This window comes from Aphelocoma coerulescens, chromosome 5 (genome assembly GCF_041296385.1).
Source record: "Aphelocoma coerulescens isolate FSJ_1873_10779 chromosome 5, UR_Acoe_1.0, whole genome shotgun sequence".
In the NCBI taxonomy this organism is placed as follows: Eukaryota; Metazoa; Chordata; class Aves; order Passeriformes; family Corvidae; genus Aphelocoma; species Aphelocoma coerulescens.
The window spans coordinates 66,590,416-66,878,773 of record NC_091019.1 but is presented as its reverse complement, the minus strand read 5'-3'; the positions used below and the strand labels follow the sequence as shown (position 1 = coordinate 66,878,773).

General features: G+C 48.4%; 1 protein-coding gene and 1 long non-coding RNA gene across 3 annotated transcripts; one reads left to right on the top strand and one right to left on the bottom strand.

The window, feature by feature from the left end:
• The first annotated feature begins 27,842 nt into the window (after positions 1–27,842).
• On the top strand, positions 27,843–40,071 carry LOC138110942 (uncharacterized). 2 transcript variants are annotated; one of them, XR_011151170.1, is made up of 5 exons: positions 27,843–27,926; positions 36,309–36,414; positions 37,591–37,911; positions 38,992–39,166; positions 39,657–40,071. It is a non-coding gene; the product is annotated as an uncharacterized lncRNA (long non-coding RNA). The 2 variants fall into 2 exon arrangements; XR_011151171.1 differs by having other exon boundaries at positions 37,591–37,820; positions 39,657–40,070.
• Positions 40,072–63,423: 23,352 nt separating this feature from the next.
• MDGA2 (MAM domain containing glycosylphosphatidylinositol anchor 2) lies at positions 63,424–285,582 on the bottom strand. Its single transcript, XM_069016095.1, has 17 exons — positions 285,508–285,582; positions 215,666–215,805; positions 196,882–197,056; positions 179,847–180,043; positions 175,832–175,964; positions 164,511–164,780; positions 151,489–151,818; positions 140,428–140,721; positions 116,593–116,862; positions 101,893–102,041; positions 85,935–86,112; positions 83,836–83,856; positions 77,254–77,409; positions 75,406–75,564; positions 70,057–70,187; positions 64,885–64,990; positions 63,424–64,378 (listed from the first exon to the last, which is right to left on the bottom strand). Exons 1-17 carry the CDS (start codon positions 285,578–285,580, stop codon positions 64,290–64,292), a joined length of 2,871 nt encoding a protein of 956 aa, XP_068872196.1. The 5' UTR covers positions 285,581–285,582; the 3' UTR covers positions 63,424–64,289.
• Positions 285,583–288,358: the final 2,776 nt, after the last annotated feature.

Below are 288,358 nucleotides of genomic sequence, written 5' to 3'. Positions count from 1 at the left end.
AGAACATTCTTTTCTCACCTCTTTGGGCACATCCAGGGATCTCCATGGCCCAAATCCCAGCTTTTCCAAGGTTTCCTTGTGGTCTCCTCGGTTTCATTCCCCAGGCTTTAAGCTTTGGGTGCTCCATGCTCACGTCCTGGATTTACCATCGGGAAAGGACAGGGAAGGGGCTCTTGGTGGCTTTGCAGAGCACTGAGCTCTCCCATTGATCCTGCTGGACACCCGTGACAAACTGGTGACAACTGGGCGCCTTTCCCTTTCCTGGCAGTCTCCAGAATTCCTCTGGAAGCTGCAGAATGAAATCCAAGTGCTGTTCCTGGAATGAAATTACAAAAGTGAAGTTTCTTCTAAATCTTTTTTCCAAAAAGCAAGAGGAAATCCCTCCCAGTCAGGAAATTCCCTGCGATATCCCACCTCTACCACAGGGCACGCTGCATCTCCGTGCTGTAGGACTTCCCTGCCCTCAGAATTCCATGGAAACACCTCGGTGTATCCCAGGCAGCCCTTTCCAAGCAGCCCTGTCTGTGCAATCCCAGATTAATCCCTGGCCTTTTGGCATTTTGCAGTGGCCTGACAGGGATGTTCCCACTCGGGAGCTCATTCCAGGCAGTTCAGCCAAGCAACCGGAGTTCCACACCTCCACTCCATAAATCCTGGTGCAGTTCATTCAGCAGGAAAAGCAGGAAAAGCAGCCTTGCTTGAAATGTGTAAAAACCCTTGTGTGTGGCGCAGGAGCACGAATATCCCAAATTCTGCCGCTGAAATCCTGCAGCTGAAATCCCATTCCTGCTGCAGCCGATGCTCAAAGCTCCCGTGGACAAACACGGGATGGAATTTCAAAGGAAGAATGGAGAAGTGTTGTTTTCCCTGTGGTGCTGCTGGCTGCTCAGAACTGCCAGGATTTCCTGAGGCGCTGCTCCTGTGGGTGATGGGGCTCACCCCACACACTCCTGGCACTCCTACGGCTCCCCAAAACTGTCCTGAAGGAAAAGGAAGAACAAAAAGCTGGGAAAAAGCAAACAAAACTGGAACACAACAATCCGTGCACAGCCCCCGGTCCTGTTTATAAAGGCAGGTGCTGGGTAACCGTGTTCCAGAAAGGAAAATGAAAGCACTTCCCTGGAGGCAGCACTAACAGTGGTGCTGGAGCCTCCTGGAACAGCTCCTGTTTTCCCAAAGCCTTGACTCCGGAATTCAGTGCCATGTGGGGGCTGTCAGCACTGTCCCCTTGTCCCCAGCCGAGTTTTCTGTCCCCTCTCCTCCTTGCCCTGCAGAGCTGGAGTTGAGCAGAGGTGGATGGGCTGCAGGAAACGCTCCTCCCTGCACCTCCAGGGATGCTCAGCATCCCTGGCATGGCTTTTCCAGGGATTTTCCGGCCCCCAGGCTCCACTTGGCTGTCACTTTCACTTGTGTTTAAGAATAAAGAGGGAATTGCCAAGGATAGGAGGGGCTTTGCTGTCCCAGCACTGGGGGCAGAGGCCACGCTTCAGCTTTTCCACTTTTCCAGTGGGTGTTCCTCTCCTTTCCCACAGAAAACTGCAGGAGATTCCAGCTTTAACTGGAAAGATTCCAGCGTTAACTGGAAGCTGCTGGATCCATCCTGCCATCCACCACCTGCCCTGGTTTGCCGGAGAGGTTTCCTTTTATTCAGCTCCAGCCTTAAAAAATCCCATCCAGAGGCTCCCACAGCTGCCACAGAGCCAAAGTTCCTGCTGGGCCACTCCTGGGAAGGCGTTCCCTGGGAAGGGGAATTGCCAAGGAATGGGTTTGTGCATGGCACCAGGGAATGGCAGGAATTGTTTCCACGTCAAGTCACAGGAGCTGCTTTCCCTGTTCCCAGCTGGAAACTCCTGGGCTGCTTTCATCCCTGACTTCCTGCAAACTGGATGTCTGGAGTGGGGATGGCCAGGAACGCCAGGACAGCCTGGGAAAAACGTGGGGCTGGAAAGGTGAGGGAGGGAGGGAGCTGGAACCCAAAGGGGCTCCAGGAGAGCTGCAGAGGGACTGGGGACAAGGCCTGGAGGGACAGGAGCCAGGGAATGGCTTCCCAGTGCCAGAGGGCAGGGCTGGATGGGAGATTGGGAACTGGGAATTGCTGGCTGGGAGGGTGGGCAGGGGCTGGGCTGGAATTGCCAGAGCAGCTGTGGCTGCCCCTGGATCCCTGGCAGTGCCCAAGGCCAGGCTGGACATTGGGGCTGGGAGCAGCCTGGGACAGTGGGAGGTGTCCCTGCCCAGGGCAGGGGTGGGATGGGCTGGGCTGGGCTGGGCTGGTCTGGGCTGGGCTGGGCTGGGCTGGGCTGGGCTGGGATGGGATGGGATGGGATGGGATGGGATGGGATGGTTTTTAAGGTCCCTTCCCAGCCAAACCAGTCTGGAATTCCACCAGTGAAAACTGGGCACTGAGGCTTTCCACCGATCCAGGGAGATTCCAGGACTCCTTCTCCAGAACTCCTGTGGATGTTCTCGCGCTCAGGGAATCGAGGTGGCTTCCAGAGGGTGGATATGTGGGATCACAGAACAGCTGGGAAAGCCTAAATCAAAATGGAAATGGTAAAGTAATCCTGGTGCCAGACCTATGGAATTGGCTGGGTTAGGTCCTGGATTTGCATTTATGGAATGGTTGGGGTTGGAAGGGACCTTAAAGATCATCTAATTCCAACCTCCACTTCCAAAATCCTGAGTTTAGGGAAATCTCCTTCTCCTGAGATGTTGTTCAGCTTTTCCTCCTTTGACAGAACATCCCAAAAATAGGAAGGAAATGAAAGGATGGGCAGATCCTGGTGGATTTATAGGGAAAGGTGTGGAAACCATGGACATGTGGGAGCCTGGGAATGCTGAAGTTCCTTTTGTTCCGTAATGACAGAGGACTCTGCCAGGCTGGGCTCTGTGCGAGCCTCACTCCGCGATTAAAAATCAATTAGTGTGTTTAGCAATTTGCTAATTAACTTCTTAAAGCTGTCATGTCAGATTCATATCCAAACATGCCTCCAAATCCTGTGTGTTCCCAATAAGGCAAATTATGGGATGCCTTCAGTGCTCATGGAAGTTGGAATTAAGGGAAGTGTGCAACGTTTTTGTTAATTTGGGCTGTTCCTAATTAACCGGGCTTGGGATCTCCCAGTAACCAAGTGGGAGCATCAGAACTTCCCTGGGACCACCACAATGGAAGTGTTCCCTGGGTAGGACGGTCTCCCTGCAGCTCAGGAATGAGGAAGAGTGGGAAGTGATCCCAAAATCAGTGTTGGCTCCTGGGAGAGCTTCATCAGTCTGGGAGTTTTTGGGGTGATTTTGGGGCAGTTGGTGGCACAAAGGACCCAGCCCCAGGTTTGGGTTGGTGCAGCCACAATCCCCAGGCTTGGCTGCTGCTCCTGGATCTGTCACTTCCCACTGCTGTCCCCAGGAGCTGGGACATGTCCAGACAAGGACATGGAGGGGCTGGAGCGTGTCCAGGGCAGGGAACGGAGCTGGGAAGGGGCTGGAGAATTCCTGAGGGAGCTGGGAAGGGGCTCAGGCTGGAGCAAAGGAGGCTCAGGGGGGACCTTGTGGCTCTGCACAAGTCCCTGACAGGAGGGGGCAGCCGGGGGGGTCGGGCTCTGCTGGCAGGGAACAGGGACAGGAGGAGAGGGAACGGCCTCAGGCTGGGCCAGGGGAGGCTCAGGGTGGACAGCAGCAGGAATTTCCCCATGGAAAGGGTGCTCCGGCCTTGGCAGGGGCTGCCCAGGGAGCTTTGGAGTGCCCATTCGTGGTGGGATTTAAATCCATGTGGATGTGGCACTTGGGGATGTGGGGCAGTGGTAGCCTTGGCAATGCTGGGGAAGGGTTGGACTCGATGATCCCAGAGGGCTTTTCCAACCTAAACAATTCCACAAGACCCACACCCCGAGCAGTTGCATTCCCAGCGCCGAGAATTCCAGTGTTCCCTGCTCCCAGGTAAATTCCCTCAATCATAAATAAAAAGCTGCCTGATGCCGAGGATCCCATTTTTCCCTGGATTTGGAGGCAAGGTCAGGCTCAGCCCTGAGCCAGCACTTGGAAAAGCAGCTTTGAAGCCAGCCTGGGTGGGTTTCTCAACCAACCTTCAATAAGGCCAAATCCAATAAAGCCAACACTGGGCGGGGGAAAGATCCTTTGGGAAATGAGGCCGAATGAAAAAAGGAGTTCAGGGAAGTTTGCAGCTCTTTAAAAAAGCACAGGAAAAATCCATCCCTGTGCAGAGGAGCTGCAGGAAGGGTGGGGAGGGACCCCGTGGGTGAATCCAGGGATCTTCATGGACTTGGAGCAAAAGGAATTGCACAGGGAGCAAAAAGTGGAGCAGCTGGATGAGAAGCAGAGCCTGGGAGATGCTGCAGGGACAGAGGAGAGGAAAAGCAGGAAGGGAAAAGCAGGAAGCCAGGGTCAAGGAGAAAGACTCAGGTGCAAGAAAAATTCAGGTGCAGGAAAATTCAGGGTCACCACTGGCTGAATGCAGGAGGGGACTCCCAGTTGATCCTTCAGGGATGGCTCCAGCACTTCTCTTCCTGCTGGGAAAGCAGCAGAAAGAGGGAAAAGGTTTTAATGGATTCTCCCCATAAGGTAAATGTTGTTGGATCAGGCTGGTTTGATGGCATCATGGAATCCCTGAGGTTGGAAAAGCCCTCTGGGGTCATGGAGTTGCCCAGCACAGCCCAGGCCACCACTGCCCCACATCTCCAGGTGCCACATCCACGTGGATTTGAAATCCCTCCAGGGATGGGGATTCCACCTCTGCCTGTTGCCAGCATTCCAGGAGGGTGTTGGGCTGGGAGAGGCAGTGGAGGAGCAAACAGGGGCTGGGTCCTGCTCTGAACGTTGCTCCTCTCATCCTCGGTGCCCCAGAGCAATCCCATGGATGGTTGGAAGAGGAGACCTCAGCTGGTTGGATCTCCTGGTTTCCAGCTCCAGGCGTAGCTCGGTCCAGAGCAGGAATTCATGTGCAGCCCATTTCCCTGGAATCATGGAACATCCTGAGCTGGAAGGGATCCACTGGATGGGGGAGTCCAACCCCTGTCCCTGCACAGACCCCCCAACAACCCCACCCTGGGCATCCCTGGCAGCGCTGTCCAAACGCTCCTGGAGCTCTGGCAGCCTCGGGGCCGTGCCCATTCCCTGGCAGTGCCCAGCACCCTTTTGGGAAGAACCTTTCCCTGATATTTATTCCCTCCCGTTCCTGTTCTCTTTCCTTTCTGTGATAACAGCATCACGCACAGGTCCAGCGTTTTCCAGCTGTGGCAGCCACACCTCCGAGGGATTTTCTCCTCAGAAGATGCCCCAAGAGCACCAGGGAGACGCTGAGCAGCTCTGAGGAGGAAACCCCTCTGAACCACGCAGCGCCTCCCTTTTTTTTGGGAATAAAAGCCCGGTGTGAACATTCCCGATTTTATTTCACGCCGCTGTTCTGCAGCTCCAGTTGCTTTTAAAACCACCTCAGAGAAAATAATGAAAACTTCACCCGGCCCCTGGTGCATTTCCTACTCCGGTGGCAGAACAGGAAGGGAAATCAGGGAGCTGCTGCTCCTGAAAGAATTTTGTGTCTTGTGTAACGTGAATTTATAAATTTTTGAGAGCAGCAACCAAACCCCAAACACCCAAAGGGCATTTTGGGAGCAGGATGGGAAGGAAGAAAAAAATCTCCCTGTTCCAGTGGCTGCTGTGGGCTCCCAAAGCTGGGAGGGCTGCAGGAGCTCAGGAATACTGGAGAAATATTCGGGTTCCCTCTCAGTTGAATGCAGCGACATTACAAATAGGAAATGAAATGGGGGGGTGATGCAAACCTGCCGAGGAGAACAGGCAGCTGCGATGGTTCTTTATTGCTGCTTTCATCTGCTGTTGCATTTTGCCGTCGTCGGGTGCTCAGTGAAGGGTGAGATTTATTCATAGCAGGCTCCGGCACCGCCAGGGGGTTGTACAATAAACCCCTGACAAGGCCTGTGCCAAAAGCCATTAGGAGAAGAGAACAATAATGGAGACACGAAGTATTTACAGAGCGAGTTGGCTTTAATTTAAAATCCTTTAGTGAGGCTTGATGATAATTACATCACATCGCAGAGCAGCCCTGCTGACAGGCCCCGCTTTGCACCGCGGCATGAAAAAATCAGCCATAATTGAAACCTCCCTTAAGAAGATGCAAAAAAATTCCCAGGGTTTTAAGGTCATTGCTGCCAAGAGCCAGGTTTTCCCTAAATTAGGCTGGAAGAGGGGTTGGAATGACAGGGATATGTTTTGTGTGGTTGTTGGGATGGATCCTGACCCAGGGTTTTGCTTTCTCCTCTTCCTTCTCCTTCTCTCTCCCCATCCAGAGGTGTTTATATTTGGGTTTAAAATATCTCTGTTGTATATATAAAATGGTTTTGCCTCCTTGTGAAGCCTCTGCCAGGGCCTAAAGGGGCTCCAGGAGAGCTGGAGAGGGACTGGGAACAAGGCATGGAGGGACTGGAGCCAGGGAATGGCTTCCCAGTGCCAGAGGGCAGGGCTGGATGGGAGATTGGGAATTGGGAATTGCTGGCTGGGAGGGTGGGGGGGGGGGCTGGGCTGGAATTGCCAGAGCAGCTGTGGCTGCCCCTGGATCCCTGGCAGTGCCCAAGGCCAGGCTGGACACTGGGGCTGGGAGCAGCCTGGGACAGTGGGAGGTGTCCCTGCCATGGCAGGGCTGGGACTTAAGATCCCTTCAACCCAAACCATTCTGGAATTCTGTGGGGAAGAAGAGCAGTTGTGTCATCCCAAAAGGGTGGAAATCGGCCATTTCATTTTCCCCTCGGTTTCCCAAAGCTGTGATTCCTCCTGCAGCTTATCCTTGGAATAAAACACCACTCACCAAGGTGGGAGAACCAGATTTTCTTCCTAGAAACCCCTGGCAAAGCCCTGTGCAGGGGCAGCGCTGCAAGGGTTAATGCCAGCAGATCTCCCAAAGCTGTTCCCTCCCAGCTTCCATTTTCTGTCATTTTCCAGCCCATTTTTGGAGGGAATGGAAGGGAAATCCCAGGAATCCCAGAGGTGAGTGCAGTTGCAGGGCTCTGACGACTGAGAGCAGCAGATCCATGCTCAGCTCCCAGGAGAGGGGCACCAGGAGCAGCCCCACTCCAGGATTTCCATCCCTATAACTTCGCTCCAGCTTTATTTCCCTGGAATCTCGGAGCTGTAAGGAATTGTTAAGGATACATTTGTGAGAGCAGCAAGAGGAGGAAATGTTTGTAAATCCAGCAGGGGAAAAAAAGCCTTTAATGAGCAGCCAGCCTAACAAACGGAATCCTCCTGGAAACAAAATCCATCTCCAGGCTTCCAAGTGGGAATGTTGTGTTTATGGGCCCTCCTTGAAAGGTCTGAGGATCCTTCTGGAGGAAATTATAACTCTCATCTCCAAAGGCAAGCTCCTGGTCTTTAAACGGGATCTGTGGGATATCCAGCGGATTTTGTCTCACTTCCTGCTCAGACCTGGAAACCTGGGACTGCTCAGGGACAGGAATTTATCCTGGCTGGATCTTTGGTCTGACCCAGTCTTGCCATTTTTATGTTTTAATAGAAATTTTAATATTAAAATGTTATTATTAAGTTACTATTTCCTATAGGTTTTCATCAGCTTCTCATCATTTAATCCCCTTTATAGAACATTTCCCAGGATTTTCCAGCAGCTGACCTGGAGTTCTGCCTGTCCTACTGTAGCTTCCCTCAATTCCTTCCTAAATTACATCCAACAACCTCCTGCTTTTCATCTGGGAGCATCACCCACTTGAAAGAGCTTCTCTGGGAGGAGTCCTCCTCAGCCACTGTTTCCAAAAGGCATGAGATGCTGAGAGCTTCAAAATTCCTGCTTGGAATTTGGAGTTAACTTTTGATCCCCATTGAAGCCAAGCAGTTGTGTGACTTCTGCAGCCAGTGCAGGAATAATAAAGCTTTTGTTGGATCTTCCCACAGGGAAAAAAAACAGGGAAACTTCGTTTCTGCTGATGGGAAGGGGATGCTAACGAAGGCACTTGTGGAGAAGCTGCAGTTCCACTCACACGGATTTTCCAGGGTTTTAAGTAGAGAAGGTGGTGAGGGAGGAAGTCCGAGGGCAGTGGGAATGTCCTGCCTCCAGTGGATTTGTAGAGCACGAATTTTGGGGTGTAGAGGTGGAGTTTCTTTCACTTCAAAGGGAAAATGCAACCGGTTTGGGATAATGCTGCAGTGGAGATGTTACTGTGAAATGAAGGTGTCCAAATGAGGAAGTAAGCCATTTTCCCAGGAAATTGTATTTTGAGGGAGTTGGCAGAGCATCTTCCAGGAGTTTGCCCAGCCGCAATGTTTCCTTCTTGAAAAATAAATCAGAGAATTCCAGACTGGTTTGGGTTGGAGGAGACCAATCCCACCCTGGGAGCGTTGTCCAAACGCTCCTGGAGATGTGGAAGCCTGGTCAGTGTCCTTTCCCTGAAATCCATCCTCAATCCCTCCCAGCCTTGAAAATTCCCCACATCTGAGCTGGAATCACACAAGGAGAGGGATGAAGCTTCCAAGGAAAAAGAGCGCAGGGTAAGTTCCATGAAAATCCTGAATTTTCAGACTCTGGATGCTGAAATCTGCACCTGTGTCCTTTAATGGTGGGAATATTTGGGATTTAATCCCTTCCTTGCTGTAATAAAAGGTTGAGGGGGAAGAAAAACAGCTCTGAAAAAGTGGGAAGAGTTTTGGCAGGAGGAAGGGAAAGAGGAAGAAAACTCCTGCCTACTTAGGAAGTGCTGATGTGAGCAATTAGCACTTGGAAATGAAGTGGTGGCAAATAAAAGTCACTCCTGAGATGTCCTGAGCAGGACATTCCCTCCAGGATGGGAACTTCTACAAGGAACATTTTAACAAAGATTTTTTTATGGAACCATTTTAAGGATCGGGATAAAAACCCTGTGAGTGTTAAAATAACCCAGAGCCAATTTTGTGGAAATCTCAATTATTTTCCTTTTGTAGATTAAAAAGTCGGCCCAGGGGCTGCTCCGAGGCCTGGAAAAGTCAATGGGAGATTTTCCAGAACTCTCTGGAGAGCAGGATCAGTGTTTAGGACTCAGCCTTTGAGCTTTGTTATTTTTGAGCTGTGCCAAAGTAAGATTGAAACATTGGAAAATTGGACCTGTGAGTTACAGGCTGGGGCTTATTTTGATCAGATTTTGATCAGATTTTGATCAGATTTTGATAAGATTCTTGTCCTGATTTGGATGAAATATCCAATCCAATATAAATATATTTAAGTAATGCCAGGTAGGGTTTCAGTCCAGTTTTTCCATTGCATTGTTGATCCTGGGAAGCGATTCAGGGCAAAAAGTTCCTCTCTGGAAGCAGGAGTTGCCTCCCCAGCATTTGTCCCGTGTTGTTTAGTGGCTGCCATTCCCGGATTTTGGGAATGAATTGTTGGATTTTTCCATCCAGAAGAGAGGGATATTTCTAAGTTCTGCCCTTGTATTGAGGGATTGTAGGATATTTTCAGGAGGATTTTTTTCTTGGAAAAAATGGCAGGGGCTGCCCAGGGAGCTTTGGAGTGCCCATCCATGGAGGTGTCCAAGGAATTCCTGGAGGTGGCACTCAGAGCTCTGGGCTGGGGACAGGGTGGGCATCGGGCACAGCTGGGACTCCATGGGCTGGGAGGGCTTTTCCAGCCTCAGGGATCCCGAGATTTTTGCCATCAATGAAGATATTTGTTTTATTTATTCAGTGTTTGTGTTAGGGTGGGGTTCAGAGGTTTTATCCAATTTAGGCCTTCAGGATGGTGGGAAATGTGTGAATCCCTAGGGAGTCACTCCCTGCCTAAGGATGTGTGAGAGGAAGGCCCAGAATTTTAGGGATCGGTTGGATGAAGAGATTTTTCACAGGAAATAAAGATCCAGGGATGATTTTGCCAGCTTTGTACCAGGAGGTCCAAAAACTCTTTGCTCCTGAGGATTTTATAGTATCCCAGAATTCCAGAATCATGGAATTGTTTGGGTGGGAAGGGACCTTAAAGCTCATCCCATTCCCACCCCTGCCATGGCAGGGACACCTCCCACTGTCCCAGGCTGCTCCCAGCCCCAATGTCCAGCCTGGCCTTGGACACATTCAGGGATGGAGCAGCCGCAGCTGTTCTGGGAATTCCACTCCAGTCCCTCTCCACCCTCCCAGGCAGGAATTCCTTCCCAATCTCCCCCATCCATCCTTGACCTCCTTCAGCTTCAAGCCATTCCCTCTTTTGCTACCCTTGTGAAAGTGTGGGATTTACACCCTGCTCATGGATTGCTTCTCCTGGTAAGCACTAAAACCATTCCTCTGCCTGGTTTTTTCTTTGCTTTCTCCATTTTTAAGTCGTTGACTCCATGAAAAAAAAAGTCCGCAGGAACAACGGGAAAAGGAAATGGGAAAAACCCACAAGGGGAATTAATGACCTGTTTGAAAAATCGGGTGAAAGGAACAATTTCAAAGGCTGAATATTTAAGTGCAGATACAACAAACACCAACTACTAACGCAGGGGAAAAAAACCCCATGAAAATGACATTAAATGCCTGACGTTTTTCCTATACCTGTTTGAAGAAAACTCTCTCCTGATACCATTCCCAGTGGGAACAGCATTTCCGCTGTTTGATTTCCACCTCAAAGGAGTCTCTACATCAAAGGTCAAAATCATCAATAGCTAAGCAAAGTAATTAATTAGCTCTTAGGATCACTGCTAGAGCACGATTTTAACATCATTTTTCTTTCATTCCCCTCGTGTCCAGCGGCTCGAGCAACTTTTTTACAAGTTCTGTGCTCCCGAAATTCAATTGCACTTTTATTGTTGTGTTCGGAGTTAATTATACAGCAAAGCAGGTTTATCTCTTCGATATTAAATCAAGCAAGTGCTCTTGGAACAATCAATTGATATTTAATTACAACAGAGAAGCTGCCCTATTAAATCTAAATTAAATGCTCATTGAAGACTATTAAAGTGTTACCAGACCATCAAGCAGCAAATGCAACCCAGTGCAGCCCGAAACCTTCTGTGCTTGGTTTTCCAGGGCTGCTTTGGAATCCTGAGCAGGAAAACTGACCTCAGATGGCATTTCTTGAATTTTTTGGTGAATTCCAAAGGAAAATTTCTTTCTCCAAGTTTGTTTTACTTAATGAAAGGGGCCAACAGTATTGAGGCTTTTTAATGTCTTTCAGGGTCGTTGGAAGAGTTTAGAGGGGAACAATTTGGGAGGAGCTTAAAGTGAAGCATAGAAAAGACAGGAGATGCCTCACCAGGGATAATCATGGAATCATGGAATGGTTTGGGTGGGAAGGGACCTTAAAGCTCATCCCATCCCACCCCTGCCATGGCAGGGACACCTCCCACTGTCCCAGGCTGCTCCCAGCCCCAATGTCCAGCCTGGCCTTGGGCACTGCCAGGGATCCAGGGGCAGCCCCAGCTGCTCTGGCAATTCCAGCCCAGCCCCTGCCCACCCTCCCAGCCAGCAATTCCCAATTCCCAATCTCCCATCCAGCCCTGCCCTCTGGCACTGGGAAGCCATTCCCTGGCTCCAGTCCCTCCCTGCCTTGTCCCCAGTCCCTCTCCAGCTCTCCTGGAGCCCCTTTAGGCCCTGCAAGGGGCTCGGAGCATCCTTGGATCCTTCTCTTCTCCAGGTGAACATTCCCAGCTCTCCCAGAGATGTTCCCTCTCTGGCTCCAGAGCAGAGGGGCTCCAGCCCTGGGAAAATCTTCCTGTTCTTGTCTGAACTTGCTCCAGCAGCTCCACATCCTTCTACTTTGGGATCCCAGAGTGGAAGGCTCAGTCCCATTGTTCTGCCATCCTTTTTGGGTCCACGAGCTCCCAGAGCATCCAACCCACCAGGGCAATGTTAAATGAGCCTTCCAACATTCCAGCTCCCGTGGCTGAGCCCATTCTCCATCTCCACCCCTGTGAGGGGAACCTGCTTTATTTCCAGCATTTCTCCAGGTTAAGGGAATGGGATCCCTTCTCCCACTCTGGGCAGATTCCTGCTGAGCACTGACAGAGCCGTGAGAGCAAAGCCAAGGCAATCCAAGGAAATTGGGGGTGCAGGCTTGATTTGCATTAATGGGGCCCCACATTTAAAGCAGGAAGAGGATTTTTTGTTTTGTTTTGGAAAACCCTAAAGCAAACAGTGCTTAAGTTAAATTGCCCAGAGGTTTTCCTGCAGGGGGACGTGGAAGGCATTTAAGTGACAAATGTTTCATCCAGAAAGAAAAACTCCATTACTCAGGGTGAGCCATTACTGGGGATGAGTTACGGGCGATCCATCAGCCAGGTCCATAATGGATCATCCATCAGTCAGTTCCATAAGGGATCATCCATATTCATGCCCGGCCCTCCCTACAGCAGGGATGTTAATTCTGCTTTCCTTGACTTGTTTTCATCTTCATTTGCCTGAGCTCCCAATCCAAACTGAGTGGAGATCCCTGTTTGCCCATTTTTATTGGATCAGCTCAGAGTGGAGGGAGCTGCAAACCCTCAGGAGCATCCGGATGGCTCTGGGAAGGTTTTGCCTTTCGGCAAAGCTGGGACTGGGGTGGGGCACTTGCCAAGGGCACAGATAGAGCCCATCCCAGAGAGAAGAGATGGGAACTTCCAGTTTGAGGTGGATTTCCACTCAAAATGCATCTGATTCCAGCAGAATCTTCTGACCAGCTGCAGGTGTAACATGGACGTGTTGTAGGAATAGGAAAAGGAAATGAATAGCTCCAAATTTTCCTCTTTCATCTCCTGTTCTGAGGTCAGGATGTTGTTTCATCCCTCAGGCTGTGCCAGGGGAGGCTCAGGTTGGACATGAGGAGCAATTTCTTCCTGGAAAGGGTGGTCAGGCCTTGGAAGGGGTCATCCATCAGTCAGTTCCATAGTGGATCATCCATATTCATGCCCGGCCCTCCCTACAGCAGGGATGTTAATTCTGCTTTCCTTGACTTGTTTCCATCTTCATTTGCCTGAGCGCCCAATCCAAACTGAGTGGAGATCCCTGTTTGCCCATTTTTATTGGATCAGCTCAGAGTGGATGGAGCTGCAAACCCTCGGGAACATCCGGATGGCTCTGGGAAGGTTTTGGCTTTCGGCAAAGCTGGGATTGGCGTTGGATCCGTGACCCCCTGGGAACAGATCCATCTCCTGGCACAGGGATGGAGTGGAATCCTTAACCCCCTGGGAACAGATCCATCTCCCAGCACAGGGTGGCGTTGGATCCATAGCCCCTTGGGGCACTTGCCAAGGGCACAGATAGAGCCCACCCCAGAGAGAAGAGATGGAAAAGTCCAGGGAATGGGCTGCTGAGCCCAACCCTGAGACTCTTGTGCTAACCCCTCTCCTAAACTGAGTCTAAAAGTACAGGGGCAGATCTGGGAGTTTATTGCCTTGGCTTTCTAAATCAATTCTTACCTGAGGCTGTCATTACCTGTCTCAAATTCCTCCCCCTCCAGGTGTTTCCAGATCTCCCAGGAGAAAATTCCCAGTTCCTTGCAATCATTATCTTGGAGGGATGGTGGTTTCTGCACTCAGGTGTGCAATACCCTCCGAGTTTTTTATCAGAACAGTAAAATGGAACTTCTCCTTCCACCACCATCATTTTTAAGTGTCCTGGAATTTATTTAATGGCAACTGAATGTGGTAATGAGGAGTCAAGTGGGAAAAGAACCCACTGGGGTGAAAAAGAAACAGTTTCAGTCTTGGGTTTTTCTTTAAGATCTTCTGAAATGAAAATAATTGACAGCAGCTTCTCTCATGAAGAACAGGTATTTATGTGTCTACTAATAATTTATGGGATGGATAATCAGGCACATCCATTGAAAGGGAAGGTGAAGGAATGAACTCCCACTCACTCCAAGAGTTCACACCTTGCTGAACACATTTCCTTCCCAGCCTCTGTGTGTGTTATGAACCTGATTTTTTAAATTGCAGTCACCTGGGATTTAATGTCCCTTTGTAACGTTCCCCTGTCCACAGCAGATAAAAATCTCTCCCTCAGACATTGCCACCAGCTCGGCTCATTAATATTCATCATTACCTCTTGCATTCTGCCTTGCAATTAATTTCCAGCCCACACAAAAGTGCTGCTGTCTGAGCCCATTTAATTGGTTTTCAAGGTAGACATTCCCTGAGACATTTCTGCCACTTCCTTCCTGAAATAATTCAGATTCCTTGAGTTTGCTTTGATAAATCTATTGGAAGAACAATCAAGTTGGATAGCGAGGTATCCTTTGGATAAATTCTCCTGTCAATGCTTTGCTGAGCTGCTTAGGAATGAAAATATCTCAATTATTCCTGGTGTGGAAGGAGACTGCCTCAAAAACCTGGTTTGGTGGGAAAAAGTCTTGGCTGTGCTGTCACCCACAGAGCAGGAGGGTTAAATGTTGTCTAAGCCACGTGTTTCCCATAAAAAACTCCTCCTAGATCCCAGTCTGTGCTTGGAAAGAGAGCAGGGAAAAGGGAAGGATTGGGGGAAACTCAAAGTGGAGCATGGAAAAGGCAGGAAATGCCTCACCAGGGATAATCATGGAATCATGGAATGATTTGGGTTGGAAGGACCTCAAAGCCCACCCAGTGCCTCCCCTGCCATGGCAGGGACACCTCCCACTGCCCCAGGCTGCTCCCAGCCCCAATGTCCAGCCTGGCCTTGGGCACTGCCAGGGATCCAGGGGCAGCCACAGCTGCTCTGGCAATTCCAGCCCAGCCCCTGCCCACCCTCCCAGCCAGCAATTCCTTCCCAATTCCCAATCTAAACCTACTCTGGCACTGGGAAGCCACTCCCTGTGTCCTGTCCCTCCAGCCCTTGGAAATCCTCCCTCTCCATCTTTCCTGCAGCTCCTTCAGGTCCTGCAAGGCCACACTGAGGTCACCCCAAAGCTTCTCCTCTCCAGGCTGAACAATCCCAGCTCTCCCAGCCTTTCCTCCCAGCAGAGCTGCTCCATCCCTCTGATTATCCTGGTGCCTCTCAACTTGTTCCAACACCTCCAAATCCTTCCTGTGACAACATTTTGGGAGTCCTGTGCACCCAGACCATTAAATTTTATCTCACCCTCATTGTCTCTGCGGAACCGGAACCCTTCCCCTCAATCCAAAGGGGATGAATCATTCCATGACCACTCCAGAGCCCTTTTTCCTGCCATTCCTCAGCCAAAACATCAGGAGCGTTCAATGTCACTCCTGGTGGCTCTTGGGAAGATTTACGGCTTTTGTTGTGGAGCTGGATTCGATAAATAATGACTTGACTTGAAGTGAGAAAGGATTGGGCAGACGCTGCCTTGGAGTCAGGTTTGATTGAGGAGATGCCGATGAGAAGGGGTTCATGGGAACAGATCCATCTCCTGGCACAGGGATGGCATTGGATCCTTGACCCCTTGGGAATAGATCCATCTCCTGGCACAGGGATGGCATTGGATCCTTGACCCCTTGGGAACAGATCCATCTCCTGGCACAGGGATGGTGTTGGATCCGTGACCCCTTGGGAACAGATCCATCTCCTGGCACAGGGATGGCGCTGGGATCTTTAACCCCCCGGGAACAGATCCATCTCCTGGCACAGGGATGGCATGGGATCCGTGACCCCCTGGGAACAGATCCATCTTCTGGCACAGGGATGGCGTTGGATTGTGGACAAGAGCGCTGGAAAGAGCAGCAAACCAACGTTCTCCTTGTGTCGGTGGGAATGAAGTGCTCCAAGCCCAGGTTTCTCCTTCCTCACTGCCCAGGGTGGTGCTTGGTGGTGCCCTCTGCTCTCACCTTCTCTTCACGTCCTCGTTATTGACTTCCAGAAATAACAGGAAAGACTTGGAGACAAAAATTGTGCCAGGAGTATAAGAACCTGATCCAGACATCAGCCCGGTGAGTTTGTCTGGAAAATCCATCTTCCAGGGAGCACATTCCATTTCCAGACATTTCTTTGGGATGGCTCTCATGGAACAGGTCCCACAAGTCCCTTCCTGATTTGTTTTTTATGAACACTGAATCCATCCCTACAAACTTGAGGTTTCCCAGAGAAGCTGTGGCTGCCCCTGGATCCCTGGAAATGTCCAAGGCCAGGTTTGGAGCAGCCTGGGATAGTGGAAGGTGTCCCTGCTGGAACTGGATGATCCTTAAAATCCCTTCCAACCCAAATCATCCTGGAATTCTGGGATCACAGCTTTGCCATGCGAGGTGTGGGTGAGCAGCCATAATCCAACAAAACTGTGAAAATAGGGATTTTTTGGACTTGAGATGGCTCATAAAGTTTGGAAAGCGGCAGCAACAGTAAACAAAATCCAGAATTTACTACAAATTTCCTTTATCCTTATTTATTTCCTTTCCAAGTGTGGTTTATTCCAAGTTACAACTTCTTTATTGAGTCCAGTGTGAATAAATTTAACATCCCAGCAAGAGCATGTTCAGACCCTGTGGCCTTCCCCAGGGAGCACAGTTTGGGGATTTGCTGAATTGTTGGGATTATTGGGAAAATCTGATTGAGGTTTGCTGAATTGTTGGGATTATTGGGAAAATCTGATCGGGATTTGGCTGGAAATGCAGCAAAGGTTGCTGGAGCTCGCTGAGTGATTGTTGCACAAATAATCGAGTTGGGGCGTTGTGCTCAAGTGTTTGTTTGCTCCTAATTGTTCTGCCCTTCTTCAGCTGGGTTTGATGAGATTTCTCTGCATAATTAAAAGGCCCTCAAGGAAAAGGAAAATAAAATAGTCAGCAAATTAATCTGTAGGACAAGGAAACGCTGATCATTCCGAGCACCTTAATTCATTTAAAATTCCGTTTTCTTTAAGGTTTTCTTTAAGGTTTTCCCTTCATCACCATGAGCTAATTACAAACCACTTTAGTCTGGTATTACTGTACACAGATTTTTTAAGCCCCATCCTGAACTTCTTTATATTTTAAGGAAATTTCCTTTGAAATTGAATTTAAATAGAATTGAAAAGAAAAAGGAATTTTTAATTTCCTTCTGTTTTAAGGCAGGGAGTGGTTTCTTTAGGAAGCACAGAGCTGGGTGGAGGCTGGATCCTCTCTGCTGTATCCTCACACTTTGGGAAAACCACTGGATGGGAGCTGAGGGACTCTGGCCACTGCTGCTGCTGCTGCGGGCTGGACATCCCACTGGGGTTTTGGGGGGGATGGGAATGAGCCCGAATAAAAATATTGTGTTTATTTGTTCTCTCTGGGAATGAGCCTGGAGGGAAATATTTGGTTTATTTATTATTAAAATCAAAGTGCTGCTTATTTTCAGGGAAAATGGGATTTGAAATCACCATCTCACGTCTCCAGGATTGCAGGGCCAGGGTTAGATGGGATATTGGGAAGGAATTTCTGGCTGGGAGGGTGGGGAGGGGCTGGGCTGGAATTGCCAGAGCAGCTGTGGCTGCCCCTGGATCCCTGGCAGTGCCCAAGGCCAGGCTGGACATTGGGGCTGGGAGCAGCCTGGGGCAGTGGGAGGTGAATGGGGTGGGATGGGATTTGAGGTCCTTCCCACCCAAACCATCCGGGGATTCTGTGATCCCCTCTCCAAAGGCTCCCCAGGCCACCAGGCAGGTGGGACATGGGACAGGGATGTCCCTTAGGGTGGCTCCTGGGCAGGGGGAGAAAAGATGGAACCTGTGGAGATCAGAGGGACAGGGGAGGGTGGGAGCAAATCTTTCCAGGGCAAAGATGTGGAGATCAGAGGGAGAGAGTTGGCTGGAGGCTCCTCCCAGCGCAGGATCCTCTTGGAAGTTGCTTTGCTTGACCTTCATCCCACTGAATCTGAGGAGATCCCTTCCCCAGCTCGTTGGGACTTTGACTGGATGCTGATTATTCATTATTTTAATATCAGTTAGAAGATTATCAACACACAAAGTGATGATTTCATCACCACTCCCATGGATATTGTTCCTTAGAATAAAGTATGGATTTTAGGACCTCGATTTTCCTTTTTCCTTCCTTGCCAACTTTAACCAGGAGCCAGCACAGTTCAACAATCCTGAGACTCTCCGAGCTCTGGATTTTATTGAGAATTTCAAGCTGTACTTTCAATTAAGTAAATAAACACTGAAGTAAACACTGATTTGAAGGCTTCAAAACTGGTATCAAGTCTTTGTGGATTGGTGCTTCTGTCCTTGAGTACCAAAGGAGTTTTGGTTGTGCCCTTCTGCCCTGGTGGCTGCAAATTAAATTGATTTATTACCCCGTGTTAATCAGCAGATAATTGCTGCTCTTTGGCAGCAAAAGGGATTCCTGGGGGCAGGAATTCCATGTTGGTACAGTGGAAGAAAAACCCCAAACAGATAAAATAGTCACGGACAGACTGGGCTGGGCCCTTTCTTTGTGTTTTGCTCAGACATTGAGAGGTTTTGGGGTGAAAAGTGTTTTATTTTCTCTCTGGAAAGCCTTGTAGCCACTAAAGGTGCAAGAAATCCCCAGCACGCTGTTAATGAGTGATCAGAGAATAAAAAAGCTGCTTCAAGGGAAGATCCAGGGAAGAAATGAGTCCTGGCAGGACTTGGAATTTGCTGAGGAGCTCGTAGAGCTCAGCGTTGAGCTGAGCTCATCCCTCTGAATGAAGGCAAAGCGCTGAGCCCCATTTAAATCAGAAATGCTGCTAAAATCCGAGCCAGATTTTCTCTCTGGAAATGCACATTCCATGAGCTCAGAGCTCTCTAAATGAGCCCAGGGTGTTTTCCAAGGTGTTATAAATGCAGATCTCAGCTGCTGCATCCACTACAGAGAATTAAAGGAGATAAATGTTAAAAAGGCAACGACCAAAGCTGAGGGCTGAGCATCCGCAAAGCCCAGAACAAGATTTGATCCCCTCAGAGTTCTGCCCCACCACAACCTTGACATTTGCAATTGGTCAATAGATGTAAAATTGCATCGATTCATTAATTTTTAAAAACAAACTTGGCAAAGCAACTGAGCTGCGTTCTGAAGGGGGAGGTGTCGTTAGAAAGGTTAATTGTTGTTTCAAGGCTCTGGTTGGAATCAATAGGACCGGGAGCTCCAAGGATTTTGTGGAGAAGCAGCTGATGGCTGCAGCTCTCCCAGCTGGAGTTTTGTTCCTCAGGAAAACAAAGCAGGGGCTGTCCAGGGATTCGGGGCTCAGGGAAGCTGGATGAAGCTCTGTGACAGTCATGGAAAACAAAGGGAATGTTAATTTTGCAAAAGCCAGAGGAGGTTAAAGGAGTCTCTGTTTACACGTGTAACACCCAGAGCTGCTGAAAAGCTGCTGGAAAAGCTGCTGGTGGAGGTGACAGGGACAATCCTCGGGAAACAAGGGATAGATTAAGGGATTTCAGCTGTTCCTCCTGAGGGATGGGAATTGTGGCCCAGCAGGTGAGGCCTGGGCCTCTGTCCTCACTGAGGGGCCTGGAAGGGAACAGAAGCAGCAGGGCTCACGCAGCACAGGATCAGGGAATTGTTTGGATTGGAAAAGCCCTCTGGATCATCAGATCCAACCCTTCCCCAGCATTGCCCAGGCACCACTGCCCCATGTCCCCAGGTGCCACATCCACAGGGATTTGAAATCCTTCCAGGGATGGACACTCCACCCCTGCCCTGGGCAGCTGTGCCAGGGCTGGACAATCCATTCCAGGAAGGAATTCTTCCCAATATCCAATTTAAGTTTCTCCTGGCCCAGCCTGAGGCCATTCCCTCTCCTCCTGTCCCTGTTCCCTTCGAGCAGAGCCCGACCCCCCCGGCTGCCCCCTCCTGTCAGGGACTTGTGCAGAGCCACAAGGTCCCCCCTGAGCCTCCTTTGCTCCAGCCTGAGCCCCTTTCCAGCTCCCTCAGGAATTCTCCAGCCCCTTCCCAGCTCCGTTCCCTTCCCTGGACATGCTCCAGCCCCTCCATGTCCTTCTTGTCATGGGAGACAAAGAACCATGAGGTACCTGAGCCTTTTCCTCATCCTTTGCCACATCCACCAGGGGCTGGAGATTCTCCTCATCCCTCCCTTTGTTGCTGCGATATTTGCAGGAATATTTTTAGTCTTTTATGGCAGTATCCAGATTAAATTCCAGCCGGGCTTTGCCCTCCTCATTTTCCCACTGCAGGACCTCCCGACATCCTTGCCCTCTCGACTTACCTGCCCCTTTTTCCAGAGGTTAAAACCTCCCTGTTCTGGATATTTTATGCTGTTTACACAGCTCATGGCCTCAGTGTTCATCAGAATTCCATCCTGGCTCTGGATGGAAAGCAGGACACAGTTTCCTGGAGGTGGAAGGAGCGCTGGCTGCAGGTGGAAGTGACTCAGAAATGAGTAAACTCTGAGGGGAGAAAAGCAATATTCTTTTCTCTCTTTTGCACAGAAAGAAATGGAGACTCGAAGAGATCCCAGGAAAAGCATTCCCTGATTTTGGGGGCTTTTTTTGGGATGCCCTGGCTCTGGTTTAGCTCCTGTGCTCCTGCTGGTCCCTTCCCCTCACTCAGGGCCCACACCAGGAGCAAAAATGTGACAACAGTTCTGAGAATTCATAAATATAAATCCTAAAAAATGGCAGGAGTTTGGCTCAGAACACGAGTGGGAAGATCTGAAAAGAGGAAAAGTAAATTAATTAATTAATTATGAAAATCAATTAATTGTAAATGAAAATTAATTAATTAATTCTAAAATTAACACCAGCAAAGCAGGAAGAGGAGATTCTGAGAGACTGCCAGCACAAACACAGTCTCCTGGGGGCTGTGCTCTGTCACCCTCCCACCACGGAGCCTTCATTTGAGTGATCCCAAATCTTTTCATCCAAGGAATTCCTCTCTGAGCATCCCGTTAACCAGGAATCCAATCTCCCCCCTTCCCACACTACTCTCCTTGAGCTGGAGTGATCCAAAAGCTCCATTTACCTGAGCTAATCTCAGTAATCAGAATTATTTAACACCATTCTTCTCTCTGCACTGAGCACAGTCAGTAAATTTTTATACCCGGGTGTCTCCCAAGGACGCCTGATGGAAGGTCCCGAACACCAGGCTGAATTCCAATCTTCCCTAATGCCCACTGAAACCTCAAACAGGAGCTTTAATTAGATATTGCTGATTAGAACCAGTTCCAGTGTGCCCGGCTTTATCCCTTTTCCCTTGGGATTTCACAGTAATTTGGATTTTAATAGCCCAATATTGTCCTGTTTTACAGCTCTATAAGCTCTGCTCGGATTTTATCTCTCCCCCTTGGATGGTAAGAAAAATTCCACAGGATTGTCACTGTTCAGACATTCCCTGGATTTCACTCATTGTCCAGGATCTCCACCTGCCTCAGGGATGCTCTGGGTGAAGATGGAGCCTTCCCAGTAATCCCAGTTGTTCTCTGTAGGAGTGAATGGGCTGATCATGGAATCATGGAATTATGGAATCATGGAATCACTGAATCACTGAATCATGGAATCCTGGAATGATTTGGGTTGGGAGGGATTCAAGGATCATCCAGTACCACCCCTGCCATGGCAGGGACACCTCCCACTGTGCCAGGCTGCTCCCAGCCCCAATGTCCAGCCTGGCCTTGGGCACTGCCAGGGATCCAGGGGCAGCCACAGCTGCTCTGGCAATTCCAGCCCAGCCCCTGCCCACCCTCCCAGCCAGCAATTCCCAATTCCCAATCTCCCATCCAGCCCTGCCCTCTGGTACTGGGAAGCCATTCCCTCTTCATCCGTTGGGCTTTCCTAATTTTTCTCCTTTGAGTTGTCCATATTTTTTTCTCTGGACTTTTTCCATATCCTGGATAACTCAGGGTGCTGTCCCTGCCAGAACAGACCTGCCCCATTCCTGGCTCTGCTCTCCCTCCTGATTTTCCACCTTTTCCCTCTCCCTTTAACTCCCAAATTTTCCTTCCCTCTCCCTGATTCCCCTGGTTCATGTACCTCCAACGTGGAATGTTTTATTTTCTCTCTTTTTTCACTTTTCCCCTCTTGCATCCTCTCTCCGTTGACTTCCAGCCCACTCTGCATTCCCCTTCTGCCTTCCAGGCAGGAGCAGAAAGCTGGGATTTGCTGTGGAAATGTTTTAGGGGCTTCTCTGGAGCTAAAATGCCTAAAATCTGACACAGCATCTTCCCAGTGCCTCAGACTGGATTTGGGACAAACATAGCCATGAATAATTCAGTCCCCCAAGACTTGGATGCTAATTTTGGGAATCCCCAGCTCTGGGATGGCCTGGAAACCCCATTTATTTTTGGTGTCACCGTGCATAGAAGGTGAATTATTCCCTTCAGTGCACACCTGAGCTGAGCTGCAGCTCTGCAGGAGTTTGGGAGCAGGTGGGGGTGGGAAGAGCGGGATTTTAGGAGCTGCCTCAGGCAATGTCACCGGGAAGTGACAGCAGCTGAAAGTGGAGCAGAAAACACGATGGGACTTGGCCACTGCACACGTCTGGGATCATCTTCTCTCCTGGCATTCCCAGCCTGCACCTTGTCCATGTTTCCTTACAGCTCATTGAAGGAACACCTGAGCTCTGTCCTTGTCCAAATCCGCATTATCCATCCAAAATCCGCAGCTGCACGAGAGGTGGGGGTTCCCCTCCCTAATTCCAGTTTAATCGACAACTTCCGTTGAGTTCCTGCTGCAATTCCATGGACTTGGACAATCTTAATTATGTTCAGGAAGGAAAAATCACTAATTTGTGGTTTGACCAAAGCATTTAATGCTTGTAGCAATTAATTCCCAGTATTCCCACTAAATTACACCTTAAAAAAACCCGGCTCATTTTGTATATGAATAGGTATTCCCAGACCTGTCATTCCTGCTAAAGCAAAGGAATATATTTTTATATTCTCCAGCCTGGCTAAGGTGTCTCTGAGTGAGGATTCTGCTGAGTTTATAACTGTCTGCAGTGAAATTCCTTTGGGAAACAGCTCGGAGAGAAGTGTGGAATCATCAGCTGCCTCCGAGGCTTGTAAATGTGTCACCTTGTTTTCCAAAGCTTGTCTCAGTGACACAGGAACAAAGCAACAGCTGGGAAAATGGAATATTTCACTCCCACATGGATATTTCTTTGGAAAATCGGGATTTCACCAGTGATGCTGTGTTCTCCAACAGTTAGCACTGGTCAGTGTGGGATCATTGCTGAAGGATTGGTTGAAAAAGTCACTTTTTTCTACAAATATTCCATGTGGCAAAGTAGGCAGAAGAGGATTTTTTGGCTAAAAAAAGCCTGGAAGAAATTGGATTTTTTTTCCACCAATAAGCTGTCTCCAAAGTGATTCCCTCCTGGATAATTCATGGAGATTCCAGGTAAATTGGTCTGGGAGGAGGAAGGAGATGCAAGCAGGAAGTAGGGTTAGATTAGATGGGAGATTGGGAATTGCTGGCTGGGAGGGTGGGCAGGGGCTGGGCTGGAATTGCCAGAGCAGCTGTGGCTGCCCCTGGATCCCTGGCAGTGCCCAAGGCCAGGTTGGAGCAGCCTGGGACAGTGGGGGATGTCCCTGCCCATGGTAGGGGTGGGATGAGATGGATTCAAGGCCCTTCCCACCCAAACCAGTCTGGGATTCTCTGCTGGTCTGTGCTGTCCCCTTGGTAGAGCTGCTCCTTTGGATTTATTCTATTTATTTCTCAATATCTATTTATTATTTTAAAAATTTCTTTTGAATCAATGGCACCTGGTCTCCAGAAAGATCAAGGAAAAGACTCAAAATCAAGGAACCCTCAGATCATGGAAAGACTTTTTGGAGGATCACCCAGGTTTCCTTTGCTTTATCTATTTCCATTCTTTCCTTTTTTTTATACCATAAATTTTTCAGGTCCTCTCTGCCTTCACCTGTGTTTGGACAAGCCCAGCACAAAGCAAATGTGACCGAGGCCTAGACACACTAAAATGTTGCAAATTAGGAATAACCTTTACAAAAACTACAGCTTTTCCCCTCAGAGATGGGAAATCTCTCATATCTTCACTTGTTTTTCTGCATGCACGTCACAAATACTTTAAATCTTTCCCAAATTCCCTCTAATCCAGTGGTTTCTGCAGGAGGCAGGCTGTGGGTGCAAGATGCAAGAGAAACGTTGCATTTGGGGCTGAATTCCTGCAGGTTTCTCACGGCTTGATCCAAGTGGGAAATGCATCCATCGGTGTCACTCCAGAGCCGGGCTTGGGGGGTGTTTCATTCATGAGGCCTCCGCTGCTCCGAGGCCCTGACTGCTGATAAACACATTCTGCCTCCTTGGGAAGCTTTGTTGGGAGCTCTCTTCTTTCCTTGTCTTCCCTAAAAGTCTCTCATCCAGCCCCTCTCCTGGGAGATGCCACAATCCAAGCTTTCAGCTGAGGCAGCAGCAAATTCCAGCTTTTCTTGCAGCATTTGCAGGACTTCAGGTTCATTGCTCCAGGTTTGTTGCTCGGGGGCCTGCAGAGGATTTGCACGTTCTTCGCCACGTGCTTTGCTTCCAGCCTGGAAAAGTGAGTGATTCCCGAGCTCTGGGGCTGGATCTGTGTGCTGAGCTGAGCTGGGAGCGTTGGCAGCAGTTTGCTGGGATCTGGGTTGGAATAAGTGGGATAAGCCTCACCAAGAAGGTGTTCAAAGGCAGCTGGAAAAGTCCCGCTCCCAGAGGCCTCTGCAAGGCAGGAGCTCCAGGAATGCTTTGGAGAGGAGAGGGGAAGGGGTTTGTGGAATCATGGAATATCCTGAGTGGGAAGGGATCCCAAGGATCATCCAGCCCAACTCCAGGCCCTGCACAGACACCCCAACAATCCCACACGTCCCTGGAGCATTTTCCAAATGCTCCTGGAGCTCCGGCAGGTTTGTGGGTTGAGGCCTCCCTCATGTCTCCTCTCATTGATTTGGGTCCTTCTGGATTTCCCTGGATCATCCTGCTCTCATTCCCTCTCCTGCCTGGTTTAGGTGTCCACCCGGACTTGGAGGAGCATCTCCTTTTGGAACCATCTCATGGGTCAGCACTTGGTTTTTTCCCTGTTTACAGAATCCCAGAATTATTTAGTTTGGAAAAGCCCTCCCAGCCCATGGAGTTCCAGCTGTGCCCGATGCCCACCTTGTCCCCAGCCCAGAGCTCTGAGTGCCACCTCCAGGAATTCCTTGGGCACCTCCAGGGATGGGCACTCCAAAGCTCCCTGGGCAGCCCCTGCCAAGGCCTGAGCACCCTTTCCATGGGGAAATTCCTGCTGCTGTCCATCCTGAGCCTGCCCTTGCCCATATTGAGGTTGAATACGTTGATCCCCCAATTCTCTGTACTCACTAAAATCTCTTTGCCAGGCAGAAGCAGGACTGAGACGTTTTGTGGGATAAACCATATCCTGCCTCATCTATCCCAGAGAAATGGGATCTACACAAAGGGAAGGGTGGGAAAAGCAGAATTAATAGGATTATTAAAATTCCAAGGTGCAAATTGCACCTTTTTTTTCCCAAAAAAACCCCATCAGGACACTGTGAGACCACAGAATTAATGGAGAATATCTTCATTAAATGAAGAGATTTGTGGAAGATCACAGCATTCAGCACAGATTAAAACACATTCCGAGCTGATCGTGGAGCTGTATGGAGAGCATGGAATAATCAGGGACTCGGACTGGGAAACACTGCAAAAGGAAAGAAGGAAAAGGGAATCCTGCCTGCTCCTGGAACTGCCTGGAGCTAAAGTGGTGCCCAGGAGCCCTGGACAGGAGTCAGCACAAGGAGTGACCTTCATTAGCCAAGTGCTGACTGGGCATTCCCGGGGCTGCTTTCCAACGTCTCGGAGACAGAAATGTCAGAGAAAAACCTGTGCTTGGAATAACCAGCAATTCCCAGCCTGTGGGAACGGGCTGGGTTCAGAGGAGGGTCCTGGCAGCCTGTAAATGACAGAATTTGCACTTTACTGCTGACTCCCTGGCACGTTTACTGACTGCATTTAACCTCAGCTCTCTAAGGGAAAAATGGGTGTAATAACTCCCTTTTTTTCTTGGATTCTGTCCTATCCATTGGGCTTGGAAGGATTTAAGTGCAGCAATAAATGGTTTTCCTTTTTTTCCTTTTACCAGGCACATGGAGAAATTTTTGGTCTCAGGTAATAAATAATTGACACGTTTGTTTTTTCCTTGCCTGGCCGTTGATGTGGAGTCATTTTAGGGTGACAGAAATGGCCCTGTCTTGCTGCCAGCACCACACAGAGCTCCTTGGGATGCAGAGGTTCTGTCAGGAATCTCTCTGAGATAAATCCCCTGGAATAAGAACATGGATTAACCCGTTTATTCAGGTAGCAATGCACTAATTGCTGATAGGGAAGGAAATTGATTCCAGCCGGGATTGTCCGAGCAGCAGGATGAGGGAAGGGGAGCTGCTTTGGGAGAATTGCTGCAAATTCCCAAAGAATCTTATCAGGGCTGTCTGTCAGGATGAGGTAATGGAAGTGGAAACCTCTCTGAAGGGAGATGGCAAAGAAAACCCTGGAATCTCCCGGGATATGGGGGGTTTTGTGCAGTCACTGCCTGGAACAATTGGAATTATTCCATAGGTTTGTGTTGTGCATTTGATTCCTCAGTTTCCACTCCATTCTGTCCAAGGAGACTTGGAGCACAAGAGCCTTTTTACGGAATCCTTTCACCCTTGAAAGCCACAAGGCTTCCCTGTCTTCCCTATTCCCAGTGAGGAGGTCACTGGTGGTGGCAGATCTTGGACAAATCATGGAATCATGGAAGGGTTTGGGGTGGAAGGGACCTTAAATTTATCTCATCCCACCCCTTTCCATGGACAGGGACAAATTCTGCTATCCTAAGCTGCTCCAAGCCCCATGTAGAAAAAAGCAACATTCCCCAAACCCTCCCCAACCGTAAACCCAAAACACTGCTGAGTTTTAAAGCTGCTTTATGCAAAAAATTCAGTAAGTAATTTGAAATCTTTGTTTTGGCCATTTTATTTCTTCCACAGAAACCAGAATTTTGGGAACGACAGAAAAATGAAGGGTGAGGAAAGCAGAGTTCCATGGATGACGAGTACCCCTGGATTTTCAGGAATTCTTCTTTAGATGGGGTTTTCTGGCACTGACTCATCCCCAAGATGGGCATTAAAGACAAAATGATGGGAGGATAAAGATGTGGGTGAATCATGGAATTGCTGAGGTTGGAAAAGGCCTCCATGATCAAATCCAACCATCCCCCAGCACTCTGAGGCCACCACTGCCCCATGGCCCCAAGTGCCACATCCACAGGGATTTGAAATCCCTCTGGGGCTGGGCACTCCAAAGCTCCCTGGGCAGCCCCTGCCAAGGCCTGAGCACCCTTTCCATGGGGAAATTCCTGCTGCTGTCCACCCTGAGCCTCTCCTGGCCCAGCCTGAGGCCGTTCCCTCTCCTCCTGTCCCTGTTCCCTGGGAGCAGAGCCCGACCCCCCCGGCTGCCCCCTCCTGTCAGGGAGTTGGAGCATTTCTTATTCCCATTTTTCCAACCTCCCTGTTTCTCAAACAGATTCCAGATTATGATCTCAAAGACCCTCTAGAATCAACAGCGCTGTCCTAGGAGCACTTTTAGTCTGGTGTAAACACGAAGCTGCCTTTCATCATGGAAAATGTTGAATCTCTCTCTGCTCAGCGCCGTTTTTATCTCCTGAAATGTTTTATTTTGTGGCCTGATGGCTGAACAGCTGCTCAATTATTTCCTGCTGTCAGCAGCAACATGAAGGGATTCAGGAACTGGACATAAAACAAAATCTGGACAATGCAGGACTTGGCTCATTTGTGTAGAGCCTACTAAGAACGAGCCCCAGCTGCACTGAGCTGTTAATTGAAGTTATTTTAATGAGGAGAGTGAAGAAAGGACCTCAGGTGCAGCAGAAATGTGGGAAAAGACTTCCTCCAGATGTTGCCAATGTTTGGTGGCCTCAAAGCTTCCACCTGGAGCTTCACCCTGTGCTGGTCATGGCCTCAGCTGGCTCTGATTTGGCAATTTTGTTTGGTTTTCAGCTTGTCCCCTTCCAACTCCTGCATAAATTCCTCTGGAAAAAGCCAGCTACGGCAGGTTGGGAAGTGGGATGAGAGCAGGGTTGGCTGTGATGGGATCAGGACCAGCCTCTTGTCATCTCTGCAAGTATCAGGTTTGCTCTGTTTGTGCTTCTGCACTTTTTTTCCATATTTTTCCTGGTGTGTTCTTATCAGAGAGGAGTGAAGGAGCCTGGTAGGAATGAAAATGAAAACAGAACTTGATTATCTTCCATGGTTTCCCTCATGGAAGTTATCAGGAGCTTGCACAAAAATCCCAAGCAAGGAAAGAGCTGGATTAAAGAAAATTCTGATGTGTTGATTGTGTCTTCCAGCTGCTCTGAACCCAGAGATCTTCCCAGGTGGGCTTGATTTATAAAAGTATAAAGCTACCTAAAAATCCTCCTAAAAAAAAAAAAAAAAAAACAACCAAAAACCACACATGAAATCAATTTTCATTGCTGTTGTTGCAGTTTGCATCCCCAGGAGTTTAATTGCAGGTCAGTGGGGCTTAATTGGCTCTGCTCACCTTGGAGCTCCTGCTCCAGGCAGGCAGAAGGATTTGTCAGAACTCAAGGAGGTTCTCCAAGGTGGAGCCTGTTCCTGATTCCTCTGGAGAGGCTTGTGGGGGGTGAGAGGTGAGAAAGAAGGAATTTGGTTGTGTTTTGGTGCTGTGGTGTCCATAAACCAGGAACTTCTGGGAGAAATGTCCATATTTATGCAGAATGTGTCACAGATTCTCCTGTAGGGAAGTAGAAGGCATTGGCTGGACTTGGAGCATGGATTTAAGTATCAGAGGAGAAACAAAAGCTCTTTACTCAGAGGGTGGGGAGGGGCCGGGCTGGAATTGCCAGAGCAGCTGGGGCTGCCCCCTGGATCCCTGGCAGTGCCCAAGGCCAGGCTGGACATTGGGGCTGGGAGCAGCCTGGGACAGTGGGAGGTGTCCCTGCCATGGCAGGGGTGGGATGGGTGGGATTTAAGGTCCCTTCCCACCCAAACCATTCCATGATTCTGGGATACCAAATCCAGGATCAGGGCAGCAGCTCCTGATTTGCTCTTTTAAGCTGGAAGTTCACTATTTTTCACTTGATGGAAAGATTTCAGAAATGATGGATTCAACCTTTGCTCTGCTGCTCCTTTTTGGGGATGGTTCTGTGCAGGGCCGGGAGTTGGACTCGCTGATCCCTGAGGGTCCCTTCCAGCTCAGGTTCTCCTGGGATTCTGGGAATTGGAATGGAAATGATGGATTTTTGGAATGCAGGAAAGTCCATGCAGGGGCAGAGGTGTAATCTGGGGCTTTGTCTCATGGCTTGGTCCCACCCCAGGAGCTGCTCAGGCTGAACTCTGGGACTTAGTGGGATCTCAAAGAAGAAAACTGTGGAAAATTCTGGATTCCAAGTCCAAACCAGAGTCCCAAAGACTTCCTGGGGAGAATCTGCAGCCAAAAGTGAGGCTTTGGTACCCTCAGGCTCCATCTGCCCCCAGAGCTGCCCTGAGTTTTAAATCCACTCCCAAATGATTCCCAAAGCTTCACCAGATGAGGATTTATTGCTCTGGGCTCCTGTTCCCACCAAGAAATGCAGGATGGATGGATTTCTGGATGGGAATCTCTGTATCCCACAGACCCTCAGGAACATTTTTGCCCCAGAATTTCCATGCCATCCTTCATTTCTCTCAGTGAAGTGAAACATTTCCACCCTGGAACATTAAAAATGAAAATTTATTAGCTCAGGCACCCATGAAATTACCACCATTTCCTTTGCCTGCATTACTGGTTATTAGGATTTTTTGTGGGGAACCAGCAGCTTTTCCATTTCCCACTTCCCAGAATTCCCTGTCCGTGCAGTTCCATTCCACTCCAGTTTTTGTGCCCCATTTGTCGCCATGGGAACAGCTTTGCGATCCCACACCTGGGCCGTGGCATTAATGAATAAATAAGGTGGAAAGAGCACTGATGACACAAAAAAAAACATTAAAAAGCTCTGCAATCAGCAGAGATAACAACAGAAAAACGCATGACGGGGAATAAATGAGAAAATTCTCCCTTGGAAAACTCTGCTCAGGTTCCTGTGTGTGAATCCGAGAGGAATTTTCATCAGGAGAAAAAGAGCTGCTGATCAGATCTTCAATAAGGCTGAATTCTCATAGTGCCTACCCAATATCGGCTTCCAAAATCTCACCAAGAAAAACCTAAACCTGGAAATAACCACGAACACAAATATTTTCCTTTCCACGCTGGTATTTTTAATACTTAATTTTGTTGCTGTTATTATTTGATGAAGTGAAAAGGAGCCAAGGCAGAGCCTCAGGTGAAAGTGGTTTTTTAACCTTAAAAAGGGTTTTATTAGGATTGGGTTTCTCCTGGCTGGGAAGGTGTCCCTGATTATGGCAGGGGGTGGAACTGGGTGTGCTTTAAGGTCCCTTTCAGCCCAAACCATCCTGGGATTTTAGGATTCCCTGCTCTCCCTCCTAGACCTGTTCCTTCTGCCAGGTATTCCAAAGTCCAACATCCAGAGCAGGAATGTGTGGGGTTCACCACAGGGAATCAGCCACTTTTCCTAGCTCTTTTTAGGGATCAAGATTTTAACTCAAGATTTTAATCAAGGTGGGAAGGGTAAACCATGGACTAAAATATTAGGCAAGCTCCAACTGATGTCCCTTTGAATGGGCAGTGATTGCAGGAAAACGTGGATATCAACAGTTCTGAAACTCAGTGATGCCAAAGCAGCTTCCAAGACTCCGGAATGAGCACGGAGAGCACAGTGGAATTCTCTCTTCCCTGTGTTTCATTAACAGTTGGCATTAATGAGAGTCAGGTGTCCAGGAGCTCCTGCTCCCACTGTCCCAGGCTGCTCCCAGCCCCAATGTCCAGCCTGGCCTTGGGCACTGCCAGGGATCCAGGGGCAGCCACAGCTGCTCTGGCAATTCCAGCCCAGCCCCTCCCCACCCTCCCAGCCAGCAATTCCCAATTCCCATCTCCCATCCAGCCCTGCCCTCTGGCACTGGGAAGCCATTCCCTGGCTCCTGTCCCTCCATGCCTTGTTCCCAGTTCCTCTCCAGCTCTCCTGGAGCCCCTTTAGGCCCTGCAAGGGGCTCGGAGCTCTGCCTGGATCCTTCTTCTCCAACACTTGGCATATCTCTGTATGAATATCACAGGGAATCAGTGACCCACTCTTGGAATTTGACTTTTCTGTGCTTTTTGGATGAAGGAAGGAACAGGAATGACCTTCAACTCCTGGAGGGAAAAGCACTTTCCTCAAATATTTAAACAACAAGCGAATGTTGAATTATCAGTGCTGGACAGAGGGAATTCTGCAATCCGCAGGCAATTATATTAATCAAATATGCAAATATCCATATTTTATACTTCCCTTTAAAGGATCCAGCCTTGGATCCTCCTGGGAATCCTATCTCCTGGAGAGAAGAAATGGGGCTTTAGTTCCTATTACTTTACACTCGATTTCTTTTCAAACTCTGATTTTTCCTCCTGAGGCTTCACTGTTCTTGGATTTCTTGTGGATTTTTCCCCAGCTTCCACAGAGACTCCACTCTCTGCCAAAGCCTCCTCTGAGCTCCCCAAGTGCCCTTGGATAAAGGAGTTTGGGATTTTAGCTGGAAAGGCAAATCAAAAATTCACTGTTTCCCTTCCTGACTCCTTCCCCACCCTTCAATCAATTCATTTTCTCCTCCTTAGCAGGAGGTCCCACAGGGATCCAGGAATTTTTTATTGCTAGGAATTTTTAATAATTTGGCATAAAAACCTGTCGGTGATGCAGGTGAAGGCTTGGAATTTTCAGGGATTTGGGATGAGAGGAGTGTTCCCATCTCTCAAATGTCCTGGCATGGAGCTTGGAAAGAGCCCACTCCCTAAATTTCCTGGAAGGGATCAGCCGAGACCTTTTGTCCATGAACTTTGAGGGTAGAATCCAGCTCTTCCCGATTTTTTTCAGATAAAAACAATTAAGAAACAGGAAAACCACCTTGATTTCTTCCCTGTTTTAATATTTTCAAGGAGTCATTTCTTCCTTACCCTTCTAAATTATCTTTTTGGTATTAATTTTTGCAGCTCCACTACATCAAAAACCAAAACCTTCCACTCTTCACAACAGCACATTCATATAAATTAAATTTATGTGAAAAAAAAAAATGAAATTATTCTGCTCAAAATAATAGACTTTAAGTAGAAACCTTGACGCCAAAGATATTTTAGGCTGCAAAACGATTTCTTTCCATTATTTACAGCTGAGCCGTGAGTTTGAGTTGCATAAATTCCCCACAAATATGAATTTATACAACATCCATCACAGCAGAAAAGATAAAATCGACTCATTTGACCATTATTAAAATGTGAATTATGAGCAATCCCCTCTCTCTTTTTATTGCAGTTCTTTTGTGTTTCTTAAGCCACCCAGAATTTAATAAATCTGTGCAGGACTTAATAAAGAGCAGAAGATTTATGCAGGTGCTGAGATATTCATGGAGTCTCCACTGCCCCATGGAATTGATTTCCATGGATTCCTCATCGCCCACCCCTTTCTGTGTTTATGGAATTCACCCATTGCTTCCCAGGGCATGTCCAGGGAAGGTTCTGGGAGCACTGGTTGTGCTGGTGTGGTGTCCATCAGGTAAATCATGGAATTATGGAATTGTTTGGGTTGGAGGGACCTTAAATCCAATCCTGTTCCTACCCTGACCTCCCACTGTCCCAGGCTGCTCCCAGCCCCAATGTCCAGCCTGGCCTTGGGCACTGCCAGGGATCCAGGGGCAGCCACAGCTGCTCTGGCAATTCCAGCCCAGCCCCTGCCCACCCTCCCAGCCAGCAATTCCCAATTCCCAATCTCCCATCCATCCCTGCCCTCTGGCACTGGGAAGCCATTCCCTGGCTCCTGTCCCTCCATGCCTTGGAAATCCTCCCTCTCCATCTTTCCTGCAGCTCCTTCAGCCCTGCAAGGCCACTCTGAGGTCACCCCAAAGCTTCTCCTCTCCAGGCTGGACAATCCCAGCTCTCCCAGCCTTTCCTCCCAGCAGAGCTGCTCCATCCCTCAGATCATCCCAGCTCCTCTGGACTCTCTCCAGCAGCTCCAGGTCCTTCCTGTGCTGGGATCCCAGGGCTGGAGCCAACCCATGTGCTCAGCTGAGACATTTGAGTCACAGGAATTGAGGGGGTTTGTGTTCCAGTCCCTGCTCTCCATTGTCAGACAGCTCCTGGAATGTATCTTCCCCTTTTTCTCCAGGAAGAGCACTGTTATTTCCAAGAATAACCAGGAATGTCCAAAATTGAAATTGCCTCAATTTCAGCAAGGTGCAAGAGTTGCTTTTATCCAGCAGAGAGGGGATTTGTGATGATTCACTCCCAGTTTGTCACCCCTTCATTCCCCAACAGTTCCAATGGGAAGGTTTGTCCCCAAAGGAAAGAGTTTCTGTCTGAAACCACTTCCAGCAGTGCTTCCTGTTGGGATGATCCCAACCTGCCCCTGCCTGGGACTTCTCTGGGAAGTATCCAGGGATTAGATTGGAATTGCTTGAGCCTGGAGGCTGATGAGGATCTGGGAGATCCCCTTTGGCTTTGAAATTCCGATATCTCCTTAAAACAGGAACTTCAGAGACAAACTCAGGGATTGTCCCTGAGCTCTGCTGTCTCCACAGGGAATGGCTTCCATGGATACCAAATGGATGGAGCACGTTGGCAGCAGACACTGGGAGCTCCAGCCTGGCTCCACTGCCCAGTGCTTTGGCCCTTCTGACCAGGTGTTCACAGAATCTTGGGATCACTGAGCTTGGAAAAGCCCTCCAAGGTCACTGAGTCCCAGCTGTGCCCAATGCCCACCTTGTCCTCAGCCCGGAGCTCTGAGTGCCACCTCCAGGAATTCCATTTTATTTCTTCCACAGAAACCAGAATTTTAGGAACGACAGAAAAATGAAGGGTGAGGAAAGCAGAGTTCCATGGATGACGAGTACCCCTGGATTTTCAGGAATTCTTCTTTAGATGGGGTTTTCTGGCACTGACTCATCCCCAAGATGGGCATTAAAGACAAAATGATGGGAGGATAAAGATGTGGGTGAATCATGGAATTGCTGAGGTTGGAAAAGGCCTCCATGATCAAATCCAACCATCCCCCAGCACTCTGAGGCCACCACTGCCCCATGGCCCCAAGTGCCACATCCACAGGGATTTGAAATCCCTCTGGGGCTGGGCACTCCAAAGCTCCCTGGGCAGCCCCTGCCAAGGCCTGAGCACCCTTTCCATGGGGAAATTCCTGCTGCTGTCCACCCTGAGCCTGCCCTGGCCCAGCCTGAGGCCGTTCCCTCTCCTCCTGTCCCTGTTCCCTGGGAGCAGAGCCCGACCCCCCCGGCTGCCCCCTCCTGTCAGGGACTTGTGCAGAGCCACAAGGTCCCCCCTGAGCCTCCTTTGCTCCAGCCTGAGCCCCTTCCCAGCTCCCTCAGGAATTCTCCAGCCCCTTCCCAGCTCCCTTCCTTTCAGAACCTTCAAAGGCTCCTTTCAAAGACCTTCCAGGTCTTTCTTCTCATGTCCAGAACTGGACACAGCATTTGAGGTGCTCAAATTTGTCACCAATCTTGAATAATTTATCTTGGAAGGAGCAAAATATTCTGCATTTAGTGAGGCTGAAGTGGTTTTGTGCCCTGAGGCAGGAGGATCCTGCTCCCCGGGAGCTGCAGGGATGAAAATAGGTTCTACCTGTAAGGAGAAATTCTCTCCAACTTCATCTCTGCCACTTTCTTAATCAAATAATTCTGGTTTCTTTCTTTTTCCACCTGACCTGCAGGGAGAAATCAAAAGCCCCTCTGGAAGGGAACCAGCTCAGCCCCTGTTTGCAGCTTCACCTACAATGATTCACTCCAGGCACTACAAATGGATTCATTTCTGCCTGTCTTAGCTCTTATCAGCAACAGAAAAGAAAATCAGATTATCTGTGCCAAACTCCTCTTGATGGAATCATTTCAGCTCCAGGTTTCCCCTCCTGCAGCATCCTGCCCTCAACCCCAGCCGGGAGAAATGGGGAGCTCAGGAAATCACCCAGAGGATGATGAGACTTGGAAAACATCTTTTTATTTCTTTCCAGTGCCTAAGCCTGTCCTGTTGGCTGAGGTTTTGGAGGGAATGCTGAATGGATATGGGAATTCCTAATTCCATGACAAGGCTTCCTTGGCCTCCCTGACATTCCATTGAGTCAGGCCTCGCTCTCCTGCCAAACCCCCGAGGCCTTCACATGGTTCCATTTTTATTCCTTGAAGAGAGAACTCTAAAAAGGAAACAAACTTGAGCTGTGTAAAATTTCCTTGAGTTCATGAATTTATCTGCTCTCAGCACCTGGAATTGAACATTTTCAGGCAATTTTTAATTTCTTCTTCTTTTTTGGTGCTTTCTGAGTAGAAAAAAAAAGGGGGGTTGGATTTATTTATTTATTCATTCATTCATTCATTTATTTATTCTCTGCCTTTGTGACTGTTTATTTATTTATTTATTTCCTTGATCACTGCAAAGATTTCAGGAATATTGACAGGAGCACCACTGACAGTACCCAGGGAATGTTGCTGGTGGTTGGAAAAATCCTGTTTTATTTGTAGGAAACGCAGCTCCGTTGACTCCATGGAATTCCACGTCCGCCCAAGCTTTTAGCAAGCTGTTCCTGTTCCTCAAAGGAAGATTGCAACTTCCCTCACTCCCTGGAACACAACAAACACATCCCAGAAAATGGGATTAGAGCAGCCCAGATGGCGATTGTCAGAACATAAATCTTTGGAAGGAGCTGATTGAAATCCCAGGGAAAGGAGAAGGAACAAACAGCACATGGAGGGCACTGCTAATGAATGCCTTACTCCTGATGCTGGGAATGGCTCAGACACGGATCCCTGGTGTAATTAAATTATCGGGAAGCAGAGTTGGAGCAGATGGAGCTTGTCAGGATTTAAATACGTTGCAAACTGTGTTTCCTGCTGGAAAGGAGACCAATTGTTTTGTCAAGTTTCAACTGGAATTCTGCTTTCTATATCGCAGTATTCCAGATTTTTCCTCGCCACATGCTCAATCAGCTGGAGAGTTCAATTTCCCCAATCAGCTGGAGAGTCCTTCAAACAGCATTTTTTTATTTTTGTTTTGGTTTCATGGAATGCTTTGGGTTGGAAGGGCCCTCAAAGCCCATCCAGTTCCAACCCAACACCTTCTGCTATCCCAGGCTGCTCCAAGCCTCATCCAACCTGGCCTTGCACATTCCAGGGATGAGGAATTCCCAACCTCTCTGGGCACCCTTTGCAAGGGCCTCCTCACCCTCCCAGCCAGAAATTCCTTCCTAAGTATATCCTGGGCTAAAATCTTTATTCCAAGAAGCTGGACCAGCTTCCAGTGGAGGATTCCCCAGGAAATGCCCCAAATTATTCTGGTGGTAGCAAAGAGCTTGGAAGTGACACCACAGCTGATACAAGTGCCATTAACCAGTTTTAAAAAGGAAATATCCCATTGTCTCCATCTTTTTTTCCAGATGGATGAAGCCAAGGCAAGACCAACACCACCCAACAAGATCCGTTATCCCTCAGGATCTGTAGTTTGCTGTCAATATTTTCCTGGGACTGGGCCATGAGTTCAAGGTAAGAACCTTTAAATCCCTTTTTTATGGATGCCAAAGTGTAGGATGGTGACTTCCCTTCAAAAACATGGAAAAGGGAAAAATCCCAGCCTGACCAAAGGCTCAGAACAGCAATTCTTTTGCTCAGAAAAAATAATTATTTTGGGAATAATATTTTTTGGTAGATGTGTGTCCTTCCAGGCTTCTTCTTGTCTTATTTTTAATTGGATAGTCTTGGAGTGCAGGAAAATAAACATTTAGAGGGAAGGAATATCCAAAGGAATTGCTGAACTGAGGGACTTGGGGTGTTTTTAGGGATCCTATCCATGGTAACATCCCTACTTGATGGACCTTTCCATTTCAGCCCCTCCCCTCTCCCCAGAGCCCAGAAAAATCACAGAAAATGGAATATTTTAATTATTATCCCTTTCCCTTCCCCATCTCTTAAATCCTGCATTTCCATAAACAAGCCAAGCCACAATCACCTTGGAGTGAACAAACCACAGCCTTCACCTCAATTATTACAGAACTCTTCCCTATTATTTCTATTCCCAGCTTTAAAGGTGAATGGAAAAGAGGGATTGAGGAGAAGGATCTGCAAGGTCATTTGTCACCAGGCCTAATTAGTTTGTTCTCCATCTCAGCACCTGAAAAACCATTAAAAATAATTTTAAAATCAGCTTTGTTGAGTAAAAGATGAGCTGTAGGGGGGTAAAAGCCACCAAAGTGCAAGGAAAAATTCCCTTTCATCCCTGCATCCTCCTTCCTTTGAAAAGACTTGGAAAAAGTGCACAGGGAGCTACAAAAAAATAGGAATATTCAAATTAGGCTGACCCTGAGACCAGGCTGGACATTTGATCCACTCCTAAAATTCAGCTCCCTCCTGATTCCCTGCTCATGGCAGCTACAAAGGATCATTTTCTTTGAGGGAATGTTTTTTTTTCCCCCAGCGTTTCATTCCAGCTGAATGAGAAATTGTTTCTCCAGCACTGAAATGATCTCTGGGAATTTCACCCTCCCCCAAATATCAAAGATGAGCTTATCGAGATATTTATTTTCAGGTCATTGAGAACTGAAGTGGAAGATTTTTATTTTTATTTTTCAGCCCATTCGAGGGCTCTGCACCATTTCTGCTCCACTCAATCCCTGAAGTCCCACCAAATTCCCAGGCACATTTTTTTCCCTGTTTTCCTTGCAGCAGAGCCCATTTCCTCTGCCAGTTCCCAGCCCTGCTGTGGGCAGCCGGGGAGGGATTCCCGCCTGCCTGGAATGCTGATCCCACCCTCATGGAGCCAAGGAGTCCTTCCCATCCTGGTGACTTCGATAAATTTATCCAGGGAACTGCAATCAAAATAAACCGAGGAATTTCCCTCTGAACCAAGACACTTCCACAGCTCCACCAAACCCCTTGCTGTGCACCTGAGATGAGTGAGCAGAACGTGGGGTTTGATTTGTGTACAAAACCCCACAAATTTCTGAAGTCAGCTCCACCAAACCCCTTGTTGTGCACCTGAGATGAGTGAGTAGAACGTGGGGACAACTCCTGGCCTGGCTGAGACTCCTTGGGAAAACTCCAGGCATAAATAACTGAAATAAATGGAATTTGGGAAGTTTCAGAGCAGAAAAGCTCTGGGTTGTTGCCTCTGGACCAGCACAGGCAGCCAAAGCCATGTGGCTCCTTGTACTGACTCTAAACCTGAAATCTAGCCTGGATACTCCCTAAATTCCAGGTTGGTTTTATCCAGCCTCTGCTTAAGTACAGCTCAACCTCTCATCCCCATCCTCCAGCTCCTGGTGTTCCAACTGAAGTGACTTTTTGCAGGGATCTGCCTGGGACTGGGTGAGGGAGATGGATGGACACAGCCAGGGCAGGAGCCAAGAGCTGACTTTGGTTTCCTTGGGAATTCCTTGGGAATTTGTGGCTTGCCGAGGCTTTTTTCAGGATCTCCTCACCTCCACAGACAGACCCCATGGTGCTCCCAAGCCCTCACCCCAAGCCTGTGATCTCCTGGAGCTGGCAGGGATCCCAGAGCCACCTCTGGCTGTGAATTCCTGGGATTGGCTCTCATGTTCTGCATCCCCGTGAGAAATGAACTTTCAAATAAAGAAGGAATGCAGCAGTCCCGTAAATCTGCTGAGGGGAGGGAGAGTGATCTACCCCACATGTGCTTTGGTTGAGGAATATCCAGCACAGCCCAAAGCTCCTTTTCCAAGGAAAAAGAAGCCAAAAAAAGATGGGCAGGAAGGGAGAAGCCTCCAGAGGCGCTTCCCCAGCTTGGGGCTGAGTGATCAGCTTAAGGTTGGAAAAGCCCTCCGGGATCATCAAATCCAACCCTTGACCAATCCCACTTCTAATCCATATTAGGAAGTGCCACATCCACTCGTTTTTCAGCTTGTTCAGAGGGAACTGCCCTAATTCCTGCATTATTTCACTCATCTTGTTTATTCTTTCATATTATGCTCATTTATTATAAATACTTACTGTGCCTTGAGGTTGATTTCTTTTTTAGGAATTCATCCTTGCTGGAATTGCTTTGCTTTGCTTCCCCAACTTCCAGCCCACCTGAACTGCTTTTCCTGTTCCTGATTTCACTTTTAGCTCCGGTTTTTCACCTGGATCCTCCCCAAGTGCCTCAGCACATGGAAAAGAAGAGATCCTGAGGCTCTGAATCCTCATTTTCCAGCTGAGCTGGAAAGACCAATTTCCACCTTTGCAGAAGCCTCATTCCCGTATTCCCTGAGTATCTCCAGGAGAAAAATGTGCTTTTGAGCTGGTGAGTCAAGAATTCCAGCTCCTTCCCTCACCTGAGTGCTCGGATGGATGGATGGATGGATGGATCCATGGATGGATGGATGGATGGAGCTGACATCCAGTAAGGAAAACACTTCCCATGGGAAGCTGTAACGTTCTTCCAAGTTGTTCTCCTGGAGAACATCCCAAAAATCCTGTCTCTGGAGGTGACACAGCTCCCCTGGGCAGGGTGCAGAGCTCACAAGGAGATTCCAGAGGGAATTTTGCCTTTCTTGTCTAAAACTCTTTGGAAACTGGTTCCACTGTTCCTAACTGGGATAAATGTCCGCAACCCATCAATCTCCTTCTGTTTTCAAAGCAGGAATTGTTGCCTTTATTGTGTGAGTCCAAACAAGGCCAGGGGGAAAATGTTTGAGGGGTTTGATTCCCTTCTTGCACATATCAGGAGCTACCATTTAAAAATTATTAATAGTGGTATTTTTAATTTTATTTTTTTTCTCCTTGACCTGAAGAATTTGTCGGATCTCCACTGAAGCCAACACAGTGATCAGCCCGGGTGCTTCCCTAAGAACTGGCAATTCCCACAATTTTTCCAAGCTCCTGATGTGATCCTTGGCTGTCTGGAGGTTTAGGCTGGCCTGGACACCCCGCTCAGCTTCCAGCACAGGTCAGGCTGCTTTCGGTGGTGGTGGTTCTGAGCTCATGAAGAAAATGTGTTTTAATTAGAAATACGTTGGGTTTAAATATCTATTTATTAAAACAAGCAAAAAAATCCGTCAGCACCACCAAAACCATTTAAAACCAGTTGGTACGTAAATTAGGAAAGTCATAATTAAAATAATTTGGGTTCATTTGGAGAGTGGAGTCCAATGAACTTGGTTTTCTTTAATAAGCTCAATTTAATTCTCTTCTACACTATCCAGCAAAAAACAATGGCTGTACGAAGATGGAAATTATTAAAAATTACCATTTTATCTGACTTAATTTTAGACTTGGCCTAAGGCTGAACAAGGAAGTCAAGTCTACTGTACCAAGAATTACAAACTGGGCTCAGGCTGGGCTGTCTTTGTGGTTTAATTCCAATGAAACCTCCCAACGTCTGTAGTTGTGCCAGCACAGGAGCACTGGAATAATTCCTGACTTTTCCCTGGCTGTGGGAATTACTCTGAAATAAAAATAAGCTTGAGCTTCTTCCCATGCTCCTGCTGTTTCCAAGATGGAAACAGCCAGGGAAGCGATTTCCAGCGGCAGAACACTTTTTAATTAAAATAAAATTATTGGGTTTGGAAGCCTGGGGCATCGGCTGAGCTTTGAAACTCAGAGAGGGAAATCTTGGGTTTCAGATTACTGACATCTCCAGTGTGGCATAATGTGGTGAAATTATCCCAGGGATCCACCAGGAACCGGGAATTCTCCACTCAATTAGAATGAGCTCATTCAAGACAGAGCATAAATCAGGTTTTTAAATAAAAATTTCCGTGATTTAGACATTCCAACATTTGTCAAACTTTCAAAGTTTCTGTTTTCTTTATTTTTGGGATTTTTCCCCACAGAATTCCTGAGATTTTTCCTGCAGCTATGTAAATCTCAGTTTGGTCTTTTCCCAACAGTTTGTAGCTTCCCAGGTGTTTGTCCCATCCCAGGTCACGAGTTCTGCACACTTTTACAGGTTGGGTTCATTTGCACAGCAGGGTTCCTTCTCCAATTAAAGCTTCAGTTAATGATGTAATTTCCCCAAGCTTGCCCCCCTGTAGAGGCTTTTGGTTGATACTTTTGGGCCTAGGACGGTCTGGGTGTCCTTGGAGAGCAGGCCCGGAGAGGCTTTGTTATGTGTGCCTGGCCCAGAGAGCAGCAGTGAACAGGGTACAAGGAACTGCAGAGTCACACACCAGGCAGGGTGGGAGCTGAGAAATAGGGAAGTTCAAACCTAAGGCATCATTTCCCCACTTTAGAGGCTTGACAAGGCCTCTACCTCGTTGAGACTCTCTTCTAAATATTCTAAATATCTACTAACAAGATGTGTCTAACAGCATATAGATCTATGAACAAGAATTATAATTACAATCATTATAAACAATCTTTAGTCCAGGGCCAGTTTGGTAACCGTGAAACCAGGGTGGGGCAGATACAATCAGCTTGGAATAACTCCAGTGTAAGTTCTGAGTCACTTCTCAAATTGTAAACAAACTTTGTTGATCTTCTCACTCTGATTGACACGTCAGTTATTAGTTCTGTATCCAAATGAATGTCTTTGGATACACTTTGGGCTAGGATCACATGTAAAATCTGTTTCCAAACCTGAGCCAGGGTTACCAACCATGTAGATAATAAGCACAGGAGAAAATAATTTAAACAACATCATCTTCTGAGTCAAGATTATGAAGAGTTAAACTTTTAGCCAAGAGTCAGAAGCCATTTGTACTGATTGAACCAAAAGAGAAGTCAAGGAAGAGTTAGAAATTGAGCCAAGAAGTACAGTGCTATTCACCCTTATGTACCTGTCTGAAACTTTGCTTACAGTTCCTGAACTGTCCCAAGGACAAAAGAAGCTGATGGGATCAGAGCCAGCACCCAGACTGTGTGATCAGATACAGGCAGGAGGCATGGACCGTCTCCAGAAGGCTTCCCGAGGCTTGCCCACAGCAGCAGGTAGGAAGTTCATGGTGATGAAGAGATCCCCGACCTCGTCTTTCAAGACCCCTGGCTCAAATCAAGACCACGGCCCAAATCAAGAAAAGAACTGCGCACGTGCACGGGACTAATAACTGCATTTTAATGGGAAGTGGGGATGGGAGGTGCTGGAGATATGTATAGGATTAACGTGGAACTCTTGGTGAAATAAACAGAGGGCAAATCACCGTGTGAGGGGCTGCCACGTCTCTAGGAGGCGCCTCCCGTGCCACCCGCCGGCGTAATTAACACACCACTTCCTAACTTTAATTAGTCAGAGAGTTTCTGTCCGTGAATACCGAGCTTTTTATCGATTCACTTTGTTTGTATCAGTCCCTGTTTTCTCAGCTGTTTCAGGAGCAGAAGCCTTCCTCACTCCGGAGTAGTGAACCCAGGCTCCTTTGGCAGCAACTTTGGCTGCGGTGGGGGTGGGCAGCAGCATCTGCAAAGGTCCCTCCTCTCGGCCTGCAGAGCGTCCCTGTCCCACCACTGAGCACAGACCCCTCTCCAGGCTGGCAGGGACGGGCAGGGGTGTCCAGTCCTGCGGGTGTGGATAACACGATGTCATTCTGGACCTTCTGCACAGTGGAACCTGGAGCCGTTCGATATCTCTGCACGTCAAGTTCCCCCTCAGGTGGATTTCACCTGGAACATGTGGAATTTGGCTTGTGGAAATAAGGCAGCAGAGGGAACACAATTAATCCGTGAGCTGAGGGAGAGTGCTGGCAGCTGCAGAGCTGCTCGGCCTCCCAAGGATCAATGACGTTTATTTCCAAGCATTTAGAGAACCTTATTTGCATTTGGGAAGGTAATGAACAAATTATTGAATTTTAATTTGCATTTCCTGGCTCTTTGGGGAGAAAATCTACAGATTCTTCCAGACGATTTCAGGCAACATTGGAGGCAAAATTCCGACCGTTTTTGATGTTCTGCCTTTCCTGAAACCACCTCCAGAGCAGAGATTTCCATGAACTTCCCACTGCCAGGAGTTACTCCAGCAGCCCAAGAACAGCTCTATTGTACTGGGAATTGTTTTGTCGTTTTGCATTCCTGGGAACTGCTGAGAAGGAAAATGAAATAAATAAAAAGCCCAATTTTCTGGGATAAAACCACAGCTTTGGCTGGGAAAATGAGGGGGGTTTTTTTACTGCACATAATAACATTTGGATAAATCCAGCAGCTCTTTCTCTGGAATAAGTAATTGTGCTAAATGTCCATGTAAATGTTTGAGGTGGGAAAATACACCCTGGGAAATAATAAATACTGGAAGTCAGAGTGCTCACGGAATGTGGGATTGCTGCTCATTCCCTGGAAATGGCTGTGCCTTGGGCAGGTAAGAAAGGGAGGAAAATATTCCACAGATATTTTAACTGGACCTTAATAAACCCTCAGCCAGGAGTTTGTGTTCATGGAGAATTGGAATGCCTGGATTTAATGGATGCTTTAATGGATTTAATGGATTTAATTTAATGTTTCCATGGGGTTGAGACATCCAGATCCCTGAACTCCTGCTTTCCTTCTTTCAAACTGGTTATATCTTTATAGCCTGGGTTTTAACCTTCTTGCCCTTGGAAGTTGTCTCTTTCCATCTTTCCTGCAGATCCTTCAAGTCCTGGAAGGCCACAATCTATTCCTCCAATTTTCTTACACAAATATCCTGGCATTGAGAGTCCAAAAACCTTGGAAAATCCAAATCTGAAATGTTTTTCCCTGTTCCCCACCCACTGCAGTGACAGAGAAAGGAATTAGATCTTGCTGCCTACAATTCCTGACAGGAAGTTGGAGCCAGGTGGGAATTCCGTTCTCCCAGGAACAAGCCCAGCCTTTAACCTGGCCTTTCCAACTTATTTTATTCCTCTCCTGATTATCCCTTAAATTCTTTTCCTTGGTTCTTTCCATTTGCTTTTCTGAGAAGCTTCGAACTCAGAGCTTGTCCTGGCCTGTGACAAAATCATTCCTTGGGTGTTTTTATGCTGAGGGAGGGATTTGAATTCCACAGGGAGGCAGAAATATTGGGAATGGTGTCATTGGGAGGGAATACCCGGTTCTTTATTTATGGGACAATATATGGGATGCTGTGGAGGCAGCACCAGGAAATAGCCAGAATTATCCATTGTTTTCTATTTATTTGTCCCAAGTTGAATATGGAGTGATAAGGAAAATCCAGGAATTCTGACCACACCATCCTGGCCTTAGGAATCGTAAAAAACTTGAGGAATTTCACAAATCCATGGAGGAAAAAAGCACATTTTGTCTTCCTTTTCATTCTCTCTGCTGAAGTCATCATGGGCTGAATTAACGGATCCTTTCATCCCTTTCCTTTGGATTTAAAAATTAAATCTCAAGCAAGTGGGGGGAAAAAAAAAAGAAATCAATTTTTTTAATAAGAATCTCATTTCGTCCTGGTTTATTTATGAGCCCTGCAATTCCTGCTGATCCATGTGCCTGTCTCCAGCCCCAGCCTCCTCAGCAGAAATAAAAGCAGGAATCCGTCATTAGAACGTTTTGCTGAGTCCCGCTGAAAGTTGCCTGGAAAATCTTTCCCTTTCAGGGATTTTCCGTCGGGAATTAGCAGCAGGCGAGGGAAATGCTATGATACCTCAAGCACACAATCCAATAAAACCTTTGGAAGTATGAACCTTGAGCTGCCTGATCCATTTATTGGCGGTCGTTCCATGGATTTGCAGGAGGAAGGATGGGAAGCTCTGGGCGCTCCCTGTGCTGCTCTGGGAGGAGGGAGGGATGAATTCCCTCTTTCTATCCACTGACATTCCCTCTCCAGCTCTCCTGGGCACTGGGAGAAGTGCCTATTCCAGTGCTGATGGAAAGGGAGCTGGGAATCGTGGCCTTCCTGCACTTCCAGGGATTCTTGGGGTCTCCTCCACACAGGGAGGATCCAAATGGGAGCAGTTTGGGGGTCACTGCTTGGGGTCCCACCTTTTAATGAGGAGAACATTGTGGGGAGCACCGAGTGCCTCAGCAGGGAATATTCCCAAATCCAGGGCTCACTGGGACCATGGATACATCACAGGAGCAGCACCTGTGTCCATGAAGGAATTCCCACTTTTCCAGCCTGGAACCATCCTCTAAAACCCCTCAGAGCTCTGCACAAGCAGGGAATCTGTCACCAGTTCCCAAGGATAATCCTGGAATGTCAAACCCTGGCTGGGTTTGACACTGGATCAGCATCACTGCCTGGAATTGGGTTGTGCTGGAAATTTTGCTGGATTTTGGGTTTTTTCAAGAAAACAGAGAGAGCTCTCAAGGAGTTCAGATTCCCCAGCCGTGAGAGTCCATTAGAGCCAACAAATTCCAGATTGCAGGGTCATTGCATACTGTTAATATCAATAAGAATTAATTTAATTATAATAAACTACCATTTAATTAATGAATAAATATTAATAAAACTGATATTAATGTTAATAATCATTATCCAGAACTCTAATAACTAGAATAATAGTTAGAATAATATTCTAATAACTACACCTAGGGTTCTAATAATTCTAATAACTGACCTGTGGCAAACACTTCCCAATACACCTTTCCCACACTCTTTTCCAATGGAATCATTCTGTTTTAAAATCATGGAATCATTAAGGTTGGAAAAGACAGGGCAGGGACACCTCCCACTGTCCCAGGCTGCTCCCAGCCCCAATGTCCAGCCTGGCCTTGGGCACTGCCAGGGATCCAGGGGCAGCCCCAGCTGCTCTGGCAATTCCAGCCCAGCCCCTGCCCACCCTCCCAGCCAGCAATTCCCAATTCCCAATCTCCCATCCAGCCCTGCCCTCTGGCACTGGGAAGCCATTCCCTGGCTCCTGTCCCTCCAGGCCTTGTCCCCAGTCCCTCTCCAGCTCTCCTGGAGCCCCTTTAGGCCCTGCAAGGGGCTCGGAGCTCTCCCTGGAGCCTTCCCTTCTCCAGGTGAGAACATTCCCAGCTCCATGATTTTCTCTGGATTTATTTTATTCATTTGAAGTTCCCAAAAAATTGAAAATCCCCTAAGGACACACAAAGGAGTTTGAGGAATGCCATCAGACCTGGATTAAATCTCCACTTCATTAATTCAGCTGGAGACAGGGAAATCCCACAACAGCCACAAGATTCCTGCTCCAAACCTCTCCTGCTTCCACAGAGTTGAGGGTGGGAATTCCTCAGGTCAGGAATATTTGATCCAACCAGCACCTGCAGCTGGCATTGCACCGAGGCTGGAAAAATCCATGTGGGAATAATAATAACAGCAATAATAATAGTAATAATAACTGTAACAACAACAACAACAACAACAACAACAACAATAATAATAATAATAATAATAATAGTAACAGAAATTCCAAACAAAGTTGACATTCTCCTCGCTGGATTCCGCTTTAGGAAGTGGAAAAACCTCCCAAAATCCAAGGTGGAAAAGCCAAGGTTGTGCTCATCCAACATATGTCAGCCAGCTCCTCAGAGACTGCAGCACTAATTAAATTAAGTATTAATTAACAATCTCAAATTAGTGCTGCACAAATATTTGTAAAGGCCAGTTCTGGGAATGCTGGAGGGTGAGGAAGGAAACCTTGGAGCCGATTCCTCCTCCAGCCCCTCTTTTTTACTGGGGGGAAAAAAAAAAGGGGAGGAATAAATGAAGCCCTTCCTGCTGCCTGGCTCTTTGGGAATTGGGAATTTTCCTTTCCTCCTGGATATGGATGATTTATTGATTTATTTATTTATTTATAAAGCCACCCTGGTGCTGCTCTTTTTGGGCTGCAAAAGGAAAGGCCCTTTTGTGGGATGTGTTTCACACTGAGGGGTTTTCCAGGCTCATTCCAGGCTGGAAATGTGGCTTGGAATATCTCAGGATTCCCGGCAGGCGGGAGGGTGGGTATTTCATGCTGTGTTTTATTATAATATTTACTAACACAGATAAAAAGAATTTAAAATATTTCATTGCCTGCTTTTCCCCACCAGAGGCTCATGGAAACTTCCCAATCCATTTCATACTGGAAATATTCATTCGGATTCTTCCTGGTTTTATTTTATTTGGGTTTGGCTTTTTAATTTTAATTTGCCATTCCAAGCCCTAATTGCAGCAATAATTAACTAATTAATTAATTAAAGCAATCCAGGTGACTCTGGCTCTGTTCTCCAGAATTTAATTCTGTTCTCCAGGTCCATCTCACCTGAGAAATCTTCGATTCCTTGAGCAGGAAATCTTGGATTTGGAGAAGTGCCAAGAGATTCATCCTTTGATTTCATGGATCTTGGGAATGGTGGAGATGCACAAAGAGCCTGAAATTCCAAGCAGGAGGAGCTGCTGGACATCAGTGGGGAAAACACCTGTGGCCACCACCAAAACAAATCCCACCAGGGAATAACTTGGCTCAGCTGGATTTCCCTGGAAGTAGGAACGTGTCCCTTCTGCTGGATGTCCAATTCCATCCTGGAACATGAGGAACATCCTTCATCCCACTCGATCATTTTCCTCGTGCACTTGGAAAACTGGGCAGGTTAGGAATCTCCTCCTTGTCTGTCCATCCCAGCTGGAATTTTGGGATGAGCTGGTGGATTTGGGGCCAACATCTCCAAAAGGCTGAGGGTGCAGCAGAGGGGATCAGATCCCATCCCGTCCTGTCCCATCCCATCCCATCCCATCCCATCCCATCCCATCCCATCCCATCCCATCCCATCCCATCCCATCCCATCCCATCCCATCCCATCCCTTACTCTGATCCTGTGTGAGGGAATTTTAGGGAAAAACCTGTTTGGATCACCAACCGAATGAGGGCTGAAGTGGATTAATGATTCATTAACTGGCAATTAACTGCAGGTTTGGGATCAATGGCAGTGACATCACAGGTGAGGGACACTTTCGAAAGGGTGAGAAATTCCTGTGACCTCCTGGACTCCGGTCTGGAATCCCAGGATGTTGTAACTGTGCCCCAAATCCTGGGAAAAGGTGTGCAAAGCCCTCCTGGACACAGGATCTGCCAAGGAGGCTCTTCTGGGGCCTTGGAGAGGTGGTGGTGGCACCTTGGAGGGATGGTGGTGCCACCTGAGCTGCTCCTGGAAGCTCCAAAGTCGCTTTTACCTCATCCCATCCACGCTCTCTTCCCACTCTCAGGAATTCTCCTGTTGCTTTGTCACCTCTTCCCAAACTTCTTCTTTTCCAAAGACTTTGTGACCTTCACCAAATTAAAATAAAAAACAAAAAAAACCCCAAGAGCTCCCTCTGAACCAATAAATAAATTTAAAGAAAGTTTTTAAAGTAAAAAAAAATAATAATAAAAATGAAAATAATAAAAAATTGGAAAAAAAAAACCAAAGCCACCAAATAAAATAGGAATTAAATAATCTGAACCTCCTGCATTGCAGGGATCCTGGGAAAAACTTTTCCCAGTTGAAGCAGCCGAGCTGGGAGGGAGAAGGGAAAGGATCCAGTCATGGAGCAAAAGTTCCTTCTGGAAGGCAAAAGGAGGGAAAAAAAGAAAATCCAAAAACTGGTGGGAAGGAGAAGTTCCCATAGCAACAGCACCACTTTTTCCAGGGAAAAGGAGGAAAGAATCAAGGATATGGAAGAGGGAATCAAAGCAGCTTAAGGGATATATAAAAATAGAGATTGTTTATGAATTATGGATAAGGCTGCTGAGAATTCCCATAAATCAACTCAGAGGGAAATGGAAATGGAAATGTTGAATGAGTCTATGGAAAAGAAAAAGGATATTATTTGCATTCTAACACTTCCCTATAAATTATGGATCGTTTTTGTTTGGAAAACAACTCTGTGAGGGAAGTTGAACAAAAAAAGGCCAAATATTTAAATGTAACTCCGGCTCTGGGATGGGGGGGTTTTCCGGCTTCCAGCAGCACAGGATGAGCCACCAGGAGTGTGGGAGAACCAGAGGAACCCTTGGGTTTCACTGTGGCTCCTAAAGTACCCTGCAAACATCCCAGAATTGTTTGGGATGGAAGGAAACTTCCAAACCATCCCATCCCACCCCTGCCATGGCAGGGACACCTCCCACTGTCCCAGGCTGCTCCCAGCCCCAATGCCCAGCCTGGCCTTGGGCACTGCCAGGGATCCAGGGGCAGCCACAGCTGCTCTGGCAATTCCAGCCCAGCCCCTCCCCACCCTCCCAGCCAGCAATTCCCAATTCCCAATCTCCCATCCATCCCTGCCCTCTGGCACTGGGAAGCCATTCCCTGGCTCCTGGCCCTCCATGCCTTGTCCCCAGTCCCTCTCCAGCTCTCCTGGAGCCCCTTTAGGCCCTGCAAGGGGCTCGGAGCTCTCCCTGCATCCTTCCCTTCTCCAGGTGAACATTCCCAGCTCTCCCAGCCTTTCCTCCCAGCAGAGCTGCTCCATCCCCTGGATCATCCTGATGCCTCCTCTGGGCTCTCTCCAGCAGCTCCAGGTCCTTCCTGTGCTGTGGAGAGGCTGGAACAGCCTGGAAAGAACTTGTCCTAAAAGGAAAATATTTTCCGTGGGAATTCAGAGTCATCCTAAGGCATCATCAGAAGAGACCCATTGGAAGAAAGCACGGAATATCTGTGCCATGTGCTCTGGGATGGCCCTGCCAGAGCAGGGAGCTTGGATCAGATCATCCACTGTGATCCCTTCCAAGTTGAACCATTCCATGAATTCCCATGCCATGATTTCACCTCCTGGCACGAGGATCCTTCACTTCACTTCTTCTCCCAAGAAGATCCACAAGAGCAGGTCGGATGTGAGCTTTTCCACCTTATCCTCTTCAGCCTGATCAGAAGTGGTGAGGAAAACCTGGATGAAGTTCCTAAGAGACAGATTTCGTAGGAAACTCAGGCATGGAATGATGGAGGCGCAGCTACACGCACACAAACAAGCTGGAGAAATCCTTCATGGAGCCCGTAGGGGATTTGGGTCTCTCTGGGCACAGGGTGACCCCGTTGGGTCCCCAGGTCTGAGCCATCAGTGGGGAAAAATCCCATCAATGGGGAAAAAATTCCATCAGTGGGGAAAATTCCAATCAGTGAGGAAAATTCCCGTCAGGAAAAAAGCCTGTTCCAAGGTTTAACAACCTTTCCATGAAGAAATTCCTCCTGGTGTCCAGCCTGGACCTCTCCTAGCACAGCTTGAGGTCGGTTCCTCTTGTCCTGTTAAAAAATCCACCTGGAAAAGTCCTTTCTAGGCAGGGCCTGGTGTCAGAGGTTTATAAAAGCCTGATTCCCATTGGGAATGCACCACACGTTCTCTGACAATATTCCTGCCTTTATCCACCACAAATAAAGTTCCTGCCTGGTTACTCACATGAAAAATCAACTCCTGCTCCGAGGAGAAATTCCCACACTGAAGTGCAGATTAAACTCTCCGATCACCTGGATCATAACGAGAATGTCACAGCCCATTAAACTCCCTCAGAAATCCTGATAGCCGCTCTCCTGGCAGGAAGGACACGGAAATCTTTCATTCTTTGCTGAAGGAGAAGCTGTTCTGTGCCACGGGAGACCAAGAGGCCATGGCTGCCTGGGCAGGGATTGAGGAGCTGCCCTGTGCCAGGCCGGCCCAGACAATCCCGATTAGTTCCACCTGGCCAGGAATTCCTGCCTGCCCTGCAAATCTGCCAACGCACCCGGAAAATGGGAACAAGAACACCTGGCAGGGATCCCGGAGGAGCAGCATGGAGGACAGCCTGCACAGCCACCCCATCCGGAGGGAAATTCCTGCTGCTTCAGCTTTTCCCAGGCACATACAGGCAGGAGGAGCTCGGGCAGCTGTGGCTGGAGGGGAATTCCTTCCTGGCACCTGCAAGCAATTTCCTGGAGATTGGATCCTAATCACAGATTCCACGAGATCAGAGATGTTTAGGGCAAGGCAGGCTTTGATCTCCTGTCATGTCAATGAGGTGGGAGGTCATGGAGACGTTTTTCCTCCCCCAGGCCAAAAAGGATCATGGAATGGGATGGATTTCAACAGAATCATGGAAGGATTTGGGCTGGATTTGGAATGTGGCAGCTACACCATCACCTTAAACATCACAGGATGGAATGGTTTAGGATTGAAGGGACTTCAAAGTTCCACCCCCTCCATGGGCAGGGACACCTCCCACTGTGCCAGGCTGCTCCCAGCCCCAATGTCCAGCCTGGCCTTGGGCACTGCCAGGGATCCAGGGGCAGCCACAGCTGCTCTGGCAATTCCAGCCCAGCCCCTGCCCACCCTCCCAGCCAGCAATTCCCAATTCCCAATCTCCCATCCAGCCCTGCCCTCTGGCACTGGGAAGCCATTCCCTGGCTCCTGTCCCTCCAGCCCTTGGAAATCCTCCCTCTCCATTTTTCCTGCAAGGCCACACTGAGGTCACCCCAAAGCTTCTCCTCTCCAGTCTGGACAATCCCAGCTCTCCCAGCCTTTCCTCCCAGCAGAGCTGCTCCATGCCCTGGATCATCCTGGTGCCTCCTCTGGACTCTCTCAGCAGCTCCAGGTCCTTTCCGTGCTGGGATCCAGGAGCCAGGATTCCGGGTGGGATCCTGGAAGCCAGGATTCCAGGTGGGATCTCACCAAAGCAGGGCAGAGGGGCAGAATCCCTATCCCTTTCCTGGTGCCCATGCTGGGGCTCAGCCCAGGGCACGGAGGGTTCTGGGATGGGGCATTTCCAGCTCTCACCCACAGCACCCAAATCCTTTCCCAGGACTGTTCTATCTGCTCATCCCAGCCTGGACTGATCCCAGGGGTTGCCCCAGCCCAAATTCAGCACCAGGACATGGATTGGGATTCACCCACAGGGACCCCCTCAGGAGCTCTCCTCAGGCTGAGGAACTCCTGGTGACAATGGGGGTTGTTCCCTTCACGTCCTTGTTCTTCTGGATGTTATCAACATTCCTTCCGGGCTGTTCTTCCCATTCCCTTGGGAATCATCACTGATGTTCTTTTGAACCTTCCCCTCATTCTATCAGCCTTGGAGAGACCCTTCTAAGGGTTAATAACGTCTGTTCCAAGGGTCAAAATGTCCCTTCCGAGGGGTCAATAATGTCCCTTCCAATGGTTTAGAAATGTCCCTTCTAGGATTAATAATGTCCCTTCCAAGGGTTAATAATGTTCCTTCTAAGAGGTCAACAGTGTCTCATCCAAGGCTTAAAAATGCCTCATCCAAGGGTTAAAAATGTCCCTTCTAGGGGTTTATAATGTCCCTTCCAAAGGGTGAATAATGTTCCTTCCAGGAATTAATAATGTCCTCTCCAAGCATTAAAAATGTCCCCTCCAAGGTTTAAAAGTGTCCCCTCCAAGGTTTAAAAATGTCTCTTCCAAGGGTTAAAAGTGTCCCCTCCAAGGGTTAAAAGTGTCTCTTCCAAGGGTGTGACAATATCCCTTCCAGGGGTTAAAAATGTCCCTTTCCAAGGGTCAATAATGTCCCTTCCAAAGGGTTAAAAATCTCCCTCCAAGGGGTGAACATCCCTTCCAAGGGGTCAATAATGTCCCTTTCAGGGGTCAAAAATGTCCCTTCTAGGGGTTTATAATGTCCCTTCCAAAGGGTGAATAATGTCCCTTCCAGGAATTAATAATGTCCCTTCCAAGGGGTCAATAATGTCAATGGTCAGTGGTCAGTGGTCAATAATGTCAGGGGGTCAGTGTCCTCAGCCTCGGTTCTCCTCACAGAAAATGAGGAACGAGACAAATCCAAATCCCTTTTTTGCTTCAATGGAGAAAATATTCCAAGACTTGCTCCTAAAGCATCTTCTTTGCTAATGGGTGGTGATTGCAGGCACAGGGAGAGCCCAGCTGGGGCTTAAACCACCTCTAAAGCTCATCCTAATTGGAATTATGGGTCCTGCTGCTCGCCCAGCAAGAGGCTTCTCCCTGCTGATCCCATTCCCTGCTGGCTCGGAACACACAGGAATACCGAGATGCAGATAAAGCTCGGCAGATTGACCACTCAAGAGATAAGGAAGTCTTTGATTGGATTGAAAAAGAAATCAAGAGCTGCCTTTAATTAAAGAGATTTATTTATCAGGACACCTGATGGAAAGTACAGCCTGGCATTTCCCATTGGATTCAGTCTGGGGAACATCTGGGACAGCATCGTGTAGGGAACACGGGTCCTGGGGAGTTTGCTCAATGTTGGGAATAACGAGGCTGCCTGAGAGGAGCTCGGGATGCAAATTTGGGAACAACAGCGCTGTGAGAACGATGGCAAAGCTCGGTGGGACATGAGGCTGCCAGGGGGGAGGCAGCAGCTCCCAGCAGGATCTTCCACTCTGGATAATAAAAGCTTCATCATCTCCCAGAAAACACAGGGAAATAGGAGGATTCTGGGATTTTTAACTTTCATGTCCAAAGTGAGGTTGTTTCTGTGGGTTAGGGGTGGCTGCAGGACTCCCAGCTCTCCCAAAGCCATGTGGGAAAGCTGCCAGGACCTGCCTGTGGAAGAAGCATTCCCAGCAAAAAGGGCTTTGGATGCTCAAGGAGCTCTTGTTCCTGTAAGTGTCAACCTTGCAGGGGTTTGAGTCAGGTTGTAGCTGCACCATGGAGCTTAAAAATCCCATTTGGAGCAAATCCAGAGGCACCAGGATGATCTGAGAGATGGAGCAGCTCTGCTGGGGGGAAAGGGTGGGAGAGCTGGGAATGTTCACCTGGAGAAGGAGAAGGCTCCAGGGAGAGCTCCGAGCCCCTTGCAGGGCCTAAAGGGGCTCCAGGAGAGCTGGAGAGGGACTGGGGACAAGGCCTGGAGGGACAGGAGCCAGGGAATGGCTTCCCAGTGCCAGAGGGCAGGGCTGGATGGGAGATTGGGAATTGGGAATTGCTGGCTGGGAGGGTGGGCAGGGGCTGGGCTGGAATTGCCAGAGCAGCTGTGGCTGCCCCTGGATCCCTGGCAGTGCCCAAGGCCAGGCTGGACATTGGGGCTGGGAGCAGCCTGGCACAGTGGGAGGTGTCCCTGCCATGGCAGGGGTGGGGCTGGATGGGATTTAAGGTCCCTCCCAACCCAAATCATTCCATGATTCAATTCCATTCCCGTCCATTCCATACTTTATGGAATGAAGGTGTCCCTGCCTGTGGGATTTTCTAGGAAATAAGTGGGAAAAAGCAGCCAGACAACACAGGAGGCTGTGATTTGTCCATTGAGGCAAACTTGGGAACAAAAGTTATCCTACAGCTGAGTGATTCCCTCTGAATTATGGGAAACGTGGAAAATCATTCCCACTCCTTTTCCAGACCCTCCCAGATTTCCCAGACCCCTCTCAGTTCCTCTTTTGCAGCCCTGACTTTGTCCCTCCCCATGCAAAATCTCTTTGAATCCTTTCCCATCCCTTCTGCCCTTCCCTGTGCAGATGCCAAAGGCAGAACCTCTCTGGAGCAGGATCCTACCAGGATTTGGGAGCCTGGAATGGCTTTGGAGTGGTGGTGCTGGAATCATTAGGGTCCCTGATTAGCACCTCATTAGCAGTGTAATTAGCAGTGCCTGATCCTCAGCTAATCCTCAGCTCATGATCAATGCTGGAACTGATTCCAGGAGGTTGGTGGCAAAAAAAGTGGGGAAAAAAAATAATGATAGAACTCCAAGGGATTCATACTTTTCCATGGCCACTGTTCCTCAGCATCCCTTAATTCAGGCATTGCAGGGTTGGAGCTGTTGGCATTTTCAGGCCATTCCAGAGAATCCCAGGCTGGTTTGGGTGGGAAGGGACCTTAAATCCCATCCGATTCCATCCCATCCCACCTGTTCCATGGACAGGGACACCTCCCACAATCCCAGGCTGCTCCAAGCCCCAATGGCCAGCCTGGCCTGGAACACTTCCATGGATCCAGGGGCAAAACCTGAACCATGAACTCCCTCTCCAAGCATTTTTCCTGGCTGGACTTTTTAATGGCCACTAAATATTCCCAAGAATATTCCCTACAAACTCAGCCTCCCTAGGGAACAGGCATAAAATTCCTTATCCAGTGCCTCGCTCCCAAGAAAACCACCCCACCTCTAAATTGTTCCTGGGATCCCAACTGCCCTTCAAGCCCCTTGGAAATGGGACAAAAATTCCAAGATTTATTAAAATGAAAGGCCTGAGATCCTGCAAAAATCCATTCCCAGGAGGTTGTGTAATCCTTGTTCCCTGAGGAATTAGGATGGAAATGTCAAGGATTACTGAACACAGCAAAACTACCAATTTTTGCTTCATCCCAAAGAAACTGGGATTTAGATCCCTCCTCAGAATGTCATTTGACAGCTTTTTTTTTTTTCAATTAATTTGCAGCGCATAATTAAGCAATGTCAGAGAAGCATTGTGTCGTGGTGGGATTAGAGGGAATAATGGGCATTAGGAAAGGCCTGGAGCCACTCCAGTAATACTTTAATCCTTGCAAATACACCCCTGGCCTCCTGGCAGGAAAAAACCACAAGGCAACATGCCAAAAAACCTCCAAGAGGAATCAAAAATATTCCCTAAGGAGACAAATCTGACAGTGCTGCATCCAGAGAGCAGGAATATGTCAACTCCACAAAACTAGCCAATGGATTAGGAGCAGGAATTCATGCATCCATGCATTTTACAGGCCAGGCTTGATCCCATTTTATCCCACACTGGTCCTTTTCCCACAGATAAAGTTTCCAAAAATCTGTTAAAATCTATCCCAAAGATAGATTGGATGTTACTGGTTTGGTTTGGGAGTTTTTGGGAGAACATGGCCAAAATAAAACATTTTTGCTCGGATGTTTGTGTGAACCAACTTCCACAAATCTTTATGGAATTGGGTGGGATGGGGACACTGAGGTTCAAGTCTTGGGGTGTAAATCCAATTTATTTCCTGTAATTCCAAAGGGGAGGTTGGGTGGGGCTTGGAGCAGCCTGGGATATTGGAAGGTGTCCCTGCCCATGGGCAAGATGAGCTTTAAGGTCTTTTCCAACCCAAACCCTCAGGGATTCGGTGATTCTGACAGAAACATGGACAACACGGGCTGTGTTCGTATCCATGGGATGTGCCCTTGGGTCTCTTCCAGGCCCAGTGTGGAGCCAAAATCCAGTTTCCAGGAGGGAAGATGGAGCAGATCAATGGGATGAAGATCTCCACCCTGTCAGTGTCACCACTGAATATCCCCAGGATGGGATAATGGCCTGTGGAATGACTTCAGGTTCTGAGATCTAATGGGATAATGGGATTTTTTAGGCTGAAAAACAAGAGATGGGAAAGTTTCTCTTTTTTAAGCCATGAATTCCAGTGTGTTGCTGTTTGTCACCACCTGTGGAGAGCAAGACTCCTCTGGGAACTCTGAGTTTTCCCTCAGCTATCCATTTGGATGTGTGGTCACACTGACAGCTGACAGTCACTGATCCAATCAGCAAAATGATTGGAGCATTTTCCATGGTGGAAAATCATGGAGGCCTTTTCCGTGATGGAAAAAGGCAGGAAAAACAGGAAACAAGGAAATACAGGAAAACACAACAAGGAACAAAGTGTGCTTTCATTTCCATGGTCTCATTTCACCCACAGGAAAATCCTGAAGGGTTCTAGGAAGGTTTGTCCCCACACAGACCAGCAGGGACAGTGGCACTTTGGGGACAGGTTTGGGATCCCCAGGAACAGGACATGGAGGGACTGGAGCATGTCCAGGGACAAAAACAGAGCTGGGAAGGGGCTGGAGAGTTCCTGAGGGAGCTGGGAAAGGGGCTCAGGCTGGAGCAAAGGAGGCTCAGGGGGGACCTTGTGGCTCTGCACAAGTCCCTGACAGGAGGGGGCAGTGGGGGGGTCGGGCTCTGCTCGCAGGGAACAGGGACAGGAGGAGAGGGAACGGCCTCAGGCTGGGCCAGGGGAAGTTTAATTTGGATATTGGGAAGAATTTCTTCGTGGAAAGGGCTGTCCAGCCCTGGCACAGCTGCCCAGGGAGGTTTGAAGTCCCCATCCCTGGCAGGATTTAAAGCCCTGTGGATGTGGCAGTTGGGGACAAGGGGCAGTGATGGCCTTGGCACTGCTGGGCAATGGTTGGACTCAATCATCCCAGAGGGCTTTTCCAGCCTAAACAATTCCATGATTCTGAGATTTAGTCCCAGTAGAAGAGCAGGACCAGGAATAACCAGGCCATGCCTGCAGCAGAGAATGGACGTCAACCCTAAAACCTGATGGGCATCCTCCACACTGAACGATGTATCCAACAACCATGAGAAGTTTGGGATCATCATGCAGTGATCCAGGGGTGCTGTGCTGCACCAGCCCGTTACACACAGGCTGAGATTCCCGGGAGAGCTCCGTGTGCCCATCCCTCTATTCCCACACGGCACGGGAGGAGTGCTCCAAAACAAGGTACACACACATCCTCATGCAGGATGTTCTTGGTTTGCTTCCCAGGGATTAAATGGGAATTATGGAAAGCCAAAGAAATGGATTTTGACCCTCAACTGTCCATGAAGCTGGAAAAATTCTCCTGGGACCAGTCAAGGGAAGGACTGGCCCCAGCAGGGAAGAGGGTGGCCCAGTCTCTTCCTGCTCTAATTAAAACCTTTCAGTACTTAGCAAGAGGTGGAGGGATAAGGAAACACATTCCTACTTTCCCAAGAGGGCAGGGACATATGGAATGAGGAATATCCCCCACCAAACCCCGTCCCTCCCCTTCATCCCGGTGGATCCCGGAGCAGAAAACACTGGAAAAGACAGAAAATACTGCTGGCAATGGAAAAGGTACCCAAAAATCCAGAGTGGTTTCTTTTTTCTTTATAAAATGTACATAAAGAACATGAAACCCTTGAGGTAAAAGTGAGAGCAGTTTGGAACTCAACCAGATACAGACCCGACAATGACCCCAAATCAATCTACAGTGGGGGTGTAGGAAAAGAAGAGAGCAAGTTTGAGTTATGTACAACAGTGGAGATCGTTCAAATGTCCTCGTTATCCTATTTACATGAAATACATCCAATTACAGGTATTTATAGGGTATTTACAGACACAAACACTTCGTTTTTCCCCTTGCAGTTGGAGCGTGCAGCAGATCTGAGCATTCCTGAGAAGGTGCTGAGGCTCTTCGTTCTTTCTCTGAATAATTTGTGTTTCTTCAATCTCTTTTGTGGTCGTATCCATCCAAAAATTCCAGTTGTGGTTGTTGCAGTGATCCTGGTTTTCCCTCCCATCTGTGGAAGGTGAAAGTTGCCTGCGAAACTCCAGGATCCCGAGGGACCGGCGGGAATATTTCTCCAGTTGTAGCCATGACCTTGGTGGTGAGCAAAGCTCAATATTCACTTGTCCAAGCACTCAACATTCCAGTCTCTTTCTCAATGGGGGAAAAAATCTTACAGAGACTGGAAAAGGAAGGAAATTGATTGTAAATCACCTGTCCTAGGTCCCGTAAGGTGCCATCCAACCTGAATGTGTCACACAAGGAACCAGGCGGGAGAGGCCACTTCAGGATGCACAGATCTATCCATCCCATCCATCCCATCCATCCAGAGGGAACACAGATGGTCCTATTTAGGTTTTGGGTATCTGAAACCTTTCTTCTCAGGAATCTGAGATGGATTTTATCATTATTAGGTGTTGGAACAACTGCCCAGGGCAGTGGGGGAATTCCCATCCCTGCAGGGATTTAAAGCCCTGTGGATGTGGCACTTGGGGACATGGGGCAGTGGTGGCCTTGGCAGTGCTGGGGAATGGTTGGACTCCATGTTCTTGGAGGTAATTCCTAACCTAAATGATTCCATGATTCCATTACTCCCAGTAAGTTACAAAATGTGGGAAAAGACTGATGGGTCATGGCTGAACTGGGATGAGTTTGGGAGTTTGGGGAGGGACCCTTAAGGAAGAGGGAATTTCTCCTCGCTTGAGTCTCAGTATAACCCAACTATGGAAGTATCCAAGGCCAGGTTGGACAGGGCTTGGAGCAACCTGGGATAGTGGAAGGTGTCCCTGCCCATGGAAGGGGGATGGATTTTGATGGGATTTAAGGTCCCTTCCAACCCAAACCAGTCTGGGATTCTGGGATGTGTCGAATATAAGCTCCCCAATCTGACAGATGCAAAGGAAAACAAAAGAATACTTTAATAAGGATCAGCAGGATGTACAATCCCAAATTCCCTGTGTTTGGGTTAATGATCACTCCTGGTTTTTATCATACACCAACATTCCCATGGGATTTATGGGGCGAGACAGAGTCAGGGGTTTAGGGAGAGGTGACAGAAAAATTTTGGACACTGCAAGTCCTGTGAATGTGGGATTGCAGGAGCTGCAGGTCCCTAAATTCCTTTGCATGAGGGATAATCCAATGGTTTCATTCCTTCCGTGCTGACTGACACCAGAATCATGGTGGAGCATGTAAAAAGGGGAGAACATTCCTGCATGCTGCTTATTTTCCATTAAAAAAAAATAAAAAAAGAATTTGAAATGTAAAAGTAACCTTTTTTATAGCTTTTATAGTGTTATGGGAAAATCCAAGAATTATTCCAGATGGTTCCCAATCTCTTTATTAGCATGGAGAGGCAGGGAGTGCTTATAACTCGAAACTGGAGCTTTTTTTTATTGAACTGCTCCACAAACCCATTTTCCTGATGGATCACACACTTCTGGGGGAGGAAGAGAGTTTCAATTACCCCTCAATATATGAAAAAAACATTCCCGGCAAGTAAATTCTCCCAAAATAAAAACCAGGAAAGCCTCTTCCACTCAGCATGGAAAAAATTCGGATCCTTCTGCCTGAACTGCTCCCTACAAAGGGAATTCACTGCCCTGATGAGGCAAGCAGAGAAAACAAACTTGAACAAGAAGCTGATGCTCAGCTTTGTTTAAAAGTCTGGGGATCCCAATCACCCCAAAACTGATTATTCCGTTCCCATGTTGGATGAAGCAGGAATTCCAGTGCTGGATGTCAAGGAAAGCTCTAGGATCAGTGGAGGTTGGATCTCGCAGGTGGGGCTGGCAGATATTTGGGGGCTGGAAGATTCAGCTCCATCACTTTTGGGGGAACCAGAGGTTCTTCTCCCAAATTAAGAGGAAATTCCACACTCCCAAGGATTTCTGGCCTTCAAATCCTAATTGTGCAACCGTGGTGTCATTGGAATGGGTTTACTCCCTTTTAATCCATGTTTTTATCCCTCCTTCTATCCCATCCAGGATCCAGGCCAGGCTGGAGAAGAGGTGGGTTGGTAGCACGGTGAGATCCGAGCCTTTCATGATTTTGTAGGATTCAGCTTGTCCAGGGAAGATGCTCCATCCCCGGAAGTGTTCCAGGCCACATTGGAGGGGACTTGGAGCAGCCTGGGAGGTGTCCCTGCCATGGTAGGGGTGGGTCTGGGTGGGATTTAAGGTCCCCTCCAACCCACACCATTCCATAATTCCATGATTCCACATTCAATGTGCTTTGTGAAAGGAAAAGGGAAGTTCTCCAATACCATCCTTATCCTCCCAGATCAGCCTGAGAAAGAAATGAAAAAACCTGGAAAACTTCTCCTGTGTTCCACCCCCCTCTGCTTTGGGAACACCCAGCTAATTCCTGCAGCCATCCCATCAAACCCCGTCACTCCTCCCAGCATCCCAGCACTTCAGTTGCTGCACATTTCAGTATTTGATGTCCAATTTAAGAATCCATCGGGGACATTTCCAGGTTGGATACCCTGAAACTGAATCAGAGAGGTTTCAAATTCCAGGGAACTGCCAGTTCCAACTGCCTTTGATTGCTGCTCCAACATCTTCACATCCATTTTCAGTCCAAAATGTACAATAAAATAAAAACCAAGAGTAGCAAATTCACACCTCAAATTATTCTTCTTATCCATGGCCTGGAGTAAAATCCCATTTCCTTTTCAGTGCTTTATTTTGGGAATGGAAAGGAAGATAAAACTACTCTCACAATCATCATCGGGAACAGAAATCCATCTTTTCTTAGCACCTCCTGCACTCTAGCAGACTAAAACAGGAACAGGCATGGGAAATACATTTCCTTTCACACAAAATCCTGGGATTTTTGGGACACACAGATTATCCTGCCCTGAAAAAGACACCTGTGGTCTTTGTCAATTGAAATTCTTTATCAAACATTCCACAGGAGTGAGGGAAAGGAAAATCCAAATGGAAAGAGGAAACATGGATTTCAGCCTGCAGTTTTGGTCTGGGATCTAATCAATGGAGCAGGATCTCCTGTTCCTTATCATCCAACTCCCTTATCACAGGCGGGACATCACAGGGCACTTCCCAAATCCTAACTTCCCAAATCCTAACTTCCCACAGAGTTCCCATCATGCTGCCACCACCAGCCCTGCGGCTGGAGCTCTGCCCTGTGCCTGGAAAATTCATCTCCAATGAGCATCCAAGGTTCGGCTTGAGCCTATTTTTGGAAGGGATGGATTCAAGGGAAAAGCAGGAATGCTTCCTGTTTTCCTTCAGCCCAGTCTATGGAAGGTGTCCCTGCCTGTGGGGTTGGAATGGGATGAGCCTGAAGGTCACTTCTGACCCAAATCTTCTGGGATTCTGTGGAAATGATTGACAGATGGCCACTCTGGCTCCCAGCAGATCCAGGTCTTCCAAAAAGAGTCCTGCCAAAAGCACCCACGGAGAAGCCTCTTGGATCATCCCTCAGATCTGTGGCTCTCAGGAGCCATCCATGGGAAGATGCACGACAAGGTTTGGATCCTGAATTCCCAAACACACCAACCTCCGAAGGAAAATCTGCCTCAGGGTCTCACCATACCTGACCCGCTCCTCCATCCATTCATCCACAGAAAAAATCCAGAGCTTCCAAAGGGAAATTCGGTGATCTGTGTTTTTTAAGGGTGTCAAACCCCACAGTCCATCCAGACTCAGAGTTCCCACCACCTTCCAAACCCCACAGGCCACCAGACTCAGAATTCCCACCATCTTCCAAACCCTATGGTCCATCCAGACTCCCACCATCTTCCAAACCCCACAGTCCATCCAGATTTGGAGCTTCCCACCATCTTCCAAACCCCATGCTCCATCAGACTCAGAGGTCCCACTTTCTTCCAAACCCCACAGTCCATTCAGACTTAGAGTTTCCAATGTCTTCCAAACCCCACAGTCCATCCAGATTTGGAGTTCCGACCATCTTCCAAACCCCATGGTCCATCAGATTCAGAGCCAGTTTTCCAAACCCCACAGTCCATCCAGATTTGGAGCTTCCCACCATCTTCCAAACCCCACAGTCCATCCAGACTTGGAGTTCCCACTTTCTTCCAAACAGAGCAAGGTCCTGATAAACCCCAAGGCTGTGGGTTCGATCCTTGTATGGACCATTCAGTTCAGATTTGGACTCGATGATCCTTGCGGGTCCCTTCCAACCCAGAATATTCTGTGATTCCAGGGATGAGCTTTAAGGTCCCTTCCAACCTAAACCATCCTGGGACTCTCTGAAAATGTCCTGACTTGGAGTTCCCACCATCTTCTGAGCACAGGGACTTGAAGACACCAAAACTGCCTGAAAACCAGGGAGCCAAGGGCATCCTGGGAACGCTCCAGCCCCCGAGCACCACCAGTATGGACCAGTATAACTCCAGCTGACACCAGTTTAGCAAGGAACACCCTGCCAGGGCCTCAACAAACACACGCACCACGGGGCTGCCTTACCTGGAAAGAGGCTTTATTGAACAGAGCTGGAAAATTATCTCTTCAGTGGAATTACTGAATTTGCACAAACATTTCTCTACAGAATAAAAAAAATCAAGCCTTGTCATTGTTTTACTGCATCTCGTTGTGCTTTTTATACTCCTATTTGCAATTCTTATACTCATTTTTTTGTTTGTTTTCACATTTGTACTCCAATTATTTGCATATCAGGTTTTGTTTTTAATCCTAGGGTGTCGAGAGAACACAGAATAATAATAATAATTATAATAATTATAATAATAATACTCTTCTTTAGACAAAAGTCTTTCTTTTTTTTTTTTTTTTTTTTAAAGGAAGTTAAAAGCTGAGATAATTTAAGGAAAAAGGTCTTCAAATTTCATAACCAACTGGAAGGGAACTTTACAATGCAGTGGAAAACCGGCACGTGTTCGGGTAGCTCGAACCCATTTTGTACAGCTTTAATTTTTTTTTCCTTGTAAAAGTGGATTATTTTTAAATTTTTTTTCTAATTTTTTTTTTTTTTTCGCTACAATAACAAAATAATCTTTCGCCCTCTGCACCGATTCTGGCTCCGGGGCAGAGGCAGAGCCCCCTCGGGGCGTCCGGAGCTCCGAATGTCGGGAGCCATCCCAACGGAGAGGGAGAGTAAGAAAATCATCCTGTGTTTCACCACCTTCTGCATCAAGTGTGTGTCTGAACCATTTTTGTTCCTCTGGCTGACCCACTGGAGAACCTGAAACGACGACGACGACGACAACAAAAAGTGCTGCCCCCATCGGCAGCACCAACGGGAGCTGTTTCTAATGGATAAGAAGCTGAAAGGCCATGGCTGTCTGGAAGGTCACACAACACGGATCTCATCCCAAAGGCTTTCCACAGCAGCTTAGGTCCATCCATCCTTCTCCAGAAGCGGCTCCGTCTCCTTGCCTGCACACCCAGGCTCCAGAGTTTGTTTAGAAAAGAGTTTGCACAACCCACGTTTTTAGCGGTGCAAAGCTTCCGTGTTGAAATCATCGTTATTATATTTATTATATTTTTTTTCTTTTTTATATATATATATGTATATATATATATTTTGTTCTTTTTTTTTTTCTTTTTTTCTTTTTTGAAATCAGGCTTGTTTCATTGAAGGCACTTGGTTTCCATGGCAATTTATAAAAGACGGTGGTTTGGTTTCTTCACTTCCGTAGAGCTGATGACTCCGGTGGGGAGGGGAGAGGGATCTTCCAGCGGCCGCGAGCAAACTCCCAGTGAAGCCTGTGACAAATGTAAGCCCAGGTGGCACATCCTGGATGGGAATGCATGCAAGAGGAGACAGCACACAGTCACCAAGCAGAGCCATGAGGAATGACACGGGAATGTCTGCAAACAGCTCCGATTCCGGGTTATCCTCGAGGGGAGGTGACAGCCGAAGTAGAAAGGGCCGACATTTGTTTGACTCTACGCTAAAAACCTTCGCGAAGGGAAAATGAACGCCAGCTCTTCACATACCCTGTTTACAGTGAGGTGTTTCTCTCTCTTTGTATTTGTATTTCCTCTCTCTCTCTCTCTCTCCTTCCTCTTTTTTTTTGGCAGGCCATTAGGTTTCCATGGTAACAAGCAAACGATTCATTTGAAACAAAACCAGCCATGACTTTGTGCTTTGACAAGGGTTTCTAGAGCTCTTTGCCGAGAGTTCAACCAGATGATGCTGAATTCATCAGTGACCACAAAAGCACCTGAAGGTCTCTTCCTTACTTAGGCCAGATCTCGGTCTCACGCTTGGTTCTTAGTGAGTTCCACTCCCGTGACGCCTTTTCAAGTCCCCAGTGCTTTCTTAATCTTTTTTTTTTAATTATTTTTTAATTATTTATTTACGTATTTAGTTAACTTTCGAGTCAGTCAGTGGAGGAATCTTTGGTAGTTTGTTTGGAAATGTCCATTTTACAAAGACTCTTTCTTCATGCCAGTGCCTGGTGAATCTTTTGTAGCCTCTGCCAGGATAAGGTCACCTCTGATGACTTAAGACAGACACGAGGAGGAGGAGTGGGAGAAGTCGTATATGTACTAATGTCCCAACAGCACCTGATCGTAGATCTACAAAAAGGGGGGGGGAATAGAATTAAAGAGGTGCCCACACCCCCTCAGCATTGCTACAGTGCTCCAAGGTCACCTCCCACCACAAGGGGACAGAGACAGCCCTCACCAGGTGGATAGAGCAGGAACTGGGCTGAAAATCCACCTGGCTGTGTAGTTACCTCTGTTTTAGTGCATGCACGGGATGGAGGGATGAAACAAAGTCCTCAGGGAATCACAGCAGTGACTTCCATGGATTTCACATTGTGTGGGCCCCCCAGACATTGTTTTGATGTTGTTTTATCTGTCTCAGTGTCTCAAATATAGCCCAGCCTAGTGTGGAGTCACCCACTGCTCTCACCTCTGCCTCGTACCCATCCAGCATCTCCCACCTGAGCAAAGCATTCCCAAGGACAACATTCCACTTTAAACCTTCCAGTTGAACCAAAGCAGGGATTGTTCTGCTGGAAAAGATCCATTTGGGAAGTAGAAATACAGGAAGCAGCTTGTGGGGAGGAGCCACTTACTGTTGGCCGGTTGGTCGGATTTCATACACTCTCCTTCCACAATGGACACATCGTCAATAGCAATGTCCCCTTCGATTCCAGGGCCACGGATCCCTTCAAAGATGAGCTGGAAAAAAAGAAGCAGATCAGAGGGTGATAAGTAAAAAACATCCAGCAGAGAAGAGGGGGATAAATAAAAAATGTCCAGAAGATCAGAGGGGGATAGATAAAAAAGGTTCCATTGCGTTCGGCCTGGTGTTAACCCACGAGGATGGGCTTGGAATGCTCTACAGACACTTTTTGGGTGGGAAAAACTATTCAGTGGGTTTGGAATGCTTTGCAGACACTTTTGGGGTGAGAAAAAACAATTTAGTGGGTTTGGAATGTTGTTTCCCAGGGTGGGAAAACCAGCCGAGTTCTCATCAACGTGAGGGTGGACAAGGAGGGGGTGTGAGCTTTGAGGGCTTTTCCTTTCCGGAGTGAGCTGGAAATCATCCTCAGTCGTCACCTGGCGTGTCCAGAGCAGCTCCACCTCTGTGTGCTGCACTTGTGTGAGGACATTTCTGGAGCAAGGAGCAGGATTGGATGGAATAAAGATCTAAGGAGATTGGAGGTGTTTATCCCAGAAATTCCTGCCACCTGAAGAGGCACAGCTTGAGGAATGTGTTGAAGGACTGAGCATCCCCTCGAGCACAGACTCCATGAAAACACTCAGGAGCAAGAGAAATTCCGTGGAAAACAGAGGTTTCTGGCAAAGAGCAGGATTCAATGGAATTAAAGCTTTAAGGAGATTTTCCCCCAGAATTCCTGCCACCTGAAGTGAGTGGCAGAGGCACAGCTTGAGGAATGTATTGAAGGACTGAGTATCCACTTGAGCACAGATTCCATGAAAACACTCAGGAGCCAGAGAAATTCCATGGAAAACGGAGATTTCTGGCTCTTGGACGTGGCCCAACCAGTCCCTCCCATCCCATTGTCCACACTGGGATCCCTCATCTGCACCTGTTGGATGGGACAGGACCTGTCCCCTGCATCCTTCTCTGGGCCCAAAGCTTGGGAGAACCTGCCAGGATCCAGGCTGGTGTCTCTGCATCCATAACTCAAAGCTATTGTTATCTCAAGGGGAAGGGAATCCCTTGAGACAATTCTAAAGAATTGTTATCTCAGGAAGGAAATTCCTTTGGTTTGGGATCTCCCTGGTGGATTTTAACCTCCAAGATCTCCTGCTGGGGCAGGAATTGGTGGCGGGGGCAGCCCCACATCTCTCCTACCCCTTTTTTAAACAGAAACCAGTACCAAAAAAACCCCCACTTTTCTTAAAATTAAGACATTTGCAAATAACCTAATTCGGTATTGTGGAAGTAAATTCCATGCTAGGATCTATTTTTCCCAACATGTGGGTTTAGAAGCTTAGATTTCCTCTAGGAATGTTTTTTCAGAGGAATTGGGTTGCATTTTGGCATTTTAGTTCTATTTAAGAGGAACTTTAACCTCTGTAGAGTGGCTGACTGGGATTTTAAGGTCCTGTTCATAATTTTCTCTCCAATATTCCTTGCCTGACACCAAACTGCTGGAAAAGGAAATCGTGCCTGCATGGTGAGAGGAAAACATCTCCTCCCCCAAAATCCAGCCCCAGCTCGTTGGCAGCAGGCACAACACCCATCAGTGGAGTTGAAAGTCCAATTTTCCCTGACAATGGAAAACAATTTCCAGCCTAAAGGGCTCTGTCCAAACACAACAGGCGGCGTTTAATTAAAAGCTGCGTTTGGCAGCAGCTCCGGTAGCCCTCAGAGAGGGGTTGCTCCACACTCAGAACAAATCAGAGCACAGGAGTTGGCAGGGCAGGAGCAGAACCCAGCCGGCAGCTCCCAGGGATGGGCAGGAGGTGCCAATCGAGCAGAATTCCCTATCAGTATCCCCCCAAAAAAAGCCAACCCCATTGTGGTTTTGCAAAGCTGTTGTTACAAATACTGCATCCAGCTGAAGAAAAGGGGGGTTCTGGGTGCAGAAAAGCCACCCTGCTCTTAATGGAATGGAATTCTGACCCTAAAAAGCCAATCCTGAGTGGTTTTTGGAGATTCAGCTTCTGCCTCATCCCTGGCAGTGTCCAAGGCCAGGTCGGATGAGGCTTGGAGCACCCTGGGATATGGAAAGTGTCCCTGCTCATGGCAGGGGGGAACAAGTTGGTTTTTAAGTCCCTTCCAGCCCAAAGCAGTCTGGGACTCTTGGATTTTCCCACAGGATTTCAGGCAGATTTTTATCCTCCCCCATGTGCCCCTCTCACCCCTTCTCCCTTTCCCTGCCGGGCACTTGGGGAGTCCCAGGACAATCCCACCAGGTGGGCGGGTGCAGGAGGGGTTTCAGGGTGTCATTAATTACCCCAAAACTGGGGAGTTGAGAGGTTTCCGTTTGGTGCACATCGACCTGCAAAAGGGGTTAAAATCCTGCCAGAGACTGGGCTGACTGGGACAAACTGGTCTCTCACATTCCCCCTGTCAAGGACACCTCCAGCCTAAAAATTGGGAGTATTCCCTTTTGGATGGGTGAGTGGAAGCGCTGAGATCATCCAAACATGGAGAGAAATCCTAAAGGAACTCCACAATAGTTTTGTGATTTGGGATTGGGAATCCTGCAGGCCCAAGGGCTGCAAGCCTGGATGTTCCCAGCCCATCCTGCTGCTGTTGGAGTTCTTTGGACACAAAGTGACCAGATCTGGGTGGGCTGAGCCTGTCTGGGGCTCAGACAGCGGGGGGTGGCACTGACCCAGCAGGAGGGACCAGGACCTGCTGATACCAATCCTTTGGGATAAATCCTGGAGGTTTTATTTGGATACTGCAATATTTAGATCCTAAAGTAGCAATAAATCTAATCCCAATCATCCACACCGTTGCCATGTCCTGCTGCTCAAACCTGAACTAAAATTGACATTTCCTGGATGACAAAATCAACGTTTCCTCCTGGTTTTGGGGCTCTCTATTTTTGGGGTGTTCATTCCTTACAAATATTGAATATCTGAATATCTGATCCGGATTTGTGGAATATTTTTGAGATTTAAGGCACTGCAGTGCTCCCAGTTCTCCAAGACAAGAGCTTTGTTCTATATCACAGGGACTGACAAGGTATAAAATCTTTTCCCTCTATAAATTACCCTATAAAAAGTTTTAATTTCCTTGTCACTGCCATGTTTTACTGCAAAGATTCCCTTCACTTCCCTCTCCTTAAATTTAATGGGGAGCTTTATATTCCTTCCTACTTACACTCCTAAATGGAAAATGAAATTTGCTTTGATGCAAGAGATGCTAAAAAAAAGGAATTTAGGGCTCTGAGTGCTCTGACATTTATTTGTTAAATTTGGTCAGAGCTTTGCATTTATTTTATGCTGAAACCTTTAAACACAACAATGGAAAAGGTGAAAAACAGCCAAGGAGAGGAGCTTCCCTTTGGAATCTCCCTCCCCCACTCCCCGGGATTGCTGCTACCAAATCCTTTCCATTTCCCTGCCCAAATGTCTGATTCTTCCCTGATTTTCTAAAGCCCTTCCCAGGTCTCCAAAACCCCCTCAGATCCCTCAAATCCATCTTGTCCCTCCCTTTCCCAGGCCATTTTTTATGTTCAGATACTAAAACATGTCTCTGTTGTTCACTCTTCAGAGTTCTTGGATTTTTCCCAACTTCACCAATGAAAAACTCAACCACTCTGATCTTTTCTGTGCTTGGCCCAGGCTCTGAGGGTTCCTCAGCTCTGCTCTCCCTCTTCTCCCCATTCCTGACACTTTGCTCCCATCAAACATCCCAGAATCCCAGCCTGGGACACCTCCCACTGTGCCAGGCTGCTCCCAGCCCCAATGTCCAGCCTGGCCTTGGGCACTGCCAGGGATCCAGGGGCAGCCACAGCTGCTCTGGCAATTCCAGCCCAGCCCCTGCCCACCCTCCCAGCCAGCAATTCCCAATTCCCAATCTCCCATCCAGCCCTGCCCTCTGGCACTGGGAAGCCATTCCCTGGCTCCTGTCCCTCCATGCCTTGTCCCCAGTCCCTCTGCAGCTCTCCTGGAGCCCCTTTAGGCCCTGCAAGGGGCTCAGAGCTCTCCCTGGAGCCTTCCCTTCTCCAGGTGAACATTTCCAGCTCTCTCTCCTGTCTCACTGTACTTCACATATCCGTCTCCCTCAATTTTCCTCTAATTCCCATCCTTGCAATTGCTCTGCAATCCCATGGACCAAACCATTTGTCTCCTGTCAATGCCTCTCACGCATGGAAATAAAAACCAAGGATGAGGAATTCCCTGAAAATAAAGGAAGCGAAACCCAATGTGAGTTTTTAGGAGAGCAGTTTGGATTTGCGCTGAAGGAATCTTCCAAGGCCAGGTTGGACAGGGCTTGGAGCAGTCTGGGATAGGGGAAGGTGTCCCTGCCCATGGCAGGGGATTAATGGGATGGGATTTAATCAGATGGGATTTAATGGGATGGGATTCAAGGTCACTTCAAACCCAAACCAGTCTGTGACTCTTTCTCCCAAAAATACATTTTCTCCCCCAGGGTGCCTGGAGGTGACAGAGAGCTCTCAGAGGAGAACCCTGCACTCCGGGCATGGCTTGTGACTCCCACGTTCCATCACCACATTCCCAGCCTTGCTTACAGCAGGACCTGCTGGCAGCAGCAGCTGCTTTTTTGGGATGGCTCCTATTCCAAACAGCTCCCGGAGTGCCTGAGAACTTCCCCTAAAGGTCCCTCAGCCCCTCCCTGTCAACCCCAGCAGGAAATGTGTGAAAAACCTGTCACAACCCCGCTGTGTCTCATGCTCCCAGAAAACACTCCCAGATCATTCCTTTTTCCGCAGAAAATCCATATATTTCCAAAAACCTCCAACACAGGGGCCCTAAATCACTTCTCCCAGCGAGGAATTTTATATCCCACTTGCTAATCTGAAATCACAACCTGCTGGAATCACTGCCAGCATCTTTTGGATTACATTTTATTAAGGATTAACCCCCCATGGATAATTCCAAATCCCATTGGATTCTTTAGGAAGCAGGAAGGTGTTTTGAGTTCAAGCATTATTAAGCTCCGTGGTGCTCAAGGAGAGCAATTATCTGTCCGTGAGCAGCTTCCAGAGCTGTGAAACCCCATAGAAAAGGGTCAGTGTTCCCAGTCCACCTCCTAGCCCCAAATTCCCGGTTCTTGGAGGTGCCAGCCTTACCTGGAATGAGGTGGGGGGGTTGATGTTCACCCGGGCTTGGTTCCAGTGCTGTCCCTTGTTCCCACTTGAAGACCACAAGGGGTTTTCTATGGCAGTCTGACCTTTGAGCCGCAGGTAAACGTTTAAACTTCCTGGAAAAGAGGAGGAGAACTGGAGTTGGGAAGGCTCTGCCTGGAGCAGGGATGCTGGGCTGGCTGCAGCACCCTCCTCACCCATTTTTCCATGGATCTGAGCAGGTGTGGAACTTCCTCAGCATGAATTCAAAAGCTTTGCAATTCAGGAATGCTGGGAACTGGTGATGGGAAACTCCCAGCGGAGGGGAACTGGGCACCCATCCTGCAGCTTAGGAAAGGCACAAGAATTCCAGGGAAAACAGGCAAAAAGGAATTTTCTGTGCTTTGGAGCAAGAAATTGGCATTTAAACCTCCTTATCCAGGGAGAAATCAGCAATTTGGTTGCTTTATGCTGAACTCTTGCTTAAAACCATCCAGCTTTCCTCTGCCCATTGTTGAAGCCTTGGAGTGCCCTAGAGCCTGGCAGATCCATCTGCCACAGAGAGAGATGTGACACCCTTGGGAATATTTCTGTAGGACAACAACATCCTCTGAGTTAAAATAATCTCCAAAATCTCTCCCCATGCAGGAAAAATCCTCAGAGCTGCACCTTTCCCCACCAGTAAGCAACTGGTGCCAGCACAGACATTTTTGACACCAGGGTCACCTGCAGGCATGAACAGAATGAGACTCTTGGTGCACCAAAAAAACCCCAAATTTCATTTATCTGGGTTCATGAATTCACAGAATTTGGGGGTTTTGGTCCTGTTTGCCACTATGGTGGCCTGCGGATGCGTGGGGCAGTGGGGCCTCCTTGTGCTCTGGAAATTCGATGTGTTTCTCTTAATCTGAGACATTCAGACAGCTACGTTCCCACAGGAGCAGCGTTTTTTGGGATGTTTGGCACAGCAGATCCCACAAATGACTTTTCCAAGGGAAGCTCCCAGATCTGAGGCAGCTGCACCTGCTGAGGAGAAGTCCTTATTTCCAGCAAAAGCCAAACGTGGAGCTTTGGAAAACATCAGGCTGGACATTCAGTGGAGCAGGAAACATTCCCCTGATGGCTCCTTCACCAGGGTGACCGGAATGGGATCATCCATCTTCCCTGGAGGAGCTGGGAAGGGAGCCCTCCTCCCACTGCAGCAATCCCGCCTGGAGTGCAGGGAATGGGCACAAAGGAAACGGGATCGGCTGAGGAAAGTCTGGCTCTGCCTCCACACAAAGCAGGGAAAGACCTAAAACGGAGAGGGATTGCAAAGGGATTCCTTTAGCCCAGCCCAGGTGCATGGAGCAAGGCTGGGAATGCTGTTAGGACTCATCCCTCCTCCAAATATATTTCTATTTCTATATTTATATTTACATTTACATTTACATTTCTATTATTTATATTTATATTTATATTTATATTTATATTTATATTTATATTTATATTTATATCATATCATATCATTGTAATGTTATATTGTAATATTATGTTGTATTATTATGGAATCATGGAATGGTTTGGGATGGAAGGGATCTTAAATCCCATCCCATTCCACCCCTCCCATGGGCAGGGACACCTCCCACTATCCCAGGTTGCTCCAAGCCCCAGTGTCCAGCCTGGCCTTGGACACTTCCAGTGATGAAGCTCAAACTGAATCTTCCAAAAATGCTCAGGATTGTCCTTACAGGGCATGGATCAGGATGGGCTTTAAGGTCCCTTCCAACCCCAACCATTGTGGGATTCCATGAAGTGACTGGCAGGAGGCAAAAGCAGTGGCCAGGACTAAAAACTGGGAATGAAGGAATAAAGTTCCGTTTCTCCTGCCAGGAGAGCACGGGATGCTCTGGGATCATCTCTGCCATCTCGGCCCTTCCACTTTCACACTCTGCTCTCACAGCGGGTTCTGCTTCCCCCTTTTTTTTTTGGGATGGCTCTCTCATGGCAGGAAAAATTATTGCTCTTGGAGTATCAACTGGAAATGTCCCATTTTGGGGTGTGGATGGAAAAATGGGAAGTATGGATTGTTGGAATGGGTGGTGACAGCTCTAATGGATGTACAAATTCCTTTTGTTTCAGCCCTGGAACACAGAAAAGACAGAGACTCTTCATCTTCCTCTTCCCAACAACAGCTCCTTGTCTGCTTTAAATCAAGGAATGGGAATTCCTATTTCTCTTATTTTAGGGATAATCCACCTCTCCTTTGGATCCACAGCTGGTTTCTCTGGCAGCCAGCACTCCCCAAGGGAGCTCTGGGATCTGGCAAGAATTACAATCCCACTTGTGAGCAGGAGCTGCGTGTTTCAGGTGAAGAAACCCCTTCTCTTCCCAAATCCCACTGCCACGAAATGGGATGGGATAACGCTGCTTATCTCCTGGATGAACACCAGGGATGATCTCAGTGATGAGCTCAGCTCTGCACTCTGCTCCCTGCGAAGGTTCCCAAGGACCTCTCCTTATCTCCAGGGAAATTTCAGCCCCTTCTCCACAGAATCCCAAGTTCTGACCAGCAGGCACAGAAGCTGAGCTGGATAAACTGGGAAGGGGTTTTAATTATTTAAAACAGGAATATTCTCCTACCACTGGGATCTCTCAGTTTTAGGAATGGAGGATGAAGCATCATCTCCCTTAAACCCCAAGACCAATCCACACCAGGAACAGAGCATGATTCCAGAATCACATCCCATTTTCTTAGGGATCTTTCCAAACATTATTGGAAGTGCAGAAACAATTGGATGAGCACTGAAATTCTTTTGGAAACAAAGTGCTTTGTCCCTGAGAGATGGGAATAACAGCCCTGGTACTGCTTGGGATTCTTTTGGATCCTACAGCACAGGGATCATAAATGAGATATTGGGAATTGGGAATTGCTGGCTGGGAGGGTGGGGAGGGGCTGGGCTGGAATTGCCAGAGCAGCTGTGGCTGCCCCTGGATCCCTGGCAGTGCCCAAGGCCAGGCTGGACATTGGGGCTGGGAGCAGCCTGGGACAGTGGGAGGTGTGGGGTGGGATGAGATGGGATTTAAGATCCTTCCAACCCAAAACATTCAGGGATTCTGTGGTGTTTGGAGCTCAGTCAGCACCTCCAACCCTGCTGTGGTGGATGAATCCATGAGCTGGGAATGCCTCCTAATCCAAGAGCTGCCCTGACTGGCAGGATTCATTCCCAAAGGGGGATAGGAAGCACCTCTCCACACTGGCAGCAAATTCCAAAGCCCCGGTGAAGGGTCAAGGCTTGTGACAGCTGGTGATAAAACAGTTAATCTGTCCCAGCAATGGGATTTGGAATTATCCACGGGGGATTAAGTCTTCATAAAATGTAATTCCGAAAAAATCTCTATTACCAATTAAATATTTCCCACGGAATGGCCGGGGTTGGAGACACCTCTGGAGCTCATCCCGTCCAAAGCGTGGCTTAATTAAAGCAGGTGCTTAGGACCAGATACCACTGGATTTTGGAATCTCCAAGGACAGGGATTTCCCAACTTTCCTGAGCAACCTGTGCCAGTGTTTGACTCTTTTCAGCTAAAAAAAATGTAGTTTTATGTTTAAATGGAATTGTCCCCACTTTAATTTACTCCCATTGTCCCTTGTCCTCTCCCTGAGCATTCCTGAGCTTCCTCACACTCTTCATCCAGGAATTTTTCCAAGGGATAAGACCCCCCCGAGCCTTTCCAAGGCCAGGTTGGACAGGGCTTGGAGCACCCTGGGATAGTGGAAGGTGTCCCTGCCCATGGCAGGGGTTGGAATGGGATGAGTTTAAGGTCCCTTCCCACCCAAACCAGTCTGGGATTTTGGGATTCTATAAAAGAATGGAATTTTGAACTTTGGCTAAAATGATGGGAGTTGTAGTTTTTAAAAACTAAGGAACCAAAGTGATACTGAGCAATTTGGGATTTTTACAACTCATGTCCATATTCCCAGGAATAAATCCAGTGGAATTCTGGTCGCTGATCACCACTGTCACCTGGGGTCAGATCCTTCCCTGCCTTGGCAATTCAAGGATTTCCACAAGGAAAGGGGGATCCCAGCAAAAATCTAGGGACAGATGCTTGCTCAAGAGGAAATAGAGGAAAAAAAACCCAAATCCCACTGGTTTTGGACAGACTTCAGTGTCTGTTTTTCTTTACATTATCCCAAAAAACCTTTACACTCCAAATATTTATCAGGAATTCCAGAAACCCTCGATGTTTATAATTCGTTCTTCATAATGCACCATAAATAAACGACCAGAATATGAATATATGTTGCAATTTCTGTATTTTCTCTCAGCATGGAGTGGCTGAATCCCTTCTTTCCAATAAAAATCCCAGCTCCTGCTGCAGCACAGAGCCAGGAGAATTCCAACCTGGGGCTGCATCCACCTTCCTGCAGCACTAAAAAACCTGAGTGCACTTGTCTGCTCCGCTTAAAATCCGAGCTCTGCCTGAGGGCAGGGGGACCTTGGACAAAGCAACCACCAGAATTCCCTGGGAGGATGAGTTTGCCCTTGAAACAGAGATAAAAATACATCAAATCAGGTCACTCTGACACTGGAAAACCTCTTGGCAAGCTGGGAGCACCAAGAACCCCACAAAAGACTTCCAAAAATTGGCTTTTTGTTGTTTGGACTTTTGTATTTTTCCACTTTTTTTTTTTTTTTTCTCCATGCCACAGAAAGAAATTAAACCTGGGTGTTGGAAGAGCCAGGACTAAAAATAGACTGGTAGGTACCCTTTGAAAATCCACATTCCTGCAGCTTTGGAGCAAATTTGCCATGACTTTTCCACAGGAAACACCTGGGGAATGCTGCTGCTCCCTGCCTGACCCTGAATCCAGTCAGGAATGCCTGAAGCACTCACAGATACCCCTTGAAAATCCACATTCCTGCAGAGTGGGAGCAAATTCTCCATGACTTTTTCATGGAAAACACCTGGGGAATGCTGCTGCTCCCTGCCTGATCCTGATTCCGGTCAGGAATTCCTAAAACATCCCATTAGAAGTAGAAAAAAATCCATGTTAACATCAACTTTTCTCTTTCCAGGCTCTAAAATTCCCATTTAAATCAATGGGATTCCCATTTGATTCCCTGCTCAAAATCTCACTTGTGCAGGAAACACTTCCCAGTCGTAAGAAGGAAATTCCTCCTTCCTACAAATTCCTGATTAGTGGAAAACAGAATTTTGCCACAATTTGGATGCTCTCAAGCTCCTCCCTGGGTTACAACAGGCCCTCAGAGGGGCTGGCACTCCTCCCATGCTTTGCCTTCAAACAAGAGGAAGTTTTTCCAGCTATTTTTCCCAAAGGAAAGGACCGGGACATTGGCTTTCTCTCACCTATGTGCTGTCCATACATGTGATAGTAGAAGCTGAAGCAATAGGCCGTGTTGGTGGCTCCGTAGGGATTTTTGGGAGCGACACTGAAAACGGGACTGACGAGTCTGGCCTTTTCCCCCTCCAGCCTGGGCCGGGACGTCTCGATGTACATGTAAAAACCTGGAAAAATCCAAAGGGAAATCCTTGGGATGAGGCCCTCAACACCCAACACAGAAGGAAATCCTTGGCATGAGGTTCTCAACACCCAGCACAGACGGAAATCCAACGCAGAAGGAAATCCAACACAGATGGAAATCCTTGGGATGAGGCCCTCAACACCCAACACAGAAGGAAATCTTCGGGATGAGGCCCTCAACACCCACCACAGAAGGAAATCCTCGGGTGAGGTTCTCAACACCCAAGACAGAAGGAAATCCTCGGGTGAGGTTCTCAACACCCAACACAGAAGGAAATCCGTGGCATGAGGCCCTCAACACCCAACACAGAAGGAAATCCTTGGGATGAGGCCCTCAACACCCAGCACAGAAGGAAATCCTTGGGATGAGGCCCTCAACACCCAACACAGAAGGAAATCCTTAGGTGAGGTTCTCAACACCCAACACAGAAGGAAATTCAGGAACACATTGGGATCATCCTGATAAAGTTTTCACTTCCGTCTCCCACCACGGCATTTCTGGGAGTCATTTTTACCTGCATGAAGCCCCCAAGTTTCTAAAAGCTGCCCCAAAGCCGTGTTTTCCATGAAAACTAAAATCCAGGCAGCAGGACTGTGCTGGAAGACACCTCCAAACTGATGAACCTTTGCACAAAATTGGAGTGGGTTCAGCCTTCAGTCCTGAGGGGGGAATTTGTCCCTGGAAACACGACTTGTGAAATAAAAGGGAAAAATGCCATGATGGGAACCTTTCAAGGATTATTTTCACCTGGCTGTATCAATCCCAAAGAAGACAATGTCCATTTATTCCATTCCTGGACTGTGCCAACCACAGAGATATTATTTAATTAATCCAACCACATGAATGAGGTGCAGGAGGAAATTTTTCCCCTTTGGAAGTGCACACAATAAAATAGTGGGAGCTGCTGCAGGTCTCAATAAATTCAGCTCAATGTGTCGGACTTTTCAAATGCAAATCCACGCTGCAGTTGGGAGCACACGGTAACAGGGGCAGCAGATTGAAAATTGCACATTTGAACAATAGCCAGAGCAAAACTGGGGCAAAAACCACCTCGTTGGGACAGGCTGAGAGAGCCCAAGGTAGAATTTAAACGACAGAAAGCAGGAGAATATTTTAAGGTGAGACAGGTTTCCCCACTGGCCTTTAATGTGAAGGGAATCGCTTTGAAAATGGCACAATAAAAACGAGGCAAGGTGGGAAATGGCACCATCAGGGGCTGTGCTTTGGGACCAGTCACTCCTCAGCACTGGCAAGTCCTTCTAGGAGACCCTGAAGGATCTTGGTATGAACTTAGAGCCCCTTGCAGGGCCTAAAGGGGCTCCAGGAGAGCTGCAGAGGGACTGGGGACAAGGCCTGGAGGGCCAGGAGCCAGGGAATGGCTTCCCAGTGCCAGAGGGCAGGGCTGGATGGGAGATTGGGAATTGGGAATTGCTGGCTGGGAGGGTGGGCAGGGGCTGGGCTGGAATTGCCAGAGCAGCTGTGGCTGCCCCTGGATCCCTGGCAGTGCCCAAGGCCAGGCTGGACATTGGGGCTGGGAGCAGCCTGGGACAGTGGGAGATGAATTTAAATCCTTTCCAACCCCAATCAGTCTGGGATTCCATGACCAGGAAGTGGCTGAACTGCCTGTCCTGGCCAGTTCCTTTATCCCAAATTCCTCAGTGCTGGATCTTACCCTCCTTGGAGCCGGTGCGATCAGCGTTGGGCCCCGTGTTCGGGGTGTACTTCGTGTCCCTCGTGGCAGTGCTTTGTTTTGTCCAGTCAAAGTTGTCTGTGTCATCTTGAGTGAACAGGCAAATGTTCCCATCCTCAAAGCCACAGTGGAACTCTCCTGCCGAAACAAAGAACAGCAATTCAGCGGGCCGAGTTTTCCATCCAATCCTTATTTTTCAAATTCTTTGTAAATCATACACAGTTTTCTTTTGCAGCGAGCTCAATGAAAAAATAAATCAGGGTCCTCAATTTGTGCTGGCGCTACTTGAAATGATATTTAAAACTTTTTGTAGAGCTCCTCCTCACGTATTCAGATTTCTACAGCTGCTTTTAGAGGTGTTGTCTCTTCTTACCTTTCTAAAAAGCTGGGAAGAACAGAAGCATGTCCATAAACGATGAAATATGGGGAAAAAAAGTGGGAAGTGGGTTGATGTGGTTTAGGGATAAGAGACAGCAGCTTGTCAAATTGTAAACATTATCTCCAAGTGGCATGTCCTGATTTGTCCTTAATTTCAATTGGGATGGGAAAGGGAGAACTGGATAAAACGAGGCAAAGGAGCTTTGGGATAGACATGAAGGAAATCTTTAAAAATCAGGATATTGCAGCACATGGAGGGATTTCCAGGAAGAGCATTGAGTCCCCACCACTGGATCATCATAACAAATTCCTGGAAGGAATATCTGAATCCATATGGGAAGGAGAGGTGACTGTATCATGTCCTGGACACATCGCCTGGATATTCACCGAGATTTTTGTGATATACTTGAGGTCAGGTGGTGAAAGTGTTAGAATAAATAATAAATAATTCCAAGAACCCCAGAGAAGATTCCTGGGATCCTCTCTCCTGCATCGAATTGTGAGAGCCCAGTGATCCCAGTGATCTAATCTGCTGGGTTATGATGGGATAAGAAATTCCTCCCATAATTTAAGAACCAAACCAAATCCAAGCTCGGTGGTTCAGTTCTCACTCAGAGCAAAACAAGGCCCCATGGAGCTGATGCCATGAAGATTTTTTACCTTTTCTTTCATACCCCTGTTATACCTTTTACAACCTCTGTATTCTCAGTGCTCTTTGCCTCCATTCTTGGACTTGTTTGTTCAGCCAGGAGACTCAACATCTCAGAAGCTTCGTAGGCAGGGATCAGTGTGCCCCAGAGCCCAAGGTCCTCTCCAGAACACATTCTGTAACCTCAGATAGAACCATCCAGGGGAAGGCTCCTTGGGGAGGGGGGCTCACTCGAGCCTCTCATTGGGAAGCCTTTGATAGATCTGCTAATTAGTAACACCTCTAATGTGATACCAGATCTTTGGGGGTGCATTGTGGTGTGCATTGGGGTGCATTCCACCTGGACGTGTGCACCTAAGGATCCTTAAAATAAATCCCAAGGTAAAATCCCTTTTTCCCTTCTAACTGTGTCTGACTCTTGATTTTAAGACCAGGAAAAGGCATCAGAGTAAAACGTGCAAAAGCTGAATTTCACTGCATGAACAATTCCCGCTGAGTTGACTCTTCCAGTGATTTATCTGAGGAGAGAAGGAAATCTCCCTTCTCCAGGGAGAAGGCAGCTGCCTGCACACGGTGTCAGCCCGGGCTGGGCTTGCAGGGGTGCAATTTGTATTCATTGGTAGGAGAAACTCAAACTCTCAGTGTCAGGGGATTGATCATCCCTGTTAAACGGAGAAGGTGGATAAATGTTTGCAGGTTTGGGGTTTTGGGGAACTCTAAATCCACTTAAGCCACTGGAGCTTCCCTGTTAATCAGTGAGGAGAGAGGGACCTGGAGCTTAGCGCTGCAAGTCTCAGGTGATGCTGCAGGCTCAGAAGTAAGCTTGGAAAATTCACTTCAGACCACAGGAGGCACTAGGAGGGATTTCCAAATATTCCTGGTTCTCCTCCTGCCTGTCCAAAGAACAACACAAGGCCAAAGAGGTCCTGAGGGGATCAGGGAGAGCATTTCCAGCAGGTCAGGGGGTGATCCTCCCCCTCTGCTCAGCCCTGGGCACCTCTGGGGTGCTGTGTCCACTTCTGGGCTCCTCAGAGGGGACAGGGAGGACATGGAGCAGATCCAGAGGAGGGCTGTGAGGATGAGGAAGGGCTGGAGCATCTCCGTGCCCAGCACAGGCTGAGGGAGCCGGGGCTGCTCAGCCTCGAGAGGAGCCCCAGCTGAGAGGGGCCCTCAGCCCTGGGTGTCCCTGGCTGCAGGGAGGGCTCAGGGCAGGGCCCGGGCTCTGCTCCGGGGCCCGGCAGCGGCACCAGAGCCACGGGCAGGGCCTGAGCCCGGCAATTGCCCTGCACAGGAGGCAGAACTGCTGCCCTGGGCAGGGCCCGGGCTGGAACAGAGCCCAGAGAGGGGCTGGAGCCTCCTCCCTGGGATATTCCAGAGCCCTCTGGACACGCTCCTGTGCCCTGGGCTCTGGGATGGCCCTGCTGGAGCAGGGAGTGGCACCAGTGACCCCCTGAGGTCCCTTCCAGCCTGACCCATCCTGGGATTCTGTGTCCCTCCAGAACTGCCAGTATGAAACACAATCCCATAAAACCAAGTTATCACTGGAATGCAGTTCCCAGAAACTTCCTTGGCTGTCAGCACCCCGAGCAGACTGATTTGGGTTCCCAGTAAATCCATCAACACCATCAGATCCTCCAGGAGAAGGAATTCCCTAAAGCACAGTTCCTTTGCTGGCAGACATGACCAAGACCTGGGATTCTGGTTATCCCTGACAACCTCAGCATGGTGGGAGATTTTAGGAGCAGCAAAGGAATTGCTGGCTGGGAGGATGGGGAGGGGCTGGGCTGGAATTGCCAGAGCAGCTGTGGCTGCCCCTGGATCCCTGGCAGTGCCCAAGGCCAGGCTGGACATTGGGGCTGGGAGCAGCCTGGGACAGTGGGAGGTGTCCCTGCCCATGGCAGAGATGGAATGGGATGGGATTCAGGTCCCACTGACCCAAACCAGTCCCTGATCCTGTGATGGTTCCATGATTACACCCAAACCCTTCAGGAGAGAAGTTGACAGATCGACATCTCCATCCCAAGACTGCGAAGGGAATGCCAAGACCCTGCCAAAGCTCTTGGAATTCTCCAGGACTCAAATGAAGCTCTCTGAATGAAGTGCCAGCTGTGCCTCTCATCTCCAAGAATTCCTTTTACAGCACTTGAGCTCCAAATTCTCCTGGTTTACCCCACATTTTGTGGATTTTCCTTCCACCTCCGTTTACCCAACCCCTTCCTGTAGCACAGAAGTTGCTGCTTCTACACAAAGTGATGGAATAAAAAGGTAAAATATAAGTGAAGGAGAAAAGTTTTGATTCCCGGATCCAGTCCTGGAGCAAAGTGAACCAACACAAGGAATTTTCAGCCATTCAGCACTTTCTGCACTGCCCCTCCACTGCCTTAAAAGCTGCATCAACTTTTTGTGCCCTCAGAACTTCATTAAGAAATTCCACATCAGCAGAACAAAAGATTTTTTTCCTCAGGTTAAGAAAAAAAATAAAATAAAATAAATATTCAGGCCAGATGGGAAAAAAAAAAGTCAAAGCTTGCCATTTATTTAATAGGCAAACATTGATTTCATGTGGAATGCCCTGGAAAAGGTTAGCGCTAAATGCTCTTGGCACTCAACACTCCCTAAAAAACAACAGACGAAGTAAAATGGGAAAAAGCTCCTCAGGCTTTGCTCCAGACTTTCGGAGGAGCTCTTAAATAGATCTGGATGGTCTTGATCTGTTAATTAATGAGCAGGAGGGCAGGAGGAACAAGGAACTCTTCCACAGGTGCTCCAGCAATGGCCCTAATGATGGTGCTAATTAACATTAATGAGAGTGCTGGTTTTTGTCAGGGCAGTGGCAGCTCTGGAAATGGATTCAGGTCGTTCATAATTTCCTTGCCAATTAGGGCAAAAGCTGAAGCTGTTCTGGAGGTGAAACCTTTCATTTGTGTCGTCTTTTCCCATAAAATCCAAGTTGGATGTGACTCCCGAACATGTCCTCTCTCCCATTATTCAGGGGTGACATCCAGTTGTACAAATTGAGCTAAAATCCTTCTGGCTCACGTTAAATGGTCTCTGTAAGGTGGTAACAAATGAAGTGGAGACGTGAGGCTCCACCGCAGAACTGAAGTCTTTTGATGCTTCTTGCTTGGGTATCGCAGAAATTGCATAAAAAAGAAGGATTTAGGGAATGGGATTATTCCAGAGTCAAAGCAGGAAGAGCATGACTTCAGTTTCCAGTGCAGGAATCTTGTCCTGGTTGGATACAGCTCCTCCTCTTCATTCACACAGCATCAGTAAAATCAGAAATCGGCCCAACAGCTTTAGGAACAACAGGGATTTTGTAGGAAAAAGGGAGCTGGGAAGGGACTGGAGCCCCAGGAGCGGCTGAGAGAGCTGGAAAGGGGCTCAGCCTGGAGCAAAGGAGGCTCAGGGGGGACCTTGTGGCTCTGCACAAGTCCCTGACAGGAGGGGGCAGCCGGGGGGGTCGGGCTCTGCTCCCAGGGAACAGGGACAGGAGGAGAGGGAACGGCCTCAGGCTGGGCCAGGGGAGGCTCAGGGTGGGCAGCAGCAGGAATTTCCCCATGGAAAGGGTGCTCAGGCCTTGGCAGGGGCTGCCCAGGGGGGTTTGGAGTGTCCATCCCTGGCAGGATTTCAATTCCATGTGGATGTGGCATTTGGGGCCGTGGGGCAGTGGTGGCCTTGGCGGATGGAGCTGGAATGCAGACCAGGATTTCTTCCCTACCAAGGGATTCCACTCCAAAAATCTTCAGGGAAAATAAGCAGAGCAGAATTCTGCCATGGCTTTGGTCACCTCAGAGGAGTGACCCTGGGGACCCTGCAGCTTTGGGGGAAAAATTTTCCCATCCTTCCCTTGAGCCGACCAACTCCCTATTCCTATTCCCACCCAAATTCCACGAGGAGCCTACAAGACTTTTGGAAAATCCATTTGAGATCTTCAAATCCTAGAGAAGCGAGAGGCACTTGGGATTGCACTTTTTCTTCCCATAGCTGCCTAGATTTAATATATTAATTAGCAAGAGTCTCATTCCCTGCTCGTTAGGCTCCATGGGAGAGGTTCCTGCAGCTCCTGCGAGCTTGGAGCTAAGCCCTGCTTAATTATCGACGTGTTGGACAAGATCTTCTGCAAATAAGTTTAACATTTACACAAAGGCTTGAAGTTGAGTCCGAGGGATGGAGCAGAGCCTGGTCCTGCCTGGTGGCACTGCCCTGCAGCAGGAAAAATGGGAGACTGGACCTCGTTCCTTAGGCAGGAGTATTTTTGGGATGAGTCATTAAAAACAAGAATAATTGGGGACACAAAAATATGGATTTGTTGGGGTTTGGGAGAACATGATGGAGTAGGGAAGGGAAAATTTGTAAGAATAGGGTGGTTTTACTGAGATGTGCCAAAGCTCCATCCCAGACTCCTGCCTGCATGTTTGTAGGGATTTGGTGCTCATGGAAAAGAGGAAGAACAGAGTGGAACTGAAGCCATCTCCAGCCTGGGACATCCCTGTGCCTGATCATGTCCGAGTTTGCATTTCCAGTCATGCCTGAGGAGCTGTGTCCCAAGAATCTGGGGAGAACCAGGTTCCACTTGGGGTCTCCACATTTCTGTGTGCAATGGATCCGTGATTCCTGGATCTCTGTGGGGAAGAACTTCCTTCCTTTTGGTTTCACTCTGCAGAGGAGCCCCTGACTACCCCGGAAAGCACAGAAATAACTCCAGAACCACAAGAGAAGGCTCTGGGGAGACCTTAGAGAAGCTTCCAGGGCCTAAAGGAACTCCAGGAGAGCTGGAGAGAGACTGGAGACAAGGCCTGGAGGGACTGGACACAGGGAATGACTTCCAGTGCCAGAGGGCAGGGCTGGATGGGAGATTGGGAATTGGGAATTGCTGGCTGGGAGGGTGGGGAGGCCCTGGAACAGCCCAAAGCTGACTGAAATGCTCTGGAAAATCCGTGCCCCACTCAGGGTGGTGCTGGCCCTGCAGAGAGGGAATTTCTGCCACTGGAGGAGCACAAAGTGTCAGGAATGGCTGGGCTTGGTTAGAGCCAGCACAGATATTCCTGAGTTTTCCTGCTGTTCCCTCAGCAGCGAGGGGAAAACCTGCTGGAATTTCAGCTGGGGGCTGGGTTTTGGGGTTGGGTGATCTGTTTTGGGCAAGAAATCTTGGGTTGAATGGTTTTTCCCCTCTGTTTTTAGGTGCAACGGCACGGATGTGGTGACAGTGACACTTCCCAAGATCCTGGCTGTCCCCCCTTTAGAAAATAGGGGAATTTGCTCCCTAATGATAACAGAATCCATAGAGAAGGAATTCCTTTGGATGAACTCTCTGGGGCAGTGGGAAAGATGAGCTGGAGCTGTGATTTCCCTTCCTTTATCCTTGCTGGAACAAGAGGAATCACAATGGACACCTCCAGGTGCTTCCTGCCACCCACGGGCTGCAACTGGAAATAAAATACTCAAAATTCACTTTTGAGCTCTGAGGGACAACGATTGCAAGGACAGTTCTTCATGATGTGAAAGATAAAAAGAGAAATATTTAAAATACTTACGGAGGTGTGGATTCACCGGAGCTGGAAAAGAGGAAAAAATCAGATCAATGCAAAGAAAAAAAATCGAATTCATCAATATTCGGATTATCCTAAATTTCCCCTTGTTGAATATCGAAATTCATCTACTTCACACCTTAAGAGGCTGGAACAGAGTGAAAGCCAAACCTTCACAGTGTCCCCAATATCCCAAGCATGGGAATGGCTTCCCAAGTTAATCCAGAGGGATCTGTGCAATGCTAAAACCTGGGAATAGGTTGGAAGGAGGAATTATTCCGTGGTTCTGTTTGCAGAAGGATAAATGTGAGGATGGATGATTTAGGAAAAAGCCTCCTGCCACAGACCCCACACGTGTGGGAAGCCGAAGGAGGCTCAGCTCCGGGCTGGAATTGCATTTCATTCACGGAAAACCCCCAATTTAATTTTATCTCAAATTAACGAGGACATCTGGCAATGCCAGAGCATCACTCGAGGATTTCCTGCTGCCCTTCCTTGCTTTAATCCCAGCCTAAGATTCAGCAAAATCCTGAATTCAGTCTGGAGTTTTCAAACCAGCTCTAAATCAGCACCACTTTATCCTGAAACGGGAGCAGCCATTCGCTCCAGCGCAATCTCCCTAAGAAACCCAATTTTTACATCTTTTACCTAGGAATTACCTCTGATTCTCCAAAAAACTCAATTTCATGAGCTCCCTGAGTGATTGAACCTGGAATTAGCTGCAATTGCTGGGAGCTGCATTGACTGAGGCTTGATTTGGAACTAAATTCGTGGGTTTGGGTGGAAAATATCATCAGGTGTCACCTGGAGTCTCACGGTTTGGATTGTTCACAAAAACCAACGCTCTGTGTCACGCCGAGGGACAAAAGCAGACATGAAAATGAAGTGGTTAAGCTTAATTTATCCAGCATCAAAAATTTGGGAAAAAAAACCCCAAATCAACCAGGAAAAAAGCCCCCAAAATTCCCAGTTTTGGAGCAACACAGCTGCAGGACAATGTGTGATGGCTCAGGGGAGGCTGCTGCATCCATGACACAAAAGTATCCAGAGAAATCAGCCAGAAAGGGAAATCCATGGAAAATTGAGGCCCTACATTCCCAAAGCTGACTGAAATGCCTGGAAAATCCGTGCCCCACTCAGGGTGGTGCTGGCCCTGCAGAGAGGGAATTTCTGCCGCTGGAGGAGCACAAAGTGTCAGGAATGGCTGGGCTTGGTTAGAGCCAGCACAGATATTCCTGAATTTTCCTGCTGTTCCCTCAGCAGGGAGGGGAAAACCTGCTGGAATTTCAGCTGGGGGCTGGGTTTTGGGGTTGGGTGACCTGTTTTGGGCAAGAAGTCTTGGGTTGAATGGTTTTTCCCCTCTGTTTTTAGGTGCAATGGCACGGATGTGGTGACAGTGACACTTCCCACAGCAGAAAAACAAAACAAAAAGAAGAAATTCAGTTACCTATTAAATAAATTCCCCCATAATAGGGATTTTCAGAGATTTAACAGAGAATTGAATTCCTGGGAATATGGGAAGCAGGATGGATGGATACTGTGTGTTTCTTGTTAAATTGAAGTGGCTAAATCTTTGTCCCAGTGACCTTTTAGAGGGAAATTGATAAACGCCCTGGCATTATTTCTTATATAAATTTATAGATTATATCATCTTGCATGGGACTACCAACAGTCACCGTTTTTAAAGAAAATAATTCACATTGAAGTAAAAACTGCTCATTCTGGGGAAAAACCCCAACTTTGTTCACAGCTGTTTCTTCAAAACTCATCCTTCAAAATAAGAATCAACTTGAAATTTGCTCTTTTATGAAGACAGCAAAACGATGTCATTATTATGTCATTATTTGCCATGAATTTAAGTTTTCCTTATTTTCCTCGAAAAACTGGATGTGATTTTGAGGTTTGGACATCCAGAATTATTTTGGTTGGGTGTTTTTATTGTTATGGATCATCCAAAAGGCGAATTTTTTCCTCTCTCCCATTTCTCAGATGCTCCTTTTGGGATGACCACGCTCAACACGTCATTCCAGGATTGGGAATGACCACACCATTCCAGGAGCCCGGAGCATTTCCAACTCACATTTCCTTGGATATCAAGTCCTTACCACTGTATTTGATGACCCGAATGGTGGAGTCCCCCTCCCCAAAGCGGGTGATGGGCGTCAGGCGGACCTCGTAGGCCTCGGGCTTGATGAGCTCCGTCAGGTTGTAGGTGATCAATTCCCCCTTCTGGATATTCCCGTTCACCGTGATTTCCTGCTCCCACCAGCGCTGCTGGCCAGCCTGGAATCCAAAGGATTCAAATATCAGAGGTTTTGGGATTTGTCTCCACCTTAGAAAGCAGAGCTGGGCACCCTTCGGAATTCCAAAAGAATTAGAGATATGACAAGGAATGAACCTCCTGGATTATCCCACTGGGCAGAATTTCTGCAACAAACACCACCAAAAATCGGGAATATTTCTTCCAGAGGTCCAATGGGCCTTGGATGTGTTTTGGGGCAGGAAAAGCGTGGAGTTCCCTCAATTCCCGAGGATTTGGGATGCTCACCAGGCAGGGATTACAGCAAAGGACCAAGGGGGTTTGTGGTGACACAGAAGCACCCAGCAGGGGCTGTGACATTTTAAAATTTCAAATTCTCAATTTCTTTAAAAATCTGATTTTTAGATGTAAAATTTACTTTTCAAAATCTGAAAGAACCTTCGTTTTCCTTTTGAAATTGTCCGGCCTAAAATCAACAGAAGGATCCAAATAGCAGAGATTTTGGGACAAATTTGTCTTCACCTTAAAAACCAGTGGGAGCAGAGCTGGGCACCCTTCAAAATTCCAAAAGAATCAGGGATACAACAAGGAGTGAACCTCCTGGATAATCCCACTGTAGAGAATTTCTGCAACAAACGCCACCCAAAATCGGGAATATTTCTTCCAAAGGCCACTCCTCCCTGCCGGCTGCCCATCCCCTCCCCACAGAAATCCAATGGCCCTTGGATGTGTTTTGGTGCAGGAAAAGCATGGAGTTCCCCCAATTCCTGAGGATTTGGGATGCTCACCAGGCAGGGATTTCAGCAAAGGACCAAGGACCAGTTTGTGGTGACACAGAAACACCCAGGAGATGCCGTGACATTTTAAAAACCTCCCTGAAGTCTCGAGTTCTTTAAAAAGCTGCTTTTTACGCTTCCAACCCACTTGTCAAAATCCTAAATAACCCTTCATTTTCCTTTCAAAATCTCATCAGTTTCCCGAGGCGGGATTTTCTCCCCCTCAAATGGAATTCCTTGAAATCAGAGGACATAAATCGACCCTCAGGATTTGTATCCCTATTCCATCCATGAATTTAAAACAACATTGGCCAAGTGCAGTGCAGGAGGAGTCTTCTGGGATGGGAATTCCCTGGGTCCGTGGGGTGGGATCCATCTCCTCGTAAAGGTAACGGGGTTTTAGTGCTGATTTTTGGGGCATAATTTGGAGGTAATAAGAGCACTCTGGGATGGAGTTGGAATTCCAAGCATTCCCTATTTTGTTGATGAGTGAGAAGGAAATAGGCTGCTCGTTAATGACCTCAGTGCTTAATTACCACCAAAATCCAAAAGAATGGTTGTAATCCAAAGATGGATGAATTTCCAACAATGGAACCCAAAATGAGCCAACAAAGGCTCCTGTGGAAAAAAAAAAGGGAAGCACAGGTTTTTGGGATTTATTGATTTGGGATTTATTGGCAGTGTTATCAACATCCAAATCCAATTTCTTTTATTTACCCAATTTCTTTAAATATAACAAGTGATGAAAAGACAAAATAAAATCTAATTAAGGAGGCAGCACGAACCCAGCCCCACATTGTCCCTAAAGTTCCTTCAAATTATAAATAAGCAGAAATCATCCCAATTTGGGATTGGATTTTCCAATATTCCTGGTGGATTTCCTGCCTTATTGCAGGCACGATGTGCAGGAAGCAAAGGGAAACCCGTGGAATATTCCCCCCATCCCAAGCCCACGGCACAGGAGCAGCGATGCTCAGAGGAGATGTTCCACAAGGATCCTACCCCAGTCAGAGCTCTGGAATTCTTCCCTAGGATGTGTTTTCCATGGCAGAGTTCATGAAGGATGGAAGAGTTTTTATTCCCAAATTTATTTTGCTGCTGCAATAAAAAATAGACCTGAAATGGTCCTAAATTTACCATATTGCATCCCAAAAAATCGGAATTTGCAGGAATTTTAACAGCTCCAAGCTATAAATTCAGAGCAAAAATACCAATGCCTTTATGTTCAAGTATTTTACATGAGAACAAAGAGAAATTTCTCCATGGAAAAGTTGGAAAATACTGGAAAAGGGCAGTGGAGTCCCCATCCTTGGAGGGATTTCAAGCCTTGTGGAGGTGCCACTTGGGGACAGGATCGGTGCTGGCCTTGGCAGTGCTGGGAATGGTTGGATTTGACCTCAGGGGGCTTTTCCAACCTTAAGCATTCCAAGATTCCATGAAATCTCCTTATTTTTATGGATCACGAGCACAGCAAGGCACCCAATGCTGTTCCTGGTATAATTTCTCTGATCTTTATAACAAAGCCAATTTTATCGGGAAGAAATATTTGATTTTTAATTGGGAATTATAAACAGGAATTTCTAGGATCCACAAACAGGGAAGACATTTTTATGGAGCTAATTCAGCCCCAAAAGGGGAATTTAAATCTCTCTTTATTTTTAATTTTGCCTTAACAGATCCGTGATGCCAATGCACTCATGGAGGCTGCAGGCCCGAAGGGAAAATTCCCAGATTTTACTTCCATTGGGATTAAAGTTGTTTATTCCTTGCCATGGATCCCGATTTTTATTTAATTTCATTCTTAAAAATGAAATTATCCAGTTGAACACAAGGAATCTTCACAAGGAGATTAAAACCATTTATGCCCCCAAAATATCATTTCATGATTGTGTCCGGCCCGTCCACAGAATTAAGAATTAGAGAAACATAAAAGTCTGGAGAAAACTCAATTCCAACATTAAAAAAATACATTACTTTTGTAAAAAATAAATATAATTAAGCTTTTTAAGCCACATTTGAAGTCATTATGGCAATAATATTTGTGAGCACTGTAGGATAAAGATTTAAAATATTCCCTATTCCACCTCATCTTTGGATAGGGAGCCACAGAAACAGAGATTTCCCAAAGAATGTCAATAATTAATGAGGAAAATTTGCAATTCCCGAAACCAATTCCTACCAACTTCAGCCTCTGCTTTGAATTCTTGCCCTTTTTCCACCCCCCAAACCACAGCAATAGAAATCTCCATTATTTTCTCCTTTCTAAGAGAAAAACAATTGGATTTTTCCTTTCGGGATGATCCCTCCAAAGCCAGTGTTGGATATTGATATTTCTCCATAGGAAGCAACACAGATTTTTGGGGTTTTTTCCCTTGCAATCAACACCAGCTCTGTTCTAATCCTTGTTTTTCACCATGGAAACCAGGGAGAAAATAAAAGTCCAAAACATCACAAAATTGTCACTGTGTTGGATAGAAAACAACAACCAAGTTTGGATAGAAAAGCCTGATTTTCCAGCTCTCCTGTTGAATAAATAAGTATAGAAAGAAAGAAATATTGAAATATAGCAAGAAATACAGAAAGAAATAAAAATATAGAAATATAGAAATAAATAAATATAGAAAAAATATAGAAATACATAAATTAAAATATATATAAAGAAAGAAACAAACAAATAAATAGATAAACAAATATTGATAGAGGAAAATAGAAATATAGAAATAAATAAATATATCAATATATAAATAAATAAATACAGAAAAAATACAGAAATAAATAGATATATAAATAAATAAGTATAGAATTTAATAAATAAAATAGAGAAATAAATATAAAAATATAAATTAAAATAAACATAGGAATATGGAAATATAGGAATAAATATAGAAATCAATAAGTTTTTAAATACATAAATAAATAAATATAGAAACAAATAAATATATAAATAAATAGAAATATAGAAATATAGAAATATAGAAGTATAGAAGTATAGAAATATAGAAATATAGAAATGTAGAAATATAGAAATATAGAAATATAGAAATAGATATATAAATAAATATATAAATAAATAAACATATAATTAAATAAAAATATAGAAGTAAATAAAAATAGAAAAAATAAAAATAAAAATAAATATAGAAATACAGAAATGTATTGATATAAAAATATAAAAATAAATAAATGTATCAAGATAGACATATAGAAATACAGAAAAAATGAACATAGAAGTAAATAAAGTTTTAAAAATACATAAATAAATAAATTTAGAAACAAATAAATATAGAAATAAATATCTATATAGAAATATAGAAATAAACAAATTTATCAATCAATCAATCAATCAATCTAGAACTATATAAACACAGAAATATAGAAAGAAATAAATTCAGGATCTGCCGCATCCAACTTTGGTTTTCCCACTTGGAAAATCAACCCAGCAGTGAAAATGGAGCCATCACTCCAGGAGCTGCTTCCCAAACCTGGGAAACACCAACAGCCTGGGCTGGAAAAGATGGAAAGAATTGGAAACAAATGGAGCCCGAGGCACCCTAAAAATGGGATTTAATTCCTACAATGCCTTGCGGTGGTGGAAACTCCCAGCCCCAAACTGGAGATGCTCTGATTCCAAGCAGGAAGAGCCCAACGCTGTTTCCCTTGGACATCTGGGAATCACTTTGGATGGGGAAAAGCCAAACCCTCATCACCACTCCCCAAAATTCCCTGTACAGCCCATCCCTAACATTGAGCCTAAAGTCCCTTCAAATTATAAGTAAGCAGAAATCATCCCAATTTGGGATTAGAATTTCCAACTTTCCTGGTGGATTCCCTGCCTTATTGCAGGCACGATGTGCAGGAAGCAAAGGGAAACCCATGGAATATTCCCCCCATCCCACGGCACAGGAGCCGTGAGAAAAAGATTGAAGCTTCCACGAGAAAATCCACAAGAAACACAACCACAAAACATCTCCCTGCACCTCAATTCTTGTGTCCAGAGCTGGAATATCCATAAAAATCAAGATTTTCTTGGAAAAGGAATTTTTGAAGGGGAAAAATTCTCATAATCAAAGCCCTTTTCCTACCAAAGATAAGGATGAAACTCAGGTGGGGAATTGACTTTGGCCAAGCTGGAATTACAGTTTTCCAGCAGTGAGGAACTGACTTCAGCCAAGCTGGAATAACAATTTTCCAATGGTTTGGGAATATTTATGAAGCCCTGAGGGAAAATGGGAGCAGCTTCTGCAGCATTTGTTTGCATTATCCTGTAATTAATTAAGCAGAGCATATCCATGCTCAGGCAGCTTGGAGCACAGGAGGTTTCCCTGGGACAGGACTCCTTTTTTCCCTCGGAATATTTCGGAATCTTTCTTCCCAAAGGTGACACCAAAGCAAAAGGGGGCCGTAAATGTGGCAGATTTTTATTCCAGAAGGTTGGAACCACCCTGGTGCTGCCAATAAAAGGGGGTTTATTCCATGTCTTCTATTCCATGTCTTTTGTTGGAAAATTATATTCTCTTGAAGCCTTGGAATGATGGATTTCCTCTGGAGTCAATCCTCTGGGATGATTAAAGATTGATTCTTTCTATGCTCAGATATGTTCATAAAGAATCAGCTCCTCACTCCATTGTTCTTGGCCTATTCATTCCCAGCACAAATTCCTTCTGGACTTGACTCCATGAGCTGGACAAGGACCTCTTTAATTAATGACAATGTTAATTGATGACAAAAAAATTAATGACAAAGTCAATTAATCCATTGGATACTCCATAAAAAACTATGGTGGTGTTTAAAGTCATTCCTTTGCAATTTATAACCGCATGGATTGATTTTCCTTAAAAAAATTTAGAGATTTCTTTGGAAGTTTTATATCTAAAATTGGACTGTTCAGCTCATGGACAAACATTCCATTTGCACACCACAGAGGGAAAACTCCAGGGAGTGTTTGCCATATTCCTGCTTTTCTTTCAAATTCTGGCTGGAATATAAGCAGAGTTATCCAGGTGGGAACACAAAATTGAGCAGGGAGGTGGCTCCTGTGTCATCTTCGTTCCCAAGGATGGATTTGGAATGACTCAGTGGCAAATATCTGTGATTCAGGCAAGATGAAAAGGATGTTCTGTCCTTGATGGCGGAGAATTGTGGAATCATGGAATATCCTGAGCTGGAAGGCATCTCAAGGATCCTCCAGTCTGGCCCTGCACAGACACCCCAACAATCCCACCCTGGGAGCAGTGTCCAAACGCTCCTGGAGCTCTGGCAGCCTTGGGAATGTGCCCTATCCCTGGGGAGCTGTTCCAGTGCTTATCCCACCCTCTGAGGAAAGAACCTTTCCCTCCAGCCTGACCCTGCCCTTGATGCCACTTCATGTTTTGCCTTTTTTCTTTATATATTTTCTATATTATTCACACATGTATTTGTGGTTTATTATATCAGTGGCCGGTTTTCCCAGTAATTTCCCACGGCCTTTCCCTCGGCAGAAAGACAAAACAAATTCCAGAGCTCTAAGCCCCGGGGGGTACAAGGCCCCAGTGCTGTCTTGGTTCCTCCTGGCCACCAAGGCTGAGAACAACTCTTGGAGATACATTTCATGGACAGAGCACAGCCAGTGCCGAGGGGAGGCCTCCAGAGAAGGGGCTTGACCTGAGGAGGGAATTCCATCACCGCTTGCCCTCTCAATTGGTGTTTTTTATCAATTATGCTAATTTCCTAAAACCTATAAAAACTGTATCCACCCCGTGAGGGTGGGTTTTTGTGGACGTCTTTCCACGACTGCCCCTGAAGGCCTTCCATAAAGATCCACTTTTATGTTACCTCCTACGCTAAAAATTATCTCGTGTTTCACTTCCAGGTTGGGTAAAAGGCAACACCCTGCCCCAGCTCCAGCCATTCCCTGGAATGTCCTCCTGCTGTCCCTGTCACAGGGAGCAGAGGTTGGAGCTGCCCTCAGGAGGACATTGAAGACCACAACGAGGACTCCTCTCAGTCTCCTCCTCTCCAGCTACACAATTCCAGTGCCCTCGGCTGCTCCTCACAAACTTCCCGTCATCTTCCCCTCCTCTCTCTCCCTCATTTAATATTTCCACACCCAATCAGCCGAACCCCAAACCCTCACGTGTCTTTCCGAGTGGAGCTGGTCCCGGCTCCTGGCTGTCCTGCAGAGATGGTTCCCAGCTCCCCTGGATCCAACTGGGACCAAAAGCTCAAACCCAGCCCAGACTGGGCAGGTGAGGCTCGGCTTGAGCCAGGGACAGACTGATCCAAAGTGTCCCGAGTGGGAGTCGGGCTCTGCTCCCAGGGAACAGCAACAGGACAGGGGGAAAACCAGATGTGCCTGAGGAGGTTTGGGATGGATATCAGGGAAAAGTTCCTCCCCCAGAGGGTGGAATAAGCACTGGAACAGCTCCCCAGGGAATGGGCACATTCCCAAGGCTGCCAAGCTCCAGGAGGGTTTGGATACCATTCCCAGGGCTGCACAGGACTGTTGGGGTGTCTGTGCAGGGACACGAGCTGGGCTGAATGATCCTTGGGATCCCTCCAGCTCAGGATATTCCATGATTCTCTGATTTGACAGTTGCACAACAAATCTCTTTCCCTGCCTTTTCTGCTCTAAAGCCCATTTAACAGTGGGAACGATCATTCCCAATTAAACAATTCCTAATCCAGGAGAACAATCCTGGGCATGTAATCGACTTTCTTCTTGCAGGATTAGATCAATGATCCTCCTGGACTTGCTCCTCCCGTCCAGTTTTATTCTCTCATTGCTTTATGACATTTATCACGTTGTGTAATTGGCTTTTTGTGATACAGACACCAAAAATTCTCTTCTTTCCCCTTTATTTAGAAACACAAATTCCCAAGTCTTTAGGAATAAGGAATGTGGAGTCCAAGGACACAGAATATTTGAGATGCAGCTTTGATGGGCTACAAATGGACAGCTGAGAAATTCAGGTGTCAGGAACAGCTGGGCCTGAGCCTGATTTATTGTCCGGGATCTGAGGGTGAAAGAGACGGGAAAACTGCAGGGAAAGCTGGGCTGAGGAAGCCACTGAGCCAACAACTCAATCCTCTTCCAAGGTGGAAAACAGCTCCAGGTTTGGAGGTGGGGCGGGCATTGGTCACCGAGAGAGGGATCCCTTTTATCGGAGTGAAATCAAACCGCAGCACCGATATCTGCTAAAACCGGGAGAATTGGGATAGAAACCGCTCTGCCTCTGGGTTTTCCACGCCGAGGGATGATGAGAAATAATCCTTGAAGCTCTGGATTAGGACACTTCAGTCTGTTTGGTGAATAAATGGGAATTTGGGGGATTTCAGAGCCAGGAGGAGGAGGTCGTTTGCTTGCTTTTAATGACTTTAAACACAGGGACAGAGAGAGGGACTTTGGGGAAAGGACTGGAGTGCCAGGACAAGGAGGAATGGCTTCAGACTGGAAGAAAGTAGGGTTAGCTGGGATCTTGGGAAGGAATTCTTGGCTGGGAGAGTGGGGACAGGCTGGGATAGAATTCCCAGAGAAGCTGTGTTTGACCCTGGATCCCTGGCAGTGTCCAAGGCCAGGTTGGACGGGACTTGGAGCAGTCTGGGACAGTGAGAGATGTCCCTGCCCATGGCAGGGCTGGGGCTGGGATGGGATGGGATTTGGGCTTCCAAGCCACAACACTTTGGGATTCTGGGATTCTTTAATCAGAAAGGCAAGAAAATGTATCCGCACTCCCTTTCTCCTCAGCCTTTTATCCAGGGCTATGGGATTTGTGCCGTGGCACAGACAGAAAATTCCCTGCTCTGCTTTCTGCCCAGTGCCCACTCTGCCATCCCAGGAATCCCTTTCCGAGGCATACTGTGGATGTTTGAATCCCCCTGCCCCCACTCAGCACTGAGTGACAGCACAAGTTAAAAATCCAGTCGATCCAGAGGGTGACCAGAAGGAAGCGATGGAGCCGTGACCCGCTCGGGGCTGTTTGAGGAGCTTCTCATTCCCAACCCACGGACTCCACAGGCTCCTGGGGCTGGGAATAAAGGAAAGGTGGGAGCTTGAATCTTTTATGGAACAAGCTGGAACAAGCTGCTCTCTGGTTTACAGGGACCAGCTGAATTTTTATGACTTCTCCACAGAGGAGCTGTTCCTTTTCTAGGTCACCACGGCTGCGGGGACGTGGCTGTCACCTGCTGTCACCTGCTGGGAGCAGCCACCGCGGAGATCAGAGCTGCACACCCTTCCTGGCTGCTCTGGAAAAGTCTCCCTGGTTTAATTCGCTTTCATCCTGCTGCCAGGAAATATCTGAGAGCCGGAGGCGCCTGCCCGGCGCTCCTCGGATGCTGGGAGTCGCTAACCGTTGTCATTTATTGGGAAGAAATGGGAATCTGGCTTTGGAGGCAGGCAAAGTGTGGGAAGGGAACCGCTCCACGTGGTGCCAGAGGGAGCCAGAGGTGGTTGGAGCAGCTGCAGGAATGGAGCTGCTCCAGGATCTCCAGGTGAAGCTCCTGCTGCATTTAGGAACCACTATGGAAAAGCACAAGGATGTTCACAGCTGCTCCAAACCGAGCTCAGTGAGGGAGGAGATGGAAGCGGCAGCCCAAAAGTGGATTTGTTAAGGTGGATAAACTTCCAGGAGTAGAGAAACCTTCTGAGGGACATTTGGGACTATTTTTCACACTCTTGGAAAGTATATTCTTGGAACAAACTGCCCAGGGATGTGCTGGAGTCGCCATCCTGGAAGTGTGGATGTGGCACTTGGGGACTCGGATCTGCGGTGGCTTTGGCAGTGCTGGGGAATGCTTGGGTTTGATGGTCTGAGAGGGCTTTTCCAACCTAAATATTCCATGATTGGACACTTAAGGAAAGCAGCTCCTGGAGTGTTGGTGTCTCCAAAGGCTGACCAGGGAATACGCACAGGGATGCTTGGAAAAGGAAAAAACCTGGAAGAATCTTGGTCACTGATTCCGAAGCCAAATCCAAAGCTGAAATGCATCACTGTCGGAATATTCTTCAGAGGGCTCTTATGGAGAGGGAAAAATGTTCCTTCTGTGCAGGAATGTCTTGGCAGACCTTGGCACATTCCCAAGGAAGTTGAGGATAACCAAATCCAGGTTGTGACCAAATCCAAGGCTGTCCCCATCCTTCTGCTCCAGGGAGTTACAAATGAAAGGCTGTGCCCAGCAGTGCCCTTGAGAAAGGGAAATTCCCTGTGCTCCACACTCCCTTTTCCATAAATGCTCCATGCAGGAGGATTTGGAGCCTCCTGAGCTGCTCTGGGATCCAGACCTGGGGTTCTGATGGTGTCACATGTCCCAGTTTTATGGCTGAATCGTTTGGCCACCAAATAAATCCCAAAGCAAATCCCGGTGTGCTCCTGACAGATGAAGTGAGGTCCCACCAGGTAACTCAGAGCCCAAAGGCTCTCCGGGACAAGTCCAGGAATTGGACTCGGTGATCCTGGTGGATCCCTTCCAGCTCCTTTTCCATAAATGCTCCATGCAGGAGGATTTGGAGCCTCCTGAGCTGCTCTGGGATCCAGACCAGCTTCCTGATGGTGTCACATGTCCCAGTTTTATTGCTCATTACTTTGGCTGCACCCTCAGGCCACCAAATAAATCCCAAAGCAAATCCTGGTGTGCTCCTGACAGATGAAGTGAGGTCCCACCAGGTAATTCAGTACCCAAATGATCTCCAAGACAAGTCCAGGAGTTGGACTCGGTGATCCTGGTGGATCCCTTCCACCTCAGGATGTTCTGTGATTCCATGAGAGGCTGCACCTCTCCCTGACCATATTCCCCATGGACACATGAGGAGAGACAATCGCTCGTTCCCAGTCCCTGCCAGAGCCTCCTTCCCCTCTTCAGAGCTGGGATCTGCTCTGCTCCAGGATCAGGGAAACCTGAGGAGCATGGAAAGCTCATGTTTTCAGGATATCACATGGAAACAGGCTGGGAAAACCGGGGCTGATCAGTCTGGAGAGGAGAAGGTTCCAGGGAGACCTCAGAGCACTTCCCAGGATCTGAAGGGGCTCCAGGGAACCAGAGAGGGACAATTCCTCAGAAAATGGAATGACAGGACAGGAGGATGACTTCAAACTGAGAAAGGAGAAATTGAGGTTGGATCTTGGGAAGGAATTCCTGGCTGGGAGGGTGGGGAGGGGCTGGGCTGGAATTGCCAGAGCAGCTGGGGCTGCCCCTGGATCCCTGGCAGTGCCCAAGGCCAGGCTGGACATTGGGGCTTGGAGCAGCCTGGGACAGTGGGAGGTGTCCCTGGGATGGGGTTGGGATGGGATGGGATGGGATTTGAGGTCCCTCCCAACCCCAACCATCCTGATCCTCTGCCAGATTCTCCTTCCCTGCTGGCCCTCCCTTTCCCATGGGATCTGACCCAAACAAAGAGCTGGGTTAGAAATCCCCGGAAGTAACTTTAGGATTTTCCTGTGTGTTTCCTTTCCTTAAGAAAGCCAACTGAGGAGTTAAAATGCCTCAGATACTAAAGCTGGGAAGGAAATAGCAGGAATTTATGGTTACATAACAAAAATCATCCCAAGGCAGGCCCAGCAGGCAGCAATTCCTTGGATCAAATGAATATGTCCGATTTTGCCGGCACATTTTTGGGAAGAGAGGGAATTTGGATTTATTGTCCACATTTTGTGGAAATGTGAATGAGCAAAGCTCTTCCTGGGGATTATTTTTGATCACACCTCAAGAAATTCCAGGCCATGGCCTCCCAAAGGAGCTCCTGTGGGTGTTCACACCTCAGTCATGGAGCAGGGAGGGTGGATAAGGGCAGGAGCAGCTTCGGTGTCAAAGTCATCCAGGAAAAGATCTGAGAATTCCAGGATGGTTTAGGTTGGAAGGGACCGTAAATCCCACCCAATGCCAGCCCTGCCATGGCAGGGACACCTCCCACTGTCCCAGGCTGCTCCCAGCCCCAGTGTCCAGCCTGGCCTTGGGCACTGCCAGGGATCCAGGGGCAGCCCCAGCTGCTCTGGCAATTCCAGCCCAGCCCCTCCCCACCCTCCCAGCCAGCAATTCCCAATTCCCAATCTCCCATCCAGCCCTGCCCTCTGGCACTGGGAAGCCATTCCCTGGCTCCTGTCCCTCCATGCCTTGTTCCCAGTCCCTCTCCAGCTCTCCTGGAGCCCCTTTAGGCCCTGCAAGGGGCTCTCAGCTCTCCCTGGATCCTTCTCCTTCTCCAGGTGAACATTCCCAGCTCTCCCAGCCTTTCCCAACAGGAGTTCAAGCTCCCAGCTCTGAATTCCTTAAGACAAAATCAGCAGAAATTTTATTTTCAGCATGATCCATAAATATTCCCCTGATCCATCTGATAGTTAGAACCAGTTTTAAACAGCCAGGAACAGGCCTGGAACAAACCTCACCTCGGAGCTGTGAAGAAGCAGCACAGGAGAAATCAGCCCTGAAAAGTGGGAATTTTTAAACCAGCACCATTCCTGCTCTAATTTAATTTCCCAAAGGCAGGAACAGCAATAAAAAACGTGTCCCTGCATGTCACAATCTTTTTGGTTTTGGCCAAACTCTCCGTGTTTCATTCCACAAACGCAGGGAAGACAAAACCTCTTTAGATTCCCAGAATTGATACGTGCAGGGAAATCTTTGGGACAGAAAATATTCCCTCATAGGAGAAAGATTAAAATCCTTTATGGGAACAACATCAGGAATATTCCAATATAAATGTGGAATTCCAGCTCTCTCTCTTCCCTCACTGAATTAATTGCTATAAATGTCATTTTTGGGACTGGTTCTGAATGAAATTTTCAAGATTTTACATTTCCCAGAGTAAATCCAATGGAAATTCCCAGCTGGGAAACATCTTTCCCTTTGGAGTAGATGTGATGTGTTCCCATGATCCTGGGAGAAAGAATCTGCAGGATTCCTGCTCTTCAGGTGGGGTCTGAAGTGTGCTCAAATGAATCCATTTCTCCCAGGTGACTTCAGTTCCCATTTTCCCATCTTTCCATTTTCGCTCCATAGGCAGAAAAGTGACAATTCCCTGGTTTTGTGACTCCCTCGTCACCTCACAGGACCTTCCCTCCCCTCCTGGCTTCCCTGATTTCTCATTAAGCCAAGCTTAGTTTTTATTATCAAATAAGTTTTATAACATTATCTGTGACAGTTTCTTTGGGAATTCTCCTTAACCAACGCTTGGAATGCCAGAGGTTTTCCTTGTGTCCTGTTTTCCAGCACTAAATCCCGCTCTGGGACAGGAATTTCTCTGCATTCCAGGGACAGCAGAGGTGACCTGAAGCGGGATGTGACAGGAATGTGTCACACTGGTGACACAGCCAGGCTGGCAGCCGGTTTAGTGGGATACTGGGAAGGAATTCCAGGCTGGGAGGGTGCGGAGAGGCTGGGATGGAATTCCCAGAAAAACGGTGGCTGCCCCTGAATTGCTGGAAGTGTCCAAGGCCAGGTTGGGAGCAGCCTGGGATAGCGGAATGTGGCACTGGATGGGCTTTAAGGTTCCTCCAAATCCAAACCATTCTGGGATTCTGGAATTCCATGAAATAAAAGGTGAGGGAAGAGCTATCAAATGATCCCAGAGACATTTCCACCTCTACAATCCCACTTTATTCCAAACTGGAATTACTTCCTGGATGTTGTTTTCCTGGAGAACCTAAAAGCCTCAAGCACAATTTGTTGTTAGGGGAAATCCCCGCTCTGCCCCATTCCAGGCTCCTTTACCCTTGAAATTTTCCTTATTAAGCACAACCTTCGGGTTGTTTTCCACAAGCAGCTGGAAAAATCCAGAATGAAGCTGAACAACTCTGGGACTTCAAAGAAGTTCATGTTTTCCAGAAAAGGGATTTAAAATATTGTCAATATTCCAAGAATTCCACAGGAAATGGAAGGCCAGGTTGGACAGGGATTGGAGCAGCCTAGGATAGTGGAAGTGTCCCTGCCCATGGAACTGGATGGGATTTAAGGTTCCTTCCATCCCAAACCGGTCAGGAATTCTGGGATTCTATGAAAATTCATCAGCCTAAACCAGATATCAACTGAATATTCCCAAAAAACTGCCTGGATTCTGCCTGGAGAAGCAGCTGTGGCTGAAGCAGGGGAGGGATGCTCTGAATTCCACATCTTTAATGTACCAGGAATTTCGGGATCAGGGAATGGTGGGAATCCAGTCAGGAACAGACTCCAGCACACTGACCCACTCTTAGCCCTTTTCCACAGTTTTCCAATGCATCAGGAGATTAAAACCGAGATTAAAACCAGGATTAAGAGTAGCTCCCCACCTCCAAACCCCATTCCCACCTGGAAAAGTTCCCATCCTCTTCCTACAGCCAACATGGCCCAGCCATGAGTCATCCAACATTCCAAAGGGTGCCCATCCCTTTCCATGGATAACTCAAAACCAGCACATCCCAGTAAAAAATACATTTTCCAAGGGGAATAATTATCCAAGAGAAACAATCCCCTGGGAGCCAGCCCTGGGGCTGTAAATAAAAATCAGGATTTTATTTATCCTCCTGTTCCAAGGGGAATTCCTGCAGGAATCTTATCCAAATGGATCCCAGGGTTCTGAATCAGCCAGGCTGGAAAGGGGGCTCCAGAGAGGAAAAATGGGAATGTTTGGATTAGGCTGGCCCAGAGCAGCGTAACCCTGGTTAATTACATGAATGGGTAATTAAAGAGGAATGAAAATTAAATGGGAAAAGCAGCTAGAATTCCTAATGCAATGAATTCCAATAGAAATCCTTTCCTTCAGCGAGTTCCTTCCAGAATTCCCTGATTCCTCCCAGGCCCTGGGAATCCTGGAGCTGATTTGTGCCAGCGATGCCAGGAGTTGCATAAATGTGGATTAAACATCCCCCGTTTTCATCACAAATTCCTTGGATTCAGGAAGATCCCATCTCCAGCCCCGTGCAGGTACCAGAGCCCTTCCCGGGATGTGTCCCAGGATCTCTACAACTTCCAGGGAAATTGCCCAAGCAAAAATCCCCATAAATAAAATGTTAAAACTGAGGATTTATTTTTCCAAAGCTCATCCCAGTGGGAAATCTGTGGGATAACAATTTTTTCCCTTTATTTTCCAAAATATCCCTCTGCAAAATCTGGTCTAATCCCTTCCCTCGTTGTCCCTGCCCAAATTATTATTCCACGTGTTGAATATCCAAAGAAAGATTTTCTGGATCAATCCACTGGGGGATTATTTGAAGGAAAAGACCAGTGGGAGGCTGTCAAAATTCCCAAAAAATATCAGCTGGATGCTCCCAAGGAAGGAGGCAAATGGAGAAGGATGAGTTGGAGGAGGATGTGGTGGCCAAGGATAGCTCGGAGGTGGATGGATTGTGGGAATGGACCAGGAAAATAAAATAAAGTGGAATAAAATGGAATAGAATAGAATAGAATAGAATAGAATAGAATAGAATAGAATAAAATAAGGTAAAATCAAACGAAATAAAATAAAGTGAAGTAAAATACAGTAAAAAAAAGATAAAAAGAGAATAAAGTAAACTAAAATAAAGTAAAAAAATAACATAAAGTAAAAATGTAAAATAAAATAAAATAAAAATAAAAAACATAAAATAAAATAACATAAAATAAAGTGAAGTAAAATAAAAGAAAGTAAAAAACGCAAAATAAAATAAAAGAAAGCAAAATTAAAATAAAATAAAATAAAGTAAAAAAATAAAATAAAATAAAATAAAATAAAATAAAATAAAGTACAGTTTAAAAAGTAAAATAAAATATCATAAAATAAAATAAATTCAAAATAAAATAATGTAAAATAAAACAAAGTAAAATAAAATAAAGTAAAATTAAATCAAATTAAATTAAATTAAATTAAATTAAACAAAGTAAAATAAAATAAAATAAAATAAAATAAATAAAACAAAACAAAACAAAACAAAACAAAACAAAATAAAATAAAATAAAATAAAACAAAACAAAATAAAATAAAATAAAATAAAATAAAATAAAATAAAATAAAATAAATAAACCAGAAGCCCCTAAAGGCCCCGCAGATGTCGCAGAGCCTGGGAGGCTCCAGAGGCTCATCGTGCCCGGGTGATTCCCGCTCACCTGGCGAATTCCCAGGCGATAGGCCAGGATCCGATCCACGGCGTTGGGATTCATCTGCGTCCACTGCAGGCTGTAGGAATAAACCCGGGGCCGGTTCTGCCACAGGGGGTTGTAGGTGTCGTAGTAGAATTCCGGGGCGTAGGCTTTTCCTGGGGAAAAAAGGGATGGAATTAGGGAAACCAGAAACCACGGAATCGCCAGGGAGTGACGCAAGAATTCACCCATCCATAGGGAAAAGGAGGGAAAACACAGGGAAATCATCAGGAAGTAACTTCAGCTGGGCATTCCTGGGATCCGAGGGTTGAGATCCAACCCCTCATTCTCGAGATCCAAGGGCTGGGATCCAAGCCCTCATTCCCAGGATCCAAGGGTTGAGATCCAACTGCAGGCACCCCTCATTCCTGGGATCCAAGGGCTGAGATCCAACCCCTCATTCCCAGGATCCAAGGGCTGGGATCCAACCCCTCATTCCTGGGATCCAAGTGTTGAGATCCAACCCCTCATTCCCAGGATCCAAGGGTTGAGATCCAACCCCTCATTCCCAGGATCCAAGGGCTGGGATCCAACCCCTCATTCCCAGGATCCAAGGGCTGAGATCCAACTGCAGGCACCCCTCATTCCTGGGATCCAAGGGTTGAGATCCAACCCCTCATTCCCAGGATCCAAGGGTTGAGATCCAACCCCTCATTCCTGGGATCCAAGGGCTGGGATCCAACCCCTCATTCCCAGGATCCAAGGGCTGGGATCCAACCTCTCATTCCTGGGATCCAAGGGTTGAGATCCAACTGCAATTCCTCCCCTCTCCTGGTGTTTGGAGTGGTTTTGTTCAATATCTTCTTCCAGAATCACATTTTAGGGTTATTTTCCTCCATCCACGTTTTTTAAGGATTCATGGCCATGCTTTGTCTTTATCATTATTTCCCTCCTCCAGGTGTGGGCATGGAAGAGGAAAAATTCATGGATCCAGTGGCAAAGACAGTTTGGAATTTTGGTACCAAAACAGAGCCCCAAACTCTCCTGAGCTACACCAGGAGCCTCCAGGACTGGCAAAAATGATATCCCAGAGCTGGGAATAGGATTTGGATATTCCCAGTGGCTGCTGCTGCCTCCATCCCATCTTTCCCCTCCACATTCCCAAGTGGAAAGGCTCCCAAGCTGTCCTGAAGAACCTGCAGAGGTGCCTGATCTTTATTTAGTTGTGGTTAGGACAAGGCAGGAAAAGGGAATCTCCCATGGAATTGGGAAAACGAGGGGATCACCGGCACCTCTGAGCCTTCATCCTTCATAAACGTGGGGAAAAACTAAGGATGATTTCCCAAAGAGAGGATAAAACATTCCCAAATCCACTAAATCTGAGTTCAGATTGACTTAAATCCATGGACAGGGTTTGCCAAGATAGGAGGTGGATGCTCCATCCCTGGAATTGTCCAAGGCCAGGTTGGATGCAGTTTGGAACAGCCTGATTTCCTTAAAAATGTCCCTTGCCATGGCTTTTTCCAACCCAAACCATTCCATGATTCCATGGTTTTTCATGGAACGGGTCCATCCTTGCTCATCCATAAGAAACAGGATGGGGGCAAACGCAATCCGGGGTTTGCTGTGCTCCATGTTGTCACTGAAAATATCCAAAAATCAGGGAAAACCTGGAAAAACAAAATGTTTCCATGTGTTTTCCTCCTGGAAACGACCAAAAGATGCTTTTCATTAGAGAAAAAACAAAGTAGGATGACGATTTCCCACTTCCCAAAGTTTCTACTTCCATGCTCTACTTCTGCAGGGATTTTGCAGTGGGAATAATTAGGAAAGGGCTGGAAAAACCTGGGAAAACATGGCCTGCCTGTCCCATGGAATATGAGAGGGGTATGGATTTGTTACGGCCTTCCCTTCATTGGGGTTTTAGGAGTTTGTGCCAAAATGAACACTGAATTTTGGGATTTTCTCCTCAAAACTATCCCTGCCTCCAGGTGGAAATAGAGAGGGATGGGAGGCATTTCAAATTCCAAATGGGATAATTCCCATCATCGGAAAAGCAGTGAGGAGGGAAAAATGCCTTAAAAAAAACCCCAGAAATGCAAAGGAACAAAAGCAAAATCCCGGGAATAAACACCAACGTGGCACTTATTGATCCGGCTTTTCCCTCTCCAGCCACGCTTTTCTTTTCCAAGGATAAAAAGCCCTTTCAGCCAAGATATTTTTCCCAATCGCCCAGGGAAGGAGCAAACACAATATCCCAAGGAGAAGGAGCAAAGCAAAACCGCTGCCGGATAAAAGGGACTGCAGCAGGAATAAAAAGGGAGCAGCGGTGGAGATGATTTGTTTTCCTTGTCTCGGAGAAGTGGGAATAATGGGAAAAGCTCATGCTGGATGCAAATTATCCTCTTCCCACTCCCAGTGCTGTTGGATATAATGGGATCTCTGGGGGGACTGAGAGGAGCCATAATGAGCCACTTGTCACAAGAGGGGCACTTGAACGACGCCGTCACCTTTGGGGGAATAATGAGGCGCCGTGAGGACCTGCATTATCCCAAATCCCTGTGAACGCAACACTGGGAATGGAGAGGCTGGAAATTCAACAGCACAACACTGAGAGCTTCCCTTGTAAACTTCGGGAAGAGGGGATGGGGTTTGGAGTGCAGGGAAAGCTGATGTGGCCTCTGGAATTGTGGGAGTTAATGGGGAATATCGGGGCTTGGAAATCTTCCCTGTCCCCACAGCCCTTGGCTCTGGATCCTTGGGACAGGAGGGACAGGAAGCTCCCGGATAGGACCCAGAGGAGGGCTGTGAGGATGAGGAAGGGCTGGAGCATCTCCGTGCCCAGCACAGGCTGAGGGAGCCGGGGCTGCTCAGCCTCGAGAGGAGCCCCAGCTGAGAGGGGCCCTCAGCCCTGGGTGTCCCTGGCTGCAGGGAGGGCTCAGGGCAGGGCCCGGGCTCTGCTCCGGGGCCCGGCAGCGGCACCAGAGCCACGGGCAGGGCCTGAGCCCGGCAATTGCCCTGCACAGGAGGCAGAACTGCTGCCCTGGGCAGGGCCCGGGCTGGAACAGAGCCCAGAGAGGGGCTGGAGCCTCCTCCCTGGGATATTCCAGAGCCCTCTGGACACGCTCCTGTGCCCTGGGCTCTGGGATGGCCCTGCTGGAGCAGGGAGTGGCACCAGTGACCCCCTGAGGTCCCTTCCAGCCTGACCCATCCTGGGATTCTGTGCCTCCAGACAAATCCCCAAAACTGGCCAACACCCCACCAGAGCAACATTGGCCAACAAAGCTTTGAAGAGAAATGAAGAGATGATGAATCCCAGAATTCCAGAATCCCAGACTGGTTCAGGTTGGAAGGGACCTCAGATCCCATGCCATGGGCAGGGACACCTCCCACTGTCCCAGGCTGCTCCCAGCCCCAATGTCCAGCCTGGCCTTGGGCACTGCCAGGGATCCAGGGGCAGCCACAGCTGCTCTGGCAATTCCAGCCCAGCCCCTGCCCACCCTCCCAGCCAGCAATTCCCAATTCCCAATCTCCCATCCAGCCCTGCCCTCTGGCACTGGGAAGCCATTCCCTGGCTCCTGTCCCTCCATGCCTTGTCCCCAGTCCCTCTCCAGCTCTCCTGGAGCCCCTTTAGGCCCTGCAAGGGGCTCGGAGCTCTCCCTGGAGCCTTCTCCCGAGGTGAACATTTTCAGTCATGAGCATTTGCTGTGCAGCATTCAATCCCTCCAAGCAGTGCATCCCAACATCCCAACGTTATCCAGCAGCCCCATACCAGTGTAAGGTCAAAAACGGTTTGAAAGTCACCGAGGCACTGAATTAGAGAAACCAAGAAAACGGAAAAGTCACTTCAGCTGCTCCATCCCACAATCCACCAGGATCTAAAAGCTGGAGAACTGTCCTGAACAAGCTAGGAATTCCTTCCCAAGATCCCAGCTAACCCTACTTTCTTCCAGTCTGAAGCCATTCCCCCTTGTCCTGGCACTCCAGTCCTTTCCCCAAAGTCCCTCTCTCTGTCCCTGTGTTTAAAGTCATTAAAAGCAAGCAAACGACCTCCTCCTCCTGGCTCTGAAATCCCCCAAATTCCCATTTATTCACCAAACAGACTGAAGTGTCCTAATCCAGAGCTTCAAGGATTATTTCTCATCATCCCTCGGCGTGGAAAACCCAGAGGCAGAGCGGTTTCTATCCCAATTCTCCCGGTTTTAGCAGATATCGGTGCTGCGGTTTGATTTCACTCCGATAAAAGGGATCCCTCTCTCGGTGACCAATTCCCGCCCCACCTCCAAACCCGGAGCTGTTTTCCACCTTGGAAGAGGATTGAGTTGTTGGCTCAGTGGCTTCCTCAGCCCATCTTTCCCTGCAGTGTTCCCGTCTCTTTCACCCTCAGATCCCGGACAATAAATCTGGCTCAGGCCCAGCTGTTCCTGACACCTGAATTTCTCAGCTGTCCATTTGTAGCCCATCAAAGCTGCATCTCAAATATTCTGTGTCCTTGGACTCCACATTCCTTCTTCCTAAAGACTTGGGAATTTGTGTTTCTAAATAAAGGGGAAAGAAGAGAATTTTTGGTGTCTGTATCACAAAAAGCCAATTACACAACATGATAAATGTCATAAAGCAATGAGAGAATAAAACTGGACGGGAGGAGCAAGTCCAGGAGGATCATTGATCTAATCCTGCAAGAAGAAAGTCGATTACACGCCCAGGATTGTTCTCCTGGATTAGGAATTATTTAATTGGGAATGATCATTCCCACTGTTAAATGGGCTTTAAGAGGCTCTGCATTCCAGGCAAAAAGAGGGAATGAGGTTTTTCACATTCCTTATTCCTTCTTCCTAAAGACTTGGGAATTTTCGTTTTTAAAATTTAAAAAAATGAAAAAGGTTCAGCTGGTCCCTTTCAGAAAAAATGATCAGCCAGGATTCCTCTTCCCATGATTCATTGGGATCACGCAGCTATTTATCCCAGGGGAAAAAGTTCCCTTAAAGGAATTGTTGCCAGACTGGGCTCTGCAAATTCCAACTGGGATGAGAGCAGAGCAGCACAGGGATCTCAGCAATGCCACGACTGCCCCCAGCCCTCTCTCCTGAATGTCCCAGATCCCAGCTGGAGCTGCAGAGGGTGGGATTGGTGTCAGCTCCTAGTCCTGCAGGAACAAACACTGGGAATTGTATGGACACAGAGCATTCGAGGAATCATCTCCTCCTCTGATTCCCCTTTTTCTTCCCATCAAGTTCTGCCAATTCCTTGGAGTTGGGGGCTCGGGAAGTGCAGCAGCTCTGTCCTGTATTTATGGCACTCCCAGTGACAGCAGCTGGCTGTGAGCAGCTCCCACTTTATCACAGCCCCCATAAACATTTAGGGAAAGGAGATAAAATCAGGGATTTATAAATGCTTCCCCCTTTGGCAGCCTCAGCTCCGGCCCTTTCCATCCTTAAAATGCTGGGAGAGCAAAAATCCTAACTAAAACTCTGCCTTTAACTGTGTGAAATACCGGGAGACACGGAGTTTATGGAAAATGCTGCCCATTCCTGTGCTCTGTTTGATTCCAGGATCTCTCTTTTATGGAAGGGTTGCAGGAAGAAGGAGAAGATGTTTTGTTCTTTATTTGTTTTTGGGAAAGGCAAAATCCTTTGGGAAAGGCAACTCCTCCTGGATCTGCTCCTCATCCCAGTCCTGCAGCTGGATCATCTCCATCATCCCCAGCCTCCCCAGAACCACGGAAGCAGAAAATCAGGGAATTATTTGGGTTGGGAGGGACCTGAAGGATGTTCATGGAGATGTGGCCTTTCCTTAACCCTCCAGGAGGGACTTCCAAGGCCTTCCCTGTCCTCTAGGAGTGAATTCCAAGGCCTGGAATTGTTTGGACTGAGCAGTGCAGAGCAGGGTTAAAGTTAATAAAGTCTGTTAATATTAAAATATTAGTAATAAATAATTCCCTGGAAGCAGCTCCTCCAGGGAATTCCTCACTGCAGGCACAGACAACCCCGTACCTGCTGCTCCCACCGGCAACTTAGGGATGAGACTTTCCCACCCTCCCCAGACAAATCTCTTCCCAAAATATTTACAGCTTTATTAAGATATTGGAACTTGCAGGGAAGGGATGATTTGGGAATAAAATGAACTTTTTAATGCCCAATTGAGGCACAAATTTCAGTTGATCTGAGGTTTGTCCATCCCAAACGGGTTTGGAGGTTCCCATTCCCATTCCAGGCACAGAAACCCAACATCCCAAAGTAGGAAAAGTGTGGAATGCTCCGCGTGGCATCCATGAGATTCCTTCTGCACGTGTCCTTCACTGATTCCTCCTTTTCCCTGGGGTTTTCCCGAGGATCCAACTCCTCCCCAGCGACACCCAAAGGTGACATCTGCTGGCTGAGCCGTGCAAGAGCTCCCGTTCCTCTTCCGGCAATTCCTGCTGCTCCCCGCATGGCATTCCCAATCCCACCGATGCTTCCTGCTCATCCCAACCTGACACCAGGAGGTCAAGGGGTTCCTCAGCTCCATTTCCATCAATTTGGGGCAGTGATGCCTTGAGGGATCAATAAATCCAGTTTTAGTAGGATTTGGAGCTTCCTGCTTCCCCCATTGGGATGGGTGAGTTTTGGGAAGCTCCCATTCCCAGATATCCATAGCTGCCAGCATTCCATGCCTTCATTTTTACATGGCTCGCACACAGGGAGAAATCCCTGAAGCAATGGGATCTACAGAACCCCCAAAGAAATCCCTGGCTCAGTGTGGAGGTGACAATTTTCCTGTTCCCAGCAGGAATCCTGCAGAAATCCCACGGGAATGGCAGGTGAGGAAGGGGGAAGGGGTGTCACTTGTCAGGGAGTGCCGAACACCGGGTTCCTGAAGGATGGGCAGGGAAAGGGATGGGATATCCTGGAACTGTAAATAATAAATGATGAAGCGTCACCACAGGCACAGGGAGGGAGCTGAGGCCTCTGAGGAGGGGCGAGATGGGGAAACTCCTGGGAAAACAGGATCAGAGCACAGGGAAATGCAGCCAGGAGAGTTCCGTGGAATCTTTGGAGCAGCACAAGGAACAGGAGCAGCCTCCGGATCGACTCCAGCCCCTGGCCGGGCTCCAGAGCATTCCCAAGCATTCCCACAGCTCTGCCTCCACACCTGGAGGTGTCCATGCCCACCCAGGTTCCATCCATGGATCCCAGGTCCAGCCAGGCCCCCCCAAGGCTTCCCAAGCTTCTCAGGACTTCCTAGGAAGCTGCAGCTCTCCCCTCTTGGCATTCCTCCTCCTTCTCCCTGTCCCTTCCCAGCTGTGGGCTCCCCACTTCCCAAAAAATCCAACAGCTCGTGGCTGCTCCAACCACTCCAGAGCCAGCCCGCAATTCCCTCACATCCCACAAAGAGTCATTTTTGAGGGAGAAACGGGACAAAATTCCAACCAGGAATGGACTGAAATGCAGATTTCCAAGGAATGCCCCATCCCTGTGGCTGCCCCTGGAAGTGCCCAAGTGTTGGATGGGGCTCGGAGAAGCCTGGGATAGTGGGAGGTGTCCCTGCTCATGGAAAGGGGTGGAACAAAATGGGATTTAAGGTCTCTTCCAACCCAGACCAGTCCGCGATTCTGGATCACATTCAGCAATGACTTTTTGGGGTGAAATCCCTTTATTTTCCTTCTCCCTCCAGGGCAGGCTTGCAGTCAGGATTCAGAAATCTGCAGCAGAGGGAAAACCTCAGCCACTGTCTCCTTCCATCCCAAATTCCATCCTCCAGCCTCGGCATTGAACAAATTAACTTCATTTTACTCTCCTTGCTGCTGACAGGAAAAGCAGGATTGAGATCCAGCAATCCCACCTTGTCCCCTTCCCAAAAATTTGGCACGGCCTGCTAGTCTGATGAAGTAAATATCCCAAATTTCCGGACTCTGGAATAATTGCCAAGAAGGCTTTCACTGGCTCAGAGCCCACTGCCTTTGCTGGGCGTTGGGGCAGGAGATCCATGAAAAATTCCTGTTTCCTGGTGGGAATTGTCTGTCGCATTTGCCCACCTGTGGCTTAAGCTGCCCTGGTAAAGTTTTTAGGGCAGGGCAGAATCTGCTGCCAAGGTAAAGCTCCTCCTCATCCCAATCCTCCAAAACCAGGCAGGAATTCAGCAGGAAAACACAACAACATCCAAGCTCGGCCTGCCTTGGGAAGGATCTTTCCTGCTGGATATTTTCAGGAGCTGCTCTGGGCTCTTTTGGAGTCTCCAGGGTTTCTACTTCAAATAAACATCCCCCCCACCCCGTGCCTGGCAGCTGAATGGAAAAGGATTTTTTCCATGGTGCTGCTGCTCCAGCAGGAATTTTAAAGCTCACACCAGTGACAGCACAGGGGACCTTTGGTCTTGGATGAATTTTTCCACTTCCCATCAAACTTCCGGTAGCAGGTGTCTTTTGGGGTGGGGGGAGGCATCCCAGGGATGCTGGATGTGGTGTTCCAAGGAATATTCAGATTTTTTTGGGAATGAGCGTAAAATGATTTGGGACACACCAAGAATCCCAGAATGGTTTGGGTTGGAAGAGACCAAACTCATCCCATTCCACAGCTGCCATGGGCAGGGACACCTCCCACTGTCCCAGGCTGCTCCAAGCCCTGTCCAACCTGGCCTTGGACACTGCCAGGGATCCAGGGGCAGCCACAGCTTCTCTGGGAATCCTGTTCCAGTGAGAATTTGGAAATGATCCCAGCTCCATGCTGAGGACCACGGATATGGAATATCCTGAGTGGGAACTACAGTGTTCCGCCACCAGGAACTGTGCCAAGGGCACAGAACAAACACTGAGGCAGAAATTCCTGAACGAGTTTCCAAAGAGCTCCTTCCAGAGGTGGATCCTGGGATCATCAGAAGGGATGATCCAGTGTCCATCTCCTCAAATCCCAGTTTCCTGGGGGAAGGGAAGGCAGGAGATGTGAAATCCTCAGGCAGAGTGAGGTACCTGAGTGTCCCATGGTTTAGTGGTGGGTGTTGGTTGGACTGGATCATCCCAGTCTAAATAAATTTATCTTTGAATCTTTCTTTAGTTTGACCCACCAGATGTGACCTGGAGCAGTAATTCCACAGAAAGATTTACCCTGTGGAACACTGGAACAGCTTCCCAGGGAATGGGCACATTCCCAAGGCTGCCAGAGCTCCAGGAGTGCTTGGACACCGCTCCCAGGGATGCCCAGGGTGGGGTTGTTAGGGTGTCTGGGCAGGGCCAGGGGTTGGATTTGTGATCCTTGTGGGTCCTTTCCCACTTCGGATATTCCATAATTCCATGAAAATAGATGAATTAACCACTTCCAGTGAGACAAAGTCCTGCTGGCACAAGGAGAACTTTCCAAAGAATGGGAATATCCTCACATAGCACATCCCCAGTGAAATCCAGGAGTTATCTTCTAAATAAAAGGGTTCCATTAAATATCTTTCCCTGTTCATCACCGCTGGAGGCATCTAGGATAAATATCCCAAAATTCTGAAGAGAACTGGTTTTTATGGCAATTGGTTAAATGCCACCTTCAGTAGGGAAACGCTGCTCAAGTCGTTGGGAACAAAAACTTTCCTCCCACGGGAAAAATAATCCAAGTGGTGGGTGCTGGTTGAACTGGACCATCCTAGAGGTCTTTTCCAACCTCAATTATTCCTGGCACAACCGGAATGCTGCCATGGATGGGGATAATCCCTTCCGGAGGGATTGGCAAGGAAGGAGTGTTTGGATTGTCAGGTTTGCTCGGCTCTCAATTCAGCATCACCAGCTCCAAAAAGCTTCCGAGAGCTCCAAGGAAAGGGAAAGCTCGGATCACGAACTAACAATTAAAGCCTCCCTAATTAGCCTTTGATTGGCTTGATGTTGCACTTGGCCGGAAGCACTGCCAGGGTGATGTAAGACAAAGTAAATAATTAAAGATGAGCTCATTAATTAATGCAATATCCCATGGCAGAAAAATTCCACAGGCCAGAACAACACGGAATTAACATTCCAAACTGTCTTCCCTCACTGGTGGGATCAGAAGTTGGTTGATAAAAGGAATTAAGTCCATGGAATTCCATTAGAGCTTTGTTTAGCCCTACCCAGGGCTGTGATGAATAATGGAAATATTGAATTCTAATATTAAATCTATAGCCCTGCCAAGCCAGCCCCATCCACTGTGGACAGAGATTCCCAGTGGAAATTAAGGAAGGAATCCCACATGGATGTGTATCCAGCCCCGATTAAAGAATTTTATGGATAGGGAACAACATTTTGTCTCTGTTCCTTAAAAATCCCTCTTTGGACACAATTCTGGGGACAAATTCAGCCCAGGGCAACCCCAGCAGAGCAAATTCCAGCTCAAGGGGGTCAAGCTTCCCAAACTTTGAACTGCTGAAGGCTTGTCAGGTAAACTCAGTTCTAGGTAATCCTAATCCTAAACGACTCCCGAGGGGCACAGAGAATCATGGAATTGTTCCAGTTGGAAAAGACCTTTAGGATCATCAAATCTGGCTGTCAAACCACCCCCGCCACATTCACCACCATCCCATGGCCTCAAGGGCCACATCTATGGGTTTTGGACAATTCCAGGGATTGTGACTCCACCACTGCCCTGGGCAGTGTTTCCCAGCCCTTTCCATGAAGAATTTTTCCCTAATATCCAACTTTAATCTTCCCTGGTGCAATTTGAGGCCGTTCCCTTTTGTCCTGTCACTTGTTAATGTTGCATAATAATAATAATAATAATAATAATAATAATAATAATAATAATAATAATAATATTAATAATAGTGTGGAAGAGGGAGTGGAAAGAGGAGGTAGGAGGAGGAGGAGGAGGAGAAGGAGAAGAGGAAGAAGAAACAGAAACAGAAGAAACAAGAAGAAGAAGAAGAAGAAGAAACAGAAGAAGAAACAGAAGAAGAAGAAGAAGAAGAAGAAGAAGAAGAAGAAGAAGAAGAAGAAGAAGAAGAAGAAGAAGAAAGAAGAAGAAACAAATCTCACTTCATCCCTCACCCCTCCTTTGCACACTGGGAAGCTGGAAAACATGGAGATCAATAGACCCTGCCTTGAGGAACCCAAGCCACTGTGAAAAAGCTGTTCCAGAAGTGTCCCCAGCTGGCCAGGCCAGGCCGTGACCCAGGCAGGGCTCAGGTGTGTCCTGGAGGAACCTCTGGGACCTCAGCAGCTGCTCCAGGGAGGGAGAAGCTTTGTCCTGTGCTCATCCCCCTCCTTCTCCAGCATCCAAACCCTCCCTCAGGGAGACTCCTCGGCCTCTCTGCCATTCATGGATCTGTTTTGATTTATTTGCTCCCAGCCCTGGCAGGGTTTTATGAAGCCACTGCCACGTTTTGTTGCTCTCTGGATATGATCTGGCCCTATCAAGCCCTGAATAAAACATCGAGGCGGTGAAGCTGTGAGGAGCATGAACTCAGCTCTGCTTCCCCACCAACACAATTTGCCTTGTCACTTCGTATTTATGTCGAAGAGACTGGCAGGTTACATCTGCCTCACGTTGGCCCAGATGCTATAAATTAACCCCTCTTCCAAGTGTGATTTATTTGGCTTTCATCTCCTCCAATCTGGCTCCAAATATACAGGACAAAAAAAAAGGAGGTTTTGCAGGCTCTGGGGTCAGAATAAATCTTTGGAGCCTTAAATGCTGCACTGAAAAGCTTTCTCTGAGCACACCAATGGTTTTCTGCAGCCCCAGTCCAGCACGTTTCTGTTCTCCTGCATGAAAAACCAGGAATAAACCCAGCTTAAAATGGGTTACAACAACCCATTATTCACCCCGAAACAAAAGCTCCACACAACTGCCACATTCCTGCCTTGGAGTTATTTATTGCACTTTTTTTTCCTGGTCATGTCTAGGAAGTGCCCAATTTCTTCTCTCTATTCACATTCCCGGTGAAATCCAAGCCTCCTTTTTTAACCATTTCATCATTTTTTTCATCATTTTCAGTTCCCCAGGGCTTCGACTCCATCTGTGCTGCTGGGAATCAGGAGCACAGCAGAGCTGCTGCTCTGAGAGCAGTGTCAGAGCATTTATTTGCTAAATAAACTCGGGTTTAACCGTAAAATACTAAGAAAAGTCCAAGTCTTACATACAGCATCCTTAATCCGACATAAATGAACACCATGGGATGAGCCCTAAATGAGCACAGGGAGGGCTGGGAGATGGAAAACATCATAAAATCATTTTAGGACTCATTTTCAGTTTTGTCGTTTGCTCAAACCACTCCCAACTGCCCCAATTGTGGCAAAATAATTGCCTTGGAATAAATTCCCACAGTCTGGGGTCCAAATCCTGATGGATAAACTGAACCAGATTTACCCATTTGAGGCCAAACAGTTTTTCTGCTTTCCTTCAGAGCTGCCTTTGGGACTAAACTCCCAAGATTTGGAGAAGTTGGTGGCTGTGAAAACACCTCCAGCAGGCTCTGAATGGTGTGAGCCAAATGTTGGATCCCATTTGGAAGGAGCAGAACCATCAGGAATTGCAGGATTTGCTGTGTTCCCACCATGTTTGTGCCGTGTGAAATTCCTGCCGAGGGGATGCCATTCCCATAATGGAATGGTTTGGGTTGGAAGGGACGCTAAAGTTCATCATATTCCGGTATTCATCAACCTTCCACTATCCCAGGGTGCTCCAAGCCCCAGTGTCCAACCTGGCCTTGGACACTTCCAGGGATAGATAAGTCCAAGAAAGGAAAAAGTCTCCACATGAAAGCAGACCCACATTTTTTCCTGCTAAACCAAGTTTTACTGAGGAAAAAACCAACTGGGGAGCTGGAAAAAATGGTTTCCTTTTTTTGCAAAAGAGATGCATCTGGAGAGTCTGTCCTGTTATCAGAGCAGGGTCCCTGAGAGGGAATCTGCAGCTCTTCCATGAAATCCTTCCCTCTTCTTCTGGTGACAGAGATGATGATAATAATGCTCATTTTCCTGGGATGTGACAGAATCCTGGGAGCTGCCAGGCTGGCAGCAATCCCAGAAGGAAACCCCTGTGTCCAGGTGATTCTAACTGGAGTCAAACTGGGATAAAGCCCTACCAACAATGGGGCATCTTTCCTTCTATGGAATTCCTCCTTTAAACACCCTGAAATTTCTTCTTGGTTGGTTTCTTTTCCCATCATTCCTTTCCAAGCAGCTTTTGGGGGAATTTTGAGCTGAAACAGGAATTGCTCTGACAGGAATCCCAGACCTTTTTGGCTTGGAAGGGACCTTCAAGATCGTCTCATTCCAACCCCTTCCATAGGCAGGGACACCTCCCAGTATCCCAGGTGGCTTCAAACCCCATATCCAGTGTGGGTTTGGAGACATTTTAGGACTCTTCAGGGAGGCTGAGGCTGCTCTTATTGGCCTCCAAGAGTCCCCACTGAGCCCACTCCCAGCTGGTGCAGAGGAACTGGGAATTCTTCACCCACCACAGCCTGGAAAACCAGAGGGATGTGGAACCTAAAACCTGATGGGATTCCGGGAATCTGAAGACCTCAGCTTGGACACATCTGCTGCAGGCACCGGCTCTCGCAGGATCAGGCAGCAGAGCCTTCCTGATTAGTGTCATTAATTTCCAATAGAGTTAAAATCAAGACTTCCAACCCCCCAGTTTTCCAAGATCCAAGTTTTTCAGCTCCAAGATCCCAAAGATAAAAGCCACACCAAGATTGGCTCCATCCGTGCATTAATTACATCCCACGGGAGGATCCTGGGGGCTCCACAGCCTCCCCCAGCCTGGGATTTTGTGTAAAAGTCCTTTGCTGCTGGAGAAAAGGAACAAATCCCAACATCCCTCTGTTCCCGAGGAGCTGGAAGTTGTCAGAGCCTGTGATGTGCCCACCCTGCTCTCCAAGCTGGAGAGAAGAGGAAATCCAACTTTAGTGACCACTTCAAACAGCGGAATTTTGCTGCCTGGTGAATCCCTCAAATCCACCCTGCCAGGTGCCCATGGAGAAGGAATATTGTCATTTTCCACTGAGAAATCCTGATCTTCCAACCAGCTGAATCTCCTTCTTTTCGCCAACCACAATCCCAACAAGACTGCTCAAGATGATTCAACTTGGACATGATTCAAGATGGATCAACTTCTCCAAATCTCGGGATCTTTTTGGCAACCAAAGGAGGAGTTGAGTTATCCAAGAGGTCCTCCAAGACCCCACTGTCACCGAAACTCAGGAATAAAGGAAACTCTCCAGCACCACCTTTAAGGCATTGGAGAATCTGGAATTACTTTATTCTGGCCAGGATGTGCCATGGAAATCATTCCACCCACATGTCCCAGGATGTGCAGTGGAAATCATTCCAACCACACAATTCTTTACCAAACTTTTCCCGTATTTATACATAAAAACCCCCCAAACCTTCTCATTCCTTGGTCCCAAATGACCCCGTTCTTAGTACTGGATCTCCTCTTGGTTATCGATCCCTTTGATGACAATTTGGTTCCCATTTTTTGCATCTCTTATCCATCTTTTCCCACCACAGCTGCTCCAATCCCTGCCAGGGGCTGACATTTGGTAATGTCCATTTATCTCCTTCTCCTACTCCCAACCCAGACATTTCAAACTCTCAAAGTCTGGGAATCTCCTCTTTGTTGATCGAGGCCCATCAAGCCTCACCCAACCAAACCCAAACGCTCCATGAGCAGAGTTTTGAAGAGAAACTTCAGCTCCTCTTGGAAAGTTGAACAAACTGCCTACAATTCCTTCAAAAAACATTAAAAAAGCCATTGTAAAAAGTTGAATGGTTCCCAAATCCACTCCTCCTACCTGTGACGAGGAAGCTGCAGCGGCCGGCGCCCGCCTCGTTGATGATGTTGCAGTTGTAGATGCCGTAGGAGTCGCGGGAGAGGCTGCTCACGGTGAACTCGGTGGAGTCCTGCAGGTCGAACTGCCCCGTGCGCAGCAGTTTGCTGCCCAGGCGCCACTCGTAGCTCAGCACCCGCGTGGGGTAGGCCCGGAGCACGCGGCAGCTCATGGTGACACCGCGGCCCTGGCCCTGGCGCAGCTCCAGGAATGCTGGCTCCACGGCCGGGGGGTCTGTGGAGACACAGGGAGGGCGGAAGGGGGTTAGAGTGGGGAAACCAGGCCTAGGGGCAAGATTAACAAAGGTCCTTGTTTAGGACCTGGCCTAAAGGCAGGACTAAGCCAGGTTCTTGTTTAGGACCTGTCTTAGACAAGACTAATGCAGGTTGACTAATGCAGGTTCTTGCTAAGGACCTCTCCTAGAGACAAGATTAACCCAGGTTCTTGTTTAGGACCCATCCTAGAGACAGGACGAACCCAGTCTCCTCCTGTTGCAGGAGCTTGAGTGGTTTCTTCTTTGCACATCCTAAACACTAAACATGTTAAACCCAGGTTCTTGTTTAGCACCTGGCTTGGAGACAGGACTAACCCAGGTTCTTGTTTAGGACCTGTCTTAGACAAGACTAATGCAGGTTGACTAATGCAGGTTCTTCTTTAGAACCTCTCCTAGAGACAAGGTTAACCCAGGTTCTTGTTTAGGACCCATCCTAGAGACAGGACTAACCCAGGTTCTTGTTTAGGACCAGTCCTAGGAATCAAGACTAACCCAGGTTCTTGTTTAGGACCAGTCCTAGGAATCAAGACTAACCCAGGTTCTTGTTTAGGACCTGTCCTAGAGACAGGACTAACCTAGGTTCTTGTTGAGGGATCCTCTGGATCAACACTGAATAAAACCAATACAAGCCTTGCTTTAACTCAGACAGGGCTTGGAGCAACCTGGTCTAGTGGAAGGAGTCCCAGCCCATGGCAGGGGTGGAATGAGATGGTCTGGAAGGTCTCTTCCATCCCAAACCAGCCTGGAATTCTGGGACTTGGTTTGGATAAAGTGCACAAGGCACCAACACTGCAGGCACAGAGCTGAGCTGGTGACTCTGTGCTCAGTGGGGACCTCTCTTGTGGGAGAGAGGCTGCCAGAGCTCCAGGAGCACTTGGACACCGCTCCAGGCATGCACGGGGTGGGATTGTTGGGCTGGATGATCCTCGTGGGATCCTTCCAACTCGGGATATCCCATGATTCCATGAACGCCCTATCCCAGCAGCGGCTGTCAGGCTTCACCACAAATCCTCATCTCTGGATCTTTGTTCTCCATTCCGGTGGTGGTTTTGCTGTCCCAGTAAGCCCAGAATGAACCAGTTCCCCCCAGCCAGAGCAGCCTGTTCTGCCTTAACTCTGATGAAACCGGTTTTAAATAATTCAGATGCGCAGTTTCAAATTCCTTTTGATTCCAGCAAAACACCAAATAAATAAAATATAACCAAGGCCCGGCATGTGCACAGATCCCACTTCCTGCTGCCATTTGCCTTTGGAAAACTTCATCACTGCTGGAAAATAAGGATAACCTGGCCAGAGCTCTTGTCAGCACAGCTCCCTAGAGCCAGGAACACGCATGGGAAATGTGTTCCCAACGGGATGCAAACCAGGGAATGCCAGGGCACTCTGGCTCTCTAAAGAACTCAGCTCAGTTTTTAACCCCTGAGAGGGAAGAATTCCTGAGATCCTCCCATTCCAGGCTGGCACAGGGAAGTTTTGTGTCCTCGTCAAGAGCTGTTTTACATGAAACATTAAAATATGGAAACCCTGAAGAGAAGGATCTTCAGAGAGTCCACTCCAGCTCCTTTCAATTTTTTTCCTTTCCCTTTCCCTTCCTTTTCCTTTTCCTTTTCCTTTTCCTTTTCCTTTTCCTTTTCCTTTTCCTTTTCCTTTTCCTTTTCCTTTTCCTTTTCCTTTTCCCTCTCCCTTTCCAAAAGGAGTTCTCCTTTTCCACTCTCCAAGAACATTTTATCCTCAGGTTCTCCACTGGTTGCTGTCTCCTTCCCAGCTATCAACAACCTCCAGACTCCTGATATTTCATTCCCTTTCTCATGGAAGTTGTGACCAGACCATGGACAATTTTTCTATTATTTTCTCCCCTTGCTCATAAATCCTTGGAATGTTTGAACACCCAAAACTCATCTCTGGCTTGGAATAATATTCCCTCCTTTGTTTTCCTTGCTGCTTCCATTTAATGCTCCAAATCCAGGGAACGATTTCACCTCCCTGTGGCAGCTCTGTTTGACGACTTGAACGGAAATTTGTATTCAGGCCCTTCTCTCTTCTCGCCTTGCTTTATTTACTCACAAGCTACTTCAGCCTCATAAATAGCTTTTAAATGCAACTTTCCCCTGCCTTTAAGGTCAAAAGAGTCTTTAAACCCCACAATTCCCATCTATCCAGGGGCTGATGATCCCCAGTGACAGGAGGAGAAAATTAACTCGGGCTGCTCATTCCCGAATCCCACTTTTGCAGGTAATAACTTTAATGGCAAAGGGAAGGGCTGATAAAAGCCCCAACCGGAGTTAAGAGCTCGTTTTTCTGTCGGGTTTTTTGTTGTTTTTATAGGATTGTGACTTCCCAGATGCTCGGAAGAAAAACTGGAGTTGTTTGTGACTTCTCTGCGTTGAACTCATTTGCATCAGCTCTTCCCCAAGGCTTTGGCAATTTGATTTAATTTACTTTTTCCCTCCTCTTTCCTTTCATAATTCCACTATTAGTTTTGGAAAAATATCCAGCAAATCTGCCAAGGGAGCACGGTTCATTCTCTTCCACAATTATCTTTGGGAAACAAACGGGGCTGGAGTTAAAACAGGCTCCCTATTAATGTTTAATGAAGTTTTTTAGCCTAAGTACATTCATGTTTTAAGGATTAGAAAATGGAAAAAAGGAAAGTTCTGGAGCTATCCGAAGAAATGACAACAAGATGCTGGTTTGCTTTGAGCCCGACAGCTGCTCCTCGTGGTGAGGATCAAATCCAGGTTTTTATTGTGGGATTTGTCATGGAGAAAATTCCCGGAATTTATTTCCACCATGTGGTCCCGAGCAGAGACTTCACCTGCTGGTTTGGCCTCTCCAATTTGCATTTGAAGATGAGCAAATAATGAGTTTCTCTCTCCCAGCACCGGGACTGATAAATAAATAATCATAAAAAATAATCATCATGGCTCTGCTGGGTTTCCATTGGGTTTGTGGCCACTGCTGGATTCGCACCACAGGGATGTTATCCCATATAAACCCAGGATGGAGAAGGAATAACCTTTCATTGGTCCTGGGGTAGGATTGGCACCCCAGAAAACCGGAGGAGGAAATGATAAATCAGGTTGGATGACAGAATTTATCAAGGTATTTTTGGATCTTCACCACTTTGGAATCTTGGAATTATTAAGCTGGAAAATACCTGGAAAAAACTCCAAGATCATCAACTTGACCGAGTCCCCCCATGCCCAAGAAACCTTATCCAAAGTGTCATTTTTCCTCCTTTTTTCAACATTTCCAGGGATGGAGACTCCACTGCTTCCCTGGACATCCTATTCCAATGTTTAACCACTCTTCCAGTGAAGAAACTCTTCCCAAAATTCCCACCTTGACCACCCCTGGAGCAACTCGAGGCCGTTTCCCCTTGTCCAGCCTCTGGATTGGGTCTGGATGGGGATGGGGCTGCACCGTTGCCCTGGGGATGATCCAGGATATCTCAGGCCAGGTGGGAAGTGGGAATCTCCCCTTCCCAGATGTGGAATGGTGCTAAACCACCACCTGTTTAAGATGCCACCAAATCCAGGATGATTTTAGCCAGAGCCGTTTCCAAGATGGGATGGAGACATCGCATAAATGATTTTATTCCCTCAGGGATGTGCAGTGCAAAGGCAGAGCCATTCCAGCTTCCAAATCATCCCAGCTTCTTCCCTTTCCTTGTATTTTTTGAAGTCATTGAGGGCGTGTTTTCCTGTGAGAAAAAGTTCCTTCCTAGGATTTGTCTCCTGCCTGAGGAGGAGACTCCAATGAAGATTTGGACCAGACAATTAATTTTGGGGTTTTTTTATTCTCTGTCTCCACCTTTGCCTCTGATCCATCATTCCCAGGCTCAGGAAAACTGGGTGGAATTTCTCCTACTTCCAGCCCTGCGTCTCCCAAGAAACATCTGGAAACGTTTTATAGATTATAAAGCAGGTCTTTTATAGGACGTGGTTGGAAGTGGGGGTTGTGTGCTTTATAACAAAAATCCCAATGATTTATTAATATATTTAATATTTCTGTAGGAATAGACCAGAATTGGATGTAGAGGAAGGACCTGGAGCTGCTGGAGTGAGCCCAGAGGCACCAGGATGATCCAAGGGATGGAGCAGCTCTGCTGGGAGGAAAGGCTGGGAGAGCTGGGAATGTTCAGCCTGGAGAGGAGACCAGGAGTGACCTCATTGAGGCTTCCAGGACCTGAAGGAGCCACAAGAAAGGTGGAGAAAGATCTGGGACAAGGGCTGGAGGGACAGGACACAGGGAATGGCTTCCCACTGGAATCTCTGCTGGATTCTTCCCATTGGATTTCTGGTGGATTCTCTCCTGGGAAAAGTCAAGTGTTTTCTGTCTCAAATCCGGGATAAAAGGGGCAGGATTCACAAAGTTCCAATTTGCTTCCAGTGCCTAAAGGGGCTCCAGGAGAGCTGGAGAGGGACTGGGGACAAGGCATGGAGGGATAGGAGCCAGGGAATGGCTTCCCAGTGCCAGAGGGCAGGGCTGGATGGGAGATTGGGAATTGGGAATTGCTGGCTGGGAGGGTGGGCAGGGGCTGGGCTGGAATTGCCAGAGCAGCTGGGGCTGCCCCTGGATCCCTGGCAGTGTCCAAGGCCAGGCTGGACATTGGGGCTGGGAGCAGCCTGGGACAGTGGGAGGTGTCCCTGCCATGGCAGGGGTGGGATGGGATGATCCCTAAAGTCCCTTCCAACACAAACCATTCCATGATTCCATGAAAGAGCCAGAGATTACTGAAGGGAAGGGACCCAGGGAAGATGTTCGCAGCAGTTTTAAGGCAAATATTGGGAATTTTTCCTTTGGACAACTTATGGCCATTTTTTATTCTGAAGGGAAAATCGGAACCAGAATCCGCTGGAGAAGCAGCAGTGGGAATTCAGCCTCCAGCAGATCCTGGGATGCTGGATCCTGCTGGGGAATGATGGCTCAGTTCAGCTGCACTGCAGGGCTCATTGTGATGCTGGCAAAGCCTTTCCCAATTCCCACCCCTCCGCAGTCATTATTCCCGTGGCTCTCCAGCCTCCAGCTGTTCCTTCCGGGCACCTCCAGCTATGCTGGGGATTGTTTCCATATGGAATTCAAAACTCAAATGAAATGGAACTTTGAAGCTCTCCAGGTCCTGACTTTCAACGCAGTAGAAAACAAAACAAATTCAAAATAAACGAAAAAATACCAATCAGCTCCCTGGCTACTCTGGGAAAGCACCCAGGGAAGGGCTGGAGATCATTCCCTGCTCCAACAGGGCTCCCTTCCAAGGGATTTATGTAAATACCCAACATGGAAGTGCTCTAAAACCAGCCCTGCTGGAACCCAACTGCCCAATCAGCCCCCCTGGAAAAATTTGGGAGCAGCTAGCACCTCCACAGGCAGCATCCCCCTGCCAGCCCTGCTCCATGGGGATTCTCCCAGGATGAATCCATCAAAACCCCAGGACCCTTAGGAGAACGCCTCTGGCCACTCCAGGGACAATAGGAGTCATTCCTCTCTCAGTATCCTACGAAACCACTCTCCAACACGGGAATGTGGGAGCACATCCCAAATCCAGACAGGTGAATTATTCAGTATTTACAACTCCTGAGTCACTTCCAGCTGTTATCCCTTTCTATGCCATGATCTCCATGGAAATGCCTCCCAACAACTTCCAGAAGCAGATGGATATGGAAACATGGCAATCCCAGACCACCTGGATCTTTTTAATGGTTTAAATCTGTAATTTTTCCAGAGAAATAAAAATGAAATATGCACATATTTAAGAAAAATCATAATAAACCCCATAAAGGATAAACAGAATTACAGATTAAAGTGGGGTTTGGTGGATTATGGGACAAAATATTCCTTGATTCCCACAGAAGCCTGTGGAAAGAAAAAGCAAAATTACTTAAAGAAATGGGAAAAAAAAACCAAAAACACTGATTTGGAAAGAAAAGGAGAGATCCTGAAAATGGCAAAGAGGCAGGCAAAAACGAATCCTGAAAATATCATTTTGAAACAATGGGAATCTTCCAACCGTGTTGGACTTACGCTCAGTCATTTAATGAAAATTCCGAGGAATGCCCCATCCCTACGGCTGCCCCTGGATCCCTGGAAGTGCCCAAGGCCAGGTTGGACATTGAGGCTGGGAGCAGCCTGGGATAAGGGAAGGTGTCCCTGCCATGGTGGGGTGGAATGGGATGATCCTTATGGTCCCATCCAACCCAAATATTTCTGGAATTCTGTGATTCCACAAATTTGACCAGATTGTAAAAGCACACTTCCAAATCCATCTATTCCTGGATTCCTACACCCACTGTAGCCACATTTCCAGGTTTTTTAGCTCCTGGGGTGGATGTGGAGGTACCTGAATGGAACCTGGAGCCCAGGACATGGAGAAGACCAAACAAGATGGGATTTAGGAGCTTTGGGAAGCTCCAGCACACAGGGACTGTGATCCCTGTGAAATGACAACAGCAATTTTCCAGGCAAAGCTTGGAATACGGATATTCCACCGTGGATAATGGATTTATTTCAGTGCAATGAAACCACAATGACCAGAAATGGAAAAAAGCCATTTGCACATCTGGGAGTAAATTAAAATAGATGTGCAAATCTGTCCCGGAACTGTGCATTCCAAACTATGCCCTGCATGGATATCTCCATGGTACAAGGAGGAAAACCCCTGTTTCATGGAATCCTGGAATGTTTTGGGATGGAAGGGACCTCAAAACCCATCCCATCCCACCCCTGCCATGGCAGGGACACCTCCCACTGTCCCAGGCTGCTCCCAGCCCCAATGTCCAGCCTGGCCTTGGGCACTGCCAGGGATCCAGGGGCAGCCCCAGCTGCTCTGGCAATTCCAGCCCAGCCCCTGCCCACCCTCCCAGCCAGCAATTCCCAATTCCCAATCTCCCATCCAGCCCTGCCCTCTGGCACTGGGAAGCCATTCCCTGGCTCCTGTCCCTCCATGCCTTGTCCCCAGTCCCTCTCCAGCTCTCCTGGAGCCCCTTTAGGCCCTGGAAGCAAATTGGAACTTTGTGAATCCTGTCCCTTTTATCCCTGATTTGAGACAGAAAACACTTGACTTTTCCCAGGAGAGAATCCACCAGAAATCCAATGGGAAGAATCCAGCAGAGATTCCAGTGGGAAGCCATTCCCTGTGTCCTGTCCCTCCAGCCCTTGTCAGAACTCTAAAGATTCTCATAACAGACTCCTAATATTTTCATCTCATCCCTAGCAAGGTCCAAATTTTAAGTTAGAGGCATTCTGATGATAAATTTCATTGTAAAATGATAATTAATTTAATTTTCTTTTGCATTCCGTGGCAGGGCCTGCTTTGCAGAGGGATTTACAATGGAAAATCCCAGTCCCCGCTCTCAGGAGTTTTCTAACTTCGATTTTGAGCTTCAAGTCGCCTCTGCTGTCTGCAGAATTTGCTGCGATTTTCCAGGCTGGTGCCTCTGTCCTGGTTTGGCTCCTTGGCTGGGCATTAAATTCCCTGGAAATCCTGAACCAGCCTCGCCCAGCGACTCCCAGTTCCCTGAGCTTCAATATTTGTGCTCGAGCACGTGCGACGTTTGCAAGTGAAAAATATTCAAATGAGTAAACAAACAGATAAAAAAATAACTTTGGGGCAAAGCTGCACCATGAATTTCCCTCCATATCTACAAATCATGATTTGCTTTATTTGTCGAGCCGGGGCCAGAACGGGATGGGTGAATAATGAGGAGCTTCCTTAAAGCGCCGTGAAATGGGCATAATCCGTGGGTTTTCAAAGGTGTCTGCTCTGCTGAGCGTCTTTTATGGGCCCTGCTGCTGCTGTTCCTTGGATTTTATGGAATTAAAGTTGTCCTGGCTGGAATATAAATCAATGAACAGCAGGGAACAATGCTTTGATCCTACAAAGCTCATGAGGGGAGCCGTGGCTGAGCCCTGGGTTGTTCCTCCTGCTCCATGGGCAGGTACCGGCTCCCAAATTTGTCTCTTCCATCCCCAGGATTGAGGAATGGCCCTGGAGGAGCAGGGATGCACTGGTGAGCTGGGAAGAAGCCCCTCTGCACTCATTTTAAAACATTTCTCAGATAAAAAATATGGAGCCAGGTTGGGAAAGCTGGGAATGTTCACCTGGAAAGAAAAAGATCCAGGGAGAGCTCCGAGCCCCTTGCAGGGCCTAAAGGGGCTCCAGGAGAGCTGGAGAGGGACTGGGGACAAGGCATGGAGGGACAGGAGCCAGGGAATGGCTTCCCAGTGCCAGAGGGCAGGGCTGGATGGGAGATTGGGAATTGGGAATTGCTGGCTGGGAGGGTGGGCAGGGGCTGGGCTGGAATTGCCAGAGCAGCTGTGGCTGCCCCTGGATCCCTGGCAGTGCCCAAGGCCAGGCTGGACATTGGGGCTGGAGCAGCCTGGGACAGTGGGAGGTGTCCCCGCCCATGGGGTGGCACTGGATGATCCTTAAATCCCCTGCAATCCAACCCATTCTGGAATTCCATGATCCTCAGCCAACCCCGTGGCCAGGTTGGAGATGGATTTACTTTCCCCAGCTCCGAGTGTTTTATGGACCCATAAAAGACCCTGCAGTCCCACAACAGCTCTGGGATCCAACCCAAACCCTCTGTATCCTTGTTTTCCACAGCCACTGGAGCTGCCTCTCCTGGGAGCTGCTCCCCAGCTGCCCCTGCTGGTCATAAATCAGGGATTTCCTTTGGAAGTGGCTGCAGAAATTGGGAAGGGAATTGCTCTGGAGAGCTGGCACAGGCCGGGAAGCTCCTTTGGAATTCAGATGTGGAGGAAAGATTTCCATATCTGTGTCTTTTTCTCCCTGGGACAGACTTCCCGCACATTCCAAAGGGTTGTCCAACATCCGGGATGAGTCCTGCCAGGACTTTTTCATCTCAGGGTGGTTTTGTCTCGTCCCATTCCTCTAGAGCAGCTCAATCCAAACCCTGCTGATCCAATCATCCCTTCCCTGCTTATTCCCAGTCCTTTCCTGGCTAAATCAGGGAATCCAAGCTCCTCCCATGGGGGAAACTCAATATTCCATGGGGCCTGATTCGCCATGGAATCGGTTGTTGTTATTTCACTACCAGACTCGCTGCCTCACTCCATTAACTTTATTATCCAATTATTTTTCCCTGCTTTCCAAGAGGTGCCCTTCCAGTTATTCACAGGAAGTTTCCCCTCAGACCTCAAAAACCTCCAAACTCGAACAAAAAAGGTCTTTCCTTCTCATGCTAATTCCTCATGATATTTCAGGAATGTTTTCCAAAAACCTTGGAGGGAAAAATCCTGTCACGTGTTGCAAAATTGTGACCTCTTAAAAATCTCTTTTTTAACATCATTTAACATCTCTCTTCTGCATTTTTTTAAGGTAGGTTAAGCCAAAAACTGGAAAAAAAACAAGCCAAATTCATCTAGAATTAAAAGAAATAATGGGAATAGCAGGAAATGTTCATTTAAACATATTTGCTTCATTCTAATTAATTTCTATATTCTAATCGAAGAGATAAGCAAACAAAAATTCAGGGATTCTGGGTAAAAATGAGGATTTTAGAACAAAAAGCCCCCTAATTCACAGATATTTTTTTATCTCCTTCAAAATAATCTGAAAAATAAATAAAATATTTAAATCTTTTGATTTAAATGTAATAAATAATATTTCAATATTTCACTGTCAGTATTAAACTGCTCCAATGCAGAAGCCAAAATAATGTATTACAAGGAAAAATTTTCAGTTTTAGTGATAAAAGATTATCCCTAAAAGGTTAAAGAAACCTTTAACCCACTGGAGCACTCCCAGATTCCAAGAGCATCCAATATTCCCTTAGGATTTGCTTCCTGCTGTATCCAGGAACCTTCTTAAAGCTTAATTGGAATTATGGACCAAGAGCATCCCCTACGTGGGAATTCTTCCTTCAGCCTCACTTCTCTGAGGGCACAGAACTCCCAGAGCAGCTGGGGCTGCCCCTGGATCCCTGGCAGTGCCCAAGGCCAGGCTGGACATTGGGGCTGGGAGCAGCCTGGGACAGTGGGAGGTGTCCCTGCCATGGCAGGGGTGGGTTGGGATGAGATTTAAGGTCCCTTCCATCCCAACCCACTCTGGGATTCCATTTGGGATTTGAACCAACTCTCCTCCTGCAGGGATCCAGCCAGGGGTGCAACATCCTGGCTTATTCCTGGAGCGACTCACACCAATTCCTTCAGAATATTTAGCAGGAAAATCATGTTTTTACTCACTCCTACAACAAACATTCCATCATTTGTGGGGCTGAACTTTACTGGACAGGAACAGGGCAGGGAAGAGGATGGAGACTGGTTTGGGTTGGAAGGGACTTTAGGGATCATCCCATCCCACCCCTGCCATGGCAGGGACACCTCCCACTGTCCCAGGCTGCTCCCAGCCCCAATGTCCAGCCTGGCCTTGGGCACTGCCAGGGATCCAGGGGCAGCCACAGCTGCTCTGGCAATTCCAGCCCAGCCCCTCCCCACCCTCCCAGGTTCCTACAAGGACACTGAGGAAGGGAGGACAAAACAGGAAAGAAAGGTGGGAAATGCACAAGGGAAATTGGAGATAAGGCTTTTATCAGCCCAAGGGAAGTGCTGGATTCTGTTCCTGGCTCCCTTGGGCTGCGTTATTGACAGGGGCCATTGATACCGTCGGTGACACCGGGTCAGCTCTGCACACAACCCCATTAATGATTTAATGGGGCATTTTAAACACTCTGCCCACTCCTGAAACCTCTCCCAGAACTCCCTGCTCTGAGTTTTTTACTTTTCCAGAGGAGAACAAGGGAGCTGCAGCCCTTGGAGCAGCCTCGTGATTCCACAGAGAATCCCAGAATGGTTTAGGCCGGAAAAACCCTCAAAGGTCATCGAGTCCAACCTTTCCCAGCACTGCCAAGGCCACCACTGCCCCACGTGCCCCAAGTGCCACATCCACAGGGATCTAAATCCCTCCAGGAATGGGAACTCCACCCCTGCCCTAGACTGTACAACCCTTTCCATGGGGAAATTCTCCCTGATATCCAACCTGAATTTCTCCTGGTGCAACTTGAGGTCGTTCCCTCTTATCCTGCCCCTGGTTTCCTGGGATTAGAGCCTGATCCCACCTGGCTGCCCCCTCCTGTAGATGCCACCAGTGCCACCCACCTCCAGCACAGCTCAGCCAGCCCAGATGATCTTCACTCCCAGAGTTGGGATCACCTCCTTGGGTCACCACATCCCAACCGTGGCCACGCTCCCAAAAACCGATGGAAAAGGACGTTACAGCCAAAGTGCCAAATAAACCAGGGATAAACATGGAAAAACTGGGCAGGGAAGAGGAGCAGAATCCATCTGAAACGTCTGGGGAGATCTCAGCACAATGGCTTGAAATAAAAAGCGTGTTTTGCTTGGACAGGGGAGGCAAAGAGATGTGAGGAGAGCAGAAAACACAGAAATGTGCACATTAAAGAAATGTATGAACTTAAAAAAGCACTAAAACCCCGTTTTTACTGCTCTTCTGGACAGTGTTTGCAACAGATTTTATTTGCCTTGAAATAGAGATCAGTTCTCACCTCTGTGTTTTATTTGTCCGCTGGACGGGGTTGGCTTTTGTTGATCAGAGCAGAGAATTACCAATAAACCCCCCAGATTTCTTTCCTTCTCTGTCCTTGGGAGATTTGGGGCCTGTTTTATGTGCAGAAATCGTGGCTTTAAGTTAAATTATGCATTTACCTTTGGGCCAGGTGAGGCTTTCATCTCCTTTAGTGCTTGGGACTCAGAACAAACCTCAGAGTCTGAAATTCATTGAACCACCCCTATTTTTAAGCAGCCGAGGTCAGGGCTTGAAAATTTGGGGTCAGGGATTGAAACCCTGGAGATGGCTCAGCCTGGGATCCATGGAAAATGAGAGGGAATCAGCTCAGAGCAAATTGTCCTCAGGTTACCAAAAAAAAACCAACTTTGGGCAGGTTTAAAGACAATAGAAAAAAAAATAGGGCCAGAAAAGGTCAGAGCAGCAGGAGAGGGGCAGAATGGGAATTTATTGGCACAAATGCTCAGCCCAGACAGACATTTCTCCCCTGGACAATTCCCAGCGTCTCCTAAGAAGGAAAAGCAGGACAAGGTGTCCTCAGCCGAGGCAGAATGACCAGTTTGGGGTATATTGACCCTGTTTTAGTTGTCCTGTATTTATCAAACCCTGAATGGTGGAAGATAAATGGGAAGAGGTGGAGAAAGGAGGGGTTTGGTCCCCACAGCTCATGGGAGAGAGGGTGGAATCTGCTCCCATTCCAGAGCTGAGCACTGGAGAATTGCAGCAGCACAGCTTGGAACAAGGGGAATGAACAACATTCCTGAGTGGGAACAAAATCCTGGAGAACTGGCCATGGGACACCCTGGACACTGTCAGCGAAGCGTTTCAGAAGAAGAACCAGGGCTGGACAAACCTTTCCATGAAGGAATTTTCCCAGTATCTACCCTGAGCCTCCCCTGGCCCAGCCTGAGGCTGTTCCCTCTCCTCCTGTCCCTGTTCCCTGGGAGCAGAGCCCGACCCCCCCGGCTGCCCCCTCCTGTCAGGGACTTGTGCAGAGCCACAAGGTCCCCCCTGAGCCTCCTTTGCTCCAGCCTGAGCCCCTTTCCAGCTCCCTCAGCTGCTCCTGGGGCTCCAGCCCCTTCCCTGGACACGCTCCAGCCCCTCAATGTCCTTCTTGTCATGAGGAACCCACAACTGACCCCCCAGGATTTGAGGTGTGACCTCACCAGCGCCCAGCACAGGGGACAATCCCTGCCCTGTCCTTCTGCCACCTATTCCTGATCCAATCCAGGTGCCACTGGACTTTTTGGACACTTGAGCACCTCTGGCTCCAACAACAGCTCCAGGAGAGGCTGCACTCAAGGACTGCAAACAGACAAAGGTGACCCAGAGAGGGACTGAGAGTGACAAGGCCAAAGCCCAAAGCTTCATTCACCAGCCAGCACCAAGCCAGCCGGGCACAAAGGAAGCTGCCTCAAAAATAGGAAGTTCATTTACTTTAATGAAATAAAAGGTTGCTGGAGAAGGAATCCCAACCCTCTTAACATCCTCAGTGAGGGGAACACTGAAAAGTGAGCTCGGCTTTATCATCCATGGGAGGAGCAGGTGGCAGAGCAGGGCTCACACCATTTCCTAGGAGCAGATGAAGCTGGAAAACACCTTTATTCCATAAAATATGAGCTGGAGAGGAAGCAGAAGGATGCTGTGCTGCTGGTTGCCCTCCTCAGGAACCATCCTGTGCTTCATGCTGGACTTTTCACCCCTCACAGCCAGATTTTACTGCTCTACTCTGAGCCTCTCTCAGCTCCATGCAAGGGGTGATGGCTTCAGACTAAAAAAGGGTTTATTTCGGTGGGAAATGGGGAACGAATTCCTGGCTGGGAGGGTGGGGAGGCCGTGGAACAGGGAATTTGTGGTTGCTCCACAAGTTGGACACTGGGGCTTGGAGCAGCCTGGGACAGCCGATGGTGTCCCTGCCATGGCAGGGGTGGGAATAGGATGGGATTTAGGGTCCCTCCAACAACCCCAGTGAGCCCTGAAGCTCAGCCCTGTTTGTGGCCACGGGGAAAGAAGGAACCACAGCTCCTAAAATAAAACCATCCCGTGATATTCCACATTTCAGACGTGCTGCACTTTAAAGTCCAGCATTAAAGCAGAGCCTTGCTCTGAAATGAAGCTGCCCTGAGTAGATGTGACATAAAAGACCTCAGAGAAACGGGGTTTTGAGTTCATTCGGATTTTCCTGGTGCTGAATGCTGGGAATAATTTAATCCCATTTGGAAGATTCCAAGGAATCAGGCCCTGCTTATCATCTCTGAGCCTGGATTTGCATTTAGGCTCGATTTCAACTAAAATAAACTCCCAACTAAATAAAGAAATGCATAAATAAGGGCTATCGCCTTTGGTTTTGGGGCTGCTTTTAGGGCAGATGGATTTGTCTTCTGTGTCCAGCAATTTCATGCAGAAGGGAATAAACTCCAACATTTCCTTGTTTTCCTCCTCCCACAGGAGTCTGTAAAATTTTATAGTATTGCCTCTAAGTCTGGTTTTTCCGCCCAATGTTTTACACAGAATTGCCTTTTTGTTTCCAGTAAATCCATTTATTGCCGCTCTCCTTCTTCCAGCTGTTTCCTCTCCTGTTGGAGTTCATCTTCCCGCTCCACCAATTTTATCAAGCCCTGTTTTATCTCCAAAATTGAATTTTCAAGGTTACTGAAGGGAATATCCTTTCATTTCCTCCCCAAGCTCCATCAGGGCTCACGTTGGATATATTTGGGAGCCGTGCATAGTCAGTGGGATTGCTGGGTTTATTTGACTTCATCGTCATGAAAATTATCCTGGAATACCCTGAATTCCATGTTTTCCTTGCTTTCCCACCATTCTTAATCCTCTTGGAGAAACCTGGGAGAGTGGAAGGTGTCCCTGCCCTGACAGGGCTGGAACTGGATGGGTTTAAGGTCCCTTCCAGCCAAACCATTTCAGGATTCTGAGATTCTTTTCCAAAGCCCAAATCCAAGACACAGAAACCAACTATGATCCATGATTTATACCTGGAGCAGGGACGCCTTATGCCATCCCAGGTTGCTCCAAGACTCATCCAACCTGGGCTTGAAGTGGATCCAAGGAGTTTGGAGAATCCTGAAGGTTGGCAACAACCGTGCTCATGGCAGGGATGGAACTGGAGGAGTTTTGAGGTCCCTTCCAACCCAACCAATCCCAGGATTTTATAATTTTCCAATTCCAACAGAGATGTGGAGGCCTTGGCAGTGTTGGATATCCTGCTGGACTCCATGATTTTTCCAACCTCAGCCATTCCATGGGTTTATGTTTGGTCTTCCAGGTTCAGAGCCACAGATTTGAGCTTGCAAAGGATAACGAAACCCAAAAGGAACAGGATCCTCAGGGAATGGGCACATTCCCAAAGCTGCCAGAGCTCCAGGAGTGTTTGGACACTGCTCCCAGGGATGCACTGGGTGGGATTGTTGGGGTGTCTGGGCACAGCCAGGGGTTGCACTGGATGATCCTTGGGATCCCTTCCCACTCAGGATATTCCATGATTCCAAGATTATTCCAATGCAGGGGATGTAGAGATGGCGCTGTTTCGCCTCCGTAGCTCCCGAAGTGTTGAGGGTACCAAACCCAACATCCAACGGATCATTCCAGAAATGACCAGGCTCCATGAAACTTCTTGGAATGATTTTACATTGCCCAGACACATCAGAACTATCCTGATAAAACAAATTACAGAAGAATGGGAATCCGTGGCCTCTCCACTGCAAGCCAGGACCCTCCTAAAAGGAAAAATCACCATCCTTTGGTGGAAAAATCAGTCCCAGTTCCTGTCATCCTAAGCAGGAATGGGAATTCTTCGTGTCCCTGTCCCTTTCTGCAAGGCAGCCCTGCCACGGACAGGAAAATGAGGATAGGATCAGTCTGTTCCTTCACCGAGAACAAAATGTGCCAATAATCCATCGGAATGATCAAATAAATCCGAATAAACTGCCCCATCCGGAGGGAAACAGTCAATTAGAGCAGGGAGGAAAGTGGCTTTATGATAAAAAATATCTCTTAATGGGCACTGGAATGGCAGTGGAGCCTGGAAAAGTGAGGGATTTGTATCAATTGGGAGGAATAGGAATCAATTGTGAGGAGTAGGAATCAATTGTGAGGAATATGCATCAATTTGAATGGTTTGAGTTTATTTTCAAAGGTCTGAACTCCCTGGAAATAACAATTCCTCTAAAAAAAATTAAAATATCCCTGCTTTTTGTTTATCAAACCAATAATAAATGGAAGGTTCCCCTTTTATTTATTTATTTATTTATTAAAAAATGGAAATTTCCCTCTATTCTGTGGAGAGCTTCTGAATATGAGGAGACCGTGAAAATTCCTGCTACAAGTAATTTTCTGTCAGGAATTCCCATCAGCGAAGCTGCTCATGGAGCCACCAGGCCATGGAGATCATCCCCAGGATATGAGTGTGGGCTCCACACTGAGGAGTTGTGGCCACACCAGCAGTGCCATGGATGATGGATAATGACTGAAGTGATTCCCAAGGAAATGATGGTCCATGGAAGCTCTGCCAGGCAGGTGGAGGAGCTGGACAGCATCCAGGATAAGATCCATGTCCTACCAAGGCAAGGGCACAGATGCAGAACCCTTCAGCAGCTTCATTCCCCCTGTGCTGGGCACATCCAGTCCTGGGGGAAATTTTGGGAAGAAAGACTTGGATGGGCTGGAGCAGGGAAGGGAACAGAGCTGGGGAGGGGCTGGAGAATTCCTGAGGGAGCTGGGAAAGGGGCTCAGGCTGGAGCAAAGGAGGCTCAGGGGGGACCTTGTGGCTCTGCACAAGTCCCTGACAGGAGGGGGCAGCCGGGGGGGTCGGGCTCTGCTGGCAGGGAACAGGGACAGGAGGAGAGGGAACGGCCTCAGGCTGGGCCAGGGCAGGCTCAGGGTGGACAGCAGCAGGAATTTCCCCATGGAAAGGGTGCTCAGGCCTTGGCAGGGGCTGCCCAGGGAGCTTTGGAGTGCCCATCCCTGGAGGTGTCCAAGGAATTCCTGGAGGTGGCACTCAGAGCTCTGGGCTGGGGACAAGGTGGGCATCGGGCACAGCTGGGACTCCATGGGCTGGGAGGGCTTTTCCAACCTCAGGGATTCTGTGAGGTTTAGATTGGATAGTTGGGAAAACTTTTACCATAAATAGGTTGTCCAGCCCTGGCACAGGTACAGGGTGGAGTCCCCATTCCTGAAGGGATTTAAATCCATGTGGATGTGGCACTTGGGGCCGTGGGGCAGTGGTGGCCTTGGCAGTGCCATGTTGCACTTCATGATCTTGGAGGGCTTTTCCAACCTTCATGATGCTGTGAATTTATGAGGGACAGGAATCTCCTCATGGAAATGGAGGTCAGGCCTTGGAAGGGGCTGCCCAGGGAGGTTTGGAGTCCCCATCCCTGGAGGGATTTCAAAGCCCTGTGGATGTGACCACATGGGGCAGTGGTGGCCTCAGAAGGGCTGGGAACAGTTGGATTTGATGATACTTGTGGGCTTTTCCAACCTCAATGATTCCGCTCAAGACTCCTCTTGCCTTCAGTGATTTCACTCCTGATGTGGTTCCTCAAAACCTGGTGGAACCCAAGGAAAATCTCTCCAAAAAATCATCATTCCCACAGACCCTCCCAGGTTTCCCAGCATCCAGCAACTCCAATACTGAATCCAGCATCCCCTGGCCTGGCTCCACTGCAAAACCTGATTATGTGGGACACAAAGAGCTCTAATTTCATTCCTGCTGGAAGGAATCTTCCTGCTGACGCCGTTGCCAGCTCCACAGGCGAAATGATTTGTAAACCTCCCTCTTAACAGCAGTGGACAACAGGCCTGAATAATAATGCTGGCATTGGGAATAAGATCCAAAGGGTTTGGGAGGGAGCACAGGCAAAGCAGCAGCTTGTCTTTAAATCTGTGGATTGCCTTCAAAACTCTGCTTTGTGAGGCAATTACAGGCACAAAGTCAAACATTGGGAAGTGAGGCAGGAGGAGAGGGATTTCTGGAGCTAAAAAATCAGCTGGGACAAATTCCAGCAGCGTCCATGGACAGAATTATTTGTGTCCTGTGTCAATCCAAATAATCTTAATTTTTAATGCTGCACTTTGCAGCCAGAGCTCTGTTGAAATCCATATTTCATGTAATTATGGGAATTAATCTCCAAGTATTACAGGAAAACAAAGGCAATGTATTTACTCAGCATCTTCCACTGTTAATATGGAAATGGCAAAAAAAATCAGCTGAAAGGACAATTAATTATTCCAATTTACCTTTCCCTGATTGGTGTTGACTTGTCCTTGGTTTTTGTGACTCCTTTATATTCCAACTACATCATTCCCTCTCATCCTGTTGTTCACCTTCTTCCCATGATAACTGGGGGGGTGGATATCCCTGAATTCCACAAGGTCTAGAGAAGAATTTCTTGGATTTTCCTCAACTCTTTTGGGCTGGAATTCTCTTTTTCCCTTCAAATCCAACCTCTTGTTATTAGTTGGGAATAGAAGAAGCTGTGGCTGCTCCATCCCTGGAAGTGTTCAAGGTTGGGTGGGGTTTGGAGCAACCAAAGCTCTGATCCTTCCTATTTTAAATATGGATATGGAATATTTACATCTATTCCCACTCACGCTTTCTTCTTCCAAATCCAAACCCATTTTTGTCTGGAAAATGCTTTGGAACTGCTCTGTGGGGCGGGATTATCCTCTCCCAGACCAATTCCCAAAAAACCCCAATATGAATAATTCCATTCCCCCCCCCCCCCCCCCCCCCCCCCCCATAACATCTCTATTTATTCAGCTTTTGGAATGCTCTGTTCCTTTGGAATTTCTGACAGGAAGGTCTCTCCGTGATATTAATTTTAATATTAAATAAGAAAATATTCAAATACTCTGGTCCTCATTTAAATTTTCCACGGCGCCAGGCTTTGCATATTCATCACCTCCTTGGGTCAGCAACTCAACGTTGTCCTTGACCTTGCTGAATGTCAGAAAGCTCCCGGGATTTCACTTTCCCAATCCAGCCATCCATGACTTCCATAATTTTTTCCCTGCCTTGCTCCATGTGGATAAATTACACCCAGGCCGTGACTGCCTTTGGGTTATTCTGAAATCAGCCTCGATCAAATGAGGATCTTGGAGAGGAATTTTGTTGTTTCACAGTTTCCTGGGAAGTTTCTGGACTGGGAATTAAGGAGCTGGGAATGATCCATAGGTGAAACACCAGGACAGTGGGAATGATCCATCCAGAGTGCCCAAATCTTTCTATATTTATATATAAAACTAAATATATCAATAAATATCCCCATAGGAAAGTTGAAGATTTAAGCTCAGCTTAGCAGCATCAACTTGTGCTGTATCCTGGGAAAATCCTTTGGGCAGGAGCATGGAATTCTTTGGATACAACCACCAGGGTGGAGAAAACCATTTTGGAAAGCAAATCAAGATTATGGAAGCAGTGGGAGCACCATTATTCTGATATTTTCAAGTTGTTAAGGTAATTTCTTCATTGGGAGAGAAGGGAAAAAACGACCCAGAATTAAAAAAATTAGACCCAGTTCTAAACTTTTTTTTTTAGGCTGCCCTTTCTCCCACCACAAAGAGCCCAAATTAAACCCGACTTTTATCTCTGGAGAAAGAATTTGTTCAGAAAGTGATAAATGCAACAGCCTGGGAATGGATTGGGTTATGTAATATTTGTCCTGAATATTAATCAGCTTTCCCCACTCAAATCTTCAATCAGGAGGGGAAAAAAGGATGTAAATAATATTAATATTAAATGCAAATTCCAATTTCCTTTATCATTCCAGCCTGCTTAAACACAGATTTAGAACAGATTTATTTAAAAATCAAGATATTTTCCCCATTTGATTTCTTCAGCTCCTTGGTTATCCCTTTTTAATGAGCTTTCATAATTAAAATTTTATAATCTGGCAGATTTCACTCTTTGGGAGTCTTCCCGCACTCCTGATCCCCATTCACAAGACAATTCCATGAAGGTGGCAAATTCCCACAGGGATTGGCCACCCTACCTGTTCAAAGAGATTCTCCTCGTTACTTTCCTAAAATTCCAAGAGTTTTTAGTTCATTAATCCCAGTCCAATTTCGGATGGGGAACGCTTCCTTCTCTCACAACAACTCTGATCTCGTTATTAATACAATATTTGCATATAAATATTTCATCAGGCAGATATTTCGAGAGTAGACCCAGCACATTCCTGAGCTGCCAGATTGCCTTTCCAAGGCAGAAAAATTCCTTTTCCCATTCCCAGCTGCAAAGAAATCTAAAATCAAGGAAAGCGGACTCAGGGCTGGATTCTCCAGCCGATGGAAAATGGGAATAACTCATTTACACTGCTCCACTCCGCACCTGAGATCATCACTCAGCCTCATCTTTCTCCTTAATTAGCTCTGTTCCATTCCCAATGTATTTCCTGCAGGATGAGCTCCTTTTCCAGAGTTATTTGGAATTTATTACCGAGGAAGAACAACACAAATAAAGCTGAGCTCCGACAGAACAGGAAATCCTGAGTATCCCGAGGTGGCCAACAAAGCTCTGCCAGCCAGGTTTCCATGAAATATCTTGGATGTTTTAAGAGGTTTTCCGAGGGTTTGGAGATGGATGAGTTTGGGAAGGCGTTTGTGCTGTAAACAGGATTTTATGGGGAGCAGAAGGAAAAGGGAGACAGGGAAAATGCAATGACAAACGATCCCATCCTCGCTGTCCAATCGCTTCCTAAGGGACACGATGGAAACAGCGCATGAGGCACCTGGTGGCACCTGGTGGCACTTTTCTGTCTCCAGCCCTCTCCTGCAGCTGGAAAAGTGGAACTGGTAAATCGTCCCTGGATTTGCCCTGTCTGCCACCAGCAGAGTTTGATTTATTCCTTAAAAGTTGATTTATCCACAATTCAGCAGGAAAATCATAAAATAAGAATCACCGAGGATTTCGGGTGGGAAGTGACCTTAAATCCCAACCAGTGCCAGCACTGCCATGGCAGGGACACCTCCCACTGTCCCAGGCTGCTCCCAGCCCCAATGTCCAGCCTGGCCTTGGGCACTGCCAGGGATCCAGGGGCAGCCACAGCTGCTCTGGCAATTCCATTCCAGCCCCTCCCCATCCTCCCAGCCAGCAATTCCCAATTCCCAATCTCCCATCTAAGCCATGATGGGAAACCAAACACAGGGGAAGACTCATCTTGGAGCAACCTGGGACAGTGGGAGGTGTCCCTGCCCATGGTGGGGGTTGGAATGGGATGGTTTAGGAATTCCCTTCCAATCCAAACCATTCGGTGATTCCAGGACTTTCATTTCTCTAGAGAAGTTTTAGGATTTAATGTAAACATGAAAAAGCAAAAATCTTAAATCACAGCTCGAGGCCAAACTGTGACCAAGCCCAAAAATCTGCAATTTTCCTGGAGAACTCCCAGGCTGGGATCCTGACACCACTGAGATGGGATAAAGGAATGGCAGTGGAAAAGAGAGGTTGGGAAAAGAAAAGAGTCATTAGATGAGGGAGGCAAATTGAAATAAAATCCTTTATCTTTGAATTTACCTTTCATTTTTCTTTAGTTTGACCCACCAGATGTGACCTGGAGCAGTAATTCCACAGAAAGATTTACCCTGTGGAACACTGGAACAGCTTCCCAGGGAATGGGCACATTCCCAAGGCTGCCAGAGCTCCAGGAGTGCTTGGACACCGCTCCCAGGGATGCCCAGGGTGGGGTTGTTGGGGTGTCTGGGCAGGGCCAGGGGTTGGATTTGTGATCCTTGTGGGTCCTTTCCCACTTCAGATATTCCATAATTCCATGAAAATAGATGAATTAACCACTTCCAGTGAGACAAAGTCCTGCTGGCACAAGGAGAACTTTCCAAAGAATAGGAATATCCTCACACAGCACATCCCCAGTGAAATCCAGGAGTTATCTTCTAAATAAAAGGGTTCCATTAAATATCTTTCCCTGTTCATCACCGCTGGAAGCATCTAGGATAAATATCCCAAAATTCTGAAGAGAACTGGTTTTTATGGCAATTGGTTAAATGCCACCCTCGGTAGGGAAACGCTGCTCAAGTCGTTGGGAACAAAAACTTTCCTCCCACGGGAAAAATAATCAAAGCTTGCCATAATTTTTCTCCATTCATCTCCAATTTGTCACTTGCCAGGATGTGAATAAAAGGAGAAGAATTCTAAACACAGAGAGATGAAAGGAAAAGCTCCTGGAAATACCTGTTTAACTCCCACTTCTTGGAAGCATTTTCAGGTTGTGTCTCTGCTCTTAGAATTAGCAAAATTCTGCATCGCAAGCAGAACAAAAATGCATCAGAAAGAGGGGTTCTGGCAACGGGAAAAGGTGGGAAAATAACAGCGACCCAAGTGATGCATCCCCCAGAATCTGGGAGTCAGCAGGAGTCATCCCATGGGATCCACCAGGAACTGCCTCAGGTCCTGAGGGAGTGGGAAGCTCCTGGAACTCCTCAGTCACAGAGTCTTTTCTACTTTTCACAGCAAATTCGTGCCAGAAAAAGGGGAAAGAAGCCACTTCCTCCCTCTTTATCCAGAAGGACCAACACTCCACTGTCTCTATTGTGGTTCTCATTCCCAGATTCACAGAATCCCAGGATCACTGAGGTTGGAAAAGACCTCCAAGATCACAGAGTCCAGCTGTGCCCGATGCCCACCTTGTCCCCAGCCCAGAGCTCTGAGTGCCACCTCCAGGAATTCCTTGGACACCTCCAGGGATGGGCACTCCAAAGCTCCCTGGGCAGCCCCTGCCAAGGCCTGAGCACCCTTTCCATGGGGAAATTCCTGCTGCTGTCCACCCTGAGCCTCCCCTGGCCCAGCCTGAGGCCGTTCCCTCTCCTCCTGTCCCTGTTCCCTGGGAGCAGAGCCCGACCCCCCCGGCTGCCCCCTCCTGTCAGGGACTTGTGCAGAGCCACAAGGTCCCCCGGAGCCTCTTTTTTCCCAGGAAAAAAGGACTGAGCCAAGCACAGGAGGCGCAGACCCCTCATTTCCAATTTCCAGTGGGATGAACCTGCTCCTAACGCAACCAACACCACAACCAAGAGAAACCCGCAAGGGAGAAGCTTCCATCCTCCCTTCAGTGTTGACTTTGGGATTTAAAGCAGAGCTAGAGCAGCAGGAAAAATCTGGGATGGGAATTCCGCAGATCCCAAGCATGTAATCAAATGCATCAATAATTTGTTATAAAACAGAGCCAGGAAAAACAAATCAGCTGCTTATCAGCACTGAGGGTGTGTGAGGCAGCAGCTGCTCCCCGGAGGCCGCAAAAGAGGTCACTTGTGCTGAGCTGCTAAAAAAGCCAAGTGACAGAAGATTGGGGCACTGAAAGTGGAATAAATGAGGGCTGCACTTCATAAAACACCCAAATTAAGTCCTGACAGCGCAGGGAAGTCGCTCAGTGACTGCTCAGATCCACAGTACAAAGATTGGCTCATTATCCCCCCATCATTCCCAGAAACCACCTCAAACCACCAGGCTTTCCGTGCTCCAACAACAAATGCCGCATGTTTCCAAAGTGAAAAAGAACTGATTATCCCCCCCTTTTCCCTCCCCATTCCCGAGGCTGGATCTGGATGCGGATCAGCTCCCAGGGAACAGCTCTTGCCCTCCTTTTTTCCTCCTTGTTTTACACAGCAGCGACAAATGAGCTCAGGATCAGCTCAGCATTTAGAGAAATCTGTCCTCCTCTCTCATCTGCTTGTTCGCGTGTCAAGGAATTCAAAGCTGTGGGGAAAATAATGATTGCCTCACACTTGGCTTGGGTTTGGTTTTTTTTTTTACCACAAATGAGACTCCTATGTCATTTTTACTTCCATATTTACATGAAAATCATGGATTCTGGGGAACTGCCGCGACAAACAACCCCACATCAAATATGTAACAGCCGTAAGATTCTTGCTGCTATTTGTTTAGGGGAGGAATAAATCAACTTTTGCTTAGCACAACAAAAAGAAAATCAAGGGGAGCTCAGGTTTTACTCACACTGCACAATGAGCTGCACCAGAGCCTCTCTGGGTTTGACATTGAATCCGTTGTATTGGCTGGTCTGGCACCGGTAGGTCCCGGTCATTTCCCGGGAAACGTTGACAATCCTCAGGATCCCGTCGTAGCTCTCGGTCTGCAGGGCTCCGTCCGGCATCGCCACCTCCTTGTCCGCCCGTGACCACAGGATGATGGGTTTGGGTTTCCCGGTCACCTGGCACTGCAGCTCGATGGTGTCCCCTTCCCGCGTCACCAGCGGGGATTTCTCCTGAGGGACGGTCAGGTTGGGGGGCACTGGAAATAGGAAAAGAGAGGGGTCAAAGGTCGGGTACCAAGGATGGGCTTCCTGCTCGGAACTATCCATGGAAAATGAATTTATCCACAGTGAAGCAGGGATTGTGCACAATGGAAGCTCCCACATTTATGGGGTGAAGTTCTCAGCTGCCTGGAGAGGCTCAGAGGAGATTTCCCAGCCCTGCTGTGGCACTCGTGTCATCCCTGTGTGTCCCTGCCACTGTGCCAGTGCTGTCCCACCATCCCTCACTTCCCCGCTGAGAGTTCTGCTTTTCCTTTTTAGGATTGTTGGGCACTAAATCCCGTTTTTTGTACCAGCTGCTGATTTTATCCAGCCCATGGATAAAAGGCTGCAGACGAGGAAGGATTGCAGCAACTCAGGAATGAGCTCAGATTTGGAGGCCTGACCCCAAAATGCAGCTGGGGTCTGTCACAGGAGGGTCATTGGAGTTTATTCCACAGGGATTGGCATTAACAATTCTAAAGGGGATATTGGAACTATTTCCAGCAGGAGTTGGGCAGCCCCATGGAGCAGGAACACCTCCCAGTGAGCTGGTGATGGTCAAGGACATGGGATAAAGATGTGGATGTGTGGGAGCAAATCCAGAGGAGGCTCCGAGGGCTGGAGCCCCTCTGCTCTGGAGCCGGACTAAGAGAGCTGGGAATGTTCACCTGGAGAAGAGAAGGATGCAGGGAGAGCTCAGAGCCCCTTGCAGGGCCTGGAGGGGCTCCAGGAGAGCTGGAGAGGGACTGGGGACAAGGCATGGAGGGCCAGGATACAGGGAATGGCTTCCCAGTGCCAGAGGGCAGGGCTGGATGGGAGATTGGGAATTGGGAATTGCTGGCTGGGAGGGTGGGCAGGGGCTGGGCTGGAATTGCCAGAGCAGCTGTGGCTGCCCCTGGATCCCTGGCAGTGCCCAAGGCCAGGCTGGACATTGGGGCTGGGAGCAGCCTGGGACAGTGGGAGGTGTCCAGCCTTGCTTGGAAAATGCTTGGAATGCTGTGTGGCAGGTGGAGTGATGGAAAATCCTGATTTAAACACTGCCCAGCCTCCTTTTCCTTTGGTGCCTCCTGAAAACTCAGCTTTCCTCATGGATCTCCTGTCCTGAACCATGGGGAGACATTCCCTGTGGGAAACAGCCTCTCCAGGAGCTTTCCCTCTCCTCCCTGTCCTTCACTCATCTCCTTTGCTGGAATGCCAGGGCTGCCAAAAGCCAGACTGCACCTCCCTCCTGTCTGCAGGAAAAACACTCCAAGGCAATTTTCAGCTCCCGAGGGACAGAAACAACAAACTCATCCCGGTGAGAAGCAATTCCAGCTTTCTCCAGGGATCTGCTCCGTGTCTCCAGCCCTGACAAGCCTGGTAGGAATAAGAGTGGAAATTTGGGGCTATCATAGGAATCAAAGTGCTGCTTTCAGCTGTTTTGAAGGCTTTAACAGCTCCTGGCAGGTGGGACAGGAAGACACGGGAAGAGCTTTTCCAACAGGGGAGGGAAGGAAAAATGAATTTATACTTCCAAAAGAAAAGGAAAAAAAAAAAACCAAACTAACAACTGCTGAATAAAACATTGGAAATATTAATAAAATATTATTATTTCCATTATATCCTCGTGTGCCATGGCAGGATGTGAGCTCAGGAAAAATCCAAGGGAAATGGAGCACGGAGAAATCATGGATAAAACTGGGAAAAAGGTGTTGTTCCAAGAAGGACAATAGAGTTTATAGAGAAAGGTGCCAGCCTGAAGACTGACTTAGTCCTAACCCTAATTCTAACACTGGAAGATAACCAAAAACCCCAAACTAAACCTAACAGGAACCCAAACCCTATGACTAAATTAAAACCTAAACCTAACCCTAACCCTAACCAAGCTCAAAACCCTAACCCTAATCCTAACCCCAAAACTAAATTAAACCTCAAACGTGAACATAATACTAATGCTAAAACAAACCTTATCCCAAACCCTAATGCTAAGCAAAGCCAAACCCTAACAAAAGCCAAACCAAAACCCAGACCTAACCCTAACGCTAGCACAAACTCTAAACCCAAACCTAAACCAAAATCTAAAAAGAACCATACCCTTAACTTCGAAAATAAACTAAACACTAACCCAAACCCCTAACCCAAACCAAAACCCCAATCCTACCCGTAACCCAACCCTAATCCTAACCCTAAACCTAAATCCAAATCTAACCCTAAACCTAATCCAAACTCTAAACTTAAACAAACCCTAATCCTAACCTTAAACCTAATCCCAGTCCTAATTGTAACCCAACCCTAATCTCAACCCTAACCCGACCCTAGTCCCAAGCCTAACCCTAACTAAACCTCTAATCCTAACCCTAACCAAATCCTAATCCTAAACCTAACCCTAAATCCAAATCTAACCCTGACACCAACCCAACCCTAATCCCAACCCTAACCTTAATCCTAACCCTAATCCTAAAACCAACCCTAACCCCAAGACTCCTCCTGGATTTTCCAGCTCACCTGGCTCGTGGCTTCTCAGCTGAGGCCAAGTGTGACAGAGCCCTGTGTGGATCAGGAAAAATCCTGGATTTGTCCTTTTCCAGCCTGGGCAGTGGATCTGCTCCCGCCTGGGACTGTTTGGATCCAAGCCTTTCCCAGAGGATGGATCCTGGAGGCTCTTCCAGCCCTGCTCCCACTCCTGGCTCCTCCGGCTGCCCTGGGAACCACAGCCTTCCCTGGCTCAGGGATTCACTGCCCGTGAGAGCCGGGGGGTCACAGCCCTGGGGTGAGACCCCTGAGACCCCGATATCCCGAGGGAAAAGCTCTGTGCCAGCCCACACAGCTCTGCTGCAGCCCCAGGTGGGGCCAGGATGGGAATTTTCCCTCTGGGGCTTGTCTGTGTGGATTGATCCCTGGACACGTGGTGCTGGCAGCCTCTTCCGGATTCCAACCTTTTCAGGCTGTGAGAGCCATGGGTCTGAGTTATCCAATCCCAGCCTGCCTCAGGAATCACCCATTCCAGCTGGCACAAGGGAGGGAACTTGGCAAAAACACAGGAAGGACGTGGATGTGTTGGAATGAGTCCAGAGGAATACACGGAGATGCTCCGAGGGCTGGAGCCCCTCTGCTCTGGAGCCGGACTAAGAGAGCTGGGAATGTTCACCTGGAGAAGAGAAGGATGCAGGGAGAGCTCAGAGCCCCTTGCAGGGCCTGGAGGGGCTCCAGGAGAGCTGGAGAGGGACTGGGGACAAGGCATGGAGGGACAGGATACAGGGAATGGCTTCCCAGTGCCAGAGGGCAGGGCTGGATGGGAGATTGGGAATTGGGAATTGCTGGCTGGGAGGGTGGGGAGGGGCTGGGCTGGAATTGCCAAAGCAGCTGTGGCTGCCCCTGGATCCCTGGCAGTGCCCAAGGCCAGGCTGGACATTGGGGCTGGGAGCAGCCTGGGGCAGTGGGAGGTGTCCCTGGTGGCACTGGATGGGCTTTAAGGTCCCTTCAACCCAAACCGTTCCAGGATTCTGGCCCTGAAACAGGGAAGAGATCCAAATCAATTGAGGAGATTTTTCCCAGATATCCAGAAAGTTCTTCTGGTTGAAGGAACTTCTTCACTGAGCTCGTCATGGGAGGAGCAGACAAACAAATTCTGTGTGTCCAGGAGCTGCACTGCTCATCCCATCCCATCCCATCCCATCCCAGCCCTGCCATGGGCAGGGGCACCTTCCACTACCCCAGGCTGCTCCAAGTCCCATCCAACCTGGCCTTGGACACTTTGTACACTCAAAGCTTGAATCCTCTCCAGAAAAAAGCAGGAAAGAGCACACCCAGCTTCCCACGGGGACTTCTGGAGGTGTCTGAGAGGAAGGAGAGGGAATGGCACAGCACGTCTAACTTTAAGGGGAAAAAAAGCAGATCCTGGACAAAAATCTCCCGTGCAAATACAACAATTCCCCCTCTTTTTCCATCAGTTTTTCCTGAAAAACCAGAGATAACAGCACAGCAAGAGCTTCGCCTGGCTGAGATAAGGAGCAGGGCCCACGAGGGTGGTGGCAGCTGATAAGAGAGGCTCTGTCAGTGTCCCAGATGGAAAGATCCCTTTAAAGCTCCGACTCCTCATCTCCCGTGGCATTTGGCAGTGCCTGGCGCTGCGAGGCAGCCAACGGCTCGTTATGGTTCCCTGGATTTATTCACTTCATTCCTGGGAACGGCACAGGGGACAGGAGGGACAAGACCATCCATTAAGATGAAGAATTCCAGGGGCAATGCCATAAATCCAAAGCCTGGCTGCAGCTCTGGGTCACGTTTGAGTAACGGTGAGGTCCCACCAAGGATTTCTCTGTCCCCACCCCATTTATGGCTCCAGTTCCCCCTAAATTGAGACCCCGATTCTCCACTCTCTAATTAGGGGGAGAAAAATCCCCGAACCTTTGCTCAGGGAGGGTTTTTGGCAGGGTTTCCCCTTTTCAGCCCAGCTATTTGTCACAACCTCACAGGTACTTAATTATTTCTGAGCTGTCTGTTCCGCCAGCAAATGTAGCTGGAATTAGCAACAGGCTGAAAAAATAAATCCCAGTTTTTTGGGGGAATGGTGACACAGCAGGCACTGGCAGCCTGGGCACGTGGGATTTGTCTCCATGAACAATCCAGCTCAAAAGGATTGAGGAGAAAATAAGAATTTCATCGTTTTCTTCCCAAAAATGTAGGGAGACTGCAGGAGCAGGGAATGGTGGGTCTGGGTGAGCAAGGATAGAAACAGGGATTCATGGAATTGTTCAGGTTGGAAAAGCTCTCTGAGATCATTGAGTCCAACTGTTCCAAGGCCACCACTGACCCATGTCCCCAAGTGCCACATCCCCACGGTTTTTAAATCCCTCCAGGAATGGAGACTTCACCCCTTCCCTGGGCTGGGGAGAATTCCAGGCAGGAATTCTCCCTGATATCCAACCTAAACCTCTCCTAGCACAACTTGGGGCTGCTTCCTCTTTTCCCACCGCTTGTGCAAAGATGAGTGAGCAAAGCTGGGTCCGGAGGCTCAAATAAATCCATGAGGAAAGGAGCAGGGATCAACCAAGCATGTGCCAGCCAAGATGCTGCCAGCGGGATGAGCAGGCAGGGGTGCCAGGCAGGTGGGGAGGGCTGTGCCAGGCTGTGCCAGGCTGTCACCAGCTGTGCCAGTCACCCTCTCCCAGCAGGTGCTGCTGTGGCACAAGGAGAGCCCTGGAGGGCTCAACCTCTTCCCGAGGCTCCTGCAGCTCCAGAGGCTGCTCCAAGGAAAGGGCAGCTCTGTCCCTGCTTTGCAGAATAAAAAGTTACCTAAACCCTAGATGGAAACAACAAATGTTCCCTGATTCCTGCAGCCACAGCCAGGAGCAGATCCACTGCCCAGGCTGGAAAAGGACAAATCCATGATTTTTCCAGGTCCTAAGTGGAAACAACAAATGTTCCCTTATTCCTGCACCAAGTGGCTTTAAAGTAAGTTCACACTCTCAGCAGTTTCCTGAAGTGGAGGGTGACACTTGGAGAACAGAAAGCTTTGGTGACACTCCAAGAATGAGAAGCTCTGGTGACACTTGGAGGACAAAAAGCTCTGGTGACACCTGAGGAACAAAAAGCTTTGGTGACACTCGGAGAACAAAATTCCTGAGCCTGATGTTTATTCCTTGTGTATTCTGGTTGGTTTTAGTGCTACTCGAGCTTTCTGAAATCCTGATGGATCAAATTCCAGCTTAATTAACAGATCAGACAGATTAATTAACTGCCACTGGCAGAGGCAAGAAGCTGCAGACAGAAAAATCCTTCAGAGGCCCTCTGATCCCATTAAAATATCCCTCCCCATGGAGGCTGCATGGGTTTTATCCCTTCCCAAACTATCCCATGTTTCCAACTCAATCAGTGGAAGAGGACAAGGAGCCCCTACAAGTGGTGGCCTCACAACTGCTGAGCTCTTCCCTGGGGATTTCAGGGGCTGCTGGCACCTCTGTGTCCCTGGGAGCCTTCAGGAAAACATTTCCTTGGAGTGACCTCTGTCCGTGACAGGGAAAAATCCCAGGATAATGTGGCCAGGCTGCTCCACATGGATTCATCCCAGTAATTAGGATCAAGCACAGCAAAGGAGTGTTTGAGCAGCACATCAAGAAATCACCCAAACTGGAGATAACCCAGAGAGAATCTCCCCAGGGAACTGCTGGAATTCCCATTATCCAAGGAATACAAACCCAGCTTGGCTCAGGAATATTGAGGAATCCACGCTGCATCAGCTGGAAGGGAGAAGAGAAGTTATTTGTGTGTCCTACTTGTGGAATATTTATGAATTTGAAGGTCTGACTGGCCGGGATTAATCATCCTCTGCCTGAGAGCGGCAGTTTGGGCCCAGCTCATGATTCATGCCCTGATGTGATGCCGGAGTTAAGACAGGGCTGAGCCGTGGTGCAAAATAGATTTGAGCAAGATCATTCTGCCTGGGAAGGGCAGTGAGGGATAATTATTCATGAAGGATAATTATGCTGGTTCTGTCTGTAAACAGAGGCTGAAACTACTCAGCCTGCTCCGTTTTTTTGGGAGAAATGTTGGGGAAAACCAAGGAGCTGCTGCTGGAAGGGACTCGGAGGTGAGAGAAGAGCCCGCGGGGAGATTTGCTGTTTCAGCCAAACGATTGGAAAAGCAGCTGAAGTCAGGGGAAAGAAAACGCCAGGGAATTTCCTTTACCCTTTCCATGGCCTTTCACCGCCATGGAAGAGTGTCCATCAAGGCACCGGTGTGGAAAGGAGATGGAGCGGCCTGTCGGGAATTCCTGGCTGGATTTCATGGGCAGTTTCTGATGGTTCCAGTTCCTGTGTCCCCCCAGGCAAGGGACACAAATTCCAGTTCCAAAGGGGGGAGTCCATGTTTTCTGGGGCACAAACCACTCCTAATTGCACATGAGGCCACAATATCCACCATGGATTTTATGGAATCACAGAACCCTATAAATTGGAAAAGCCCTCTAAGAACATCCGGTCCAACCATCAACCAACACCACCACCGGGGTCACCCCCAACCCATGTCCCCAGGTGCCACACTCACACATTTTTTGAATAATTCCAGGGATGGTGACGCCCCTGGACAGCTTTTCCCACCCTTTCTGAGAAGGAATTTTCCCTAAGATCCAATTTAAATCACCTCTGAGGCCATTTCCTCTCGCCCTTAAGTGATGGTGAGGCCTTGGACAAAGGGTCCAGTCCTGAGGGTTGGGATGATCCTGATATTTGGACAAAATTCTTGCTCAGGCAGGAAAATAAGTCCAGGATCAGTGCCTGGAGCACAGCACTAAACCCCTAAAGCAGCACCTTGCTCTGCAGCCAGAGGAAAGAGGAACATTTGAAACCCAGAACATGCAGAGCCAGCAGCAAATTAGGGAAATGAATTCCAGTGCTCTCACAGGAGCCGTGCTGAGCAGCATCCAGGGATGAGAAGAAGCACGGGATGAGGAGCCCATCCACAGCCCTCTGGAGAAGAACAAAGAGGCTCTGCCACACAGAGGGTGTCTGCTCCCCAAAACCCCGCTGGAATCAATGCGTGGAGGGTGGATTCATCCCACAGAAATCAGATTTCCCAAGGGACTGGGCTGCAGAGCAGGACAAGGCCTGGCCTGGACCTTTCCCTGCTGTGTGACGGGAAGGGGCTCCCAAGGATGGAATTAACAAGAACAATCTCTGCACATTAGCCACGAAATCAGAACTATCAAAGACAAAGCTTTTTAACGAAATCCTGCCGTTTTCTGTCCCTTCTGCTCCCTGCTCCCTCCGATAAACTTGGATAAACTCCAAGGATAATGGCTCCCCAAACCCATCCGTTTGCTGCAGTAACCAAAGGCCTCTCTCTGTTTCCTGGGGCCGCCGTGAACGATCGCTCTGGATGGTGCTTAAGGTTTACAAATACCTTAATTAGCCACTAATTACCTCCCAAACCCCACATCCTCGTTATGCAGCGAGGCTGTGATTCCGATAAACATTTCGAGCTGGAATCGAGGTCTCTTTCATGTCTCATCAAAGCAGGAACAGGATGACCAGAGGACTCCTGTGGCACAACCAGATCAAGGCTGCAGGTCCCAGAACGGCAGCCTGGAGCTTTAATTAATTCATTATTTAATGGAGAGCTGATTAGCTTGATAGGCAAGCCCTTTTCATACTGCACAGCCTCACATGGAGCAGTTCTCCAAGAATTTCTCTGCCTGGATGTAGCAGAACTTATGGAAAGCCAAATTTATCCCTGGAAGAGTTGGCGAAACCTTGGATAGTGGAAAGTGGTGCTTCCAACCCAAAGATCCCTTCCAACCCAAACTGATTCCATGATTCCAGGAGATCTGAAGGCCTCCAGGCTGCCCTGTGCTCATCCAAAATCCATGTCCTGCTCCAGGATGTTGCCATCCTAAGCTCAGGACATCTTCAGGCTCATCCCGAGGGCAGGAATTTGTTTGGTGAATTTTCCATGTAGGACATCTGGCTGTGCCCACACCGGGCAGGAATGAGCTACTGGAAGGACTCCCTTAGGAAAAGAGGGATCACCACAACCTCCAGCCCTTCCTATGGCAATTCAGAGCAGCAAAACCAGAAAATAAAGGAAAATATCCCAAAATAACAACCCTCTTCCCTGCTCAATAACATCACCAAGAAAAAGGTGGAAAGGGAATGAGCCAGAAGGGACAAATGCTGATTTTTGGGAATAAAAGCAGTGTAGAAGCCTGTCCTGAACAGAGCAAACCATCCCAATCCCAAAGCTTACTCCTCCTGCTTAAACCCAACGTTTAAGGCAGAGAAAAAACCCCTTGCACAGACTGACACTCTCTGATCCACCTCTTTTTTTTTGCTTACCACTTTATTGAGGTTTTTGTTGCTTTTTCAACATCTCATTGCTTTTTTAGCATCTTCTGCCTCCAGGTTTCCATGACATGATCCCACGTATCCAGAAAAACCCAGCCTGGCTCTCAGTAACATTTGCCCAGGGTGGGTTTTATGGATGGCAGGGCTTTTCCAGGGCAGATATTCCACATTTGAGTCTCAGTTCCCACTCTTCAGTGACCTATTTTACTGAGATATGGGGGGAGCAGTGAGGGGATTACTTCAGGTCCATTTATATAAGACACTCAGGACACAAATCCGTGCTTTTCCCACTGAAAATGTCAAGGGAAAAAATATTCCCGCTAAACAAGGGCAGTTCCAAGTGTGTCAGGAGCCACGCGTCCCTTCCCAACCTGCGGGAGGAGAGAATTCATGGATTTCCTCCTTCCTTAAGATTTGACACAGCCCCTCCTGCCCCTCTCCGTGACTCCAGGAGGAGCCTCGGAAATGTCAGGAAGAGGAAAGTCCCCCCCATCCCAGACATCCAGAGGGATGTTAATAAATCCCTGCAAGTCCTGGCAGTTGGGAAATGTGTTTGTGCCTGGGCCTTCTGTTCCTAATTAGCAGAGCAGTAATGAATCCTGATGAATCAGTAATGACCTTCAAAGCACTGCAACTATTTCAGCTTCCGCTTGGCTGGGTAATGAAGTCATTCCAAGAGCAGAATTCCTTTTAGGATGTTAAAAAAGCTGAGCCCAAAGGCCATGTTTTCTTCCCCCTTTCCTGATCTTCTGGAGTGATCCAGGACAGGAAATTTAAGGGGTGAGCGAATTCATCCCCTCCTGCAGGGATTGTGGTGAGCTGATAGGAATGGCCAACTAATGGATGTTTCCATCAGTTTTCCAAAGGGTTCCCAGGAAGTACAGGGAATTCAGTGGTTATTGGATGTGCACACAGCACCGTTTACTCCACCTGGGCATGGAGGTGACAAAGTTAGCATGGAATGGTCAGCCATCATTCCAAAGGTGGCTCTTCTCCTCTAAGAATGCTCCCAGTTATTTCTTCCTGATTGTAAAATCATGGAATCATGGAACGGTTTAGGTTGGAAGGGACCTTAAAGCCCATTCCATCCCATCCCTTTTCCATGGGCAGGGACACCTCCCACTGTCCCAGGCTGCTCCCAGCCCCAATGTCCAGCCTGGCCTTGGGCACTGCCAGGGATCCAGGGGCAGCCACAGCTACTCTGGCAATTCCAGCCCAGCCCCTGCCCACCCTCCCAGCCAGCAATTCCCAATTCCCAATCTCCCATCCAGCCCTGCTCTCTGGCACTGGGAAGCCATTCCCTGGCTCCTGTCCCTCCATGCCTTGTCCCCAGTCCCTCTCCAGCTCTCCTGGAGCCCCTTTAGGCCCTGCAAGGGGCTCGGAGCTCTCCCTGGATCCTTCTCCTCTCCAGGGGGACATTCCCAGCTCTCCCAGCCTGGCTCCAGAGAAGCTCCAGCGTTTGGAGCACCTCCATGACCAAAAATGGTCCACCAGGGAACTTCCTCAGGTTTGTGTTCATCAAAGCAACTCAGCCCCTGTTCAAGGGTCAGGGAATCCCAGGATAGTTTGGGATTAAAATTCATCCCATTCCCACCCCTGCCATGGCAGGGACACTTCCCACTGTCCCAGGCTGCTCCAAGCCCCAATGTCCAGCCTGGCCTTGGGCACTGCCAGGGATCCAGGGGCAGCCACAGCTGCTCTGGCAATTCCAGCCCAGCCCCTCCCCACCCTCCCAGCCAGCAATTCCCACTTCCCAATAGCCAACCTAAATTTCTCCTTTTTCAGTTCAAACCCATTCCCTGTGTCATGTCCCCAGCTCCTGATGAACAGTCCCTCTCCAGCTCCCTTTAGGCCCTGGAATGCGCAGAGAGGTCTCCACACAACCTTCTCCACCATGGGATGGCTCTATCCCAATGAAACCGACCCCAAGGAGCCTCTCCTCACCTGTGCTGCTGGAGATGTTGACATCGATGCTGATGTCCGAGATGCCGCCTCCCTTGAGGGACGCCACGCATGTGTAGGTCCCAAAATCCGTGAACTTCAGGTCGATGATGTCCAGGTTGGTGGTGCCGGGGGACACGTCGGGGTCAGTCTGGGTGATCACCATCCTCTCTGAGCTCCGCAGGGGCCGCCCATTCTTGAACCAGCTGAAGGTGAGCTCCTCTGAAGGGATGGCTTCCACCTGGCACGAGATCTTCACCTCCCGCCCGATCTGGATGTTGTCATCTTTGTGATACGGGTCAGGGGTGATCCAGAATCGTCCTTTTTTTAAGGCTGAAACACGAAAAAAAAACAGTTTGCTATAAAAAATGACAAATTTGGCTTCACTGGAGGCCTAAATATGATTTTAAAAGGGGCTGCAGCCACAGGATTGAATTTTGAATTAAAAAATTTGTCTTTACAAAGCGGGGGAGAAAACCCTAGTTTTGAGCTCTTCACCCTCAGTTCCACAGGGTGGGAGAGGCTTCTTCCATTGAGGAAGGAACATTTTTAAGGAGAGAATGGAAAATTTGGTATTTTTGCAGGAAAATCCCCATTTTGGATGCTGTTCCTTAGTTCTAACGACATCTTAAAGTATCCAACTGCTCGATTTTATTTATTCATTTATTATTTAATTTATTGACATTATTCATTTACCCAGATTTATTTAAGGACGTTTCACAGTTTTAACGAAGATGGAACTTTTTTGCACTTCTCTTTACTGAGCATCTCTCCTTCCCTTGGGAAAGCCTCAGCCGATTCCCAGGAATCAGCACTAACACCAGCTTGGAATCACGAGGATGAACCAGTCAGAAACTGCCACAGAATTAAACTCTGAGGCACGAGCTGAGCTTTTTTTTGGTGTGGAAATAACAGCACAAACAATGCTTACACACACAAAACCCTTCAATATTTGATGCAGATCCTTTTCAGGCAGGGAAAAAACAAAAAAGAACTCGATGGGCACGACCAGAGCGACGTTTCAGCCCAAATTAGTTGCTCATAACCTCAATAAACTATTTTTATTTCTGAACTTTCAGCAGTTTCTCCTGCCTAGAACTGAACAAAGTCTAGCAGGGAAGTCAGGGTAACTTTCCTTTGTGAGTGGTAAAGGAACAACTCCAAGGTAAGAAAAGGAGGCAGAACCTCAAAATTTGGGTCAAAGCTGTTTCTTGCAAGGAGAAGGAGGTTGGAACTGGATGATCTTTAAGGTTTGTCCAACCCAAACCATTCCATGACTCTGGATGAGATCTCCAAAATCCCTTCAGACATTCCTCATTTCCACCACATTGGGAAAACCTGAGGTGAGTTTGGTACAAATCCCTCCAGATAAAGAAAAAGGGATTTTTGTATCATTTTCTCCATCCAGCAATCCCATGAAACTTGGATTTCCCTCATCTGTAGATTCCTGGACCTGCATTTCCAGGAGGAAATTTCCAGGAGGGCATTCCAAAATGCCAAGAAAACTGAGCCATGCCATGCATTTTGTCTCTGTCCTATCAGTTCCATTTTAGGCATCGTTGAAAGGTTTCCATGGGGTGAGACACAGAAATAAAAGATAAATAAAGGTTAAGGGGTTTTTATGCAGGCAGAGAGGGACAGGACGAGGGGGAATGGTTATAAACTAAAGAAGGAGAGATTTAGATGGGATATGGGGAAGGAATTCCTGGCTGGGAGGGACTGGGATGGAATTCCCAGAGAAGCTGTGGCTGCCCCTGGATCCCTGGAAATGTCCAAGGCCAGGCTGGAGCAGCCTGGGACAGTGGGAGGTGTCCCTGCCATGGCAGGGGTGGATGGAATCATCTCTAAAGTCACTTCCAACCCAAACCATTCCAGGGTTCTCTGATTAACCAGCAAATTGGGGGAGATGATGCTGCAGCCCCTTCCCAGCAGGGATTTGGGAACGCCACCAGCACACGGAGCTCCGAAGGAGCAGCAAATGCACCAATAAATCTGGAACTGTTCTTTGAGAGCCAGGAAAGTGCCAGCCTCGCTCCAAAGAGGCCGCGAAGAATGAGGATGTGATCAAACAACCCAAGATGAAACAACTTTTGTCCTCAAACTCCTCACAAACAGTCCCCGCCCTCCCTAATTAATTATATTTTCAAAGTAATCAAATGCATTTCAGAATCTCAAACAAGGCCTATTTGCATTCACGGGGTTCTGTTGGTTTTTTCCCACCCCCTCCCTGATCAACCCCAAATTTTCCTTTAGTGCCCCAGAACGTTCCTGCCTCACCAATTCCCAGTGGCTCAACCACCACCTCTAAATACATCAAGTTCTGCACCATTTGCAGGCTCTGACACAGGAATTATGGACCCCCGGCTGCTTCCCAAGTGGACGCAGCACACAGGGAATGCTCGGATTTGTGGTTGCTGATGGTTCTGTCCGCGTTCGACCTGTGACAACAGGGCCATGGAGCAGCAAAACTCCAAATTTCTGATTTTAACCTTCGCTGAGCAGCCAGAGGCGCCCCGAGGAACCCTCTGTGCCCTCCCCAGAGGAGGTTTTGGGTAATTTTGGTCGTTCCCCTTCAGGTTTCTCAGCGATTTTGTATTGACCCATTCACAGTGAACAAGAGCAGAGTGTCACCCAAGGAGCCCTGCACGGTCTTGGAGCAGATATTGGAAGTTTGGAGAGCTCAGAATCCAGCCTGGCCCTTGTTCCTGAGCACCCAGAATGGGAATTTTCCCAAGTATATTTGAATACTTTCACGCCCAGCCCCACCTCACTTCCAGGATCCTCCAAAAGCCCTGGGAATTCTGTGCCTCAGCTGCATTCCCTGGGTCAGACAAGGCAGGAAAACTTTCCTGATGCCCAGGTTTTCCTGATCCCGTCCTGTTTCCTTCTCACACGTGGGAAAAAGAGTTTGTGACCTTCGGAAAGATTCTCCACTTAATTTTTAGGGACAATGGACTGCAGAGACACAGCAAGGAAATGGCCAAACATCACAGAATTCCAGGATGGATTGGGTTGGAAGGGATTTTAAGGATCATCCAGTGACATGGGCAGGGACACCTTCCACTATCCCAGGCTGCTCCAAGCCCCGTCCAACCCAGCCAAACCATCCTGGTTTTATGTGATAATGGATGAAACAAGAAAATCTGCACACATGGGAAGAGCCCTGCAGTCCACATTTATTTTTATGCGGAATTCCAGCCTAAATTGATCCATTTGCCACCCAAAACCCTCATTCCCACTGAATAAAAACTCATGGAAATCCTTCCCTGCTGTCTCTGCAGTAACTTGTCTGCTGCTACCAAATCAAGAGAAGGAAAATTAAAGTTCTTATCACAAGTTCTGAAGAGACTCCAAATCTTTGTTTATTTTGGCTGTGAGCAACAAAGTTGGGTCTGTCTTCAACATTCTCCAGGATTCCCCTTAAATTCCATTTTATATGAGGAGAAATCAATTTAACAATTGGCCAAAAGCTCTTTTTTGCTAGTGATTGTCCCAGTGTGGTCATTAAATTTTGTTCTCTTCCATGAAAATATATTTTGACACTGTTCTGTGGATCAAGGGAGAGGAAAACTCGGATTTGTTCTTGCCAAAAACTCTCGTTTGCTGTCATGGGCCAGGAAAATATTGGAGAGGAAAATAACAGAGAGGAAATGAAGGATTTCTGGCTTAATTGTAAAAGTTAATTATGAATAGAAGAGCAAAACCACAGCCCAAATAACAGAGTTTGTGGGTATCAGCTCTGCAGAGTGAAAGAGCAGCACAAAATCATGGAATGTTTGGGGTTGGAAGAGACCTTAAATCCCATCCCATCCCACCCCTGCCATGGCAGGGACACTTCCCACTGTCCCAGGCTGCTCCCAGCCCCAATGTCCAGCCTGGCCTTGGGCACTGCCAGGGATCCAGGGGCAGCCACAGCTGCTCTGGCAATTCCAGCCCAGCCCCTGCCCACCCTCCCAGCCAGCAATTCCCAATTCCCAATCTCCCATCCATCCCTGCCCTCTGGCACTGGGAAGCCATTCCCTGGCTCCTGTCCCTCCATGCCTTGTCCCCAGTCCCTCTCCAGCTCTCCTGGAGCCCCTTTAGGCCCTGCAAGGGGCTCAGAGCTCTCCCTGGATCCTTCTCTTCTCCAGGTGAACATTCCCAGCTCTCCCAGCCTGGCTCCAGAGGGGCTCCAGCGTTTGGAGCAGCTCCGTGGATTCCTCCAACACATCCACACCTTCCTTGTCCTCAGGAGCCCAGACCTGGATGCAGTTCTGGTCATAAGGACACAGCCTGGGTTGGAAAGAAATCTAAAATAATTCAAAAACCATTAAAAAATATGGTAATGAAATTAAAAGTCTGAGTTTTAGGGAGGACACCCCAACTTAGACCACTCTCAAAATTCAAATTCCTTAAATTGGGCACTTAGAATTATGGAATTGTCCAGGTTGGAAAAGTCCCCTGAGATCGGGAAGTTTGACCATCAACCAGCACCCCTAAAACCAAGTCCTCAGCTGCCACATCCACTCATTTTGGGCACAATTCCAGCGATTGTGACTCCATTCCACCCCTGAGCAGCCTCTTCCAACACTTTCCAATCCATGAGGAAAAGACTCTGATATAACTGAGAAAACGCCGCTTCCCAAATGTTCCCTTCGCATCCCAAGACAGGCTCGAAGCAAATTCCTGCTAAAAAAAGCCCCACGTTCCCAACATTTCAGCACCAGCTCATTCTGCTCCTGTCAGCACGGTCTGAGCTGGAAGTTTTTTAAATCCTCAACTTCCAGCAGCTCTCCGAACAATTAAGATGTCAAAACGTCTTTTCCTAAAGCATCTCCAAACTTTTTCATATCAAGTAATTATTTGGCACTTCCAAGGCCAGATGCATTCCCACTTCCAATTTAAATGCAAATCCCATGGAAAGACTTCAGGTTTTGGCTCTACTTTTAGAAAACGCCACTAATTTTGCAAAGAAAGGGATTTATTATTCCATGTGGCAGGTGCCTGTTTTTCCGTGTGCTCAGCTTAATTAGCTCCCGGCTCCTTCGGAGCTGCTCTTTTGAAGGAGGGGGAGGTTTTGGATTCCTTTGAATGATGAAAATTTCAGTTTACAACTTGCTCCAAATCTGATCCATTAAAGAGATGAAGGCGAGATCAAAGGGGGAGAAACACAGCGTGGTTCCTCTTTTAACGGCTTTTAGAAGGAAAGATTCCAAGGAAATCGGTGGCACCGGGGGAAAAGATGTTGGGGGTTGGGAATAGATGATCTTTGAGATCCCTTCCAGCACAAACCATTCCGTAATTCAGAGAAATATCCAGGTGGGATTGAGCTCAGGAGGTTCCTTCTCTGATCTCCAGCTCACACCAGGTTTTCCAAGGCTTGAAGAGCTCCAGGGATGGGAATTTCACAACTTCCCGCCCTCAGCTCCCAGCTTGGGAAAACCAGGAGCTGTCCCAGTGGTGTCACTGGGTTTGGAGACAGAAATTGCTGTGTCCTCCCATTTTTTTGTCAGGGAATGCTGTTTCCTCCCTGATTTTAAGGAGATACAGCCGATGGATGATGGATGAGATCCCAACACATTCACGTGAGGGGGAAATTCAAAAAGCTGCAGGAGTTTGACCAAGAAGAAACAGGGACAACTCAGCAGCTGGAATTTCATTGCTTTTAAAACCCCAAGCAGAAGAAAAAGGGGGAAAAAGCCAAAATATTTCCTATGCTCCAAATCCCAGCTTGCCAAGACATGGATATGTGGCCAGCGGGGGAGCTCGAGGCTGCCCCATCCCACAGGAAAATGGGAATTCAGGGGTCTTGTCAAGAGCCAGACAAGAATTGGGATATAAATGAAACCCTTCAGAGTGGGCTCTGCACTTGCCAAACAAATTCTAAATCCTTGGAATGTTGCAGCTGGGTGTTTTCCAGGGCTTTGACAAAATTTAATTCTTGTGCCAAAGCTGTCCAAAAAAAAAAAAAAAAGCCTTGCTGAGTTTTCCTGCCCCAAAGGGATGCATTGGGAATTTTCCCTCTTTTCTTTGTACGTGAAACTCAGCCATTCTCCCAATCCTAGAGAAACCCCCCATTCCCAAGGTTTCCTCACTGGATTATCCCTGTTCCTGCTTCTGGGATGGCTCAGGAGCTGTGTTGGAGTTTGGGATTTCCTTAGAGCCAGATTTCTTCCAACACGGGATGCATTTCCCTTCAACACTTTTTCTCCCACACTTAAATGCCTCAAAACTACATCAGGATCCTATAAAACTTCCCAAAATTTTTCAGGCCGGGCAGAGAATTAAATAATCCCAGTCCCAGGATGGGATTGCTTGATGCTGCAGGAAAAGTGTCTTAAAACACATTTCAAGAGCAGCAGAGCACCTTGGTAACATCAGAACAAACCACTGGGAACTCATCCTTCTCCTCTTGGTTTTCTCCTCCTTCAGTAGGAGAAAAAACTTGGAAAAATTCCATTTTTTCTCGGCCAAAAAACGTTGCTGAAAGTATCCAAATCTTGTCTTGTGTTATCAGCTGGGATCTAAACCAATATTAAAGTACAGCACAAAACCCTGCCAGAAGCAATTATCAGGTTTTAGTAATTAATAAATTTTAGCCAAAAAAAAAAATAAGAAAAACTTTATCTTTCCCCCAGTAGAATCCCAGGATCATTGAGGTTGGAAAAGCCCTCCCAGCCCATGGAGTTCCAGCTGTGCCCGATGCCCACCTTGTCCCAGCCCAGAGCTCTGAGTGCCACCTCCAGGAATTCCTTGGACACCTCCAGGGATGGGCACTCCAAAGCTCCCTGGGCAGCCCCTGCCAAGGCCTGAGCACCCTTTCCATGGGGAAATTCCTGCTGCTGTCCACCCTGAGCCTCCCCTGGCCCAGCCTGAGGCCGTTCCCTCTCCTCCTGTCCCTGTTCCCTGGGAGCAGAGCCCGACCCGCCCGGCTGCCCCCTCCTGTCAGGGACTTGTGCAGAGCCACAAGGTCCCCCCTGAGCCTCCTTTGCTCCAGGCTGAGCCCCTTTCCAGCTCCCTCAGCCGCTCCTGGGGCTCCAGACTCTTCCCAGCTCCATTCCCTGCCCTGGACACCCTCCATGCCCCTCCATGTCCCTCAGTGTATCGAGGCACCAAAACTGGACACAGCCCTCAAGGTCCCTCAGCAGTTCCAGCACTGGGGACAATCAGGACAATCCCTTCCCTGCTCCTGCTCCCACACAATTCCCGATCCAATCCAGGTGCCTTTGGCCTCTTTCCCACCTGGCCACCCCTGAGCTCATGTCCAGCCACTGCCCCCAACAACCCCAGGGAAAAATGGGGAAAAAATGTGTCCACCTGAACACAAGGAGAGGGATCCAAGGAATCCCATCTCCTGAAATCCCTTCTGATAAATCCTCCCAGCCACGTGGTGCCCAACAGGCTCCTCATGATGTCCTTCAGAGCAGCAAACTCCCTTCAAAATCAAATTCCTGCTCACAAAAAGTCTGGGAAGTCCTAATGAAAGGGCAGAGGGATCAATAAACCATCTCTGTTTTTATAGGGAAGCCTTCTATGAACTCATCCATGAACTCATCCATGACCTTCCAGCCTGGGAAGAGCTCACAGATTGGAGCCTGCTCCGGCAGATGATAAAAATAAATGGATTTATTCAACTCCAAAGCTCCACTTTTCCCCACATTCATTCCCAGAGCTGTAAACTTTTAGGGAGTGCACTGGGAACTTCTGGCTGTAGGAACCCTCTGGATGTGCTGCAAGATCAGGTTTGCTCGGCTAAAAACGTCCAAAATCCCATCACAGAGGGCATTTCTCCATGGAGGAAACATCTGCAGATATTTGCCAAGAGCTTTGGAATTCTCCAGCCAGGAAATAAGATGGAAAATCAGAATTATTAAGGCTGGAAAAGCCCCCGGAGATCATCGAGTCCAGGTGCTATCCCAGCACTGCTAAGGCCACCATGGACCCACATCCCAAAATTTATTCCATTCTCCCACTTGCTGGGAGCTTTTCCCAGGATACGGAGAGGAAAACAAGGATGGAATAAAGGTCCTTCTGCCAGTTCCATGGAAACCCCAACATTTCAGGATTTTAGAATTCCCAACCAGTCCCAAATGATTCCAGGAAGTGACCACACGTGCCAGACCCACATCCTGAAATTTATTCCATTCTCCCATTTGCTGGGAGCCCTTCCCAGAATACAGACAGGAAAACAAGGATGGAAAAAACCTCCTTGTGCCAGTTCCATGGAAAACCCAACAGGATTTTAGAATCCCCAGCCATTCCCAGAAGATTCCAGGCAGTGACCACAAGTCCAGAAGCGCCCTTGCTCACCCTCCTGCCAGGGGTGACCTGCTGGGTGACAACTGTCACCACTGCCACCAAACCCAAGCTCCACCTCTGGGATAAAATTCCAGAGCCTTTCCCATGCTCTGGAGCTGGGGTCCCTGCTCACATTCCAATTGTTGGAGTTTGGGGACATTCCAGAGGTGCTGATGTCCAACCAGCCTAATTTTATCCTTTACTGCCCTAAACCCCAAGGGAAATTCCTAAAAAAAGTCTCTGGGATAAAGAGCAGGAAAGCAGGAGGGAAGCAGGTGCAGAGAACAATATTCTAGGATTAAAATTTTATTTTAAAAGCAACAAAAGCTCATTTATTTCCCAATTGGAGCTTCCTCCTTCTATTTTTATTCCAGAAATTTTTTTAGCAGCCACTCCTACAGTTCACACACAGTTTTTAAAGCCATAATCCAGAGGTACTTCCAGCAATCCTGGCCTTAAAAGGGATTTCCCTGGAGTGCTTTTTGTTCAGGAAGAGCTTTTGTGCTGCTGTTGAGCACAGGTCATTATTTTCCATTGCAACGGACAGGGAATCCCACCCCTCGGAAAAATTAACTCCAAGGATGAGGTTTCCACTCCCCAGACTGTGAAAGTCACAGAGGCAGAGTCAAATGGAACTAAAAATGTGCTGCTGTTACAATGGGAAAGGAGGAGGGATCCCATTAAAGATGGGAATGGGAGAAGTTGCTCGGGAGGGAAAAAATGGAGCAGGATGGTCGGGAATGTGATGGCGTCCCCATTGCTGCAGGGATTTAAAGCCCTGTGGATGTGGCACTTGGGGACATGGGGCAGTGGTGGCCTGGGTAGTGCTGGGGCATGGTTGAATTCAATGGTCTTGGAGGACTTTTCCAACCTCAACAATTCCGTGATTCCATGATTTTCACGCAGGCTGACACCATTCCCACCTCTGTCAATGCTCCCGACTTTAAGGCCTGGAAAACATTTCTGTGGCTCTCCCTGTGCCCCAATCTGATGTGCAAGTGTCCTTCAAGGATGTTATCCAGCATTTTCCTCTCTTACTGGATGGAGGAGCCACCTTGGAATCAGAATCCTGGAATAGTTAGGTTGGAAGGGACATTAAATCGCATCCCACCCCTGCCATGGGCAGGGACACCTCCCACTGTCCCAGGCTGCTCCCAGCCCCAATGTCCAGCCTGGCCTTGGGCACTGCCAGGGATCCAGGGGCAGCCCCAGCTGCTCTGGCAATTCCAGCCCAGCCCCTGCCCACCCTCCCAGCCAGCAATTCCCAATTCCCAAGCTCCCCTCCAGCCCTGCCCTCTGGCACTGGGAAGCCATTCCCTGGCTCCTGTCCCTCCATCCTTGTCCCCAGTCCCTCTCCAGCTCTCCTGGAGCCCCCTTTAGCCCTGGAAGCAAATTGGAACTTTGTGAATCCTGCCCCTTCTATCCCTGATTTGAGACAGAAAACACTTGACTTTTCCCAGGAGAGAATCCACCAGAAATCCAATGGGAAGAATCCAGCAGAGATTCCAGTGGGAAGCCATTCCCTGTGTCCTGTCCCTCCAGCCCTTATCCCATATTCTTCTCCCCTTTGAAGTCAGGTGTGGGTGGTCAGTAACTGCAAAAATAGGAAAACATCCACAAAAAAATCATGGAGCTGCTTCATTCATGGAATGAAGCACAAAGGCACACTTGGACAAAGACACTGAAATGTAGAGAAATTTAAAGGGAGAAAATTTCCTCTGAGCCCTGCTGATGCTTCAAGGGAACCGAACGTTTCTTTCTGGGGCAGATTAGGGGATTATGTCTAATCCTGGGATTCGGGGTGCACCTGACAGAAGATGTGAACTCCATTTACCAAATGCTTCTCCTGCCTGGCTTAGAAGTTTCTATTTCCAGCAAATTTTCTTTTCTCCTCAGCTGCTGTGTGAAAATCCTGACCCACAGCAGCAAAATGAGCCAAAGTGGAGAAACAAATGAGGCAAAATGCTGAGAAATAAAGACAAAGGTCATCCCAAAACTCTGCTTTTCTCTCACTGTTCCCTCCTCAACTCAGCATCACTTCCAGCAAAGATAAATCCAAGACTGGAATGAAGATTTTTTTCTTCTGAAGGAGAGCTTTTCCCATTTAACAGAAATAAGAAGGGGGAAACAATAAAACTGGGGCTAGAAAGGAGCTGAGCTTCATTTGTTTAATGGGTTCTTCTCGTCGTGGTCCCTTCTCAGCATTAACAGGGCCACAGAGCAGAGAGGGAAAAGGAAAAAAAAACACCTCTTGTGTTTTAATGAGACTTTGTTCGACATCTTGCAGCTCCCAGGCATCGTCTTCTATAAATAAAAATGTGAGGGGATATTTTTATTATTATTATTACTTTTAAGATGCCGTGACTCATGGAATTTGTGTCTGCAGGGATTTAGGGATGTGGCTTTTCCTCCAGCCTGGCTGGTGCTGTCTGCTGGGTCAATCAAAACATTGAGGTTTCTTTTCACACCCGTTTTTTCCTCTCCTTTTCCTTATTCCAAGCTGTTTTCCACTCCCACCTTCCCTTCCCAACCTCATCCCCATGTAAATCCCAGCAAATCGACATTCCTGAGCCAAGGAATGACAACAAAACCTCGGAGCCAAATGTCAGAAATTCAAATTCGAACACAATATTCCAAAGAAATCCGTGCCCGGCTCCTGATCCACTCCTGCAGACCCAGGATGATCTAACATTCCCTCCCTGACCCCCAGGACAGAAATAGCTTCTAATTCCTCATCCTGCTGGAGAGCAGGAGGTGTTGGGGAATGAGAAGTGAGCAGGGGTTGTGGCTCTCATGAAATATTCACACACTGGCTCTTTATCCATCAGTTTTCCCTAGGCTGATTAATCCCAGGTTATTCTTTCCAGTTCCTATAGCTTCGAATTTGTGTTTCACTGCCATTCCCAGATTAAATTTTGGAAAATGAGGTTCAGATCAACTGTTTGGATCAGGTGGATTCATCCTCTCTGATCATGCCCATCAGCCAATCCAGCTCTGTATCCAAACCAACTGCCAGTGTCCCTGGAGTTTTCTAGAAGGGGATTAATGAGCAGGGAGAGATTCCCTTCACCTGGGAACAATTGTTGTCCAAGCCCTCTCCTCTTATTTTCACCTCAGACAGACACTTGTCCTGATATTTCCTGGAATTAAAGCACAGGGATCAATCTAAAGCTCCCCATAGGGAGCAAATTCCCAGCCTTAATTTCAGTAACAGCTTCAGGTGATGAGGAGGAAGGAAGAGGTGAAGGAGGCAATGACTTCTCCAGGAGCTCAGGATGCATCCGAGGCCTTTGGTGATCATTTCATGGAATTATGGAATATCCTGAGTAGGAAGGGACCCACAGGGATCATTGATCCAAACCCTGGCCCTGCTCAGACACCCCAACAACCCCACCCTGGGCATCCCTGGCACCACTATCCAAGCATTCCTGGAGCTCTGGCAGCCTCGGGGCTGTGCCCATTCCCTGGGGAGCCTGGGCAGTGCCCAGCACCCTCTGGGACAGAACCTTTCCCTGGGCCTGCCCTGGCCCAGCTCCAGCCACTCCCTGGGTCCTGTCCCTGGTCACAGGAAGCAGAAATCAGAGCTGCTCCTCAGGAGGGTGTTGAAGACCACAATGAGGTCTCCCCTCAGTTTCCTCAAGGCTGAACAAACCAATTTCTCTCCACTTTGCATGGAAAAGCTGCTGCATCTCTCCAATACAAAAAGGCACCAGACCACCCTTGTTCCACCTCAGGGCTTTGATCCCAGCACAAGAGCTCTGGAAGCCTTGGAAGCCAACACTGATTCATGCCATAACTGATTAGAAATGACCAGAAATCCCGGAATTAGAGAATCTCTAAAGTTGGAAGAGACCTTCAAGATTTAGTCCAACCAGGACCATTTGGAAACACAGGACACCACCACTGTTGAACGTTGAACACTGAACGCTGAACGTTGAATGTTGAACGTTGAACATGGAACGGTGAACATTGAATGCTGAATGTTCAACGTTAAACAGTGAACATTGAACGTTGAACATTGAATGTTGAACATTGAACATTGACTGTTTAATGTTGAATGTTGAACAGTGAACGTTGGCCATTGAATGTTGAACACTGAACAGTGAACGCTGAACATTGAACATTGACCATTGAATGCTGAACATTGAATAGCGAACGTTGACCATTGAATGTTGAACATTGAACGGTGAACGTTGAACGTTGACCATTGAACGTTGACCATTGAGTGTTGAACATTGAATGGTGAACATTGAACATTGAACATTGAACATTGACCGTTGAACATTGAACATTGAATGTTGACTGTTGAATGTTGAACGTTGACCATTGAATGTTGAACATTGAACAGTGAATATTGACCGATGAATGTTGAACATTGAACATTGAACGTTGAATGTTGAACATTGAATGTTGAACAGTGAACCTTGAACATTGACAAATGAGTGTTGAACATTGAACATTGACCGATGAATGTTGAACGTTGAACATTGAACGTTGACCATTGAATGTTGAACATTGAACAGTGAACACTGAACACTGACTGATGAATGTTGAACGTTGAACATTGAACGTTGACCGTTGAATGTTGAACATTGAACATTGACCGATGAATATTGAACGTTGACCATTGAATGTTGAACAGTGAACCTTGAGCATTGAACATTGAGCCTTGAATGCTGCCATCCTGCCAGACTAGGGTTACAATAATCTTCCAAAAGAAAAGCCAATGGTTTTCCAACTGAACTCACCTCTTACGATGATGTTGGTGGACTTTTTCGCAGGATTGCCGACGTTATTGTTGGCGATGCAACTGTAGGTGCCAGAATCCTCAGAGGTGATGGCGGGAATGGTCAGAGTGCCCCCGTTGAGGACCGTCTTGTCGGGCAGGACCCCCGCAGACCTCACCCATGTCAGGCTGGGCGCTGGCTCCCCCCCGGTGGTCACACATACCAAGGTGATGGCTTCTCCAGGGTTCACCACAATGGGGTCATCCACGAGGAGCTTGATGGAAGGGGATGCTGCAAAACACAACAGGAATCACAGAATCGGGGAATGGTTGGGAAAAAAGGGATCTTAAATATCATCCAGTCCCTGCCATGGGCACGGATACCTCCCACTGTCCCAGGCTGCTCCCAGCCCCAATGTCCAGCCTGGCCTTCCAGGACACTGCCAGGGATCCAGGGGCAGCCACAGCTCTCTGGCAATTTCAGCCCAGCCCCTCCCCACCCTCCCAGCCAGCAATTCCCAATTCCCAATCTCCCATCCATCCCTGCCCTCTGGCACTGGGAAGCCATTCCCTGTGTTCAGGCATTCACTGGTTTCTTGTCCCAGCTCTGACTGGTTGTTCAGTAAGGCAAAGGGAAGGAGATAAAGAAAAGCAGGGAGAGTAATAGCCAGGCAGTCATAAAATCATGGAATGGTTTGGGTGGGAAGGGATCTTAAAGCCCATCCCATTGCAGCCCCTGACATGGGCAGGGACACCTCCCACTATCCCAGGCTGCTCCAAGACCCATCCAACCTGGCCTTGGGCACTGCCAGGGATCCAGGGGCAGCCACATTCCCTGGGCATGCAGAGGCAGGTAGGGATTGATGGATTGATGGGAGCAGGGATTGATGGATGGACAGCACTGCAGCCACATTTGGGAAGGAACGTGTCACGTGTGGGACAGGTGCCGGCACACTGGATTGGAAACCTTGGAAAAAGGAATGAGTAAAGAACTTCTTTGGCATAGGAAGTGTGTTCTCCTCAAGTCAGATCCTGCCCACTCATCCATCCCTCCTAATCCACCTCCTCCCCAATGATTTCCTGGGAACTTGGCTGCCCACTGGGATGAATCCCTGGAGTTTGAATCAGGAGAGGCATCTTCCTTGGAACAACTCTTCTTCGCACACAGAGAGACTCAACAATCCAGGACAAAGGTGGTTTTCCCTCTCTGGGATGTACAACCTGCAGCTCACACCTAATTCCCATAACTCCCATAAAATATCCTATGAGCAACTGTGGATCAGCCAGCAGAGGTTGATGGGAAGATGCTGCTGCTCTCGGAAAGAAGGGATTAAATTTAATTCTCTCTTTTTTACCTCTCCTTTTCCATGAAATATTTCCATGTGATAGAAGAGGAGCAAATGCTCAATATGAAAGGACAGGGCAGCAATTCATTGGAGAATATAAATAAAATAGAAATAATAGAAATAGAAATAGAAATAATAGAAATATTAGAAATATGCATATAAATATAAATAATACAAATAAAAAGATAAATAAAATATAAATAGAAGATAAATAAAATATAAATATCATAAATATAAATATAAATATAAATATAAATATAAATATAAATATAAATATTATAGTTATTATAAATATAAATGTAAATAAAAAGTCCCACTCTGAGCTGTGACCTCCCGTGTCCCCTGTGGTGAGGGATCCACCCTTGCTGGATCCAGGCTTTGCTCCAAGGCATCCTTTAAACTGCATAAATGATGAGCCAATGTATAAATATCCATTGCTAGGCCAGGAAAAGCAGCAATCCCAAATAAACTCAGGCATAAAGGTGAAGGATTGATATTCTAAGCCAAGAACGCCAGCAAAGGCGGTAATAAAAAGGGAAAGGCAATAAAAATGTTACATCCCAAAATCACATCCCCATCCTTGTTATTACAGGGAGATATTCCCGGGTGCTCTGCTTTAGATGGGAATCTTATTTCAATATTAAAGGAATACAAAGCAAGCACTAGAGGCAAATACAAGAATCAGCCATAAAAGCAGAGTTTGCTTTATTTGGGCTTCACCCGCGAGGAATTTGCTTTGTCTGCATTTGGAAGCGGGAAAAAAAATGGGAAGAGCTTCCTTTGTACCTGCTCTGGCACAGGGAGAACTGGGAACATCAGAATCATGGAATATCCCGAGCTGGAAGGGACCCACAGGGATCATCCAGTCCAACCCCTGGCCCTGCACAGACCCCCCAACAACCCCACCCTGAGCATCCCTGGCAGCGCTGTCCAAACGCTCCTGGAGCTCTGGCAGCCTCGGGGCTGGGCCCATTCCCTGGAGAGCCTGGGCAGTGCCCAGCACCCTCTGGAATAGTGGAACCTTTCCCTGATTTCCATCATATCCCTCCCCTGACACAGCTCCAGCCGTTCCCTCAGTCCCGTCCCTGGTCACCATAAGGAAACTCCTTAGGAGAGCAGAGATTTAAAAGCCAAGCCCTCTCTTCCAGCTCCTCCCAGTTTTGGACTCCACAAATCCTTCCCAGCATGAATTCCTGGTTCAGGTCATTTCAAACCAAAGGAATTTGGTTCATGGCTAAAAATCCACACCTCAAACCAGTCAGCTCTGCCAGTTGTGTCAGGGTCTCTTTGATCACATCCTCTGAGCTCTTCTTCCATCAGCTGATGGATCCCTGGTTTGAGATTCCAGATGGGAAACTGGGAAGAGTGCCATGTTTTCTGCTTAAGGAGGCTTTTTGGGAGAAGGTGGAAAAAACAGGGATCCAGGTACAACCAGAACCTGTGGGGTCATCACCATCACCCAGCTGGCCCCTATTTCCCTCTCCCTTCCTCTTCCCTGAGTTTAATCGTTTTTCCTGAACAATTCCAGCAAGGAGCTGCTCTTTGCTCTCACTTCCCATCAAATCTCGAGACAGGGAACAAGGGAACCACGGATAACCCTTCAAAACTTGGAGCAAAAGATAAAAGCGCCGACGTCAACCCAATCTGGTGGGGCTGTTTTCCATAACGGCCTCCTAATCCTGCAGATGAAAGGGAGCCCTTTGGATCCGTCAGGAACAAAGTGGGATGGGATAAAAAGGCTGTGACACATCCCTTTCATCCCAGCACTCCAAACAGAAAGGGCATGGAAATGATGGTTTGGATCCAGCAGTTTCCCTTTATTTACACCCCACATTTCACTTTCAGTTCCTATTCCAAAAATCCAAACAGAAATCCCTGGATTTCTGCAGGCAGGACCCCAGAAAGCTGGATTTAATCTGAAAAATATTAAGAAATTCAGGTTGTTGAGGTTTTCAGCAAACAGAACTCAGTGGAGCAGATAAAGGGAATATTCACAATATTCCAGCAATAATGAGCCTTTACTTTGATATTGCTCTGCTAAAGGACAAAAGAATGGGGAGTTATAGCCCGGGAATCATGGAATTATGGAATGGTTTGGGTTGGAATGACCTTAAAATCGATTCCATTTTGCCTCCTGCCATGGCCAGAGACACCTCCCACTGTCCCAGGCTGCTCCCAGCCCCAATGTCCAGCCTGGCCTTGGGCACTGCCAGGGATCCAGGGGCAGCCCCAGCTGCTCTGGCAATTCCAGCCCAGCCCCTGCCCACCCTCCCAGCCAGCAATTCCCAATTCCCAGTCTCCCATCCAGCCCTGCCCTCTGGCACTGGGAAGCCATTCCCTGGCTCCTGTCCCTCTATCCTTGTCCCCAGTCCCTCTCCAGCTCTCCTGGAGCCCCTTTAGGCCCTGCAAGGGGCTCGCAGCTCTCTCTGGATCCTTCTCTTCTCCAGGTGAACATTCCCAGCTCTCCCAGCCTGGCTCCAGAGCAGAGGGGCTCTGTTGTTTGGAGCACCTCCATGGATTCCTCTGGACTCTCTCCAGCAGCTCCACATCCTGCTCTGTCCCCAGGGCTGGAGCAGCTCTGCAGGTGGGGTCTCACCTGAGCAGGGCAGAGGGGCAGAATTCCCCCTTTCCTGCTGCCCACACTGCGGGATCAGCCCAGGGCATGGGGGGTTCGGGGATGGACATATCCAGCTCTCACCCACCAACATCCCCAAGTCTTTCTTCCAGGGCTGATGTCAATCCCTTCATTCCCCAGCCTGATCAGTCCCCTATCCGTGGACCGATCCCAGGTCCATGTGGAGTTGAGGAGTAATGGATTTTATTAAGTTAGGTTCAGTCCTAGTTTGGGAATTTAAGCCTCAGAACCAGCACAAGCCCCTAACACCAAGCCTCATGGAGACACGGGAGAGGGTCATGTGTGAAATCCCATAAATTCCAAGAATTCCTAATGCAACCAAACCATCCCTGCCAGAAGGAGTCAGGACTAAATGGGGTCTATTATCACCCCCAAGGCCACGTCCCGAGCTGAGGTCTGTCCTAGATGACTTCCAGGATTAATGAGGGGGCCATGGAGGCTTGGCCAGCAATGCTTCTCCAAACCACAGCCTCCACCCCAGCAGAGCCTCAGCCAGGCAACATTCCCAGTGAAAAACTCCTTGAAATCTGCTAACAACAATAAAAATTATTATCAAACAATAGCGAGCTCTGGGAAATATTCCCAAAACTTGCACGGAACAAGCTTTCCAAACACCATATTTGGGCACCACGAGAATGCCTCCATGTTCCGAGAGTCCTGCATCTCCACTGCCCTTTGGAAGTCGGGGTTTCCAAGTGCCAATCCCACATGTCGGAGTGAGGCTTGGCTTGGCAGGGGACAAAGAGAGCGGCAGAGCTGCCGGGAGCTCCTCCCCTAGCAGAACAAGGCCCTACTGATCCGAGGGAATCTGCCCCGCTCCCATTCACGCCGCAGCTGCAGCCTTGGGAAAGGGGCTCCCATTCAGAGGCTTCCGTGTGGGAGCGGTGCTGCCGCATCCCAGGATTTCAGAGCTGCCTGGGAAGCCAACGGTGCGGGTGACAAAGTGCTCTTGGAATTACAGCGGGTCACAACACCCGGCCCTGCTGCTCCAGGCACTACCAGGAATTTCAATGGGAATTATATCCATTTCTTTGGCCTTGTGTTAAAGGCGAGTCAGGCACGGGTGGCAGATGGATGGAGATTGATTGGAAAACTAATAATTAATGGCTCCAACATAGCCCAGTCCTCACAGGGTGCTAAACCAGCAAGAAACACACCCTGGTCTTGATCAATGACAGGGGCAAGACTTGCTCAGACTGAGCATGAAACAAGCACTCATTAAGTCATCGTTAGCACTCTTAATTAGACCAGGCTGCCAAGCACTTGGACCAGAGAAGCTGTGGCTGCTCCATCCTTGCAATGCTCCAGGTTGGATGGGGTTTGGAGCAACCTGGGATAGCTGATGGTTATCCCTGCCCATGCAGGGAGCGGAGCAGGATAATCCTTAAGGTCCCATCCCACCGAAGCCATTTTGGGATTTATTCAAGGAGCTGCTAAAGATGTTCAGGGAATTTGAAGGTGTGGAGTCTCTGCTGCTGCCTGGGATGGGGAGCCGAGGCTGGAATGGCACTGGGAAGAAAATCCATCTGTCATTCTTGGAGCAGCCAGAAAAAAATTCCACTGCCACCGTGTCATAATTACAGTGAGACAAATAGAGGTATTTAGGCCGGATGTATGGAATTGAGGAAATGTCACAATTGGCTTTAGGGATTACTGGAAATGCAAAAGAAACCCAATAATTTAATAGCGATATCAAAGTACACGCAGCAAGTCATGTCCTTGACAAGGCTCTCAGCCGTGATGAATAGAAATGAAAGGACATTATTTCCTCCAGTTTGGGGCATTATTTGAAAGGCAGAACTGAAATAGTAGAATGTAATTGAATTATATTTTTCCATACATTGCTGCGTGTGCATCCAGTTAATTTACAGCCAGGATTTCTAGCGGGAACACAAAGCCAATATTCCTAACTAGACACGCAGTGCACAGGCCCTTTCCAGGCAGAGCAGAAAGGGTTTGAGGTTCCTGCAAGGCTGGAAGCAGCATTCCTGTAGCTATTTATTCCAGAAAGTTCAACCAAGAGTGGATTGGAATTCCCAGATTTTGAATTAGAATCAGAAAATCCCAGAATGAGACTGGGAGGGATCTTAAAACTCATCTTGTTCCACCTCCTGCCCCTTCCTCTGTCCCGGGCTGCTCCAAGCCTCATCCAACCTGGCCTTGGGCACTGCCAGGGATCCAGGGGCAGCCACAGCTGCTCTGGCAATTCCAGCCCAGCCCCTCCCCACCCTCCCAACCCAGAATTCCTTTCATAAATCCAACCTAAATCTCTCCTCCTTCAGCTCCCTTCCCCACTCATTTTTTTTTTCTTTTTTACCCTTATTTTATAGGGCAAAAATAAACTTCTTCTTGCCCACCCTGCAATAGGACAGGTCCTTTCTTTTCATCATCAGCCCTTCAAAAAACCTGAATTACCCCTAAATAAAAATAAACCCAGGGAAAAATAATAGAAAAAAATCCTAAAACTCAACAAGCAATGAAAATCTCGTTTATACTTTTCTATGTCCATCCTCTGCTGCTGCTGAGAGATCCCAGTGGAAGTTGCACAACTCATGGAAAAGACTCCAGCTAGACAGCTCTAGACCAGTTCTAGTTCTAAAAACTTGGTGTTTGTTTAGGCAAATAAAACTTATTTATCTTATATTTCATCTTTCTTTTTCTCTTACTCCCTCTTTTCTCCCATCTTCTTTTCACTGCCTTTACATTTCCAGCACTTCCAGGGCAAGAAAAAAATAATGAAAAGCTCCTCGGGTCCCAAATCTTTCAGGTTTGTCTCCTTTTTTTGATTTAATACATGGAATTACTGAGGTAAAATATTCCCAGAGCAGCTTTAAGCATTGCAAGTGATTTAGGATCATCATGGAATGGTTCCTCATGGAATGGTTTGGGTTAGAATAGACCTGGGAGATGACCTAATTCCAACCCCTCCTGATATGGGCAGGATTTAGGGTTTTCCCTGGCACACAGGAGGAATTTCCAGCTGGTAAAAGTTCCTGGATCTGTCCTGGGACAAATGGGTGGCTCCCCTGACCCAGGGCAGGTGTCCCTTGATGGCCAGAGCCACCCTTGTCTGTGTCCCTGAACCTCCCACTGGGGTCCCTGAGCAGTCGCTGCTCCTGACAGAGATTAAAAAGAAAAAATCCTATTTTTCAGTCTCCCCTGAGCCTGTCCCTGAAATAAAGAGGCTTAAAGTTGAGGCAAGAGCAAGATCATTTTGTCTGGGCATCCTGTCAAAAATGGAAAATGACGAGGTTCAGGGAGCGGAGAGGGAAGTTACAGGATAGAAATAAAGAGTGGAATTATCATGGAATTGTAAAATCATGGAATATCCTGAGTGGGAAGGATCCACAAAGATCATCCCGTCCAACTCCTTCCCTGCACAGGCCCCCCAACAGCCCCACCCTGGGCATCCCTGGCAGCACTGTCCAAATACTCCTGGAGCTCTGGCAGCTTCGGGGCTGTGCCCATTCCCTGGGGAGCCTGGGCAGTGCCCAGCACCCTTTTGGGAAGAACCTTTCCCTAAAATCTAAAACTATAACTAAATTTAAATAGAAATCATATTTATGAAGGTTTTTCAGCTGAGCTCAATATTTTTATATCCCTATATATTCACACAAGCCAGTCCAGGTATCCCTATCCCATTCCCTGTGCTCCTTTCTATCCTCAACACCCTTTTTATCCCCCCTCCTCCAACTTTTCCAGAATCCCTGTGTTTTTAGAGCCGTGGGGCCGCAGCTTTGATGACTCATGTCCTTATGGCCCTCTTTTCCCGGGTGCTTTTCCTCTCCCTTTTCCAGCACTTTGATGCCTCCGTGGGCTCGTGCTGCCATTCACGCACAGATGTGGCATTGAGAATTCCAGCGGGAGGAAGGGAGGCGGATCTTGGCTTTTCAAGGCACTTCCTCGCTGGTCTCGCTCGGGAGAGGCCACAAAAGCTCCCAGCTCCCACACTGGAGGGATTCATTCCGTGGGGATTCGATCCAGCGGCGCTGAGGGAAGCGGGATCCTCCCTTCGGCAGCGGAGTTAAACCGGCTTAAACCCATCATGGAATTGTCCCTTCCTTGCTAAATTTAAATCCACGCGGGATTAAATCCATCTCAGCCATGCCAAAGTCATGCCTGCAAGCCGAGGTCATAGATCTCAGTGCCCCTAGAGCATAATTCCTGCTTTCCAAAAATAGCAGGGATGAATTGTTCCTCAATTCCCCGAGTGCAGCTCTGCCTGAACGGCTCCAGACACCTCTGCCCAGCCCTGCTGCAACAGCACCATCCTAATTAGTGGATTAGGGATGAGTGCTTAACGAGAAGCTGCCAAGGAGGGACCCTCAGGCTTCTGGAGGACACAATCCGGGCAAGAACAAACATCAGTGATGTGCTCAGGAAAAGGGAGCTGGGATCCAGGGATATATTGAAAGGAAATTTGTTGGGAATTCAGGGAAGCAGCTCTGGTTGAAGCCAGCGTTTATGGGGCTGGGAATGTGGAGGGCTCTGCATTCCCCGAGGAGTGAGCTTCTCCAAGGAGATCAGCAGGACCTGGGGATATTGGGATGATGGGACCCCCAGGAAATAAAGGAAATGTTCTTTATACAATCGTGGAATCATTAGGATTGGAAAACTGCTCTGAGATCGTTGAGTCCAACCATTCCCAGCACTGCCCAGGCCACCACTGCTCCATGTCCCCACGTGCCACATCCACAGGGATTTGAAATCCCTCCAGGGATGGGGACTCCACCTCTGACCTGGGCAGCTGTGCCAGGGCTGGGGAACACTTTCCAGGAAGGAATTTTCCAAATTTCCAACCTAAATCTCCCCTGATGTAACTTGAGGCTGTTTCCTCTGCTCCTGGAGGTTTTTACATGGAAGCAGAGCCCGACCCCCCCGGCTGCCCCCTCCTGTCAGGGACTTGTGCAGAGCCACAAGGTCCCCCCTGAGCCTCCTTTGCTCCAGCCTGAGCCCCTTTCCAGCTCCCTCAGGAATTCCTGAGACAAGACACCCGTATTCCAACATGGAAAATGCTGCTGCAAAGGGGAAGAGGAGAATTCTTTGTTCCATGCCAGGACCAGATTCCCTGCCAGCCCTGCAGGGAGTCAAAACCAGCCAGGATAACTTGGGATTGATGGGACAAGGCTTAGACCTAATGAAGAACAGGACTAGGGGATCCCTTGGGATCCTGTCCAGCTTTATCTTCTGTTATTCCTTTTTGCTCAAGAATTATCCCGGAGCAGCTGTGGCTGCCCCTGGATCCCTGGAAGTGTCCAAGGCCAGGCTGGAGCAGCCTGGGATAGTGGGAGGTGTCCCTACCCACAGCAGGGTGGCACTGGATGGGCTTTAAGATCCCAAACTATCCTGGAATTTTACAAACCCATCCACCTGCAATGCTCAGCTCAGAGTATCCTCAGCTCTTCTCCCATCCAAGGATTTCCAGCCCCTTTAATCCCAGTCACCTCCCCCCAGGAATGACAGGAAATGTGCAGAGCAATATTTTTTCCACCTTACATAATTCCCTTTCCAGGGCATTGTCAGACTGACAGGAAACAAAGCGAGTTTATCATGACAGACTTCAGCCTAATCGAGGGATTAAAAGTGAATTAAGCCTTTTTTAATTTGTCTCCCACCACATGCCCCAGCCAGAGCAGCAGCTTCAGCTGTGATTTCAATGAGCTGTGGCAGGCAGCTGAAAAATCATGGATTGAAAGCCTCATCTTGCTCGGGAAAAAAATTCCTGGGCTGGTTTATTTGATCCTGGAGCCTGCCAAAACTCAGCCTTAATTTATGTATTAATGATCACCTGCACTAAACTGGCTGCTAATAGAACAAATATAATTTCCAAATGAATCCGTGCCACCCAAGCTGCTTCGTGGAGCGAGACAAAAGCCTGATTTGCTTTTCCTCAATCATATCACAAGAACTATTCTAAGGAGCCCACAATTCCCAAGGTTTTCTGGGTAAATATCCTGCTTTTTCTCCGGCACTTTGAAACAATGAACACTCTTGAAAGGCTCCATTCAGGGTATTCTCAGCTCGGAGTCTTCCATGTGCCATTCAGCAGGAGCTGGGGCTAAAATTACCTTTTTCAGTGCCTCCCATGGAAACTGGCGACACCATCATCTGTCAGTAATCCCTCTTCGACACCCAGCAGAGGTTTGGAATAGCAGATCCAGGGATTTCTACGGGAGGAGGAATTTGTTCCTGCCCAGAGGAACCTCCTCAGCAAAGAGTGGTCGAGGCTAAGGCAGAGAGATGGGGCTTGGAATTGCAGAATCATGGAATGGTTTGGGATGGACGGGGCCTTAAATCCCATCCCATTCCATTCCCTTCCCTTCAAACTTCTTATCTATTGAGATAAGAAATTTACGGAGTCATTGGTGCCTTTAGACACAAAATGGATCTCCACCAGCACCTCCACCCTGCTCTACAACATTGCTGCTAAGTGCCACCTTGTCACCTGGGCACGGTGACACTTCTGCGATGACCTCAGCTGCTCCATTTCCAGCATCCACTTCAGGTTTTGGGGCTGGTTTGGTGTTTTGAACTGGTCTGTGCTGGAATAAAGAAATCTTTTTGTCTGAAAAGTGAGGTCACAGCAGTGGGTGGGGGGGATGAGGATCCAGGGTCACAGGGAAGAGGTGGAAGGAGGGGATTGTCCCCCTCTATTCTGTCCTTGGAGGCTCCACCCAGGAAATTGTGTCCAGCTCTGGAGTTCTCAGCATGAAAATGTTGTGGATTTGCTGGAATGATCCAGAGGAATCCACGGAGATGCTCCAAGGGCTGGAGCTGCTCTGGAGCCAGGCTGGGAGAGCTGGAAATGTTCACCTGGAGAAGGGAAGGATCCAGGGAGAGCTGAGGGTGCCCCTTGCAGGGCCTGAAGGGCCCCTTGCAGTCCCTCTCCAGGAGAGCTGGAGAGGGACTGGGGACAAGGCCTGGAGGGACAGGAGCCAGGGAATGGCTTCCACTGCCAGAGGGCAGGGCTGGATGGGAGATTGGGAATTGGGAATTGCTGGCTGGAGTGAACAGGACAATGGGGAAACGGCTTTAAGCTGGAAGAGGGTAGATTTAGATGGGATATTGGGAAAGGAATTCTTGGATATTTCCATTTGAAATGGAAATGTGAGGGAGGTGAGGGGCTGGGCTGAATTCCCAGAGAAGCTGTGGCTGCCCCTGGATCCCTGGAAGTGTCCAAGGCCAGGCTGGACTGGGCTTGGATCACTCTGGGATAACAGAAGGTGTCCCTGCCCATGGCAGGGGCTGGAACGAGATGGACTTCAAGGTTCTTCCCATGCAAACCATTCCAGGATTCCATGAAAGAATCCCAAATCCAAGAGCTGAGTGCAGCCACAGCACGAAGGGCTGCTGGAGCCTCACCTGTTTTGTTGGAGAGGCGGAAGGACACCATTTTATCCGGGATGCTGCAGACATTCCGCACAGAGGCGATGCAGCTGTAGTTGGCGTAGTCCTGAGGTCGGAGATTCTTCAGCTTCAGGATCTTTGTTTCTCCCTGGAAAATGAGGAGAGAACATTAGGAAGGGACAGAGGTAGAGGAACAATGGATACAGGATCTGGGATTTCCATCCTCCTCCAGCATTCCCGAGTGCTTTTCTTGGGATTGATCCCTGGTGTTACAGCCACAAGAGAGAGACACAACCGACTAATCCATAAGGGATGAGCCCAAAACAAAGAGGAAATTCCCAAGAAATTCCACAAAATGGAAGCAGCTTTTCCAGGGACTCTGCCTAAAGGCTTAGAGATCCTCCCCCAAAGGATTTCCAAAGGACACAGGGAATATCAGCACTGGAAAGCCAGAGGGAATCTGGTTTGACAGAGTCCTTCAAGTAGCAAATTTTTCAGGATAATTTATCCAAGGTGCAATTTCCATCATGTAAAAAATCCCAAGGTACAAAATTCCTGTTTTCCTTTGAAAATGAGGTGCTGCTGGATCCTGTTTTTAGCCAAGGAGCAGGGATGGAGCAGGGAGCTGAATGGGACATGGAATGGTGGATTCCTTCAAGCACAGACAGCAGAAAAGTGGGAAATGGGAAATGTGGGATTCCCCCTGCAAAGCTTCAAAAGAACAATGTGGAAGATGTTCATTATCCAGTGTCCTGATAAATCTGAACAACTTTACTATAGGCTCAGCCTTAGGAACACATGGAATTATTTTTAATGATGTCACATGGATAAACTACCAAGGAATATCTAGGAAAAATATGGAAGTTTGAGAAAATGAATGTACAAAACCGGGAAAAAAAGAAATCCATAAAAAAACATCCAGCTGAGCAGGGAGGAAAAGAAACAGTCCTCGAAATCTTGGGGAGACTTTGGGAATATTGGCATTTTAGTGGTTTCTATGAACAACCCATCCCATGGAAATGATGGGATTAAAATTAAGGCCAAGCCTTGGGAAGGCTGCTCCTATAGATCAAATTCCTGCTTTAAGAGGTTCCTCTGGAATAGGGAAGGGCCTGATCCAGGCTACCAAAGGCACGGAGTTCTGGAAGCACAGAGCAGCTACATCCCAGCAATTCCCTCCTTAGCTCCAAGTTGAACTTGGGCTGAACTCACAATGGAATTCTGGATCACGTCCCCAGCTCGCAGAGATTTATAAAAATGTATATATTTTCCTCATTGGTTGGGATAATTAGTCTAATTATGTCTAATTGCATAATTATTGTAAATACAGCAAATTTAATCTCACGCTCGGGCTGTGCAATTCCAATGAGCGACGGGGAGGATGCAAACTCTCCGGGAAAAAAATCTCTGTCGAGATCTGGGATCTGGAAAGTTCATTTTTCCAACATTTTCGTGGATGAGGATGGGCAGGTTTCCTCCGTTTCTCTCCCATGGATGCAGGAATAAGTAGCTGATGTTTCCTCACTGACTGAAAAAATGTGCTCCTCTTTAAGGAATTGATCTGGATATGCCCAGTTTTCCAGGTGCCTCCTGTGATTTAATTGCTGACGGGATTTTGGGATCATCCCAGCTTATGAACAAAAGGGGAAAGGGGGAATTCTGCCCCACTCAGGTGAGACCCCACCTGCAGAGCTGCTCCAGCCCTGGGACAGAGCTGGAGACAGGACATGGAGCTGCTGGAGAGAGACCAGAGGAATCCATGGAGCTGCTCCAGGGCTGGAACTGCTCTGGAGCCAGGCTGGGAGAGCTGGGAATGTTCACCTGGAGAGGAGAAGGATCCAGGAAGAGCTCCGAGCCCCTTGCAGGGCCTGAAGGGGCTCCAGGAGAGCTGGAGAGGGACTGGGGACAAGGCATGGAGGGACTGGACACAGGGAATGGCTTCCCATTGGGAAAGGGGAGATTGGGGTGGGATATTGGGAAGGAATTGCTGGCTGGGAGGGTGGGGAGGGGCTGGGCTGGAATTGCCAGAGCAGCTGTGGCTGCCCCTGGATCCCTGGCAGTGCCCAAGGCCAGGTTGGACAGGGTTGGAGCAGCCTGGGACAGTAGGAGGTGTCCCTGGGTTGGAACGGGATGAGCTTTAAGGTCCCTTCCCCACCAAACCATTCCAGGATTCTGTCATTATCAAAATAATAAAACCATCAGAAATACCAATCAACCTCTTTTTTGGGTAAAATACCTGAGAAATTTTGTTTCCCTTTCCATTTCATTTCACTTCCAAACTAAAATCCACCTTCAAATCCCTCAACAAAAAGATTCCCTCTCAAAATTCCCACCTCTTGATCCTCTGAAACCAAATCCCCTCTCTCCCTCTTCACATCAGCTCTCCCTATTTGCATCCCTATCAGAAGATGAACTAATTAAGCACAAGATGTTGATGACTCTTGAACCTTTAATTACATCTTTTCCTCTCATAAACATGGAGCAGATCTTGCCTGCACGGATCCAGGCCCTGCTAATTCCAGCTGCCCTCCAATAAATGGAGAAAGGTTATGGATAAGATTTGAATATCACTAGGACAATCTGATTTATTCATTAATTAAACCCACTCGAAGATTATAGGAAGGATGATCTTAATAACCTAAAAAAAAATCTAATTTCATGTGACACATTTTAGTAGATGAATCCTTAGATTTTAGGGAAAGCAATCCTCAGCATTTCCATACTGGAATGTAAAATTAAAAAATCCACTCTCCCTTTTTAATTAAAACCTTTCAAAATTCCAGTTTACACTTGAGTCCAAGCAAAGCCCCAGATTTGCTAAACTGGCTCCGTTCATGTCAAATTCAAAATAATCTCATTACATTGAGGACACCAATAACTTGGCTCTGTGATTTAATTCCCATCTCTGCAAGGTTCCGGGCTCCACATTTCTCCGGAAAACACGGAGCTGTTGGAGCAATATAAAGCTGTCGAGTACAATAAAAAGCCACAAATGAAGGTGCTCTCAAATCATTAAGTGAAAATTATTTATGAAAGTCGCAGTTGCTTTGTGCTCTGAACACCAAATTACCAGGCAGTTTTCACCTCTGTCTTTCCTTGCTATCACTTAGGATTTTCCAAAACAATTTTTCCTCTTTTTTTTTTTTCTTTCTTTTTATTTTTTTTTTCCCAAACAGCATCCCACACTTTTGGCCACAGACAATGGGATTTGCCACCTTTTTTTTCCCTGCCTCAGTGCAAATGTGTTCACGATAAATTAATCTCAGCTTATCTGACAGAGCCAGGCTTCCTTCAGGGCAGGGAGTGGGAGAGGGAAGATTTCGGAAAAGGTTTTATTTCCTTTTTTGCCACCTCATCTTTTAAGTGGGGAACTGTGAAACGAAACCTTGTATTTAAAGATAAAAGAGGCAGAAAAAAAGGACTATAAAAGCCAACACGGGGAGTTGCCATAGAATCTGGAATCAAGGAATTTTTAAGGTTGGAAAAGCCCTCCAAGATCATCAATTCCAACTGTCGACCACCACCAGGTTTTCCACTAATCCATGTCCTCAAGTGCCACATCCACACATTTTGGGAACACTGCCAAGGATGGTAACTCTACCCCATCCCAATTCCAATGCTTTCCAACCGTTTCCATGAAGGAACTTCTCCTAAAACTTAATCTAAACCTCCCCCGGCCTACATGAAGAGCTTTTAAGGCTGTAATTTAGGCTGTGTGTGGAATTGCTGCATTGGACTGGGAAGGATGAGGAAATAGGAGTCAAATCAGAGCTATGGAATTGTAGCACCCAGTAAAAATCGCTTTAAAAGCTCTCCTGTAGATATTACTCCCTCATCATTTAATAATTTCTATTTTTACAAAAATTTAAACCTATTTTATGTTAGGAAGTCTTTTAACAACACCCGGCAGCGTTTGGGTGGAGTGTTGTTATCCGAAGGCCATCCCCAGTCGTCTCCCCTCACCAGACCCAGCGGGCAGATCCCGTTACAAAGCCTCAAGATGGAAAAAATTCCCGACTTTCAGGCCTACCTGGGTAAAGAAGGGCTCGTAGATCTCCACTCCCTTGTCGGAGCCCTGCAGCAGCACCTCCTGGCCGCGGCGCCAGCTGTAGCGCACAGGTGGGTTGGAGTTGGCCACGCACCTGAGGAACACAGTCTTCTCATAGTAAAACTGCTCCTTGGCTTCCCCGATGCTCTGGTGGACCGTGACTATGGGATCATCCAAATCTGGGAAAAAAACAGGCAGGAAAAACCAAGATTAGGCCAGGCTCTAGTTGACTTGACAACACCGCGGTGCTGGGAATTTCCTGCGACGCCTCATAACAAGTCAAGAGTAAACCAGAGACAAAACAGCTCTAAAAGCCCCAAATTTTACGAATTTTGCAGCAAAAGTCAGGTTTAGGATTTATTTCCTCGTCCCCAACTGGATCTCCTTCAAAACTCCCATTTTTAGGCAGAACAACAGCGTCAATCTCATGCTAATGTCAATCATATTTCTATTATAGTTCGGTGATTACCGCGGTTTCGTCTGGTTCGCAGCTTTACTCCTTGTTGCTTCTAACTCTTTTCCACAAAATTATAAAGCTTTGGAAATAAATAGACAGCCTGATTTGCATCCAAATGGCAGGATCCAGGAGTCCGCAGATCATGTGCACGCAGCTGTTTGCTTTTAAAGCTGCAATTTAATACAGCAATTTAATGCAGATTCCCTGCTTTTAGTTACAGGCATTTAACTTCCAGCAGGTAAATTCATCCCAGGCTTCGGAACACATTTCTCTTGATTAAAATACAGATATCGGATAATTACTCCCACTGCAGCAGCTCCAAGAAAATGAGATGTCCACAACCAGGAATTTGCTTCCATAGGGAAAAAAAATGTAATAGCCCTTGGAATATGGGGAGACCAAAGTAATTAATTTGTGCTTTATCCCACCAGGAAAAAGGAGATTCCTGGTCTGGGAGTTATTCTGAGCTTTCTTTGGAGGGATGATTTTATTGAGGAAGGAAAGAAATGGAACAAGGTCAAACAAGGAAAGCAAGGGATGTTTTTCCTAAGTGCTGGTCAAAACCAACCAACTTCTAAATGACCACTCTCACAGCTGGGAATTCCTTCCCAATATCCCATCTAACCTGGCCCTCTGGCAGTGGAAAGTTATTTCCCCTTGTCCTGTCCCTCCAACCCTGGAAACCAATGGTTTGGGATGGATGGGACCTTAAATCCCATCCAGTGCCACCCCTGCCATGGCAGGGACACCTCCCACTGTCCCAGGCTGCTCCCAGCCCCAATGTCCAGCCTGGCCTTGGGCACTGCCAGGGATCCAGGGGCAGCCACAGCTGCTCTGGCAATTCCAGCCCAGCCCCTGCCCACCCTCCCAGCCAGCAATTCCCAATTCCCAATCTCCCATCCAGCCCTGCCCTCTGGCACTGGGAAGCCATTCCCTGGCTCCTGTCCCTCCGTGCCTTGTCCCCAGTCCCTCTCCAGCTCTCCTGGAGCCCCTTTAGGCACCCTCAGCTCTCTCTGGATCCTTCTCTTCTCCAGGTGACCATTCCCAGCTCTCCCAGCCTGGCTCCAGAGCAGAGGGGCTCCAGCTCTGTGATCTCCTCTCCAACAATTCCATGTTTTCCTGTGCCAGGGGCCTGGACTCAGAGTTCCAGCTGGGCCCACCAAGCACACAGGAACACAACATTCTGTGTGCAACTCAGCCTCGGCTGCAACCATTCCAGAATCTTATCAGCACAGCTTGTTCCTTAAAATTCCTTAAAAACCCTTTAGATAGGAACTAATTACTCCCTTACACGCCAAACTTTAACCCAATTTTCTCAAAGTCTGGTGCGAGTAATTATCAAAATGTTGGTTCATCAGGTTTATTTGAGGCCAAAATTCAGTGAAATGGAGAACGAGGTTCTCAAATTTTCACATGACCAAAAGGAACCAGTCGAAGGCACCTCCAAATCCCTCTGCAAAGGTGGAGAATCCCAGAATTGTTGAGGTTGAAAAGCCCCCCGACCTCACCAAATCCAACCATCAACCACCACCACACTCACAGCTAAACCATGGCCCCAAGAGCCACATCCACAACTGGCTGAACTTTTCCAGTGGTGCTGACTCCACCCCTTCCCTGGGCAGCCTCTTCCAAAGCTTGACAATCCATGGAATTGTTAAGGGAAGAACTTTGTTAATAAAATAAATAGATTAGAACGCATCAAAATTCCACGTGGAAAAGCAAATTCCAGGAAAAAAAGATCCAATCTAAACACTAAAAATTCATCTGAAGATTAAAAATTCGTCTTTAGCTGCTCCATTTCTATTTGCATAAGAAGAGTGAAGCTGGAGAGCCTCTTGATTAATTATGAAACAAAACCTGTTCCAAAAATTCCCGACAATTCCTGCAATAATACCTCGTAATGGGGCACCGATTTTAAGGAAATGTTACCTTCGTCCTCCCCTCCAAAACATTTAACTTAAGATCACAGGAGCAAATTATGGATCTGCTGCTTCAAATTAGGATGGCATTTCCTAATGAGGTTTCAGTGTTGTTCTAAAGGTTATTTTAAATCAGGGCAGCATCTGAAAAGGGTTGAGAGTGCTCAGAAATTCTGGCTTCTCCTCATGAAGTAGAAAAAAAAGAGGAGAAAATGAACTCACTTCAGTTTTTAGGGTCAAACACCTAAACTCTGTTCCCGGAGTTTTGATGGAGAACAGAACGTTTCCCACATCGATTTCCAGGTTATCCTTATTAAAGCACATCCCTGGATGGCAAACAAGGAGCCGTGAGCTCCATCACGGAGTCCAGGGATGCTCCTCCAAGCTCTCACCCTTGGGTGAAGGTGAATCCTTGGATGAAAGGCCCGAGAGTTCAAAATCTGAACTCAGCTTCATTTTCATGAAGTTACTCAAGACAAACCACAGGCAATCCCTCAAAACCTGGAACCAGGACTGAAACCACCTCCATCCCTTGCTGCAAGAGCAGGAGAGCTGTTTCCAGGGAAAAATGCCCTCTCTTCCAACCCATCCTCATGCGGCAACTTCCTGACTGCCCTGTCCAGCTCCAGACATGGAGAAACTGGAGCAATGCAGGGGAGGCCACCAAGTTGAGCAGAGGCCATCCAGATTCTGGGGCAGTGGGGTTTGGCCAGCCTGGAGAAGGCTGGATGAAGGGAAAATCCAATTTCTGTCTTCAAATGCCAACCAGGGACTTCTGGAGAAGATGAAGACAAAGGACAAGCCAGGATGAAGAGCAGATGGAATTTCTGTCCTTAAATTGCCACCAGGAGGTTCTGGAGAAGACGAAAAACTTTTCTTGGAAGTGCAGAGGAAGGGACCATGAGCCAAGAGGTCTAAGCTGCACCAAGAGAAATTCCACCTGCATAAAAGGAAAACAAATTCCCTGGGCAATCAGACAAGTGTCCAGAGGGTCCATGGCATACTTGGAGACATCCAAAGCTTGTCTGGACACAGACCTGAGCAATCTGATCTTGAAGGTGGCCCTGGTTTGAGCAGGGGGTTGGACAAGAGGTCATTTTAGATCAACGATTCCTAATTACTCCATGATTCCAGGAGCTGTGATGTCATCACCTGCTTGTCCAATCTGTTCTCCTGGAACAGGTCCATGCTGGATCATGGAAACTTGGGATGGTTTGGGTTGGAAGGGATCTTAAGGATCATCCCGTCCCACCCCTGCCATGGCAGGGACCCCTCCCACTGCCCCAGGCTGCTCCCAGCCCCAATGTCCAGCCTGGCCTTGGGCACTGCCAGGGATCCAGGGGCAGCCACAGCTGCTCTGGCAATTCCAGCCCAGCCCCTGCCCACCCTCCCAGCCAGCAATTCCCAATTCCCAATCTCCCATCCAGCCCTGCCCTCTGGCACTGGGAAGCCATTCCCTGGCTCCTGTCCCTCCAGGCCTTGTCCCCAGTCCCTCTCCAGCTAATCCCCTCCAAGCAGGCACTGAACTATGGCAAGGGATGGATTTTGATAGGAATATCAGGAAAGCTCCAAGAAATCCAAGTTGGGAATGGAGCTGCAGCAAAGCCTCTGCCAAAGCATTTCATAATGGTCAATTAATGGAAAATTCGCACTGCAGAACCTGATGGAATTTTTTCCAACGGCAGTGCTGGAAAGATCCCGATGGCTGCAGCAAAGCAAAAGCAGCAGCACTACCAGGAGAGCAAAGAATGCTCCCAATTGTTGGGAGATTTCCCTGAATACTCCTGCTGTCAGGAAGGGCCGCACAAATGTGTGACTGGGGGTGGTTACATAAAGCTGGGCTTTGCTCAGGCCGTGTGAGAGCTGGAAAATAGAAAAAGCAGGAAAAATATGGGTTTTGGACAAGGGATTCTGCAGGGATGTTCCAGGGGATGATGAAACTCCAAAATTCCCTGCCTTTAGCCAGGTTGTTTAAAGCCACCTGATCCCGATGCTCATGGTAGCTCTCCAGAATTCCGGCTTCAATTCTGATTGAATCAGCACTGATTGAGATTCAATTTTCTACACAGATTTTAAAACCCCCCTACTCAAAGCTCTGTGCCTGTGGGTGGCTGGGGGTGGCTGTTCTTTCCCAGCAGCACAGGAATATTCTGGGGGTTGGAAATCTGGGAGGAATGGGAAGGGCTTGGAATGGTCATTGGTGTTTTAAGGAACAAGAAGTGCTGGTAAGGTTCTGGAATGGTTGCAGCCAAGGCTGAGTTGCACACAGAATGTTGTGTTCCTGTGTGCTTGGAGGGCCCAGCTGGAACGCTGAGTCCAGGACTCCAGCACAAGGAAAACATGGAATTGTTGGAGAGGAGATCACAGAGCTGGAGCCCCTCTGCTCTGGAGCCGGACTAAGAGAGCTGGGAATGTTCACCTGGAGAAGAGAAGGATGCAGGGAGAGCTCAGAGCCCCTTGCAGGGCCTGGAGGGGCTCCAGGAGAGCTGGAGAGGGACTGGGGACAAGGCATGGAGGGACAGGATACAGGGAATGGCTTCCCAGTGCCAGAGGGCAGGGCTGGATGGGAGCTTGGGAATTGGGAATTGCTGGCTGGGAGGGTGGGGAGGGGCTGGGCTGGAATTGCCAGAGCAGCTGTGGCTGCCCCTGGATCCCTGGCAGTGCCCAAGGCCAGGCTGGACATTGGGGCTGGGAGCAGCCTGGGACAGTGGGAGGTGTCCCTGCCATGGCAGGGCTGGGATGGGATGAACTTTGAGGTCCCTCCCAACCCAAATCATTCCAGAGTCAATAATTGCAAAAACCACACAAAAATAAACGAGGAAGAAAAAGAAAGATTTAACCTTGGGAAGCTCAACAAGATGAATCTCTTCACTGTTTTACAAGAAGGAAAAAAAAATACCCCCAAATTTTCATTTTGGGTTGATGAAATTATGAAGAGTCAACAGATTAATCACTCCTTAAATAAAACTGAAGTTGTGGGTGCGGCTACGTCGTTAAAATCTGTTAATCAAACTGAAAATAATTACAGAAAGATGTTTCCCACAGAGGTTTGTGCCACCGTCAGGTTCAATTTCTCAGGCTTTAATCTCTGAATTGAACCAAACGCTCCCCAAAACCCAGGTGGGCCAGGCATGGTAAACACTGGATTGGAAGAATTCCCCTCACACACCCCTAAGCTCTCGAACAAATGGGAAGCTCAACCTAACCTGCTCAAAATGGCTCTAATCCGAATTCCCCAGGAATTGCATCCGGATGGCAGAGTGGAAGGTGCACAGAGTGTGGCAGATGCTGTTAAAATCCTCCCTGTGCAGAATTCCAAAGGCATTGAGCTGTCTGGGAGCGGGAAACACGGATCATGCCCACAGCCCTCACCTGAGCTCTGGGAGAGTCACATGCGCCAACAGCACGGCAGGATCCAGGCTGGATTTGCTGGATCATCTCCTCTCAGCTGCTGGGCCTGCACAGTTTGCTGATTTCATTTGTTAATTAGCTGCCTTTGTCTTCAGATGTTCGAAGCAGGCGGGATAAGAATAAAACACATCTGGGAAAGGGATGGGAACGGCTTCATCCCGGCGGGCAGAGCGGAGACAGCGGTGACGCATCGCTGAGCTGGGAGTTATTCAGCTCCTAAATTATCCTTAAATGTAAAACTCCCGTGCTTTCCAAGCTATTTTTCCTCTTTGGCCCAGCACAAGCTTTCAACCATGGAATTATTGAGGTTGGGAAAGAATTTAGGATCATCGAGTCCAAGCTGTGTCCGATGCCCACTTGTTCCCAGCCCAGAGCACTGAGTGACAAGGCCACCACTGCCCCATGACCCCAAGTGCCACATCCACATGGATTTGAAATCCCTCCAGGGATGGGGACTCCACCCTGTACCTGTGCCAGGTATTTACAACCTATTTACGGTAAAAATTTTCCCAACTATCCAATCTAAACCTCACAGAATCCCTGAGGTTGGAAAAGCCCTCCCAGCCCATGGAGTCCCAGCTGTGCCCGATGCCCACCTTGTCCCCAGCCCAGAGCTCTGAGTGCCACCTCCAGGAATTCCTTGGACACCTCCAGGGATGGGCACTCCAAAGCTCCCTGGGCAGCCCCTGCCAAGGCCTGAGCACCCTTTCCATGGGGAAATTCCTGCTGCTGTCCACCCTGAGCCTGCCCTGGCCCAGCCTGAGGCCGTTCCCTCTCCTCCTGTCCCTGTTCCCTGCGAGCAGAGCCCGACCCCCCCGGCTGCCCCCTCCTGTCAGGGACTTGTGCAGAGCCACAAGGTCCCCCCTGAGCCTCCTTTGCTCCAGGCTGAGCCCCTTTCCAGCTCCCTCAGGAATTCTCCAGCCCCTTCCCAGCTCCCTCAGCCTCTCCTGGGGCTCCAGCCCCTTCCCAGCTCCCTCAGCTGCTCCTCATCAGATTTACTTTCAGTAATTCACAGAATCATGGAATGGTTTGGGTTGGAAGGGACCTTAAAGCTTATCCCATTCCCACTCCTTAAAGCTTATCCCATTCCCACCCCTGCCATGGGCAGGGACACCTTCCAAACCCTGTCCAACTTGGCCTTGGACAATTCCAGGGATCCAGGGGCAGCTATCCAGGGATAGCTTCTCTATCAGGGCAGGTTTGAAGTGCTCAGTGTGGGATATAAAGCACAAAAATTCAATTAATTTCTCGATTTCTTGCATCTTACAGAAAGGATAACGAGCTCTCCTGCTCTCCATCCCTTCGTGTGTCCAGTGTGGACACACAACAGCTCTAACCAAGCTGTAAAGATGGGAATTGAGTTATTCCCAGCTCCATGTGAGCTATTTTTCTCTCTCCAACCCTTTCAAAGAGATTTATTCTGCATCTGCAGTGCTGCATGTGCAGAACAGCCCCGGCACTGCAAACAAGCAGCATTTCCAGCTGCTGGAAGGAAGCAAATGTTCCCTCCTTGTTCCCACGATGGAGAGCGTGACCCCAGGAGCCCCCTGAGGAGCTTCCATCGATTTCCAATAGAATTTCGGGAGGATCAGAGCCGTGCCAGGAGGCTGTTAACACACTCCAACACAAAAGGACAAAGCAAACGACCTCAGTAGTCAACAATCCCCACACAACCCCAGCCTGTGATGCTTTCCTGAGGGTTCAGGCTACAACAAAATTCTGAAAGGAAAAATACAATGAGCTCTTGGTGATGGGATTTCATGGCGAAAATGTTTTTTCTACCCTGTTAATGAGGTTATAAATGCACCTGGTTGAAACTTGCTCCTATGAGCACATCCTGGTGACATCAGGGGGATGGCACAGGGGGTGCAGCACTACAGGAGGGTTTTCCTTCTCCAAGGACACCAAACAGAGCCAATTCCAATCGTTTCTGATGCTGGATTAGCATTGGAATTCCCGGGGAGCAGACAGGTTTGGCATGTCCAGGACTAGCAGAACAAACAGCAACATTCACGATAGTGCTGGATTTCCACAGGGATGGGAGCAGCCCTGAGGAGAAGGATTGGGAGTGTTGAGGGGTGAGAGGCTGGACATGACCTGGAATTGTGCCCTGGGCTGATCCTGCAGTGTGGGAAGTAGGAAAAGTGGGATTCTGCCCCTCTGCCCCGCTCAGGTGAGACCCCACCTGCAGAGCTGCCCCAGCCCTGGGGCAGAGCAGGACATGGAGCTGCTGGAATGATCCAGAGGAATCCATGGAGATGCTCCAGGGCTGGAGCCCTTCTGCTCTGGAGCCAGGCTGGGAGAGCTGGGAATGTTCACCTGGAGAAGGGAGTGATCCAGGGAGAGCTGAGAGCCCCTTGCAGGGCCCAAAGGGGCTCCAGGAGAGCTGGAGAGGGACTGGGGACAAGGCATGGAGGGACAGGAGCCAGGGAATGGCTTCCCAGTGCCAGAGGGCAGGGCTGGATGGGAGATTGGGAATTGGGAATTGCTGGCTGGGAGGGTGGGCAGGGGCTGGGCTGGAATTGCCAGAGCAGCTGTGGCTGCCCCTGGATCCCTGGCAGTGCCCAAGGCCAGGCTGGACATTGGGGCTGGGAGCAGCCTGGGACAGTGGGAGGTGTCCCTGCCATGGCAGGGCCTGAACAAGATGATCTTTAAGTCTCATTCCAACCCAAACCATTCCATGATTCCACTATTCCTCACACATATGCACAGAGGGAAAGGATCAGTGGATTTTCCCGACCAATGGGTTTTCCCAGTCACCAGGAGTCAGAAGCTCACACAGAACGAGGCACATCCATGAATTCCCAGCAGAGGTTCCCAGCACCAGAGTGCCCCGGCATGGTCTGAAACACTGGAAAAGTCCTGGAATAGTGGGAATTTCTGGGATCACTGTGCAGGAAGTATTGAATTTTCTCCCACACTCAGAATCAGTGACCTGAGTACAGGATGCTAACCTGGTCTCATGTGTTTTTAAGCAGCATTAAATAATTAAAGGGCAACGAAAAAAATTAATGAAAGGGCAAAGAAAAGACCAAAAGGAAAACAATTCCACACTGGAAAAATAATTCAGGATCTGAGTTTGCTGGAGAAGACATAACGAGCACAAAACATTGAATTTCCCCCAAAAAGAGCAGTGAATAATTTAAATTATATTTATATTATATAAATTATTATTGGCTGTAAGCACCTCAGGAGGGAAAACAGGACAAAAGAGCTCTTTTGGCTCCAGGGAATATAAATGTAAGGAATAAGAATCGCTGGAAATGGAAATTCAGTTTTGGGATGAACCAGACTAATTTTTCTTGGAAAATGAAGCAGCTGAACAGAGGAGCTTGGGCAGAGAAAGGATTCCTCAAAGCTCCACGATCAAATGATTTTTCATGGAAAAAAAAAGTCATTAAATTGATTTTTAATAGAGCAGCAAAGAAAAAAATCAACCCTAAGAACCAGACAAAGCCATGAGATAAAAGAGGTCGAACTCAACCAGAGTCGCGGTCAATCCAAAGATGAAATTCCATGGAAAAAATGCAATCAGAGTTGATTAAAAAATCCCAGATCATTATCATTAAATCAAGTGCACTCGAATCAAGACATGGAGCAATTGAAAGCTTCTTTTCATCCCACTTGCATCAGGCTCTTCCAGAGTTCGCTTTGGATCCCCACCGCACTGGAAAATCCAGATGGACCCGGAGCACCCACAAAAAAATGTGGAATAAACAAGATTTAAAACCACTCTGGCACTGCAGGGACTGGGTTTTTCACAGCAATTTTGGGTTATTAATTCCCTCTGTACCTGCATAATTTTTCCATTAAAAAAAAAGCAGGAAAAATGGATTTCCCAAGCCAGGAAAAACAGGCGTTGATGCCAAAGGCCACCTGACGTGCTCGACGTGGAATAATTGTTACAAATTGGAAGTATTAACATCTTAAGTCAGTAATTATTGGTTTCATAATCCCAAACCTAATTAATGCTCGTTCCTCCACTTTCTAAAGGACAGAAACTTAATTTTGTGGAATTAATGAACAACAAACTGGGTTAGGAAAGTCTGGTTTTAGAGCACATCCATCTCCGCTTAGTGAAATTTTTCCAGAGGCTCCTTACAAGGTTTAAGTAAATCCCTGTTCAAAGTGAAATTCTGAATTAATTGAGTGTAAATAATGAGCAGGGGCTCCTGGTAAGACCCCACTGCTCTCTCCCTGCCTTATTCTGGATTTTAAATGGTCTAAAAGGAGAATAAAAAATATTTGCATAGAGAAAAATAGAAATATAAGCGGATTATTCCTTCATTTATAATAAACAAGGGAATGCAGAGGGGGTGGTGGGGATGATCTGAGGGTTGGAGCACTGCTCCTGTGAGGAAAGGTTGGGAGAATTGGGATTGTTTACATGGAAAAGGCTCCAGGGAGAGCTCCGAGCCCCTTGCAGGGCCTAAAGGGGCTCCAGGAGAGCTGGAGAGGGACTGGGGACAAGGCATGGAGGGACAGGACACAGGGAATGGCTTCCCAGTGCCAGAGGGCAGGGCTGGATGGGAGCTTGGGAATTGGGAATTGCTGGCTGGGAGGGTGGGGAGGGGCTGGGCTGGAATTGCCAGAGCAGCTGTGGCTGCCCCTGGATCCCTGGCAGTGCCCAAGGCCAGGTTGGAGCAGCCTGGGATAGTGGGAGGTGTCCCTGCAGGGACTGGATGGGATTTAAGGTCCCTTCAGTCCCAAAGCATTCCTTGATTCCACGACAACAAGAAGTGCCAGGTTTCCTCCCTCCTATCCCGTTTCTCTTCCAAGGCTCCCATTTATTTTCCAGCCCTAAACTCTTTCCCATTAAAAAAGTCAGAGCAGGAACCCCTCCAGTGCTGCCCTACAATCCCTGCTCGAAAAGAAGATCCCTTTTCTCCTCAGCTTGACTCCAGAAGAATATAAAATCCACATTTCGGGGAAGAGGAATAAAAGGAAAAACTGGGGCTAGAGGCCATAAATAACAGTGAACGGATGAGGAGAAAAGGAGGAAATCTGTGGAAGGAACTCTATGGAGGCAAATGAAGATGACAAATCAAAGCGAAGTGTAGCAAAGAGGAAAATCAACCTGCCCAGAATATTTAGAGCCAGGCCTAAACCCAGACAAGCGAAGTCTTTCTGCTGACTGGATGGAATTCCCAGCCAGCCCATTCCAGGAGCAGAGGCTAAATTCCCATCCAGCTTGGAAAAGACCCTCAGGGAGTCATCTAAATGCCATTATGGTGATGCTGCTCCTCAGTTCAGCACAAATCCAACACAAAATGTTCTTTCGGGATGGAAATGCAGCAGAATTCCAAGGAGCAGCCAAGACTTTCTCCTTGGATAATTGCATTAGCCTGCCCATGTGCCAAACCTTCCTTTCCCAAAGTCTACCAAGCTGAAATTCCAATGACGATTAAGATCCCAAAGATAATTAACGGCCAGAACTTCATTAAAGTTGGTGTGGGGAAAAAGCAGGCACCACAGCAAGGCTGGATAAACATGGATGCCCTCCAGGGCCTGGAATCACAGAGTCCTACAGAGAGGGATGGGGCTGGAGATGGAGGATGAGGAAAAATCTGTCAGAATCAGCATTTTATTAATTTTGCTATTCTAATTATCCCAAATAATTTAGAGTCATGCAAGTGGAGGATCTTGAAATTTTTCCCTGTGAGGGTGGGGAGGGATTGCAATGGAATTCCCAGAGAAGTTGTGGCTGCTCCATCCCTGGAAGCATCCAAGACCAAGTTGGAGCAACCTGGGATACTAGAAGGTGCCTCTCTGCTCCAGAGCCAGGCTGGGAGAGCTGGGAATGTTCATCTGGAGAAGGGAAGGATCCAGGGAGAGCTCCGAGCCCCTTGCAGGGCCTAAAGGGGCTCCAGGAGAGCTGGAGAGGGACTGGGGACAAGGCCTGGAGGGACAGGAGCCAGGGAATGGCTTCCCAGTGCCAGAGGGCAGGGCTGGATGGGAGATTGGGAATTGGGAATTGCTGGCTGGGAGGGTGGGGAGGGGCTGGGCTGGAATTGCCAGAGCAGCTGGGGCTGCCCCTGGATCCCTGGCAGTGCCCAAGGTCAGGCTGGACGTTGGGGCTGGGAGCAGCCTGGGACAGTGGGAGGTGTCCCTGCCATGGCAGGGGTGGCACTGGATGGGATTTAAGATCCAACCTAAATCATTCCATGATTTTATCAAATGCAAAAGGGACAAAGAGCAAAATCTCTTCACTGAAGGAGCGGCTGGGCACTGGAAGAGACTCCCCAGGGAAGTGGTGGAATCATCATCCCTGGAAATGTCCCAAAAGCAAGTAGACACCCCTCAGCACAATTTAGTAATTTTGGTGGATTCGAAGGTTGAAGATCTTGAAGGTCTTTCCAACTTTTATTTTCCCATAATTCCACATTCCCGGTGAGACCACCCACACCAAACCTCTCCTCACCTTCAGGAGAAGCTGCCCCCCAAAACAAACCCCACACAGGAAATTTTCCAGGGATTGGCAGGAGCTGAGTATTCCAGTCAGGAACAGCACATTTAAGCCTTAAACTCAGCTCTTTATAAAAACCAGGCCTATTTCCGTGAGTGTTTATAGATCCCTATAAACAGAGGGAATTTTGGAGCCATTAAGAGAAGCTGTCTTTGCACTCCAGGGATATTTACGGCATCAATTATCCCGAATTTCATCTGACACGAGCTCGTCTCAGGCTGATCTAACCACAGCTATTAGAGCCAGCTTTAATTTAGGAAAGGAACAGCATAAAAGGCATCCGAATAACCTCATGGCACTTTTCCTGGAGTTTGTTCCAGGAGGAAAAGAAAATCCGCATCCACAGCCAGGTAACACCATGGAATTAAGGCTCTGGAATTAATTGGGAGCTTTATCCCCGAGTTAAAAATTCCTTATGTCAGGAGGATTCTGAGGAGCAAATCCTGCAAGGAATTTCCTCAGCTTTTCAGGGTTAATTAAACATCATCATCATGGAAATAAAAATATTCCCTGGCTCAAGCTAATGGGAATTCTGCAATTCCATTCCTCCAGGCATGGTTAATTCTCACTTGGAATTTGCCCCAGCAGGGTTGGGATTAATCAGGATGGATCAGTCAGATACTTTAGTGGGTGATTGAAGGGTTTTGGGGTTTGGACACCCAGAACCAGCAAGGTGGGAATGCATGGACACTCTGATTCCTGCTGACCTTGACCATTCCCATGACTCCCAGTTTTCTGCCTGCTCTTGTCATCATTTTTCTACTTGAGTAAAAATTGTCTGTGAGTCTTAAAATCACAGAGTCAAAGAATCCTGGAATGGTTTGGGTTGGAAAAACCTTCAATCCCATCCCACCCCTTTTCCATGGCAGGGACACCTCCCACTGTCCCAGGCTGCTCCCAGCCCCAATGTCCAGCCTGGCCTTGGGCACTGCCAGGGATCCAGGGGCAGCCCCAGCTGCTCTGGCAATTCCAGCCCAGCCCCTGCCCACCCTCCCAGCCAGCAATTCCCAATTCCCAATGTCCCATCCAGCCCTGCCCTCTGGCACTGGGAAGCCATTCCCTGGCTCCTGTCCCTCCATGCCTTGTCCCCAGTCCCTCTCCAGCTCTCCTGGAGCCCCTTTAGGCCCTGCAAGGGGCTGGGAGCTCTCCCTGGATCCTTCCCTTCTCCAGGGGAACATTCCCAGCTCTCCCAGCCTGGCTCTGGAGCAGAGGGGCTCCAGCCCTTGGAACATCTCCATGGATTCCTCTGGACTCTTTCCAGCAGCTCCATGTCCTCCCTGTGCTCATCCCCTCCCACAGACACTCCCGTGCTCCCAACATGGGACTTTTTAGAGGAAAATGGGTGGGGGAACGACCATGGAGCACTGGGAATGGGGAAGGGAATTCTTAGCTGGACCTTCCAGCTGCTCCTGACATCGCTCCCTGTCCTTCCCAGCCTTCCCCATCCGAAGAAGCTGGAAAAACTGGATTGAAATTGCTGGGATGAGGAGGAGGTAATGCTTTCTCACGGAGAGCCGGTTTTGCCTGAGGGAGAGCATTTTTTCCTCTCTTGGAATGCTAAAAAGGCTCCTGAGGTTCCCTCGTGCTGCACCCCTGGTGTGGGGCGGTGTGTCTGACACAAAATGTGGGGAATTTTGGATGGAAAAATATTTTAAAATGGGAATTTTGCCCTAATTCCACTGGTTTAATCACCACATGAGACCACAGAGAGGATCTCGAGGAAGGGGCTGTTTTAGGCATCAAACATTGGGGGTAAAAGTGAAATTGGGGTTTTCTGGTGAATTCTTAACCTGAGAGTTTTAAAGAAATCCCTTCCACTCCCATTCCTGCATGCCAAATAAAATCCACGTTTAAAACATGGACACAGGCAGCACCCACGTGTTTATTTTCCAGAGTTTTTCTCCTGCCAGAAAGGTTTTAAGGGGGGAATGATGCTGAAATTCTGCCCTCACCTCTGCAGGATTCCTGAATTTCTTCTCCTTGGCTTCAATCCCCCCCACTCCTGGTTCCTCTTTTTTACTCCCCTCCCTGTGGATGTTGGAATTGCTCTCTCGGTCGTGGTAATTAAGCCAGAATTGAGATACTGAAAATGGAATTTATTAATTTCTCTGCTGCCTCTCTGAGTTGTGTTTGCCTTGGAGTGGCTGCCTGGAATTCCGGGCTTCTATTGCAGCAACATTTTTAATTCCCAGCTCCGGTGTCTCCCAATATTTATGGATTTATTGGACCTCCTTTCCTTGTCCTTTCATTCATTAAAAACCCAGGGATGAGCTTAAATCCTCGTTCAAATGCTTGGATGAGGACAGGATTAATGAATGGAAATTTAAAGGGGAAAAAACAAGAGGGAAATTAATATAAAACAATAAAAGCAGCGTGTAAGGAAAGCAAATAAATTCTTCTTCGTTCCCTTTTTTTTCCATGATACAAGAAGAGGAGACAATTTGGAATATTCTGCAGGTGGAAAGCATTTAAAGCATTGAAAAATGGAATTTTCAGCAGGAGAGAAATGCAAATTAATTCAATTAATTAGTGGGGTTCTTGTTATTTGCTCTCTGAGGTCAAATGTGGACATTTCCAACATTAAAATCTCCTAAAAGAGATGAGTTTGGGGGTTTACTGGGAGGGGATCCTCTGGGAAAGCTGTACCAGGGCCTCCCCACCCTCCCAGCCAGGAATTCCTAATTCCCAATATCCCATCTAAAGCTCCTCCCTTCCTTATCTCTTATCCTTTGCTATCTCTCCATGAATTTTTGGGCTGGACAATTGGATCACAGGGAATTCTTGTGCCCAGTGATGGCCTGAGGAGGTGCAGGATCACAGCAGAGGATTTTTGGGAAGCTGAAGGGCTGGGAATGCTCGCCCATGGATCTGAGGCTGCTGAGCAGTGTTGGGCTGGAATTATCTTCCTGCTACACATGGAAAACATTCAGGATGGAAAGGAAAAATTCCCACACTGGATGTGAGAAAGGCTAGGAGAGCTGGGAATGTTCCCCTGGAGAGGAGAAAGCTCCATGAGAGCTCCGAGCCCCTTGCAGGGCCTAAAGGGGCTCCAGGAGAGCTGGAGAGGGACTGGGGACAAGGCATGGAGGGACAGGAGCCAGGGAATGGCTTCCCAGTGCCAGAGGGCAGGGCTGGATGGGAGATTGGGAATTGGGAATTGCTGGCTGGGAGGGTGGGCAGGGGCTGGGCTGGAATTGCCAGAGCAGCTGGGGCTGCCCCTGGATCCCTGGGAATGAACTGAGCTCAGGAGAAATTGGAAATTTTGGGACTCATTAACAGAAAAGCCACCGGACGTGAGCAGATCCAGCGAAAGCACCTGGAAACTTCCGATGGATCCTTCCTGCAGAAACAGGACTGAAAGGATTTTCAAGACCGCAGCAAATCCATAAAAATGATGGAACTGCCCCTTTCCCTCACACATCCCAATGCTCTGGCTCATTCCTCATTTATATCCCGACAATTAATTATTGCAGGAACAACAATGCAGCTCCAAGCGCCAAATCCCAGATTAACTGGGAAATGAAATCCAGGAATTGCTGGAGAGGGAGATCTCCCACCCATGTGCTGCTGTCAAATTGTCCCAAGTCAAGAATGGAGACGAATGAGGGGGAAAAAAAAGGAATTTCCATGGATTTTTTTCAAGAATTCATTGTCAAATCTTTCCCAGTTTTCAATTAGAGGCTGGAATTAGAAAGAATTTTAAATTCAAGGCCTTGGGAATGCTCTTGTTCCCAAATTACCATGGAACACGGCTTTGATATTGTTTTTCCTCTTAATTTACAAGCCAAGACACTTCCAAAATTATATTTAATCCATATTTTAAAGAATATCAACACTGAAGTTGTTTCTTAAAACACATTTGAGAGATTCCTTCAAAAATTCAAACATTCCTTTCCTGCTCTAATGATGGATTCGCTTCCAGCCGGGAACGTCAGCTGTTTTCCACAGATTTTGTTTTTGACAGTTGTCTGTTTTCTGTGTAATTTCACTAAAAACGCGTTCACTAAAACAAACAAAACCCAGTCAGAGGGAAAATTCCGGTGAAATAGTTGGGATGCCCAAAAGGCACCATGCCACAAACCCCAGATCCCACAAAAATTGTGTCGAAATCATCCCACATCCCGAGATCCACCTGACACAGAGAGGGCAATTTTTGGGAAACACAGATCTCACCAATCTAATTTTTCTCCACATTCCAAATCCTTCACATTTTTTACTCCAATCCCAAATCCTTCACATTTTTCACTGAAATCCAAATATTTCACATTTTCCATAGAAATCCATGTATTTCTTATATTTCACCACAATCCCAATACTCCACATTTTTCACCACAATCCCAATCCTCCACATCTTTCCCTGCAATCTCAATCCTTCACACTTTTCACCACAATCTGAATCCTTCACATTTTTCACTCCAATCCCAATCCTTGTCATTTTTCCCAGCAATCCCAATCCATCACATTTCTCACTGCATTCCCAATCTTTCACATTTTTCACCACAATCCCAATCCTTTACCACAATCCCAACCTTTCACATTTTTCCCTGAAATCCCAACCCTTCGGATTTTTCACTCGAATCCCAACCCTTCGCATTTTCCCTGAAATCCCAACCATTCACATTTTTCCAACCATAAAAGCACCACAGATCTGTAGAATCCACCGCTAAAATCAGGATTCACAAGGAGCTGATCATTTCTTGGGAACAGCAGACGTTTTAAGGCATGAAAAGAGCACCAAAGGCAGAATTCCAAGGATTTACTCACAGTACACGTCCACTCGGATGGATTTGATGGCCGGGGAGCCCAGGCCGTTCTCAGCCTTGCAGTAGTAGCGGCCTCCCTGGTGTCTCTGGATGTTGGAAATCCTCAGGGTTTCGTTGAAGACACTGGAATCTTGGAATCTGTCAGAGGCACTTCCTGCTGTTTTGGTCCACCTGATCTGAGCAAGCACCAAAAACCAGGATTACTTTAGGTCTGGAAAAGGGGCACAGTCTAAAACTCGAAAGCAAAAACCAGGATTAATTTAGGTCTGGAAAATGAGCACAGTCTAAAACTCGGCACCAAACCACGAGATTTGTGGGGGTGGCACCGGGATTTCAGTTTGGAGGAATCAGGGAAATCCCCAAGGAAATCAACAGCTCTTGTGTACGAACACTTCATCCAAGAGTTCCTGCACAGCTGCATTTCATGGAATCCTGGAATGGTTTGGGTTGGGAGGAGTTTAAAGGTCCCATTCCACCCCCTGCTACCACCAGGGACACCTCCCACTATGCCAGGTTGCTCCAAGCCTTGAACATTCCCAGGGATTTCCAATCTGTGGGATTTGTGGCTGCCCGTGATGGGTCTGGGAGGAGAAATGAATTGATATTCCTATTTTTTTCTGATGGTTTTCTTCTTTTGGGAATCACAGAACCATGGAACGGTTTGGGTGGGAAGAGACCTTAAAGCTCATCCCATTCCAACCCAGGGACATCTCCCACTCTCTCAGGCTGCTCCAAGCCCCGTCCAGCCGGGCTTTGGACACTTCCAGGGATCCAGGGGCAGCCACAGCTTCTCCAGGAATCTGTTTAGGGCCTCCCCACTCTCACAGGGAAGAAACTCCTTCTTAACAACCAGGAATTCTGGGCTTTTAGGAATATATTTTGCTCCAGACCATCAATACGCAACAGTGGCATCAAAACCTCTCTTCCTGTTTATTCCACATGGGAATGTCTGGAATATTGGGCTTGTAAATAGCTCCAGGTCAAAGTGTTGTTCATCGTTCCAAAGTATTACATGGAATATTGGAGTGGAAAAGCAGACAACTCAAAAGAATCACTGCTTCCTCTGGAAAAGTGAGGATCCTTGATTCTGGAAAGGTTGGAATTCAGATATTCCAACCAGTGGGAAACCAAAAGCAGAGTTGGAGAGTCCTTGGTTTCCAAAATTTCTGCCCTTGGGAGACTCCACCTGGGGAACTGTGTCCAGCTCTGGAGCTCTCTGCACAAGAAAGTTGTGGATTTGCTGGAAAGAGTCCAGAGGAATCTATGGAGCTGCTCCCAGGGCTGGAGCCCCTCTGCTCTGGAGCCAGGCTGGGAGAGCTGGGAATGTTCACCTGGAGAAGAGAAGGATCCAGGGAGAGCTCCGAGCCTGAAGGGGCTCCAGGAGAGCTGGAGAGGGACTGGGGACAAGGCATGGAGGGACAGGAGCCAGGGAATGGCTTCCCAGTGCCAGAGGGCAGGGCTGGATGGGAGATTGGGAATTGCTGGCTGGGAGGGTGGGGAGGGGCTGGGCTGGAATTGCCAGAGCAGCTGTGGCTGCCCCTGGATCCCTGGCAATGCCCAAGGCCAGGCTGGACATTGGGGCTGGGAGCAGCCTGGGACAGTGGGAGGTGTCCCTGCCATGGCAGGGGTGGGATGGGATGGGATTTAAATTCCCTTCCATCCCCAACCATTGCATGATTCTGTGATTCCATGAACACAGCGAATAGCTTCCCACTTCCAGAGGATAAATTGCCTTTATGGGACAACTCGTGTCCTTGGGATTCCACATCCCAACACTTCCACAGGCTGCCAGGGAAAACACAATTTTTTCCAGATCCAAGTAAAAGCCGGCAGTGACAGGAGCTGTGAACAGGCAGGACGTGAGCATCCGGATTCCGTGCCAGGGATCCCAAGGAAATTGCTCTTTTCCAGTTTGGTTGCTGTAACACATTGGGAAAAGGAGATTTCCTTCTATTTTCCAGCAGAGGAAAACTGTGGCTATTAATGATGGAAAAAATCAGCAGCAAACCCACAAAGCCACAACTCCTATGGAAGAATTTCAGTGCTTTTTTCACTTGATTCCCAAAAATTCCAGAGTGATCCTGACTGGAATCTGGGGATGCCAAAAAATGGAAATGAATAAAATAAATAAAATAAAATCAATTAAAAAATCAATTCCTTCACCTCTGGACTCAGATTTTACACAGTGGCATCCAAACTCTGGAAAATCAGGCAGCACAGATGACCAAGACGTCTGAATCCCAAAAAATTAAGGATTTGGCTTTGGAATTGCAGAGGAAGCATTCCTTACACTCCAAGGCTGAAAGCTTAACTATTACTGGAAATAATAAAGGAATTTTAAGGAATTGCTGAATAATTTAAAAGGCTTTTAGTGAGTGGAACCTGAGGGGAAAAATATTTCAATCTTAGGCAAATTGGTAAAACTTCGGTTAAAAAATGGTTGAAAATAATAAATTGATAAAATTCCTTTATCCTGCTCAGTTGGATCAGTCTTTTTTTATGGAAAAGCAGGATTTAGGGAAATACCCACAAATTCTTTCCCAAAAAACCTCAGAACAACCTGGCCGATGATTAATTGCAGCAATTAATCTTTGATTAATTTGGATTATTTTGATTCCAATGTTGTTCCTTACAACTTTCCGATGTTTCCCTGCTTCCAAAAATTACCACTTTAATCCTGAATAATCCATAAAGGTTTTCCTATCAATATCCCACTGAAGGATGATGGATTTTCCATCCTGTGTGGCTGGAAAATGCCTTTTCCAGCATTAACCGGGAGCTGAGGGCAGGAATTTCACAGAGTTTTTTTCGTCTGGGGTCATGATCATTTGAACCTTCCTGGTGGGAAAGGAGGGACTGGCCCCCACTGAAATTATCCAGGGAATTTGAGGAAATGATCCAAATAGCACCAAACTTTGGATTTTTTTATTCCCATACCTTTTTTTCTTCAGCAACATCAATTGAATTTTTAAAAATTCATTTTTATAGTAAAGACATAATTTAAGGGCAGAAAGAAGCAGACAAAGCTCCAGTTGGAATTCCCAGTTATTCCTTTTCATGGTGGTTTTCCAATGCTGGAATTCCACGTCAAACCACTGGAATCACAAACACATCCTCATAACTTCAATGCTTGGGAATTCGTTCCCTGTAACTCTCTAAAGACAAATAAATACAACACATTTTGTAATTTTGAGCTTCTAAACTGGCACAAAATTAAGCCTGTTACAGTGAGGATGCTGTAACACACCTCTATCAAACCAGGAGTCCCGTGGAAAAGAAATATATATATGGATGGATTCTTGCTAGATGTTTCAGAGATGTTTATTTCCCCAGCCGCATGGCCGGGCTCTGCTGAGGAACCCTCACAGTCAGGACCCGAGCTCCTTTACCCGCGCAGGAAACACAAACCAAGCCATGGGGAACGAGGCTGCCCAGGGGCAGGGAAACCCCGTGCCTCCCCTCAGGGCTCCCAGGGCTACATGGCGGGGGGAGGGACCCCGACAGAGAACTCCATAAAATCCAAATCCAGACTCTTATTTCCCCTTGTGGACCAATCTAAATTCTGCTTTTTTTTTTTTTTTTTCCAGGGACAGAATGAGTCGCTGTTGTTGCCATCCAGGTTCAGGAATTGATCAAATCCTCGCATTTTTCAGGAAGAAAGGCCTGGGTTTGATTAAACGCGCAGGAGTTCAGAGCCGTTCCACTGGGAAGAGCTGAAAACCTGGAAGGATGGGCACTGGGAGAGTTGGAAACAAGGGAATTGGATCCAAGGATGAGGTAATTTCAGGGATGTTACCTCCCAGAAGCCAAAACTGCTCAAAATCGCACCTCTCCTATGGAAACAAGATAACTGGGAATGTTCACCTGGAGAAGAGAAGGATCCAGGGAGAGCTCCGAGCCCCCTGCAGGGTCTAAAGGGGCTCCAGGAGAGCTGGAGAGGGACTGGGGACAAGGCCTGGAGGGACAGGAGCCAGGGAATGGCTTCCCACTGCCAGAGGGCAGGGCTGGATGGGAGATTGGGAATTGGGAATTGCTGGCTGGGAGGGTGGGCAGGGGCTGGGCTGGAATTGCCAGAGCAGCTGTGGCTGCCCCTGGATCCCTGGCAGTGCCCAAGGCCAGGTTGGACACTGGGGCAAGGAGTTAGAATGAGATGGTTTTTAACATCCTTTCCAACCCATTCCAGGATTCCATGGAAAGTACTGGACTGGGAGGTGATCCCAGTGCTCAGCAGGTGCTCCATGCCAGTCCCACCACTGCTCTGAACTCCCAGTGAACCAAAAAGTTCATTTTTGTTCCATAAACCAGAAAATAATCGGATTAGGAATTTCCCATTGTCTCCACCTAATGCTCTTACAATTCCTTTGGATTAAAATCCAAGCAAAGGGACCCTCTGTGAGGGGTGTAACCTCAGGAAGATGTGGAAGACCAGGTAAAAGTCTGGAGAAAAGCCACAAAACTCATTAAAATGACAAAAATTTCCTCAGGAAAGCAAGAGATAAGCTCAGCAGTGATGCAGTATCCAAGGAAAAATTAGGGAATAACAATCAACAGCTTTAAAACACCCGGGAGGGTCCGGAAATTGATCGTGGATCAATTCCCAACATAAAAGGCAAAGTTAGGGAAGTAACGAAATGGATCAGGAATCACTTCCTGTTTGCTCAGCCCTAAATGTTTATGGAAAACTTCTGCAAGCCATGATGTTCCATTAAATTGGAGTCAGCAGTTTCAAAGGATTTTTCTGGGAATGCTGGAGGTTTTAGGACAGTCCCAGGGATGAGAAATCTCCTCCTCCCCACCAGGATCAGCTCCACGGCCCAAACCATCCCCAGTACCCAAAGGTGCAAATCCCCATTTTTCCCTAAAAATCATTTATTATTCCAAGTTTTCCCAGGCAAGTGCCTCACTGGTCCTCCCTGGAAAACCTCTGAGATCCCAGTTTACCCCAAGGTGTTATCCCAACCCAGAGGCAATGCCTTCACCCACTTTGGGAATTGCTTGTTACAGGAGGATGGAGATCTTTGGAACTGCTCCAAGCAGGACTGGGAAACCAGGAGCCGGCAGCTCCCTATTCCCAGAATTCTTTCTTTCCCTCAAAAGCAAAAAGGTGACAAAATCTGCTTGTGTCATTAACTCAGACACTGGAGTCTAAACAGAGATGGAAAACGCCTTCAACAAGGATTTTTTTTCCACTTGGAATTCACTCCTTGGAGCAGAATCGTGGTTCAAAGTGACAAAGCTGTGGTGAAACCCAGGTGGTTTAAATTGAGGCTTTTTTTGTCTTAGAACAACAATTTCAGGTGTTGTTTCTGCTTTTCCTTCTCTTCATCTCCACCCTTTCTGCTCCCCTGGAAAACCCTTGGGAAAAACAGGAAAGCAGCTTCATGGAGCATTCCCAAAATGCTGAGAGAGATGACAACAACTCAAATGAGCACCACACGAGGAAATGTTTCTCCTCTGATCTTTCAGCAATAAAAATCCTGACTCCCTTTCCTGCCACAGTCATTAGGGGACGGATTTTGGGTCTGACATGAAGATTTTGGGATGAGAAGGGTCCCAAATAAAGGAACCCAAATAAAAAAAAGCCCAAACAAACAAAAAAACCAAAACCAAACCAAGCAAGCCCTCCTCCAAAAAGTCCAGTTTGGTTTTCAGGAGATTCCTGTCCCTCAGAAATTCATTAAGGTTGGAAAAGCCCTCCAAGATCATGAAGTGCAACATGGCACTGCCCAGGCCACCACTACCCCATGGCCCCAAGTGCCACATCCACATGGATTTAAATCCCTTCAGGAATGGGGACTCCACCCTGTACCTGTGCCAGGGCTGGACAACCTATTTACAGTAAAAATTTTCCCAACTATCCAATCTAAACCTCACAGAATCCCTGAGGTTGGAAAAGCCCTCCCAGCCCATGGAGTCTCAGCTGTGCCCGATGCCCACCTTGTCCCCAGCCCAGAGCACTGAGTGCCACCTCCAGGAATTCCTTGGGCACCTCCAGGGATGGGCACTCCAAAGCTCCCTGGGCAGCCCCTGCCAAGGCCTGAGCACCCTTTCCATGGGGAAATTCCTGATGCTGTCCACCCTGAGCCTCCCCTGGCCCAGCCTGAGGCCGTTCCCTCTCCTCCTGTCCCTGTTCCCTGCGAGCAGAGCCCGACCCCCCCGGCTGCCCCCTCCTGTCAGGGACTTGTGCAGAGCCACAAGGTCCCCCCTGAGCCTCCTTTGCTCCAGCCTGAGCCCCTTTCCCAGCTCCCTCAGCCTCTCCTGGGGCTCCACTCCCTTCCCAGCTCCGTTCCCTTTCCTGGACACGCTCCAGCCCCTCCATGTCCTTCTTGTCATGGATGACCCCAAACTGACCCTAAGATTCAAGGTGGGGCTTCACCAGTGCCAAGTTCAGTCTCCAAAGTTTCACCCATCCCTAATTTTTTGCTCCACCAGGCCCACACGACACTCCCAAGGCAGGAAACCCATCCCATGCCCTCCACAGGAACCCAGGCAGGTTTTGGGGAAAGCTTTTCTAGACCAGACTAAACCCACTCCAGTGAAGCTCCCACAAGGCCAGGTTTAAGCGGCTCTGTTCCCATCCCGTCGTGCTCGGTTACATCACCGAGGTTATTGATTCCCTGCAGGTCAATATCAGCCTTTTGCTTCCACTTGTTCCCATTTTTAAAACTCCATGAGAAATAATCCGGAAAAATCCTGCTGTCTTTCTGACAGTGCCAACAGCAGAGGAAGAAAATCCGGGAAAAATCCCTAAATATTGGGAGTAGATGACTCCCAGTTTATGTGCACATCAGACCTTGTTGGTATTTCCAGAATATCCCTGTGAGACTGGAAATGAACCCCAAACTCATTTCCAGAAAAACTTTCTGAATGAAACCCCAAATTTCCCAGTGATCCGAACCCAAAATCTCCCAGTGATCCAAACCCTGAACCTCCCAGTGAGCCAAGCCCTAAATTTCCCAGGGATCCAAACCCTAAATTTCCCAGTAATCCAAACCCTAAATCTCAATGATTCAAGTCCTAAATCTCCCAGTGATCCACACCCCAGATTTCCCAGTGATCCAAACCCTAAATCTCCCAGGAATCCAAGCCCTATATCTACCAGTTTTCCAAACATTAAATTTCCCAGTGTTCCAAGCCCCAAATCTCAACGATCCAAACCCTAAATCTCAATGATCCAAGTCCTAAATCTCCCAGGGATCCAAACCTGAAATTTCCCAGTGATCCAAACCTGAAATTTCCCAAGGATCCCGATCAGCTGTGCTGTATTTTCCTCCCACAGGATCCCAATTCCCCCCGATGCTCTCGCTGATCCCAAAACGGGAGTGAGAGTCTGAGCTGCCGCCGGGTTCAGCTGTGGTGACAATGGAAGGAGCTGACATTTGATTTTGCTGGAAAGGTGGGAGAACTGGGAAGGAGGGAGCAGGGAAAAATGGGAAAAGGGTGGGAATCTTGATGAGAGGGATTTGGCAGCTCAGCTGGGGCGGCAGCTTGGATGGAAAAGCATTGACAGCAAAGGCCAGGCAGGAGGAGCGGCTCCTCACAGATCCTGCAAAAACTCCCCAATTCCTTAAAAAATCAGATATTCCATATAAAATATTCCTTAGAAAATCAGGAATCAGAGTAACTGGCTGGACAAGGGTTATTTGTTTGGAGTTTTTCCTAAAACTGTCTTTTTCCCTTTCAAATTACAAGGTACTGATGGTCACATTATTGAATGTGGTGGCACAAAATTCAGGGATCTGAACACATTCCGAAGAGGAGAGCCTTCCTTGGTGGGAATTAAATCCATCCATACCGTCTTATCCCAGGCATTGGATGCAACTTTTCCATCAGGCAATTCCAAAATATTGGCCTGAGCACATCCTGCCTGCACACTCCAGGTGTTGGAGACAGGACAAGGAACATGTGGGCTCAGTCAGGATGGAAATTCCAAAGATTTTGACTCAATTTTTCCATGTTTTTTGCTCTCTGTGCACCGATTTTCCCTTTTTTCCAGAGGATGAATTGGCAAAGTCTCCTCCAAGCAGGAAAATGCCTCAAACAATGTTAAAAAACACTAGAAAAGGATCAAATCTCTCCTGCCCTGAACCTGGCATGGCTTTAAAAGGTTCCAGCAATTCCTTTGTTCCAGGAAAAGGAATTGGAAAGGTGTTGGCATCCCACTGGCTGAGATTCCAGCTCGTTTCCAATTCCAGGAGAAGAAACATTCGACAAACTCCATGAATCCCAAATGGCATCATTCATGTCTTGTGGAGCGCTCCTGGCACACCTTCCAAGGACTCCCACAAGTGCCAAGGAACAGAATCTGGGAATGCTTCCCACATTTCAAGAGAATTGCAAAGAGACATTAAGGAAAATAATAAAAAAAAAGAGCCAGGATCATCTTGCAGCAAGGAATAAAATCAGGATTAAGGGCTGGGATTAAGGGTTTGGAAAGGGAGGGTGAAGGGAATCAGCACAATGGGAAGCAACAGTGGGATGCAGTGGTTTCCAAAGGGAAGGGATGAGAGCTAAAAATCAGGGAATGTTTAAACCGGACAAAATCTGAATTCCATGAGGCATGGAGGGACAGGAGCCAGGGAATGGCTTCCCAGTGCCAGAGGGCAGGGATGGATGGGATACTGGGAATTGGGAATTGCTGGCTGGGAGGGTGGGGAGGGGCTGGGCTGGAATTGCCAGAGCAGCTGTGGCTGCCCCTGGATCCCTGGCAGTGCCCAAGGCCAGGCTGGACATTGGGGCTGGGAGCAGCCTGGGACAGTGGCAGGGGTGGGAATGGGATGGGATCTGAAGTTCTCCCAACCCAAACCATTCCATGATTCCACAACAGCTGAAGGCTCTTCCCAACACCACCATTCCAACCCAAACTATTCCAGGATTCCACAGCACTTAAAGGCTCTTCCCAAGTACTCCATTCCAACCTGAACCATTCCAAGATTCCGGAGCAGCCGAAGGCTCTTCCCAACAACACAACTCCAACCCAAACCACTCCAATTCCCAACATGGGAATGGCTCCTGGATTTTGCAGACCTGAAGGATTACTCATCTTTTATTGTGATTTCACTGCCTTTGGCTCTGGTGCAAATTCCCTGGATTTTTTTTCCATAGCACTCTAAGGCTCTTCCCAACAACACCATTCCACCAAGATTCCACAGCAGCTGGAGGCTCTTCCCAACTACACCATTCCAACCCAAGCCATTCCAAGTTTCCACAGCACTTGAAGGCTCTTCCCAACAACACCACTCCAATCCAAACTATTCCAAGATTCAAGAGCACCTGAAGGCTCTTCCCAACAACACCACTCCAATCCAAACCATTCCAAGATTCCAGAGCACCTGAAGGCTCTTCCCAGCTACACCATTCCAACCCATCCATTCCAAGATTCCACAGCACCTGAAGGCTCTTCCCAACACCATTCCAACCCAAACCATTCCAATTCCCATGGCTCCTGGATTTTCCAGACAGGAAGGACTATTCCTCATTTATTGTGTTTTCACTTTCTTTGGGTCTGGTGCAAATTCCCTGGATTTTGCCAGAGCTTTCTCCTTAACGATGTATTTACCTAATTAGCATAATTGTCTGCAATTATGTAATTAGTGTTCATACGTGTAATCATTGGAACATGTAATTAGCCCTAATTACACCATTAAAGCTGCGAGTCAGAAATATCTTTATCATTTTTGATTGATAGACATATGGGAAAGGGGGGGAAAAAAAATCCCACTCGTTATTTTTATCTCCTTGGATCACGAAATCCGCAGGAGGATTCAGGATTCAGCCCAGAATGGCGCTGGAATTATTTATATAATTTCTATTATTTATCAAAATGATAGCGAGGTTATTCCTTTGGAACAGAAGGAGGAAAACTACTCAGAAAGGAGGAGGAAAATTCAGGAAAGAGGTACCAAGCACAGCAAAGTTTTTGTCTGAAGAAATTAAGGTTTATGTGGAAATTTTGAATTTTTCATGTCTAATATTCCAATACGAAAATTCAGGAAAGAGTCACCAAGATTTTCCGAGATTTTAATTAAGAATTATCTGGAAAGATTTAATTTTTCATTAATATTACCTGGAAATATTGAATTTTTCATGTCTAATATTCAAATTTAAAAATGCAGGAAAGAGGCATGAAGTGCAGCAAGATTTTTCTGTAAAAAGAAATCCAGAATTATCTGGGAGTATTGAATTTTTCATGTCTAATATTCCATGGATTTTAGGAAGAAAAATAGTACAGGAAAAGAGAAAACAGAGCAGCAGTGAGATTTTTCTGTAAAGAAATGAAAAATTATCTTGAAATATTGAATTTGTCATGTCTAATATTCCAATACGAAAATTCAGGAAAGAGTCGCCAAGATTTCCCGAGATTTGAATTAAGAATTATCTGGAAAGATTTAATTTTTCATTAATATTATCTGGAAATATTGAAATTTTCTTGTCTAATATTCCAATATGAAAATTCAGGGAAAAGTCCCCAAGTGCAGCAAGCTCTTCCATTAAAAAAATTAAGAATTATCTGGAATTTTCTTTTTTCCAAGTCTAACATTCCAATATGAAAATTAAGGAAAGTGCAGCAAGATTTTTCTGTAAAAAGAAATCAAGATTTGTCTTGAAATATTGACTTTTTAATCCTAATAGTCACTTGATTTTAGGAAGAAAAAAAATACCAAAAAACAAAAAGAGAAAACAGACCCAAAAATCCCACAGAAATTCTGATGGAGATGCTGTCGCCTCCTAAAAAGAGATTTGAAAACACCTTGAATTTTGAGCCCCTCTGAGACAACCAGATTTATCAGAAAAGTCAATATTTTAGTTTGATTTTGTTTTATTTCAGTGTCTGTGCTGTAGGATGGCACCAGAACAAGCACCTGGCGCAAAATAATTTAATTGGGACAGCAAAAATTGTTGTTGTTGTTTTTTTTTTTTTTTAAAGTGCTTTGGGCTGGGAAGGCAAATATTTATCCCCTGATGAAATATTTGAATTTCTTTCAAGTTCAACTCCTGCTCTTCGAGTTCAGGGTTCTTGGTTTGTTTCCTGATGTGAAGATTGGTTTATTTAAAAAAGCCAAAAAAATAAAAATAAATTCAAAATCAAGTGGCTGAGCTGCCCATAAATGTTGGAGGAGTCGAGAGGAAGCCTTAATTTGGGAATAAATCTCAGTTGGGAATATAAATCCTCCTGGATATGGATTTTCCAGCCTGATAACTCAATCAGAACATCCAAGTGCTCCGGTGAATGGCAGCAAAACCCACCTGGAGCTTCCCAAGCCATTCCCAGCTGCCAGAGGAGGAAGGAGAACTCAATCCATGAGCAAATGTTATCCATGGAAATGGCAGCACGGAGATTAAAACATCCCTGAAGGATCCCCAGGAGTCGTTATCCCACCCCAGCAGGAACATCCCAATTTGTTCAAATCCTCGGATGGACGAGGTTTTGGGAGCAGAATTTCTTCCCTTAAAATTTAAAAACAACAAATTCCAGAGCCTTAGGAGTTCATGGAATCGTGGAATGGTTTGGGTTGGGAGGGACATTAAGGATCATCCCATTCCATGGGCAGGGACACCTCCCACTGTCCCAGGCTGCTCCCAGCCCCAATGTCCAGCCTGGCCTTGGGCACTGCCAGGGATCCAGGGGCAGCCACAGCTGCTCTGGCAATTCCAGCCCAGCCCCTCCCCACCCTCCCAGCCAGCAATTCCCAATTCCCAATCTCCCATCCAGCCCTGCCCTCTGGCACTGGGAAGCCATTCCCTGGCTCCTGGCCCTCCATGCCTTGTCCCCAGTCCCTCTCCAGCTCTCCTGGAGCCCCTTTAGGCCCTGCAAGGGGCTCGGAACTCTCCCTGGATCCTTCTCTTCTCCAGGTGAACATTCCCAGCTCTCCCAGCCTGGCTCCAAAGCAGAGGGGCTCCAGCCCTGGGAGCATCTCCATGGATTCCTCTGGATCACTCCAGCAGCTTCATGTCCTCCTGATGCTGGACCCAGAGCAGGAATCAGCTCTGCGGGTGGGATTTCATGGACAACCTGCCTTCTACTCCATCCACAACAATGGGAACGATCCCCGATTATCCTCCAGAAAAAGCCTCCCAAGAGTTTCCTTGGAAGATCTCATTCCAAAGGCACCAGATCTTCTCCTCCAGCCCGGGCTGATCTGCATCAGCTGCTGGTTTCCCTGGTTACCAAATTATCCAGTTACTCATCAAATCCATTCCTTTTCTCCAAGACCTCCCAGCTCCAGCCCTTGTTCCAGATCCACCCCCACCCCTGTGCTGAGAGACCGGAGTGTTCCGTGCTCATGGAAAAACAGCTCCTGGTACATTATCCCAGAGCCGCTGCTCCGGCCTTTCCTGAGCCCGTCAGAAGCAGGGGAATAAAAGCTGACAGCACAAAGAGGAAAACAAAAGACTGCAGAGCTTTGGGAGGCGAGAAAACAGATGGAAAATATTCAGAGGACAAGTCCATTTTTCGGTAAAACTGGATTTTTTTCCCGTTTTCCTTACAATAATAGGAGAGTCCTGCTCTGTGGGCACTGGAAATTTTCCATATGGGATTTCTGGCAGATTTCAGCTGCCCAAAGTCACCATGAAACTGCTCTGGAGCCACTCCCCGACCTGGATGTCATTCCCAGCTCCATAAGATTCCCTCCAGGCTCATCCCAATTATTGCTGAGGCTTTAACAAGCCTGGGCTCGATATTCCCAACAGAGGGAGTGGGATTGAATCCCAAACTTCCCTTCCCTGCTGCTGCTTTTTTTCTGGGTTTAACCTGACCTCTTCCCCTCAGCACTTCCCAGCCCTTTTTAGGAACCTGCTAACACATTCCTTGTGGAGAGACTGTGGCCACCTGGAACCAGGAAATCTGGCAGGAATGGCTCCAATTATTCAGGATAAAACAGCTTAAGGGGTTTAATTCCTTTTATCAGCTTACAAACCATTGGAATCCTGGAATGGTTTGGGTTGGAAGGGATATTAAAGCCCATCCTGAAGGCAGGGATATCCTCCACTATCCCAGGTTGCTCCAAGTGCTCTCCAACCTGGCCTTGGACACTTCCAGGGATCCAGGGGAAGCCACAGCTTCTCTGGGAATTCCAGCCCAGCCCCTCCCCACCCTCCCAGTCAGGAATTCCTTCCCAATATCCCACCTGTCCCTATTCCCTGTCAGTTTAAAGCCATTCCCCATTATCCCATCTCTCATAAACTCCTTGGAAAGCACCGAGATCGCCCCATGAACAGACCCAGGTAACTGTGGCACGCTAGAAAAGCCCCTTAATTATTTCAAATGCATTCCCCTAATTACTCCCTGTGATTAGCGGAGCCTCCTCCAATGCTGCAGAACAGGATCCTGCCTTCCCCTTATTAATTCCTGGAAAGGAAAAAAATTCCCGTTCCCCAGCTTTCCATCCATTCAAACAGAAAAAGCAGCATTCCCATAAACCCCAAAAAACCGACAACAAAAAGCCCCCACGCTCTGTTCTCTTTGATCAGCTGCGAGTGAGACACAAAAGGCTCCTTTGAGGCAAAGTGGGTGCCACGGTTTTGATTTTAATTGATAAGAATCCTTATCAAGTGCTGATGCAGCCAAGGAAAGGGGGGTGTGGGGTCCCTCACACAGGAGCAGCTGTTTTCCCACCCCACTCCGCGGCTCCTCGGAGGAGTAATTGGAGCCTTGTTAGGAAAATTGATGCTGATTCCATCTGACACTCCTCAGTTCACGGGAAGACTTTACAAATGTTCACTGAGCACCTGACAAAATCCAGCCTGACTCATGACTAAATTAGCCTGGATTTTATGCTGGAAAAAAAACTCCTTCCTGAATGTTTGACTGGATAAAGCTCCCATTTAGCAAGGAAAAATGTTTCCATCCTGCTCCAGCACAAAAAGAAATCTGTGATTAAGCTTTACATGACGTTTGTGCTGCTCTGAGGAGTTTATTTGATGTTTTCTCCCTCGAGTGCAGCACCTGAATTCACACCTCGGCAGAGCTCTGCACAGCCAGGCAGGGCTCGCTCCGAAATGTGCCAAAAATCCGGGACAGGAATCACACATTCCACAGGGAGGGACAGGACGGAGTAAGAAACTCCAGGAGCTGCACCAGGATCTTTGGGAATGAGCCACTGGTCCCTCTGAGCATGTCCTGGGCTCTAATCCTGGGTGTCAGCACTGCGTTGTGTGAGGAACTGAAGTTAAACTCCACACACACTCTGGGACTCACCAACATTCATTCCGGTGGACCGGCTCATTCCATCCATCTATTTGGAACAGGGAAAAATCAGGAGAAAAAAATCAGGAAAAAAATCCTGATCAGAAATGGTCTTAGAATCCCAGAATGGTTTGGGTTGGAATTGATCTTAAATCCCATCCCATTCCACTCCCTGCCATGGGCAGGGACACCTTCCACCATCCCAGGTTTTCCAAATCTCATCCAACCTGGCCTTGGACTTTTCCAGGTTTTTATATTTCTTTTCCTACTGTTGTTTCTAAAGGAAAATCTTAAAAGTCCAAGGAAAAGCTGCTGCTGATTTGGGCTCTGCTGGGCTGGAGTGACATTCCCAGTCTCTCAGAATCTCGGCTTTTCCCTGGCAAGGATGGATGTTCCTGTTCCAAAGGTGCCCAGATTTCCCCAACCCATTGATTTTCCTTATGGATCCTCCCTAATGTGAAAACTTTCCTCCCTTCTGCTTCCCTGGAGAGGCTCTGCCTTGGTTTGGGAACCCAACCATCCCATCCCACAGGAAAGTCTGGCTTGTGTCTCAACAGAGGCCTCCTCATACCACCTAATCCTTCCCATTAAAATCGTGGAGTTAAGGTTGGAAAAGCCCTCCAAGATCATCAGGTCCAAGAGAAGGATCCAGGGAGAGCTCCGAGCCCCTTGCAGGGCCTAAAGGGGCTCCAGGAGAGCTGCAGAGGGGCTGGGGACAAGGCATGGAGGGACAGGAGCCAGGGAATGGCTTTAAGGTGAAGGAAGGTAGATTTAAATGGAATATTGGGAAGGAATTGCTGGCTGGGAGGGTGGGGAGGGGCTGAGATGGAATTGCCAGAGCAGCTGTGGCTGCCCCTGGATCCCTGGCAGTGCCCAAGGCCAGGTTGGAGCAGCCTGGGACAGTGGGAGGTGTCCCTGCCCATTGCAGGGGTGGCACTGGATGGGCTTTAAGTTCCTTCCCATCCAAACCATTCCAGGATTCCACGAATTCCGTATTTCTGCATATATACATTTATATACAGATATGAGCTTCAAGGTCTCTCCCAACCCCAACCACTCCCTGCTCTGTGTCCCTTGGGTCACTCCCTTTGGCCACCCCAATTCCCAGCAGGAAGGATGTGTTTTTCCAGGCCCACGTTCCCCCTGGAGCAACATTTCTCCTGGCTCTGCTCTGGGCTCACAATCCCAGGAATCTCCAAGGGGTGCAGGTCCTGCTGCCTCAGTAGCATCAGCACAGCACCCAACTCCTACAAGTGGGAAGAAAACACAACCAAACAGAGGCAGGGAGAAATTCCAGGGCTCCTAAAAGCAGATCCTCCCCTGCTTTGCTTCCCAGGAGAGCCACAGATCCACCGCGCTTTTCACACCCCACCGGCACCGAGTGCACGCCTGGATTTTTCCGGGAGAAAGGGATGTGGCCTGATAGCAGTGCCTGGGAGAAGGGTGGCAGGAGGATGTGAGGAGGAGGTGGAATCTCGTTAAGATGTGTTGCAACCTCAAAATAGGATAAATCCCGGAGCGTGCAGCTTCCAGATGGTTGGGATGACGTGTGGCACTGGCAGCTGCTGCTTCCCGACCCTCGGGAAGGGACAGGGGACAAGGGTGGGGAGGCAGCACCTGGAAGAGGGAGGGACACGATGGGAGGGACAGAGGCCACCCTGCAGCACAGTGAGGGACTGGGGGAGGACTTGGGAACTGCCATCCATCAACTCCGCACGTTTTGCTGCTTGGAATGTGCCATTCCCACACGGATAATGTCACCTGAGGTGGGACAGCGCCTTGAGGAGAAACACTGGAAAAGTCACGCCCAGTGGAAAGAAATCCCCAAGGAAGGGGAGGTTGTATTGGCAAACAAGGGCTTTATAAACTCATGGAATCATTGAGGTTGGAAAAGCCATCCAAGATCAAGTCCAACCATTCCCAGCACTTCCAAGGTCACCCCATATCCCACGTGCCACATCCACATGGATTTTAAATCCCTCAGGGACAGGGATCCCACCACTGCCCCAGGGAAACCTTGTTCATGAAGAAATTTCCCTTCATGTCCAACCTGAACCTCCTCTGGCACAACTTGAGGCCATTTCCCATTGTTACTTGGGGAAAAAAAAGGCCTGGATACAACCTCCTGTCAGGAATTTCTCATTCCTCCTTCAGTGGAAAACCAGGAATACAAAATCCCAGCCAATCCCGGTTCATCAGATGCTTCTCCCTCTGCTCCCCATGATCCAAATGTCATTCCTCACTTTGGAAAGTCACAGTCTTTGCTTCCAATGGCTGGACCTGCCAGCACAGGTGAGAATTCCCAAGGAAAAGCAGGAAACGCTACATCCCTACAGGACTGGGCAGGAGATTGTCACCAGTGTGGATAAAATGTCACCTCTTAGCTACTCAAACCAGCAAATCCCACATTTGTGTCCAGGGATAAGTGACCTTTGGATATCCTGGCACATCCTTTGTGGAGCTGGAGAACGGGCACAGCCTAACCCCTGGATCCTGGATAAAACCTGGGAAAAAGACAGGCCCTCAGGTTGATCCTGCTCCAAACTTTGCAGGATTTTATCCAAAAAACCTCTCCTGAGAGCAGCAATTTATGGAAAGAAGGGGCTGCATTCACCTCACCTGAACGGGGATAAAGCATTGGAAAATCTCCATCCAGGAAAATTTATTTCCATGGCAACTAATGGTGCCTTCCAAAGCTGGGAAATCGGGAATAACGAATAATAATCACATGGAACATATCAAAACCATTCCATGGATAACAAGCAGACATTCGAGGAAGTTTTGGGATGTTCAGAGTTTTATATTTAATTAGGAGTGAGGGAAATTTTTTGGGATTAATAGTGGAATTATTTGTAATTCTCCTTCCTTCCAAAAATTCCCACATCCTTATGTTATTCGTCCCAAAAAACTCAAGACTCCAAGATAATTTAGAGTAGAAATTCCCGAAAATTTCCAGCAGTTTTCAATTGGAAAGTGCAACAACCACTCTGAACAAAGGCATTTCCCTGCCTGGAAATAATCCCAGGGAAAATTTTGGGGCATTTGGTGGGGAAGGCAGCAAAGAGAGCTGAAAAAACTGGGAGGATTTGATAAATCTGAAGATTCGTGTTCAAAGGGAGCTCCCCCAGAGTGGAGTCACTGCAAGGGTGACTTGGAGCAGACCAGAGACATTCCCAAGCCATCGGATCCCAAAAAACGACATCCATTGATCCCAAAGTTAAAAGAATTAGTGCTGGAAAGACAAAAAGGGATAAATGTGTGTTTCAGTAAAGCAGGAAGGAGGAGTGACAGGAGAGAGGGGGAAAAAATGAAAAATATTCACAGATTTCCCTTCCCAGGCCCATCACGGGCAGCCTCGAATCCCACAAATTAGAAATCCCTGGGAATGTTCAAAGCTTGGAGTGGAAAATATCCCTGCCCATGGCAGGAGGTGTCACTGTTTGATCTTTAAGCTCCTTTCCAACCCAAACCATTCCATGATTCTGAGATTTTACAGATTCCCAATCCAGCATTGTTTAATTCTTACAGCATTTAAACCAAAAGGAGTTTCCACGCCAAGAATAATTGGAAAATTTGAGGAACGTGGAAGAGTAAGAGCATTCTTGGAATGCACGGTTCCATATTTTATGAGCTCACTCCCCAGCATCTGATCAAACGGCAGCTGGAAAACAATTTCCGTGCAATTTTCCACCCAAATCTGAGAGCATCCTGTGGAAAAATCAGGAAAAAATTGGAATACTGGGAAAAACCGGCCCTAAACCAGCACAGAATAAACTTCCACTTCTTTAGCTTTAAATCGTCTCCTTAAATTGGAAACAATCATGGAATAAACAGGAGAGAAGCAGCAAATCCCTCCTTTCTGGAGGAGCTCACCATCCCAGAGAATTCCCTTCTCCCAGCTCCTGCCTGTCCTTTGTACTTCCAACAGCAAAGGGTTTCATTCATCACCTTGGGAAGAAAATCCCTGGTGATTATCCTAATTAAAAATAATTGATTAATGAGGTGCCCTGGCCCAAGGGTTTGGGATGGGGATACACCAAGGATGTGCAGCACGAGCTGCCAACACTCTTGAGCTTGACAAAATTGGGTCAGACCTGGAAAAAGCTGATTTGTTTCAAGTTTTAATTCTGTTTTATCCAGCTTCAACGCCAGAGGTTCCATGACATCCCAGATCCAGGTGCACAGGGAGACCTTCCTGAACTCCTGGGTGTTCACTCTTCAGCCTTCCAGCTGGATTTTGAGGACTAAAACCCCTGGGATGAGAAGATCCCAGATAACAGGACAACTTTAGGGGCTGTCATCCTCATATTTGTTTCCATCTCTTTTACCAACCTCCATAGATCCAAAACACCCCAGGACCTTAAAGCACAATATTGCTCATTTAAACACCAGATATTCCAAAAAACCTCAACTTTCCTGCTGTAGATGTTCCTCTGGACCACCCAACATCCACTCAACAGCCGGGATGGATCCTCCCACCTGGATCCCATTGGATCTTGACCAGCCCCCACACTCTTCGATGAAGGTGAACCCAACTCGTAGAGGGTCTGAGGGGGAAAAGGTGTGGTGGGGACAGGTGGGGTGGGCAGGGACTCACCTGTGGCCGGGGGTGGCCAGTGACCAGGCAGGTGAGCTCCAGGGTCTCTCCCTCGCGGATGGTGTAGACCCTCTCGGAGTAGCGCTCCTCCTCGATGTTGCAGGCCAGGCCCGAGTGCACGATCCGCACCGTGGGGGGGGCTGCAAGGGCAGGAGAGAAATGGGATCAGAATCACACAGATCATGGAATTATGGGGCAGTCAGAGCTGGAAAAAACCACAAGGATCAAGTTCAAGTCTTAAGGGAATCAAGCTTGAGCTTGGTGTTGTCAACTCCACAATCCAACCAACTGAACCCATCCCAGACCACTCCAATCCTGGGGCTGGCCATGAGCTGGGGGGGCTGCAAGGCCAGCAGAGAAATGGGATGAGAACCACACGGATCATGGGATCACAGGATAGTCAGAGTTGGAAGAAACCCACAAAGATCAAGGCCAACTCTTGAGGGAATCAAACCAACCTTGATATTCTCAACTCCATGATCCAACAAACCAAGCCCATCCCAGACCACTCCACTCCTGGGGGTGGCCCTCAGTGAGAGGGGTGCAAGACCAGCAGAGAAATGAGATGAGAATCACACGGCTCATGGAATTACAGGATGTTCCGAGTTGGAAAAAACCCATCAGCATCAAGCCCAACTATTCAGTGAATCAAATGCAACCTCAGCGTTCTCAGCTCCAGGATCCAACCAACTGAGCCCATCCCAGACCACTCCACCCCTGGGGCTGGCCCTGGATGGGAGGGGCTGCGAGGCCAGCAGAGAAATGGGATGAGAACCACCTGGATCATGGGATCACAGGATAGTCAGAACTGGAAGGAACCCACAAGGATCGAGTCCAGCTCTTCAGGGAATTGACCCCATGACTTTGGCGTTCTCAGCTCCATGATCCAACCAACCGAGCCCATCCCAGGCCACCCCACCCCTGGAAGCAGCACTGAGTATCTCCCCCCCACAGTTCCTCTTTGTTTACTCAGCACATACTCAGCACCACAAGAGATTTCCACGGTTTTAATTAATCCCTGGCAATTCCCTGAACAAAACCTTCACCACCCCGCTGCTCGCATTCCAATTTTTTTTGTTTCCATTTCCGAAATGAACTCGGCGTTATTGTTTTTATTCTATATCTTCCTAAATGCATTATCGCACCTGTTATGCAAATGAAAAGACTTAATTAAAGCAGGGAAATTAAGCAGGAGAAACAGTGGCACTGATGCTGCTGCTTCCTTTCCAAATCCCGTTGCTGTCAGTGGGATCGGGGTTTGGAGCAGGAGTTAAGTTCAGGCAAAACCTTACTTTAATTTCCTTGTAGGTACAACCTGTAGTACAGGAATTACTCAGCCTTACACGTTGTAAGTGTAAGGAAACCACGATATTCCTGTTATTACACCTGCATAAATCCCAGCTCCGCTTCCACAAGTCTCCAAAGCACATTCCCGGCTCCACGATTTCACTTCTGAACCGTGAAATTCACAGCTATGACAATTTCCAGGGAGTGGATCGATAGGAGAAGGAAACTCATTTACAGTCCCAAATAAAGTCACAGAAACTAAATACCACAAGGGATAAAATGGAATTCTGTGGGATTTTAACACCTGGAATTCTATCATTTCTGTTCATCCATGTGATGCCATCGAGCTCCCAGCCCCATTCCCCATGGAAGAGCCCCAAAACTTCTCCCCAAGTCCCTTGCAACAGCTGGATCCCTTTCCTAAGGCTACTTTTCCAGGTCTCTGTGCTGCACATCACATCAATCCTGGTTCTCTGATCATTCTGCAATTCCTCTGCTAAGATCCACATGGAATTCCCTGGATGCAGGGCTCTGGCATCCAGGCAGACCCCCCCTCACCATGGCATTCCTGATCCAACCCACACACAGCTCCCAGTGGACATGGCCATGGGATCCTGATCCAGATGCCTGGGATTTGGATCAAACCTGCCAATACTTCCAATTTCTAAGCCTGGCTCTCCATAGCCTGGAAAAAATGAAGCTGGAGCCAAAGAGGCAGAAGAGGCAGAGGAGGAACAGGGAATGGATGTTTCCTCCATAGAAACATGGGATGGTTTGGGTTGGAAGGACCTTCAATCCCATCTCATTCCGACCCAGTGCATTCCACTGTCCCAGGCTGCTCCAAGCCCTGTCCAACCTGGTCTTGGACATTTCCAGGGATCCTGGGGCAGCCACAGCTTCTCTGGGGACTCAATTCCAGGGCCTGCCCACCCTCCTAGCCAGGAATTCCTTCCCAAAATCCCATCCAACACCACACTCCGTTTGAAGCCATCATTCCAGCAAAGCCTCCAGCAAGCTCTGCTTTTCCAGCCACCACATCCCAAGTTCCAAAGCCCCAAGAGCTTTCCCTCTCCACTCTTTTCCAGAAGGTTCAGCAAAGACCAATCCCTGCTCCAGGTAGTTTTGTGAGCCAAAAGTGCTCCCAAGTTTCAGTTATTCCAAGTCCAACGCAATGATGGAATAAAGCTGCTTGGAACAAGCTGGGATAGTGGAAGGTGTCCCTGCCCATGGCAGGGGTGGAACTGGATGGGGTTTAAGATCCCTTCCAATCCAAACCATTCCAGGATTCCATGATTCCCTAGTCCCATAGATGCAGGAGGCTCTTTCTGTGAAACTCCTGTCACTCCTGGAAGGACAGGAATGTCCTTGGTTAGGAGTTGGGGCCACGTGTCCCCTCTGACCTGGAAAGAATCCGTTAATTCCTGTTATGATTATTTTTCCGAGTGGAACAGCAGCACTAATACTCAGTGTGCTGGCTTTTCCCTGGAATTCCTAGGAATGCTGCTCCCCCTCCACACTCCTCACGAGTTCAACATCCCAAAGACATGGAATGTGCTCCTTGTTCTGCCGTGTCCAGTCACTGACAGGGCTCTGAGCCACCACTGGGACTTCCATCATCTCCCACACCGCCAATTCCAAAACACGGGAATGCTGAAGCAGAGCCACGGAGCAGAAAGGTAAGAGAGGGTTCAGCACAGCTCATCAAACTCGGGATCAAATTAGAGGAGTCAGCAACATTATTCCAACATCCTTTTCAATCCATATTCCATTAATATTACATTTTTATTCATGTTATATTCATCTAACTCCCTCCAAATCACAGCTGAAGTGTCCTTCATTTCAGTGCCTGTGCCACTCTCCTGTAGCCATTAAATTTGGGAAGGAACAGGAAAGGAAAAATGCCTCCCTGGGTGTTATTATCTCCAAGGAAAACACAGCTTTAAGAGGAGATCAAACCAATCACGGGAAATAACAATTTTTTCTTCCTTTAAGTGAAAAATCTTATGGTTCAGAAGACATCCCATAACTGTCAAATGTCACCTCCCTCTTTCCTGCAGGAATATTCATTCCAGCTCCTTCTGAAAGCTGCTTCCAGGGATTTCATCCATTAAAATAATATAAACTTAGCATTGATTTTGTTTGTGACATTTGAGGAGGATTTGGCTGGTGATTACACATGGAAAACGCTGCGCGGATCCATCCCGGCGCCATTCCCAGCAAGGCACAACCTGGAGCAAGGAAAGGTTGTCCAAGGAAAAGACAAACCAACAAATCCAAGCACAACCCCCTCGTTCTGCTGGAAGAGTTGTGTGGCCCCACAAGATTCCCTCTTTCCATGAAAAATGGCACCAGTTTCCCCTTTCCGTCTCCTTACAAAGGTCATCCTTCTTGGCTGCTCTTCCACTAATTCCAAGGTTTAGATGGGATATTGGGAAGTAATTCCTGGCTGGGAAGCTGGAGGGGCCCTGGAATGGATTTCCCAGAGAAGCTGTGGCTGCCCGTGGATCCCTGGAAGTGTCCAAGATCAGGTTGGAGCAACCTGGAATAGGGAAGGTGTGGATTCCAGTGGTGGAACTGGATGGGCTTTAAGGTTCCTTCCATCCCAAACCATTCTGGGATTCAATTCCATCCCAAACCATTCTGGGATTCGATTCCATGATCCCTTGGCACAGCTCCTTCCTGGTTAAAAGTTCCACTCCCACACAGAGAGATTTGGTCAAATCCTTGTTGGAAACCAGTTCTTAGGGAATTAAACTCTGACCGACATCAGAACTCAGATCCTGGAATGAATTCCCTTAATCTGAGCAGTTCTAAGATCTTCCTGATTTGTGGAATGTGTAGGATTCCTTAAAGCCTATTTAAAAATACATTTTTGGGAATGTTTGGAGACATTTTTGGGAAATAGGAGATCCATAATGGACCAGCTGGAAAATGCAGGATGGATTTGCCATGAATCCAGTCCTTCTCCCCTCCTGCAGCCATGAACTTTCCCCCTGCTCCACATCCTGCATCAGGACCTTTTTCCATGGAAAATTAATTAGCAGGAGTGAAGCCCCCAGTGAATTTCGTGCAGCTCTGCAGCAGAAAAAGGAGGAAATAATGGGGTTTTCTGAGGAAAGAGGAGGTTTAAAGTCATTGCAGACGTTTGCTACTCTCAGAATTCACTTTTCCCATATTATTCCAGCTCTTAATTCTCCTAAACTGCAAATGGAATGACCAGGAATCTGCCATGGGAATGCACTGCCCTCATCAAGGCAGAATTTGGAGCACTTTACTGCAGCTAATTTGGGATTTGGGGCTATTTTTGCAGCTGGAGGTGAGGCTCAGTCCACAAATAAATGCATTATTGAAACAGCTTTTCTTTATTTCTTCTCTAAGTGGATTTTTCTTTGGGGAAAGTCAAATGTTACCCAAATAGCTTTTATTAAATAAATATTCCACTTACGGAGAAATCCTTCATTTTGGCTGAGACAAAGTTCCAAGTGCCTGAGAGAGGAAACTTCCAGGTGTGGCGCTGACCCGATTTAAAACCAGTCATGCCATTCCTGGATCATTCCTAAATATTTCCTACTTGACACCCATGGGAATATTTGTTGTGCACCTTCCTCTGAGCTGATCCCGAGCCAAACTTTCCCATCAAACAGGCCAAAGTCACCTTTTATCCCATTTGGGGCTGATTTTGCCGCGTTGCTCAGTATTCCCGCCTATCCTGGTGTTTGTGGAGCTCGGGAAGGCTCCGTGATTGAGGGCACTGCCATCCCAATGCTACCAGATAACCAAATCCCACTGCTGCTTCCCAACACTGCTGCCACAAAATTAGGCCTGACCTAATTTTGACATTACAAAGCTGATCTGTGGTGGATCTGTTGAGCTAGGGCTGCTCTAATGCCGTTTTTTTCCAAGAACAGATGGATTTATGGCTTTTTTCCACCCTTTACAACTCCTCACACTGCCGGGTATTGTTCCTGCTGCTGGGCAGGTGTTAAAAACTGCTGGAGTTCGGAGAGGGATCAGGAAAAGGCCAGGAGATCTCCTCAGACATGGATTTGGGCTGAGATCCTAAAATCATGGAATGGTTCTGGAAGGAACCTTTAATCCAATCCCATTCCACCCCTTTTCCATTGGCAGGGACACCTCCCACTGTCCCAGGCTGCTCCAGCCCCAATGTCCAGCCTGGCCTTGGGCACTGCCAGGGATCCAGGGGCAGCCACAGCTGCTCTGGCAATTCCAGCCCAGCCCCTCCCCACCCTCCCAGCCAGCAATTCCCAATTCCCAATCTCCCATCCAGCCCTGCCCTCTGGCACTGGGAAGCCATTCCCTGGCTCCTGGCCCTCCAGCCCTTTTCCAAACCCCTCCCCAGCTGATTTCCTTTGGAAGCACTGGGATACTGAAATCCTCCATGCCTGGAAAACCAAGTTTCCCACTCAAACTGAGGCTGTCTCACCCTTCAGTTCACTGCAGGAGCACAAATACAGAATATCCTTTGTAAAACCTCATTTAATGGGAATTTTCTAGGAAATTCAGAGAGGGAAATAATTCTTTAAAAAAACCAGGAATTTGGTTTCTAGTTTGCTCCAATGATTCAACACCTTCTTATTTACTTTTCACCAGCTTTAATTTGTCCTTAATCATTTATCCTGCAGCCCAAAGCAACCCTGCTGACATTCCAGCCTCTTTGCATCCTGGAATTGTCCGGGTTGGAAAAACCCTCTGAGCCCATCAAATCCAACAATTCCCAGCACTGCCAAGGCTGCCCCATGGCCCCAAGTGCCACATCCACAGGGATTTGAAATCCCCCCAGGAATGGCGACTTCCTGCCCTGGGCAGCTGTGCCAAGGCTGGGGAACCCTTTCCATGAAGAAATTCCTACAAATATCCAAATTAAACCTCCCCAGCACAGCTTGAGGCCTTTTCCTCTTGTCCTATCCTTGGAAGAAGCCACCAATCCCACCCCCCCCGGATGCAATCCCATTTCCAGGAGTTGTGGGAGTAAATATAACACCAGGAACTCCCTTTTCCTGCTCCACACTCATTCCCTATGGGAATGCTGCCTCTTTTTCCCTCAGCTGAGCCACGGACACGTCCCTGCCAGACCAGTTCCTGCCATTTCTGCGGGAGCAAAGGTCTCTCAAAGATCTGTCGCCGCCGGGTCACCCCCGTGTGTCCCTGCCCAGGCAAACAGTTAGAGATAATTCCCTTTGTGCTCCCGCAGGGATTTATTTCCTGACTTCCCTCCTGCTCTTTCATTCCCTCATGCAGAGTTCAGCTACTTCAGCTCCAGGAGAGGAGCTGCTCTTCTCCATGCCTGCTGCCATGATGGATTTATGGATTTTGGCTGCCACGTTAATTCTCCCAAAAGAAATCCAGGGATTACGTGGGTTTTCTCATTTCCACCAGCACCACATCTGGGACACTCATGGCAAATAACTTTGGAATTAAAAACTGAATTGCCTGGAGCATCAGCACCGAGAAAATGTCCCTGTCCGGGAATTCCAGGCAGGATTCCTGAGGAATTTTAGGATTTTTGTGCTGGTTGTAAGCTGGGTTTTGGTTTTAAGTGAGAATGAAGTCACTGAGACAATGCTTAAATTCTTATTTATGCTTGAAACCCTGAAATGGAGATTTTTTGAGCTTGTCATACTTAAGTAACAACCTGGGAAATTGATTTCCAAATTTCCCAGCCCCTTATTCCAGCTCTTCCAGAGAATCACACTCACAATTCCTTGGTTAATTCACAACATTCCGAGGTTGATCCATCCCTTACACCCAACAAAAAGGGCATTTTCCATTTTTTTTCCCACTGCTTCGGTTGGAATTGTAGAGACGAGCATAGAGGGAACCCTTCCCACACTCCACTCCCTCCCTGAAGTGCTCCCAGAGCCGTTTGCATCCCACAGATTGCCGGCAGTGGGATCAAGGAATCTACTAAAATAAGACAAGGAATCATCTACCAGGGAGGGCTTGATGGAACCTACACTTGGTTGTTCCTGGCACCACAAAGCAGATGACGGTGCCAGACCCTTTTCAGCACCATTGGGGGCTGGCAGCAAACACATCTCACTTATTTGGGAGCACACAGAAAATGTGGAATTTCCCCCCGCTGAAAATGGCAGAGAGGGATGAAAATCAAGCACATTAAAAATCACCTCATCAAAAAGACTCCTGAATTCTAATTAATTTGTGAAGTTTGGTAAAATCTCTTTTAGAAATGTATTTTTAATCCATATTTTAATTTTTTTTTTCTTGTCAGGAAGTGCTGGTAGAGCAGTTCCTGACAGGCAGCAGTGAGGACATGGATTTATCCCAAAGGAAAGTGCCCGTAGATAAAATGAGGATGAGAGGAAACGGCCTCAAGATGTGCTAGAGGAAGTTTAGATGGGATATTGGGAAGGAATTCCTGGCTGGGAGGGCAGGGAGAGGCTGGGATGGGATTCCCAGAGGAGCTGTGGCTGCCCCTGGATCCCTGGAAGTGTCCAAGGCCAGCAGAAGCTTGAAAAATTCTCTGGGATTATCCTCTAAGTCCAACCATTTCCCCAATTGGTCTGAGTTCAAGACAGATATTCATGGAATCATGGAATTATTGAGGTTGGAAAAGCCTTCAAAGATCCGAGTCCACCCCTTCCCCAGCACTGCCAAGGCCACCACTGCCCCATGGCCCCAAGTGCCACATCCACAGGGATTTGAATCCCTGCAGGAATGGGGACTCCACCCTGTACCTGTGCCAGGGCTGGACAGGGCTATTTATGGTAAAAATTTTCCCAACTATCCAATCTAAACCTCACAGAATCCCTGAGGTTGGAAAAGCCCTCCCAGCCCATGGAGTCTCAGCTGTGCCCGATGCCCACCTTGTCCCCAGCCCAGAGCTCTGAGTGCCACCTCCAGGAATTCCTTGGGCACCTCCAGGGATGGGCACTCCAAAGCTCCCTGGGCAGCCCCTGCCAAGGCCTGAGCACCCTTTCCATGGGGAAATTCCTGCTGCTGTCCACCCTGAGCCTGCCCTGGCCCAGCCTGAGGCCGTTCCCTCTCCTCCTGTCCCTGTTCCCTGGCAGCAGAGCCCGACCCCCCCGGCTGCCCCCTCCTGTCAGGGACTTGTGCAGAGCCACAAGGTCCCCCCTGAGCCTCCTTTGCTCCAGCCTGAGCCCCTTTCCAGCTCCCTCAGGAATTCTCCAGCCCCTTCCCAGCTCCCTCAGCCTCTCCTGGGGCTCCAGCCCCTTCCCAGCTCCCTCAGCTGCTCCTCCCATGTTTCACCCTCATCTGCCCGGGAAAAGCCCTAAAAATCCAATTTCTGAGGGTGTCCGAAAGCAGCAGGAAGTGCTGCAGGTGCTACAAAACCCCCCTGGGAATTCCAGCAGCAGGGATAATACCATCCTGAAAAAACCTGTCCTTGCTTGGCTCTGGAACAAAAATTCCACTGATTACAGAATGTATTCCAGTTGAGTTTGCTGCCTGGAAAAAGCACAGTTTAATATTAAAGAGAAAATTTAAAATACAGAACCATCCACGAATGCAAATGAATACGGAAATGCCACTTTGGAATATTAAGTGAAAATGAACTGCTTTTTAAACCAACCATTTGCAGTTCTTGGGAGACAGCACAGATCTGTCCCAAGGAAAACAAGGAAAACAAATCACTTTTCAGGGAATGAAATGATTTCTTGAATTAAAGCCGTGTTTCCTGTACTTCGGTGTCTCACACCTTCTTCTCACATCTTTGTTGTCAAACACTGGGTGGAGAAGGAGCTGAATGACTGGAATATGTTGCCTTTTAAAAGCTGGGAATCTATTACCTGGATTTTAGGTGTTCCAGGCTCCATCAAAATTTATTTATGGGAATGGATCTTTTGGAATCATGGAATAGTTTGGATGGGAATGGACCTTAAAGCCCATTCCACATGCAAGGACACCTCCCACCATCCCAGGCTGCTCCAAGCCCCAATGCCCAGCCTGGCCTTGGGCATTGCCAGGGATCCAGGGGCAGCCACAGCTGCTCTGGCAATTCCAGCCCAGGGCTTCACCACCCTCCCAGCCAGGAATTCCTTCCCAAATTCCCATCTAACCCTGCCCTCCACCTCTCCAACCACTTCAGTGCCAGCTGTGCTTTATCAGGGTAACCACAAAGTGTTTTAAGTGCCACATCTGGCACTTAAAATGTCATTCCAAGATATTCCAACCACTGGAAAATCTGATTTGCCTTAAAAGCTCCCATTTCCTTCGGGCCCTGGCATTGGGAAAGGAGCTGGGGGCTCTGTCAGCCCTGAATCTTTTCCTCCTGTAGAGGAATTCTGGAACACCGAGCTTGGAATGCTTGGGAGCTTTTTCAGGAAAATTGCACCTGCTCACAGCATAAATCATCCCATTCCCAAATTTTGGCCAGCTCAGGCCATGAGGGGAGATAAGCAGAAGTTTTCTTTCATTTTAGTAAATCCCAGGCTGTGCTGGGACAGGAAAGAGCTGCAGAGGAGCTGAGGGCACAGAGATCCTGAGGGCTCCTTGGTGCTTCCATGGTTTCTGTGCCAGCTGCCCCCACAACCAACCGTGGATTGTTGGACCAACCCCCCCATGGAAGAATTCCACCAGGAATTATGGAGCCCCGTTTCCAGTGTTTCATCCCTCAGGGAGATGCTGTGGGTGATCCAAGCTCTCCTGGCACTGGGAATTGATAACATCCCTCAGTCAATCCCTGCCCTCTCCTTTTTCCAGTGTTTTGACGGATACCAGCTCCCATGGCCATATTTCTCCTGGAAGTGCTGTTAGGACACTCCTTTGTGTCCAACCATTGGAAATCGAAACAATTCCATGAGATTTGGCAGCTGAGCAATTATTGAGGCTCCTCCATCATTGGAGAACATCAATATTAATTAGGAATTGGATTGACACAGAGTCTGGCAGAACCAGAAATCACCTCCCTATGGATCCGATTCCTTGGGAAGCCAAACTAACAGCTCGGTATTGACGTGAACACCTCCGGAGCGGAGTTACCCCTCAGCATTCCATGATTTATTTGGACTGGCATCAATGAGCGATCAACAAATCAATAAAAATTAATGAGGAGAATTAATAAACTCCCACCTGGGCACTCAGACACTGCCAGGCTGGGAGTTATTGTTTATAGGATTTTTCCAGCCCCTTTCCAGGGGCTGAGGACAGCTCCAATCCTATTAACAGGGGGCAATTAGTCATTAACTTCCATTAAGGAGTCACTGCTTCCATGCAAAATCTGTGGGAGAATGGATCTCACTTCTCCCAGGCAAAATTCCTCACCCAACTCTGCACAACCCCAAGTTCAGCAGCAGCAATTCCACATCTGATCCCTATCTGGCAGCACTGGCTTCCCAAAGGTTGGGATTGGTGGAGAGGAGCCACCAGCTCCTCATGGATACACTCATGGATGCAAGGGAAATACTATCCACCATATCTCAGCTTTTCCTGAGAAAATCTCTGCTCTGCCGGAATCACCACGAGCTCGGCACGTTCATAAAGCATCAGGGCCAAGATTTAGGAATAAAAAGAGAGAGATAAGGGAAAAACAGTTTATTCCTTCCAACTTTCCCATCTCCATTCCTAACAAGGCACTCCACGTCCTCCATTCCCAGCAAAGAACTGCAAAGCCTCCATCCCCAACAATGACCTCCACATCCTTGATTCCCAACATGGATCTCCACATCCTTGATTCCCAACATGGATCTCCACATCCTCCATTCCTAACAGAGAACTCCATGTCCTCCATTCCTAACAAGGAATTCCATATCCTCAATTCCCAACAAGGATCTCCATAACCTCGATTCCTAACAAAGAACTCCACATCCTCCATTCCAAACATGGATCTCCACATCCTTCATTCCCAACAATGATCTCCACATCCTCAATTCCTAATAGAGAACTCCATATCCTCCCTTCCTACTAAGGAATTCCAAAGCCTCCATTCCCAACAAGGAATTCCAAAGCCTCCAATCCCAACAATGATCTCCACATCCTCCATTTCTAACAGAGAATTCCACACCCTCCATTCCCAACAAGGAACTCTTCAATTCCTAACCAGGAACTCCACATCCTCAATTCCCAACACGGAGCCAAGGCAGTGGATGGAGGTAAAAATGGGGATTCTCCTGTCAACACATCTGGCTGCCTTTGGACCTCCCAGCAGCTCAGCTCTTCTCCAGAGCTTCTGTCACTTGGTCGTTTCAGAGCCCAAGCTCCTTTTGTCCTTCCGTGTGGGAGCAAATCCATTCAACAAGAGCAGGGGGGAAAAAAATGGCAGAAGGAGGAAAAAATGCAAAACACAGCTTTTGAAAATTTTCTTTTTCATCAGAAAATCACAGAATCAATAAAGCAGGAAAAGACCAGAAAAGTCCATCAGTCCAGCACCACCACCATGGTCATCACTAATCCATGTTCTCAAGTGCCACATCCACAGGTTTTTTGAACACCTCCAGGGATGGGCACTCCAAAGCTCCCTGGGCAGCCCCTGCCAAGGCCTGAGCACCCTTTCCATGGGGAAATTCCTGCTGCTGTCCACCCTGAGCCTCCCCTGGCCCAGCCTGAGGCCGTTCCCTCTCCTCCTGTCCCTGTTCCCTGGCAGCAGAGCCCGACCCCCCCGGCTGCCCCCTCCTGTCAGGGACTTGTGCAGAGCCACAAGGTCCCCCTGAAGCTTCCTTTGCTCCAGCCTGAGCCCCTTTCCCAGCTCCCTCAGCCTCTCCTGGGGCTCTAGACCCTTCCCAGTTCCTTTCCCATCCAAAAACCACAGGTTTTGAACTTAATTTTAAATCCCAAACATGGTGATTAACCTTCAGATTTGTCAGATTACTGATTTGTTTTAAATCTCTTCGGGAATGATCTCAAAATGTTTTTCATTTTGTAATTGGAATTGAAAACACTTCCAGCAGATGAGTAATGAGGAAGTGGCATCTGCCTGCCTGGAATTTTCACTGAGGAACAGGGATACAGCAAGTCCCTCTGAGGACACCAGAATTAGCTTCCAGCCCTTTCCAGATCTCCATCCTGATCACTGATTTTTCCACCAAAATACAAAAGAAATCCCTTTGTATTTTCATATCCACACAGGTATCACCACCAGGAAATAATTTGTGGAGTCAGTTCCATGTAGAGCAGATTCTGGTGGCACTCAGGGTATTCCCAATCCCATTTCCCTCCTTAAATCCATCCCAAAGTGTTTTCCACCTGCACAAGGCCCTGACTTGATGAGTTTAATGTGGTTTTTTTTTTTTTCATTTTTCCCCAGGCAAAGTGACAAAATCCTGGTAGAGATCTCACTTAAGGCCCAGGCGAGGGAAGAATTTCACACAAGGAATCTGAAGCCACAGAGGACGAAATACTTAAGGCTGAGCTTTGGAAACAGGATTCTCAGCTGGAGGAATCCAGCAGCATCCAGCTTCCCCAGCACTTTGATTTCCAGGAGCTGCAAATCCTTCTCCTGATCCCAGCAAACCAAATATTTGAGGAAAACCAGATGAAAATGGGAAGGGTGGAAAGAAGATGCCTTCAAAATGCTGAGATTATGGCTTTAAACACACTCCTAATTAATGGATCATAAGCTGTCCTTAATACATCCCTCAGCACAGCAAACTCTGTCAGATTCCATGGACTCCTGGAATTGGAAATTAATTGGAAGAGCTAAAGATAGCACCGAAGAATGAAAAATACTCACATATGCTTTCAAACGTCCTTAATCAAAATAATGATTGCATAAATCCTTGGTGCGAGCTCAGAAGAAATAAAATATTGCTACCTAATATCCTCCTTATTATCTGGGCCCCAAAGTGTTTGATAGCTTGAAATTAGAGCCGATTGCAGAAGTGGCTGTTAAATATTAAAAACAAGATCCAAAAGGTTTAACATCTCTCCACACATCCATGGGAGAATCCAGCCACTCCGAGCAGGATGTGAGCAAAAAATCAAGGTTTAAGCTCTTGCTCCAAGCTTTGATCAAACCATATTAAAGTGCCGGCAAAACTCAGACATCAAAGGCAGCTTTAATTCCCCTCTGTGGGAGCTGCCAAGAAGTGGTGGCACTTGGGGACATCCCAGGACCCCCCAGCTCCAGCTGCACCACCAGGTTGGGCCAAGGTTGGATGGGGCTCGGAGCAATCTGGGATAGTGGAAGGTGTCCCTGCAGGTGGAAGGGTGTGGGACTGGGTGGGATTTAAGGTCTCTTTCCAACCAAACAAAACTCTGGGATTCTCCAAAGGTGAGAATGTGCCCAGGGACCCCAGGTTTGCAGCATCCGTGGGCTGGGTTGCTCCTTGCATGGGAGAAGTCACCCAGAGGAGAAAGAGAACCATGGGAGAAGGGTTTTTCCTGGGTTTTGTTCCCTCTGGAGCAATACCGAGAATTCCTCTGAGGATGAAAGGGCTGGGATGGCTTCTGGATGCAGAGTACGGGAATGGGATGCATTGAAAATAGAATCTTGGAATGGTTTGGGTTGGAGGGGGTCCTAAATCCCACCCAGTGCCACCCCCTGCCATGGCAGGGACACCTCCCACTATCCCAGGCTGCTCCAAGCCCCAATGTCCAGCCTGGCCTTGGACACTTCCAGGGATCCAGGGGCAGCCCCAGCTGCTCTGGGAATTCTATTCCAGGGCCTCCCCACCCTCACAGCAACTCCTGGGAGGCCCAGAGGATGAAACCACCCCACCCTGAGGGGCTGTTGGAATTGGATCTGCAGTTTCACAGGGTCCATGAGTCCATCCCGGGCCAATCCAAGCCCTCGCCGTGCTGGTCAGGAGAATGGACACGACTGAGTGCCACATCCAGGAATTCCTGGGACACCTCCAGGGATGGGCACTCCAAAGCTCCCTGGGCAGCCCCTGCCAAGGCCTGAGCACCCTTTCCATGGGGAAATTCCTGCTGCTGTCCACCCTGAGCCTGCCCTGGCCCAGCCTGAAGCCGTTCCCTCTCCTCCTGTCCCTGTTCCCTGGGAGCAGAGCCCGACCCCCCCGGCTGCCCCCTCCTGTCAGGGACTTGTGCAGAGCCACAAGGTCCCCCCTGAGCCTCCTTTGCTCCTGTCACATTTGACAGCAGCTCCTGCAGACAGCTGGTGTTTGTTCCACTGCGCATCCATCCCTCCAAAAGAATGCTCTTTCCATGGACTTTCACCTGAGGCATCTTGTCCTGGGTTTTGGGTGTTTGAAGGCTGCGTTGATCTTTCAGACAAGGCTGAACAAGTTCAGATGATGAAGAAATGTGATCTCAACCTGTGTTTGCCGGTTTTTCTTCCCAGAAGGAAAAGCTGCCTGACATCTACAATAGAGATGTTGTACGGAAAGCTCTCGGAAAAGAGATCCGCGAAGCACAAAACTGAATCTGGGAGGTTTAGGTTGGATATCACGGAATGTTTCTGCTATTCCAGAGGGTGCTGGGCACTGCCCGGGCTCCCCAGGGAATGGGCACATTCCCAAGGCTGCCAGACCTTCAGGAGCATTTGGACACCACTCCCAGGGATGCCCAGGGTGGGATTGTTGGGGTGTCTGGGCAGGACCAGGAGCTGGATCAATGATCCCTGTGGATCCTTCCCACTCAGGAATTCTGGATTCCATGATTCTGTTATTGAATAGATGAGGGGATGAAGGGATTTGATCCCAGGACAGGAGATTTGCCCATCCCTTCTGCTGGCAGGGACAGGTACCCACATTTCTTGGGCATCCACCCACACATCCAGGACAGGCTCTTCCCAGAGGAAGCTCCACCTTCTGCCCACCCACAAACCCCCCCAAGCCCCCTGAGGGAGGAGGATTTGGGAGAACACTCAGCAGAGAGGTAAAAGATTCCTTCAAATCTCCCAGTGGGATCAAAACTTTTCAGAAGAAGCTGGATCTCCATGGGTTTCCTGAGAGGCTGAGGGTTATTTCTGACCATCACGGCGTGTTCAGGGCTGGATCCTGCTTTTCTGGGAATGTGCCTCATGATTTCAGCCAGAGCAAGACCCAGATTTCCATGGCACAATTTAGTTCCCATGGAATATGCAACCACGGTGTCAACCTCCAGCCTGGGATGTTCTCCCACTCCTGCTTTTCCTGTCTTTGGATATACTGAGGCCAAAGAATCATGGAATCATTTAAGCTGGAAAACCCTCTGAGATCATGGAGTCAAATATTCCCCAGCACTGCCAAGGCCACCACTGCCCCATGTCCCCAAGTATGAAATCCATGGATTTCAAACCCTTCCAGGGATGGGAAATCCTCCAATTCCATGTACAATACATAAGACACAGCCTAGAGCCCTTCAGGATTAGGATCATAAATACCAGGAGTTAGTACAGAAAATCCTTGGAATGCTCAAATCCAGTGTGCCCATTTCTGTTATTGACAGCAGAAATCCAGACTCTCTCTTTGCTTTCAAACAACCAACCCAGGGATGTTTCCATCCTCTCATCCCTGCCCCGCTGCTTGGGGAGCCTGCATTTCACCTGGCCCTGTTTTCCAATCATTCCATCCCACATTCATCCAGCTCCAAACTTTCCTGCTTCCCAGGAGCATTTCAGCCCCTGGAACTGTCACTGAATGTTGGATATTGAAGGTTTCTCTTCCATCCAACTTAACAAGGCAAGAACTATTCCTGATCCAATTCTGCATATCTGGAATCTTCTCCTGTCCCTTTTTTCTCTTGTCCAGAGAAGCTGTGGCTGCCCCTGGATCCCTGGAAGTGTCCACGGCCAGGCTGGATGGGGTTTGGAGCAACCTGGGACAGTGGAAGGTGACCCTGCCCATGGCAGGGGTGGGACTGGATGATTTTCAGGGTCTTTCTAACCCAAATCATTCCATGATTCCATCAAATGGAGAAGAGGCTCTGTGCCCAGGGACAGGGATGGGCTTTAAGGTCCCTTCCAACCCAAACCATTCTGGGATTCTCTTCCAGCTCAGACACCGGAATGTTCACACTCACATTGAAATCTACTCAACTTATTCCCCTTAAATACACAGATCCAAAAATCTGAATGCTAAAAGTACCACAAAATCCATATTATATCAGATGATGCATTAAGAGCTTCATCTTTAAGGCCGTAAGATCACTCCAGAAGGATTTCTGCCCAGATCCTTTGGTGTGGGCTGGAGCCAAACAGCACAAAACCCTTTTGGAGCTGCACAACACGAGCCCATTAACGTTTTTTGGGAATGACTTCAGCAAATTTTTCAAGGGAACAACTTTCTGCATCTGCCAGCTGATTGTCAGCTCCGCCAGCTCAGCCTACACTCAGTGGCAGAAATTCCCTCCCAAAACCACCAGTCAATCCCAGAATGGTTTGGATTGGAAAGGATCATCTCATTCCAACCCCTCCATGGGCAGGGCCACCTTGAACTAGATCAGGCTGACATCAAAATAATGTTAAATAATGCAGAGCTGCAGATCAAGAAATATTTAAATTGTTTAGATGGGGAAAAGGAAAGCCTTGAACTTGAGTGCAGCTCCAAACTCACATTCCAGAGCCTGGGAGCTTCCTGCTCCGTGCTGCTCTGCTCATGGAGTAAAGTTTTGAGGAAGATAATTATTGGTCGATGATAATGTCACTGTTCATTAGGGTTATAAACCCAATAATGCCTCTGTGTGTTAATTATTAAAGCATCTATAATACGATAATTACTGAGATAAATACAGGGCTGAGCGCTGCCCACACTCAGCACAGCAGGGCAGAAATTCCTGGGAACTCGCCTGTGAACTCATGGAAAGGCAGCTCTCGGATAAGGGAATGAGAGAGCTCATTTTGTCAGGATCCAGGAACGGAGCACAAATGGGAGTGGTTGAAATGATCTCCTCCAAATGCTCGAGGAGAAATGAATCATCAAAATCAATCTTTAAATAAATCCCAATAAACAAACTTGTGCTGACCCAAAGCTGTTTACACACAATTAATGAGCAATCAGGAAAAAAATTAACAAAACCGAGCAGAACATCCCTCATTAACTACAACGGGCTCTAGACTGGAGAATGAGTTGGTTATTCCAAAGTTAACTGAACCCCAGAATCCCAGGAACATTGAAGTTGGAAAAGAGCTCCAGGACCATCAAGTCCCAACTGTGCCCGATGCCCACCCTGCCAATCAGTGCCTCATCCAGGAATTCCTTGGGCACCTCCAGGGATGGGCACTCCAAAGCTCCCTGGGCAGCCCCTGCCAAGGCCTGAGCACCCTTTCCATGGGGAAATTCCTGCTGCTGTCCCCCCTGAGCCTGCCCTGGCCCAGCCTGAGGCCGTTCCCTCTCCTCCTGTCCCTGTTCCCTGCGAGCAGAGCCCGACCCCCCCGGCTGCCCCCTCCTGTCAGGGACTTGTGCAGAGCCACAAGGTCCCCCCTGAGCCTCCTTTGCTCCAGCCTGAGCCCCTTTCCCAGCTCCCTCAGGAACTCTCCAGCCCCTTCCCAGCTCTGTTCCCTTCCCTGCTCCAGCCCCTCCAAGTCTTTCTTCTCATGAGGTGTCCAAAACTGGGATTTCAGCCCTCGAGGTGTGGCCTCACCAGGACAAAAGTAAATTCCTCACCCAATGGCATCCATGCCTTTAGACAACCCTGAATAATCCTCTCTTGGAAGCCCATCACAAAAACCTTGGAAAATCCTTTTTTTTTTTCAGACAAACCCGTCACTCCCAACATGAAGATGTGTTGAGATCCTTCCAAAAGAGAAATTGGACATAACAAATTATACAAATTAAAATGTTTCTTAAAATTAAGAAATTTCTTTTTAATCAGATAGAGACATCTTGGCCCAAAATAGAATTTTTTCCCAAAATCGGTAACTTTTTGTTTGCTGCTTTGCACAGGACAAACTCCTAACAAAATGTAAAAGTCAAATAATATTAATAATTCCCAAAAATGCTCCATGTTGGTGAATTCCCAAAGCAAAAGTCCAGCAGGAATAGGATTTCTGCCTCCAATCGATGCAGGAGATGTATCCCAAAAGGAATTCCCTCTGCTTTATCAGAGTATAACCAACAGGACACAAGGAATGGCTTCCCAGTGCCAGAGGGCAGGGCTGGATGGGAGATTGGGAATTGGGAATTGCTGGCTGGGAGGGTGGGCAGGGGCTGGGCTGGAATTGCCAGAGCAGCTGTGGCTGCCCCTGGATCCCTGGCAGTGCCCAAGGCCAGGCTGGACATTGGGGCTGGGAGCAGTCTGGGACAGTGGGAGGTGTCCCTGCCATGGTAGGGGTGGGAATGGGATGGGATTTAAATTCCCTTCCAACCCCAACAATTCCATGATTCCACAAAATCACCTAAGGATGTAAATGGCATCGTCAAAGCTCCTGAAATATCACAGCAATAACAGGAATGGGCACAAGAGAGAAGGATAACAACCTCCAGGTTGGAATTTAATCAATTAATGAAATTAATTACCCGACACAGCTGCCTGCAGTGACAACATGGGAATTCAGAACCACCACGCTGGTTCTATTTCTCCCCAACTTCTCCATCCTTGGAGCCCTGCAAGGAGCTTCCCAGGCTGCTCCCTGCTCCCTCTCCAGACACTCGACCTGCCAGGACCTGCCAGTTTCCCTGAAGGATTCATCTCCGACCTGGCACTGGCGGCAGCACTTGGCTCGCGCTCCTTGGAGCCTCTCCCACTGTGCCTCCAGGTGACCCTAAATCACCTCTCCTCTTGTTGCTCCAACACTCTCCCTATCCATCATGGCAAGTGGGAATGGATTTTGTCGCCCTTCCAAAGGTAATTGTTATTCCAGAGGAAAATTTACATCCCTCTGAAGTCAAGGAATAAAGGGAAATCATCTCTGATGGCTGATCACACTCGGTTGGCAGGAGAGAGGGAAAACACTCTCCTGACTTTCATAAACTGTCATTCCTGATTTTTTTTCCCCTCACACACACATCAAACTTCCATTTTTCAAGTGCAGCTTCCACCCCAATCCCAATTCCCAACCCTGCCGTGCCGGAGTTTAATCCCGCTGCCACGCAATCCAAACAAAACACACCCAGAAACCCTGGAGATGATTTATCCCGGTGCTGCAAGGACAGGAGACTATTCCCAATGTTTTACTGAGGCATAAATCCCAATTAATCACTGAGATGTTTGTTTGGATGCTTGGGAATAGAACACACAATTAATTTATCCGTAGGAATTACTGAGCCAGGCGCTCCCGGCATAAATCAGGAATAATTCCAGTGCTGTGACAAACAATCTTCCTTTTACCACACAGGGACAGGATAAAGACTTAAACTCTCAATTTTTAATGTATTATTTACTCTTCCCAGGACAACGAGTTGTGCACCTGGCATCGGATTTGGCTGGAGCATCTGGAGAATGGATTTGGAAGCAACAATTATTGCTTACAATGGATAAAATATCAAGAAATACAACAATGCCATTCCCAAGATCCAAACAAGCCGGAGAAAGGGCTCAGCATCAGCAAGGGAGACTCCTGGGTGACAACTTCCACCCTGTGGCACAGAAACATGGAATTCTGGAATGGTTTGGGTTAGAAGGGATTTTAAAGCTCATCCCACCCCTTTTCCATGGGCTGGGACACTTTTCACTATCCCAGATGGATCCAAGCCCCAATGTCCAGCCTGGCCTCGGACACTGCCAGGGATCCAGGGGCAGCCCCAGCTGCTCTGGCAATTTCAGCCCAGCCCCTGCCCACCCTCCCAGCCAGCAATTCCCAATTCCCAATCTCCCATCCAGCCCTGCCCTCTGGCACTGGGAAGCCATTCCCTGGCTCCTGTCCCTCCATGCCTTGTCCCCAGTCCCTCTCCAGCTCTCCTGGAGCCCCTTTAGGCCCTGCAAGGGGCTCGGAGCTCTCCGTGGATCCTTCTCCTCTCCAGGTGAACATTCCCAGCTCTCCTAGCTGGCTCCAGAGCAGCTCCAGCTCTCGGAGCAGCTCCGTGGCCACCTCTGGATCACTCCGGCAGCTCCACATCGTCCTGGATGTTGGATCCCCAGCTGGACACAGCTCCGCAGGAGCATCACTGCCCCACCAGCTGCAGCTTCCAGGAGAGCAGATCCTCCTCTGGAGGAATAAAAGCTGATCCCTATTTTCCACCACACTTAGAGCAGCAGGTTTTCCTTTGGATAGTTTGGAAGCAACTCCATTCCCACTGAAAAACTATTCCAAACCTTCTCCACCCTCTTTGGAGACTGAAAAAAACCCCAACAGTTCAAACCCAGAAATATTCCTGTGCTTCTGCACAGATCTGAGCTCAGGCTTTTCTATGGATAAATTTTCCCTGGGTATTTATAGCATCCCTCACAGCCAAGAAATGTGGGAATTTTAATGGTTCTGCACCATCAGAAAATGGGATTTTAAACCCACCCCATTCCCACTGAATGCTCTGAGCCAGTTTAGACCTAACAAAGCCCAAATATTGACCACTTTTAGTTGCTCCAGAGGCAATTATTTGGATTGATACCTTAAATATCAGGCTCTGATATGAAATTCCATATCCCTATTTTCCGAAATTACTCGTTTCCTTAGAAAAAGAAAATAATTATTGCAATCATTTATCCCAAGGGGAAAAAAAAACCTGTGGGCACCTTCCCGTTATGATTGAAATTACTTTAATATCAAATCTCTTTTTAATATTCCCAAGGTTGAACTCTGCAGACAAAAACACCCTGGAGTTTCCAGGGAAAAAATGGCTTTATCAGGATTTATCAGATTATCATTTGTCTGTTATTCCTACCGGCTCTGTTCCATGTTATTCCTGATATTCCCTTGAGGGATGATGACATTCCATGGTAGCTCCAAGGCAGTTGAAAAGATAACACCAGAGCAGAACATTTGGCATCTAAAACATGTAATTCCCCAGAGAGAAAAATTCCACTCAGTTCATTTAAATGGGGTTTTTTTTGTTGTTTTGTTTTTTTTTTCCCCTTATTCTTTATAAATCTCTGGATACTCCAGCAAAAATAACACAGCAGGAAAATCGCACCGATTTTGTCATTCCTGCTGCTCCTTTTAGGTGTTTTCTCCTTAAAATCCAAGTCAGGCTCTATTTTAATTCTTCCGTGAGATCCTTCTCCAGTTTGGAATGGGCTGTCCAGGGCAGGGTGGAGTCCCCATTCCTGGAGGGATTTCAAATCCATGTGGATGTAGCCCTTGGGCACATGAGGCAGTGGTGGCCTTGGCAGTGCTGGGATGGTTGGATTCCATGATCTCAGAGGGCTTTTCCAACCTCAGCAATTCCATGATTCCCTTGGCATTTCCCACAATTCCCAGCCTGCATAAACCCTGGAAAGTCCATGTTGCCCATGCCTGAAAATTCCATGATCCTGGAGCCAGACCAAGGAATCTCCTCTCCTTGTGTCTGTTAATGAGAGAATTCCAGAATGACTGAGGTTGGAAAAGCCCTCCAAAACCATCGAGCCCAAGCTGTTCCTGATCCCCACTTTGTCACCCGCGCACATCCGATCATTCCTTGGACACCTCCAAGGATAGGAACTTCATGTCACCATTTCCAATCCCTGACAACCCTTTCCATGAAAAAATTCCTCCTGAGGATTCAAAACCCCTCATCAGCTCCCCAAAAGAACTGCAGACATTTTTTCCTGTTCCCATCCCTGCGTCGATCCCATCATTACCCATAATCCTCCCAGGATTTGGAGCCCAGGACAAGGGAGGGAGGACTTTGGATTGGGAATACCTGAGGTGAAATAATGACACTGCCAGAACTGGGTCAAATTTAAGCTCTGGATTAAATGATCAACATCGGAAAACGAATTTTCTCCCAATAGACCTGAAAAAATTCCCATCTTTTCCAATCAGCGTTTGTGAGGGAGTCAATGGGAAACAAAACATTGGGAGATTTGAGCTATTAATGCTCTTTCCCAGGAGAATCATGGAAAATTATCAGCTGGTATTTGGGATGATCCCAAAGGCTTGGAGAGGGAAAGGAGTTTTTTTTCACAGCTCAGTAAATATTGAGGTTCAGGCGCCTGCACAGGAGAGAGAAAACCAATTTTGCTGGAATTCATCACCTTTTCCAATAAAATCTGGGATATCTCTATTCCCTAAATCTTCTGAGCCCACTGGAGCCACCGGACCAACAGGATGTGCATGATTAAGTACACGCTGGAATCGTAAATTACCGAATTCTGTGCTAATTAAACACCCCTATCCCTCAACAATTAATTGCCAGAGGCTTCTCCTAGTCCATCACCACTCCAATGGAGTGAGACATCCCTGGAGCATCCCTCACCTGGCGTTATCCAGAATTCCAGCTATTTTCCTGATATCTAGGATATGATGAGCACCCTCAGCAAATTCCCAGGTTTTGTGGTGCTCCTGGATCCAGGCTTGGGAGCCACCACATTCCAAGGTTTCCCTGCCCCTTGCTAGTAAATAGGTGCTTAATTAGGAATTATCTTGATTTATAGATTAATTTGGAGATTATCTTAATACATTTTATATTGATCTGTTCTTGAACAGCATCAAGAAATGCCCTTGGAAAATTCCCTGGCTAAAAAGAATGGATGAGGGAATCTTTCCTCCCTCCAAATCCCACAGAGGAATCCCCAGAGCAACATTCCCGTCCACAGGCATTCCATAAATCCTCTCCTGACAGGAAAACCCAGGAAACAAAGCCAAGGGTCCTTTTTACAGCCTGGGAATTGAGCAAGTGGAAAAGAGCATGGAGTGGCACAGATTGGATACATCCATGAAAAATTTATATAAATATGGATAAAAGTGGCTGCCCCTGGATCCCTGGAAGTGCCCAAGGTCAGGCTGGACAGGGCTTGGAGCACCCTGGGATAGTGGAAGGTGTTCCTGGTGGAATGAGATGGGATTTAAGGTCCCTTCCAACCCAACCCATTCCAGGATTCTGTGATCTGCTCACCATTTATTCCTACAGCTCCTCATGGATAACACCCCAAGTCTCCTTTTCTTACTCTCTCCACAACATTCCTGAATTTCCCTCCATTTCCCCTCCCTCTCCTTTACCCCATATTCCTCCAAACACGAAAATTTCCCTGGGATATCCATTATTTTCCTTTTTGGAGCTTTTCCAGCTTTCCCTAAACACGAGCAGAGCCGCTCAGCCCTGGATAAAAAAAACCCCACCAAGGAGGAAAATTCCCAGCCTGTTTTCCAGCCTCGTCTCCGAGCCCGAGAGGGAGCACACGACATTCCCTATTTTTAGCTCTGTTCCGCAGGTACGGATTCCAGGGACACTTATGAACCCTGACATCCCAACGGGGCTGCGGGGCACTGAGCTCAGGAGTTGTTATTTCCCTTTGGATGAAGAGAATTCCAGAGGAAATCAGGTCCTTTCCTGGCTCTTAGAATTCCAGAGGAAATCAGGACCTTTCCTGGCTCTGAACTGAGAATTCCAGAGGAAAACGGGTCCTTCCCCCGCTCTTCTCTGGGCACCTTCTCTGGGAATTCTGTTCCAGTCCCTCCCCACCCTCCCAGCCAGGAATTCCTTCCCAAAATCCCATCTAACCCCGCCCTCTGGCAGTGGGAAGCCATTCCCCCTTTTCTTATCACTCCATGCCCATGGAAAATGCCACTCACCCATTTTTTAAGGCCCTTCAAGCGCTGAAATTCCACATAAATTTTCAGGAATTATAAAATTACTTCTCACCTCTCCCAAGAGGATTGCTGAGGGTCACAAAACCCACCCAAAACCAGGATAAGATTCCATAGAAATGAAATTCCTCCTCAAGAGCCCGGGAGGAACCACTCAGGAATATGGAAGATGGATTGGGAAAGGTCAACAAAGCTGAGCTGGATCTCCAAAGGCTTTTCCAGCTTCCTTTCAATCCCAGGCTGCAATATTCCTTCTGGAGAGCTCCAGGACTTGATATTTATCCATCACATCCACACCTTTAGGTCATAAAACCATGGAATATCCTGAGTTGGAAGGGTTTAATTAGGGTGGCTCATTCAGCAGTCTGATTTTAGGCAGCCCTGACCACAAAGGCTCTTTAAAAACCCAAATAAATCCGGATTTTCCTATAAAAATGGGAATTTTTCATGGATAAGAAGGGACGAAGTGAGAAAATAATTAAGGAATAAAATAGAGACTCTCTAACAGCAGTCCAGAATCACGAGATCCTGTGGAGCTCTCCCACATTTCAGGAATGATTTTGAATTACTTAAGCCGGACTTAATTATTTCCCACATGTTCCTTCCACTGTTTGGCCATTAGGATGCTTTTAAAACATCCCAAAATCCCATCTATCCCTGCCCTCCGGCAGTGGGAAGCTGTTCTCCCTTTTCCTGTCCCTCCATGCCCATGGAAAACACCACTCTCCCATTTTTTGAGCCCCTTTAAATCCTGAAATCCATACAAATATTCAGGAATTATAAGATTGTTTCTCACCTCTCCCAAGAGGATTTCTCTCCTTGTGGAGCTCTCCCACATTTCAGGAATGGTTTTTAATTACTTAAGCCAGACTTAATTATTTCCCACACATTCCTCCAACCATTTGGCCGTAAGGATATTTTTAGGAAGCTTAGGCCTGGCTTAAATTCCCAGGGACATCTCCTAAGCCCAGCAGCACCATAGATGCACCGGAGCAGCTGCTGAGCGAAGCCAAAAGGTGAACGGAGACGGGAACGTCATCCCGACCTTACATAACATCTATTTATAGCCCCAATTCCCAAAATATTCCTAATTTTCCTGCTTTTAAAGGGATACCATGTTGCAGCTGCCAGGGCTGCGGGGTCACCTGCTCTGCCAGGCTTTGCACACAATTCCTAAAGAAATTTTCCATGTGGATTTGGCTGGAAGTTGATTTCTTTTCGGGATATTTGATGATGTAATTAATGACAGAATTAATGATAGAGTTAATGATATTTATTTAAATAAATGGCTTTGGTAAGAAGGGATGGGCTCAGACTCTTCCTGGGTGGTGACCCCAAAATCTGCCCCTTCTCCTGCTCAGGGGTGACCACGGGCAAGGGATCCAGTGTGGAATCTCCCTAGAAAATACCCTGGGATAACAACCACTCCGTTTTCCTTAAAAAGCAAGGTGGGAGTTGACAATTCCTGAGTTTTTTGGGACAACCACATGGCCCATGATGACAAGGGAGGTGAGGTCCTCACCGGATGTCCAGAGGAGCTGTCCCATCCCTGGAATTATTCCAGGCCAGGTTGGATAAGACTTGGAACAACCTGGGATAGTGGGAGGTGTCCCTGCCCATGGCAGGGGGTGGAATGGAATGGGATTTAAGATCCCTTCCAATCCAAACCATTCCATGATTCCCTGATTCCACATGCAAATCCCTCACTTCTAGAAGCTCCTAAAACTTCCAATCCAAACCATTCCACGATTCCCTGATTCCGTGTGCAAATCCCTCACTTCTAGAAGTTCCAAAGACTTTTGCCTGATTACACTTTTTAATTATTGTTTTGTCGCTCGATTTGTTGGGATTTTTTAATAATCAGAGGAGCTGAAATTTCCAAAAGAAGCCCCCAAAATTCCCAGCACAATTCCAGAGGCAAGAGCTGCCACTCTTTGGAATTGACAGAGACAAAACTGGATACAGGGAACAAATTCTCCCAGCACTAAGCCACAGGATTCCCCTCTTAATCAAATTATATTGATCCCAAAGAAGCCTCTGGGAACAAATAAACTTGGAAAGCCATAAAGGCTTTTCCCAATGGTGCTCGAATATAATCTGGGAAAAATCAGGAGCAACCTCAAGGAATCCTCGGCTTCACTGCCCACATCAAATTCCTCAAAATTCCAAACATCCCAGAAGGATTTATTCTGAGTTTGGACCTGATAACCTTGGAGGTCTTTTCCAACTGTAATAATTCCATGATTTTATGAAAGAGATCACCAAAATTCCTTGTAAGACTCCTGAAGTGCCAAATAAACCCTGCAGGGCAGGATTTGGGTAAAATTTGGGAAAAAAATCCAAATTGCAGGGCTCAAACCATGCGAGATTTTTCCAAAGGGAATATCCATGACATGGGAAACAGGGAATAGCGACAGAGCATGGGTGGGAATATCAATGGGAATGCTAAGGAGCAAGAAAAACTTGGATAAAATGAACTTCCAGCTGGAAAAAATGAGGAATTCAAGAGCACTAATTGACTGAAAGGAGGAAAATAAACAGGAAGAGGTGAAGGGAAAGCAGCAAATTCCATCTAAAATATAAATTCCTTATCCAGGCAGCCTTTGTTTATCTTGGGCCATGACAGAGTACAGATATTCCCACAAAATCCAAGCATCCATACAGGAATTGATGAGGAGTTGCAGGCCATCACTCCTGGAAAAATGCCAGCGTGGCTCTGCATGGAATCAGAATTCCCATTCCTTGCTGGATCCAAACCAATCTCCTACTCCCCGTGTTCATTTTGAGAGCACCAGAGAGCAAAGTGTCCAGAGGATCCTCCAGAATTCAGGAAGTGACTTCATCACCCAGCTAATCCTGCCAGGAGGGTGATTCCAAAGGGCTGGGATTGCTCTATGCCCACTGCCAGGGAAAATCTGAGATGCCCAAGGTGTTCCCGTGGTTTTTCAGGGATCTAAAAGGCGGCACATGGGCTCCATCACCTCTCCAAGACTGACTGTGGAATTTCATCCCTGTATCCAGCAGTTTCAGGGTGCGAAATGGGAGTTTCTACACCGACTTCTCATTTAGATATTTGTTCCAATTAATTTTCCATTAAAAAAAAATTTAAAATCTGGATTTTGAGCTGTTTTGATATGAAAAGCAGGGATGTGAAATATTCCAAGAAAGTCCAGTGCTGATGTGATTCCCTGTTCCCTCACAGTCCCTTTCTCCTTGGTTTCATCCATGATGTCAAAGAGAATCCTGGAATGGTTTGGGTTGGAAGGAACCTTAAAGCCCATCCCATCCCAATCCCCTTTTCCATGGCAGGGACACCTCCCACTGTCCCAGGCTGCTCCCAGCCCCAATGTCCAGCCTGGCCTTGGGCACTGCCAGGGATCCAGGGGCAGCCACAGCTGCTCTGGCAATTCCAGCCCAGCCCCTCCCCACCCTCCCAGGCAGGAATTCCTTCCCAAGATCCCATTTAAACTTCCTTTCTGTCATTTGAAGCCATTCCCTGTGTCCTGTCCCTCCATCCCTTGTCCCAAGTCTCTCTCCATCTTTCCTGTAGCTCCTTCAGGTCCTGGAAGGTCACAATGAGGTCACCTCAAAACCTCTCCAGGCTGAACATTCCCAAATAATTTCTCACACACACTGAGCCAACTCTTAGCATCACTTCCAAACTTACATATGTCCAAAGAAGAGCCAGCTCTGCCAAAGAGGAAAATTCCAAGCTCACAACCTGCCTCAAACCAGAAACTACCACGGAGAAAAATTCCCTGCAATCCAAGATCAGGTTTGGCTGTTTTGATGAGGAAAGGGAAGGGAAAAGAAAGGGAAAGGGGAGGGAAAAGAGGAGGGAAAGGGGAAGGAAAGGGGAAGGAAAGGAGAGGGAAAAGAGAGGGAAAGGGGAGGGAAGGGGGAGGGAAAAGGAAGGGAAAGGAGAGGGAAAGGGGAGGGAAAAGGGAGGGAAAGGGGAGGGAAGGGGGAGGGAAAAGGGAGGGAAAGGGGAGGGAAAAGAGAGGGAAAGGGGCACCAAAAAGAGATGGAGCTAAAGGAAAATTGAGGACAATGTTCTCCATTTCTTCTCCCAGATCCAAGACTGTTCTATCCAGCACAGACATCCAGCTGCCTTTATTTGGCTTATCCTGCGCAAGAATCTCGGAATTGTTTTGGTTGGAAGGATCTTCAAGTTCATCCCATTCCACCCCTGCCATGGCGAGGGACACCTCCCACTGTCCCAGGCTGCTCCAAGCCTTGTCCAACCTGGCCTTGAACATTCCCAGGAACGGAGCATCCATCACTTCTCCAGGAAACCCATTCCAAGCATTTCCAGTGCCTTTAAAATGGTGCTAAAAATATGAAATCCACAGCTTTTCATTCTGCTTTTTACACAGCAAATCGAGCGATCCGTTGCCCGAAACCCAAGAGCTTCACACTTTCCAAGGGGCTGGAATTCACACAACAGCTTTTTAAAAATATTTTGTTATTTTCTGGCACACAAAATTCCTGTTTTCATCCCCTTTTAATTGCTTATTTCCGCCTCCTAATTTAATTTGCACCACTATCCAAGATTTTGATTTTTCCTTTTTTTTCCCCACTGCTTGTGTTTTGTGTTCCTGCAGTTCTGGCACCGCCTTTGGCACAGCTTTGGGCTTTGTTTCTTTCTGCTGAGATCGTCTTTGTGGCAGCCATTCCAACGGAGCCTCGCCGTGGGCCACATTCCAAAATCTCATCCAAATGCTTCCCAACTTGGGTGGCAGGATGGGGATTAGGGTGGAAGAAAGCCAAGAAGGTGGGGGGAAATATAGGGCATTACATAGATCCAGTCTTTTCCACTCGAGTGTGCATTAATCCCTTGATCCAGAGAATAGCTGAGGTTGGAGGCACCTCTGGAGATCACCTGGACCAAGGTCCTGCTCCAAGCAGAGTCAGGTTTGGAGTAAAAGGAATTCTTGGAGATGAGAGGAAGAGCTGGCACTTCATTCAGAGAGCTTCATTTGAGTCCTGGAGAATTCCAAGAGCTTTGGCAGGGTCTCGGCACTCCCTTCCCAGTCTTGGGATGGAGATGTCGATCTGTCAGCTTCTCTCCTGAAGGGTTGGGGTGTAATCATGGAACCATCACAGGATCAGGGACTGGTTTGGGTCAGTGGGACCTGAATCCCATCCCATTCCATCTCTGCCATGGTCAGGGACACCTCCCACTGTCCCAGGCTGCTCCCAGCCCCAATGTCCAGCCTGGCCTTGGGCACTGCCAGGGATCCAGGGGCAGCCACAGCTGCTCTGGCAATTCCAGTCCAGCCCCTCCCCACCCTCCCAGCCAGCAATTCCTTTGTTGGTCCTAAAATCAGCTCCCACCATGCTGAGGTTGTCAGGGATAACCAGAATCCCAGGTCTTGGTCATGTCTGCCAGCAAAGGAACTGTGCTTTAGGGAATTCGTTCTCCTGGAGGATCCGATGGTGTTGATGGATTTACTGGGAACCCAAATCAGTCTGCTCGGGGTGCTGACAGCCAAGGAAGTTTCTGGGAACTGCATTCCAGTGATAACTTGGTTTTATGGGATTGTTTCATACTGGCAGTTCTGGAGGGACACAGAATCCCAGGATGGGTCAGGCTGGAAGGGACCTCAGGGGGTCACTGGTGCCACTCCCTGCTCCAGCAGGGCCATCCCAGAGCCCAGGGCACAGGAGCGTGTCCAGAGGGCTCTGGAATATCCCAGGGAGGAGGCTCCAGCCCCTCTCTGGGCTCTGTTCCAGCCCGGGCCCTGCCCAGGGCAGCAGTTCTGCCTCCTGTGCAGGGCAATTGCCGGGCTCAGGCCCTGCCCGTGGCTCTGGTGCCGCTGCCGGGCCCCGGAGCAGAGCCCGGGCCCTGCCCTGAGCCCTCCCTGCAGCCAGGGACACCCAGGGCTGAGGGCCCCTCTCAGCTGGGGCTCCTCTCGAGGCTGAACAGCCCCGGCTCCCTCAGCCTGTGCTGGGCACGGAGATGCTCCAGCCCTTCCTCATCCTCACAGCCCTCCTCTGGACCATACCCAGGAGCTCCCTGACCCTGCTGTCCTGAGGAGCCCAGAGCTGGACACAGGATCCCCAAGGATGAAGATTCCACAAACTCTGGGCAACCCGGACAAGTGGAGTTCAAGGTGTGAATCCCATTAATTGCTGAGATCCCAGAAACCTTCCACATTCCTGTCACCGCAGCCAAAAATGATCTTTCCACCCCAAAATCCACATCTTCCCAACCTCCAGGATCCCAACCACGAGCTGAACTTCCTGTGTGACACAACCCAGCTTCTGCTCCCATTAAAAGCTCTGGGAAGCCTCAGAGAAAACCAACAAACCAATGTTTCCAGCTGATATTTTCCCTGACTTTCTCAGGAATTTTCCTTTTTTCCCAGCAGCAGAACAACACGATCATCTCTATTTTTGTGGTGCCCTTTTTGCTGTCACCCAAATAGCTCTCACTGAGGTCACTTTTGTCACACAAGCGGCTCCTGCACTCCGGCTCAGATTCAATTTACACTTCTGCCGAACACCAGCCACGTGCGGCTGAGGAGTTTTGGATGTTCTTTATTCTCTTCCCACCTTAAAATCCTCCCAGGACCAGCAAAGCAGCCTCAAAGCCAAAAAATGACGATTTGAGCTCATTTGGAACTTTTTGATGCCCTCAAAGATAAATCAGCTGTAAAAAAGGGGCAGGGAGTGTCTCTGGGTCTAAGAAGGTTCTGGAATGGTGGAGGAATGGAAAGAATTCATCACTGGGATCATCATCCGGAGATTCCTGCAGCACTTTTGGAGTTTCAGGCAGGTTAAATAGGAAAATCCGTGGTTCTCATGCAGCATTTCCAGCTCAGGTTTGGAGTTTTGGGTTGTGGTGACATCCCACAGAACCTGCAGTGGGAATAAGGTAAAGTACAGTTCCCAGGGTGCTGGAATTCCGTATTCTCCAGGGAATGGCTCACATCAGCATGGAAACAAACTGGGAAAAGAGGAGCACCACAGCCTGGCTGAGGTGGAGAAAGGTTCCTGCTCTTCCACGAGCCTTTTACAGGACCAGCTGCTGGCTGCAGGTTTAAATCCATCCAGGAATCTCCAGAGGAAATGGGAATGCTCATTCCAGGCATTTCCTGCAATCCTACAGGCAAATCTGAGCTCACCAAGGAATGTTTACATCCTATTTAAAATTTAAATAAGCAGTGGCAGAATGAGGAGCCAGATGATCGGAGGCGCAGAATCCATGGAATTCAGTCCCAGTGCCTCCCATCAGGGCTTCTCTGGGAACCAATTCCCTCATTTTCACCCTCCTCAGGAGGACAAGCCAAGTCCAGCGGGGGAGGTGGGAGGGTTGCACGTGTTCTGTGCATGAGACAAAGGCAAACTGTGCAAAAAAACTTCTGTTTTCAGATGTTACAGTGACCCCAGGACCTCCAGAGACATCACAGAAGCTGGAAACACCATTCCACATCCCCTCATCCATGCCCAGATCCTGCAAAACTCTTTGGCAGAGGAGATACACAACAAAACACATGAGGCCGGGTGTGCTCAGATGGCCAAGAAGGCCAAAGGCACCTGGGATGGATCAGGAATTGTGTGGGAGCAGGAGCAGGGAAGGGATTGTCCTGATTGTCCCCTGTGCTGGGCACCCGTGAGGGACCTCAAGGGCTGAAACCCCAGTTCTGGACACCTCATGAGAAGAAAGACATGGAGGGGCTGGAATGTGTCCAGGAAAGGGACCAGAGATGGGAAGGGGCTGGAGAATTCCTGAGGGAGCTGGGAAGGGGCTGGAGAATTCCTGAGGGAGCTGGGAAAGGGGCTCAGGCTGGAGCAAAGGAGGCTCAGGGGGGACCTTGTGGCTCTGCACAAGTCCCTGACAGGAGGGGGCAGCCGGGGGGGTCGGGCTCTGCTCCCAGGGAACAGGGACAGGAGGAGAGGGAACAGCCTCAGGCTGGGCCAGGGCAGGCTCAGGGTGGACAGCAGCAGGAATTTCCCCATGGAAAGGGTGCTCAGGCCTTGGCAGGGGCTGCCCAGGGAGCTTTGGAGTGCCCATCCCTGGAGGTGTCCAAGGAATTCCTGGAGGTGGCACTCAGTGCCAAGGTGAGGATTGGGCACAGCTTGGACTCAGTGATCTTGGAGCTCTTTTCCAACCTCAATGATTCCATATAAACCTCTCCAAAATCCACAAAATCTTTGGCCCTCCTCAGTGCCGTGCTCAGCCAGCCAAACAAGCCCTGCCATGGTGAAATTCCTTCTCTCCTTCCTTTCCCAAGTTCCCAATGTTTCCATAACCACCTTTTCCTGTTTCTTTTCCTAACAACTCTCCCAGCATTTTCCCAAGGCAATAAATTAGAGCCCACAGCCTTTCCCATGGGAGACAGCTCTCTCCAGGCGGGAGTGGGAATGAGAAGCTGGTGTTGACCTTTCCGTTCATTTCGATCTCCGTGGGCACCGCAGAGATCCCGAATTCCTTTAAATATGGCTCCAAGAAGGAAAACAAGATGGAAAAAACAAGACCACCTCCCACGAGGCTTTATTAGAGCTCCTCCAAAACCTCCAGGAGACTGAGGCTGGAGGGACCCCTCCTGCAAATAAAGCAGGAGCCTTGGGAGAGCTGGGAATGGTCTCCAGGAGAAGCAGCAGCCTGGAAAATGCTGCAAGGACAGGAAAGGCACAGCACGGAGCAACAGGAAAGACAATTTTAGGGAAAAAATCCCACAGGAAAAAGGTGTCCTTGCCTGTGGCATGGTGCTTGGAATGAGATGATTTTGAGGTCCTTCCCAATCCAAATAATTCTGGAATTCTGTGAGTTAAAATTCCCACTCATCCCATCTCCTCCCAAATTTAAGATCTGATTCCCAGGAGGATAAGACTAATTGAGGGATTAATTCCAGGCAGGGGTGGAGAAGGTTGTGGAAAGGCTACAATCAGGAGTAAATCCACCCTAGAGCAGGAATTCAAGCTCATTCCAGAAGATGGATTTTGAACCTAATGGATTCTGAGCTCCGGATAACTGGGAAGCTCAGACGGATCTCCGGGAGGTCTGGATTCCATGAGCTGTGAGTGGGAGACTCCAGAAATGCCACCCTGTTTTCCTAGGAAATTGTTTCCTCCCAAGAATAAGCCAGTTCCCAGTAAAAGATAACATCCCCAGCCTCTTTCCCTGTTCTATTCCCTTCATTCCATGCCAGTGGAATATGATAATATTCCAGAGAAAGTTTGGAATATCAAAACCTGGTCACACATTGATAAATAAACAGGAGTGCAGAAAAAATCCAAACGGAGGGAATGTGACAGGGACAGGATTATTATTGACACCCAAACGTCCAAAGAATTCCAGGGCAGCCCTTTCCTGGGAAAAGAAATCCTGACCCACTTTACCAATAATTTAGATTTTCAGTGTCTCACATGGAGGATGCCAAACCCCATCCCTGGCAGTGTCCAAGGCCAGGTTGGATGGGGCTTGGAGCAGCCTGGGACAGTAGAAGGTGTTGGGTTGGAATGGGATGGGATTTAAGGTCCTTCCAACCCAAACCATTCCAGGATTCCATGATTCATCCAAGCTCTTTTTTTCCCCACAACCAATTTAGAGAAAAACCCCCAAAAAACCCAAAACCTCCTGGCGATAAAAGAGGGAAGACTGGGATGACTTTTCCACCAGTCTGCAATAATTATGGAACACTGGGAAGCCACGGGGCTCCTGGTGATCAAGGTTGTATGGATTTGGGATCCAGGTTGGGATCCACCACATCAGGAGCTGCCACTTCACCTTGACCCCCACCTCCATTTCTCCACCCCAATAAACGGCTCCAATCCTGATACCCCAGTGGGAATCTTGCCAGCAGATCCATGATAAAAGGAACCTGTGCTGATCCCAGCCTCCCACATCAAACTTTGATAACGACGGACAAACTTTTCCCGGAGCGGATCCTTTTCCCTGCTCCTGGGAGCACCAGCAAATTCCAGCATTAAATCTCTCCACAGCACAAAAACAATCCCAGAATTTTCCAACTTTTCCATGGATAACAGATGGTTTCCCTTCTCCCCCAGTCTCTTTGCAGTGCAAGGCTCCATCTTTGCCACTTTTCCAAGGACAAGGAAGTGACGGTGTCACCTCCAATCCCAGCCTGGAATGCCCGACCTTCCCTTGGCTTTCACTTCCCACGTGTCCCAGTGGCCACATCCAAGGTGAATTCCTTCATTTCCGTGTCAAATGAGAAGACAAAAGCACATTTTATGGGAAAACAACGGTCTGAGACTGAGGTTTCTACCTCAGAAAATTAAGAAATTCCAGCATGGAAACAGATTCACATGGAATAACACCAACATTCTCCGTCACTCCATCATTTTTTCCAGAGCAGGATCTAGCTAGGAGAGGGACAAAGCAGGGGCAGCAGTGTTTTCCCAAAGGAAAACCCAAATTCTGGGATTCTGCTGGTGTCTGGGCTGCTGGGAAGCACTGGGGGTGCAGGATGGAAATTTTAATTAAAAAATTGATTGCAGGGGCTGTTCTTATACAAATCCAGAGCTTCCCGATCCCAAGCAGAGGATGGGAAATGTCAGGATGGATTCCCACCACCTCACAGGATCAACCCATTGCTCACAGAACGATGGCGGCTGCTCCCCTCACACCTAACTGGTGTTACTGGTCAGCTCTGGGAGCCTTCCTGGCATCCCCTTGCAGAGCTGCATTTTTGGGAATCCATTGAATTCCATGATCCTTGTGGGTTGCTTCCAACTCAGGATATTCTGGGATTCTCCAGACAAGCACTGAACCTTCCGTTACCCTCAGGCAACCCCCTGAGGTGCCAATCCTTCCCTTGTGGGTGTCCTGTCTGCCTTTCCGGATTTAAATAGACCCTGGAATGCCGATACCCCCAATTTTAGCTGCTCTGGAAATCGCTGGTGTGCAAGGCCTCTGCTAACCCAGCCTAATTTAGGCCAAGCTTTAATTGTCTCTTTTACCGCTGCAATGAGTGACAGATCACAGTGATTATTTTAGGGATAGCAGATCCACAAACCATCCCACAGTTTCCCACAGAAATGCTGGATAACCTCGGCCATCCCCCAGGTTTTGGGATGGAATTCCCATTCAGCTGCCTTAGAATCCCTGGATATTTGGCTTGGAATGGACCTTCAAAGTCCACCTTGTCCAAGCCCTGCCAAGGGCAGGGATAACTCCACCGGACCAGGTTGGTCGCGATGCTGCTCCTGAAAATTCCGGTGTGTCCTTACTTTTAGAATTCCCACCTCCACATTTTCCCTTATTGTGGAATAATTCATCACCCAACCTTCCCTTCACCTCCTCTGCTTCCTCTCCAGAGCTGCATCCACCTCATCCATGAGATGAAGCTGCCCAGAGATCCCAATAATTCTTTGGACACTCTGGGCTGAGGTTTTCCCACCACTCCTTTCTCTTCCCATCACCTGGAATGACTTTGGAAGCAACAACGCAGCTCCTAACAAAACATGGCTGGAGGATTCTGCCAGGTTGGATGACCCGAGCCAAAGTCTGGATCTCTGGGAAGTCCTGCTGGATTTGGGAATACTCAGAACGGCGCAGCAAATTTGGAATGTGGATGCTGAACGCGGTGACTGAGCTGAAGGACATCAGCATTCCAAGGTCAATCCAGGATGGGAATTTCTCTGTCTTGGTTTTACCAGACCCAGACAAAAATCCTGGAGGCAGACAGAGGACCGGGACATCTGACAGCTCCTATTTTCCAGAGGCTCAAACAAATTGCTGGATTTAAAACCTGACCTACTTCAGTGGCTGCTTTATATTGGATTTTGTGCCCTTCAGGATTCCGGCTTTTCTTCTGGATTTTTTTTTCTACCCTCAGAAAAGCATCTTTTATACCTCAAAATAAATACAAATAAAGAAACCAGCCATGCCGCTCTAATTAGGGAGTTTGCCAGATTAAGTTGAAGTTATCCATTTTTTTTCCCATGAAATATAAAGCAGGAAAATTCCAGAAAAATTGACACAAAATCATTTCCGTGGCCAAGTTGTTTCACACAGAAAAATTTACAAATTAAATAAGGACAAACCTTTAAACCAAGATATTCCGGAGTATTTACAATGACCTGGCAATCACAGGCTACTGAAATGTGGAAATAATCATGGAAATAAATTGTGCTTCATCCGAGCACCAGGAAATCCAAGGACACGAGGTTGGGACCATGCCCTCAAGGATCATCCCCTTAACTGGAGTGGGATGGGAAGGACTTTTTCCCTCTCTATTAATGCCGCTGGATAAGGAAAAAACCAAGCCACAACAGCAGTGATTTTGTTGGCAGGAATTCCAGTAAAACAGGAATTATCCAAACTTTCTAATTGGAAATAAATATAAATTAATCAAGATCATTATCTTCCATTAAAATCTAACTTCGCTAAAATGGCCTCCACTCGTTTCGCCAAAAAACAGGGAAAATGGGAAAACTCTTGCAAATATTCCTCCCCTTCCGTACTGAGGACAAAAGCCATCCCAGCAGATTCCCACAAAGATTATTCCATGTGCCCTGGGAATTTTTCAAGGAGAGTTCAACCCAGTTTTCCAGCTTTGGCCCAAAGAATAATCAGAGATTCCCAGGATGGTTTGGGTTGGAAAGGACCTTAAATCCCATCCCATTCCAGCCCTTTTCCATGGACACCTCCCACTGTCCCAGGGACACCTCCCACTGTCCCAGGCTGCTCCCAGCCCCCATGTCCAGCCTGGCCTTGGGCACTGCCAGGGATCCAGGGGCAGCCACAGCTGCTCTGGGAATTCTGGGCCAGCCAAGGTTTTCTCCCTTATATCCAAGCTAAACTTAATTTCCATCCATTTGAAGCCATTCCCCCTTGTCTATCAATCCATGCCCTTCCCAGAAAAGCTTCCAAGAGTGCCAGGGTGTTGTTTCCATAGATTTTCCAGCAGCAACAGAAGGATTTGGGCTGAATCCGTGTCTGCAACAGGCAGCAAAACCCTTCCCTGTGCTTTCCTGAAGGAAGCTGCGGATAATTAAAGCTGAAAGGAGATCAATGGCATTGATATTTTGGGAAGTGGTTCCTGGAGAGAGATGATTGCACCTTTCCATGAACAAAGCTCATCCAAGGACTTCGACACCTTCCTTCAAACAAACCCAATCCCTGCAGGAATCTGCACACCTGGATTGAACGGTTTTCCTACAAATGCACCAGCCAGCCTGGAAAAGGACAGGTGTGACCCAGGGAATGCAGGGGAAGGAATGTGTGAGATCCTGGGAGAGGAAAATCTCTGTGCTGGACCAGTGACGGGCACTGTCATAAATGCAGAGATCCAGGGAAAGCCCCAAATCCTGCAGGAGCAGAGGAAGGAATGAAACCAGCGGGGCTCGGGGGATTTATTTTTGATGTTCTCATTCTCATCAGCTGAAGGGGGAGAAGCCAGCCAGCTCCACACTTCCCATCCCGCTTTTCCAGCTTCTCCAAACATCCCTGAGCTCATCAATTCCGGCCTCGCTTCCCAAGTAAAACCCCACGAATGAAAAATGAGCAACAGGGAGAGGGGGAGAGGGGAACAAATGGATTTGGAATGCTCTTCCCGAGCCATTAATTAAAGCCTGGAAGCTCCTGCAGGTGGGAGCAGATTTATTGCAGCTTCCAGAGGGTTCCGGTGCAGGGATGTTCGTTAGGGAGTGCTGGGTAATTATTCCTGAGGTCCAGGCACTTGGTGGAAACAGTAATTAAAAGTAAAGGAGAAAAGGAGCTGGAATGTGTAATTAGGGAAATGTGGGATGGGCACAGAGTGGGGATTGGAACAACTTGGGATAGAGGAAGGTTCCTTGTCCGTGGGATGGGATTTAAGGTCCCTCCAACCAAATCATTCCATGGTTCTATGGATTATAGGGAGCAAATCATATGAGGAGCAGCTGGAGGGTCCCCAAAATAAGAAGGATGTGGAGCTGTTGGAGTAAACCCAGAGGAATCCACAGAGCTGCTCCCAGGGCTGGAGCTGCTCTGGAGCCAGGCTGGGAGAGCTGGGAATGTTCACCTGGAGAAGGGAAGGAGCCAGGGAGAGCTGAGAGCCCCTTGCAGGGCCTAAAGGGGCTCCAGGAGAGCTGGAGAGGGACTGGGGACAAGGCATGGAGGGACAGGAGCCAGGGAATGGCTTCCCAGTGCCAGAGGGCAGGGCTGGATGGGAGATTGGGAATTGGGAATTGCTGGCTGGGAGGGTGGGCAGGGGCTGGGCTGGAATTGCCAGAGCAGCTGGGGCTGCCCCTGGATCCCTGGCAGTGCCCAAGGCCAGGCTGGACATTGGGGCTGGGAGCAGCCTGGGACAGTGGGAGGTGTCCCTGCCATGGCAGGGCTGGGATGGGATGGGATTTAGGGTCCCTTCCATCCCATAAATTCCATAATTCCATGATAATTAAGCACCTTACTCCAACCCCTGGTCAATATTATCCCACTATTTACAATCCCAGTAATTCTTTATAAATCCCAGACTGCCCAGAAATCCCTGCCCAGGCAGAATCGATGCCACGAGCGCATCCCAATTCCCTGGAATTCTGCTGTGGGAACGAGCAGGTACAGCAGGAGAGCCCTGTGCATCCGGAACATCCATTTATCACCCCTGAGCTGCTCCAGAGGCAAATCCTCATTCCCTTTAACACCGGGAAGATCCATCACGTTGGAGTTCGGAGCGGGAAAAGCTCATGGAAAAGGGCCTGGAGCTCCCATCTTGGAGAGAGGAATGGAAACACAGCCCATGGAGCCGCCCAGCAGAGCCAGGGATCGTTCCGGAATTCTACAAATCCATGGGATCGGCTGCAGGAATCCCCAGGGTTTGCACCATGGAAGCTTTGGAAGAACCAAATTCCCGATGCGTTTCCCTTTTCCTTATCCTGATCCAGCGCCAATAATCCCAGGAAAAGGGCTGGTGCTTCCATGATCAATTTTACTGATATCACTGGAATTTACCAGGATAAAATGGGAATTCTGTGCAGAAAACATGGGATTTCACCACCCAAATTTAGGAACTTCCTGCAATATTATTTAGGATTATTTCTGGTTTCATCATTTATGGGGATTTTTAACCTTGTGAGGGAATTCCTTTGGCTTTCTCCAGCTGACCCTCAGTTGAAATTCCAATTTTTTTTTGCATTTTTAGGAATAGAATCCCAGATTTCTCTTCTGCCTGTACATCCCAGAGATAAGTGTTAAAAATCTATCTAAAATAAAAAGATAGGAAAATATTTTTAAAGTAGATCAAAAAAGATTAAAAATACATTAAAAATATATGGAAAATGTATAAAAATAAATTAAAAATAAGTTTAAAATATTAAAAATAGAAAAAACAGGAAAATATAGAAAAAATAGGAAAATATAGAAAAAATAGGAAAATATAGAAATACAGGAAAAATGCATAAAAATATATTAAAATGTATTAAAAATATACAAAAAATATTAAAATATACAAAAAATATAAAAAGATATTCAAAGATACAAAAAGATATTCAAAGATGCAAGAAGATAGAAAATATATAAAAATTAAAATATGAATAATATAAAAAGGTATTAAAATATATAAAATATATGAAAATATTAAAAATATAAAAATAATTAAAATATATAAAGATATCAAAATATATAAAGACATCAAAATATATAAAGATATATCAAAATATTAAAATGTATATTCAAAATCTATTCAAAATCTATTCAAAATAAACCATCCAGCCCAAGCAGAAGGCAACTCATGGAATAAACAATAGCAAATCCCTGGGAATGCTGCACTTGGAATAACTCATCCAGGAGCCAATCTGGATTTACGCCTCTTGCAGTTCATTATTTCAAGATTTCGGAATATTCTGTGCAGGGTGGGAAGAAGGACATGGAGAACAGAAATCAGGGAATGAAGAGGTTGGAAAATCCCTCTGGAACCATTGAGTCCAACCATTCCCAGCACTTCCAAGGCCACCACGGCCCCAAGTGCCACATCCACAGGGATTTTAAATTCCTCCAGGAATGAGAACTCCAAACCTCCCTGGGCTGGGGAACCCTTTCCATGAAGGAATTTTCCCTGGTATCCAATGGAGGATAAATGTAGAGAGGCACTTCTGGAGGAGCCACCCAAGGACCAGGATAAGGAGGGAGGAAAATCATTGGAGGAAGGTGGGAATGTTTAACTGGATCGGAATGGCAAAGTGGGAGAGCAGGGAAGCAGAAAAATCCATGGATAAAACCAGTCTGGCTGCCAGGTCGATTCCCAAAGAATAAAACCAGCAAGGAGCTTAAAAATTCCTTTCGAATTGGGACCTGGAAGCAGGAAATCATGGATAAAAGCCTTGGAATCAGCACTGGGAAGAAGTGCAGGAATTTAATGGTGGTGGGGAGCCTCCAGGTGCTCCTCCTCCTTTCCCAGCTCCAGGGACACTTCCACTATTCCCAGATCGCTCCAAGTGCTCTCCTTGGGCACTGCCAGGGATCCAGGGGCAGCCACAGCTGCTCTGGCAATTCCAGCCCAGCCAGCAATTCCCAAGATCCCACCCAGCCCTGCCCTCTGGCACTGGGAAGCCATTCCCTGGCTCCTTGGGATCCTGGGAATATCTGGGATGCTGCCAGGTGGGAGCACCAACGCATTCCAAGGGTGACGCTGCGAATTCCTGCCCACCTCCTCCAGCGCTTTTCCAACCAATCCCATTTTTGGGAGGCGATCGGGGAGCTCCGTGTCTGCGCTTAATTAATATTTGTTTGGCTAAAGCCAGCAATGGTTTCATGTTAATTAATTAAATTATAATTAAATACTTCTTATTGAATAGAATATTAATGATCTAGAACATAGAATTTATATTAATAATTTTATATAATTATTTTAATATCAATTTATTAATTATTATTAAAGATAATATTAATATATAGAACATATCAATTACATTAATAATTTGATATTGATTAAATTATTACTTTAATATTGATTATTAAATATATTATTTCTATAGAAGATAAATTATATTATAATTTGATACTAATTACATTAATATCAATGTATTAATGATTATTAAATATTACTATATAGAACATAGAAATTATATTAATAATTTGATATTGATTAAATTAATATTGTTTTAATATTTATTATTAAATAGAAAATTAATTGTATAGAATGCATAAATTATATTGCTAATTTGAATTTAATCAATTAATCTCAATTTAACATTTTAATTAAATTTTTTTTACATATAATATAGCATACATAATTATATAACACAAATTATATTAATAATTTGATATTAATTGAATTAATATCGATTGGTTAATTATTATCAATTTAATATTAATTCTGTAGAATCTATAAATTCTATTGATAATCTGATATTAATTAATATTATTTTAATATTTATTATTCAGCATAAGAATTCCATAGAACATAGAAATTATATTAGTAATTTGATATTAATTAAATTAATATAGATTTATTATTATTAAATAGAATATTACTATATAGAACATATAAATTACATTAATATTTGCTATTAAATTAATATTACTTTAACATAATTAAATATAATATTACTATCTAGAACATATAAATTATATTAATAATTTGATATTGATTAAATTAACATTAACACTTATCATTATATATAACATTGATTATATAGCACATACAAATCACATTAATAACCTGCTATTAATTAAATTATTATTACTTTAATGCTTCTTTTTAAATATATTATTAGATAGACCATACAAGTGGCATGAATAATCTGCTATTAATTAATTAAAACAACAACTGTCGGGTGATCAAAGGTCGTTATCAACTCCCAACCTTGGCAGGCGCCTCTCGGGTCAGAATTGTGTGAAAATAGAAACGGTGTCAGCCACGGATTAACTCCAAAAGCCTCCACAGGCTAAAAATAATGAATTCATCCCATTTTCCTGAAGGAAGAGATCCGGGATGACGAGAAATCCCTTTTTGGGATGGGGAGGGGGAGCTTGGAGCCTCGGTTTTTGACTTGGGTTTGATCCTTAGTTGAAATTCCCAATTTTTTGTTGGTGTTTTTAGGAGTAGAAGCCCAGATTTCTCTTCAGCCCAATAGCCCAGAGGACGCAGATCGGACATAGCTGCAAAATGGCTTTAAAGTGTCTTAAAAGTGTCTTAAAACGATCTGAGAAATGTCTTTAAAATATTTTTTAAAAATCTAAAAAAAATCTTGAAAAAAAACATTAAAAAAAAATCTTTTAAAATTTTTTTTAAAAAAATCTTTTAAAAAATCTTTTAAAAAATCTTTTAAATGTCAAAAAAACCTAAAAAAACTCCTCAAAAAACCCCTCAAAAAAACCCTCAAAAAAAAACCCTCAAAAAAAAAACCCCTCAAAAAAACCCTCAAAAAACCCTCAAAAAAACCCCTCAAAAAAACCCTCAAAAAAATCCTCAAAAAAGACCCCAAAAAAACCCTCAAAAAAGCCTCAAAAAAAAACTCAAAGAAACCCCTCAAAAACATCTTAGAAATGCCTTAAAATGCCCTTAAAAAATCTTTTAAAAAATCACAAGAATATCTTAGAAATGTCGTTTAAAATCTTTAAAAAATTCTTAGAAATGTCTTAAAAGTGCCTTTAAAAGACCTTAAAAAAAAAAAAAATCTTAATGTCTTAAAAATATCTTTTAAAAAAATCCCTTACAAATACCTTCCAAATAAAACCCCCAGCCCAATGAGTTGGCACTTAAGCCCGGGTCTAAGAGTAAAGAATCCAAGCTCAACGGAGAAGAACCGGGCTGGGAATCGTGGTGGGCACTGAGGGGAGGTGACAAAGGGGTGACACAGGAGGCTGGGATCACCAAGGCCACGCTGCCACTGCTGAGAGTGAAAGGTTGGAGCTCCAAGTGAAGCATTCCTGAAGGAATTATTCCCGAAACATCCAGGGATTGATGGCCTCAGGTAATTCCAGTTCCCTTGGAGTGAGTCCTGCCACAAAAACCCCGAGTGACGGCGAGCGGGGGACACACGTGGGGCCCTCTGAGCTTCACGGGCACCTTGGATGGAGAAGTTCTAACTGTGTTTCCTGAAGAATTCCCTGCATTTCCAGAGGCTCCCAAGCTCAGAAGGATGAACTGAGAATATCCCAGCAATTCCAGCCAGAGAAGCTGTGGCCAGAGAGGAGAAGGATCCAGGGAGAGCTCCGAGCCCCTTGCAGGGCCTAAAGGGGCTCCAGGAGAGCTGGAGAGGGACTGGGGACAAGGCATGGAGGGCCAGGAGCCAGGGAATGGCTTTAATCTGGAAAAGGGTGGATTTAGGTTGGATATTGGGAATTGGGAATTGCTGGCTGGGAGGGTGGGGAGGGGCTGGAATGGAATTGCCAGAGCAGCTGTGGCTGCCCCTGGATCCCTGGCAGTGCCCAAGGCCAGGCTGGACATTGGGGCTGGGAGCAGCCTGGGACAGTGGGAGGTGTCCCTGCCCATGGGAATGGGATGGGATTTAAGGTCCCTTCCAACTGAAAGCATTCCAGGATTTGAACCATCTTCCCATCTCCCATTCCCACCACTGGGAACGTGGCTGGACCAGGATGAACAGGCCCAGGAGTTGGACTGGCTGATCCTTGGAGCTCTCTTCCCACTTGGGATATTCCATGATTCCACGTACTTCCACAGCAAAGCCCTGAGCCCTCACCTGAGCCCTCTCTTCCTCTGCAGCTCATCAAAAACAGGAACTTCTCCTGAAACGGGGAAAACTCTTCCACAGGTTTTCTGGGATTCTGGGAATGCTGCAGGCTGAGCAGCTGGGACAGAACCACCTGGGCCTTCCATGCCATGAGCAGCTCCCAGGTGAGAGGTCCCTGAATGATCAGGGGGGACCTTGTGGCTCTGCACAAGTCCCTGACAGGAGGGGGCAGCCGGGGGGGTTGGGCTCTGCTCGCAGGGAACAGGGACAGGAGGAGAGGGAACGGCCTCAGGCTGGGCCAGGGGAGGCTCAGGGTGGGCAGCAGCAGGAATTTCCCCATGGAAAGGGTGCTCAGGCCTTGGCAGGGGATGGAGTCCCCATCCCTGGAAGTGTCCAAGGCCAGGTCGGACGGGGCTTGGAGCACCCTGGGATAGTGGGAAGTGTCCATGGCAGAGGAATGGAATGAGGATCTTCAAGGTTCTTTCCAAGCCAAACCATTCTGGAATTCTGTGCCCAATCCTGACATGGATTCCATAATTCCTTGTGTTTCTTTCCAGCCCTCCAAAAAAAGAAGGACCCAGCCCTAAAACACCCAGGATCCAACCCTTCAAAATAAAAGAAGGATCCAGGCCCAAAAACCCAGAATCCAGCCCTCCAAAAAAACCAGAGGATGTTTCTTTTCCCAGTTTTTCCCTCAAAAGCTGCCCCAGTGACGTTGTCCCAGCCTCCAGAGCTCACCCAGGAGTGCTGGAGCTGCTTCCTCCACTCCCAGGAAGGAATGGCTTCCCAAGGCTCATCCCAAACCACCCAAATTCCCTATTTTTCCTAATATTTCAGCTCCATTATCCACAGCTGTAAATTTACTGCCTCCAACACCATCAGAGGGCTTTTCCAACCCTTTCCCACATGAATCCACCTCAATCCAGCACTTCATCCTCGCCTTCCTCCCGCCCTTGGAGTTCCATATCCAAGAGACTGATTTCCCTTCATTCCATGAGAAAAAACAGGGCCAAGAAATGGAAAAATTCCGGATTTTTCTCTGTTGGAAAAGCTGAGAGGGAAGAAGCACAGGGAGCATTTTCTCCTCTCTCCAGCCTTCGGGAGAATTTTCCATCACCGGGATAACCCCGACCCCAATTGCAGCTGGCACCTCTCCCGCTGCAAACTGGGAATTGGGAGGAGCTGGAGAGGAGGAGCCTTTCCATCCTCATGGATAACAAACCTGGGACCCCAAGGAATTCCTTCTGCCTCAAAATTTGGTGAATTATCCCCAAAATCCTGACACAACACAGGGCAATCCCACCAGGAAGAAGGAGCAGGGATCAGCTGGAAGAGGCAGAAAAGAATTTTTCCAGAGGGGGAAGAAGAAAAGAAAAAGAAATTGGATAAAAGGAGGCTTTGGTTGTGAATTTTTTGGATTTTCTGTTGGATTTTTAGATCCTAAATGGGAAGTTCTGAAGGAAAACCTTGCATCCAAGTGGCAAAGTCAAAATGTTTCCATGAGGAAATGGGAGGATGGAAAATCCATAACAAAGGTTTCCTGTTTCAGGGTTGTTTTCTAAAAGCAGCTCCAGAGTTGAGGACGGATTCCTAAATAATTCAAAGGAATTGATTGGAATATTCCACCTCCCCTCTAGATGGGCTTAAAGCTCCACAGGGAGCTCCAGCTGGGATCAGATCCCATTCCACGGAAATCTCAGCCCAAAGGGAAGGAGGACGTGGTGTCCCAGTTGGAGAAGGGCAGGAGAGTTTATCCAGTGGTTCTTCCCTCAGAGCATGGAAAGCATCCCAAAATAGCACCTGGATAGGGAAAATCTGGGAATGAGGAGAAGCAGAACCAGGAAATCTTGGTGGGGGAAATAAGGGATTGAAGGAGGAGTCTCCATGAAAAAAAGAAAAGAAATCTTCCCAGTTAAAGCTTTTAGGAAAATGGGATCACTGATGAATTCCAGGGATGGAGCCGGGTTGGGAGAGCTGGGAATGTTCACCTGGAGAAGAGAAGGATCCAGGGAGAGCTCCGAGCCCCTTGCAGGGCCTAAAGGGGCTCCAGGAGAGCTGGAGAGGGACTGGGGACAAGGCCTGGAGGGACAGGAGCCAGGGAATGGCTTCCCAGTGCCAGAGGGCAGGGCTGGATGGGAGATTGGGAATTGGGAATTGCTGGCTGGGAGGGTGGGCAGGGGCTGGGCTGGAATTGCCAGAGCAGCTGTGGCTGCCCCTGGATCCCTGGCAGTGCCCAAGGCCAGGAGCAGCCTGGGACAGTGTAAGATGTCTCTGCCCTCTCCCTCTTTGCTTTCCTGCACCTTTTCCTGCGGTTTTCCCAGCTAATTCCAACACTTGCCCACACTTGTCTTTGCCTACCACATTCCAAGCTTTTCCCTTCAATCTGCACTCCAAGATTCCCAAGGGAAGCCTTGGAAGAGGATTGGTTTTTACAGCAGTTCCCATTCCTAAGGAGGGAAGCAGAGGGATGTCAAGGACAACTGAGGAATATCTTTGGGAATGAAGGATTCCAGGCTGGCTTGGAACAAGGAATTTAAGAAAGAAACCAGCCTGGGGCTGCACTGGGAGATCTTTTCCTTCCTTCACATCCCAGGAATGTCACTCCCTTAACGGTGGCCACATTCCCCAGCTCAGAGGAGCTGCTGGAAGCACAACTGGAAAACGGGATGGGAAAAGGGATGGGCACGAGGCTGAGAGCTCCCAGCTCCCACTGTCGTGTGCTGCTCGAAAAAGGAGGGAAAGGGACAACTGAATCCATGGAATCCCAGATTTTTTGGGGTTGGAAGGGACCTTAAAGCTCATCCTGTTCCAATCCGACACCTCCCACTGTCCCAGGCTGCTCCCAGCCCCAATGTCCAGCCTGGCCTTGGGCACTGCCAGGGATCCAGGGGCAGCCACAGCTGCTCTGGCAATTCCAGCCCAGCCCCTCCCCACCCTCCCAGCCAGCAATTCCCAATTCCCAGTCTCCCATCCATCCCTGCCCTCTGGCACTGGGAAGCCATTCCCTGTGTCCTGGCCCTCCATGCCTTCTCCAGGGAATGGCTCCCATTCACAGCTCCACAATTCCCAGTCTCCAAACTCCTCTTCCCATTCCAGCTGGAATGAATCCCAAAGTGCTCCCAAACTTCCCCACATTCCCAATCCAACACCACCACCTCATTCCCACTTTTCTCAAAGGATCCTGATGTCATTTTCCATAAAAAAAAAAGACCAACACGAGCAGAGGAAATTCCCAACCACTCCCAATCCATCAGCACAGCTCAGGGATCACCAAATCCTCCTCAAGCCTCAAATATCTTCCCAGTGTGATTCCAGTGAGGCTGAGAAAACTCCCGAATTCCATTGGAATTCCTTTGGATTGGGACTTTGAGGACATTCAATCAGCCAGGAAAGGCTCTGGGTGGTCCCATATAGAAATAATATCCATATATAAAAATATCCCCTTGGAAAACATTCCTGCAGCTGCATTCCAGAGGTAACCGCACCTGACAGGAATGTGGGAATCCAAGAGCCAGGAAAACTGGGATAAGTTCAGGAAAAACAACACCTGGCAGACGTGTAAGGAAATCACGACATGGCTCCACATCAGAGGAGGATGAGGGCGGAATTCCGGCAGGGAAAAATGCAGGAATTCACTGGATGGGGTTTTATCCCTGTCTGTAATTCCCAAGGATCCAGAAAAAACAATCCAAGGTGGAAATAAAAACATAACGAGGAGCTCAGGGAAGAGCTGCAGTTATGGGATACTGATGTCTTTAGGGGATTTTTTCCATCAATCCCACAAAAAGTTATCCCAGCAATGAAACCACTTCCCTGTATTTCATCCAAACCATTTTTCCCACAAATGAAAACCTCTGTGGGAATGCCTGAGGATCCAGGGAATTCAAAAGAATTAAAATAATCCCAATAATCCCATCACTAATTAAGGGGGTCTCCTTCTTCCAAGCCCCAACAATGACAACAATTCCAAGCCTAAAACTTTGGAAGCAGAGAGGTCTAAAACGTATCCATTCCATGAGTTTTGTGGGATTTTGGGATCATTTGGCAGTGCTCAAACAGTCTCGGCTCCCAGGAATTACTGGGAATATCGATGGTGGTCAGGTTTCCAGAGGAATCCTAAAATTATTTAAGTCGGGAAAGACCTTTAGGATCAGAGTCCAACCATGTCCTTAAGTGCCATATCCATATTTTTTGGGAATGTTTCCATGGATAAAGACTCCACTACTCCCTGGGCAGCCCATTCCAAGGCTTTCCAGCCTTCTCTGGGAAAAACACAATTCCCGATATCCAATCTAAGCCTCTCCCGGTGTGACTCGAGGCCGATTCCCAACGGAGCCGCTCTCCCCCTTCCCAGAGTTTCTTGGAAAACCCTCCTCGTTTCCTTTGACCAACTGGATCCAAAATAAAACCTTTTCCCTAAAAATAGCTGTGGCTGGAATCCTTGGCTAATTTTGGAGAGAGCATTTGTGGAACTGGAATAAAAAGATCCAGAAGCACAAATCCCTGACTCCGATATCCGAGTCCAACATCACACACAGGGAAAAGTTTCCCATTTTTTTCATTCCTTGATCCCACTTTTTCTGTGGGAAGCGTTCCCTTTGTTGTACAGCCGCAGAAGGTGCTGAAGTAATTCCTGCCATTCCCATTTTTGGGATAAAGGATGCTTTTCCCACCTTCTGCACCAATTCCCAGCTTTCTCGGATCCCTGCTGGCTGGGACCAAATTCCACAGCCAAAATCCAGCCTTGGGGATCTTTCCATGGGGTTTTGTTGTTGGAATCAGCTGGAAAGGTGTCCCCAGGATTGGACAGCCACCAGTTGAGTTTTGGGATCTTCCCCACATGCTTAATCCCAAATTTAAAGCACCAGGAAAGAGAAATTCCAGGAAATCCCAAATTCCTCTGCCAAGAGGTGACGCCCACATTCCCATGCTGGGATCACTCCCTATTCCCGCTCTCTCCATCATTCCCAGCCCAAGGCTCAAACTCCCACAGGAAGGACAAATCCCACGTGACCCACTTGCAGCAGCATTAACTCCACCCAAAAATCCCTGTGGGAATTTCATTCCCACGACACTCCAGCCTTAAGGAACAAAGGGTTAAAAAGGGGGGGAAAAGGAAATAATCCCAAACATGGAATGGTCTGGGTTGGAAGAAACCTTAAATCCCATCCCATTCCAGCCCTTTTCCACAGACAGGGACACTTCCACTATCCCAGGCTGCTCCAAACCTGGACACTTCCAGGGATCCAGGGGCAGCCACAGCTTCTTTGGGAATCTGTGCCAGCGTTTTCCCATCCCCCTCCTAATTCCCGTGCCTATTCCAGGTATCCCCGATCCCAGGTGCCTTTAAACCATCGTTGCATCCATAAATTTAACTAAAGGAAGAACACAGCAGCCTCCCAGCAGGGATCCCATTCCCATCTCCCTCCTGGCCAGGCCTTGGATGAGCGGCCAGCCAGCGGCACAGCACTCACAGCAGGTGACATTCCATGAAAAAAAAGTGGGAATTCATCCAGGCAAACAATGCCCAATCATGAAATGAAGAGCTGAGAGTGGGAGAGGGGGGACACGCAGGAGTTGTCACCTGGAGGTGACAGCTGACTCCCAGCACTGCTCCAAGGCAAGGAAAATCATTGGAAAGAAAGGGAAAAGAGCCCAGAAATCCAGCTGAAGGTGCTGCGTGGGAATTCTGGATGCGGGATAGCAGGATGGAGCTGGGACATGGATCCAGGCAGTGCCCAAGGTTTAGGAACAATTCCAGCTCAGCTGACCATTCCCAGTCACCTGCTGGGGGTCAGGGCTGCTCCCGCACCTTCTCCTGATGGAAACAGCATTCCAGAGGTGTGGCCACCTTTGGAAGCAACGTTTGCTCTCCTCATCCCATCCACATCAGTTTCCCATTCCCAAACTCTTTGGGGCAGCCAGGAAAGGTCCCCATGGATCTGGAAGAGCCTCAAACTGCAGCACCTGTGGCACAACTTCCTTCAGCCTCTTCGGAGCCAATTCCAGGAGGGAGAACACGGAAAGGGCTGGAGCTGCCCAAACTGCTCCAGGGGCAAAACACTTGTTCCCAAAGGAATTTCTGATGGGATCAGCTGGATACAAATCCTCTCCTGCAGGGACAGTTCAGCACCAAGCACAGCAAGTGGATTTTTCCCATGAGCAGGAAAATCCCACAGAATCCATCTGTGGCTAGAATTGCCCCAAATCTGCCTCTCCTCCCTTTCCCCCTGTCCCATGTCTTGGGAAAATGGATAAATCTAGACTCCATGAAGAGTTTGGGATAGAAGGGTCCTTAAATCCCATCCCATTCCAGCCCATTTCCATGGCAGGGACACCTCCCACTGTCCCAGGCTGCTCCCAGCCCCAATGTCCAGCCTGGCCTTGGGCACTGCCAGGGATCCAGGGGCAGCCACAGCTGCTCTGGCAATTCCAGCCCAGCCCCTCCCCACCCTCCCAGCCAGCAATTCCCAATTCCCAATCTCCCATCCAGCCCTGCCCTCTGGCACTGGGAAGCCATTCCCTGGCTCCTGTCCCTCCAGGCCTTGTCCCCAGTCCCTCTCCAGCTCTCCTGGAGCCCCTTTAGGTCCTGCAAGGGGCTCTCAGCTCTCCCTGGATCCTTCCCTTCTCCAGGGGAACATTCCCAGCTCTCCCAGCCTGGCCCCATGTGAGAAACCTCTTTATATCCTGAAGTTTATCCCATTTTTCCATGATATCCAGGTGTTAGGGAACACTGCACCCACTCAGGACAAAGCTGATCTCACCAACATTCCCAGGATTATTTCCTAACTCACACCAGGTCCCCTCCAAGGGCACAAATCCTTGGGAATCAGGGTTGATGATCACTCCACCAAATTAAATCCACAACAAAAATAAAACCCTGGATTTTGAACTCTTTTTCCACTGGAATAAATCAAGCTGGGCTCCATTTCCTACTGCTTTAGCCAAGAAAAATCAGGATTTCAGCCGGAACAGCGCCACACACTCGGAGCACACACTCATCCCACCAGCACCTGTCTTATCCTGGAGCTAAAATCTCCAATCCCAGTTTGCATTCCCAATATTCTTTAATCATTTTCCCCATGCCTTTGTTCCCCGGAACATTCCAATAGTTCCAATTTGCACTTTTAAAACTCCCAGGACTCTCTTCCCTCTGCCAAGGAGGAACGATTTGGCTGCCAGGGAAGTCGAAGCTCCAGCAAAAAATTTTGGGAATGCAACACCTAATGGGCCACTCTGGAATTTGGGCCAAATGACTCCGAGTGACCCCGGTGCATTTCCAAATTGCCACAAACGGGAACAGCACATGGATCATCCAGCATGCGGGGAAATCTGGGAATACAGCCGGCACTTCAGGAGCAATTAAATTTTCAGCAGTTAATGAAGGATTTCTGCAACATCAGCACCCACGGTCCTGCTGTGGGAATCCAGAGAGGGAAAAGTGGCTCTTAGTGAGGTCTCCAGGGGAAAATTCCATTAAAATTGTAGATTAGAGCCATTCCAACCTGGAATTAGAGGGATGTGACTTCACCACCAATGGGAAGAGGTTGGGTCACTTGGGGTTGAACCTCATTTTCTCAGCTCCCTCTCCTGGAACATCTCAGAGCTTGGATTGGGTTGGATTTTTATGGAAATCTGGGAAGGAAAATCACAGGGAATTTGTGGAGTGAGGTGCTGCTTGCACCTCTGCTTTGTCCTGGTTTTTCCTGCTTGGATGCTCCCTAAAAAAGGCTGGATGTACAAATCCATGCAAAACAGGTCCTAACAAAGCACTTGGGAGAGACGCTCAGTGTGGCTGGAGCTGAGGGTGAAATCCCAAATTAAATGGGAAAAATGAAACTTAAATATCCAAGTGACCAGAAATCCTGGAGAATTCATGGATTTAGGCCAGGTTGGACAGGGCTTGGAGCAGCCTGGGATAGTGGAAGGTGTCCCTGCCTATGCAAAAGGGGTGAAGTGGGGGGAATTTTCATGTCCCTTCCAACCCAAAGCCATTCCATGATTAACCTCGGGATGGGCATCAATCCCAATTTTCTGCACGGAGGATCAGGATGCTTAAAATCAATTAAAACAATTATAAATAAGAATTAATTCCAGCAAAGGTCCAAAGCCAGCCCATAATAATTCAGGTAATCCCACCTGGAGCAGAGCTTCCCACTCCTCAATCCCAAGAGCCAGCACAGCTCCAACAGAAATTCTGGGAAGGCAGTGTCAGCTTTGCCAGCAGCATGGAACAGCGAAATCCTGGTGGTGCCAGCAACGCCCACGGGGCTGATCTGAGCACAAAAAGTGCGGAGCGGGATGAAAATGAAACATTTTGGATCGTTCCGACCTCAGCTGCTGAATATTCCCCTCTTTTTTCAGTCAGGAAGTTGGAAAAGAAGAGCCCTCCAGCTCTGGAGCTGCTACTTTGGATGGGTTTGGGGTGAGCAGTGAAAAACCCGGATTGTGGGCTTGTCTGTGGGAAAAATTCCTGAGCCCCGGGATTTGGATGAGGATAAAGGGAAGGTCCTGGCCCTGGCACACGGGAATTCCAAGCATAAACTGGTTGGGTGGAGAATGGATGGAAAACAGCCCTGGAAAGGAGGATTTGGGGGTGTTGGGAGAGAGACCTGAGGTCAAGGGAAGGGATTCGGCCTCTGCTGTGTCCTCCTGAGTTCCCACCTGGAATTCTGCATCCACTTCTGGGCCCTCAACACAGCAAAGATGTGGAGATGTTGGAATGAATCCAGAGGAAACCACTAAGTCGATCCCAGGGCTCTGGAGCCAGGCTGGGAGAGCTGGGAATGTTCACCTGGAGAAGGGAGTGATCCAGGGAGAGCTGAGAGCCCCTTGCAGGGCCTAAAGGGGCTCCAGGAGAGCTGGAGAGGGACTGGGGACAAGGCATGGAGGGACAGGAGCCAGGGAATGGCTTCCCAGTGCCAGAGGGCAGGGCTGGATGGGAGATTGGGAATTGGGAATTGCTGGCTGGGAGGGTGGGGAGGGGCTGGGCTGGAATTGCCAGAGCAGCTGTGGCTGCCCCTGGATCCCTGGCAGTGCCCAAGGCCAGGCTGGACATTGGGGCTGGGAGCAGCCTGGCACAGTGGGAGGTGTCCCTGCCATGGGAATGGGATGGGATTTATCCCTTCCCACCCAACCCATTCCATGATTCCAGGATAAATTCCCTCCTCCTGCTCCATGGAAGGATTATTTTTCCCAGCCCTTCTTTGGCAGAGTCATTAGGATGTAAATGAGTTTTTCATTGAATGAGCCATTTTCCAGCCCACAGTGGGAACAGGGATTTTGGGATGTGAGGGTGCTGCAGCTCCACTCCCTGTGAGCTTCCCAAATCCTCTTCCTACCACAGAAATGTGGGAAAATTCCCTGTTTAGGAATCTCCTCCTGGTTTTCCCACCTGGATAAGCCAAGGGCAGGAGAGATCGAGGCCATCCCAACAAGGATCCTCTCCCATCCATTCCCAATGTTGCTCCATAATCCCAAATCCACCTGGATGAGGATGCAGCCACAGGAGAGGAGAGACCCTGAGCCAGGCTGGGAATGGGAGCTCAGGGATGAACAAGGATTCCTTGGATTTGGTGCTGCTGGAGAGGAGCCCAGGCAGCCTCCCATGGGCACCACACATCCCACAGGGACCTCAGCTTTCCAGAGGGAGCAAATCTCACCATGGAAAAAAATGGGATCTTCCTGATTGCCAGCACCTGAGATTTTTTGGGAAGAGGCTGTGCCCAGAGCTCCTTCACCAGAGCAAATTCCAGAATAAAATCATGGAAAAAATGATCAAAATACAGAGAAAACTTCCTTTGGAGAAGGATCTTCTCCTCATGGACACCTCAGAGACAGGGATTTATGGAAGCAGAAATTCCTCATGGATGGCTAAGCTGGCTCAACCACCCATGGCTTCCATCCATCCGTGCTCACATCAGATTCCACTTCCCTACTCCATAAATTTCCAGAGACGGAATCTCAGGAGAGCAACCTTGGCATTCCAGCATTTTCCTTGTGCACCAGCACGGAACAGGAGCACTGGGAAGGGCTGGGAAGCAGCTGGGCAAGGAAAAACATCCTGAGGAGATCGGGATGGCTGGAGAAGGGATTGGGGGAAGCGGAATCCAACGGATCCAGGGTGAATCCAACGCCTTTGGAAGCACCTCCCAGCTACTGCCGAGCTCAGGACCTGCAGCTGTAATTTGCAATTGAAATCCCGGCAAATCCATATGGAAAAGAGGGAAGGGATAAAGAAGCACTCGGGAAGCTCTTCTGGAGCATCTCCGAGCTTGGATTGGATTTTTCAGTGTATGGAAACCTGGGAAAGGAAAATTGTGGGGATTTTGTATCCCAAATCCTGTTTGCACCTCCATTTTCTCCCGGTTTTCCTGCTTGGATGCTCCATAAAAAAGGCTGGATGTAGAAATCCATGGAAAACAGCAACCGACAAATAAAAGGAGTTAATTTACAATTATCCCTGGAAAAATCCAGGATATTTCCATGCCCTGCATCCATCAGCATTTTTATCCGGTCTCTCCTAGCCCAGATTTCATTCCATTTTCCAGAGGTTTCACTAAAATTCCAAATTCCAAGAATGTTTTTCCCCACTGTCATCATTCCTTAAAAAACTCAGGTGCATTTTTCCATCTTTTTCACCACATTCCTGCTGGACAACAAATCCAGTGGGATGAGCAATCCCAGCCTTCAGGCACACAGAAATTCCTTGGATAAACACAGGAAAATGGCATGAAAAGGTTATTTTGGAGCTTTCCCCCCAGTTATTGCTTTCCCAATTCCTGGAATTTAGGAAGTTGCCATTCCAGAGTCAGCCCAGGAAGATCAGTGCTTGCATTTAGGCCCAGGATGTGGCTGAACCTTCCCTCTCCGCATGGAAAAATCCAGCTTTCCATGGAATTCCAGCCCCTCACAAAGCACAGCGCCTTCCAGTGCAAACCAGGCTGTTCCCAAAAATTGGGAGAGCTGGAAAATGGCTCAGGGCTGAGGAGAAGGATTGGGAATGCTCGTGGGAGAGAGCTGGAAGTGCCTCAGGCTGGAAGTGCCTCAGGCTGGAAGTCTCCATTCCCTGGGCTGATCCCACAGTGTGGGAGGGAGGAAAGGGGGAATTCTGTCCCTGTGTCCCCACAGGGTGAGACCCCATCTGCAGAGCTGCTCCAGAGCAGGACACGGAGCTGCTGGAGTGATCCAGAGGAATCCACGGAGCTGCTCCAAGGGCTGGAGCTGCTCTGGAGCCAGGTTGGGAGAGCTGGGAATGTTCACCTGGAGAAGGGAAGGATCCAGGGAGAGCTCCGAGCCCCTTGCAGGGCCTAAAGGGGCTCCAGGAGAGCTGGAGAGGGACTGGGGACAAGGCATGGAGGGACAGGAGCCAGGGAATGGCTTCCCAGTGCCAGAGGGCAGGGCTGGATGGGAGATTGGGAATTGGGAATTGCTGGCTGGGAGGGTGGGGAGGGGCTGGGCTGGAATTGCCAGAGCAGCTGTGGCTGCCCCTGGATCCCTGGCAGTGCCCAAGGCCAGGCTGGACATTGGGGCTTGGAGCAGCCTGGGACAGTGGGAGGTGTCCCTGCCATGGCAGGGACTTGAACTGGATGATCTTTGCAAGTCTCTTCCAATCCCAACCATTCCATGATTTTGTGGAATGAGAACCTGGACACAAACAGAGGAAGCAGCACCAGGTGACTCCAGCTGTAGGTGCTGAATTCCAGCAGCTCTGGGCTTGCTCCTTCTGAGCCACAGCCACAGCTCCCCTCCAGCCTTCATTCTGAATCCCAGAATCCCTGAGGGTGGAAAATCCCTCTGGGATCACCAAATCCAAGCGGTGCCCAACCCCCACCTTGTCCCCAGCCCAGAGCCCTGAGTCCCACACCCAGGAATTCCTTGGACACCCCCAGGAATGGACACTCCAAACCTCCCTGCCTGATCCCAAAGCCTGAGCACCCTTTCCAGGAAGAAATCCCTCTGTAAATTCCTACAAATCCCCCCTTTCCTCCAGCACAGCCCCAGTCCTAGATCCATAGAAAAGGAATTACGTTTCAGTTGGGGAGGACGTTCAGCTCTTTGTGCCGCCACCGGATGGCCCAGAAATGATTGAATTTAATCTCTTTTTGACCCAGTTCTGGAGCTGGGCAAACACTGAATTATTTTTCTTATTCTCGTTCACTTCCCAAACTGAATGGGGAAAAAAACCCCCAAACCTGATTGAGGCCAAGCTGAAGCAAAATGGTTTTGGGTTTTACTGCTGGGTTTGGGATTTTGTTGGAATATCCCCTTTTTGGATGTTTTCCCTCATCCCAAAATATTGGCCTTGTTATGCTTTGCTTTAATCTCATCATTAAAAATGCAAAAGCCCCAAATGAAAATATTGAGATTTTAACGAGGTTCCAGCTGAAGGGAAATCTTGCCGTTGTCCAAGGTTTTTTTTCCCTCCGTTTCTTAGATGTCTATTTATCCAAGAGCTGTTTCCACAGGAATGAATTGTTCAGTGAGGGGAAAAGGGGGGAAAAAAACAAAGGGGAAAAGGGGGGGGGGGGGGGGGAACAAAGGGGAAAAGGGGGGGAAATAAAGGGGAAAAGGGGGGGGAATAAAGGGGAAAAGGGGGGGAAACAAAGGGGAAAAGGGGGAGAAAAAACAAAGGGGAAAAGGGGGGGAAAAATAAAGGGGAAAAGGGGGGGAAATAAAGGGAAAAAGGGGGGGGGGAAACAAAGGGGAAAAGGGGGGGAACAAAGGGGAAAAGGGGGGGGAACAAAGGGGAAAAGGGGGGGGAAGGAACAGAGAGCTGAACTCATCCCTCATGGCCAGATCCAAAGGAGGGAAAAAAAAAAGGATGAACTCTCTCCTGTTTATTTTGGTCTCATGCCCTTGGATACAGGAATGATGTATTTTTAATACATCAACTCTATGATAGGATATTTTTTACTATTTATAACAAAATAAGCAGGGATTTTTTGGTGCATATCTGGGATTTTTTTAAGCTGCTCAAGTGACCCAGAGGAATCCACGGAGCTGCTCCAAGAGCTGGAGCCAGGCTGGGAGAGCTGGGAATGTTCACCTGGAGAAGGGAAGGATCCAGGGAGAGCTCCGAGCCCCTTGCAGGGCCTAAAGGGGCTCCAGGAGAGCTGGAGAGGGACTGGGGACAAGGCCTGGAGGGACAGGAGCCAGGGAATGGCTTCCCAGTGCCAGAGAGCAGGGCTGGATGGGAGACTGGGAATTGGGAATTGCTGGCTGGGAGGGTGGGCAGGGGCTGGGCTGGAATTGCCAGAGCAGCTGTGGCTGCCCCTGGATCCCTGGCAGTGCCCAAGGCCAGGCTGGACATTGGGGCTGGGAGCAGCCTGGGACAGTGGGAGGTGTCCCTGCCATGGCAGGGGTGGGATGGAATGGGATTGGATTTAAGATCCCTTCCAACTTCCAAGCAAATCATCCCCCTCACAATTATCCAAATGTCTCCGGTTATTCCATCTGCTGGGAGGGAAGGAACTGCCCCACTCAGATTTATGGGAATGAGTCAAAAGGAGGGAAGGCAGGATGCTGGGAAACAGCATCGGAGCTGCCGCTGTGCCGTGATATTTGGGGGAAGAGCGGCTTTGGAAGAGCTGGTGGGTGGGAAAACAGAAGTTCTGGAAGTTGTCCTTTGATGTCCCCATTATTTGTCACATGGATTAATAGGGCTGGAGGGAGAGAGGAACCATGCAAAGCTGCCAGGATATTCCTAAATCCTGTTCCGTGATGATTTCCATGAAAAAAAAAAAAAAGGGACAAAAAGCCTGGAATAGCTCCCAAGTGCCTCCTCCTACTCGTGGTGGAGCCCACCCTGGGCCTGGAGAGCCCAACATGGTGGGACTGAGGAGCTGGGGCAGAATCTGGGACAAAACTCCACAGATCCCGTGGATGATCCCAACTCCATCGAGGCCATCAGCACCAGAGGATGTTCCTGGCACGTTCCCGGCCCTGTTCCAGTGATCCCAAAATCATTTGGCTTGGGATGAGTAATTCATTCCCAGGCAAAGCTCCGGAATCTCCAGGAGCTTTTGGCCCACCCCAAAAGGCCCCACGTGCCCCACACCCTTTTTGGGGTGAGCTGGGCTTTGTGGGGTCCAATCGCTGCTTCCTGCCAGGAGGACATTCCCGGGCACGCCGAACTCAGCTGGAGATAATCCAGTGGGCAAACTGGATTTTGGGATGCTCCCAAAGGATCTGAGGTGGGATAATTCCAGAATGGGAATTGTTTGGGTTGGAAAAGCCCTCTGAGATCATCCAACCATGCCCAGCACTGCCAAGGCCACCACTGCCTTGTGTCCCCAAGTGCCACATCCACAGGGATTTGAAATCCCACAGGGAATTGCTCCCTGCTCCTCCAGTCATTTTTATTCCCAGCTTTTCCCTTGAACCTCAAGCTCTCCCAATTCCATCAGATCCCAGCTGAGGCGTTTTGGGGCACAGGATGAACTGCAGAATTCCCAGACAATAATCAACTGATGGGCTGGGCCAATCCAGCAAGAATCCTTGGAAGTAAATCCCAAATTATCGCTTTCCAAACCCATCCAAGTCCCATTGTCCAGCTCTTAAAAACAGTTGGAAGCTCAGATGTCCCTTGTGCCACCAGCCTGAGCATTCCAGAGGCTCGGGAAGAGGAAAAAACCCTCTTGGAGCTGCACTAAAATTCCTCCAAGTTATCACCAGTGATAACTCACACTGAGTTTTCCAGGAATCCAAAGAAATCTGCAAGGAATTCTCAGAGTTCAGGATCAGGAGTTGGGACATGGACACAGAGCCTGTGAGGAATCTTCCTAAGGCCCCAAACTGTTCCAGTCACACCCAAAACCCCAGAGAGGACCCAGAGGAAGGAAAATGCCGGAAGGTTTTTCCCCCAGGCAAAGGACTCTGTCAAATTCCAACAGCAGCACATGGAAAAAGCAGGGTTTTCCCTGGAAAAGAAGTGTTGGAAGTGTCCAAGGTCCAGAACTGGAGCAACCTGGGAGAGTGGAAGTGCCCCTGCCCACAGCTGGGATGAGCCTTAAAATCCCTTCCAATCCCAACCATTCCAGAATACCAGGATTCTAACAAAATAACATTTTTCCATAAGAGACTTTGGGAATATCCTCAGCACCAACCGCTCAGGACCCAAATCCAACACCCAGATTCCACTCCAAATTCCCACCTCTCCCTCTGTTTAAGAGGATTTCTTTGATGCACTTTAGAGAATTCCAAGGAAAATTTAGGCAGCACCATCCTTGGAATTCCCACTTTTCTCCATAATCCTCATTTTCACTTCTCTATTTAAAAATGCACCAAGCTGCTAAACCCTGCTTTGTATGCCTTAAATTCCCAATTTCTCTGCATTTTTCCTTGGAATAAAAGCAGGAAATATTCCCCAGGACCTGCTGGAAATCGCCCTGGAGTTGGGCAGCAGCTCCGAGCTGATGGAATTCCCACTAAAACAAGCTCCTGAGATCAGCTCTCCTGAATTTTCCATGAAATCCAAACGATCCTTTAATGCCTCTTACAGTAATTAATAATCCTGCTCTTTTTTTTGGGATTCCCCCCCCAAATTCCATAAAACCATGACGGTTCCCTCAGGATATGCTGATTATTATTATTATTCCCATGGTCAGAAATCCTTGGAAAACATGCCAGGAGCTGGGATCCCACTGGGCCAGCTGATGCACAAACCCACCCTAAAGGCTTTGGAGGCCAAGGAAATCTGGATCCAAAGGGAAAAAAAATGGAAAAAACCTCTAATTTCCTTTCCCTGCTAAAGCTCTTTGATTCCTTGGAATTCTCCATTTCTCCTGTTGTATTCCCAACCTAAATATTCCCATCACATCCTCCTTTTAAATTAGGGAATCACCCTTCTCTTCCCAAACTTTGAGGGTTTTAACGCTCCAGGAATCCTGAGTTTCCATGGATGTGAAGAGCCAAGATCAGGCACCTCTGGAGCATCCAGAAAATCCAGGTCCATACATAAAAAAGTCCTTTATTCCAGCTGATTCATGAAAATCCCAGTTTTTTGCGGTTTGTCAGGGATTTTAGGGGAGTTTTAGGAATATTTGGAGGTGGAATAGCCTCACAATGAGGAGTGAAATAAACAAGGAATTTTCTGAGGAGGGAAAAGGCAATTCCTGCTCTCAGGGAGCAGCTGGAAACTTGGAATCTGAATGGAGAGAACTCAGCCCAGAGGGGATCTCATTCCACACGGGATTTTGGTCCCACTTGGAATCATTAAAATGGGAAAAGCCCTCCAAGATCGAGTCCAACCATTCCCAGCACTGCCAAGGCCACATCCACATGGAATTTGAATCCCACCAGGGATGGGTACTCCAAACCCCCCTGGGCAGCCCCTGCCAAGGCCTGAGCACCCTTTCCATGGGGAAATTCCTGCTGCTGTCCACCCTGAGCCTCCCCTGGCCCAGCCTGAGGCTGTTCCCTCTCCTCCTGTCCCTGTTCCCTGTGAGCAGAGCCCAAATTCCACCTGGATCCAAACTTTCAAGAGCTGATCCTAAGTTAACTCCAAATGGAAACTTTCTATCAACGGGCTCTGAGGGAATTGGATCCTTTGGGAATGTTGGAGGTGTCTCACAAAGGTTGGGAGGAGCAACGAAAGTTCCTGCAGGAAAATCCACAAACCTCCAGCACAGACATCCCATTCCAACCTGGCCTTGGATGCTTCCAGGGATCCAGGGGCAGCCACAGCTGCTCTGGGAATTTCATCCCAGCCCCTCCCCACCCTCCCAGCCAGCAATTCCTCCCCAATATCCCACCCCGATCTTCTTTTCCACTTTGAAGCCATTCCCTGTGTCCTGTCCCTCCATCCCTCATCCCAAGTCCCTCTCCAGGGAATGATTCCCATTCACAGCTCCACAATTCCCAGTCTCCCAAATCCTCTTCCCATTCCAGCTGAAATGAATCCCAAAGTGCTCCCAAACTTCCCCACATTCCCAGTCCACCACCACCACCTCATTCCCACTTTTCTCAAAGGATCCTGATGTCATTTTCCATAAAAAAAGGACCAACACAAGCCCCTGGAGCAGAGGAAATTCCCAACCACTCCCAGTCCATCAGCACAGCTCAGGGATCACCAAATCCTCCTGGACACACTGCCAGGGATCCAGGGGCAGCCACAGCTGCTCTGGCAATTCCAGCCCAGCCCCTCCCCACCCTCCCAGCCAGCAATTCCCAATTCCCAATCTCCCATCCATCCCTGCCCTCTGGCACTGGGAAGCCATTCCCTGGATCCTGGCACTGCAGACACTGATTCTCCCACACACCTGATTTTTCCAAATATCCAGCTGCAGAGTCTGGATAAGGAAAGGGTTCCTTGCTCGTCCAGGGCAGTGCTGGAATCCCATCCCAGAGGAATTTAAAATCCCTGTGGATGTGGCACTTGGAGACATGGATGGTCTTGATCTTGAAGAGCTTTTCCAGCCTCAACAATTCCACAGGTGACAGAAATCCCTTTTTTTTCAGCCTCCAGGTCCTCCTTGTGCCCAGCAGCTCTGTCCTATCCCAGCCCTTCCCAGAAATTCCAAAGCAGGCAGCCAGGAGCACTCTGCCATCCCAAACATCCCTCAGCATTCCCAAAAAGTCAAAGCTTTATTTATTATTCCTCCATATGGAGTGGGGGAGAAAACCAAGGGAAGGGGGGGATGGAAAACCGAGGGAAAGGGGGGGGGGGGGTGGGAAACCGAGGGAAGGGGGGGGGTGGAAAACCGAGGGAAAGGGGGGGGATGGAAAACCGAGGGAAAGGGGGGGGGAGCTCACATTCCCTGGCGAGTCATTCCAGGCTTGGGAAAGAGAAACCAGTTTGGCCCAGAACCCAGCTGGGCAGGATGGGGAATGAATTCCTCCATGTGCAGCCCTGGGATCCAGCTATCCATCATGGAAGTGGCACAAACACAAGGATTGGGCTGGCAGCCTCATTCCTGCTTCCCAAAGTTCTGCTTCCCAACCCCCCCGGGATCGGTGCTGGGAGCACATCTGGGCACGGGAGTGACAAACAGCCGGACTGGAGCCTTCAGGGAATCATGGAATTTCCAAGCTGGAAAAGACCCACAAGGATTGTCCCAACTCCTGGCCCTGCCCAGATATCCCAACAATCCCTGGGAGCGGTGTCCAAGCACTCCTGGAGCTCTGGCAGCCTCGGGAATGTTCCCATCCCCTGGGGAGCTGTTCCGGCGCTTATTCCACCCTCTGGGGGAGGAACTTTTCCCCGATTTTCATCCCAAACCTCCCCTGGCTTATCCCAACCCTGAATCCATCCTGGGAAAACCCCAGAGCAACGTTTCTTCCCACACATCCTGCATTTCCAACCAGGAATTTGGGAAAGAGGAACAGGAAGCAGCCCAGCCCTCTGAGTTCCCATCAGCCCTGGGAAATTCCTGGATTATCAGTGCCCACTCAAAACCCTTCAAGGTCCTTTTCCAAATCCCACTTTTTTGGGATCACACTCCATTTTCCCATGGGATTGGAGCCACCCCATGAGTAACTTATTCAGGGTTTACTCCAAGTCCATGAATCCCAACTCCACAATCCCATTCCATAAAACCTCTCCCAGCCTGAGCAGGGAATTCCTGGCAGATGTTCCCCCAAGAGCTTCGGTTCTTTCTGGAAGAGCATCCCAGGCAGTGGGAAATTTTGGGAAAAGGAGGATTTCCCTCACTCCCAGATCCAAGAGGGAAAATTTGGGATGAGAAGGCCATCCTGGATTTCCCTCACTCCCACATCCAAGGGGGTTCTGCTGCAGACAGGGCTGGATATTTTTCCCACCAGGACCACCACGGAAAAGCTCCCGAGGCTGGAATTAAATTCAACCCATCCCATTTGTTGAGAGAGCACTTTTCCAATCGGAAACAGGAAAACACCTGGATCAATCCATCCTGTGGAACACCAGGCATCTTCCACATAAACTCTATTCCCAATCAATCAAGAGGAGGAGAATCTCCAGGATTTCATCCACATCCAAACATCCCCCTGGAATGTTTCCATACTCAGGGATCCACCAGCTCAGCTCCAGGATTCACCAGTTTATCCCATCCTGTCCCAGTTTCCCAATCCACAAATCCCTGGACATCTCAGGCAGAGTACATGGAACTTCTGTGTCTCCTAAAAATCAGCCGGAAAATCCCACCCAGAAGTGAAGAATTCCAGAGCTTTCCCAGCAAACACGGAAAGGACGGATCCCATTTATTCCTTGAACACCCTCATTGAATGCCTGCCTTCATTCCCACAATCCCTAAAAAATATCCAGGAGCTCCCTTCCCTCAGCACACGCAGGATTGGGCTCTCAGGGGAGGTGGGAAAAACCCATAGGAGAATTCCCATTGGATTTCTCCGGATGGGAATTTGGTTCCAGGGTATTGACGCTGCACTTCTAAAAAAAAAACCCGGAAGTTTGAGGGATTTTTTTTTTTTTTTAATTTTTTTTTTTGAGCACGGAGTTGCTGTGGGCAAAAAATTTTTTTCTCTGGATTGGGATCGCAGCGGGAAAATTCCGTGGGTTTTGGTGCCAGAGGTAAAGCTAAGCTTTCCTACAAGGCAAAAATAAAGAGATTAATTAAACTAACGAGATCCAATTAGTGCTCATGGAGTTTGGAGCAACCTGGGATCAGGAAGAGCATCCCCAGCCATGGTGGGGGGGGGGGGGGGGGGAACGGGATGGGATTTAAGGTCCTTCCCAACCCAAACCATTCCATGAGGGAATTTTTCCCTCACGTTTTGTTCTTCAAAAGCTTTTCAGCCTGGCCGAGCACGGATTGCTGGGATCTGCTGGTGTGCGGAACTCTGCACTTGGAAAAGAGCAGCCACTTCCTGGCCATTCCCAACATCCCAGAAATCCATGGATACAGCTTAAATCCCACCCCAGAGGTTTGGAAAACGCTTCTTAATTCATCAGTTCAGCCCCATTTTTGGCTGGCACGAAGCATTCATGGAATTAGGGAATATCCTGAGTTGCGAAGATCCCATGGGGATCAAATCCAACTCCTGGCAATCCCAGGAATTCCAGCTCCAGCAGCACCCATGGCCAGGTGCAATTAATTAACTGATAATTAATCTGTGTCTGTGGGATTTAAATCCCCCTGGAACTGGGGACTCCACCACACCCTGGGCAGCTGTGGAGGGCTGGCCAACCTTTTCCATGAAGGAATTTTCCCAATATCCAACCTCTGGCACAACATTCGATGGAGTTTTCCATCAGGAATTCCAGCACATCTCTTAGGGAGCTGCTCCAATTATCCAGCCAGGAAAAAAATCCTTTGGATTTTCACTCTGGGGCTTTGATCACTTCAGATGTTGCCACCTCCTCCAACGTCTCCAATGGATCCTTGGATCCAGCTCCTCACCTCTTCCTGCCCCTGTTTTCCTGGGATAATTTTATCCCATTTATCTCCTTCTTTAAGCACGGAGCTCCTCCAGTCCTGTTTTCCTGAGAATTCCACGGCAAACGCATCAAAATCAACTCCGGTGCTGCTGGGAGTGGTTCTAAAATATCCCAAATTGAATGGGATCATCCAGGATCATCCCGGGATCATCCTGGCCCTGCCCAGACATCCCAACAATCCCATCCCTGGGAGCGGGGTCCAAACGCTCCTGGAGATCTGGAAGCCTTGGGAATGTGCCCATTCCCTGGTCAGAGCCCACCACCCTCTGGGGGAATAATTTTTCCCTGAGATCCAACAAAATGTGAGCCTGGCAGGAATTTCAAGGCTCAATCCTTCAATATTCCATGGGAGGAGGAATCTCATGGACAGCCTGATCCCACATCTTGGAAAAAAATCCTTATCCCAGAAGAGCCCAGGCTTCAAAATCCATCTGGGAAGAGCCAAGTGAGCGCCCTCCATTCCCAGCTATTTTTGGAGAGGAGATTATTTCTGGAAAAGGCAGGAAAAAATTCCTCTGGATCCAGACAGGCCTTGGAATTGGATAGAGGGGTTATAAAAGGATAAAGGAGATGATGGGATGGGATGGGATGGGATGGGATGGGATGGGATGGGATGGGATGGGATGGGATGGGATGGGATGGGAATTGTCAGGACTCAGCCTGGATTCGAGGGAAGGGTAATCCAGTGGTGATGGAGCTGCAGCATCCCAAACATCCAGGTCAGATCCAGGCTCCCAAAATCCCCTTTCTCCAAAAAAAAATTCCTTCCCAGATATAAAATACATGAGAAGTAAACAATTTTTATCCCTGAGCTCATCCAGTTAGGGCTGAACGGGATTATCCCGGTCCTGGAAGGGGAAGGAGCAACATCCTCCCTGCTCCAGTCTGCATCCTGCACGGGGATCCCATCCCAAAGGGAATTTCCCACTGGAGGAAGAGGATTCCATGCAGAGGAGCCCATTCCCTATAGGAATACACTGATCCGTATAATCCATATATGGACTGACAGGGATCATTATCCCTTCACCCAAGGAGATCCCAAAAAACTTTTGAGGAAGGTGGAAAACTGAACTGCCCTTTAATCATTTCTGTTTCATCCCAAACATCCAGCACGTGGCCAGCTCAAATCCAGGCTCCCAAAATCCCCTTTCTCTTCCTTCCTCTTCCTCAGACTGACCATAACTCCTCTGGATTTTGCTCTTCTGAGCCCCCGGAACTCGAATTTTAGGGTTTTTTAGGACTCCTCTTTTCCAGATTTCCTCCAAATCTCCCTCACGTGAGTCCAAGGCAGCGTTTTGACCCCACAGCACAGGCAGCAGAGCAGGGATGCAGCTCCCGGCATTCCAGGAGGATCCTTCGAGCTCTCCACGCACCCTGGGATGCACCAAACCGCAGGGAAGTTTTGGCTCATCTTAAATCCCACACATTTACCGAGCTTAAATCCGCTTTAAACCTCAACAATTTCACCCTAAACCCCAAATCCCCACCCTGGGGCACAACCGGCACCTGACTTCGCACACCAGAGGTCACCGGTCCCTCCGTCCCGGGATTCTGGGTGTTCCCAGCTCCTTACCCTCGGCACAACCCGATCCGTGGGAGCAGAGTCCATCCCAATCCCTTGGCTCTCCACGGATTCTTCCCCACTCTGCACGGAGCTGAAGCTCATCCCAGAAATCCCAAACAAGCGCGGCACGGAGGGAGGAGAAGATCCCTGTCCAGGACTCAGGGAAGAGTTAAAACTCCCAAGGATCCGCTGGCTCCCGCAGAACTCCTGGAGCAGGCGCCGGAGGAGCGCAGCTGCCCCTGCGGCAGCGCATAATTCCTTCCCTGTTCCCAGGGAAGCTTCCCTGGCACAATGTCGGGAATTGTGCAGGGTTCAAGCGCCCCAGACAAGGCCGGCATTCACCCAGCGAGGCCGTGGAAATATTCCCCATGGAAATACCCTCCGTGGAAGTCCCCTCCATGGGATATCCTCCCTCTGGAATTGGTGATCCAGAGGTTTTCCCTGGCCGCCGATCCAGAGGTTTCGCAACGAGGACCTGGCCCTTCTAAGGAGCCGAACGCTCTCCCTCAGAGTGATTTTATCTTCCCATCCCTCCTCTCATCCTTCCAATCCATTCGCTCCACCCGTAAAAACGTTGGGAAAGGCCAGGTCAGAGCGGCTGGAGGCCACTCCCAGCTCTAAAGGCGGCGATCCTTAATCCCTCCGGGATCTGGGCACCAGGGAATGAATAATCCCCAGCATCACAAAGAGGCGGCCGCAGGGGCGGAAGATCTTTCCCAGATCTTTCCCAGATCTTTTCCAGATCCTTCCCGATGCCCTCTGGCCCTGCTCCACCTCCCCCGGGATCCAAGGAGCTCCAGCAGCCCCCAATCCAGCTGGATCCCGGGAAAGGGGGGCAGATCCATGTTTTGGGATGCCCAGTTCCAAGGAGGCTCTTTGGAAAAGCTGCAATGAGTGTTGAGGCTGCTGGGTGACATTTGGGGCTTGGATCACCCGGGATAATTTCCCTGGAATTTAACACACTAAATTCCTTCACTTCCAGGTTTTTTGCACCAGCAATGGGAAACCTCGTTGTTCCCAAGGCCGTGGGCGCTTCTCCCAAAATTCTGCACACCTGGATTTGGTGCAAAGGCTCGGGAAGGCTCCAATATTCCTGAAAACAGTCCATACTCATTCCGTGTGTGATTCCAGGAGGAATTTAGAGCCATGCTGAGGTTATCCTGATGGGATGTTGAGCCCTTTTCCCTACAGGATTTGGGTTCGAACAGCGAGCGGGCGGCACTGAGGGGTCACTGTTACACTCACACCCTTCCTGTGTCATCCCTGGTGTTCCCAGCCGTGAAAAACTCATCCTCGGGGTCTGCCCTGCTGAATTCCAGCTGAAATCATGGCAAAATTCCTGAAAACTCGGCAAGGAGTGGATAAACCCCAGCCCAGCGGCCCCAGGATCTCAGAGGGGGGTGCACCCCCCGTGGGACCCCAGTGGGATCTCACCCAGGGGATCCCAGAGCCGCTCCCAGATTCCACTTGGAATCAGCTTCCCGGAGCCAGGAAGTGTCGGCTTTGCCACTGGAGCTGGGATTGTCACCCCACCAGCCCTTTACTCCAGCAAGGTCCCCCCCATTCCCAGGATCTTTCCAGCCCCCCACCCCGGAGGTGCTGGAAGCACTCAGGCTCTCCAGGCTCCCATCCAGGAATTCTCTGCGCTGTTCCTCACTGCACAGGGCACAAAACGGGATCCCAAATCCCCAGCGAGTCCACTCAGCCAGGGAGAAACAAACCCCGGAATTCCTTCTCCACTCTCCCAAAATTCCCATTTTTTTTGCTGAGTGGCCTCTGCGCTGTTCAAACCTCCCCGTGTCCATGTCAGGCTCCTCGCTGAGCCGATTTTTCCCTCTGGAAATTGGAAGTTGGGTGAAAGGAGAACCCTCCTGTCCTGAATCCCTAAATTTTCTGCTTTATTAGCAGTGCAAGTCATGCATCATGGAAAGGGGAGGAAAAGCGCAGCACTGGAGTCGTTCCCGATTCTTTGGCCAGGAAAACGAGCGGAGCTGAGGAACTGCACGAATTCCCAAGGATTTCAGCAGCTCCGCTCTCCCCCATCCCCTGAGGAAGCAGAACGTGGCACAGGGCAGGGCTGGGCCTGCCCTGCTCCCAGTTCCGCGCTGGTTTCCCTTTAGGATCGCGGCTTTTCCATCCCAGCTTTAGCGTTCCAACGGAACATCGGGGGAGTTAAGGAGGAGCTGCCCAGGCAGACAGCACGGCACATTAATCCGGACTGTTATAGGAACTCGGAATCAGCAAATGGGGGATTTATTTTGCATTTAAAGGCAGGGGAGCAGCTCCCGAGTGCTGCCGTGCCGGGTGGGCACGGACGGTGCCGTGCCAGGCTCCGTGCCGGCATTCCCCGCACCTCCAGCAGTGCCGGAGCCATGGGAGCATCCAGGGCTGGGAAGCGAGTGCCCATCACCAGGCAGAGCCGTGCCAAGGCCAGGTCCTCCCGTGGGATGAGCCAGGGAGGAGCTGGAGCAGCAGCCGGAGCCTGCGGGATGGGGCTGAGCCACCTGCAGGACTGGGAATATCAACAGGGAGCAGGGATGGATTCCAGTCTGCTCCTTCCTCTCGCCACCTTCCTCATGGAGAGGGCTCTGGAGCTGTGCCCGCTCCCAGAGGAGCACAAAAACAAGGAATAAGTGTTAACGTGGCGAGACACCTCCCTGGCAGCACCACGCCGGGAAGCAGAGCTGCGAGGCTCTCGGAATCTTCGATAAAGGACAAAAAACTCGTTCAAATCCCGCAAACCGATTTTTCCAAAGCACCAAGATCCCAGCAGGATCCCTCTCCCAAGCTGGGGCTCACTTTGGATCATCTACAGGGTCCAGCCTTCCAATCCTGCTTTCCCAAAATGGCCCTGGCGCACCGAGCAGGCTCCTCGGGGGCTGCAGGCACAGCCCGGGCTTGCAATTTTTTTGTCCACATTCCCAAGCCGACCTTCAGCAGTCCATGAAGACATGGAAATTCGCACGGCACCGCTCTCAAACACGGAGCAGCCACACACGCCTGACTTCCCGGCGCTCCCCCCGCTCTCAGCAGCCCTCGCTCCCCGTCCTTAACCTAAATAAAGCCGTCACATCGCACCGGAGGAGAAAGCAGCAGCACCAAAGTCTCACTCCGAACCCCCGAGTGCCATCGGAGCTGAGCCCGCATCTCCTCCCTCCAGCCCCCACCACGCTCTTCCCCGAACAAGCCCTCTCCTATTCCAGGCAGTTGCTATTCCAGAGCATCCAACAATATGTGCCTGTGTGCCGGGGGAGGCAGGGAGCCGCTGCCAGCGCCGATATCCGCACCCAGCCATCCATCCGCCGCGGGCTGAGCCCCTCAGACATTCGCAATCCCAAAGATTTTGCCAAATTAAGGAATAAAAAGGGGGGTGCATCTCTAATTTGGGCTCTCTTCTCGGTGGGAAGCGAATGCCGAAGTGCGGGAGCGGGCGGGCTCGGAGGAGCGAATGGCACACGAAGCGTTTCATGGTAAATTCATGGATCTCCTTGCTCAGCCCCAAGTGCCGGAGCTGCCGGCAGCACCGCACCGCCGCCGAGCCCCGCCGCGCCGCTTACATAACCCCCCCGCCCGGCCGGGGCAGCACTGGCGCCGGGCAGCGCCGCGGGGGCAGCGCCACAGCCGGGGCATCAGCGGGTACGGGGCAGGACCGGGGATGGGGCATCGCCACAAGCGGGGCATCATCTGAACCGGGGCATCATCAGAACCGGGGCATCACCGGGGACGGGGCATTGCCACAGCCGGGGCATCACTGGTACCGAAGCATTACCGTGGCCGGGGCATCACCGGGACCGGCCACACCGCGGCCGAGGCATCGACAGAACCGGGGCATCACCGGGATCAAAGACATCGCCGGGACCAAGGCATCACCGCGGCCGAGGCAGAGCCGGCAGCGGGGCACCGGGCAGCATCCCGGCCGCCCAGGGTCCGGCGGAGCGCCCAGCTCTCCCCGCCGCTCGCCTCCGGGCACCGCCGAACCGGGGCCACCTCGAGGGCGCGGGGGCGAGGGGGAAGCAACAAGACCGCAGCCCCAGCGCGGAGCGGGAGCGGAGCGGGCGATGCCGCCGGCGATGTGCAAGTCACGGGCGAGGGGCAGCGGGGCCGGGGCAGCGGAGCCGCCCGCCCGCGGGGTCCGCGTGCCCCCGGCGGAGACCCGGGAAGTTTGCGGCGCCTTCGACCCCGCCCCTGGCTCCGCGGCCGCGGCCGGCAGTGCCGCCGGTAACAAGTGCGGCGGCCGCGGGCGCTCCGCGGGCGCGGAGGAGCCCCATGGAGGCGGCGCCCACCCGCTCCGCCGCGCCGGCCAGCGCGGCCCGGGACCGGCTGCGGCCCCCCCCGCGCCCCCTCCCCGACCCCCGGAATCGCCCCCCCCGCCCCCCGGCCCGGTTTTCGCCGTGAAATGTCAGCGTCTCATGGCAACGGCGCTGCCTCCGCTCTGCCTCCGCCGGCTCCCGCGGCGCGCAGCGGGGCCACGCCGCTCGCCCCCACCCCCCCCCCCCCCCGCCCTTCCGCCCCGGCGACAGTCGCGACAAGGTCACGCGGCGCCCCGGACTCACCGTACACCCCTTGGCCGGAGCTGCCCTCCAGCAGAACCGTCAGCAGCCCCAGCAGCCCGATCGCTACATCCATCTTCACGTGAGCATCCACATATCCAGCCCGGCGGGGCGGGGGGGGGCAGCGCAGCGCCCGCCGGAGCCCCGCGCTCCGCTGCGGCCGAGCCGCGCACGCCCGCGCAGGCAGGGCGGCGGGGGCAGGCGGCGGGCACCGCGCCGGTCCTCCTCCTCCTCCTCCTTCCTCCTCCGCCTCCGCCTCCTCCTCCTCCCGCTGCGCAGCGGGCGGCGCGGGGCGAGCCCCGCTCAGAGCGAGCCCCCGGCAGCGGCAGCCCCCGCACCCCCTCCGGGCCGCGGCCCCCTCAGGGCTCCGGCCGCCGCCGCCGCCGCCTCCCGGGGCCGCCGAGCGCCGCGCGGGGCCGCCGCAGCCGCCTGCGCCCCGCGGCCATCAGATGCCACCGCGGCGCCGCGGCCCCCGCATGGTGCGCGGGGCCCCCCGCGCGGCGCGGAGCGGAGCGGAGCGAGGGGGGGAGGCGGGGGCGGCGCGGGGCGGGGGCGGGCGCGGGGCCGCGGGGATGCTCCGGCTGTGGCGCTCCGGGAGCGGCCCCCTCCTCTCACCGCGGCTGCGGGGCGGCGGCCGGGCCCATGGCGGGGGCGGCGCGGGGCTCCCGCGGCCGCGCTGGGTGCGGGTGCGCTGCTGTGCGAGCGCGGGGGAGCGGGCGCGAGTGGCGGCGGCGGGGCCGTCACGTTGAGCTATACGTGCGGGGCCGGCAGCCGCAGCCCGGCGACGTCAAAGCTGCGTGGCTGCTGCTGCTGCGCGCCTTCCTCCGCCTCCTCCTCCTCCTCCTCCTCCGCCGCCGCCGCCGCCCCCCGTGGCCCCGCGGCTCCGCCACCGCCGCCGGGCGCGCGTGGCCGCGGGCGCTGCCAAGGCGGGACGCGCGGCGGGACCCGCGCCGCTCCGGGATGCGCTGAGCGCTGTGAACCGCGCTGCCAAGCCGGGATGTGGGGTCTGGCCCGCGCTCTCCCGGGACGCGCGGAGCGCTGTGAGCCGCGCCGGCCCGGGATGCGCTGGGCGGTGCGGCTCGCACGGAGCCGGGCTGCGCGGAGCGTCCCGCTCTGTGCCGGGATGCGCCGTATGATTGCTGCGGTTCTTTTTTGTCCCGGGATGAGCGGCACGGTCCAGCTCTGTCCCGGGATTCCGGGCGCGATCCCACTCTGTCCCGGGATGCGCGGCGTGGCGCGGTGCGGTGGGGACGGTGAGGGGCGCCCTGAGCCCGCGCTGCGCTCCCGGCCCGAGGGGTCCATCCTGCCCGTCCCGGGCTGCGCTTCCCGGCTCCGAGCCCGCTGTCCCCCGGTGTCCCCCCATTCCACCCCGCTCCCTCTCTGCCCGGTTCTGAGGCACCCCCGGGCTCTGACCCCGCTGCTGCCCCAGCCTCCACTGCCTAAAAACCCTGTGCTTGCCCAAGGTGCTGCCCCAGGGCAGGGGGCTAAGGCCGGTCACCACCCGGGAGTGACAGAGGGGACACGGGGAGGTGACAAACCGGCTGCTCTGTGTGTCTGATCCAGCTGAGCACACCTGAGCCGCCGGGTTTTCATCTTGTCATCCCCTCTTTAGTGATCACAAGTACCCAAGACCCCTCACTGGCTCCCAGCACCTTCCCAGCCTGCCTGATGTCCCCACAGTTTGGGATTTGTGCTGGTGAAGATCTCTCCCTTCCAACTTCCCAGAAGGATTTGTTGGGCAAATGACTGCCCCTGTCCTCTTCCCTTTTTCCTTGGTGCCTGCAAGGATTGCCCCAAACCCATGGGCACCTTGGGCATTGTTAATTCAGCTTCGTCCGCCTGCACTGGTTACGGATCAGTGCTCCGGGCCAGCAGGGTGACAGCGCTCTGGAAGGGACACCTGCACTGTCAGGGCTTGCTGTGACCCCACAGGACACTGCTAACGAGGCCAGGACTCTTCCAGTGCTCTCCTGCCAGGGGCTGAGCTCTTCCATCATCTCCATGGGATGATCCAGTGCCTTGCTCTGCTGTGCTTCCACCCGCAAAGGGCTCAGAGCACCCAATCCACCACTTGGAATTCCAGCAAGGAGCTGAATTCGGTCCCAGCCGGGGCTGTTCCTAATTCCCAGCCTGTAAGAACGTGGGAAGTGGGAGAAGGGATGGGTGCAGCCCTTTTTCTGTGCCATTCCCGTGCCCCCAGAGCTCAGGCTGGCACCCAGCGCTGGCCAGAGGCTGTCCCCAGCCTGCTGCCAGCTGAGAGTGGCACTGAGGTGGCCCCGTGATTGTGCTCAAATCCAGTGTCCCCCTCAGGGGACACCGTCCTGTGCCATTCCAGATCCTCTCCCTGCCTCTGGCTCCATCCCACCACCTTCACGGCTTGGTCTCCTGTCTGAAGGGACTCCCGGGCTGCTTCTCTGGGTCCACCCGATGCTCCTTTTTCCCTGGTTTTCAGTTCCAAGGGGAATTTGGGAGCATCTCCAGAGGTTGCACTCACAGCGTGACCTTCAGCTGCCTTTGGCTTCTCTCTACTTTCCCCATTTTCCCCTTTTCCCCTTTTTTTCCCCACTTTTCCCTCTTTTCCCTGGCACACCTGTGCCCAGCTGGCCCTCCAAGCAACATGTGGGCCACATCTGGGCTGTGCCCATCCCAGCCCAGACTTGCTCCCAGAGCTCTGGTCCCCTCCCAGGGATTTTTCCCCCTATTTTCCCTTCTTACTCCTACACCCAACCACCACAACGTGGCCGTGCCCCAAAAGCTTTTTTCACCTCTCCTGAGTGTTTTCCTCACCTGGAAAGCCCCATTCAGGGGCAGGTTTTGGAGGAAAAGCTGGAATTCTTCCCGTGGAAATGCCGGG

Coding starts and splice junctions, on each gene's coding strand:
- MDGA2 (XM_069016095.1), bottom strand. CDS start 285,580: ATGGATGTAGCGATCGGGCTGCTGGGGCTGCTGACGGTTCTGCTGGAG. Junction 175,965..179,846: donor ACGAGCCCTTCTTTACCCAG/GTAGGCCTGAAA, acceptor CTCATTTTCCAG/GGAGAAACAAAGATCCTGAA. Junction 83,857..85,934: donor TCGGGTCATCAAATACAGTG/GTAAGGACTTGA, acceptor CCTCTTTTCCAG/CTCCGGTGAATCCACACCTC.